At 33.6% G+C, this 288,358-nt stretch overlaps 2 protein-coding genes and 1 long non-coding RNA gene across 14 annotated transcripts; all 3 read left to right on the forward strand.

Annotated features, from left to right (window-relative positions):
• Window positions 1-44,448: 44,448 nt before the first annotated feature.
• On the forward strand, window positions 44,449-174,540 carry Ranbp21 (exportin-5-like protein Ranbp21). Its single transcript, XM_076468574.1, has 35 exons — window positions 44,449-44,695; window positions 50,930-51,051; window positions 56,170-56,242; window positions 60,780-60,917; window positions 62,713-62,895; window positions 65,289-65,312; window positions 72,472-72,654; window positions 77,592-77,668; window positions 83,342-83,441; window positions 85,529-85,612; window positions 86,245-86,370; window positions 86,757-86,847; window positions 93,828-93,950; window positions 94,146-94,258; window positions 94,452-94,508; window positions 94,740-94,878; window positions 98,384-98,439; window positions 99,930-100,028; window positions 112,371-112,502; window positions 112,852-112,958; window positions 123,044-123,136; window positions 124,155-124,254; window positions 125,480-125,545; window positions 126,018-126,133; window positions 128,460-128,560; window positions 136,866-136,962; window positions 138,183-138,319; window positions 139,782-139,879; window positions 143,645-143,691; window positions 145,340-145,431; window positions 146,836-146,969; window positions 148,070-148,174; window positions 148,654-148,866; window positions 172,195-172,290; window positions 173,127-174,540. The coding sequence occupies exons 1-35, from the start codon at window positions 44,594-44,596 to the stop codon at window positions 173,298-173,300; spliced, it is 3,798 nt and encodes a 1,265-aa protein (XP_076324689.1). The 5' UTR covers window positions 44,449-44,593; the 3' UTR covers window positions 173,301-174,540.
• A 44,135-nt stretch (window positions 174,541-218,675) lies between these two features.
• Window positions 218,676-256,289, forward strand: LOC143252639 (uncharacterized). 7 transcript variants are annotated; one of them, XM_076505120.1, is made up of 2 exons: window positions 218,676-218,751; window positions 234,963-236,153. In XM_076505120.1, exon 2 carries the CDS (start codon window positions 235,486-235,488, stop codon window positions 235,963-235,965), a length of 480 nt encoding a protein of 159 aa, XP_076361235.1. In that variant the 5' UTR covers window positions 218,676-218,751; window positions 234,963-235,485; the 3' UTR covers window positions 235,966-236,153. The 7 variants fall into 4 exon arrangements, 6 of the variants coding, with proteins under 6 accessions (XP_076361235.1, XP_076361582.1, XP_076361321.1 ...); XM_076505206.1 differs by lacking the exon at window positions 218,676-218,751 and adding an exon at window positions 228,867-229,196; XM_076505290.1 differs by lacking the exon at window positions 218,676-218,751 and adding an exon at window positions 228,867-229,044.
• A 4,509-nt stretch (window positions 256,290-260,798) lies between these two features.
• On the forward strand, window positions 260,799-272,976 carry LOC143256560 (uncharacterized). Of its 6 annotated transcripts, XR_013031406.1 has the most exons (5): window positions 260,807-261,210; window positions 263,325-263,428; window positions 263,669-263,804; window positions 264,281-264,618; window positions 272,339-272,976. It is a non-coding gene; the product is annotated as an uncharacterized LOC143256560 (long non-coding RNA). The 6 variants fall into 6 exon arrangements; XR_013031413.1 differs by lacking the exon at window positions 272,339-272,976 and having other exon boundaries at window positions 260,799-261,236; window positions 264,281-267,965; XR_013031414.1 differs by lacking the exon at window positions 272,339-272,976 and having other exon boundaries at window positions 260,800-261,236; window positions 263,683-263,804; window positions 264,281-267,965.
• The last annotated feature ends 15,382 nt before the right edge of the window (window positions 272,977-288,358 follow it).

Consider the following 288,358-nt stretch of genomic DNA (forward strand, 5'->3'; position numbering starts at 1 on the left):
AACTACATAAGTTAAGGGATTTTGTAGGTAGTAAGTCCTTACCAAAAATTTAACACTTTTTGTAAAGGTGTGTACCAGCCCTTTCTGATGCAAAATATTCATATAATAAGATCATGAAGTTGTGTTCAAATTAATGATTTAGAATTTCAATGACAGAGAAATCATTTATACTTCATTGTATTGAAAACCACAAGAACATAGATCAACTCGAGTTACCAAGAATCAGGATCATCAAGAAAGAGACCTGAAACAAGCCATACCCAAGCTGTGTTGTTTTGTTACAGCTGAGGATCCAAGAATACAGTTGTCAGCAGAAAAAAAAAAAAACTGTTCATGTATCCCGCCAACAGAATGTAACATAATCAATGATATCCATCTGGAAACGAGACCAACATGGTATGGGTTCTCCAAGGAAAGGTTTCTCATATCTTAAACAGATTCTAATGAGGTCTGATATTTAGAAAAGAAAGTAAGAAGAAAATATTTAATTTTTTTTTCATTTACATTTTCTTGTAAAACTTAAAAGGTGATTTCGTTAATACTTTTACCTCGGGTAGGTCAAAGTGTAAAAATCACAACCTATCACGGAGTTACATTCAAAATTTAATTGAACTTCTTTATTATTTAATTTATATGAATATATTTAGCATCACAACATAGATAATAAATCAAGATTTAATATTATTTAATTTTAAATTCTTAATTCGATAAAAACATTTAAAAAAATCATTTTTCTCTAGTATAAGAGCTATGAGATTTGTTACTGATGTCTTTCTTCTTCTCTAATTTTATACCACACCTACAAAAATTACGAAATTATATGCGAATTACTGATTTATAATGTTTTCATCCCTCAGGCAAAGCATAATTTGCATAGCCTTCAATCTTGTTTAGTTAGAGAGCAATATAATAGAAAATCAGATCCTTCTTGTCCACTTGCTACATCCTCTCTTTCAGCATGTGTCAGTAGTTATCTCCAATATTTATTTATAACCAATAAAAAACAAAGTTTTTTGTATCAAATGACATACTATAGTATGTTACTGTTTGTACAGAAGTTGTGTATTTTCATTCCAGTACAAAAACTTTATTCCCATGAAAAATACATCCACATTAATAGTTCTTGCATAATCAGAGAAACAGATACATTGTAGTAGAAATGGGACATTGTTTCCTTTTTCGATTTTTGCATGTTTTTAGTTCTGATTTTCTTTTAGTGCATTATTCAAGAAATAATGTTTTGTAAAGTGTACCTTTAGTCAATTAAACATGCAATAAAAACTCTTGAAAACCTCTACACAATCATTTTGCTTACAAAAGGTCCAAGATAGAGTTAATTTAATAGTACCATTTTAAGAATTTAAATGCCATTGAATTTATTGAAAATGGCGACTTTATTCAAGAACTATCTGACTTCCTCTGTAAAAATGTATAAGATTAAGTAACTGTATTCTATATCAGTATGCCAAATAAAAATTATTTTCATGATAGTTATTTTGTTTCATCATGCGAGTTTCAAACAATATTATTATGACATAAGAAAAGTAATATCTTCTAAATCACTCTCACAGTATCTTCAGTTTTTAAAAAGACATTTATTATAAGGATTTTAACACTTTATTTTCATAAAAAGGTATATTTAGCAAATGCATTGTTACATTAAATCATTCTGTAACAAAATTATGAATAAATATATCATTTATATCTTTTTTTAGATTCAAATTTGGATGATAATTTTTATTTCGATACATGTCTACATCTGTAATAGCCATAATACATACAGTATTTTTCACACATTGTCGAATAAGGTTTTGTACAACTATTTTACTTTAAACCCACATTCTATAGTCCTTTCTGGTGAATTTTCTAATGTTATATGTTCGTGAAAGCAAACCATTCTTCTTTCCTATTTAGCCCGAAGTATACACAAACCCATTTTCTTCCATGTTTATGATCTGGATCAAAGTTGATAATGTATAATATTTTTCTGCATAGATATCTGAATGCTGGCAAATACACCATCAAGTTTCTTTCCTTTCAGAGCATATAATAAATCTCTACAGTGTTCATTATTTCAGAGATATTAGTGATGATGTTTCTGGACTGATCAATTTCTAAAACTGATTGGAGTTCTACAGATGCAAGAACATTCATAATGTTAAGTCAGGCTTTACCAAATCATATTTTCATTCATAAATTTTCCTGTTTTACCTAGCTATAGCTAAAGTGCGAATCACCAGCTGATAGGTTGGGTGTCATTTCCTTGATCTTGAAAGTGTTGTTTTTTTTTTCGTTTCACTATATAATGTTTCGAATCTTCATGTATACAGGTTAGCATCAAAATCAACTGAGCAGGAATTTGTTTTCTGTCGATATTGGCTGACACGAAATTGATACTGTAATGTTCGAAATTGCATCGGTTTTCATCGAAAGATCTATAAAATGCTTCATTTTTAACACATCCTATAAGAAGATGTGTAGGTGTTTCACCTAAACATGCATTGTCAATAGATGTTACCTACCCTAAGGAAATGAAAATGATTTACACTCTACATACTTCAAAGCATGTTTAGCAGTTCCTTTTTGAAAAGCATGAAGGAGTGAGTTTTCTTTTCTAACGCAGACTGATATTTGTTGTTGAATAACCTTGATTATTAATTTCTCATTCAACATAATACAAAATACAGAACTAACTGTTTTAAAGTAACACCATTTAGTAAAATCTTGACCACCTTGTTCCTTCCTTTGATTCATCGTTATCCTCATCATTAAAGTCAAGATTGTCAAAACTACCCACTTTACTACACGGACGTGGTGAGATTGCTTCTCTTCGCTTCATCAGTAGTGCTTCTTATACACATAGATACTGGGGAATGGAAAAATGAGTTTGTCATTTATGTGTATGAGAAAGTAGAGAATGAAGAACCAAACTGACATATTTTCCTTTTTATTAGGTAGAGCAGTCTATGAGAAATCTCGAGTCACTTCTTGAGCTCCTTCTTTTGTACGTTATTTTTCAGCATCAACAACAGGCTTTCCTTGTAATAATCTAATGCTAAAGTTATGCCTGATTTAACTGCTTGTTTTCTTTTAGAAAAGACATGGCTGACGAAATAGGTTGCTTAACATATCTTCCAGATCGTGACCTTGTTGTATATGACTACCTGCAAAATATTGTAAACCAATTCCCACTTGTTTATCGTAATATATCTCATAAACCACTGGGTCATTATAGTAAGGAACTTTCACGGACGTAAAATGTTATGATCACTCTTCTATGTTCAAATCAGTTAGGTCGACCCTTGTCGTTGTTTATATCTATACCAATAGTCTGAAAATATTTTTATGCAGGTCTGTAATGGAGCTTTCCAATTACTTCAGTGATCATGTCTCTATCCTGACCTTTAACATGAATGATTTATAACTTTGGCACATGTTCATCACCAACAATACTATGTTTTACAATATCTGAGTGAACACAGACTCAAAAGTCTATTAACAGTATATAGAGCTATAATGGACTCCAATATTATAGGACTAATTTCAAATCCGAGTAGTACAGATAATATGAGACTTAATAATATAATGGCCCCCTCTTTTACTTTCACATTTACTTTTCTGGTGAATGAATCCCAGATAAGTACAGGATCTATGATTTATTATTCTAATGAAATCCTTACATTAGACTTTTAGAGCCAGAAACGAGGGAGAGTCATCCTGTACCATCAGGTACATTATACCAACTATGTAGATGCCGTAGTTAGGTCAAAGCTACTTCCCATAAACCCTCGAGATTAATGGATTTAGAAAGATGTGTCATATAATTTGTGAAGGCAAAATTTCTGTATTATTTTCTGTCCTTCATATGAAATGCTTGAGTATGTATCACGGCCAAAGTCATCATGGTGCATAGACAAGTATCACTTGAACGTGTACACAACAGTCTTATCTCCTGAAAATAAAGCAGTAATTAGTCAAAACTTTGTGATCTCAAATCGATTATCAGATGTCCAAACAGTGCCAAGTTACATCTTGATAGGCTTCCTCAAATTATTTGACAGATGCCAAAGACATATATCTCACTATAACATTGAGCTGAGACTTGTCTCTCACATTCTTGAATAATTTTATATTGAAAGTGTAAATTAATATTGCGCATTTTTCTACATGATAAAATAGATTCTGTAAAATATAAAACACAGATAAATTCAAATGGTAACCTCCACGTGTAAGAAGTTAAGAATCTTCCTTATTTTCTCCACTTTCACATAAAAGACTCAGCATGGCCATTTGGTTACGGCGTTTGACTCGTAATTCGAGGGTTGCGGGTTTGAATCCCATCACACTAAACATGCTCGCCTTTCAGCCATGGGGCGTTATAATGTGTCTGTCAATCCCACTATTCGTTAGTAAAGGATTAGCCCAAGAGTTGGCTGTGGGTGGTGGAAACAAGCTGTCTTCCCTCTTGCTTTACACTGCTAAATTAGAGATGGATAGCGCAGATAGCCCTCGTGTAGCTTTGCGCGAAATTCAAAGAACAAACAAAATATTTCACTTATAAGAATATCAATGAGAGAAAGTTTTGACTTTTTGGATGAAATAATCATGACAACATTCAGATAATCCTTCAATAAAATGGATATTGGGAATGGTTTGCATTAAATTAATATGCAACTGTTGAAATTCAGAATAGAAGCATACAACATTCTCTAGAATAATGATAATTTGATAACACATTCCTACAATTTGAGTTATGCACCTTCTAGTTGGACCCAACACTGGGCAAGTGAAAGAAAGTTGTATATGGTAATTCATCTTAAACTACAATAGTAATATATACATAGATTGTTTTATATACAAAGGACCAGCTTTTTACGAAGTAAAATAAATAAATAATTTAATAATCGTATGGCAGTGTTTTGAAATCTAATAAAAATGTTTCTTTTGGTGTAAACAGAATAACATATTTTACTCTATTTTGTTAATGATAGGTAGTGTGTTCATATCTTTGCATATTTCCCTGTCATTAGTTTTTGTAATAGCACACTGAGAAGGTGTAAAAATATTTAAGATTTTACTCTTCATTGAAAATAAATTTAAAAATTTAACTTCTCACTTTTGAGAAAATTGAAAGTAAACCTCTTAATTTCACAACAGGACTTTCAATCTTCACGTAAATATCCATATAAGGAGAACGATAATACGTTTTACGATTAACTCATGCCTCTGCTTATTACACGAAGAGGTCAAATAGGGTTTATCTGTTTATTTGACTAGTATGTCCATCAGGGTGCGTCAGCGGATAAAGGATAAAAATTAAAATGTCCCAATTTTTTTGCTCAGTTGCTCAGTTATGCCACTGCATGAGAAAAGAACATAGACAAAGTTTCATTTCAATCGCGAAGTATTTAGGGGTCGCGCATCCCTCGCAAAGTTAACTATTTTCCTTAAATTTACCCTACATTACATTGTTAATGGTAATTAAATTATTTAAAGAAATTATTTAATATTTATTGATTATACAATTAGCAAAAACATAAAAACTTGAAAGAAAAATTTATTTCATTAAAGTTTTATCTTGCCTCCCCCCCCTTCGCATTATGTTCGCCGATGTTCTTCTGCCACCTGAATCATATACTGAAATTGATCTTCGTTCTTGGTGCGGCCCTTTGATGTAAACTGTTGAATTAAAGCTACTCCTCTTTCAGCTGCGTCATTTGTCACAAAAAGTTTCTTTACTCTGTCCTTTCCTTGTTTGTACTCTTCGGAGGCGCTCCACTCTTTCGGTGGTAATGATAAAAAATGCGCTACTAATATCCAGATGGTAGAAAATTTTCTTCGTTGCCGAGGTAAAAAAATCTGGAAGTTTTCTGGAAACAGCATTGCTTGCAGCATCAACTGTTAAACGTGGAGTTGGCCTAGGAAATCCTTTCATGGTATTCATATATGAGACCATCTTGCGTTTGTCGCTATTCGTTACACCGTCATCGAAGAGCGCAAGCCCAACTACAACCTCAGATAAATACCATAAATGCCGATTCATTGCCTTTGTACCAACTTCCTTAATCATATGATTTTCATGCAATGCAAGTTCCTTGAGTAGTGTAAGGTCCCTTCGAGCTGCCACGGAAGCATCCTTAGCTGTAAACCATGAGAGCAAGTAATGTTTAGTTATAAAGACACACAAATCGCCAAGTTTGCTGCAAAAATGTGCGTCAAATGAAACACGAGATGAAGCAGGCCGTGGTTGCAGTCTACCAAACTCCTCTTGAAACATCCAAATTTTTAGAGAATATATTGCTCGAGCCATCCATCGTGCACGATGAGATCCAAGAAAAATGACAGCTAATTCCAAGATCTCTTTATAATCGTCCCGTGGTTGATGAGATTGAAGGAGATTCTGACAAAATTGAATAATATCATCCTTCCAAGGCTGTATTCGGAGTGGCATTGCTTCTACTGCTGTTATGTACTTAGTTTTATTAATTTTAGGCCAACAATCTCTAAAGTTTAAAAACAAAGTAATATCTGAACTTTTTGATGTCTCTATCAGGAGAGTAGAGAATACAGCGCTCAGAAGAATCTCCAAAATGTGATGTCTACAGGCAAGGTGCAAGAGCTCACGTTCAAGTAACATTTCAATCCTCAGACAGACGCCAGATTTGGATCCTGTATTGGTCGCCGTGGTGTCAAAGCAAAGCGATTTAATTCTGTCTTTTACATTCCATTCTACTAAAACTGATCCGATCTCAGAAGCTACTGAATTTGCATCCCCACTATCAATCTTGGGCACTGAAAGAATATTCTCTACACCTTCACCTGAAACTAAAATTGCCAAACGTTCGATCTTCTCTCTGCCAACCAAGTCAGGCATCAGCTTACCATCCCAATGTAATGTCAGAGGAATGTTTGGAGAAAAACTTTCCTTCAATTCAGCTGCTAGAAGAGTACGGTTAGTAATTCGTTTCCTCCTTATGGAACTGGGGCTAATGGCAAGATCCTCGATATTATGTCCAATATGAGCTGCAAAGGAAGCAAAATTTGTGCGGCTTTTCGGTCACTGATCTGGGTTCTGTCTAAAGCCGAAGCTAGCCTTTCACTAATGCCAACTTTTCGTTTGGTTCCGGAAGCACGTTGTTATTTTGTGCGCATTGCGCAACCCCTAAATATTAATGTATTGGATTGATTTTTTACGCTAGCATATTTTTTTCATGAATGGAATCAAATTATAAGCGAGTGACTGAGTGTCACAACTTTTTGTTTTTTGACGCACCCTAAATTGTCCATTGCTTCTGGATAATACTTGTGTCGGTCCATATCCATCAACGCATCTGAAAAGAAGCACTACATTCAATAACCTTTATATTCTAGTTTAAACATGTAACTTTATTACTATATAAATTTGAAACACATATTTATGCAATACTTTAAGAGTCAATATCTTTTTTTTTACATTTACATACAATAAATGGTGTAAATTTAGACCATTACAAAGATATTTACTTCAACATTGCAGGTGATATAATAATGGAAATGAAAATAATCAGTGATGTCGAGAAACCCACTTGTTGAGAAATTTATATGCAAAAACGGCTCGTTTGGGTTGAGAAAATATTTTACATAGAAGAGCGAACAACGTTTCGACCTTCTTCGGTCATCGTCAGGTTGGTTCACAAAGAAAGAAAGAGGTAACTGACCGGAAGCTGACCACATGTTCGAAAGGGGTTGTGTAACTAAGTGTCCGAATATAGAGGGTGGTGTTAGATGTTTGAATATATAATTTTTTATTTTATTATTTTTAATATAGGTGTAAAGGTGTTCCTTTGTATTGGTTTATTTTGGGTTTAAGTTGTTGTATAAATAAGGCTTCTTTAATTTTGCGTTTGTTTATGTTTGTTTCTTTATTTAGTATTTGAGTGTTTTCTATGGTTATGTTGTGTTTATTTGACTTGCAGTGTTCGAAAATGTGTGAAGGTGACTTTTTTATGTTCTTTGAATCTGGTTTTCATTTTTCTGCTTGTTTCTCCAATATAGAAGTCGTGGCAGTTATCACATTGTATTTTATAAATAATGTTGGTATGGTGTTTGTCAGTATAGTTTTTACATAGTATATAACTCAGTTTTATGCCTGGTTTTTGAATAAATTTGGTATTAACTGGAATGTCATATTTTGTTACTAGTTTTTGCCAAATGTTGGTTATTTTTCTGCTGATGTCAGGAATATATGGTATGCAGCAGTATATGGTTTTGTGATTTTTTGATTCGTGAGATATATTTACTTTTGTCGGTTGATTTTGCTTTCTGTCTAGGTGTATGCGTATAATGTTTTCTTACCATGTAAGCAGTAATGAGAGGCACACAAACTCAACAAGACTCTCCAGCCTGTGGTGTTACCGGCATGTCAGCATTGATGAGAGACACACTAACAACACAACACTCTCCAACCTTTGTTCTTACCGTCTTTTAAGTAGGAATGAGAAACACAGTAGCTAAACAAGACACTCCAACCGATACTGTTATTTCCATGTAAGGAGCGATGAGAGGCACACTAACTAAACAAGAAACTCCAATCTGTATTGTTACCGCCATATAAGAAGGAATGAGAGGCACACTAACTAAACAAGATATTCCAACCTGTGTTGTTACTGCCATATAAGTATGGGGAAGAGACACACTAATTAAACAAGACTTTTAAACCTGTGTTATTACCGCCGTGTAAGCAGGAATGAGAGACACATTAATGAAATAAGACACTTCAACCTGTTGAGAAATTTATATGCAAAAACGGCTCGTTTGGGCTGAGAAAACACTCAGCCCAAACGAGCCGTTTTTGCATATAAATTTCTCAACAAGTGGGTTTCTCGTCATCACTTCAACCTGTGTTGTTATCGCCATATGAGCAGAAATGAGAGGCACACTAACTAAACAAGAAACTCAAACCTGTGTTCTTATTGCCTCGTAAGAAGGAATGGGAGACACACTAATTAAACAAGACACTCTAACCTGTGTTGTTACCACGATGTAAGCATAGATGAGAGACACACTGACTAAACAAGACTATCCAACCGATAGTACTGTACATGCTTGTATTTAAAAACATGCCATAGAATTCATGCCACCAATAACTAGATCCTGATCCTCTAAACAAGACTCTCCAACCTATGTTGTTACCATTATGCTAGAATGGATGAGTGACACACTAACAAAACAAGATTCTCCAGCCTGTGTTCTTACCGCCATTTAAACAGAAATAAGAAACACACTAACTAAACAACACTCTCCAACTTGTGTTCTTACTGCCATTTACGCATAAATGAGAGACACACTAACTAAACAAGAATATCCAACCTACACAAACAAAACAAGAATATCCAACCTACACAAACAAAACAAGACTATACAACCTGCACAAACTAAACAAGACACTCCAACATGTGTTCTTACCATCATGTCAGCATCGATGAGGGGCACACTAACTAAAGAAGACACTCCAACCTGTGTTGTTACTGCCATTTAAGCATAGATGAAAGACTCACTGAATAAATAAGACTATCCAACCTATATTGCTACCACCATGTAAACATGGACGAAAGACGCAATAACTAAACATGACTGTCCAGCCTGTGTTGCTACTACGATTTAAGCAAAGTTGAGAGACATACTGAATAAACAATATTATCGCACCTACATTTACTAAAGATGACTTTCAAACATGTGTTCTTACCGCCATGTAATCAGGAATGGGAGACACACTAACTAAACAAGACACTCCATCCTGTGTTGTAACTGTCATATGAGCATAGATGACAGGCACACTATCTATACAAGACTACCCAACCGACCTGTTACAACCATGTAAGCATAGATGTGAGTTACACTAAGTAAAGAAAAAACTCCAACCTGTGTTGTTAGCCATGTAAGCGGGAATGACAGACACACTAACAAAACAAAAACTTTAACCTGTGTTGTTACTACCATATAAGCCTGGATAACAGACAAATTAATTAAAGAAGACTCTTTAATTTCTGTTGTTACTGCTATTTAAGCATGGATGAGAGACACACTGACTAAACAAGACTATCCAAATTATAATGTCACTACCATGCATTCATAGATGAAAGGCACTCTAACTAGACAAGACACACCAAACTTTGTTCTTACCGCCACGTAAGAAGGAATGAGAGACACACTAACTAAACAAGATACTTCAACCTGTGATATTACCACTATATAAGCAAGAATGAGAGACACACTGACTAAACAAGACTATACAACCTACACAAACTAAATAAGACACTCCAACATGTGTTCTTTCCACCATGTCAGCATGGATGAAGAGGCACGCTAACTAAACAAGAAATAACAACCTGTGTTGTTACCGCCATGTAAGCAAGTATAAGAGACAGGCAAATTAAACAAGACATTCTAATCTATGTTGTTAATGCCATTTAAGCATAGGTGAAAGACTCACTGACTAAATAAGACTATCTTACCTATATTGTTAGCACCATGTAAACATGGACGAAAGTCACACTAACTAAACATGGATATTCAGCCTATATATATGCAAAAACGGCTCGTTTGGGTTGAGAAAATATTTTACATAGAAGGTCGAAACGTTGTTCGCTCTTCTATGTAAAATATTTTCTCAACCCAAACCAGCCGTTTTTGCATATATATTTCTCTACAAGTGGGTTTTCTCGACATCACTGGATATTCAGCCTGTTTTGTTACTACGATTTAAGCAAAGATGAGAGACATACCGAATAAACAATATACTCGCACCTACAACAACTAAACAAGACTCTCAAACATGTGTTCTTACCGCCATGTAATCAGGAATGGGAGACACACTAACTAAACAAGACTCTTGAACCCGTGTTATTACCGCAATGTCAGCAGGAATGAGATAGACATTACCTAAACAATACACTACAACCTGTGTTGTTGCCACCATGTAAGGATGGATAAGCGGCACATTAATTAAAGAAGACTTTCAAACCTCTGTTATTACTGCGATTTAAGTATAGACACAACATAATGAGTTTTACAATATTTCGGGATATAGAGAAATATCAAACACATTATCTTCGCTATAAATAGAGTACGATAAACCAAATTCTGTCAGTAGAAGATGCCTCTATCTCTTTATATGCAATGCACTGGCTCTGATGATAATTAGAGCTCGACATTACCTTTGAAATAAAGAGCTTCAATAGAGAGAATATTCCTTTCCAGTGTTTGCTGCCGGAATTTAAGCCGCCACTTATATCTCAAGTCAAGGGATATTATTAGTAGTATTGAATATCAATATAATCGACAGAGGTTTATTAAACAGAACTTTGTCACAAGGGGACTTATGACGTTATCAGTATAATGGTCATTTCGTCCATAAGACTCGTTGGCTGAGCGTCCTCCAGCAACAAACTTAGATATCAAACCAGTACTGTGTTGGATGAGTTATTTACGTATTTTCTGTAAATACTTTATATAGCACTAAACCATGCAGTGATGTTTCAGGATGTGCCACTCGAAAATATAAAGCCAAATACCGTAACGGATTCATTTTGACAGATATGTAATTTCGGCGGACTCAACAGATAGCCCGATGTGGTTTTGCCATAATAAAACACACACAAATATGTAATATATCAAATCAACATTATATCATTGTGTTGCTCCATTTTTATATTTACGTGATAAGTATGGTTCCAGTCCACGCTCGGGAATTCTGTTTGATAAATTTTCTTGCATTCAGATTATGTGTAGGTAGTCCTTATATTCTCGTGTGTGTTTGTGTGTGTTTTCTTATAGCAAAGCCACGTCGGGCTGTCTGCTGAGCTCACCGAGGGGAATCGAATCCCTGAATTTAGCGTTGTAAATCCAAAGACATACCGCTGTACTAGCGGGGGCCCGAAATATTCTCATTTTTAATTTTTTTTATTTTTAATCAATGATGACGAGAAAACCCATTTGTAGACAAAAATATATATGTAAAAACGGCTGGTTTGGGTTGAGAAAATTTTTATGTTCGCACCTCTATACAAAAATTTTCTCAACCCAAACCAGCCGTTTTTACATGTATATTCTTCTTTTTTTAATTTTGACTAAAATAAATACAGACCCAATAACTACCGGATTTATAACTAGGATCCAAATTGACAATGCATAACTGTTTTTGTGTATGGTCAAGCATTTTATCACCGGCAAACATACCTCCAAACGTTTTTCTCTTACATAAATCTTACAAAAGTATTGAATAAATTTCTAAAGTATTACTATCTTCTTACATGCCTATTACGATGTATCTAGACAAATCGATTTCTGAAACTGACTGAAATTCTGCATATGGTAAAACATTTATACTGTTTGATAAAGCACTACCAAAACTTATTTCAATTCGTAAGTTTCCCTGTTTCACCAAGATAAAGTGAGAAACTCCAGCAGGTAGATCTGGTGTAAAATCAAAGACAAAAATGTAATAATCATATCCTGTATCAACTCCTTAATATTTGAATTGTTTTCCGTTTCCATTAAACATTGTTTCATAACTTAGTGCATACAGTTCAGCTTCAAAATTTGTATGTAAAGGTCGAGTGGGTACTTGTTTTACATCCACATTAATTGCCACAAAATTGAAATTCTATGGATTTTTCTTCCAAGATTCATTAAATGCATCTTCATCAACACATTCTATAACAAGGTGTGTAGGTATTTGCTATAAAAAAAAGTATTATCAATAGATCATTGTGTTTCTGGGAAATTGAAAATGATTTACATATTATACATTAAAAAGGATATTTAGCTGTTCCTTTCTGAAATGTTTACGCACGTGACAGAACGACAGACGGGCTGGTATAGAAATAAAACACATATTTACTTCAAACGAGTCAGAGTTTTAAACTTACACCATTAGACAAGAACTTGTACTGTAAAAATATACCTGAATATAAACGACCCATCATGTCGATCGTTTGACTACCACGAATGGCTACATGCTGGCCTATGATTCCATCTTTCAGTCCATCATTAAAATCTAAATCATCAAAAGTACCTGCTGTGTTTTACTTTCACATAGATCATGTTAAAATATTTCTTATAGCTTCAACATTATAACTTAGTAAAGTTTCTATGTAGGCCCTATATGCGTAAAGGTTGGAAGTGGGGGAAATAAATTTATAATTATGGTGATACTTGAGAAAATATAGAATAAAGTAACAAGTTCACAGATGCTGAGATGTCTTCATCTTTTTTTATTTCAGTACCATCAGACTTGACAGTCTTCGTCATTACATGAATATACGATTGGGCTGAATCTAAATATTCATACCCTGATCCCAATATAGAAAATTAGATAGGTCCTCTGTCGGTCACTGAAGATAGAGGATAATATTCAGTGCACTTACCTTCCTCAATCACTGTTTATGTGGGAAGAAGAGTAAATAAGTGTAGTTCAGATTTTTTACACTAACAAGACTTTTACGTAGTAGGATAGTCATGATTGCTTCTCAAAAAAGTCCAGAGTCGATGGTCTTCATCTCTTAGTGTTAGATGTTCTGAACATGGGACCTTAATGTTTCTTCTTTTTATTATCGAGATCTTCTCTAGTCAGATTCTGAATTCCTTGTATCACTAGTTATTTTCTAATACTGACAAAATGTTTTCCTTGTATGTCATCAGATGCTAAGTTCATATCTAATTTACCTGTCTGTTTCCCTAAAGCTAATGCTCTTTTTTTTTACAGAAATGGTGTAGCAGAACGAAATAGGTTGCTCAAAACGTCTTTTGATCTGGGTTCCATTTGCCGTTGACTACCAGTATAATAATATAAACCAATTCAAACTTGATATTCATAATATGCGTCATAGGCGACTGATTCTTGATTATAAAGAATTCTCACGAGCATAATTATAAGCATCAAGATCCAAGTGATAGGCTGATCTTAACTTTTCTAATGTGTAAATCATAAACTGATTGTTTATCTTGTTTAAATGAGATAGGTCAATCAATGTCGTCCTTTATATCGATTTCTATAGTCTGAAATTCTGTTTAGGCACGGGCCTGTATAAAGTATTTATAAAGGTTTCACTGATCATGTCTCCATCTTGACCTTTAACCTGAACAATTTATGTACGACTGACATCACCGACAATACTAGGTTTCACAATATCTGAGTAAACATATATTGAATAAAATTTGTCATGTTTATTAAAAGTACATGGAGCTACATTTGGATATGTTATAGTGCGATTATTATTAAATTCAAGTATTACTGACACTACAAGATAGTGTTATAGAGGCTTACTTTTCGGATGAATGAATCATAAGTAAATATACGTTCATTATCTGGTTTAGGAAGTGTATCTTCTATTTTGTTTAAGGTTCTAATTAAATATTCAAGTTCTTTGTAACGACCTGGTCTAATATAATTTATTATGATAGCAGAATGAGAACCTGAAAAGTATGATATTCATCCTATACCATCAGGCACGTCATGCTAATGATGTGGATACTGTAATTCGACCATGGCCTCTTCTCATGAACCTTAAAGGTTACTAGAAAGATAAGTGATATCATTTACCAGAATGTTATGAACAAAATAATTCATCAGGATTTCCATTTTACAAAATAGTGTTTGCTTCTCCCCCTTCCTCGTTCATGTAATATTTCTTGAACAGAGAGAACTTTACAATTTTTTGTAGTTCAGATTCGTAAGATGTTAAACTTATTTTTCGCTTGGTTAGTTTCTATCTATCCCCTGGTAACTCTTAAATATTTTGTCTGTCCATCCAGGCATATAATCTTTCTTAAACTTACGGTTCACTTTACTAATACGTAGTTGGTCACCAACTTTGAAACTAAATTTTACTTCAGTGGCTTGTAAAGTGTTTTCCACATCGCAGACTGATTAAAGTGATTAAAACGCAAATGAATGAATAATACAATACTGCTTTTTTAAATATGACCCCATTTAGATACAGTACATTTAGTTCTTTTATCATGTTATCATGTTTCATATATTTCTATCTGTCTACTTCTTGGGGAATATTCATATTTGATAATCGTTCTACATATTCTTTCCAGCCTGTTGCTTAAAATTCTTAATTTAGGTAGCATGTCGTTGATTTTGTTGATTCATGTTACTGTTTTGGACGAATCTTCCATTAACCACTAATTCTCCACGTTATATCAACACTGGAAAGTATCAAATACAGCAGAATTTCAGCTTTCTTTCTATGTTTCTGAATAACGCTGTTGACAATCTCTAAATTTTCATGAGTCGGCGATTCCGATTTAATTTTAACGAGTTCCATGGCTTGTGAATGAAAGGTCTGATGACATTGTTGCAGTGGATCATCTTTGCCTTATCCTTCATATCCTTATTTATAGAGGTTAATATTTTATTTACGGACTTTTCATGAACTTTGAATTGATAAAGAGAATGTACCAGCTCTTCAGGAACAGAAAACAATTCTTTAAGCCTAATTTTTAGAATCCAGCAGCTTTACCGATAGACCATCCTGACAACTCACCAAATAATGAAAGTATTGGTCCTACAAATACCAGTAAAAACTCTCCTTTCTATAGTAGCAAGTTTCTTTTATGTTTAACTAGTGTTTTCTTGTCAGGCATCTATCTCGGTAATAGCCAGTATTGCCTAAGTTTCTATTTCTGTATGTTCGTCATGGGAACACTAGTCTCTAAAACTCTTAAAACATATTTACAAATACTGAAGACAAAGTTATTTTAACTCCAGCAATTATTCCTCTAATTTGTTTACCCACTTCTTTAGGAGCAACTTTTAATGTTACTTAATTTTAAATGTCATGATAAATAAATTAAAAGAGACTGTGAGTACAACATATAAAAACTGTTTATTGATACATCCATTTAGAGATAGCATTAAATTTCTTCACGCTACAGTGATCGTAATTGTTAATATGAAATGAGCATAAAAGAGTAGATTTTTGGAGTTGTTTAACCTTGGGACATCCGAACAATTCCAGAGTTTACAAAGAAGTTTCAGCAGACTTGTCAATATCTCGGCTTTTCGCTCCCCTTGTATAAATTATTGTAAAGTTTTCTCTCAACTATTTAGCTGCACTACACAGATATTACCAGATTTCCATGGCATCTTATAAATGTGTCACGTCACCCAATTACACTGACAACGATCAGCATCTGAAAGATATTTGCTTTAAAACGGTTGTTTGCTAAACAAAAACACGTTTATATATCCAGTGTATAAAAGTTTGAAGACAGTTTTTTAATTATGTATGGCTTTTCTTCAGACAAAACCCTTCTACTTTTAGAACAATTGCTACTATATTAATAAATAAGTATATATTCAGTTAAACAATATTTTTAACTTCCTTTGGAATGTACACTATAACTTTATCTTCACATGATGAAAAGATTTATCTTGCTAAAACATTCAACTGAGATCTGCCTTTGACGTTTTTTAAAAAATAATATATTGAGAATTTAAACTAACAGAACACTTTTCTTTACTCTGAATAAATAGATTCTGTACATTATAAAATACTGATAAATTGAAATGGTGATTTACAAGTGTAGAACGTTGAGATTTGGTTTATGACACTTTAAATAATCATGAAAAATTTCAGGTAAGTGTTCGACAAATTGATTGCTGGAAACATTTAGCATTATTTTTGTATACAACGGTTGAAATTCACCATAAAACCATATAATGTTTTCAGAAATAGAATAAATTACTTTACGATAACAACCTAAAACTTTACTTGCAAACTGTAATTTACAATTTCCTGTCAGATTTGACACTAAACATGTAAAAGGATGTGATAGACCATATTTGAGCACATTTGGGAACCTTTTTCAAAGCCATACATGTGCTTTCTTTTCAGTCAGTAGACTGTGATAAATAGTAAGTTCCATGAGATCAGTGGTTCTTAACCTGGGTTCAATCGAATCCCAGGGATTCGGTGAGTCAGTCTCAGAAGTTCGGCGGATGTCAAGACACAAACTGTGTGTGTGTTCGTTCCGCTCACCCCACTCGTATGATTTGTGATGTTATGCTCTACTTGGCCATCATTGGCTGCAGCTGATCACGTCACATCACTTGGCCTTAATATCTGTGCTGCAGGGAACTTCGTGCGCTTAGCATTCGACTTGTGACTGTAGTAATCGTGCGTCATTTGTGATTTTTCCTAATCTTTCAATCCCTTCATACTAACTATGTCGAGCAAAAACAGAAAGTGGTCGGAAGAATACGTACAATATGGATTGCGTCCTCAATGCATGATTTGCAACGCCAAGTTGAGCAATTCTAGTCTAGCACCGGCAAAACTAAGAGAACACTCCCTAAAGCTGCATGGAGATGGGAAATACAAGAACAAAACGCTTGCTGAATTCTAGGTAATGAGAGCCAGGTTCGATGAAAAGGCTACTGTGCCTGTTCTCGGTTTTGTACCCATCGACAAACCGATCCTCACAGCATCGTACGAAGTTGCGTACTTGATCGCAAAGCAGGGCAAACCACACACCATTGGTGAATCACTCGTAAAACCAGCTGCATTGAAGATGGCGAATATCATGCTGGGAAAAGCTGCTGAAAATAAGTTATTCCAAATTCCTCTTTCAAATGACACCACCAGCAGCAGAATAGATGACATGAGTGATGACATCTTGGCACAAGTACTTGCAGATCTGATTTCAAGCCCAGCAAAATTCAGCCTTCAACTCGACGAGACCATCGACGTTTCAAATCTAAGCCAGCTTGTTGTATTCATGCACTATGTCAAGAACGACGAGTTAAAAGAAGTTTTTTTTTATTTTGTAAGCCTCTTACAACAACAACTAAGGCAGCCAACGTGAAAAAAACTCGTGGATGACTTTTTCAAAGATAACAATCTTTCGTGGGATAGGGTTTCTGCAGTTTGTTCGGACGGAGCTACAGTCATGCTGGGACGAAACTCTGGTTTTGGTGCGCTGGTGATAGCCGATGCACCAACATCATTGTAACGCACTGTGTTCTGCACAGGCATGCGTTGGCAACAAAAACCTTGCCTTCAAAACTGGCAGAAGTATTAAAAATTGCAGTGGAATGTGTGAACTTTGTGCAAAATAGTGCCCTGAAGCACCACATCTTCAAAGAGCTGTGTAATAAAATGGGCTCTGAATTCGAGGTACTTCTGTACCATTCTAACATTCGGTGGTTATCCCGGGGAAAGATGCTGAATTGTGTTTTTGCCATGCGTGTGGAATTAGCCCTGTTTTTGCGAGAGCACCAACATTGTCATGCAGATTGCTTCGAAAAATTTGAGTTCATTCTCATTTTGGCGTACATGGCCGATATCTTCAATGCTCTCAATCATCACAATCAACAGATGCAGGGCGGTGGAGTCAACATCATTGAAGCAGAAGAAAACCTGAAGGCTTTTCAAAAAAGCTACCGTTATGAAAATGACGAACAGATAATGATAACTTCACAAACTTTTCTCTGCTGGACGACTGTGTAAGTAAGATTGAAGATGTGTCTGAAATCGGAGACATTTCTGTACCCAGGGAACTGAAGTACAGTATCTAGACGGATACTTCCCCACCAGAGAGTCATATCCAGCATGGGTGAGACAGCCGTTCACGTTTAGTGTTGCGACAGCAGATGTCAATGATGAATACTTCGAAGAAATCATTGAACTTCGGCAGAGCCAGGTTCAGCAGCAACGTTTCAGAACAACAACGCTCTCAACGTTTTGGTGTCACCAAATCGTAGCGTGCCCTCTTATTGCTGAGAAAGCCCTTAAGATACTCATACCGTTTGTTACAACGTATCTTTGCGAGCAATCCTTTTCGAGGATGGTAGACATAAAAACAAAGAAAAGGAACAGACTTTGTTGCGAAAATGATATGAGAGTGGCACTTGCCAAGGTGAAGCCGCGTATTTCTGAACTTGTCTCTGAAAGGCAACAGCGAAAGTCACATTGATTTGCAGTAAATATTCATTGAGTTGTTTTTGTTTTTGTGTGAAATTCATGTTTTGTTGGTTTTGTTCTTTAAACACAGTGATATTGTGTGCAACTGATGCATGGCTCATTTTGTGTACTAATAAAATATCTACTTATGTTTTGAATTTGAAAAAATCATATTTTATTTTTCCAATTTCGAAGGGTTCAGTGAATGCAAGTACGAAACTTCCAGGGTTCAGTACCTCCAACAAGGTTAAGAACCATTGCATAAGATGTAAAATCCAATATCTACACGGGAGTGTGTTAAAGTCTGGAGAATGTGTTATTTGGTATAAACTGCAAGATAATTCTTCTTTTCTTCTCTATTATAAATTGACTGTGGGTTTTAACTTCTGCAAGTCTTCTTATGACTAGTCCAACGTAATCTCCTAAATAAGGATAATTAGTTCCGTCTCAAATATAGACAATACTTTGTGTATCATAGTACAAAACAGACGAATCTAACTTCTATGGTGTATCAAATAATTTCAAACGAGCATGTGATGTTGTGAAAGTCACCAGAAAGATGTTGGTTAGATCCTTTTGTAGTAGAAGATCATGTTTATGTTTTCAATAAAGAGCTGTGATTTCTACATTAATTAAACATCTGCTATATTTTTTATCTTCTCCTTTATTAACCAATGATATTTTTAATAGGTCAGTTATGATTTGTCGTCAGACATACCACAACGACTCCAGAAAATGTTAAGACAAACTTTTGCAACTGACTTTCTTCCTGGATCAAATTCCATGTGTACAAGAACATTTGCGTTCTCTCTTTGTTGGCATACTTTTCAGTATATTCCTCTTTTGTCTCCGACGTAACATAACCTAAACTTTCCCGATTTATTTTTATTTTGTATTATTTTATAATTGCAATAGAGTGTTTGTCTACCTCTTCTGTAACTCATGTGCCAGTAAAAATTTTCTCATCATCTGAGTGATTACACGGTGGTGGTATTCTTAAATTGACACATGTTTTGCACAGGGAAAGTAATTTCCATTTTCTTTTTAGAAGTAATACAGAATGATGAAGTTTCTGTGGAGCTAAAACTTTACATTTTAATAATTATTTAAAGTATAGAGGACTGTCGTTATAGTGGTTGGGTGTTCAACATGATATTAACAGTACATATTAGTCTATGGATGTAAAGATATGAAATCTACATACTTGATTTTTTCTCCGTCTTTTACATTGTACAAAAGTCTTGTAGTTTTATCTCTTCCTCCATAGAAGAAGTCTTTTACATCCCAGTGGGAAACTACTGTGAGGTCCCTAAGAACTTCATTAAATCAGTGTCATTAGTCTTCATTTTCTTGAACTTATGTTCCCATGTTGTTACGACTTTGTATCCTAGACCTGCAAGTTGTTTTTCTTTTTCAATAGAACGGTTTCTTAAAAACTACATGGGTCTGTTTAAAACTGTATTCTTTGTATCAAAGTCGTGACATTTATCGCAATCGTAGTAACAGCATGTTAAACTCACCATAGATGGTGTTTTGTTCCATACAGAAACCTCTACCCTATACGTAGAATTTAAGATTTGTTTTTCACCTTCATTAAGTACATACTGAATCTTCTCCCCCTCAGATATTTGTATATTGTATAACCATTTAATACTTACTTGACAGTAGTTGTTGGTCGTAAAATATCCACAATTAGGTATTAGAGCTGTCGATATAAACTTACTTTTGTAAATAGACATGCATACAGCAACAATCGTCGTATACCTAAAAGGTTCTACATCACAGATTGTGAGAAACTCATCCATGAACTGAAGACAGCACCGTTGAAGTATATCTACATTAGCTCGGCAGTATCTAAAGAAAAAGATAAACATAGCATTCAACAAAAACAAAATACAATTAATAAGAACCAGTAATGTGTTATTAAAAAAAAACACATATTTTCATGAAAACAACAAAACACAATTAATAAGAACCAGTAATGTGTTATTTAAAAAAAACACATTTTCATGAAAACAACAGAACACAATTAACAAGAATTAATAATGACAGAATTCTTTTCTTATATGTACATCTGTTCTTGGAAATAAAAGATGTACTCTTCTCATCACTGATATAGCCACTCCTGGAACTTTAGTTTTACGGATGCTGAAATGGTGTTGGGAGAGTAAAGACTGGCATCCAGAATAGGTCCTCAAAACTCCTGATTTGACTTGATGTTAGAAAAATGAAGGACATATATGTACTTTGTTCACCACAATTATCGAAACCATATACAGTTCGTAAACATACCACTGTGCCATTGGAGGGCTAGTACTAGCGCTACTTGTGTATGGGGGTTGGGGTGGAAGAGGTCGTATGAAAGATTGCAGAAGGTGCGCGGACAGGTTTTTTAAGGAGGGGTTCACTTTTAATTTGCCAATTTCTAAATACAATTCTTAAAAGTAACGTCATATTATATATTAAAGTACTTATAATTCCAAAATTATTATACAACACAATATGCTATAATTTTAAAACTTACCTTGTTTTTATGGTTATTTATACATTTAATTCATTCATTTTATTACATGAAATAACAATAAACACAACAATATAATATATAGGAGGTTTAGAATAAATGTGGTTTCCAGACACGCCGTCATGAAAAACCGACCTCTAGGCGTCGCGCCAAATTTTCAATTATTATGTTTCAGAAGGCGCTGTTGGTAGCAATAAATTACTTGACTACTACTCAGAATTTATTTTTCGAACTTAAAACCTATGAACTATGAAGAAAATACAACTGTATGTAAATCCAAAGATAAGCAGCATCTACAAACGCCAGAAGCGAAGCAGTCTTCTTTCTTGTATCTCAGAACGGCTGGTATGGGTATTAACACTTATATTGATAAGGAGAGAACAACGTTTCGACCTTCCTAGGTCATCTTCAGGCTAACCTTTATCTTAATTTGAAGATGGGTTTCTCATCATCAAGAGGAAACAGCTTTACAAATACAGTAAACCAGTGCCTGAGAGAATGTGGACTTTCTCTATTCAAGGTAATAAACAGTCACATTTCATTCTAAAATCAAGAAGAAATTACTCTGAAGGATTGTAGACCTATTGCTCTGTGCAATATGATTATAAAATAATGACGAAATGCATAAACAGCAAAGTAAGAAACGTAATAGCAAAATTAGTCAGTACAACTCAAATATCCAGCGTATCAAATAGAAACACCAATAGTAACGCAACACTACTACTAAGATATTTAATTTACCGATGTAACACAAAGGCATGTATAATTGTGATCTATCAAGAGAAAAGGTTTAATCGCGTAAACCACGTCTCCTTTTGTTTGTAAATTAAAAACACAATTTCCCAGTAAAATAACATTACGTACTCAATTAAAACTGTTTATTCAAACATCACAACCACCACGTTGGAGAAATACTTGTCAGGGTTGTCCTACTTGGTCCTGGCAATATCACTTCTGATCTCTTCTATAAGTTAATGCCAGAACATAAAGGAATATCTCAGGAAACTCCGATAACGGGGAATAAAATCACTGCTTACGCGAATGACATAACTCTGACATTATGCTCTTCTTAAGTCATTCAGGACTTTTTAAGCATAGTTAAAAATTGTAATTTAGATTTAGAAGTTAAGTAACGTTGATATGTATCAAATTAAAGATAACTGTCAAAAAGATTTATACACGCAGTTTATTTGCGTTACGTTTGTAAATTTTTAAAACTTTTGTGTTTAAATCATTATTTGCAATAACCGATATTGAGTCTTCTATCTGACCCAGAACTTCCTTAATATCTTATTGAGGGTTAACGATGAACGAATTAATTTCGAGTTAATGTAGATACAATTCACCCAACCAGAAGCTAGCTAGCTTTGTATTCTTTACTCTTCGCTGGTCGTATCTCGAGTTTTTAGATTGATGAAGTTACTTAATGTTTTCATAAAAATACACTATAACTTATGATTTGCAGCTGCGAGTGTGATAGCTTATTTTATATAGGTGTGATATTCTGGTTTGACTTTCTTATTAATTTCGTGTCAATGGGTATACTAGGTAAGTTTGGTATTGATTGGTTTTGTTTGTTTTGAATTTACAACTGAAAGGGCGAGTATGTATGTTGCGAGGGGAATTCGAACCCGCGACCCTCGGATTACCAGTCGAGTGCCTTAACCACCTGGCCATGCCGGGCCGTTTGATGTTGACGATTATGCTTAAAAATGCAGCACTTTTTGAGAAGTTTCACGCGTTTTAGCCTACGATACAGAATCATTACTTGAGTCTTGGTGGAATTGAGTATTGCTCTCCATTTGTTGCACCACTGTGTGATCCTGTCGAGTGCTTTTTTGAATTTTCTTTGCAGCTCGTGGGAGGTCTCTAAAGGTGCTCCTTAGTGCCACATCATCAGCGTATTGTGAGGCGTGGTCGGTTGTGGAAAATCATTAATAAAGAATGTATACAGTAGTGGGCTGAGAACTTTTCCCTGTAGTATATCTGCTTTAAACATGGAGAGTTGGGAGAGTGCTGAGTTAATTCTGACTTTCGCGGATATATTCTCTAAAGTGTTTGATATCCATTTAATAAATGTGATAGGTATTTTGTATTTCATTAACTTATATTTTAGTCCATTACACTACACCGTGTCAAATGATTTCTTTACGTCTAGAAAGGCGGCAGCTGTGGCTTGAAATGTGTTAAATCCTGTATATGTAGTTTCTATTATTCACAAGAGGTGGTCTTCTGCTTGTCTGCTTTTGCATCCAGCGTTCTTTATGCATATTATTTTCCTGTCATTTTCAAGCAACCATAGTAATCTTGTCGTTATTATTTTTTTCTAAAATATTTCGTATACAGTTAATTAAGCTAATGGATGTTTGGAATTTGTTGTTTTTTTTCTGGTGGCTTTTGGGGTGGGGGGAGAATAAGTATGGCGATGGCTGATTTCCACACATTTGGAAGATAACCAGAAAACATAGATAGGTTGTATAAGTTAGGGAAGCGTGTTAGGAGTATGGGGATGTGTTTTTTTGAGATAATGTTGGGGTTTGTTTCCGCCAGGAGCTTTGCTTTTAAGTTTTTGATGTGTATTTTTATTTCAAATGGTTATAGGTGTTGATATGCCTTGCGTTAAACTGGGTGATTAATATTGGACTTGGTTAAAGAAGGTGGAAAATAATTAAGTGTTTTCGCTAATGAAGGAATTTATCTTTTCTTTGTGTCTGATGCTGAATTTGCTATCTTGTGGGGTAATGAATGTTTTTCTTTTTTGAAATAACTCGAGAAGAGCTCTGATTTTTGTTTGTCAGTAGCGGAACTTGTGCTTCCATACGTAATGTTGCCTGTGTCGGTGTTTTCTTACCAGAAACGTTTGAAGGTTTCCCAGAATATGGATAGATCAGGTAAAAGGTTATCGAGTGGTTACAGAAGTTATTTCAGTGGTCTTTTCGTTAAGCTCTGATATGACTTTCCATTATGTGTTTGGTTGATTATATTTGTCTTTTATGTTGAGTTTCGAATATTAACATATTCTCGATGTAGTTTGCGTTTACGAGGATGTGGAAGTTTTTTTCCAGTCTAGCCCTTCAATCTTTGCAGATGTGATCCTTGCTGTATGATGCCGTGCATTATCCTGGTGTAACATACATTTACAATTGACCAAACAGGCCTCTTTTCCTTCAGTGCAACATTCAAGTGTTCTAGCTGTTGACAATAAAAGTTTGACGTAATCGTTACATTGAATTGCAGCAACTTAAAGTGGATCACACCAATAATATCCCACCAAACGCTTAACAAGACTTTCATAGGATGGGGGTTTATTGGTACTGAGCCATTGTCTGCGGCGCTTAACATTTTTATAAAATATCCATTTTCCTTCTCCAGTTACTAATCTGTCTAAAAAAGGTGAGTTACGTTCACGAAAGTGCAAATGTCCACTCTTGCTCTAAGGTTGGTTTCTGTCAAATCATGGGGGACCCATTTTCCAAGTTTTGACACCTTTCCAAGCTGTTGCAGACGATGGTGAACTGTTAAATGGGTTGAATGAAGCTTCTGTCCTAGTTGTTCAACTGTTATAGCACAATCTTCATCAAGTGCAACCAGTCATCATTAAATTCAACAGGACGACCTGAACTTAAGCTGTAATCACCTGATCTGAGCTTCTGAAACCTCCTTCGACATTTTCTTTCATTGAGAAACTCCGCATCAAAAACACCTTGAATGTTTCGTGAAGTTTCTGCCTTTTTTAAACTCATAAAGCATTATAGGTCTAATGTGCTCCTCAGACACATTTATCTTCACAATGGTTTATTTGTTTAATGATCTGAAGAAGTTGAGTTCAGTTAGTTGTTTTGATTTGTCTGAACATTTTTATACACGTCCTACTAAATATTTTAGTCAGTAAAGCCTTCTACAAAGAGAAATGATGACACACTTTCTTAATAAATTTTCGGACATTACTTATGGAATGATTTGATAATTTCAGCCTGTAAGGTGTAACAAGTAAAGAAATGCATCTTAAGATCTTTAATGATAAAAAAGCCAAAAGGTGCATCCCACTGAGTTAACCTCGAAATCTTATCAAACTTTATTAATTGCGAGGCTATAAGTATATCTCTGGGCAAAAACCCCCAGGAGTGAAACTCACGAGACACTCCCTTTAAAAATAAATGTAAAACTGTCTTTAAAAACAATGAGTGCAACTCACTCCCGCAAATGAAGCAGATTCACATAGAATACACTAACCTTATGAGTATTTTTCTTTCAGGTTGCACCTGAAGGATCTTATTCCGATAATCACCCTTAGGCGTAGGTTCACAGAAGGCTCTTCCGAAGTAGTTTGTTCAAGATAGGAGTTACGTATCTCTTATCTCTCTCCATCTCGTTTCAAAACTAATCATAAACCAAATATTTATGAGTTATTTTTTATAGCGTAAAATCATCTTAAAATAATTTGTTGATAATTGTTTCAAAAACTGTCCTCAGAGGCACAGCTTTATGTCCACAGACTTGTACTGCTAAAACCCGGAAATCGACACTCTTGGTGAGCAGAAAACATTTAGCCCTTTGTGCAGCTTTATGCTTAATAACAAATATCGAATGCATTTCAAAAGCTAGTTCTGTTTTGTAGTAAACACTTGTTATTATTTTCCTACAAAAGCAAGTATATGGGAAAATAATTCATACACCCATGTGCATAAAGGAAAATTTTTCTTTTCTTAGTAATAGATTAAATTTGAAATAATTTTGGTAAAATATTAAAAAAATATGTGTCAAAAACTTGGCCAACTTCATCTCAGTTCACAAATGGTTAATTACTTCAGCATGGTGAAACAGTATGCATGACTCTAGAGCACTGGCCACTTTGCTGCCGCCGGCGACGTTGCATCCAAACGAGTCATGAGTTCGTTGAGGGTCAATTACTGTAAAAAAGTAAAATCCAAGCTAGAGCTTTCGCAACACTGGTATAAGTTAGTTCATTGACTTGTTAAAATGATTAGGAAAATAGCATAGAGGAAAGCAAAGATAAAGACAATGAAGTAAATTAGTGAAAAACAATTATATTGTAAATGAGAAAGAAAGCGGAAACGTTTATCACCAATAAACAGAAAGTACAGTAGAGGTGAAAGTGCTATGAAAGAGAATAAAGGAGATTGTAAAAGTATAGAAGGAAAAGAAAGTGGAGACGTAAACAGAAACTTCGAGTCGGAAAAATTAGTAATCGGCGCAAAAAATGAAATTGAAAACCAAGGGGAATATCTAGAATTATGCGTATCCTTGTCCATGAACAGTGAATCACAAGAAACAAGCTCAACGATAAAAAGAACAAGAAGAGGATTAGTAATCACCATGATGACCCAAAGGTATAGTTTGGTATTTTATTTTAGGTAATAAGTTTCTATTTGTCTTGTCTTTAAAATGCTAATCATTTTCAAAAATGACAATAAAAATACTCACTCTAAACCTTATAGGCTTCAAATGTGAAACCAATGAAGATTTTGTTATAAATTACGTTAACAGATAATGCACAGACATATTACTACTTCAAGAGATATATGTGCTGATATGTGTTTATTCACAGAGCACACATGTACAAAAAATATTCCTAACTACAGGTGGCAGCACTTATCTCAATATTCTTAACACTCCAACTTAATTTTAAGTTTTACAGAAACTTACAATTACTGTCAATAACCTTACAGTTATTCTAAATGTTTTACAATTACTTTCAATCTGTTATTATAATCGTCACTTTATCTGATTCATTTATCCATTGGTGCCAGTCCAACATTATCTCTGAACCTTTCAAATGCATTTCTAGCAAGTGGCTTTGTAAGAATGTCAACAGTCATACTGTTTGTGGAACAATATTCCAGTTTTACTGATCAGTTCTGCACACATTGGCGAATGAAGTGGTAACGAATATCAATGTGTTTTGTTCTTGCATGACCCACTGGATTCTGTGCCATTGCGATTGTTTTTTGGTTATCTTCCATGATACGAACAGAGTCATCAACTTCGGAATATATTTCTTGCAGTAGTGTTCTCAATGATACTGTTTCCTGTGCTGCAAGACTCAAGGCTATATACTCTGCCTCTGAGGTGGACAGGGCCACCGTGGATTGCTTTTTGCTAATCCAACTTACAGCTGCTCCTGGTTGAATAAAGATATTTCCTGATGTGAACTTCCTATATCCAGGTCTCCAGCAAAATCTACATCTGAGTAACCAGTAACGACGTCTCCTGGTACCTTTTCAAACTTAAGACTAAGATCACCTGTTCCTTTCAAGTAACGTTGGATTCTCTTTGCTGCTGTAAAATGTGCTGTGTTGGGCTGAGCACAATATTTCGATATTGCTCCCACTGCATATGCAATATCTGGTCTTGTTCCCATTGCAGCATACAGAAGGCTGCCTACCAACGATTGGTACAAACTGCGATCAACCTGAGTGCTAACACCATCGTCCTTTTGCAGTTTCACGTTTACATCTGATGGAGTTGCAACTGCCTCACACTCAGTCATTCCAAATTTCATCAGCATAGTTTGGATATACCGTCTTTGATTTAACCATACACAGCCATTCTTTTCATCCTGAACAACACTGAGTCTAAGGATGTAATGGAGCTTTCCAAGGTCTTTCAGGCGGAATTTTTCCTTCAGCGCTTCCTTTATAGTGATTATTTCATCATCACTATCAGCAACCGAAATAATATCATCCACATATACTGCAACTATTGCTAGATTTTCACCCTTCTGTATGTAAACACATGGATCTGCTGAACTCTGAACAAATTCCAGTTCTGTCATCTGTTCATGAAATGATTTGTTTTAACAGCGTGGTGACTGTTTTAATCCATACAGTGGTTTTTCAGTTTACACACAAGGTTTTCCTTCCCTGGAACAGCGTAGCCTTCTGGTTGTTCTATGTATATATCTTCATCCAGACTTCCATTTAGAAATGCAGTTATGATATCCATCTGGTGAATTTTCAAGTTGTTCTGCACAGTAAATGCAATCAAGGAAGGAATTGATGAATAGCGCACCACTGGGGAGAAGGTTTTCTCGTAATCCAGACCATAATTCTGCGAGTAACCTTTGGCCACCAGCCTACTCTTGAACCTCTCTACATTTCCAGTATTTCCATAATTAACTTTGAATACCCACCTATAGGTTTTATTCCAACTGGTAATTCCACCAGATCCAAGGTGTCATTTTCTTGTAAAGATTCAAATTCCAGATCTGTGGCTGACTTCCACTCCTTTGCATTGTCACTTGACATTGCTTCACTCAATGTGCTAGGCTTAACATACTGCATAAGTTTGCAGTGTGACAAACTGGTTCATTTGCTGCTGCCATATCAGCATACTCATCATATCCATAGCAGATGGGGGTTTCCTGTTTCTTGCTGGTCGTTCAGCTTTATCTTTAGCTTTAACTTCTGTTTCTTGGTCCCCTATCTGTTCACTTGATGAGATGTACTCATTTGTCACAGGCTCTTGACCAAATTTTGTTTCATTAAAGCTAACATTTCGCCGTATATAAATCTTCCTGAATTTTTCATTATACAGTCGATATCCCTTGGTGCAGTTATCATATCCAATGAAACGTACCTTCATGGACTTCATGTTTAATTTCTGTCTTGACGCATCTGGCACATGTGCATATGCAAGACATCCAAACACTTTCATGTGTTATACATCTGGTTTCTTCCCATACCATCTCTCATATGGCGTACTACCATCTTTTATTGCCGTTGTGTATACTATGTTACCCACATACGCTGCAGTAGCTACAGCTTCCGCCCAGTACCTTCTTCGTAACTTAGCATGTGACAGCATGCTTCTTGCTGATTTCACCAGAGTTCTGTTCCTTCTCTCAGCAACACCATTTTGTTCTGGACAATATGCTACTGACATCTCTTGATGAATGCCTCTTGACTTCAAATATTGCTGGAACTCATTTGACGTATATTCTCCACCATTATCTGTGTGCAGGGTTTTTATGCGCTTTCCAGATTCATTTGATTACAACTTCTCAAATTCCTTGAATTTCTCAAAGACTTCTGACTTCTGTTTCAAGAAATACACTCTGCAGCATCTTGAGTAATCATCACTAAATGTAACAAAGTACTTGCTACCTCCAATAGATGGAGTTTGCATAGGACCACAGACATGGCTGTGTACCAATTGCAGTCTTCCCTTTGATCTGATTTTTCCCACTGACTTAAATGGCTTCCTGTGCATTTCACCTTCAGTACATCCCTCACAAAAACTGGCTTTATCACACTTCTGGAATTTGATTCCACTTACATTTCCACTTCTGACAAACTTTGGTAACTGTGAAACACTGACATGCTCTTGTCGTTAATGCCATATATCCAAGCCAATTCTCAATAACACTGGTCTTACAGTCCAGTTTGTATAGACCATTATTCTTCCTTGTACCCATGCCATGGAGTTGTCCAGATTTACCTCGGATGTAACAGCGATTAACTCCAAACTGCACAATATTTCCTTTTTCAGTAGCAGCTCCTACTGAAAATAGATTCCTAGCTAATTTTGATATATAAAAGACACTCTGCATTGTGACATGCTTTGAATTACTGACTTTAAATGTCGTTTCTAATTTACAGTTTCCGACTTCAAGAGCTTCAACAATTCTTCCATCACCAATCCTAACTTGCTGAGGTATGCTAAACTTGTGATAATTTGATATGTTCCTCTGGTGTGTCATATTTCTAGACGCACCAGAATCTACCAACCATTCCCCATTTCCTATTGTTTTATCCTGGTTTGTTATAAAGGCAACACCATTGTTTCCATCAGAATAATCTTCTGCCACATTAATATCCACATTCTTAGCTTTGTGGACTATTTCCTTCAGTGTTGGACAATTGCGTTTTATATGTTCCTCTCTGTCACACTTGTAACACTTGAAGATGTTACCCCTTTTCTTTGTTTCTTGTGTTCCATGTGGTTTGAAGTTGCTGCGAGTGACTAATGCAGTTGATGATGTTTCATTCGATGTGGTCTTTTTTTTTTTTTTCATTAATCAGTGCTTGTTGCACAAATTCTAATGAGATATCATCAATTATGTTTTCCAATGCTGTTACAATTGTATCATAGCTAGCTGGAAGACTACCAAGTAAAGTAACAATTTGATCTTCTTCTGCTATTTCCGCCCCAACTGCAGCAAGCTGATCCGTTAATTTCTTCATTTGTTTCAAATGTTCCTGGACCGTCATGCTTTCTTTTATCTCACATCGAAAATACTTCTTTTTCAGGAATAGTTGATTGGCTAGTGTGTTCCTATCAAAGTGAGCACGCAGTACATTCCATGCTTTCATAGGAGTTATGCATAAGGTGACAAGATAGAATTGTGGACCTTGAATATTCAAAACAATTGTTGAAAATGTTCTTTCTCTTTTCCTATTGAAATCTGCCCTTGTTTGATCATTGGCTGTCTCTGCCAATACCTCTGTTTCAGTCACATGGTCCCATAGACCTTTTCCTCTCAATAAATGTTCCATTTAAAAATTCCATGTGGCCCAATTATTTTCTCCCAACTTATCAATTGATATTTTATCTTCCATTCTCAAACTATTTCAACCACAACTATAATATTCCTTTCTTTGATTTAGATCTATTTCTCCCTCTATATGACTTGATAAAATAGAGTGTCAATCAATATTTTACTTACAGTTTATCTTGATATTTCACAATGTCTTCCAGACAAAGAAAACGAATCACCCAGCGCTTGTGATAAAGTATCCATATAAATTCTGTGCCATTCAACAAAAATTGTCATCCAAAACTGCTCTACAGTAATCCTCAGTATCTCCTGGATTACTTGTACTAACAATTTTAAAACAGTTTCATCTATTAGAGCATTCCCGGGCCCATAACCTGTTGATATGTGTTTATTCATTGAGTACACATGTACAAAAAAAAATTCCTAGCTACAGGTGGCAGCACTTATATCAATATTCTTAACAATATGTTAACAGATTAACAGAGTAAAAAATCATAAAAACTTTGGATATTGATATTTATGCGGTTAGCACTCACTTAAAATATAAAATATTGTCAAAACACTCAACCCCATAGTATCCCTAACCCAGAGGCGTAGATATTTTGCACTCAATGAGGGAGATTATTTTTACAACCATTTATCTAGACTGTTCAATTTGCAAATTGGTAATCTCTGATTGCGTGAACCTGAAAGCTGTAAACATGCAACCACAGAGTAATCTTGTTGCCACGATACTTCAAGGTTTCCATGTAGGTTCGTATAAGTGAGATGTTGTGAACAGTTTTCAAAATGTTAATAGAATAAAGACAAATGTGTCACAAATTAACTGCCACATGAATTTATTCCTGCACACTGCACAGTATAAAAGATGGCCATTATACACAAGGTTACTAATAACTTTCATTGCATGAATTACATTTTCAAACATTAATAAAATTAGTAATTACCCTTGATAAGTTTATATCTACTGAAAACTCTTCATGTTGTTTGATAAAAATAATTAAAATGTCTTTGCGAACTCTTGAAAATTACACATCAATACAATGTAGCACATAATTATTCATACTTTTCATTGAAGTAAGATTCATTCAGTCCTCTAGTCTACATGTTCCCAAACGTAGACGTCCTTTGTGATGATCTGTTTATGAATTATTTCATAAGCTCTTCTATATTTATCTTGTTGACCTCATCTTTGTGAGTGTGACAAACTGCCACATGGTTGAGGCGACACTGAGACATAGCTGACCGTAACCACGTCTTCAACCGTCTTAATGCAGAAAAGCTGCGTTCACATTCGCAGCTGGATACCTAACATACAACCACAATTTTCATAAGAAGAAACACTTCAATAAACGTCTGCTGGCTTGTTTCATGCATTTTACAATAAGCATCCTTCGCATCTTTCAGAGATATTGCTTTTGTTGTTCCTTTGAACATGGGCAACTGAAATTCGAGCCGTTGTACAGAGATTTCTGGATAGAAGTTTATAACCGAGTTGTCAGATGTGATCATGTTCTCAAGTGCCAGATATTGCCTCAAGTCATTGTTGTCTGCATTGAATCTAGTGGTCAGACGTTCAATGACTGTGTCCACAAATTCGGAATATTGGCTTCTGTAGTAATCTATAGCTGTTGCAGAATGGTGTGCTGAGTCATCACCTGTGATCCTTCTGGGGGGTCTGCAAATGCGTGGTAGTTCAACAGGCACCAGATCTAGGGAAGTTACCTTTTTCTCAGCTTCATCAAATATCTTGTTTTAATTTTCCTTTGTTCGCAATAACTGCAATTGCTCAGCTGTCATTGCAGATTGCTTCAATCTTGCCAGATACTGTCGCTGATTTTGCTTGGAATGCACGGTTTAGTTCCTCTAATGCAGCTAATGGATGCTGAGCCATCAACAATTTTAAAACTGTTTTTTCTTTGTCAAATCTGTACAGCAGACCTCGTGCTTTCACTGCTACATCTGATTTTTTATTTGCTAATTCAGACAAAGAATCAACAATATCACTGTAGTGATCATTAACACATGTAATTGAAGATAGGCGGCACAACCAGCGTGTTGAATAGAGTGGGCGGATGTATTTAACTGGACCATTGTGGCTGTCTGACGATACAATATTTTCAAGGATTGTCTTGTATTTGTCTGACCTCTGAAGCAAGACACCAAGTATATGTACCCACTGGATAGAATCTCGAACCCATTCACAAGCTTCAACTGCATGTTGAATTATTAAATTAGCCTTGTGTGCTCCTCAGGGAAGAAACAAAGTTGACGGTTGCTTCTCTTTTATTTTTGCCTGGCATTCACTGCACACACAACTCATGTTAGTGGCTCCATCATAAGTTTGTGTTCTTAATACTGACAGTGGTAAATTGAGTCTTGTCAGTACATCAAGTATAGTCAAGGATATTGTTTCACCAGTTGTATTGGAAACACTGTACAAACAAAGAATTGTCTCATGAACGTCAAGGCTCTCATCTACGTATCGTACACATATTGCTTCCAGTTCGGCATCTGTAACATTTTGAGTGCCAACAACCATTAATGCAAATATTTTACTTTGCTGCACTTCGTGTGCTATGTTCCTCAGTATTTGATGGATAAACATCTCCATTATTTCATTCTGAGCTTGGGGTGATGTAAATATGTTTTTTTTTACAAGTAGGCCATCAACTCAGGATCTTCCTCTTCCAGGAGCTTCATTAACTGAAGGAAGTTCCCCTCCGTATCAGTATGTCCACGTAATGCTAAACCTTGACGCAGTAAGAAACGTAAACTTCTGAATATTTTGGCTAGACTTCTTTTGCATTCGTCCTGCTGCTTCTTTTTTCCATCATATAGCTGGACAGTCACTGGAGTTACATCAAGTGAACCTTCTGGAGATATAGCGAATCTGTGCTGAGAGGAGGATTGATGCTCGTTGAATTTGTGTTTTGCCTTTTTCCAGTTGCAAAAAGCGGTGGATATGAAGGTATACTCCACTAGCCTCTCCAATTTACTTGTAAAAAGGCCACTATTTTCCGCCTTGGCACAATGAAAGCATATGATTTTTTGAGTCTGATTGTCAAAGTGCAGCCATGGGAACTCATCAATTCACTTGCCCTGGAAATTTATATTTCGAGATTTTGCTTTCTGTTGTGGTATTAGTTGTGCGTCTGTATGATATGGCTTTCTACACTGTATCTGTGGAGTGTCAGATTTTTCATTACTGCACAAAATTGTTTCACAACTATCTGGTGGTTCATGATGTGGAATAGTTGCACAAGCATTCTCAGACTTGTTATCTGATGAACATGGTATTTCCTCTGTATGGCAAGTTTCTATTCCTTTGCTTGAGGTGGTTGGATTATCTGCATCTGCATTGTCATTTGTAGTACCAGTAACTGGCTTGCCGAACTGTGTAATATTGGAAAGTTTCAGACGCTTGCTCGTCATAATTGGAATCTGTTTCCCAGATGACTCAACAAGCTAAAATACAGTCGTTATTGAAAAACTCTAACGTACAACGAACGAAGATAGAACAGAATAGAAGTAGGACTGAACTGTACAATGTATTTAAGTCGAAAGCGCGAACCTCACAGTGACTACCGAGCCGACTGACCGCCTGGACATCGCTGGGACAATAATGTGTGCTAGTTACAATACAAGTAATTGCAAGTTTCTTGAAAAATACTTAAACAATCACAAATATATGATATTCCTGTTAAAGCTCATCAAAAGGCAAACACGTTGTGATATAATGTCTATAAGCACGTCTACTAAATAAAAACACCTAAACAAAAACTAGCAATACAATTTGAGTAGAGGCTTCAGGCCGTTGAAATCGCTCCTTTTGTGTTCTAATTTACACAAAAATACAATATTTTTACTATTTATGATAAGAGAATATATTGTTCTTTTACCATAAAGCACCAACACTTTATTAGAGGACGGTGATAATATGAAATTTCATGGATTAATGAGGGCCACAAACACAGGTCTAATGATCCCTGTTGTAAAATCGTGGCTCAGATTAAAGGGAGCGGAGGGGGGTAATATAGGATGTGTCTAGATTTGAGCGGCCCGAACCTGTCGTTAACTGTACACTAAACGTACACTATGATAAGCGGCTTCGGCAGCTAAGGAGAGTAAGGCGTTCGACAATAAAACCGGCTAGACATGCATAAGAACAAATGGCGAAAACCGCATAATATGCACATAAGATTGATGCAGTTACAAGCTACAAATGGCACTGCCAGATCTAGATCACAGGAGTTTACGCTTGGGAATAATATTTTCGAATTTCATGCTCTGTTCAATCTGTTGTGATGTAAATTTTACTTAATCTTTCCATACGTACAAGACATAGGTCGATTCTGTGATAATGCTTGCAAGCCTTGCATGTATACTTAGGCCTACTGACTGATACTTTAGAAGGATCGCTTAGATCGAAAAGCTTAGAAGCAGGCCTATATGAAAGATGTACAGTTTGGCTACTGAAAATGCCTACATCTTGGCCTAATTATGTTTGTTTGTTTTAAATTTCGCACGAAACTACTCGAGGGCTATCTGCGCTAGCCGTCCCTAATTTAGCAGTGTATGACTAGAGGGAAGGCAGTTAGTCATCACCACCCACCGCCAACTGTTGGGCTACCCTTTTACCAACGAATAGTGTGATTGACCGTCACATTATAACGCCCTCACGGCTGAAAGGGCGAGCATGTTTATCGCGACGTGGATGCGAACTCGCGACCCTCAGATTACGAGTCGCATACATTAATACGCTTGGCCATGCAGGGCCGCCTAATTATGTAGTTCGATTGGTGAGAACACGAGATTCACAAGAACAAACACACAGTTTTCAGGCCTGTGATGCAATAAAACAATTCAACAAACCAAACTGTTGGGGGGATCATTGTATACACCATACCTTCCACCTAAAATGACAGGGGATGTAGCCCTCGTGTAACTTTGCGCGAAATTCAAAAACCGAACTAAGTGAAAACTGTCTTATACGGGACATAATACAAATTTACCACAAAATTAATTAGGATCAATCAACAGAAAGCATTTAACTGTCCCAACCATGACTTTCTATTGTTCATTCTTAATAAATAAATCTATTTATCCAAACTTTTGTGAGTTTTGAATTTAGTTCCATGGATTCCTTTGCTTTACTTAAAGTCGAATCAACAGTGCAAATTATTCAGAATTGTCTGAGTCATGAGTTGCTCCTCATTTGAGTGCTCTATGGTATCAAAAGCTTGGCAATTTGGCATCCTGCTGTGCACTAACTATCTTTGCAATAATTTGAACTGCTTGAAGAAATAAACTAAATCCTCTTTTGCCTTCTTCTTACACATTGGCGGGTGCACCCGTTTTACTTCATAACCATAATTAAATGCTGGTATAGTTAAATACCTGCTAACAAATTTCTTACCACTGTGTGCATTTGTAGAATACTTTCACCATCTTCATCTGTTGACCTTGAGGAATTTTAATTTTGACAACTGTAGTATTCTTGTCTGAAGTCTTGTGCTGAAAGAAAATATGTATTGTTATATTAGTACTTATTGATCTTAATCCATTAACATGTCCTAGAGGGCATTATTAATGTATTTTGTCAACCATTAAAGCTTCTGATTGTCTTAAGGGTTTTCCTAGATTGTAGCAAGGTGATGATTGCTTCACTTGTTAGTGTCAATGCAATTTGCAGTGAATTTTTCCACCATTTGGATATCATCATTTTACTGGCTACAGAAACTCTAACTAGTGTCTTTTGATGCATGCACTTATTAACAAATACTTTGAAGTGTCGTAGAAAACATCTCAGTAAGTCTCAGTACATTCAAGCTGCTTAATACTGCCATAATTTGTTTTAGCCACTCTGTGTACCTATATATATGGTATTTGGGCTTCTCCTACCTATATATTAACCTTTCAATCCCACTAAAGGATTACGAATGTGGACCTACTAATTACCATTGCTGGTAAAAGCTCTATGTCAAAGAAAATACCTGCCCTGATTTTCACCACATTTTTGGATCAGGTCCCCAGCTGAAGTAAAGATTTCTTTCTAGTGTAAATATTAGGTGTTCTTAAAAGTACAATTTTATTATAACACAACTTAAAAATCTTACAGTACCAGAGAATTAAATGAAAACAAAACCGGTTAAAAATAAATTTAGAATAAACTTGATTATTATTATGTAGTATTCAGTTGCATCAATGTCATAAATCATGTTATAAATGGGCGTAAAAATTCTGTTTCAGAACCTTTACTCACAAAAATATCCCAAACATGAACAGTAGAGAATAAAACAGAAATTATTATTCATACAACGATGTGAACTTGGGTTTCTATAATTCAGCTGCACAGATTTTGGAAACAATATTTTTGTCGCGTAAGGATTTTTAACATTCGGGAAGAAATAAAAACTTACTTAGATCAAATTGTTATTTTGTTTTCCACAATCAAATTTTTATCAGGTTTTTAAAGAAGAATACAAACAAACTGAAAAAAAAAGAGAATAGCATTTATGTCAAACAATGCATCCTCATTCATTCTGATTCTTTTGTGAAATCTATTTGTTTTATTCTCAAAGCTGCATATAGTTCCACGTTCCAGTCTTTCTTTTATTTGTTACAACTGGAGAATTTCGTTTCAATGACCAGTATGATTAGCCATTATGTTGATGTTCCACCTTCTCTTATACCTTTTCTTCAGTTCATTGATGTCTTTGATGAACTTTTCCCTCTTGTTTTTCGCTGATGGCACTGAGATTTTCAGGAAAATAGTGTTTGTTTGTTTTCTGAATCTCGCGCAAAGATTCTCGAGGACTAATTGCGCTAGCCATTCCTAATTTAGCAGTGTAGGACCAGAGGAAAGGCAGTTAGTCATCACCACCCACCGCCAACTCTTGGGCTACTCTTTTACCAACAAATAGTGGGATTAACCGTAACATTATAACACTCCCACGGCTGAAAGGATGAGCATAATTGGTGCGACGGGGATCCGAATCTAGGAAAATAGTGAACATATGAATAAAAAATAAACGTTCAAACTAATATTGCAACTCAACTCTTTGAATTTATCAGGCATGTTACTGACAATATTTTAATAACTTGAATCTTATTGTTTCCTAAAAACTTATTAATAATATCTTTAAAGGCAATCCTGACTTGTTTTTCAATTATCATCACTCTCCTTTAGAACTGTTCATCTAAAGTCAATTTCCTGATCTAAGGCCCGATAAAAATCTCTTCTTTAAGTTTTGCTTTTGAAAAACCTAGTAATTGCCTGCACAGATACTTGAAACAGTCGCAATTTTTGTCTAAGGCATTTCCAAACTGTTTCATCAAGCTCAGTTTTATGTGAAATGGAAGAAATAGGATTCTTTTTGCATCAACCAAATTTTCAATTTCAATGTTTTTCACTCCTGGTATTAGGCTGTATCTCTGTGCCCACTGTTTCTTTATCCAGTACTGATTTCGTGCTCTACTGTCTCACAGAAAGCACGGAAACTTTGAATAAAAGGATTGTTAACTCACCAACATACAAAGGACTTTTAAGCCTCCACAAAGTAGCCAACTATGTTGTTTGTATTTGACCTAAAGTTCGAGATTTTCGCGCGTTTCCTTCAAGAAAAGCGAATGAGAGATAGGAATAGGTGCATACAGTACTGTGGAAAAGTGTTAAGACAAAGCCAAAAATTAGATTACATGCTATTTTAAAAGAACATGGGAGTTAAATGAAAGATGAAACATCAAACTTTTATCAATGCTCATATTAAGCACAACAGACACTCAATAGAATTACCTGAGTTCAGCATGCAGTTAATATTTTCTGTGTACCCTTTTTGCTTTCATAAATACAGACAGTCTTTCAGGCGTTGTTGCAACATATTTAATCAAAGTGTCCTTTGGGATTTTACTTTAAATGTCTCTAATACATTCCCGTAAATTCTTTGAAAGTAACTTTTGATTTGTAAAGTTTTTGATCAACCAAATCCCAGATCTGCTCAATTAGATTGAGATCAGAGTTTTGTGGGTGTCTTTGCATCATCTGAATGACTACAACAGGTTCTTTCTTAGCTAAGTAATTTCTCTTTAAGTTGGATGAGAGTTTATAGTAAATATATTCTTGGTAGTAGAATTCTTTACAAATAATATGCAAGCCACTGGGTATAACCATGATAGACCAGTAACTGATGGTAGTAGAGCTGGTCCATTATTCCATCAATTTTGCAAATATCTCCTATAGTCTCAGCAGAAAAACACCTCTAAACCATCACACTACTTTCTCTGTGCCTCACGTTAAATGCTATGCATTGAGGTTAGTATCTTTTACCTTTTTTTCACAGTAACTACAACCTATGCTTTAAACCAAATATTTCATATTTAGACTCATTTTCCATCACATCCTTTTCCAATCATCAACAGTCATGTTTTTGTACGTTTTAGAAAATTTCAGTGTCTTGAGAATATATGGAGATCGATATAAAGGTTTTTTTAAACTATTACACAGCCAAATGTTCTATTACCGTTGATTATTCTTGATAATGTCGATCTGGACACTTTTCATACATTTAATACATGGTTATTAATCTCATGTTAATTGATAATTAATATCAATATTATTGAGTTTAAGTTTTCTGTCTCTTCCTTTCTTATTTTCAAACATACCTGTCTTGGTTTCGTGACGTAGGATATACTTGACAGTGTTTAGGAAGAATTTCAAGTCTGCAGCAATTTGTCGAAGAACCCACTCAACATCAGTTAAAGAATTTTGCGAATTGTCTTCACCATTGACAATTCGCTTCCCTTTTAGGGACGAGGCATTACAAGGAAACTTAATATATAGTGTTAAACAGTGCTTTAGCAATGCAATGTTTACTCGTGGAGTGCTATTAAATTGATTTCTTCTAGCATATACTCGTACCAAAATGGTAACACGTCTTATAGCAAATTAAAGGGTCCGATAAAAATTTCCTTTTCATTTCAAGTTTTGTGGTATTGCGCATAATATTAGAAAAAATAGTAATATCCAATGTTTCTAGACTCACTCCAGGTCACGGGAATTCCAAAAGGGAAAAAATTCTGACTTTTAATCCATTGTCTCAACTCTTTGACGCAACCAACACAAACTTTGTGCAGAGTCCATGATTTTTGTCCCCTAAATATTCTGAATACGATTTTTTGGCAAATACTATAATGTTTTATCTTTGTTGCTTTCCACAAATTTATCACTGATATGTTTAAGTTATTTTCACGACATTTTTATAATCATACTGATTTGCTAAACGCAACTATTTCTTTATTTTTAAGTTTCAAAATATAACAACCTATTTGCACTATGTGCGTCGTTGGTATCGAACCCTTATTTTTAGCATAAAAAGCCATCAAGCTACAGCTGATACTGACGTATTGTGTGGGGAGACTCATTAAGTTGAAATTAGTCATGACGATTTTTTATTTTATGCTATTGTGGTAATCCAAGTTTTAATAGTTTGTAGTCTTGCGATCGAACATATGGCCTCTTGCTCAATGAGTGCTTTACTGACTCCATTAAAGAGTCAAATTTTATTCGCCCAAACTATAATCGCCTTCGAGTCTTATCTATGTTATGTGTAAATTTTGTTATGATATCAAACTTTTAGAGTGACCGGTTTGGGATTTAATTCAGGCAGTTTGAGCCTTAAAATTTTTTTATATCAACTGAGTTAAAGGTTGAACCACGTTTCTAACAACTTAAAAACCATGTTATTACCTTTTCTCGGAGCCTTCAAAGGTGCTAGTTTTAAAGGAAATTATGTTTTTAGGAAACACAACAAATATGTCAGAAATATTATGATTTTATTAAGTATTAGTATCAATATATACTGAAAAAGCAGGGGTGGCCAAACCGCGGTTCGCAAGCCACATGCGGCTCTTTGATATATAATGCGCGGCTCGCGGAAATATGTTGCCTAAGCTCCTTTTTGCATCACAATAAATAAAAAAGGTAAATAAAAAAGTTCAAGCTTTATAATTATTCACCGGGTATAAATTGAGAGTCCACTGGATTAAAACGTAACTTTAATGTTCATGGTGAGTAAATATATTTAAGAATTTAAATCCTAATTTTAATACTAGATTTGAGTCTCGTATTAAAGAACTTTCAGATCAGCAAGGATTACAGAGGAACTGTGCTGGAGAATAAGTAATCGTGCAAGCCGGTTCTGACAATGTCAGTTTTAGTGGGCGTGGCTTACAACCGCGTGATTGTAGCGAGTGTGGCTGTGTTGTGAGCAGTGAAATTAGCGGAGTATTAGTGTGATACTGGGCCTGTAGAGTTTGTTGGCGCTTATTGTTTCTTTTCACTTTAATTTTTTAAAAATGTCTGTAAAAATTTTGTGAAAGAAGATGGCGTCATCAAATTATAAGAAGCGAAAGTATGAAGATGAAAACAGAAATTTTAAGCCATAGTGGGAGGAAGATTTTGCATTCACCGTTAAAGGAGGTAAACCTTTGTGTCTTATCTACAATGTGTTACTCAGTCATTACAAAGCCAGTAACTTGAAACGCCACTCTGAAACAAATCACAAAAACCTTTCTTCCGATTATCCACCGAAATCATAATTACGGAAAAACAAGAAAACTGTGTTAAAATCATCGCTAAATAGCCAACAGACACTGTTGACAACGTTCAGTAAGGAAGTTGATACAACGACTGAAGCTAGTTTTGTCATATCATGGAATATTGCTCATGCTAAACGCACATATTCTGATAGTGAATTTGTTAAAATGAGGCCCGGCATGGCCAAGCGTGTTAAGGCGTGCAACTCGTAATCTGAAGATCGCGGGTTCGCATCCCCGTCGCGCCAAACATGCTCGCTCTTTCAGCCGTGGGGGTGTATAATGTGACGGTCAATCCCACTATTCGTTGGTAAAAGAGTAGCCCAAGAGTTGGCGGTGGGTGGTGATGACTAGCTGCCTTCCCTCTAGTCTTATACTGCTAAATTAGGGGCGGCTAGCACAGATAGCCCTCGAGTAGCTTCGTGTGAAATTAAAAAAAAATGCTAAGAAGAATATAGCTGAAGTTGTTGCAGTGTCAGATCCAACACAAAACTTTAGCGATTAATAGCACAAACACCAGCTTCACGCCACACGACAGAGAGACGTATCTCTCAGATCAGTGCTGATGATTTCCTTGAATTCAGTTTAGCGCTTGACGAATCTACAGACATACAAGACAACCCACAACTGGCGGTATTTGTTCGTTATGTTTCCTCTGATGTAACAGTGAAACAAGAGATGTTGCACCAAGTGGAACTAAAAGAAACAACTCGTGGTGTTGTCATTAAAAATGCGCTTGACAAAGCCTTGACAAATACTGATATTCTACTAGATAAACTCGTCAGTGATGCAACAGGTGGAGCACCTGCAATGGTGTGGAAAAATGCAGAATTAATAGTACTTATGAAAAGTGATCCCAGCTTTCCAGAGTTTCTCCCTGTTTATTGCATTTTTCATCGTGAACACCTGTCTGGCAGCCAGACATTTCTAATATGAAGATGTTATGAAATTTGTTCTTGAAATTGTCACTTTCATACACTTAAATGGGAAGACAGTTCAAAAATTTTATTGAAGAACTGGAGCTTGAAGATAAACTCAGTGATGTTTCTTTCTACTGCATTGTGAGGTGACTTCCAACCAGCAATGTTTTAAATAGGTTTGTAGATCTGTTGAAGCCTATTATTACTTTTCTTGAAGAAAAAGAAAGATTATATCCTGAACTGGGAAACTATGAATGAATCTAATATTCCTTACTGCTATAACGAATCATCTACAGACTCTCAACTTGGCACTCCAGGAGAAGGATAAGATTGTTTTTGATCTTACTCAGACAATTTTCAGCTTTCAGAATAAAATAAGACTTTTCAAAGAAACATATTGTCAAGAATCTTCAGTTACTTTCCCAATCTCAAAAGGAGCGTAAATACATTCCCTCATATTGAAATAAAACACCATAAACTGGAAGAATACAAATATAAATTACAAGGACTGCTTGATAATTTTCTAGACAGGTTTGAGGACTTGCAGAAGCTGAAGCTCTGCTTCGCCTTTCTTGTCAATCCATTCATGGTTAAAGTGATCAATGATGGTTGTCCAATTCTCGAATCTTTGGTTACAGAATCATCTGCTGTGGAAATGGAACTAATAGAACTACAGGAGGAACTGGGTCTAAAGATGATCCCTAAATCCCATTATACAGTTGAGCTCTGGAAGAAAGTCCCAGAAATAAAATATCCTGAACTGAAGAAAACCAGTGTGCGACTCATTTCAATTTTCAACACAACATACTGTTGTGAATCACTGTACTCTGTAATGAAGTTTGTGAAATCGAAGCATCGTGCAATCCTTACAAATCAACACCTGACTGAGCTAATTAGTACAGCCTTGACAACATATCAGGCAGAATTTCTACGACTCACAACCAAGATGGAAACTCACAGTACCTCTACTAGCAGTAAATAGCCTGATAATTGTATCAACGTCTGTTTCTGCCAGAAAAATATAATGATAAAACTAAAATTTTGTAAGGTGTTATTTGATTAAAATATCTCTAATTTTATTGTTTTACATATTGCCTTTCATGTTTTGATCAGACAAATAAATATCATTAAAAATATCTGTTTTTACCACTTTTATTTTTTGGCAGTCTCATTTAATGTTAATGAAATGTAAATTTGCATATTTTTCTTAGATGTTTCCGTAGTTTATTACTGTATTAAATACACTCAATACAGTTAAAACAATAATCATCCAGGATTTTGGAAACATTTGGTATATGTATGTGTACTTTGTGAATATTGAAACAAATACAAATTAACAGTTCAAAAACTACATACATGAATAAATATTATTACTTACATGTATTTCTTAATATTTGTATAAACTTTTTATAACAACATGCGAATGTAACAATAAAAACGTGCGTGTAATGTTCCTTCATGTCTTGTGGCCCTCAAACATTTGATGTTTATCTTATGTGGCTCTTACCTTAAGCAAGTGTGGCCATCCATGTGATATAGGCTACTATTTAATAATTTATTTTCCTTATTGCATTTGTATTTTTCATGAAGTTAGTATATAAAGGTTTGGTTTGTTTTGAATTTCGCGCAAAGCTACACGAAGGCTATCTGCGCTAGCCGTCCATAATTTAGCAGCGTAAGACTAGAGGGAAGGCAGCTAATCATCACCACACACTGCCAACTCTTGCAACACTGGCTACTCTTTTACTAACGAATAGTGGGATTGACCGTCGCTATATAATGCCCCCACGGCCGAGAGGGCGAGCATGTTTCATGTTACGGGAATTCGAACTCGCGTCCCTAAAATTACGAGTCGAGTGCCTTAACCACCTGGCCATGCCGGGCCGTATATAAAGGTATTATTAGTTTTAGTGACATTCCTTGTTGTTTAATATCAATGATTTAGAGGGCGCTATTGTGTAAACGTGCACCATTTTAGCAAATTCGCACCGTGCTGTTCTCTATACGTTTCCTGTAGTTGAGGTTGAAGAGTGAATGTTTGTAATAATCTGGATTTTAGCATAGAATACAAAAGCCTGAAATAATGGAAGATGAGATAAAACGTGTTGCAGAAAAACTAGTGTCTGCAATAGATATTCATATGAATCCTTATGTTAGTCAGAAGGAAAGAGAAGATGCATACAAGGTGAGACTGAACGAAAAAGCCGGTATTTTTTGTTATTTTTTATACCATTTTTGAATGTTTACCACTTTTTGATATTTGTTAAGTACAGAATTTCGAAGTGTCGAGTTGAAACTTGAATTGTACTACCACAGGGTGTTCGGAAAGTTACTGTGCAGTTTTGTCTGTTAATAAATATATAAGTGCACAGTGACTTTCCGAACACCCTGTAGTATTAGTGCTACTATTGCCTGCTTAGCTACAGTAGGTTTTTAAAGTTACAATGACAATGGTAGGAGTACAACACTAACAACACTACTTTTACTAAGTGCTAGTATTACTATTAGTAATTTCTCAGATGGGATGGAAACACTTCTGTCAAGTTCTGAAAATGTGATACTGAAACCAGTATAGTGTTTATTTGTTTGGTTGGTTTTTGAATTTGCATAAAGCTGCATGAGGGTTATCTGCACTAGCCATCCCTAATTTAGCAGTGTAAGATTAGGGAGAAGCAGCTAGTTATCGTCATCCACCAACAACTCTCGGGTTATTCTCTATGAACAAATAGTAGGATTGACCATATCTTTATAATGCTCCCATAACTGAAAGAGCAAGTATGTTTGGTGTGATGGGGATTTGAATTCTCGACCAGTGGAGCACCCTTATAACCTGGCCATGCTAGGCATGATATAGTGTAGATGAACCATAGTTATACACCAATGTATAATTTTTTTAATTAATAATAATAAATAAGAAATCAAAATCAGTTTTAATTTTATTTTGTCAAGTCACATGCTGAATCCTTTTTTTTCTAAGATGTTTTTGATTAGATATGCGTTTTGTCAGTACACACCAACAAACCACACCAAATAAGAAAATGACACATAGTAACTAATATTAGCCTTAGGATTACAACCTTATTTTTTGGAACAGACCCATACAGATCTGATCAGATTATTTAAAATACACAGTGGTAATTTTTCTTCACTAAAACAGTGTTAATAACTTCCTATATAGCATTGTCATGGTATTTAGAATAATGGTTTCATGTCACCACTCCTATGAAATTGTTATAGTTGTATCAAGCATTATTATTGATGTTGATTGCTTAAGCTAATATGCGACTCTAAATGCTCTTCATTTAGGATAATTTCATAAAATTTAATAAATTTGTGCTGAAAAGTTGGCAATGAATAATCAATAATAACTCTACCTGTATGATAGTTTTAAAAACTTTGTCTTGGAGCTGCTGATAATTACATGTTCTCTAAACTTATGAGTTTTGCTGCTGTAAATCAGCCTGCTTTAATTCAAATGACAAAAACTAAAAATGATTCACTTTTACTAATTTGTGAAGCTATTATAAAAATATTAGACCAATAGCTTAAGTAATTTTTTGCTTAAATGTGTGCAAAAAGTTTGTTAATTTTAGAGGTTTTTGTTGAATAACTTTGCACATGTGGCTTATATTTACATCAAGTGAGACTCATCATTGTCGGTCATAAAGATCTATCAAGAATACAAACTTTGAAGAGAAAAAAATCAATAAAAGATAAGTTTTTTCTTCTATCAGATAAAGTTTCCATACTTTTAATGTAAAGGAAGAAACTCGTTCAGTATTGGAGATTTTGTATCTCAGGTATTTCTTAATGGATTGTCTTAAAATTTGATATGTGAAGTAGGAGTCCAATAGAACTCATTCACTGAAAGTATGTGATAGTTTGGTGTATCTCAGTGATATTGATAACATACAGTGTGTTCTGCAAAACATACTATCATGTGTCTTGAACTGATGGTTATAAGATGGCTGGGTTATTAAATTTTACTTTTTCTTCAGTTTTTACCAATGAAGGTTCAAGCAGTATTCCTCATCTTGAATAGTTGATAGATGGAAACAAGATGTTCACATTAATTCTGAGCTTGTAAAGAAAAAATAGAGAAATTTAAGGAATGTTAAGGCTCCTGAACAAATTATTTCCCCAAGGGTTTTGAAGGAGGTTAATTATTGGATATGTGAGCCAGTTGCTACAGTTTTTGTAAGTCCTTGAATAGTCAGCAGGTACCAAAAGATTGGAAGTCAAATAATGTTACTCCTCTTTTCAAGTGAGGTGGTAAAACTTGTTCTAGTAATTATAGGTCATTTAGTCTTACATTAGTTGTGGGAAAAGTTTTTGAAAGTCTGAAAAAAGATGTTGTGTGAAATCATTTAACAAAATTCAGAATTTTATTGGATGATCAATTTGGATTCTGTAAGGGTAATCTTGTCTTACAAATTTTTTGACATTCATCAGAAAGGTTACTGCTTATGTAGATGAGGGTATTAGTGTAGGTATGGCATCTCTCGGTTATCACAAAGCATTTAGCAAAGTGCCACATACAAGGCTTGTACAAAATAATCTTTATAGATGTAGGGAATAAGTTATCCAGTTGGTCAAAAGAAAGTAGAAGGTTGTTATGAATGGAGTTCAGTCAAACTGGATTAATGTTAGAAGTGGGGAACCTTCTTAGGGCTTTCACTCTTTTTTTTAATTATATCAATAACATAGATGTTCAATAAACTACTTGAATTTGCCAATGTATTAAGGTTTTAGTTGTTGCTGGTTATGAAAAAGAAACTGCTACTTTGCAAGAAGATTGAGATCATTTGGCAAATAAATGACAGATGGGTTTCAATTAAAATATGTGCAAAATAATGCAAAAAGCTTATATTATAAGTATAATTAGAAAGGGAATAACTTTAACAGTTTTATAAAAAAAAAGGGACCTTATTTTAGTGATTAATTAGTCTCTTAAGTGATCCAAGCAGTGTGCTGTTGCTAGTGGTAGGGCAAATAGGATTTTAGGTTGTATCTATAGAAATATTGAATACAGATCTAAAGGATTTATAATTTCATTGCACATGTCTCTGATTCGGTTACATTTGGAGTATTATGTTTGGTATTGGGCTCCTCACCTTAGGAAGGACATTGAAGTGTTTGAAAAGGTTCAGGATGCTACTACTACTATAACATGCAGTCTACACAGATACTGTCATCATCACTGTTTTAACTTTCATTTATTTGCACACTCGACTGCACACTATATAAAACATAAATATCTTTGTAGACTGCATGCTGTAGTAAAACTGGGCTCATAGGAGGGATATGAAATGGTGCTAGGGATTGAGGGGTTCTCATACGAGGAGAGATGAGTTTTGAAATTTTCTCTTGAAAATAAAGTGTTAGAGGGGATCCAATTGAGATGCTAAGATTGTGAGGGGAATTGATAGTGTTGATGTATCATCTTGTTTCATACTTAATTATTAGAATGGTAGGACTAGCGGACACGTATAAATTTTGGCAAGGTGGGAGTCATCTTCAGCTAAGAGAGTATTATTTTTCTAACAAAGTGGTTGGTATTTGGAAGAGTTGCCTTTGGATGTTGTGGAGGTTGTAAATCTAAGTGTGTAAAAGAGAAAGATGGATAAGTATATATGAATGATAAGAATTGGCTTTTAGTTTTTTGTTTTTTTCTGTTTACTTAGTTTAGAGAATGGAACAGCCTAGATGGACCAGTAGGTGTTGTTGTTCCTTAACATTGTCATAAACAAATTAAAAATTTGTCTACACATAACATTGTTAATAACAATGTATAAAAATGATGGAATGTACTCTTAAAGAAAATATATGCTGGATAACAAACTAAAGTTTTCCAGCATTGTTATTATTGTTAAAGTATGTAGCATAATAAATAAATTGTTTAGTGAGAAGGGGAAAAACATATTTGGATGTAGTACTTGATTTCTTGTAGCTATTGATGATTATACTCTTGGTGTACATTTTTAACTTATAAATGCTGCAAGAAACTTGTGAAATATGCAAACAGTGTTAGATTTCCAGATGACTATTTACTTTTTTAGAACAAAAAGTGTAGATAAAGATGCACTAGATATTTTTTGAAAACTTTCTGTCCACAATGTTTGCACTAAGTTTATTAGTTTTACAGTCATTAGATACACACTTTGGAGAAAGTTGTATGTTTGTTATTTCTGACCCTGTTCACAGTGATGATGTGAGCTATGGTTAAAAATTGAAATTTAATCTGATAACTTTGGGCAGAATTTTGAATCTATTTCTCAACTGAATTTTTTTTCTTTTGAAAAATTCCTTTTTCTAATGTTTTGAAAATAACATTTAAAATCAAAAGTGGAATAATAATTTTAATTTCAGAACATTATTTTTCATATATGGTTATTTTATTTACAAGATTAAACTTTAGAATGATTTTTTTTTTCTAATTTAGTTTTTTCATGGTAAGCCAAAACCTCTGTTACGATATACAGTTAAAGAAATACAGATAGCTATTAGTCAAGTTTTGCTGCTAAAGAGTGACAGTAGCACTTAAATTTAAAAGAAAAATCCATAGCTTATACAAAGAAGTTGAAATCTACAATATATTCATATTAGGTAATTATCTGTTATATACCCAAACATTGCATTGAGACAATATTGTCATCAAATTTCAGTTGAAGTAATAAACAGTGAGAGTTTTAAATCACTGCTTTCTTGGAGAAGTAACCTTCACTTTCTTTATGTGATATCTGAGCTGAATTATTATTATTAAATATATATGAATGTCACAGTGTCAAAGATTTGGTGACAATTATGCTAGGGGCTTGGCATGGCCAGGTGGGTTAAAGCGTTCAACTCATAATCTGAAGGTTGAGGGTTCAAATACCTGTCACACCAAACATGCTTGCCCTTTTAGCCTTGGGGGCATTATAATGTTGTCGTCTATCCCACTATTCGTTGGTAAAAGAGTAGCCCAAGAGTTGGCAGGAGGTGATGATAACTAGCTGCCTTCCCTATAGTCTTACATTGCTAAATTAGGAGTGGCTAGTGCAGATAGCCCTTGTGTAGCTTTGAGTGAAATTCAAAAAAAAAAAAACTCAACAAAAACACAGTTATGCTAAGTGAAGATCCAAATATCAATTATAATTATAGAATTAGTAAGAGTATTGTCTTCAAATGTAGGAAAGCGAAATCCATAAAATTGCAAAACATTAATGGAAAAGGTAAATTAGATGGTTTATGTAACAAGGAAAAAAAATGTTAATGTAGTGTGAACTGTTTTAATTATTTCAGCTCAGCTGACTGAAAAGAAGTATCCTAAATGTATAATAAGAAAACTAAACTGTGGATAAGTTAAAAATACAATCTAACAAGAATGAGAAACTTAATAGAAATGAGGATTTGGAGGTTTATCAAAATAAGAGGAAGAACATGAAGAAAAACTTTTATTTAGGTCACATTCATAATATAATTAAACTACATTATTTTCAATGTAATTCTGTAAGCACAGCATCAAATTATATAATTTAAATTTTTTTGATATCCATGTTTTAATTTCTTACTTTCAAAAATTAATATATAAATTGATAAATTTTCAGTCTACCTTTTGTCACAAGCAGTAATAAAAAATTGTTTTACCCATTTATAGTTTAGTTTGAAAGCCAGATAAATTATAGTTATAGTCTTAGGACATTCTGTTCTCATGCCTGATACATCTATTGTGTTCTAAAATTAGAACTGAATGATTAAATTAACTAGTGTTACATAAAAAAAATCAATGAATGTAGTTTCTTCACTAACTATTTTTTTATTATTGAAACAATTGATTAATCAAATGTATATGATTAAATTTATTGTCACAAAAAATAAACAACTAATTAAAATTAGGATCAATTGTTACTGTTTTGGTTATTCTAATTATTCAAGTAGTTGAAATGTTGCTGTTATGTTTGTTTGTAGTTGAGCTCAAATTTATATATTGGGCTATCTGTAATTTATAGTTTTCTCCTTTAAGAAAAAGTTCAGTTTTAGTGATTCATTAGGGGGAGGCTTATGAATTTTGTGGGTCACTACTTTGAACCCCAATGCCATCAAGACCTCAAGACTTGTTCTACCTGCCTGTGGTGTAGCACTATTACTTATTTTAAACTGCTAACAAGAGGGAAGGCAACTGGCTAGTAGCACTGACTATCAACTTTTTTCCTTTTCATTTTACACTATTGACTAGAGGAGAGAAAACTGTTTGATAGTACCTATCGACAATAGTTTTCTTTTACTTTTGAACTGCTGAATGGAGAGTGAGCAACAGGATAAAAGATAATCATGTGAAGTTCTGCTTGCCTATTGCATTAATTCCTTATTGTTATTGTAGCTATGATGTCATTTTATTTTCCTTTTTCATGTGTATTCATATTTGCATGTTTCCTAGATTTGTGAAGATTTCAAGGAAAACTCTCCTCTTTGTGTCCAGTGTGGTCTTCAACTAACAAACAAAGATTACTCTTCTGTAGTACGTCACTTTGGACTGCAGCTGATTGAACATGTCATCAAGTTAGTACACATATGTGATAACTATTTATTGTAAGTAACATAGCTTGACTCTAGACTGATGGAAAATATTAGAGCAAGTTAGTGTTTACAAATTTGCTCTTTCTCTCTGAACTTTTTTTATCATTATCAATTTTACAAACAGGTTTCAGTTAGCTGTATGAATTATGACTAACTTAATTACTGGCTTTATACAATGTAATAGTTAATATATATGAAGTACATTTCTTCCCTGATTGCCAGTTGAGGTCTGTTTGTGAATTAAGTGGGTGTGTACTGTGATACTTGTATTGTGTAATGATGTAATAAACACTTTCTTTAAGTAACACATTATAAAGGTAAACCATGCATCAACAAGGTTCTTTATAAATCATTGAATATTGTGAACTACTTAAAAAAGTGCTGATATGTGTGGTAGACAAAATTTGCACCACTGTATCAGTGTCATCATGTAGCAATCTTCCATTGTTGGAAATGTGACACAACACACCTACATGTGCACACACCTCTGTATTCATGTTCGCGACTTCTCTTTTTTTCTTTGCACTATAGTGTATTGGTATGTTTTTCAGTTTGCTGAGATTTGCAATTTTTAAAAAAATTTCAAATTTTATTTGATTTGGTTTAGTAAACTGAACATGAATTCACAATTTGATGAGAATATTTCTAAAATTGATGTAAGTGGATTTCTCCTTACACAAAATGCATTAATCCCATTTCTGCTGGAGGTTCCTTTCCAGTGGAAGATGACAGCAGTTTTCCATCCTATGGTGAGGTCTATTATGCAGCCAGGCTCATCTATTCTTATCCCTTCTCTGAAACTGATTGGGATTAATTTAAACTCTTTTGTTTGAGAGTTTAAACAAGTCCCTCAAGATAAAACACTGTACCATTTGTGCTTCCTTTTGAAAAAGAGAAAACTGCACATGAGATATATCAAATAAGAGTTCTTAGACATGCTACTACTGTTCCATGCTGTGGTACACCTTGGTTGTAAAGGATTTATTACAGATATTCATAGCCCTAATGTTAACTGGAAATGAAATAAGTTGTTATTAACTCAATTCAAAAAGACACCTGCTGTAAAGTAGTAACTTGTAGTGTACTTACAATTTACAGTGCTTTTAGAGGTGGAAGTAAAACAGCTCACTGGAAATTTGTAAAATCTTTTTTCATATTTCTACTTTTTTTAAGGATTCTGCAATAAAAAATAGTGACTTCAGAAGTGAAACTGGATGTTCAGATCTTCCATCAAAGTTTTGTAAGCACAAATGGTTGGAGAAAAGCTGTTGTGAAAAAGTGCTTACCCCTGTTATTTATTTTAAAATGTGGATATGTACTAAATCCACTGCAGTTAAAATTGTATAACAATGCTTAGGAAACTGTCAATTTCCTTCTCTTCATCCACAAAGCTCTGTGTTTCTTCAAGAATTTCAGAACATAAAAAGTTATATTTTATTGCTAAAAAAAACAAACTGGGATGGTGAATTTGTTATGTTGTCTTTTATGAATGCAGATTACTTTGGTGTAGTCAAGGGAGTGTTGGAAAGAGTTTTCACATCAGGATGAATGGAAAACATAATTGGACTACATCACTTTGCAAGCCTGGATTTGACAAGATGATTTTAAAGGAACATTCCAAATATGATACTGGTTTTGTTACAAATAAAGTTATTAATGATTTAAATAGGACTTCAAATGTTAGTGTTAAAACTTGCTATGCTTTAGACTTCAATATGGACAGTTCTTCAAGACTGTTGCAGTGAAAATTATTCAGCAGTCTCCCTTAACTTATAGCTTAGTAAGAAACATCAGCTGCTATGAAAATTGAACAGAAATTGTCAAAAAACACTGAAAAACTGACTCCATTTTTAAATTATTCTGTTACATTAGGATACTGCTTTATTAGTAATATAAATGTTACTGCCTTGTCACTTCACAAAATATTATTTACCAATATATAATATTTACATTCATAAGTACGTTTACCCAAGTAGTTTGTGTAGCACACACACAAAAAAAATTATTTTTCAATGACTAATTTCTAAAAATAGTCATTGAAAAGTTATGAAACTCATTTTTATGTAGGTGCAGAATCCCTGTATTTCAGGACAAAGTGCAATTAAAGATAATCTTTTTACTTGGTTATTGAATCCCTAATTTTGATCAGAGATGGCTGTACACTGATGCTGTTTGTATCAAACAAATTGATAATTAAATAATTAAAACATGTGTTACTACCACTAATAAAGGTAATAATAAATAAATAAAAACATCACAGTTGCACTTAGAAATAATTAAGTAGTCAGCCAATTTACTTATGCAAATTGTTTGAATAGGATATAAATAAAAATAATGTTAAGTGAATATTTAGCAGTTACTGACCCATAAAACAGTAAACTTAATTAAACTTATCTGGTTTAATTTTATTTGATCAACACAATAAAAAGAAATTTGTTTACAAACATTGCAACTGAATGAAAGTGTAGGATATCCATTAAAAAGTATAAACACCATAATTTAAAAAGAAAAACATCAATCAGGTACCTTTTACTAGGCCTTATAAACAATATCCAATTATGACAAAATCTTCTCCAAATGTTATACACTTATTACTTGTTAAACTGGTAATAAAGTTATCTTTGTTACCTATTTAACTCATCTCTAAACTGTATAAACTTACCTCAAGTTATCTGTCTTTTTATTTAAGAAAATTTCTGTAGCCTTCTTCAAAAATACTTTATCACACACATTTACAAACTAAAGGAACATTTACCTAATCTATTAAAAAAATTATAAACCTATGTATTTATTGTGCTGTGATGTGGTAAGTTTAACTTTTGCTATATCCTTAAAAACATTAAGAGTACTATCAATTTATTTTATTTGTTAATTCTTTTTTTCACCAAATTATGAATTTTAGTGAAAAAATAACTAATAAATAGCAGGAAAAACTCTTCATGGCTCTGCAAAAATGAGAATAAGACTTTTTAATTCTTCTTCATTTTCTAATAAACAAACTTATTTTACATTTTCCGACATTCATACTACATCCAGATGAATATTGTGTTATGGATGTTAGAAAATGACAGTATAGTATTTTGGATTAACCAGTGTCAACTATAGAATAGGGCTTGTAATAGTACCAGAAGTACCAGTACTTGAGCATCACTGATTGTCTATACCAATAACCAAAGAAATATCCTGTGCTATCTTCCTTAGCATGTGATATAATAATAGAATATTGTTTTTCATTGCCATCACAAGATCACACCGAGTACTGAGTTTGTGAATTGATAGGCTAGAGAAAAAAATTATAGGTTTCATTTACAAACAGGATACATGATTTAAAATTCTCTATAAAGTCATTATTTATACAGTCATGCTGCTTGCATTTTAACTTGTTTTGGACACCAGCAATGTTGAAAACATTTGTAATAAAAATGACAAACAATTTCAGATAAATTGTTTTTTTATTATTATTGTTCCTTATGTTTTGGCTTGCACCTTTTCTAAGGGCCATGAATACCATCCAAATCATAGTTAGCATCTGGAAAGGTCAAGGTGCCAAAACTGATAAAGTTTAATTGGCATTTGTATAGTTTTATTGGCTCACTAATAATTATTTATTTACTGAGTATTTTACTGGGTTACTCCAGCTATATTAATTTCAGAAGGCCTAAAAAAATTTTTATGGTAATTAATAGGCCAGTCAGATAAGAACACTGATATTTGATGTTTCTTTGTGATGTTTGGTAGTATAAGGATATCTGTCAGTTTCTTTTTTAGTTGATTTCTGAAAAGAAATTAGGGTCCAGGTTCTTTAGACACTTAGATTAGTTCTTATTTATACAATACTAAAAGATACAATTAATTTTCTAATGGAAGAAGGGAGTCTGGCTTCCTTGGACCCTTCTCCTACTTCTCCACTTGCTTATACAACACAAAAGAGTAGTTATTTGACTTCTGGAGAAAATTGATGGAAGGGGATCAGAATTTCTTAGAAACTTTCCTGATATCCTCTCTTGCTTATTCAATATTAAAGAGTACACTAAAAATGAAGAGAATTGGGCCTTTCTTACTTCTCCCCTAGACCTCTGCCTGCTTATGCAACATTTAATGATACAGTCATAAATTAGAAACATAATAGTAAGTAAAAACTAGTAACTTTACACTTTATATAACACTCAAGCATTAAGTAGCAAAGAAGTTGGTACTGTTAGCCATCCAGTTACATTTTTTTCTTGTCAGCAGTTCAAAATTAGTGACAGTAGCAAATAGCTTTAGGATGGGCAAGTTTGGTGGCAGTGTTAATCAACTAATAAAACCTGAGGGTTATCTGTACTGCATTTTCTTTAATTGCTCTTTAGCCCCATAAATTGAAAAATATAGAAATATAACTTCAGAATACTGATGATGCAATTATGGATAATATTTTACGTTACTAAGTTCTCACACTAGAGAAATTTGAGTTTGTTTTTAAATATTTCCTTATACAGTTTCTAGAGGAGAAGCTGCTAGCCAACACCACCCATTGCCAACTTGTGGATTACTAATGTCATGTCCACAATTCAGTTTGCTAATCGCTGTGCTTAGCTCAACAGAAGATCATTTGTAAACATTCAAGTAGCAAGGGATACTCTAAAATTGGTAGTTATGAAAAATGGTTATACATAGAACGAGCATACAAAAGTCAGAGAAACAACAAGTAGTTCATTCCGTACAAAGAAGATCCTTTGGACAAAAGCAAAGGAGATTACATCAACCACATTACACTTGCCATAACCAGTGCTGATGAAGCCTTTCACCTAGTACTAGACCTCATCAGGCTGGCTGTCTAGGTGCTATATAGATATGTAATTGATTTTTGTGAAAAGCTTTTATAACATGAACCTGATTTAAACAAATGAACTGTAATTATTATCAATTTTTAAAGTCATTTGAATTAGTTTTTATGGCAATAATTAATAATATTATTTACTCTAATTCTAGTATTGATTGTTTATTTATATTTATTATTATTATTTTATTTTTCATTTACTATTATTCATAAGAGTTGACAAACTAGCAGGCCAGTTTTAAACATCACCTTAGTGTTATCATTCAGTTATATTCTTTCAGATTCAAGTGGAATGGAATGACTCAAGAGGAAAAAGTTTTTATCAAAGATAACGCTATGCAACTTCTTGCAACAGTAAGTACATTGTGATAAAATATTATTTTTAAAACCAAAAATAAAAATTACTATGCTGCTACTTTGCAGTAGTATATCTTCTTACATTGTTGTTGCTAAAGTTGGAAAATACAAATGAAAATTATTCTGTAACTGCATTGCTAGAATTGAAAGATTGGAGAAAATAATTTTTCTTATGCAGTTTTTGCAAGAGTAAATATGTCGTATTATTTTTAAAAAATGTGGAAATGAAGAATAAAATTTAGTTTGCACTTTGTAAGAGTATTTTCATTTTTAAAATATTGAACTAAAAAGATATTTAATAAATACATACATTTTTTAAAATTTAACAAAGTAGGAATATAATTATTTAATACTCTATAAAGGGTTATTGTACAAAAAATATATTTTATAGTTTGTCCCACTCTATAGCTATGTATAGCTTTACTGTTTTAGGTACTATCCTAGATAGCACACCTTTTGTAACTTTTCTAGAAGAAAGCATTGTATTACTGTCAGTAGACAATACTCTTACAGTACCAGTAGTGTATATGGAAATTCCTTTTCAGTATATTAAAGCACCTGAAAAACTCTTGAATGTTAAGTGTAACAACGAGGTTTGCTGTTCTTTTTCTGGAATTGTACAGAAGTCTTAAAAATAATTAAGATTTGAAGTTTGCAAGTTTAAATATAAATCTTAAAGATTCAGTATAATTAAATTAAATTTTCAAGATCAGTTCATCAGTATTAGACTGATAAATAATTATCAATAATGTTTGAGAATTGTTACTCTTCATTATTACTCTTCATTAATGTTTTCAACTATGCCAGAATAATTTAATGAGTTATTATTTCATATACCTGAGTATTTTGTTGTCATAAAAAAATGTGTTAATTCTTTTATGTACTTAAAAATGGCTGGTATGGGTAGAGAAAGCACAAGTAGAGGAGCGAACAACGTTTCGACCTTCTTCGGTCATCGTCAGGTTCACAAAGAAAGAAAGGGTTACTGACCAGTAGCTGATCACATGTTTGAAGGCAATTGTGTGTAGGAATGTAGAGGGCGTGCCTAGATTTACAGACTGATACAATGAAACTTCAACCAAATCAACACTAGGAATGACAAGGACAAAAAGATCTGCCACAACAAAAAACTAGAGAAACTAAGATGCAAACAATAGAAAAGACACCAACATGACAAACCATTGACTAATCTTACGATTAACAGATCCAACCGACAATTAAACACCTGTGAAATACATCTCCTTTACAAAAGGATTCAACTTCTCAATAGCACCTAGATACATCCCAATCTTAGAAATTAAAGCATGTTTAGAAGACTTCTGATACTTTTCACAGAAAACATAAACAACCAACAGAAAGAAGACAAGTTTGACAATTCCATTGACATCCAAGAGACAAACTTCCAAGGAAAAATTAAAAATTTATATTTTCCAGAAACACCTAAAAACAACTTAAATGATTTTTTCACAAAACCATAAACATAATTTCACAAAACATAAAACTAAAAAATAACCTCACAAAAAGAGATGTTAGTTCCATTAAAAAATCTAAAACAAGACAAAAACATTAAAAATCTAAAAGCAGATAAAGGAAACGCTATAGTTATAATAAACACGAATGAATGCATCCAAAAATGAAGAACATTCTATCAGACACAAACAAATTTAAACCAATACACACAAACCCAACAAAGACACATGAAACGCAACTGAACAAAATACTACTAAAAAAGAAAAAAGCCAATACAATATCAAAAACACTTTATTCCTACCTACACAGGACTGACTCTTGCACACCACAAATATACGGCATCCCCAAACCTCATAAACCAGATTGTCCACCACAACCAATAATATCCACTGTAATCATTTAATTACAATTTTGGTAAGTGCATAGCATGGGCATTCTCCAAATATGTAACATCAGCCAGCTCATTCATCAAAGACTTTTTAATTTCAAATCTAAATCAACTTAATCATAAAGCCTTAATGGCCAGTTTTGATATCATATCCCTCTTTACAGAAGTCCCAACCACTGAAGCCTGCAAGATAGCCTTAGAACTCTATATTCGAGACTTTAACCCATCACTAAACATTCCCAGCAACCCTCATAGAATTCACCACGATGAAGACTAACTTCATGTTCAACAACCATAACTACATACACACAAATGGCCTAAACATGGGCAATCCAGTATCATCAATTTTCGCCAATATTTTTATGACACAAGTTGAAACACAAGCAATTAACACAGCATTACATCCACCACTATATTGGTACAGATATGTAGACGACACAGTTGTGGGATTCACATCTACTGAACACACACTTAATTTTTTAATCAGAACACACTTAATTTTTTAATCACATTAACTCTACATCCCAACATTAACTTCACATGTGAACAGGAAGAAAGCAATCAAATATCATTTCATAACCTCAAAATTACAAGAACCGATACACAATTTAAAACAGGAATCCACTGAAAAATCACCCATACTGGATTATACATTTATTGAGACTCAGCACATGAAACAAAACAAAATCTCAACATGCTAAGAAACCAAATAAACACAGCCATAAAACTATGCTCACCAGATTAAATTAACAATGAATTACACAAAATTAAACAATACTTCATCAACATTAATAAGTGCCCTCCACAAACCATAGAAAACATTATACGCATACATCTAGACAGAAAGCAAAATCAACCAAGAAAAGTAAATATATAACACGAATCAAAAAATAACGAAACCATATACAGCTGCATGCTATATATTCCCGCCATCAGCAGAAAAATAACCAACATTTGGCAAAAACTAGCAACAAAATACGACATTCCAGTTAATATCAAATTTATTCAAAAACCAGGCACAAAACTAAGGTCTATACTGTGTAAAAACTACACTAACAAACACAACACCAACATTATTTATAAAATACAATGTGATAACTGCCATGACTTTTATATTGGAGAAACAAGTAGAAAAATGGAAACCAGATTCAAAGAACACAAAAATTCACCTTCACACGTTTTCGAACACTGCAAGTCAAATAAACACAACATAAACATAGAAGTCACCCAAATGCTAAATAAACAAACATAAACAAATGCAAAATTAAAGAAGCTTTACTTATACAACAACTCAAACCCAAAATAAACCAATACAAAGGAACACCTTTATACCTATATTAATAAATATATTCAACATCTAAGCATGCTCTTTACATTCCTATGCTCAATTGCCTTCAAACATGTGGTAAGCTACCGGTTAGTATCCCTTTCTTTCGTTGTGAACCTGATGATGACTGAAGAAGGTCGAAACATTGTTCGCTCCTCTATTGGTGCTTTCTCTACCCATACCAGCTGTTCTTAAATATATAATTCTCTACAGGTAGGTTTTCTCGTCATCACGGATTGTGAATTCATTTATGTTAGATTGTGTAACCAACCCTGTTGGTTAATTAGTAAGACTGAAAGGTTATGATGCAAAGAAATTGGGTTTTGATACCCATGATGGACAGAGCATAAATAGCCAATTGTGTGGGTTTAAAACTTAACAACAAACAAAATGAAGCACATTAAAAAAATGTTATGTATGCATTTGAGGGCACTAACACTACTAGTGAAACGTAATTCTTCTTAAATTTTATTGCAGTGTTTCTTTGAACCTGTTAACTTGTAATTTTGGAAATAAAAATAGTTTCAATAGGTTGATTTCATATGATGTAACACTCCAAGAATATCAGAGGTGCAGAGAAACAGAAGACTAGCAGATAATCATACTGGTTTGAACTTGAAAGTCTCACTTTGAATGTTTAATAAAGTTTTCATTTGTCAGTTGTTTATTTTGTACTAACTATCAGTTATACTTGTAGCAGGTCTACTGCATTTGAAAAGTTGAATTTAAAAAATGATGTAGCTCTACTATATTAATAGTACTACTGGTAGTAATAAAGTATACCAAGCACTAAACACTCAAAGGTTAAATTGAGTGATAATAGCACTATAGGTGCAATATAAATATGTACTGTGCTGAAAATGAAAAGGTTTTCACTATAAGTCGTAACTCCAAATTTGTGGACCCATCCGTTGATAATATGGTTATATGTATTCATACTTTTAAATGCTTTATCTATTTTGTTCTTTAATATGAAGTTTGAAGAAATAAATAATTTGATATAATTGGAGCATCTTGTGCATATGTTGCTTCACTTGAAAAATCTGACTTTTCAAGTAATTATTGATCTACTCCATGTGCTTGGTTTGGTATGTTGGAAAAGCATTTCTCCAAATCCATTTTATGCTTGGATACCTTACCAAATTTACCTTGCAACTGCAACTCAGAAACTACTGATGATAAACTATGCATGCATAATTACATTAAGGAAACTTATCTACACAAAAGATTTTTGTAAAAGTTTTTAATAGGGGACTAAGGTGAAAATTTATTTACAATAAAACTTTATTATTGTTACTCAATTTGTTTTTCTAGTTGAAGAAAACAACATATTTTCTTATTTACAATAGGGAACTGAACATATACTTGTGGAACATTGCCACATAAAATTTGCTTTATCTCGAATCATTGTGGAAATGGTAAAACGAGAGTGGCCACAACATTGGCCCAGTTTTCTTCAAGAGATGTATGAACTTTCAGCCATAGGGGTAAGTTTCACAAAGAATTATTAAATTTATTCAACAGGTAAATAGTCATATTGATTGGACTTGTTTAAGATAATTAATGTAGGATCTAGAATAGCCTGCAATGGTGAATATTACTCCAAATTATATTCTAGGGAATTCAACATTGGAATTGTCAGATACACAGTTTTTAGAGCAGCAGTTCAAGACCTTAAGTGTAGAAATTTTGTATGTGATTTTTATTTGAGAATGGTTTAAAGTTGTGATTTTCACAAATAGTTCAGGAAAGTTATTAAAATATGTAAGAACCTGTCTACCTAATTCTTATATGACATTAATGCTGTTACTAATTGTTGATAATTAAGATATAACTACATAACAGGGAAATTCAAAATTATGATGCTTCAGCATTTGTATAAATTCATTTAGAGATTTAAGGCTATATCTAACTTTTATTGTTAATGGAGCAACACACATTTATGACAATTTATTTAGAGAAGGAAAAATAATGTATTAGAAAATCCAAAAAATCCAAAATGTTTGAAATATATTTGCAGAAGAGTAATGGTGTAAACAGGATAGACAGTAATAAAAAATATAGTAGCATGCATTATTAAAGAGGATCGTTGTGTCAGCAAATTTTGAGATAGTGATAGAATAAATCTAGTATGTGCAGAGAAGTTTCATGTTGAATCTTAGTGTACTGTTCAGAATCACATTATCAAACAACATGATAGTAGGTACTTGAAATAAATATAAACAAATATTAGAAGGCAATTTACCAGATATTTATGTATATCTGCATGCAAATTTGGAATATTGGCTATAACTGAAGCTAAAAATAATATCAATACGTTAGTTTATTATGTAATACAAGAGTGAAATTTTCAGTGATTTCAGTGTGATGAATTTTGAAGGAACTTGTGGAAGCTGTATTTGTACTATACACGATACATTTAGTAATTTTTGAATGTTGAGTCTAAAACACAATTTTATTGGAACTTCTTGAAAATTATACTGTTGAGAAATGTTTATTTTGTGTTCTTCAAATGTGATTGTCTTATTGCATTTAGCTTGGATGGTTTTTAAATGTTTTTAATTTGTACTGAAGCTATTCGTGTAACAACAATCAATTTTATTGTCTATTAAGATCATGAGTTTTAATTCATCAGTGTTATAGAATTGACACACATGATACTGTTAAAAACTACATATTTTTTTAAAATATGAAGTTTATTTATTTCTTATATCCACCTCAACTAAACAAATTAATCTTTCTATGTAGATAAAATTTTGAGATTTTTGGAATCTTTCATGTATAGCACAAATATAAACTCATTACAATAACATAATTGAATAATCATAAAACTAAAAGTATATGCTCATTTATGTATGTAACTCTTTTCCTTATATTGTAAATTGACTTTGACTACACAGTAATACATAAAACTTGAATTTTTCAAAAATAATGTTATTGTAGTGATAGAAGTTAAATTACTGTTGGTCATTGTCCTGAGTGACTTTTTACTTTTAGTTTTTATGATGAATAGGCTTATATGTTGTATACGAGTAAGTTAATGAGTGAAATAAAAATTTTCAAAAGAAAATGATTAACAATAAAGTACCTGCAAACTTAATTATTATATATTGTATCATTAATTTAAGCTACACTGACCTCGCAATAATAGTTTTTCTTATAAAATCATAATTGTTTTCTTTGTAGCTAGTCTTCATGCAGTTTAGTGATACTCTTCTTTGACAAACTAGTAATGTAGTTTTGTTTATATTTATACATTTTAATTTCTTTTGTTTAATTTAGGAAACACAGAAAGAATTGGTGCTACTCATATTTTTACGATTAGCAGAAGATATTGTGGCTTTTCAGAGCATTCAGAATCAGCGGAGACGACAGATTTATCAAGCTATGACTTTAGACTTAAATAATATACTCACATTTTTCCTTCAGACATTACAAAGTCATTATCAGATGTATGTTGAAATGGTAAGAGTTATACATTATTACATTTTGCTACAGTTATGACAGAAAGTGTTCGTACCCCTGTGTCCCAAGTAGTTTTTGCTCATAACTAAAAAAGTATCATGATTAGGCTAATAGGCGTATGATATATTATAAATATTATACTAACACACATCTACATAATTTTTTATGTAAATTAAAACGACAAATAAACTGTTCATAAATAAGCAAAAATAGGAGGAGCAGAAAGTGTGAAAAAACTGACATTCCCGTAAAAATTTTGTTTAGTTTGGCGAATAAACTACATTATACCACTCCAAAACTAGACACTTGGTTCATAGTTATTGGAATTTAGCCAGCAACACATTTACTCCCAGCAATTTAATGCCATCTCTGTCATTATCTGCTTGGTCATCATGGCGAACAGGAACCAACTATCCAGTGATTTAAAAAACCGAATTATTGTAAAATACAAGCCTCGTGTGTCTCTTTCCGGTATTGCTACACAACTTAATGTGCTGAAATCTACTGTTCAAAGCATAATTGCCAAGTTTAAGCTTACAGGATCAACTGCTAACCTCCCTCGTTCCGAACGCCTCACCAAAATTCCAGAGAGAACCAAGCGGAAGGTTCTCAGAGAAGTTAGTAGGAACCTTTGTTTAACACGTAATGACGTACAGAAACTGGTAAGGGAAACTGGGGTTGAAGTAAGCATCTCTACAGTCACGAACGTGTTACGCACTTCTGGGTTTAAAGTATGCCGTCCTTGTAGAGCTCCATATTTAAAGCCTGTTCATTTAGAAGCATGATTGAGGTATGCAAGAAAACATATAGTTAAACCCTTTACCTATTGGAAGAGTATTCTTTGGTCACATGAGACTAAAATCGAGCTTTTCGGCCACAATTATGTTTGCAATATTTTCCATAAGAAGGGGGAATGAAATCTTCCAAAGAACACGGTACCTACAGTTGAACACAGAGGTGGCTTGATCATGCTATGGGATTCCTTCAGCTCTTCAGGTGTAGGCAGCCTTCACCACATCAACAGAATCCTGAAAAAAGAGCAGTATGTTGATGTATTAGGCACTTATATCAAGAATGATGCTTGGAACTTGCGGCTTGGGTGTCATTGGATCTTCCAGCACGACAATGACCTTAAGCATCACCTGATTTCAATCCAATTGAAAACATTTGGCATGAGTTGAAGACCAGTGTTCGTCAGTGTCATCCGAAAAACTTGCAAGATTTGGAGGCCTTCTGTAAAGAAGAATGGAAGAAAATACCAGTTGAGTATTGTTAAACGATCATGGAGGGCTATGAGGAGAGATTGCGCCATGTAATTCACCTAAAAGGCTACACAACTGACCATTAAAGTAGTTGCACGAACACTTTCTGCTCCTCCTATATTTGGTTATTTGTTTATAAACAGTTTAATTGTCGTTCAATTTACATAAAAATTTATGTAGATGTGTGTTAGTATAATATTTATAATATACTCTACTTTCATTATCCTAATCATGGTACTTTTTAACTTCTGAGGAAAAAACTACTCACAACACAGGGGTATAAACACTTTGTTGTAACTGTACCTTAATTAAACAGTTACATGAATGGATGCTTAAATAGGCTAATACTAAAACTTACATTACAAAGAAAGTTATTCTACACTAACTTTGAAGTATACACAGTGCTGAAATTAGAAAGAAATTAAATTAGGGAACCAAAGAAAGTTTAATGTAATGAGTAGCAGAATAAGTGTAGGGGGAGGGGTTGTTTTCTGTTAGTTGATAGGGTACAGGGAGCTAGCCAAGACATTTCAGCCAGAACATAGAAAAAGCATAAAGCAAAATAAAATCATTTTAAAAACGAATAGTTGTTACTAATTTCTTCTCGTACACATGCCGAGTTACATCTACACTCTCACTATGTTATTTTGGCTTAGTTCCACCAATGAATATACGTGTTTCATTGGAAATACAAAACACGTCATTTTCAAGAAATAATTTATCACCCTGATTAACAAAGGTGTTGTGCAAAATAAATCTTTTTGAAAAATTTATTTTTAAACTAAACGTGTGTGTGTGTATGTGTGTGTGTATATATATATATATATATATATATGAATTTTTTTTAAACATTACATGGATAATTAAATGTGAAAATGGAACTAGGTAAATATACTCATAAAAATTCTATCTATAATTTTTTAATTCAAGAAAAACTCATGATTAGTGTTCACAGTGCTGTTAGTTTTTCAAAATAATCATAAATTAACAGCTGAAAAATTAAAACAAATATTGTAACTCATAGAAATATTTTTATTTTGTAAATACAAAAAAAAATGTTTATAGACAAAGTGTAAATTACTGTTTTAGTAATGATTTTCTGAAACTTGAATGTTATTTTGTATTTTCCAGCGGCAGACTGATAAAAAAGAAGAGGTGAGTGGTACAACTGAGCACTTGGAGCTAAATTTAAACTTTGTTTTGTAAGCTGCTGTTGCAAAACTGGTAATGTTAGTTATACATATTTAATTGTCTTGGAAAACATCTTCAGATACTTTGTCTTTTGTAATTTTTGAAACTTGCATGTGTTAGCTTTTTTCAAAATTACAAAAAGGTTGAAAATTATCTTGACATTTGTGATTAGTTAGCTTTGATGGTTAAAACAAAAAATAATATCTCTCACAAGTGTCTAAATTGAAATAGTCTCTTTAAAGATATTTTTCAGTCATGTTAATACACACACACATTCATTCATTTTATTGACACCAGTTTTTGTTTCATTTTCCCCCTCGGTGTGGATTCCTGTACATGGTGAGGGGACCTCCCAGGGAAGGTTCTGTTCTATCTGGTTACCTTCTCTGGGATCTAAACATCCACCCACGTGTTTGCCATGCGTGGCGACCCGTGAAGGGGAGGTGAGGATCTTGGTGGTTGAGGGGTCCAACCCTAACACACCACTTTGGCCTCGAATTCCTGTAGACGGGCGGCTTTTGGGTGGCCCCCCTTGGGTCAATCGGCTGGTCCACTTGGGCTAGAGTCAACCAAGTACCAGTGTTGGAAGTTCTCAATGGGTGTTGCGGACATTGTGCCTGATGCTGGTGTTTGGGTATAGTGCTCACAAAACCCTGGCGTTGCTGCATTGTCCTTGCGTGACTTTGTAGTGCGTCCCCTTGTAGGGCTCCTTGGTGGGTGGGGTCAGTGGGTACCGAAATTTTTTCTTTTTCCTATGGATCCTCTAAAAAATTTAAATAAAATTGTAAAAAACAGTCAATGGGTAAAGCGACCACGTCTTGAATACTCAGAACAGCAATCTTCAACATCAGTAACACACGTACCTCATTTTCTTATATTACATTCTCTTTTGGAAAAACCTTTAGGGCAAATGTCCGCTTTTTTTATTCAAAAGGGACTAGAGGGACTTGCTGGCTCTCCAAAGTCAGTAAAGAAACTTCGATCTGGTGACACATTGGTTGAAACATCCACATCCCAACATAGTGAACTCCTCTTGAATTCAAAGGCAATTGGGGATATACCTATTGAGGTTACACCCCATGCTACCTTGAATTCTTCACGAGGAGTTATTGTTGAAAGGGATTTGAAGAACGTTCCCAGTCAGAGATTCTCGCTGGTCTCTCCACTCAAGGAGTTTCTGCAGTGAGGCGATCTCCACTGCAAAGATGGAGTTACACTGCCAACAAATACCCTCGTTTTAACATTTACTTCACCACGTGCACCTGCCACCATCAAGGCAGGTTATCTCATTTGCAGGGTTCGGGCCATACATACCAAACCCTCTTCGATGTTTCCAATGTCAGAGATTCGGCCACTCAAGGACATCTTGTCGTGGTTCCCTGACATGTGCTCGTTGTGGAGGCAAGGACCACGATGCCTATGACTGTGACATGAACCCACATTGCGTAAACTGCAATGGTTCTCGCCCCTCTTACTTTCATTCTTGCCCAAAATGGTTGGAGGAAAAAGAGGTGCAGCGTTTGAAAACGACACATAACATTAGTTATCCTGAGGCTTGGAAATATGCTGCTGCACTTCATTCCACAACTACAGTGGGAGTGCAGACAGATCTCTCTGTGCCTCCAAGAGAATCGTTTTCAAAACAAATGAAAAGCCTTTTGACCTCCATGGTTAAAAAGGTTGATGAATCGACTTCCACACCCATCTCTGTTCCTCCCATACCTTCCAACAAACCTCAAGATCCACGTCCTTCAGTTTCAGATACAGGCATTTCTTCTGATACATCTTTTTCTCCCACCACAAGAGACAAAACAATTATTCGTTCGCGTCCTCAGTCACTGGATTTTCCTTCCAATAACAAAAACCTGCCCACCCGACCCAGAGCAGGATCCATGGAGGTTGATAGACCTCCTTCGACTAAAGACAGTAAAGAAAAAAGACGTGGTCGTAAACCGAAGGGTTCTCCAGCCACTTCACCTTCTTAAAAATAGCCACCTTGATACTATGGAACTGTCGAGGTTTACATTCTAATCTGGATGATATCAAAACGCTGATTGCTTCCTACCATCCTGTTTGTCTTTCTTTACAAGAAACATTTCTCACAACTGCTGATACTGTCTCCATTCGGCAGTTTTCTCTGTACAGAAATGACAGGTTGTGTGATGGTTGAGTACATGGAGGGGGGTGGCACTGTTGGTTGATCAACACGTGCCCACCCTGTCTTTGTTACTCAACACACCCTTGGAGGCTGTAGCCATCCGTGTTTCCTTGGGTCATACCATCACTGTTTGTTCTCTGTACCTGTCCCCTGGAGAGACATATGATCAATCAGATCTTGATGCTCTCATTGAACAATTGCCATCTCCATTTCTAATCCTAGGGGATTTTAATGGACATCATCCCCTCTGGGGAAGTGCTATTATTGATGGGAGGGGCCGATCTGTAGAGCGGATGCTCTCTGATCACAATCTTTCTCTTTTCAATACTGGTTCTTTCACTTACTATCATGCACCTAGTCAGTCCTTTACTGCTATTGATCTCTCAGTTTGCTCCCCTTCATTATTCTCCCATTTTTCATGGAGGGTTGACAGTAATCCACTAAGCAGTGATCATTTTCCGATCCTTTTGAGAGAGACTGGCCGTGGTCGATGCTACCCTACCCGCGTGCCCCCGGTGGAAGCTGGATCAGGCAGACTGTTCCACTTTCACTGCTCTCGCAGAACTTGATCCTGCCATCGTAAATCAGCCATCAATAGACCACTGTGTAGCAGCGGTAACTGACTGTATTACACATGCAGCTGCTCAGTGTATTCCTAAAACCTCGACATGTTTTCCACGATATCCTCGTCCGTGGTGGAATCCTGCTTACCACTTAGCACGGAAGGCTCAAAAGCTGGCCTGGGATACTTTTCGTAGATATCCCACACTTTCAAACCGGGTTGCTTTCCAACGGGCCCGTGCACATGCTAGGTGGGTAAGACGTCAAATCCAGAAGGAATCTTGGATTAAGTTCACAACCAGCATATCTTCTACCACCAGTTCCAAGATCATATGGGACAGGATTCGAAAGGTTAATGGGCACTACAATTCTATCCCCCTCTCGATCTTACTCTCTGATGGTCAGGAGGTGACTGATGTTCAGAACATCGCTAACACTCTAGGTGAAAGCTTTTGCCGGGTATCTAGCACTTCTGCTTGTTCCTCCACCTTCCTGGCCATCAAGACTTGGGCAGAGCGATCACCTCTTTCCTTTCGAACTGACTGTTTCTTTGACTGTAATTGTCCCTTTACCCTGGTGGAACTAAAAATGGCCCTTAATGGGTCTACCAGTACGTCTGTTGGACCTGATGATATTCGTTATGACGCTGCACCATCTATCTCCTGCTTCTCTTGATGTCCTTCTGATTGTTTTCAACTGGATCTGGCAGGAGAATGTTTTTCCTGATGCCTGGCGCCAGGCTATTATTTTACCTTTCTCTAAGCCAGGGAAAGATCCCAAGATTCCTTCAAACTACCGTCCAATTGCTTTGACAAGCTGTCTTCGTAAGACATTAGAAAGGATGGTTAATGCTCGTGTTGTTTGGTTCCTTGAATTAAACAACCTCCTCTCGCCCACCCAGCGTGGGTTCTGTCGACAGCACTCCACCACAGACCACCTAATTCGTCTTGAAACATCTATCAAAGAAGCCTTTCTCAACTGCCAACATCTTGTATCAATATTCTTTGACATAGAGAAGGCTTACGACACAACATGGAGGTATGGCGTTTTGCGAGACCTCCATACATATGGGTTACGTGGCCATCTACCCATGTTTATTAAAAATTTTTTAATGGACAGGAGATTCCAAGTTCGTGTGGGTTCGACACTTTCCCATTCTTTTGTACAGGAACTTGGAGTCCATCAAGGCTGTGTATTGAGTGTTACACTCTTCAGTATAAAGATAAATGCCATCACTGAACAACTCCCTCTCACTGTTGCGAATGGGCTGTATGTCGAAGACTTTCACATCTCATGTCAGTTGTCAAACATGAGATATATTGAGCGGCAACTACAAACCGCCCTCACTTGTGTAATGGAAGTGGACTCTGGCTGAACGGCTTTAACTTCTCTCTCCAAAACTGTATGCATGCACTTTTGCCGTCGACGGGGTATTCACCCTGATCCTGAACTTCATATCGGTGAAGTTTTGCTGCCAGTGGTCCCGGAGACCAAGTTCTTGGGGCTTATCTTTGATCGTAAACTGACCTTTATACCACACTTAAAGCAGCTTCGGGTCAAATGCACAAGAGCACTGAACATCCTCCGTGTTCTCTCTTCTACCAGTTGGGGGGCAGATCGCTGTTCAATGTTAAAGGTATATAGCGCTCTTATTAGATCGAAACTCGATTATGGATCAATGGTCTATGGCTCTGCCAGACCTTCGGCCTTAAAGATGCTGGACTCCATTCATCACCAAGGACTTCGACTCTGCACTGGGGCTTTCCGTACCTCTCCAGTTCAAAGTATATACATTGAATCTCATGAACCTTCTCTACACCTTCGCCGTTTGCAACTATCTTTACAATATACTTCGAAATTTCATTCCTTACCAAAGCATCCCACCTGGAAATGTGTTTTCCTTCCTCGGTGGGCAGTACTTTTTCAGAACAGACGATCTGTCATTGCTCCGTTTGGCCTTCGCATCTGGGCGCAATTGGATGAATTGGGTCCGTCCTTGGATAACATTGCAGATTCCACAGGTTGTCCCATCCCACCATGGCTTATTACAGCCCCAAAATGTGACCTTTCTTTCAGTCACCTAAAAAAGGCAGATACTCCAGATTGGAAGTACCGTCTTTTATTCAACGAATATCTTTCAAACAATCATTCAGTTCCCATTTATACAGATGGTTCCAAATCAGGTAATTCAGTGGGCTCTGCTATGGTTTTCTATGGGTCAGTAGTTGCACGCAGAATCCCTTCTACAGCTTCTGTGTTCACTGCTGAACTGTATGCCATATCTCTTGCCCTGGATCATATTGCAGCTGAGCTGTACTCCAACTGCACTATTTATACTGATTCACTTAGTTCTATACTTGCCTTGGAATCGCTACACGTTAGCTCACATCCTATTCTTGCTGATATTCGAAACCGACTGGCCCATTTCTCATTAGCAGCTACTTCAATCCAGTTTTTCTGGATACCAGGCAGTGTTGGTATTCGCAGGAACGAGCTTGCAGACATGGCAGCTAAATATGTCTGCTTCAGCACCATCACTCCTATGCCTATTCTGTATATGGACTATGGTGTTGTCTTCAAGGCTCGGCTCCGTGCCAGCTGGCAGTCCACTTGGAGTGAGCAACGTGACAACAAACTTTTTCAAATCAAACCCAAAATTGGACTTTGGCCATCTAGCTTCCGTAAAGTTCGGAAGGAGGAAGTTGTTCTCACTAGGCTACGCATTGGTCACAGTTTTTAACTCATCATTTTCTTTTATCTGGAACTGATGCACCAATGTGTAGTTTGTGTAACACTCAAATCACTATCGGCCATGTTTTACTTTCTTGCCATCGTTACAATTCTCAACGACGGCAATATTTTAAACATATTTTTTCCCAGGGTCAGTCTGTAACATTGGACAGAGTTATTGGTGATGGTGACTCTGTCCACCTTGATAATGTTTTTAATTTTTTAATGGCCATTAATCTTTTTAATCTCATTTAAGTGTTGCATATTTATTCATTACACCTTTTTAATTGTGGTTCCTTTTTTACAGTTTTAATCTCTCTCCTTCAATTTGACATTGGACAATGGCCAGAACATTAAATAACTCGACACCAGGACTGGAAAGGCCAACTTCAGGTGACTAACGCTACTGTTTGAACTATCCGTTTGAACTACTCGTTAGTCGTCCTGGAAGTTGTTATTATACTTTGCTGCATATCATTTCACACTTTTACTACTTAACTTTTTAGTACTGGCCATATTGACTCATAACCCGGAACCAGGACTGGAAAGACCAACTTCAGTTGACTGACGGTGGTTTTTATACTTACCTGTTAGTCTTCCTGGCGGGTTATGATCATTACCATTCTGCTACAGGTAGTTTTTTACAACTTTGTTGACTGGATGTCAACATTGGTTTTTACGCCATTTTCTGTTTTAATTGCCGTTTTGCTTTTATCTTCAATTACTTTTACAATTTTACTCCATTTACTTGACTTTTATCTTTTTACTGGACGTTTGGCTACTCATTATTACGATTTTGCAGAGTGTCTTTTAAAACTTTTATTCTTTTACATTTTGATAATAGTTGCTATGACACATAACCCGGAACCAGGACTGGAAAGGCCAACTTCAGGTGATTGACGGTGGTTCTTGAACTTACCTGTTAGTCTTCCTGGCGGGTTATGATCATTACCATTTTGCTATAGTAAATATTTTACAACTTTGAAGACTGGATGTCACCATTGGTTTTTACACCATTTTCTGTTTTAATTGGTGTTTTATTTTTACCTTCATTTACTTTTACAAATTTTACTCCATTTACTTGACTTTATCTTTTTACTGGACATTTGGCTACTCATTGTTACAATTTTGCTATGTATCTTTTAAAACTTCTATTCTTTTACATTTTGATACTGGTTGCTGTGACACATAACCCGGAACCAGGGCTGGAAGGACCAACTTCAGGTGACTGACGGTGGTTCTTGAACTTACCTGTTAGTCTTCCTGGCGGGTTATGATCATTACCTTTTTGCTGGAGTAAATACCTTACAACTTCTTATACTCTGCCTTCTATCTTAACATTGTAGACTAGGTGTCAACATTGGTTTTATACTTTTTTGTTTTACCTTCATTTCCATTTATGTCTATTACTACATTTATTTATTTTTTTTTACATTTTTACCGAATGTCTGGCGCAGATAGCCTCGCTGCTTTGTGCCATAAAATACTAAATCAATCAATGTTTCATTTTTATGACTGAAAAAATTATTTTATTTTGATATTTTTGTTGTCCTTCTATTGCTTTTAATTTATGCTGTTTCTCCAGTTGAAACTACTTATTTTGAAAATCTGTAAATATTGTATGCTTGACTGTGTAATTGTGCATTTATTTTAATTACAAAATTTATATTGCAGATGATGGTTCATTGTAGAGTAGTTGAAGCTACTTTAATGACACTTGCCGGCTTTGTGGAGTGGGTCCCTATCTCCCAGATTACAAAAGAAAACAATATTCTTTTTCCAATATTGAGTCTACTTCTTGAAAGTCAACTACAGTTATATGCTGCCGAGTGTCTATTATTGATTGTCAGTAGGAAGGTTAGTTATTGTATGAACCAAAAATAGTTTTGTCATTGTATTATTTTTGTATCTTTTGTTAGTTTGCTTATGAATAACTTCATTAAAGGTATGTAAAATGTATTTTCTGTAAATGGTTTTCAAAGTAATTAAATCTTGGTGGAAAGTCTGGATAACTTAGATGTTAATTTTTTCAGGTTTTAGTAAATGTAGAATAATTATTCTTCATTAGATTGGATGTTTGTATCTGTATGTAGCTTTAATAAAGGGAGTTTATATCAATTACAGCAAAAAATTAAGTGTTATGTGGAAATTTATTAATTTAATTTTTGTGAAGACAAGTCAGATTTGAATATTATAGGGTGCATTTGAGACCCAAGTAAAAATACTTTTTTGATGAAGTTTAACAAATAATTTTGAAAAGTTGTCATTCAGGACAAAGTGAATTTGGTAGTATTGAACAACAACCAAAGGTAAAGATCTCAGAAAGTAGTAAATGTTAACTTTTGACCAAATTTTCTAAAAATATACTGGTTGTTACAAGTGTGATATGCAAACATCACATTTTTCTTGAATGCATTTTGCATATTGTAGAACATTTTAAAGATTTTTCACAGTCACAATTGATAATGATAAAGTCAGGGAATTGTTAAACACAATGTTTATCCATTTAAAGTCTTAAAATTTCATGTGTCTAAGAAACCAGTAATAATGGTATTACTATTTAATAGGCACTAATTGTAATATATTAAAAAGATGGTAGAATCTCAGTTCCTGGAATAGTTTATAAATGGATAGAATTAAATAAGTGTATTTAGACATGTTTAAAAAAAAAAAACTTGTGTTAAGGATGTTGTGACTATTTGGGCCAAGCACAGCTCAGTGGTTAATGTGCTAGGCTGCATATCTAAATTTGCATGGTTTTCATTCCACTACCGCTGAAAAAAATTTTGCAGTACACTTTGGAGTTGTGGGTATAATGCAAGAGTGATGGTGAAATCCCAATATTCACTAGAAAAAGTAGTCCAAGATTTGGTAACAGGTGATGTTAAATAACTGCCATCTCTTTAGACTATCAGACTATTAGGAACAGCTAGTACCAATGGTCCTTATGTAGCTTTGTGAGAAATTCAATAAATAAATATCCTTAATTTTCATCATTTATAAATTTCCTTTTAGTGGCTATGCAGAGGAACAAATAAGCTTTCCTGGAAGGTAGTTGTATCAGGGCTGGATTAACCCATAGGTTAACTGGGTTGCAGTCTTTGGCCCTCACTTTCTGTATCTGCTGTTTTTTGGACATTAAGTGACAATCTTCTCAGTAACAAACCGTTGAAGGTGGTGAAAACATTAAAGACCAATGAAGACTGATCAGTTTGTTGTGAATGTATATTTTTCATATTGATGGATTCTGGAAAACATTTCTAACATTTTTTTCTGAAATCAAATTTTAAGCAACAGCTTTAACTTCTTTCTCTCTAAAACTATTTGCATGCACTTTTGCCTCCAACGAGGTATTTGCCCTGATCCTGAACTCTGTATCAGTGAAGTGGTGTTGCCTGTGGTCCCTGAGACAAAATTCTTGGAGCTTATCTTTGACCATAAGCTGACCTTTATAACATACATCAAGCAGCTATTAGTCAAATGTACAAGAGCATTGAACATACTTCCTGTCCTCTCTTCCACCATTTGGGGAGCAGATCAATGTTCTATGTTAAAGATATATTGTACTCTTATTTGATTGAAACTAGACTATGGATCATTGGTCTGTGGCTCTGCCAGGACCTCAGTCTTAAAGATACTGGACCTCATTCATCATCAAGGACTTCAGTTCTGCACTGGGGCTTTCAGCACTTCCCCAGTTCAGTGCTTATACATAGTCTCATTAACCTTCTTTGCACCTCTGCCATTTGCAACTGTCTTTACTATATGCTTCAAAACTTCGTTCCTTACCAAAGCATCCCACCTTGGGTTGTGTTTTCCTTCTTCGGTGGGCCATACTTTTTAGAACAGATGATCTGCCATTGCTTTTTTTGTCCTTTGTATCCAGGCGCAGTTCATTGAAATGGGGTCTGTCCTTGGATAACATTGCTGTATCCACTGGTCAGCCCATCCCACCATGGCTTATTACAGTCCCCAAATGTGACATATCTTTAAGTCATCTGAGAAAAGCAGACACTCCAAATTGGAAATACTGTCTGCTATTTGCTGAACATCTTTTGAACCATCCTTCCATTTCTATTTATATCGATGATTTAAAATCAGGTGACTGTGGGGTCTCTGCCATGGTTTGTTGTTTGGTGGTTGCATGCAGAATCTCCTTTACAGCTTCTGTGTTCACTGCTGAACTGCACACCATTTCTCTTGCCTTGGATCACATAGAAGCTAAGCAGTACTCAAATTGAACTATTAATACTGACTCACTTAGTTCTCTACTGGCCCTGGAATTGCTTTATGTTAGTTCACATCCTGTTCTCACCAATATTCAAAACTGACTGGCTCATTTCTCTTTAACATCTACTTCTATCCAATTTTTCTGGATACCGGGCCACATTGGTATTTGCAGGAGAGAGCTCATGACCACCACTGCTAAATCTATCTGCTCTGACACCATCACTGCTGTGCCTGTTCCATACATGGACTATGTTCCTTTATTCCAGGCTTTGCTCCATGCTGCTGGCAGTCAATTTGGAGTGAGCAACATGAAAACAAGCTTTTCCAAATAAAACCCTATATTGGACTTTGGCTGTCTTGCTTCCATAAGGATTGGAAAGAGGAAGTTGTTCTAACTAGACTATGCATTGGTCACAGTTTTTTAAATCATCATTTTCTTTTATTTGGAACTGATGCACCAGTGTGTAGTTTGTGAACATTCAGGTCACAAAAAGCCACATTTTACTTTCTTACCGTCGTTATGATTCTCAACGATGGGACCAATTTAAACATGTTCTGTCCTAAGGTTTGTCCATAACATTAGACAGTGTTATTGGTGATGGTGACACTGTCCACCTTGGAAATGTTTTTAGTTTTCTAAAGGCCATTAATCTTTTTAATGTTATTTAAGCTTTTTTAATTTATACTTTAGACCTTTTTTAATGTGATTCTCTTTTAACAATCACAGTCCATATAGTTCAATTTAAAATTAGAAAATGGCTGTAACATCAAATAACTCGAAACCAGGACTGGAAATATCAACTTCAGGTGACTAATGCTGGTGTTTGAACTACCTGTTAGTCATCCTGGCATTTATTATTAAAATTTTGCTACAAGCCTTTTAAAGCTTTTATTACTTAACATTCTGAAAATGGCTGTAACATCAAATAACTTGGAAACAGGATTGGAAAGGCCAACTTCAGGTGATTGACAGTGGTTTTTGTACTTACCTGTTAGTCTTCCTGGCAAGTTATGATAATTACAGTTATGCTATAGAAAGTCCTTTACAACTTGTATTACTGTAGTTTTTCTCTTACCGCTGTAGACTGGATGTAAACATTGGTTTTAATGCTATTTGTTTTTTTTAAACTTTGTTTTACTTTATCTTAATTTCTTTTTATGAATTTTTACTTTAATTTTAACTTTTTACTGGATGTTTGGCACAGATAGCCAACTGCTTTGTGCCATAAAACACCAAATCAACCAACCAACCACAACAAATGTCTTACTGACAGATAGTTGAGCTGAGGATGAATGACATTTGCAGATCCACAAGGGTTTGATAACCACTAAACTGATGCAAAATTCTTACAGGAAGAACTTAGCAACATCTGTTTTTTTAATTTTAAACTTGTTTAAGATTTTTTGAATAGCAGTGAATTACATACATACATTTTGATGAGAACAGAAAGTTCTTGTACTTCAGGTATGTTAAAAGTATTGAAATATTACTATTACAGAAAAGTAATTTGGTAAGTTGATTTCTTATGTAAGTTTTTGGTTTTGATTACTTTTTTTATATTAGACTTATTTAAGAGAACTTTGCTCCAAGAAGGTTATTAGTGAATGTTGTTTAAAATAATACTTTTGTTTCAAAATTTAAATGAATTGTTATGTGATAAGCATTTAACTTTAATAACCATTTCCATATGACACATCACAAAAATGAAGAAATCTGCAGCTCATGTTAGCTATATTTAAAATAAACTCCTTGGAAAACATTTTGTGCTGTTGTTGTTCATGTGGGTATCATATAGTATAACTATCACATATTTGGAGAAAAACTTAAGAAAAAAAACAAGTATTAACTTTTACTGTTGTCACCCAGTAACAGTAGTATTTGCTAGCATATATCACTATCTGTTAATAAAAGGTGAGGTAGTACTCCAAAAAAAAAAATTATAATGCATGTATTTAATAGTCTTTTCTTGTGTCTTATGCATGAAAAATCTTAATGTGTGAATAAGTCAACAGAAGAGACAAATTTATTAAGTTTTAAATTTTTTTTCTAACACTTACTTTTAGTAACCAGAGTTTTTTACAAAACTCTAAATGTTGCTAGCAGATACCGACGTTAATAAAGCCTTTCTGTAGCATGTTTGATAATAGGATACTTAACATGAAGACAATCATAAGTTACATTTTAATGAGCTCATCAAAGTTTTTCAAGGTAATAAAGTTAATTATGAATTGAGTTTTATTTTTTCTTACCTATTTCATTGTATTTTGTGAGATTAATATGTATAAGTTTGCCATATTTTCCCATGAACTCATAACTGAAGTTTCCTTAAAAGAACTTATTAACTGTCACAAGTTTAACTATTTAATGACTGGTTAAAGAGTGGATACCTGTTTTTGTATTTGATATAAATGGTACCTAAAGAAACAATTTTATTTTCTCAGATTTTAAGAAACTCTGGTTCACTAGTGAAAAGTACTGATATGGAAGATGTATTTTAGAAATCTCAGAGTTGTATAGTATTACTGAGGTATATGTAGTTTCACAACTTTTTCTTTCTGTATAGGGTAAAATTGAAGAACGAAAACCACTTCTAGTGCTCTTTGAGGAAGGTGCTATGTCAGTGATTTTTTCTGCAGCTAGGTGTGTGTGTGTGTGTGTGTGAAATGATATTTATTTTCTAAATTCAATTATATTTTTATCTAGGTATTAAACAACTAAAACACAACTAAGATATAAGAAAATCCAAGACAATAATACATCTCATTCAGATTAGTTATCTTCCTCATGCATCTGCCAAAGGTTTGCATGCCTTTATCCTTGGAGAAACCTCCATTTAATTTTGTGTGATTTTACATGAATTACATAATTGCATGATGTCATTATGCAATAAAACATCCCACAGTAGCAAGGAGATACATCTCCAAAGACATTTACTTTCCCTCTACAGTTGCACTCGCAAATTTTCAGTCTTTTTTCAGTACTGTGTAGCAGAGACAGGTTTAAATTTATTGTCTAGATTCAATTTTTCAGATTTTGCATAATTAACAATACTTTGATTTTAGTTTTCTTTATCTTTTGTTTCAAAAGTTTTAATTTTAATTTTTGTCATAAATTCTCAAATGGTGGTGACTAGTGCATCATCTTGAGGGTGGGGGCATTTTTCACATTTAGGCCTTACTTATGCTGTTGCTGTGGGGTCTCATTAATTTTATGGGTAACTGCCAGTATTATTCAATATGTTGTGAATGACTACATATTTAATGGGTCTCCTACTACCATCTCATTCTCAGTTGGGAATTATCTATGAGACAGGGACCTTCACCTGATTTATATTGAGTAATACATTAGCATTCATTAAACAAATTTATCTTTTCAATCTTGTTCTGAACTTCTTATTTTAGTATTTTTTTAATCTCTTTTGTTTTTACAACTCCCCCTTCCCCTAAGTGGCTCAGCAGTATGTCTGCAGACTCATAACACTAAAACACTAAAAACTGGATTTTGATACTTGTAGTGAGGAGAGCATAGATAGCCCATTGTGTAGCTTTGTGCTTAACTATAAACAACAGCAACATTCATTTCTTTTCTTTTTTTTTTTTTTTTTCATTTTCAATTCTGGGTTTACTTTGTTTTCTTCTTGCGTGTTGTTAGGTTTTATACTGTTTCCTTTATCTAATAGCTCCTCACACCCAGATGTCTTGTTCCCCTCATATTTGTGACTCCTTTTGTCCTGATTTATAATTTTTTTTCTTTTCATTTTCCTAATTCCTTATCATTGTTACCTTTCTGGCTAGTTTGAGGAACAAGCCCATACCATATATTCACTTTTTAGTTCCCCATTTTTGTTTTTTTTTCTTACATTTTTTGTGTATGTCTTTATGTATTCTCTTTCCAAACACCCTCTTTTCTATAGCACTTCGTAATAGTTTTGATGGCTTCTCTGCTCTGTTTGTCCTTTTCTTGTTCTTTCACTTGTCCCTGCAAGTATTTTTCCCTGTTGTCAGGACTTGTTGGATCACGTTACATTCTTTACTGTATCTATTCCTTCTTTTAATGTACTTATAAATCATCTAGCTCTTTCATTATCCAATGTCTTCATTATTGTTCATTTCCCCATGGTGACCTGAACTGATGGTATATAACTTTTTTTATCCTTGTTCTCTTTCTGTGTTTTATCCTCTTTCTCAACCTCACTTTTTATTCTGAATTGTATGCCTTCCTTCTATCTTTTTCTCATCCTCCTTTTACCAAACGTTGTATTTATCATTCTTTTTGCCAGTGACTCATAATTGTGTTTCTTTGGCACTTTTTATCTTGTTGTTGATTTCAACTTATGCTGCCATTTGTTTTCCATTTCTCCACATTAGTTTCCTTCTTTACTCCTCTTCTTTATGCTTTTCTTCCAATTTCCTTTTCTCCTCTTTCCAACCCCTCTATGGTCTTTTTTATCTGGCTTGTTGGTCATCGTTGATGTATAAACACCTTCAGACAAATCTCCCTTGGCCTATTCTCATTTTGTTTTCCTCTTTTTGTGTGTGTGTGTCCTTTTCTTTTTTTCATCTTCCCATTCCTTGCTCTTTGTTTTTTGACTTGGTGTCAGCCCCTCTTGTACTTGTTGGTATTGTGAGGGCCTTTGGTTGTTCTGTGTATGACTCATCTCTTTTCATTAACTATTTATTATGGCTACTTGGTTGGGGGGAGGATGTGTGGACTAACCTAAGGATCTGAATATTCTCTCACACCTGCTCAATGTTAGGTACTTCAGTCCATTTTCTTTTCTCTTATCTCATACAACTTCAGTATATTTTCTTTATATTTATGCTATTGTATATCTGGGTACTCTCTCTCTCTGCTTGAGAGGTTCTTTCACTTTTGAGGATTCAGGTTTTCCTAGAATTCCTCAATATATTGGGGCATGCTTTTGCTTTTATTTATCATTTATAGTAAACCTTATAAACCTAAAGTTTTCTTTCTGGAGGTCCCTTGTCATCTTTCAAGAGCTTCTCTTCGAGGAGTTGCCCATACTACTTCCTGCATTCCCTAACTACATTTGGATGCTAGCTAATGTTCCAAGGTCTATTTTGTTTGGGGGATTAAGCATACACTTTTTTACTGACAGATGTATGGCATGAACATAGTACATTATGTGGTATTTTTCAATTTTCTGCCCAAAACTCAAATCAGTTATAACACAGACCACATGACACTGATTGTCCTTGCTAAATTTCACTCCAAACTGTTCAAAATTTTGTTGTACAATCTGAACTGGATGCTGAGGTGCAATTGTGCTGATATATACATGAATCATCTTATGCACTGTATTCTGACTTTCAGGTAAAACACATTCTTTGTTGGTTTTGATTTACCTGATGAATTTGCTTTTCATTATTACAGTGAGGTATAGGCCATCAACTGTTGTCAGCTTGCCTAATATAATGGGCAGGAATTCTTTGCAGTGCCTCAAGAAATTGTTGCATTGCTGTTTGCTAAAGTTTCATTGTTTTCTGTGGTTCTGGTTCGTTGAAATAAATTGTTGCTTTTAATTAAATGTTTCTTCATTCCATTTATGCTTGTACCAGACTATTTGATGATATATTTACATTCTGCGCACTTTGCATTTTTAAAATCCTTGGGATTGACTGTGAAGCAGTTTTAAACCTGACTTTTTCTAGCTGTGCCAGATTAATTTGGTAGAACATTAACCTATCCAGTCATCAGCACTAATCTGAAGTAACAATGACGTGTTAGGGAAATTGTTCAGTTATATTCTCCATTTCGTGTGAGGTTAACTTTGTATGTATGGGCTAGGTAGAATCAACCTAATCATGTGACCCCAGCTAAACCTTTAGTTTCCATAATATATCTGCTAATGTTTTAAGTACATTCACAGCATTTGGCAAGCTTTTATAAATAACAAATCAGAATTTGTTTTGAAATATATTGCTAGAGATTTATTACTTTTAAACATGGAGTCACAATATTAACTGCTTCAAGAATTAAAGTGGTTTCCAGGTTAAGATTAAAAATACATTTCTCCATCTGAAAGTTCTCATTTCTTTTGCATAATCTCTAAAACATCTGAAATAAATTTACAACTTTTTTTCAATAAATCTTCATATTTTATCTGCTATTTGTGCTATCCTAATTCTATACAGTATAGATAAATTTGACTGACCTCATAACCATCATAAAAAAGTGCAAAATGAATCAAAAGTACCATTGTTTTCTTTCTAGAATTACTTCAAATTGTAGCAGGAAGCTACAGTTGTTTACACTAAATAATTTAAAACATCTTAATATTGTACATCTTTTTCTAATTACCTTTATTTTATTTCCCTTTCAACCATGATCTATAAAATTTTTACTGCAAAGTTTCAAACTTCGTAGTAACATGAAGCTCATGCTACTTGTAAACTTTTATACCTGGAGAATGTATCTCATAGAAACAGTTTATTATTATCAATACTTTTAATAACTATTTTTTACATTTTTAGTTACTTTTATAACAAGAAATAATAAGAAAAACAAGAAATATGGTAGTTATCTGTGTAACCTATGTTTTGCCATTGACTGTTCTTCTATGTTACCTCTAATACCTATTAGTCCATAAAATAATTTTTCTTTAATTATGTAATGTATGTAAGAACACAGAATAATAACATCTGAACAGTTAAAATAGTTCTGGGTTTGTGAAATGCTTTCTGGCTCTCTAATCATGTGACTTTATCAGTTAGAAATTCAACTGTTCTCTTAGCTAATGGCTTTTTTCACATCAAACCAAATTGTCAGTTGTCTGCAAGCCCACATGTTATTATGACTATGATAATGAATCATTTGAAATCTAAGCTTTTTATTGGTTATAACTTTAATCATAAGTGGTTTCAGAAACATCTGCTGGCAAATTGTTAATTAGATCATGTTGAGAGATAGGTGTGAAAAGTGGTTTTCGAATTTTTATTGATTGTTCTTTAGCATTATAAGATTGAAGAAAATAATAATATAGATTCAGAATACTGATGATGAGGGAATATTTTACAGTATCTTTTGTAGTTCTTTTAGTGGTTGGACAAAAAATCCATAAAAAGAAATAGTTTAAGAACAAGTGTCCAAATTCTCACAATAGAGGAATTTGAGGTTATTTTTAAAATTTTCTTTTACAAATAAAAACTTAAAACATGTTTAACATTAAAAATGGATTACTTATCTGTGTTTGATGTCAAGTTTGTTTGTATACAATGATACTTAATTTAATTAAATTAAAAATGTTATGACTTATAGCTGGACCTGCCTACTTAATATGCAATTAGTAATCTAAGCACATTCACATTCTTTTCCAGAACATGGGAATTGCCAGATTCCCATGTTTCATGCTATTGTTAATTTTCATAGTGAGATTTGCTTCCCAATGGAAGTATGAACTTAAAACTACCACATCAAACATTTATAATTCTGTGAAAAGCAAAGCTGAAATATCAGAGGAGGTGTATTGTCATAACTTGGAAGATGCAGCATGTGATAAGAGATATTACTCTCAATATATGATGTACTATAAACCAGCACTGGTACCACCAGTATTGACATCCCAGTACTGGATGCCAAATCCTATCAGTAGTTATACTAGTGCTGATTGCAAACCCTGCTTCAGATGTTTTGTGAAACGTGCTCACCTCTGTAAGTTTTGCAACATTCCTTTACCTTATCACCATGTGATTTTAGCTCATTTGTGTCAGGAGGAGAGTTATTTCAGAAGTTAACATTTATCTCATCTCAAAATGTATTTCAAATAGATATTCATCTCCAGACTCATTCCCACTTTTTCTCCCCACTTCCTCTGCACATTTTTGTATTTGCCTTGTCAAAGAATGTAAATTTATGAGCATGTATTCATAAGCAGAGTTAATGTGCATGGAGTTGTCACCCTTTCATTGATTTGTTGCATGATTACATAATCATACAGTAACACAACTCACATAAACTTGTGAAATTAGGTAGGAGTAACTTCAAGGTCAGGGGCATGCAAATCTCTTTGGCACACTTGTGAGGAATATACCTAATCTCTATGTAGAGGTAGATGTCTATCAAAAATGAATTTTTGGGTAAGAAATATGTTAACATTACTGAAAAATGATGGATTTTTATTAGCAGATGCCATGATTTTTACTTGAAGAATAAATATACAATAATTATTAACTTAAATGCAATTTGATGGATTCTCTTTTTAGTACAACATTTAAAATGATTTGAATGTTAAAAATCTTTATAATGCTCTGTATATCTAATAAATTGGTTTTTATTTGTATATCTTATTAATAGTGCTGCAGCTCTGGCCCCTTTAGAAGAACAACACTATATATTCCTGAAGAAACTTTGCCAAGTTTTAACAGGTCTTGGTTCTCAGCTATGTTTAATGTGGGTAAGTTCTTTTAGGTTACATATTTAAAATATTCTACTGTCATCAAATCTTTGAAGACAGAGGTTTTAATTTGACTGTAAATTCCAAGTTTAAAACATTTATCTTTTGTTTAGGTGAGTTAAGTCTTTCACTACAGGCTTGGTCCTTGGGACTGACCTTGTAACCATTTTGTGCTTATAGTTTTTCATGCTATAACGTTTAAGTATATGTTCATGAAATTTAGCATTTATTGATAAATGTTATAGTGCCTTCATATGCAAAAGTTTTTTATTAAGTCTTAAGGTTTATTAAGCAATGTTTTTCTCAATTTTTATTTCTTTTCACATATTGCCTATCAAACAAGCAAAGTAATTTTCACTTTAAGATTAAAAATACTTTTTATGCATCAGAAAATTTTTAGGTTTCACATGTGAAATTTGGAAATGTCCAGACAGTTATCAACTGAAAAATCTTTATTTGATTTTCACTAACGGATCTCTCTGTGGGTTCATTCAATATGATTTATTTCATAACCACCATAAAAAAAATTAGGAAATAAATATAAACTCTACCTTTTTCATTCTTGGAAGACTACAGATTATAATATAAAAGCATAAATGTATTGACTAAATAACTTGTAACATTATACATTTATATATATTATTTTTATTATATTGATCTTTCAGCCATACCTAGCTCACAATACAAAAGTTACAATGTTATGGCACACGCTCTCTCATGTTACTGTATCTAGCAATACAAAACTGAAATTTATCTTTAGATGTAGTTTATTTCTGAAATTGGCCTATCAGTGAACATTGGTTACACAAAACTTGGAATTCAAAGCTGAATATATAAAACATTTTTGTGATCATTAACTACACTAGATCTTGCATTTTTCATTTTACTAAATAATCCAAACTTACCAGCCCTACAAAGAAGCTATTACAACACTATTTTATCATTGAGTAAAATTATCAAAGAAAATTAGTGTAAATATATGATACATGGTAGGACTGATTTTTATAGTTTTTTGGTATGGTCTATTCAATATAATTTACTTTATTAAATTTATTTGTATATCACATCTTGGTATTGCTACCTGGAGTGCATAATTCATTTATTATTTTTTTTCCTGTAAAATACTACATAAAGTATCTATATTCACTTGTACAAATTGAGTGCATATAATAATACAAAATGTTTGGATGTTAAAGAATATATTCAGGTATTGTCACAAAAAATTTTTGAACATTTTGACTGTTTTTAGTTCTGTTCTATATTTAGTCATTTATAACCAAGTATTGGTTACACCAGTTTGGGTCTTCTTTATTCAGTCTTTTAGAATTGATTATTGGTTACACCAGTTTTGCTATTCTACATCATTTAGTCATTAAAAGTGAATGTTTATTACACCAGTTAGTTCCTTCTACATTGAGTCACTAGAAGCAAATCTCATTCACCAATTTAGTTCTCTGTTTCACATTTAATCATTAGAAGTGTAAGTTGATTACATTAATTTTCTATCCAATGTATAGTAATCAGAGGTGAATTTCATTTGCACTAGCTTTGTTCTCTGTTTTACATTCAGTCATTAGAAATGAATGCAAGTTATTTTAGTTCTGTTCCTTGTTTTACATTCAGTCATTAGAAATGAATGTAAATTATTTTGGCTTGGTTCCTTGTCTTACATTCAGTCATTAGAAATGAATGTCAGTTACATTAGCTCTCTTGTTTTACGTTTATTCATTACAAGCAAATATGAAGTTTTAGATATGATAAATGTATTTTAGTAATTACTATTATTAAAGCAATTATGAACACCAGATATATAACTGACAGTTTCTTGAGAGCTTACTCTATAAGTTTAATTATGGGTCTAAACCTCAAAATTTGTTCTAAGTACACATTGTTAATAATTTAGATGTTTGCATTGTGATATATTTAAAATTTTGAAACTAGCATCACTTTTGTGAAGAAAATTGTAAAAATTGAGGTTAGTGCATGGTAATTTTAAGGAAAACATTCTGGATTAGTATGTTTATGTTATGTTTACCATGGTGAAATATCAAAAATGTTTAAGTAATCTTTTCTTTCCCATACTCTAGGGCACAACAGAAAATTTTGAACCTCCTAAGGCATTTCCCATTTATCTAAACTGTATAGTTGCATTCACTTCTCATGCCAGTCAGGTATGCAATATTTGTTGACATTCACTTCTAAACAACAAAAATAGGCATTTGGATTTGTCATTATGTATTTGGATTCTTATGTACTCTTTATCAGGATGTTACTGAAATAATTTATGAAAAATGTTTTAGAAAACTCAGTACATGTAATTTTTCACCTTTGTTATCCCAGGAAACCTCAAACGTTAATTGTGGGTCCAAAATCCAAATTGGTTTGTTTATAAGTACACATGATTGTTAGTAATTTAGATGTCTGCATTGTTATACATATAACTTTGAGAATATAAAGAAAATTATAAATATTGGAAACATATAAATTGAAATTAGTACATGGCAATTTTAGGGATACATTCTGAATCAAAAGAAATATTCTATGGTAAATATGGCTCGTGGTGTTAAAAAAAAACAACAAAAAAACTTCTAAACTGTAGAAACACATTTCTATGCCAGATGTTACTTTAAAAGTGTTTACAGTTTTTATCAAATATTTGGAAGAATAATATAAAATTTGAGAAACAAGTCTATGAAAATAAAAATTTTATCATATTATGTGGGTACCAATATAATGATACTAGCAAAGTTTCCTTTTAAACAACTATTACTACCTAAAGACTACTTTGATCATCTCTGAACAGGTCCTAAGCAGCTACACTCAGACTTTGTGGGCAGCATTTTTTCGACACCGTTCTATATCCCAGAATCCTTGTCTTCAAGCTGTCCTGTCTAAAGTTGTTGAAAGTGATATAGAAAAGTTAATGAAGGTGAATAATCATTCAGTGACATGCATGTTAATTTAGATTAGACTTTAAAAATCTACAGTGAATTATTTTGTTTGAAAATTCTAAATTTTAAATAAAAATTGTTGTAAATTCTGTAGCACATTTGTTAATGAAAGTAATCATTTGTGAAACAGATGAAATCTGTTTTGGTAAAAGAAAACTTTATTGATTGATAACTTCTTTAAAATTTAACAGTACATAACATATTGTATACAAAATGCCATACAGGTTTAAAATAAAAAAAATAGTTAAATTAGGGCATGAAAAATAACATTAAAAAGGAGGCATTATTTCATTCATATATCAAAATGTTGACTTTATAAAGTTTTAATATTTTGTTGTTGTTTTTCTCCCCATATTCCTTACAGGTAGGATTTCCATCTGGAAATGATTCCCTCAGTTGTGAGTATTCAAGAATAGACTTTCATAAGGATGAGGATTACCACAGTTTTTATATCAGTAAATATACTATTTTTCTTACTTTTTATTTGATATAAATATAAAAATGTCAGCAAAAGAACACACACAGTCTGTAACTGTAAATAATTCTCAAAATTCTCAGTTCATTGACCAGGTGGATAGGAAGCTCAACTCACAATATGAGGGTTGCGGGTTCGAATCCTCTTCCCATCAAACACAATAATTTATTAGTCATGGAGGCATTATAATGTGATGGTCAATCTCACTATTCATTGGTAAAAGAGTAGTCCAAGAGTTGGCAGTGGGTGTTGATGAACTAAATCAGGGATGACAAGTGCAAATAACCTGCATGTAGCTTTGCATGAAATTCAAAACAGATTAAACCAGTGAAGGATAAGGTAGAAAGAATTAACATATATACAGGAAAAAATTGAGATTTTAACAATATCATAAAATGATATCCACTTCAGTCATAAACACCTTGCTGTCATATCAACAAAGTAGTGTAATATACAAAACTTTAGTTTTAATTCTAATATATTTTTGTCTGATACTTAAGATGCAATAATCTGCACCTTCTAACATGGTTTATATGAAACAATGCTGTTGCAAGTGAAATATTGTGATTCTAAAATTGTGTTATAAAAGTATCGGTTTGGAAATGAAAAAGAAAATATCTTATGTATTGGTGAATGCATTATGAGCTATTGTAAAAGTTGTGCAGAAACTGAATATTTATGCAAATAAATTTATATGTGGTTGGCTTAATTTTCTATAGATTTGGTTGATTCACCTGAGTTTGATCCCATATTGACCACAAGATTTTCCAAAGTGTAACTACTAATGTTTTTTGTATCTTAATGAGATTTCATAAGCTTTTGGTAAACAATGAATCTTTTGTAGGTAGACAAAGAATCAAAATTTTTAATGAAGTATTTTTACTAAAAGTTTTTTGTTTAATACATAAAGTTTAAGTGTTAACTGTTCTGAATGCAAAGTGATTTACATGTTAAGATTAAAAGTACTCTACACAAATGAAATTTTTCAGAAGAAATCTCTAAAACATTAATAAATTTCAATTTTTTTTTTAGTTAAACTTTATGTTATGTATTTTCTGTTAATTTATCTGTCCTAAGTGTCTACAAGGTTGGTCAATTTGACTGACATTATAACCACCATTGAAAAATACAAAATAAATCTAAATTGTTGTTGCTTTTTTTTTTCCTTTTGTAGAATGACTTCATTGTGTAACATGAAACTAAATTTACCCTACATATTTTGTTAAATTTTAGTTTGTTATTGCCCTTTGAACCATGTTTAATTAATAATCTCATGAAATAAGGTGCAAGTCACTTGGTGAACAGGTAACTTGTATTATCCTGCTGAATAAGTAATGCACAAAATACTCACCTTTCTCCTGAGCAACTCTTGTGAAAACATCATTTTTTGTTCTTATTACCTTTCTTTATATAACCTAAGTTTTTTAATTTTTACCGTTAAGTTACTTTTATAAGGATATATAAAGCATAACACTTGAGAAACAAGAAATATAGTAATAACTTGGGCCTTTATTTTGTGCAAGTGTAGATTGTTGATGAAATTTAACTTTTTTATTTTTTATACTGGTAGTATGAATACATTAAATAAATTTTTATTTAAATTAAATAATGCAGTGAAAATGCAGATTAACAATACTTAAAAAAGCAAAAAAATGTCCCATAACCATTATAATGTTTCTGGATTTCTAACTATGCAATAAGAGCTGTTAAAAACTAAGCTAAGATGTTTGTTAATTGTGAGAATAAAGTTTGAAATGAACAGTAAATATACCATTCTTTGTAAAGAAAACAAAGTAATACATCTTTTGATAGATTAAAACTGGTTTCTTGTTGGTTATAAGTAATATTGTACTAAACATCAGATAGGACTATTGGTAATTTATGAAAAAGATGTGACAGGAGGGTGTGGCAAGAGGGGTCTGATTTTCTACTCTATGGCTCTGAAACCAAATAAGATTATAGACTATAAGAGCTATGCTTTCCTGCATAATAACTATATTATAATGAATAATTTGTGTTAAATTCTGTACTTCGTAGAAAAGTGACAAATAAATTGGAGAAAAGGGAAGAAATAGAGCAAATGTCACAATTCTTGTACTAGAGAAGATTGAGGATTTTTAAAAATATTTCCTTTTAAAATACAGAACTAAAAATTTGTATTAAAACTACATTTTGATGTCAAATTTATTCATACAGCATGATAAGAAAAGTTGTTTGATTAACTTTTGAATGTTACTATTGAATATGTATGGTTGTTCGGTTTAAGAGTTATTACTTAGTTTATTTAAGGATTACTTAGTTTTTGTAACAAGTGTGTTAAAAAGTAATTATTTTATAAGAAATGATTATAACAAGTTTTATTATATAATTCTATAACTTGTACATTGTGCTACTAGGCATTTGTAATATTTTTAATTCGTCTTATTCAAAACATTGAAGTTCTTATCATTATGTGCAATCAACCCCAGATTGAGGCATAGGGTTACTGGGCTGAAACTCAGGGCTTCACACTAATTAGGGTGGCTTCAAGTTATGACTATAAATGTATTGCATGTAGAGGTTCTGTCTCAAGGGGGTCTCAATAAGTTGAAAAGCCTAGGGCCAATAAAACCCTTAATCCAGCTATGTGTGCAATATTGTTGTTACCAGAGGGCTAAATATTTTTTAATTTTTATATTGCATGTTATAAATACATGCAGATACATAAAACTAAAAAGTAAATTAGTGAACGTAAAAGTGAATAAAGATGGGTAAAAAAGTTAAGTTAGTGGTTACAAAAATAATGACATGATGACGGTCATGCTTCATAACAATGTCAACTGATTTTGATAAATGGATAGATATAAGTGAGTGACTTGGGTTAAAAGATAGCTATCTCCTAGAGTTTGTCAAATAAGAACAAGGAATTTTAAAAAGAAGAGAGGAAGAAAAATTGAAAAAAAAAAAGGAGACACTGGAAATTGAGAGAATGAGAGTACTAAATGAGATTGCAAAGCTCACTCAGTAGAAAGATGAACCTAAGAATAACAATGGGTCCAGGGCCACTTAACCCAAGCTACCCAAAGTTGATGCTTTCCTAGAGTGATGAAACATTCATCCATAGTCAAAACTGGGACAGAGGAGACTGGGTAGCCTGTTTCTGCTCACTTCTCATAGAAAATGGCCCAAAAGTGAAGGCAAGCATGATGCCAGAAGATTCCATGAACTTTTACAAGTTGAAAATGATGCTGTAGAAGTGCTATGAACTTGCCATCAGAGGTTTTCACCAAAGGTTCAGAGAAGTCAAACCTGATGCTGGAGAAACCATATTTCAGTTAGTGGCACATCTAAGGTGATACTTTATAAGATGGATTCATGTGACCAAGCATGAAAATAGTTTTGAAGGACTGGTAGATTTACTAATACATGAACAGTTCGTGATTACATAAGTTACATGTCACTGTTCTTAAAGAAGCGAGCACCAAAAGATATGGACGAGATGATCAAGTTGGCAGAACAGTATATGGAAGTACACAGGACTATAACTGGCAAGTTCAAGAATAACCAGTTAAAGTTCAAACTAGGTATGGCTGACCAGAAACTAATACCAAAGTTGACAAGAACGCAGTGTACGAAAGGGAGAAGAGATGCTATATTTGTTATAAAATAGGGCACATTGTAAAGGAGTGAAAGTCCATCACCACCAAGCAAGAGTAGAAATTTCAACATAAAGCTATTGGAGCTACCTACAGATATGGGGCTGGAAAAAAGGAAGAAAGAGTGGTTGTCATCATGAGTGCTGCTGCTGCTGGAAGAAAAATAATCAAGGCAATCCATCAGATTCACCACAAGAAGGAAGTGCTATTCCCATGATTAAACAATGCATGATTGATGGCCACGTCAGGTTAGAAAATTAGTCATCAGTGCCAGTAATGATTAAAGCATGTGATAAACATTGAGGGATGCCAAGAAATCACAACATGTCGGGATGTGAAGGCTATGTCAAGAATAAGAAAGTGAAGGTTGTACAAGACACTGGGTGTGGCAATGCAGCAGTGAGAACCAATCTAGTATCTTATGATCAGATGACAGATGCAAGGTATATCTCTGTGTGGTGATTGATGGGCAGTGAGAAAGTTTCCCATAGCAAGAATAAAGATGGACATTCCTAATTGCATGGGAAACCTTGAAGCCATGTGTATGAAGGCAACAGCTGACAAGGTGGTAATTGGAAACATAACAGGTAGTAGAAGTTTGGAGGAACTAGACAAAAAGGAGACAGATATCTGCAGCCACCACAAGACCTCAAGTAAAGAAGAATAAGCAAAACATCAAGTCTTGGAAAAGTGTTAGGACAAAAGAATATTTCATCATTCTTTCCATTTTATGAGGCTAATTTTTCTATGCCATTACAGAACGTAAATACCATTATTGTGGTAATGCTTTATTAATCCCTGGTGACAAACGAATGAGCCAGGGTGAAAAGACTTATTTTTTAGAATTTCTATTCACTTGTACCAAAGGCATGTCATAATGGTTCTGCTTGATTGAATATATTGATCAAATTTAGAGTCTGAAATAACTTTCAAGGTACCTCATGTTGTGTCTTAACCATATAGAGAGGCAAGCGAGGAGTTAGCACGTGGTAGCAGTATATGCTAGAAAACACACATTTAATAGCACTCCACAAATAAATCTTAACAAAAACAGTGTTTAATGTTAGGTTTTGTTATTATGCCACTACCCAAAAATTAGAAAGAATTTTCAGTAGAGCAGAAAGTTTTACATGATGCTGGTTGAACTCACAAATGTCTGCAAACTTGAAGTGCTCCCCAAACACTGTCAAGTACACCACCCTAGATTGAGAGACTGAAACAGGTATATTTGAAAATAGGAAAGGAAGAAACAGAACACCTAAATTAAATTATACTGAATTTTAAGTATCTTTGTTTATGGAGCCTTCAGTAGAGAAGGATGACTATCACCATAAGTGACCATGTACCAAATGAGAAAAGTGTCTAGACCTACAGTATCAGGAAGACTCAATGGTAATAGAATATTTGGTCATGTAGCAGTTTTAAAAAAAAAACCTTTACTTCAATTTCAAAATATTGTTAAGAGACTGAAATTTGCCAAAAAGTACAAAAACTAGACTGTTGACAATTGGAAAAGAGTGTTATGGACAAATGGTCCAAGTGTATAATATTTTGTTCAAAATGTAGGTTGTATGCCTGGCAGAAGAAAGATGGAAGATACTTAGCTCAATGCATAGCACCTATCATAAAACATGAGAGAGTAATTATGATGGATTAGGAGTGTTTCTCTGATAAGGCAACAGGAGATATTTGTAAAATAGATGAAATAATGGACAAGCTCAAGAACCATGAGATACTGATCTGTCATGGCATACCTAGAGGTTTGCATTTGGTAAAGGATTTTACTGCCAAGAAAATAAGGACCCCAAACACTCATCCAACCTATGCAGAAATTACTTTGCTAAAAAAGAACATGCTAGTCATTCAAATGATGCAATGTCCCCCATAGAACTTTGACATCAACTCAGTTGAGCAGATTTAGTATAGATCAAAAACTGGAGAAATTGAAAGTCACTTTCAAAAGAAATTTTATGGAAATGTATTAGAAACACTAGGAGTAAAATCCTAAAGGACCCTTTAATCAGATATATTGCAACAGTGCCTGAAAGATTGTCTGCAGTAATTAAAGCAAAAGGGGAACACAAGATATTAACTGTTTGCTGAACTTTAGCCCTTTCACCGAGTTGCTGTTGTATTAAATATGAAGATTAATAAAATTTTGATGTTTTTCCTGGGATTTACCTTCCATTTTTCTTTAAGAGAGTTTGAAATTCGATTTTTTTCACTTTGTTTTAACACTTTTGCACAGTACTGCAGGTCTATGGGAATTGAAGCATAGGAGAAAAACTTAAATGCTGAAACTTAGGCACAATGACAGAGATAATATGGAGCAAAAGATCGCAAAGGGAAGAAGGCATACAAAATAAATGATCAAAGAGGAGTACTTTACAAGATTTATCAAAGCAGTTCTACTGGAAAAGCTAAGCACAACAAAAGCAGTCAGAAGCACTTTTGTGATAAGAAGGCCTAGAACCAACATTTCGTGATCAGACAGAAGGTCTTGATTCTGCTGCCTATAGATATTGACAATTTAATCCTGCTGTGGAAAGGACCTTTTTAAATGCAGGAAGATATCAACAGAATGAACTGTAAAGTGAAAATGGATAGGAAACCAAGATATTTCATGCCAATATAATGAAGTGGTACTTTCAGAGGGAAGACCTCCTCACAGGTGCAGCTATGGAGGCACAGATGGACATGACAGGCGTAGCTGCTCCTCTCATAGCATTCATAATCTCTACCTTACTATCCATTTGTAAACATGTATTAATACTTATCAGCAGGTAACTCTTAACTTATCTCTCAATTACATGGGAATAAATTCCTCACAACTTGCAGATAACACTTAACTTTCATAATATAAATAAACAGGAAAAATAAACATTTGTTAAAAAATCTTATTTACAATTATTAGACAAAAGAGTTTTATCTCATAAGTGGACAAAAACAACAAACGTCTACTACCAGCAGGAAACAATTTAGTGCTTCAATTTACCACATAAAAACATTGTATTTTCTAATTATTTATACATCTGTTCCTTTGATTATTTTACATGTTCTTTGCTAATTTTTTGGAAATTGTAATTAAGAACTATAGACAAACATAACTGCACTTATAAACTTTTGAGTAGTGCGATTCTTATTTTATGGTCTTTGTTTCCTTGAAGGTATGTATAAATTTCACTGTATTACTGTATAAGAAGCACATCTGTGTTGATAAATATCACGGTAGTATTTCTGATATATTTGTTAAATGGTTACAATGAGAATTTGTTTATTGTTTTTACATATAATATTTGATAACATTTTAGTTGAAATATTCCAGGATTCAGAGCAGAAGTCACAGAAGCTTTACGATGGGCAACGATTCTTAATCCCACCATGTTATTTGGTTATGCATCACAGTGGTTAACTAATCAGCTTCAGAAGCCTATTGATGTAGGAGCAGGTAAGAACAAGTATTTAAAAATATGCTGGAAAATAACATATTTATGCTATAAATAAAGTGAATATTTATAATATTTGGTGCCCCCCTTTATTTTCTTACTGAAACCTTTAAACTAGCATTTCATAGTAATATGATTGAAATACAAACATAAAATGCTTTATTTGAATGCTGACATAATGATTCCTATATCTACAGGATCTGAGAATGGCTTTTGTCACACTAGTTCTCCATCTTATATCCAGTGGAGTGCTTTAGCTTTATTTCTGGAATGTGTTTTAAGCCGTATTCTTGCCTCTGACAAACCTAAGGTAGGTTTCTTTGTCTGGCCTAATTTTTTCAAACAGTTAAAAATATATCATCAATTTATAAATGCAGATAAAACATATTTTTAAAATTTATTGTTATATACAAAATTTGTGTACCTTATAATTTAACAACATTTTTTTAAAAGTTAATTTAAAAACTAAACAAAATTTTTATTCTATTTTTATTTGTTTGTAGCCTCCAGCAGAAGAAGGAATTATTCTTCTCAAAACAGTTTTAAAGTATGATACTCAGGTAAACTTAATATTTCAAATCAAATGTTTTAACTTATAAACACAATTAACATATTTCATACTGAACAGTTTAATCTTTATTGAATTTGCTCTTTGTAATTACTAAATTGTGGCTAAATTAAAACTTGTATTCAAAAGTTATGTAGCTATTTGTCAACATTTGTTTAGACTATTTGGTTAAGGATTGTGTACTGCTATGTTTCTTGTCAAATTTTACAACGATTTGTTTTAGGTATGCAATAGTGCAGTGGTTCTCAAACGAATTTTCGAGGACAACCTGAATTTTTTAAATCTTGGTGGACCAAAATGGGATATATACACTATGCTGTCACATCCATTTCATAATTATACAACCTTTACATGGACCATCTGAAGGTAACCCCACAGACCACAGATTGAGAACCGCTGCACTAATGATAAAAACAGGTACGTTTTGTTGTAAACAGTGTAAAAATTGACTTTTTAGAAAACTTGTTCATGTTGTTGAATATTAACTTCATCTCTTACTTTATTTATCCATTTAAACATCTCAGAAATATTCCAAGAACACACAAGTCATTTCTTACAGTTAAGTTATGTTTTTGTAACAGTTATTATGTACTGTGATTTCATGTCTATCAAATCTAACTCAGTTTTGCTAGATTTGCATATTTAGAATCAAAGAAAAAGAGCAAAAGTAGGTGCTATAGTTCACAACGTTTCACATCTTTACCATTTTGTACTGCATTGAGCTGGAAGTGGGAAAGTGGTTCCTCACAAAAAAATATGTAAATAAATAAATAAGATAAAAATAATAGTAAGAAAGGTAATAATTAAAATACAATACACCAATGTTGGAAGATAGTAAAACTGTCCTTGAAGCAATCCACCCTTTCATGCTACCATCTAGATCTTCAGTGGTTTTAAAAAGTATCAGAGGTCTTGTGTAGGAAAGATGATACAACAGATACATTATTACACCTATCTTAAGCATAAAATGTTGAAATAATTAATTATAATTATTTCTTTTTCAATAAATGTTACAAATTATTGTTTAATGTGTATAATTTTATTAATATCACTTTTTAATTTATATAAATACTTTGCATATTTATTATAAAATAATTTAAAATATTTAAATAAGGTTTTTCATCAAAGTCATTAAAAATTAGTTTTTGTACTAAGATATTTATGTTAGATACTAAAAACTGTTTATTGCTACAAATTCTGCAAAACCTGAGAAGCTCTAAATGTTTGATACTCTGCATGGCATTTGGTGGTACATTTCTATTTGGAAAGTCCTAAAACTTTGAAATATGAAATTTATTTTATCATGAACTTTAATATCACTGTAATTAATTATTAATTATATTAACATTAAAATCTAAATGTGCTTCTTTATTTTATATGTAGGCATTTTCAACTTTTACAACTGCGAGTTAAATATTATCGATACAATGACTTTTCCTGATGAGTTATGATAATTACAGTTATGCTACAGAAAGTTCTTTACAACTTGTATTACTGTAGTTTTTCTCTTAATGCTGTAGACTAGATGTAAACATTGGTTTTATGCTATTTATGTTTTTTTAAATTTTGTTTTATTTTACCTTTATTTCTTTTTATGAATTTCACTAAATTTACTTTAATTTTAACTTTCTACTGGATGTTTGGCACAGATAGTCTAGCTACTTTGTGCCATAAAACACCAAACCAACCAACCAATTACTTTTTACTGGTTTATTAATACTAATAAAATCATCAGTATCTCTATATGTTAAGAAAATAATTCTAGCTCTTTAGCATTATTTCATAATAATAATAGATATAGGTCAGCAACACAACTTGAATAATTAGCCTCTACTTGTATACTTATTATTTGTATATAAAGTACTTATCAAATTGGTATGATTACAATATATGCTAAACTAAGTATCTTCTTAATATTATTAACAGTAAAAGTTTTATCTTCTGCATTTATAGTTATATCAGTAAATTGATTTATTAACAAATATATTGCCAGTAACAGGACTTCTTTCTAGGAATCAATCATATAACTTTTTTGTAAAATGTATTCTGTAATAGAAATTATAAGAAAAGTTACTGGTTTGAACTTGTATTTCATGAAAAGAACATAAGTGAAACAATTTCATTTTCTTCAGACTACTTAAATTATTTTTTCATATATGATCTTCAATTTCTCTAAAGCATGGTATAACAGTAACTATTTGTTTTCATCTAAGTTCTTGGGATGATGCATCATGTTGCTATTCATTAGTACCATACTGTGTATTAGCTTATTGTTTGGAGAGGTCGCTGAAAAGTGTATGACAAAAGAGCAATTTGAAATTTGGTACGTCTTATCACTTTCCAACAAAAGTGTTTTATCAATTGTGTGAATTGTACATGTCCTAGTCAGGGATGTCACTATAAACTGAAAGTGGTAAACAGGTGTATACAGATGTTTACAAAATAACATATTGGGCAGGTATGTAATGTTCCATTTCATCATTTGACTGTCCTGTTATTTAAGAATCTAATCAAAACACCTTAGGTGTGAAAAAGAGATTCAGCCAAAAAAGGTAAATCTTAACTTTATTTCACAATTAGACAAGACTGACAGTTTCAATTTCATTTCTTTAAGTTGCATGCTTAATCCTTTTTTTTTTGGCTACAGCTTTTTCCCATTTTTTTTTTATGCCGAAGATGTTTTTGATTATATATATCATGATTTTTTGTCAATACACACCAAGAAATGACATCAAATAAGGTGTTACTCGATAGTAACCAAAATTATCTTTGAAATTGTAGCGTATTATTTGGAACAGATCTCTAAAGAACCAACCAGAGTATGAAATGTATGGGGGTGGTCTTTTTCTCTATAAAAAAAATTTAATACCTTCATTTAGTAATGTCATGGTTTTTAGATTAATGGTCTTATGCCACCACTCTAATGTAATTAATACAATTGTATCAAGCATCATTATTGATGCTTATTGTTTAAGCTAATATCATGTGACACTAAATGCTCTTTAATTAGGATAATTTCATGAAATTTAGTAAATTTGTGTTAAAAAGATGGTAGTTTATAATCAATAATAACTGTCCATCTGTATGATAGTTTTGAGAACTTAAGCAGGAAATTTAGTAAATTTGTGTTAAAAAGATGGTAGTTTATAATCAATAATAACTGTCCATCTGTATGATAGTTTTGAGAACTTAAGCAGGAACTGCTAATCTAGTTTACATGGCCTAACTAATACTTGTATAACTGCATGTTCTTTCACCTTAGAGTGAAATTGTAATAAAAAATATTAAGCCAATAGCTTATGTGACTTTTTTTGCATAAGTGGATGTAAATATTTTGTTAAATTTTAGTGTGTTTTTTTTATTGAATAACTTTACATGTAGCTTATGTTTATACCAAATAAGACTCCTAATGGTAAGATGTAAAAATCTATTAGTGCACCAAATTCAAAAATAAACCTATTGTAGTTAAATATGTTTTTGTATCAAATAAATTTTCTATATTTTCATAGCAAAGAAACCTTGAAGTGTGGTATATGAAATAATGGTCCTGTGGTGCACATCCCTTGAAAATGTGTGATAGTTTGGATTACCACAGTCCAAGCTACAGAAAATGGAAAATCATTAAACTGTTTCCTGTTAACAACTGTCAGTGTGTCCTGTAGGTTGTTTTAGCTACACAACTCACTGCCATGTCTCTATGCATAATTCCAAGACAATACCTAAGTCAGTTGTGGTTCAACAAACATTATTGCTGATTGGCTGGATTGTTTTTGGGTTTTTGAAGTATGAAGCAAACAGTTGAAAAACAGGAATCACACATGTGGACAATTGTCATAACCAACTATTTATTGGACCTGTAATTAACAGTGTTGATGATAAAAGCTAATATTTTGGGATTTCATACAAATGTCAAAAGTGATGATGTAAGTACTGAGATTTGAAACACATTTGATGAAAGTGTGTGTTGAGCTGGGAGGTGATAAATTTTATATAATTCAACCAGCATTTATCATAATGCATATGAAGTTGCCATTTATTTTTTTTACAGGTTGGATAGTTGATCAATATCCACATAATAAAGATACAATTAGAAGCATTTTTTTTAATAAGGTCAATTAAAAAAACAATCTTTTATCATACCAGTTCAAAGCTTCATCTCATTATGAAGGAAATGGTTTCAAACACTTTTTTTTACCCTTGGTTGGAATACATCCATTGACTTAGAAAGTGGTTTTGATTCAAATTTTGTGAAGAGACAGCAAAAGTCTTCAAATTTGTGGCTGAAGTAAATGATGAATTTAGACAATGAATCTAAACAATTTTGTCTCTTACAACAGTTGTGTAATGTTATATATTGTTATATATATCAGTCCTCATTTTATGTTTCACTCATTCAAATAAAAAATGGAGAAGAGATCATGTTTTTTTTGTATGGCATGCTACAGTTATTGAAAACTTGAAATTTAATAAAGGTTCAAAGCATATTCTCTTTAGTCATCACAATTTTTAAGGTTAAAACTGTGAAATATAATTGAGCAAGTTGTGTGCTGTAGTTACTGGCATTTGGTGATTTCTGTTTGTGTTTTAATCAGTAAAAGAGTATTTTTATTAATTTGTTTAAGCTAGTGCAGAGTGCACAGTTGGATTCAAAAGTGTTTGCTCTCCTAACATGCAGTAGGCCTGGCATGGCCAGATGGTTAAGGTATTCAACTCGTAATTTGAGGGTTGTGGGTTCAAAGCCCCATCACACCAAACATGCTCATTTTTTCAGCTGTGGGGGCATTATATGTGATGGTCAATTCCATTATTCATTGATAAAAGAGTAGCCCAAGTAATGTCAGTGGGTGGTGATGGTTAGCTGCTTTCCCTATAGTGTTACACTTCTAAATTAGGGACAGCTAGCACAGGTAACCCATGTGTAGCTTTGCACGAAATTTAAAACAAACAAACATGCAGTAAGGTAGATTCTCTAAAGACCTTGCAAGTTTGCAGTCTTTTTTTTGCCTGTTTGTGGAAAGTGTTGAAAAATAAGAACATTTATCTACATCTTTTAAATTTGTGGGTTTTGATGCAGGCTTTTATAAAAAGTTATAAAGCAACATTTTGATTGAAATAGTATTCATCTTTATAAAACTCAAAATACTATTTCAAATTTTATGTATCAGTTCCATTATACTGACACAGAAGATGTGGATATAGTGTGTAAAATTCAATGTTCTTCCTTTTGATATAATTTTTTCTCAGTTTTTTGTAGCTTACTTAAATTCCTATATATATAACTACTTATATTTACCTCACATTAAGCAATTTTGTTTGGTTTTATGTTCAAAGTAATACAAACCATAATATTAAATATTACCAAGATCTTTTGTACTTTAACAGCCTGTTTTTCTTTTCTTCTATGATATTTTAGGATCCTCTTATCCTTTCATCAGTGCTATCTTGTATCTCAGCATTGTTTGTTTTCCTGACATTAACACCTGATGATATATTACCCGCTGTGCTTGATAAGGTAGGGCTTTCAGAAATATATTTCAATATTCATGCATCACACCAAATATTCAAAGTTAAAATCTGTTAAACCCTTTTTCTTTTTTACATATACAATGTACTCCTGATTTAATATGTAAAAGTTTGATAGTAGTTTGATAGGTATGTAGAATTTGCTTTTTCTTGTTGCATTTTTAACAGTTATTTTCTATGTTTGTTGTTGAACAATTAGTTTCTTCCCATTTTTTCCCAAACATTTCTTCTAATTTGAAGTAGGTTAAGAGTTTTGAGATTAAAATTGTTGGAAAAAAAGGATGATTTACTCCTGGAATTACATAAGGTATGAAGTCTGTGTTTTTCATCCTATGGAACTTTATTTGTTGCACATTGAACAACAGAGATGGTTCCATATATGTACTAATAGTAAAATAACCTGTATGTGATGACTAGTTAGAGCAAATTAATCATTATATTTGATAATTTGCAATAAACAGTTATATCAGTTTATCTTGTAAACTAGTTGATTAATAAAATGAAAATATTCAGCTAATTGAAATCATTGTTTTTCATTATTACAACATTTAATTAACTGAAGCTACAATTTAATCATTTGTCACAAAAGTAATTGATTACTTGAAATTAAGGTTTCTTATTATTCACTATTTTCAATTAATCTTACTATTCCAATTAATCAAAATATTACAATTATGTTTGTTAGTTGTTAAGCACAAGACTATGTAATTTTGAACTAATTTCAAGAATTAATAATTTTTCATGTTGTATAAGCTAGTGCAGTTTGGAGGGGCCTTACCTACTTTGCCAATATTTTTCAGAAGTTAATTGTATTATTTAATGTTCAATAAGTCGTCTCCTAGTACAGCAGAGATGCCAATCATTACGATTTGAGCATAATCATTATGAATTTGGTGTATGCATTATGATTATACGCTCATACAGACAAATATTATGACTTGTTGCAACTCCCAAATTATTACATATTATATAGGCCTATACAATAAAGTGATAAACTGTACCCCCAGGGCTTGAAAGGGGTGAAAAGAAAATTTATAGTGAGATACAAATAAATTTTGATAATAAATAAAAGACATAGTCCAAATGGCTACTTGTGATAATCATGTTTGTGCTTGAAATAATAAAAAATATTTATATCTCCAACGTCTACCAATAGTTTGAGTACGGTGCTTCTCCATACTGGGTATGAGGGGGAATCCATAGTTATGTCATCAGTGCTTGTTAGCCAATCAGTGCTCACATAAATGGGTATTTCTCGTTTTCTAAGCGGCATAGAAACACCAATGCGATCATTTACAAGATGGAAAAAAGAGGCCTCGTTCACCAGATTGTCTTGTGTCTGGCAAATCTAAAAGGACTAAAACTGTGAATCAAAAATTTAGGTAGGAGTATAGTGCAAAATATTCGGTCGTTGCATCAAAAGTCATTGACACTCATACATTTTGTACAGTTTGTCACATCAATTTTTCTGTGGCGCATGGCAGGATAAACGATTGTTCCAGACCAGACATACAAAATTGGCATCTCACCAACAAAAGGCTGAGGCGAAAACAAAAACGATGCAGATAATGACATTTATGAATAAGAGTTCAGAATATGAAACCATAAATGCAGAAGTGATGTTCACACAATCCGGCATTGCTCATAATTTACCCCTAGCTGTAGCCGATCATGCAGGACATCTATTCAGAAAATTGTTCCCAGACTTTGATATAGCAAAAAAAATATGGCTGTGCTAGAACCAAAACGACAGCCATTGTACAAATGTTGGATTGTGAAGATGACGAAATGATTTCTAGCACACTTATTAACAATGTTTACAGTTTAGCCACAGATGGATCCACATACATGGATGACTTAAATCTGTATCCAGTGGTTGTACGATATTTTGACCCTTTGCTTGGAAAAATTGTTTGTTCTCTTTTGACAATGGTGGAATGGAAAGAAGCTTCAACGGAAGAGAATATTTTCAAGCTTTTGGACCACAAACTGACAAAGAAGAAAATTCCATGGGAAAGCTGTCTTAGTTTTTCTTCAGACAATGCCTCAGTTATGTCTGGTATAGGTAAAGGTGTGATGGGACACATCTCAAGACGACAGCCTAGCATTTACTTCATGGGCTGTGCCTGTCACCTCATGAATATTGCTGCTCAGCAAGCTTCTAGAGAACTGCCCTGCCCAGTTTCTGATATATTGATAGATATCTACTACTTTCTGGACAAAAGTGCTAGCAGAAAACAACATTTCAAAGAGTTTCAAGGATTGTATGACAAGAAACAAGAAAAATTCTACAACTTGTTAACACAAGATGGCTATCACTTGGGGTGTGCCTCAACAGAATATTGGACATGTGGAAGCCATTGAAGAAGTATTTTCACTGTGAAAAGGAAAAACTGGATTCAAAAGGATCTAAATATGCAGCTCAGTCAGGCAGCAAGACTTTAACAATCAGGATATCCTCTCAGCCACACAGGGACACAGTCAAGACATCTTCTCAGCCACACAGGGACACAAGACAACAGTCTCCAAAAGCAGACAAAGAAACATTTGATATAATTCAATATATGTTTAGGCAGTCTGACCTTGAACTAAAGAAGAGACAATCAATGAAAAAAGAGAAGGAAACGAAAGCTAACAAGGAAGTAACCAAGAAAAGTTATGCACAGAGCAAGTTAGATAAGTTAACAGTTCTCTTGGATAACAAAATGAACTTGTTATTTTTTCTTTTTCTTCAGTCTGCAATTCCTCTATTTGAGCAAGCCAATTTGATATTGCAAATAGAAGAACCTTGCATACACATTATGCATAGAACTCTCATTACACAAGTTAAGAATATACTTGTCAGATACATTAAGCAAGAATATCTTTAAGGCAGCATTGCTGAACTTGACTACAACAATGATCCTTACACAAATCTGATTAGGCAGTTTCTATTGGAAATGCTGCCAAGGAATACATTGTTAAATATGAAAAGGACTTGGACCTGATCAACTTTTACACCAGTGTCAAGAAATATTATATTGCAGCTACAAATTACATGATGAAACATTTCCCTCCAAATGATGAACTTCTGATTCACACAGAGGTTTATGATACAAAACTGAAAGTCAGCAAAGATTCCTCTTCTCTACACTTCTTCACAGACAGGTATCCTGTTCTTGTCAATACACATGAGCACGACACTATTGACAAGTTGGAAGGGCAATATTTGAACTATCAAACTGATACTTTCTCAGAAACTGTCTTTCAGTTGAATGTTGACAAGTTTTGGGTTCAGCTGTCTACAGTTAAGGATGGAAATGGCAACCAGAAGTATGACATTCTGTGTACGGTTATGCTTGGAATTCTTACAATCTTCCATTCTAATGCTGACAGTGAAATGATATTTAGTTTAGTGACTAAAAACAAAAGCAAGTTCAGACCAAACTTGAGCACTTCAGTTTTGAGCAGTATTATAACACACAAGATGTGTATTCAGTCAAATGGACAATGTTGTTATAACTTCCCACCATCCAGAGGCATTCTCATGAAAGCAAAGGCTGCAACAGCTGCAAAACTATTACAATAAGTGTCATAAACATGATATAAATTAGTCCTTACACAAAGGCTTTTTTTGCTTACTGTTTGTGCATGTTCAGTGTTGTTTTACCAGTATGTTTGTTACTCTGAACTAAAGACATAATTTCAAAAGAATTTTTTAAAATTTATTTATTAAATACACAAAACACAGTATTAAATGAGCAATCTATAGCAGTAATAAATAATAATAGTTATAATATTAATATAATAATAAACAGCTTAGAGACATTGATCAGGCCTAGTAGCTGCAAATGATAAAGGGCTCTGTCTACAATCATTACGCTCAGTCATTTGAAATAGTTGGCATCTCTGGTACAGTTGTAAATCTATGGGGTTACAATGCTAAAATCATGGGTTTGATTGCTCTCTCTGAACTCAGCAGATAGCCCAATGTGGCTTTGTTATAAGAAAACAGACATAATGTTCAATAAAGAGATGCAGATTTATGTGCATCCAACATTTTTCCAAAAACCAAAAGTCAAATATTCTTACTCTTCATTAGCGTATCAAAAAGAAACATTTGATTTAGTGTTTTTATTTTATTGGACAATTAATTACAATAAGATTTTTTAGTTTTTTCTAAAATCACACTGCTGTAGTTACAGCAATCCAGGTAATGTCTCAACTAGTAAATGATTATTTGTAAGCATCAATTATATTTTACCATGGTAGGTTTCCATGCATTGGCTTTTCCAAACACTTGACATTGTTTTTAGATTTTATACAGAATTGATTTGTCATGCATTATAATTTTGAAAGAAGTGAGAATTTAGAACTGGGAATTTGGTAAAAGTAGATAAAACTAAGACATTCATTTAGCTCATCAAGGTGGATAGTTCCCTGGTCAAAAATTACCTTATTTTCTTCTTATTTTTATATATGTTTGTAAGGGGCCTTCTTATTGTATATTACTTTCTATTCTTTCTGATATTTTTAAACATCATTATACACAATTATTTGTTACATTGTCAAGTGGCTTTCGATTAAAATGTTTTCATGTATGGATTTACTGTTCAGTTAATGATACCTGAATTCTAAAGACAGGTTTTTCCTCTTGCTTTTCTTTTTTTACTACTTGATAAAATGTTTTGTAACAAATGTTAGGGCCAATTTAATATTTTATTTCTGACTAAATTTCAGTAATTTTAACTTCTTAATATTTTATAATTGATATTTTATCATTTTCTAACATTTATATAAGGTAATTTATATTATTTCAGCCCAGATGCAGAAATAGTTTTGCTTATAAAGAAAACAATCCACTCTTGTAAAAAAATTGTTTTTGTCCATCCCTAATAAAATCTTTGATTTTGCTTAAAACTATTGCCCTTTGAAAATACATTATCCACTTCTTGATTGTTTCTATAAGTTTGTGTGAATTAATTTTATTTAAATGTGACATAATCATGTCCATTGTATATTTATAAAGAGCTTTCTTCATTACATCATTCAAACTTCCTCCCAACTTTTTATTTTCTAAAATTTTAGTACCTTATCATCAGAAGTAAACTTATCTGATTTAATAATGGTTTTATTTTATTTAGTGAATGCCAAAAATGCTTGGTTACAATCATTACAACTGAATAAAACTATATTATATTTATTAAAAAGCAAATACACCATAATTTTAAATAAAGAACCAAATGCCAATAAGATACCTCTATTGAGCCTTAGTCTTCTCTCATGTGATTTCTTTATTTTATGATGTAGTCTGTATATTTATATGTTTAGGTCAATCACTAGTACTTGATGATCAGCAGATTATTTCCAAACATTATGCATTTGTTACTGTGTTAACATTGTGATAAACTTTTTTTGTTACACATTCAAGTCATCTTTAAACTGTGCACATTTACCTTTTCTTAAGTATATGATGTCTTCTCACAGAAGACAGTTTCTGTAGCTTTCAAACATATGTAATTAAACACATAAATACTGTAACAATTCACAAGTGAATGGTACTGAAAGTAACATTTATAGAAACTGTAAAATAATAACTTTTAAACTCGTACTTATTCTTGTATTATGTGACAAGTCTCATTCTTTCTTATTAGTAAATTATCACATATAAAGAAAGGTAATCTGATAACTGACAGACTTTATTTTTATCTAAGGAAGACTGACTCATTCATACCACAACTCTACTGCATTTCCACATCACACAAAAAGGACTGCTCCATATGATTTTTGTTATCTTCTTGTGACTTGTTTAATTATAACTTTGGGAAACATATAGTCTTGACCCTTGCATCTAACCACCAAAGCCATGAAGCCTTGATGACAAGCTTTGATGTTGTGTCAATTTTACTGAACTTTCCATCAAGAAAATTTGTAATATTGCACTTAGCCTTTACTACAATGACCCAATTCCTTTAATTCATATCCCCAGTATTCTTTTCTTTTAGAACTTACAACAACAAACACTCCTCAGACTGAGGGTTTTAGCAAGGGAAATCCTATTTAATATCTTCTTGCCAATATATTTATGACCCAGATAGAAATACAAACCATACAATCAACATTATCCTCTCATTCCTGTACAGGTACATTGATAATAGTTTTGCTGGTTTTATTTCTACTGAATGCATTCAGAATTTCTTTGAACACACAAATTCTATTCACTCTAATATTATATTCACCAAACAGTCCACTTTCATTATTGGATCTGACACAGTTAAAAACTAAAATTTGTCAAAACATCTCTTGGTTAGACCTGTGTATCCCCTGGAATCCCCCCCTCCATTAATCCAAACAAATACTTGATATACTAGAACACCTTATAAACACAGCTTCAAGACTTTGCTCATGTGACTACACAAATGAAGAAATCAAATTTATTAAGCATTCCTTCATTCACACCAACAATCTTTCCATAGACTGTTGTCAAAAAATTTTCATGCAACAACTAGAATAAAAACTGCAAACTCTACTAAAAAGAAATATTGACACTTGTATATAAAAATACAACAATAAAACTCCATTACATTGCAGTTTATAATTTATCCCTAGAATTATTTCAAAAATAATCAACAGTTAGAAAAAATTGCCATCAAACAAAATTTTTGTTTACTTAATTCATTCCAAAACCTGACCGTAAACAAAAATCATTACTAAATAATAATTACTTAGGATCATATAATCCCGATGTCATTTATAAAATAATGTGCATTAACTATCCAGAATCCTACATAGGAGAAACTGGAAGAAAATTGGAAACCAGATTCAAACAATATTTTGTTGTATTTCAATATTTGTAGTGCTGCTGGAGGGGATTTACACATTTTAATAACAGTTAACAAAAAAATTACCTTTACACTCCAGATAAATATAAATGAATATATTTTTAAGTAAACCAACATTTTACCTTTGTGACGTCTTTTGATTAACATACATAACACATAATGAAAATTCTTCCCATGTTTACCACCATTGTAACAAAAAAAACCAAAAAAAAACAGTATGTCAATACAAAACAATGTAATTTCAAATAAAGAACCAAACATCAATAAATGCACAATTATGTAAGCTGCCTGAATCTATCAAAATAGCTTTATTCTACTCTAACACTTCAGATTACCAAGATATCTTTACTAAACTGTTAAACAATCTGTGGTCATATGATCTATGTTTGATACTGAGTGTACATGTGTTGCTTTAAACAAATTGTACTTGATGATGTTCAAATGTTGTGCATTTATACTAATTTTCTCCATCACCTATCCAAGCAGTCTTCAAACTTTTTGACAAGTGTTCTGTTTAGTATCAAAGGTGACTACCATGACTTGAATTTTTTTAAATGTTTATTCTATTTAACCAATGTACAAGAATACATTATATAAGTGAATACTTAATTATTTCTAATTGCAATAGTGGAGTTTGAAATAAAATCATTATTTTTATTATTGGCATTATTAAAACATATTTTCATTACTTGATTATCAGTTTGATTCATAGAAGATCATTTTGGAATTATCATATGCTTTAAAAATAAATGCAATGGAGGCTTTGTTGTGGAATTTAGTAAACATTAGCAATTAATTTATAAAGTAAGAAATGCCCAGATTGCCATTTAGAGTAGTTATGGCAAAACCAAAACATTTAAATAAAAAATGTTTTTCATGAAAAGCACAAATGGCAACTTTCAGTCTGATATAAAATCAAGGATATTCTTTGTTTGATAATTTAGGCAGAGTACTCATATTCAGTTGACTGTGAAATGGGTGGTAACTGCTTATTAAAGAAACCTTTGTGTAAATATATTGGTGAGTATACAATTTATTTATGCAGCTCAAGTGTAGAGGAAAATGTTTTGTGCAAATTACTGCAAGTTTTATGTATTAGGTTGTTCAAAAAGTAATGGCAGATTTTAAATTTTAATTTTAATAAGAAATAAAAAATCCAAATTTGTTAATTAAAATAGGAACCTAGTGAATCTACACACTTTTGCCACTGAGAAACAAAATTATTTATGTCATGACAAAAGAACTTCAAAGTCCTAGAACTAAAAACTTCTTCAAAGGCATTCTATGCTGCTGCTCTGTTGTTGAACCTTTTCTTCTGTAAAACGTTGTCCAAATGCATTAAAAAGTGGTAGGTTTGTAGCACTGTTTGAGCAACATGTGACCGAGCATTATTGTGAAGCAAGATTGGGTCTCTTTGATTGTCTAATGTTGGTATTTTTTCACACAACTTTCTATGCATTACTTCCAATACTTGACAGTAAATCCCCACAGTGATATTTTGGCCCTGATTGAGCAAGTTGTAATGGATAATACTGGCTGCAGACCAACACACAGTGACCATAATCTTCTGTTGGTGCAACTTTGACTTTGGGAAGTGTTTTGGAGCCTCATCATGGTTGAGCCATTGTGCAGATTGCTTTCTGTTCTTGTAAATGATCCACATTTTGTTGCATGTGACAATCAAGAAATGTGTGATTTTTTTGTGCAAAATCAGCATAGAGTTCAAAATGGTGATTTTTTTCTGATTTTCACTGAGTTCACGTGGGACACACTTGTCAAGCTTTTTCACTTTTCCAGTTTGCTTGAGATGAATATATATGTAAAAACGGCTGGTTTGGGTTGAGAAAATTTTTATGAAGAGGAGCGAACAACGTTTCAACCTTCTTTGGTCATCATCAGGTTCACAAAGAAAGAAAGAGGTAACTGACCGATAGCTGACCACATGTTTCAAGGCAGTTGTGTAATTGAGTGTAGGAATGTAGAGGGTGTGCTTAAATGTTTGATTATATTTATTAATATAAGTATAAAGGTGTTCCAGTTAATACCAAATTTATTCAAAAACCAGGCACAAAACTAAGGTCTATACCATGTGAAAACCACTGACAAACACAACCCCAACATTATTTATAAAATACAATGTGATAACTGCCACGACTTCTATGTAGGAAAAACAAGTAGAAAAATGGAAACCAAGATTCAAAGAACACAAAGTCACCTTCACACGTTTTCGAACACTGCAAATCAAATAAACATAACTATAGAAAACACCCAAATACTAAATAAAGAAGCAAATGCAAAATTAAAGAAGCCTTACTTATACAACAACTCAAGCCCAAAATAAACCAACACAAAGGAACACCTTTATACTTATATTAATAAATATAATCAAACATCTAAGCACACCCTCTACATTCCTACACTCAATTACACAACTGCCTTGAAACATGTGGTCAGCTATCGGTCAGTTACCTCTTTCTTTCTTTGTGAACCTGATGATGACCAAAGAAGGTTGAAACGTTGTTCGCTCCTCTTCATAAAAATTTTTCTCAACCCAAACCAGCCATTTTTATATATATATTTTTCTCTACAAGTGAGTTTTCTTGTCATCACTGATTTACCTGAGATGGTTTGAAATTTTGGAAATGCCAACACTTAATTCTCATGCCATTTCTTGAACAGTTTGGCATGGGTTTTTTTCCACTAATACTTTCATTTGGTCATTTTCAACAGCAGAAAGATGTCCTCTGCCCTCTCTATCTTCAAGACTGACACCTCCATTATGAAACTTTTGGAACCAGTGCTATACTGTATGTTCAGAGATGGTTCCTTCAATCCATGCTTGGTTGATATTGTGAGTTGTTTGCCATTATGACCAAATTTGAATTCATGTAAAAAAATACACTAATTGTTTTCCTTCATTAATTGTAAGAGTCTGAAATATTGGAAATAAAGTTTTAGAAAAGAATAAAAAGAATAATGAACAGAAGAGAGCTTCAGTTTGTCAATGGTGTATGCAAAATCATAAAAATGACTAAACCTTTAATATAAAAATTGGCCATTATTTTTTGAACAACCTGATAGTATTGAGATGGGTTAAGACAGATGTGCTTCAGTTGGTTATTTCTGGTCCTGATTAGTAGAAAGACTGTGTGAATTCAACCGATAGTAGCCATAAGTAATTGGTTTTTAAGCCTATATCTCTGTTTAACAAAGGTTTTATTATGCTAATGTAAGAAGACTCCTCAATTTTTCTTTTTTTCCAAACTTTATCTAGCTTTATCCCAGTCTATTTTGTGTTAAGTTCTCTCACAGTATGTTCTGTAGTAGCTGAATTCTATGTTTTTATTAGGCTTGTGTTTGTTACTTTATTTTTGCCTTGAGTTATCTTCCCAGTTCATTGCAAGAACATGAAATTTCATATATTACATTTTTTGTGTTCCATCTTAGTAATTTCTATTTATTTTGACTAGGAGAGATTTTATTGTTTTGTAATATTTCCATTAGACATCTGTGTTGAACTACTTCACTATGAGTTTAAGTTTTTCACTTAAGTTTTGAATGAAGGGTGAGGCACATAGTAACAGTAGTGTTCTGCTTTTCTTTCTGTTGCTATCTATTCTGTTTTTGCATTCTTTTTTTTATGATTGTTTCATCACAGATGTTTTCAACCCTGTGTATGTAGGTTTTCTGTATAGAGTCATTGTAATTGTTCCTTTCTTTCTACCGATAAGTATGTCAAGAAACTAGGCTGTTTTGTTTCTTGTCCAAAACAAGACCAATCCTGGTTAAAAATACATAAAAACCCACTAATGAGATCCACAAAAATGTAATCTATAAAATTTCGTGTTCAGGAAGCAAAACTCAAACAGGGGAAATGGAAAGACAAGTGAAAACACAGAATTTAGCCATTGCAGAACATTTAATGTCAACTGGACTCAAAATAGACAGATAAAGCTAGAATCATCAACTCAGACAAATTTTGGAATACAAGACAAAGAAATCATTCTACATCAACACAATAAAAGCTTCTATAAATCTAAACACTGATCTAGAAATCAGCATTTTCTTACTACTTTTGGTTGAATCCAAACTTGGTCACATCACTAACCAGGACCAGAAACAAACAATCAAAGCATGTCCATGTCAGTCTACTTGGTTATCATACAAAGCCTGCATTAGCTTGCACAAACTGACCTCAAGGTGAAATGTGGAAGGCTTTGAAACATCATCTTCAACACTTAAGCTATATAAGTAGATTGTGTAGTGACTATTATATTTCTAGAAGTGTTTTGGTAAAAGGCAGTTGCTGCCCATTTCACTTTCAACTCAAAAACTAAGTGTAATTTGGAAATTAATTAATTAAAAAAAGGGAATTAAAATATATTTTATGAAAATAATACAATGTTTTAAAAAGTTATGAAGCTGGCTTTTGTGCTTTTATAAGTAGACTATTGTAAAGGGCTTATCAATTAATAAATTAGCAAATGTCGCCAATCACTCAGTGCTAGCAGTGATTAACTAACTATAGAGATAAATTGCTCTCTTTGAATCATTTTTCATAGAGCTATTTCATTTAATCCTTTGCATGTGGAGGATATCAGACAATTTTGTTTTGTTTATATACATACACAGCTGAATAAGCAAAAAAATCATAAATAACTTTACGGATACCATAAAATTCCACTATAATTTATCAAGTTTATTAACAAAGTTGTATTTAGGTCTAAATCAAATATAAAACTTCAGACAGACTAAAGACAACCTAATTCCTTGAAATCTTGATTTGAAAGAATATGATAGACCTTTTAACAGATTAAAATGGCTGAGAAAACCACTATGAGACATTCTAATCTTTTGAGGGGTTATTTACATCATATATTGAAGTAAATGTATATAAGGGAACATTTTCAAAAATGGGGAGATGTGAACAGAGCCACTATGTTTGATTCACCGTATCTCAGCAAAATAAAAATATACAGGATTTTTATTTCATATTCCAGCTTGTTAATATCAGTAAAATGAGTTCTTAATTTGTACAAAAGTGTACTTAGTATTTTTACATCACAACAACATAATTTTAAACATACCATGTTTAAACATTCAGCATACCACGTAACTCACTAAAATATATATTTGAATGTGTTCTTTTAATATTTACATTTAAATTAAGAAATTAACTTGAATTTAATATTAAAGTTTAATATAGTAATGAAATATAATCATTATATTTATGTTTTGGTCCTGAAAGTCTTGGAAAAATCAAATATTTAGGCTGAAGGTTTATCTTTTTCATATTCAGATCATTTTTTCGATATGTTTAAAGACTTGCACAGTAATTTATTTCACACACCTACTACCAGTGATAATTATGCACATGTTGGCAAACTCAGAAGAAAATATTTTAATTTATTGATAAATCAAAAACATAAAAACAGAAAAAATTTCTATACAAAAAAAAAAAAAAATAGAAATTATTACCCTAATAATATTTTATTGTTTAATTTTCCCAGATATTTTCTGCTGTAGTTTTCAATTTTTCTGGACAAACTAAAGCCACGCGAAGTAAAGCAGTAAAGAATGTGAGGCGTCATGCCTGTTCTTCCCTTGTGAAGATTTGTAAACAGCATCCCAAGCTGCTTCTGGTAGGTTTTTGTGGAGTACTGTTCATGCTTGAAAACTAACCCTCTTTGTTTTATCAAACTTTCCTAAATTGTATTTAACTTAGTTGTACTGAGCAACAAAATGTTAGTTTTATTTATTTTATAAAGTGATCAATATGAAATGAAAAATAACTGTATGACATTATAACAGAAAAAATGTGTTATTTGTAGTAGAAATTAGCATATAAAATGTGTATTTACCTTGATTTGAGCTGTACTACTAACCTAAAATTTGTTATTAAATTTTTCAGAACTGTTTTATTGTAATTTGCATACAGAAGCAGGTATGTTTCAGTTTTTCGTGGATTAATGTGCTGTTGTCTTTCCATAGCCAGCATTTGAGCAAATGTACAATCAAGTGAAAAACCTCTGTCAAGATCCTGATCAGCTTTCACAACTGGAGAAATGTACTTTGTTAGAAGCTCTTGTTCTGATCAGGTGTGTTACGTATTAATAAGTATTAAAGTTGGAGGAAAGTTTTAGAGTGATTGCAAAAAGACTGATTTTTGTAATAAACATTATAAAACTTGCAATTGTAATTATAAATATTTTATTTTGTTTTGATAGATTAATGCACAAGTGTTTCACATTCAAAGTCAATGTGAAATTATTTATCAATTATGAGAGTTTATACTATGATTTATACTATTACTTATAAAAATTCAATGTTCTTGAAAAAAATTAAATGTGTTGATACATTAATTTCACATTTTTATATTAACCCTTTTGCAACAGGTCACAGGTCAAAGGCCACAACATGTTTGTTGACTTGCGTTCAAAATTTTATTGAACAATGATTTTATGAATTAATGTCATTAAGCTTAGAATCAAATTGTAGATTATAATTTAGAGTTTAATGTTATATATTAGTTAATTTCTTAATTTAAAAGAACACATAAATATAGAGTGAGTCACATGGTATGTTAAATGCAGCACTGTTTCGGATTAGATGTTTGTGATGTCAAAATACTAAGTCTATAGTTTAATACAACTTAGGAACTCAAGTTACTAACATTATGAAGCTAGAATATAAAATAAGTACCTCATATCTTTTTATTTTGCTGAGATATAGCTTATGCACTGAATCATACATGATGGCCCAATTCAGTTTTTTCCATTCTTTGAAATGATCCATTATGTACTCTTACTAGAGTATATGACGTAAATAACTAATTGACAGCTTAAAATGTCTCCTTTGTGGTTTTCTCAGCCATTTTAATCTTTGAAATGGCTACCACATTCTATTGAACCAAGGTTTCATGAAGGTTGCTTTTAGTTTCATATTTTTTTAAATATAAATAATCTTAGTTACTAAGTTTAATAAATTATTGTGGAATTCCATGGTATCAATACAGTTATTTATAATTTTTTGGTTATTCAACTATATATTTAAAATCTAAAAGTTTTGTTTGATATCCTCAACATGCAAAACTTTAAAAGGCTTAGCAACCTATGTCCAGCAGCAACCAACTTCAAATGTTGTAGAAAGAAGAGATAATTGCTTGCTTTAGTTATTGATGTATTCTTCTATATTATAAGAAAAGTAAGTTTAATAATTTATTTCTAAATAGTAATAATCTGTATACATGTATAATGTGTATTAATTGAAATATGCCTGTATGTTGCAAAATAGAAGCAAATAGATGAACAGTAGTACTGAAATACATGTGATGCAAATAGAACTGTGAGGCTAAGAACCTACAACGTTTATTGGACCATTGCAACTTTAAACCATATAATAAATGTTTTCACACATCCTAATGGCAATTTTTATCACTCTTGGAGTTTCTTTTTTAAGTGTTGTAGGAAACATAAGCTGTTAAGTCCAATATTGTGTTCTTGGAACAAGGTCATGTATGAATGACACTTTTCTGTTTTGCTTGTGGGTTTTTGCTCTCCAGGGTGTTGTACATAATATGGTGTGCTGTGCAAAGATGGGCTCAGATGGTCAATGATTTGAACTTTATTTACAGTGTGTTTATTAACCTTAGGTGTTGAAAGTAAAATAAACACAGGAATTGTATGGGATATGTTTAACAGTTGAAACTCTCAGCCTAAAGCAACCTCCCTCCCCAAAAAAACGACATTTGTACAGAAAAAAAAACAATTTTTTAAAGGAAATATTACTAAAGATTTGTTTGTGAAAATACCGATTCTGTTTTGTAACTAACCTGAATGCAAAACGATTTCATGTTATGATTAAAAGACAATTCTTTGTCTCAATAATCTCAGATATTTGTGTAATCTCTAAGACTTCATTAATACATTTCAAATGTTTGTTTTCAGTAAAATTTTATATTTTGTTATTTTCCATATAATAACTATGTGTGGTCTGTCACCTGACCAACCTCATAACCATCATAAAAAATTAGTAAATAAATTACACTTTTTCTATGTAAATGAATACATATTATAACAAAAAATACAAATGATTAGTCTAAGTAGCTTAATTAGCACAACACTATATATGAACATATATAATTATTTTTTATTTACCTTCCAGTCATGCCTAACTAACATTACATAACTTGCATTGATGCTGTGCATATGTACTCCTGTTACATATCTAAAAATATAAAACTGACCTCTAGTCTTCTCTCATTTGGCTGTGGTATAACTAAGAAGATTTGTAAACAGCATCCCAAATTGTATTTTGTGGTGGGCATAATGAAATATAAAATGAGCATTAAGACAACTGGACATCTTATTGTGATACACAAAAACCTGTACTTAACATGTTTTTCTTTACAATTCATTTTTATATAAAAAAATAAATCATATATAATTTTAAATTTAAATTGTAAATTATATTTTGATGTCAATCTCATTGATGTAAGTAGTAAAAATGTTATTTAATAAAAATTTTGAAAATAACGTTCCAAACGTGCACTTTAACCTCTAGGGGTGAAATAGTTAAACCATCTTTAACAATGTACGACTCTTCCACTTTAGAATTACACAGATTATACATATTTTCTTTAATCAGGCATTATTTTATGTGTGAAATAATTTTAGTTGAGTCTAAATTGGGCAAGATGTGATGAAAGTTGGAGGGAATAGATGATGATAATTCTCAAAATTTTTTTCAGTAACTTATGTTTTTGTTTTTTAGAAATTTATTAAACGTGATGGGTAGGAGTGAAATTGTGTAACAGGAAATTTCAGATACACAAAACATCAATCAACAACTGTGTAGTTTCCTTGCTTGTTTTTTTGAGTAAAATGAATGAAGTCTTTTAAAGGGCTGTAAATTATGAGTTAGTTAATCTGCAACTTTGGAAACTAATTTTTACAAGTATTTACTCATTAGTTCATGAAATGATTAATTTGTTTTTAACTAGTCTATTAATTGTAATATTTTGTTGATTATGTATATCCGTCTTAATATTTCATGAAATTACTAGATTGTACTAATTGGTCTGTAATTTTTATTATTGGAATATGAGTTACAATTGCAAAAGTCAAATTTTACTGACCATCATATCAGTAAGTATTGTGTGCACCTAATGTTCCAAAATGGCCTACAGATAACCAGAGACTATCTGGACATATGACCATTTAAAAATGTCATTGACTATTTTTACCTTTAAACACATAGCATTGATTTGGTTGTGTATTTGAAGCACATGCCACTGATCTCTTAAGTCATGTTCAAAGAGTTTATTTCATTTGAAACTATATATAATGCAAGAAAATCTCTTGAAGAGGAGGTTTTTATTAATTTAATTATCTGTAATAAGAAAAATGTTCACTAAAATGGCAACCACTAAAATATCTATTATCAGTATAGATGTTGTGTAGTCAAAAGAAATAATTTTTATAATCCTCAAAGCCCTCTAAAGCTAATGAACCAAAAAGAAATCTTTTAAAATGTGTTTCTTGCAGAAAAAAGTATTTATTTTATAAATTTAATGACAAACAAAGTCAACAGGTATGAAATATATACCTGGGTGAGTGTTGAAGTTCATATTTTATAGTCTAATAAATGACTCTTCCATGTTTTATTTTAATTACAAGTTTAATGTAGTATAGTTCTAATTCAGTTTTGTTTGTCAAGTTTCCACTGTCTGGATAATCTTAAGATTTATTTCTCCCTCTCATTTTACATTTATCCACAATACTCATTTATCATAATCCCTTTTTTTTTTTGCCCTCAGTATGAATTTCTGTATCTGGTGAGAGGACTTCCCAGGAAAAGTTCTGTTCTTTCAGTTTACCTCCTCTGGGATCTAAACATCCACCAACATGTTTCCCATGCATGGTGACCTGTGAAGGGGAGGAGGTGGTTGAGGGGTTCAACCCTAACACACCACTTTGGCCTTGAATTCCTGTAAATGGGCAACCTTGAGGTGACCCTCTAGAGTCAATCGGCTGGTCCGCTTGGGCTAGGGTTAACCAAGTACCAGTGTGGTGGATGTTTTCAACAGGTGTTGTGGGCATTGTATCTGATACTGGTGTTTGGGTACAGTGCTATCGAAACCCTGGCATAGCTGCAGTGTCCTTGTTTGGCATTGTAGTGCATCCCCTCATAGGGCTTCATGGTGGGGGGGTCAGTGGGCACTAAAATATTCTTTTCTTTTTATGGATTCTCCAAATAAAATTAAATAAAATAGTGAAAAAACAGTCCATAGGTAAACTACTATGTCTTGAAGATTCTGAGCAGCAATCTTCAACATCTTTAACACCTGTACTTCATTTTCTTATACTATATTCTCTTTTAGACAAACCTTTAGGGCAGATGTCTCCCTTTTTGATTCAGAAGTGACAAGAGGGACTTGCTGGCTCTCCAAAGTCAGAAAAGAAGCTTTGCTCTGGTGACATATTGGTGGAAACATACACATCTCAACACAGTGATCTCCTCTTGCATTCAAAGGCAATTGGGGATATACCTACTGAGTTTACACCTCATGCTACTTTGAATTCATCATGAGAAGTTATTGTTGAGAGGGATTTGTAGAACATCCCTGAGCCAGAGATTCTCACTGGTTTCTCCACCCAAGGAGTTTCTGCAGTAAGATGTAATTCCACTTGCAAAGATAGAATTATGATGCCAGACAACCATTCTAACATTTATATTACCACATCCAACTGCCACCATCAAGGCAGGTTATCTTAATTGCAAGGTATGGCCATACATTCCAAACCCTCTCAGATGTTTCCAGTGTCAGCAGTTCAGTCACTCAAAGACATGTCATGATTTCTTTGTGTGCTTGTTGCAGTGGCAAGGACAACGATGCCTTCGAGTGTGAAATGGACCTTCATTGCATCAATTGCAATGGCTCTCACTCATCCTATTTTTGTTCTTGCCCTTAATGATTGGAAAAAAATAAAGATGCAGCATTTGAAACAATTCCAAACATTACTTACCCTGAGGCTCAAACATTGCTGTCCACTGCACTTTATTCCACAACTACAGTGTCTGTGCCTCCAGAAGAATCATTCTCAAACCAAATGTAAAGTTTTTTTACCTTCATGGTTAGAAAGGTTGAATAAACATCAACGACCATCTCTGTCTCTAACACACATTCCAGCTTTGGTTCCAGATATGGGGATTTCCCCAGTTACATCTTTTCTCCAACTCTAAGATACAAAATGATCATTCACCCATGTTTTCAGTCTCTGGAATCTTCTTCCTACAACAAAAACCTGCCCAATCGACCCAGGGCAGGATCCATGGAGGTCGAAAGACCTCCTTTGAGAAAAGACGTGGTCATAAACAGAAGGACTTTCCACCTAGTTTGCCTACACATAAATAAAAATGGCCACCTTCATGCAATGGAACTTTGAAGGTTTATGTTCTAATCTCGATGACATCAAAGCACAGGTTGCTTTCTACCTTCCTGTATGTCTTTCCTTACTGGAAACATTTCTGAAACCTGCAGATACAGTCACCTTTTGGCAGTTATTTCTGTACAGAAATGACAAGCTGTGTGATGGATGAGTGCATAGAGGGGAGGCACTGTTGGTTGATCAGCATGTGCCCACCCTGTCTTTGCCACTTAACACACCCTTGGAGGCCATGGCCATCCTTGTTTCCTTGGTTAGTACTATCACTGTTTGTTCTCTCTACCTGTTGCCTGGAGAGACTCATGATTAATTAGACCTTGATCTCTCATTGAACAGTTGCCGTTTCCCTTTTTAATTCTGCAGGGCTTTAGTGGACGTCATTCCCACTGTGGAATTGCTAATATTGATGGGAGGGGTTGCTCTGTAAAGTGTATGCTCTCTGATCACAATCTTTGTCTTTTCAATACTGGTTCTTTTACTTATTTTCATGCACCTACTCAGTCCTTTACTGTTGTTGATCTCTCAATTTGCTCCTCTTTACTATTCTTACACTTTTCATGGAGGGTTGACAATAATTCACGAGGCAGTGATTGTTTTGAGAGAGGCTGAGCATGGTCGATGTCACCCGACCCACAAGTCGAGGTGGAAGCTGGATCAAGCAAACTGGCCCTCTTTCTCTGCTCTTGTTGAACTTGATCCTGCCATCATCTGTAAGCCATCAATAGACAACTGTGTAGCAGCAATAACTGATTGTATTATATAAGCAGCTGCTTAATGTAGTCCAAACACTTTAACGTGTTTTCTGCGATATCCTCATCTGTGGTGGAATTCTGCCTGCCACATGGCATGGAAGGCTTAAAAATGGGCTTGGGATACTTTTCATAGGTATCCCACACTCTTGCACTGCATCACTTTCCAGCAGGCCCATGTACATGCTCAGTGGGTAAGATGTCAAAGCCAGAAGGATTAAGTTCACAACCATCATTTCTTCTACCAACAGTTCCAAAGTCATATGGGATAAGGTTTAAAAGGTTAGTGGGCAATATAATTCTGCCCTCTCTTGATCTTACTCTGATTTCCAGGAAGTAGCTGATACCTGAAGCATCATCGATACTCTAGATGAAAGCTTTTGCTGGGTATCTAACACTTCTACTTCATCCTCCACCTTTTTAGCCATCAAGACTCAGGCAGAGTGATCACCTCTTTCTTTTTGGGTCGATTGTCTCTATGACTATAATCATCCCTTAACACAGATGGAATCCAAAACTGGCGCTTAATCGGTTTGGTAACACATAGTTTAGACCTGATGATGTACAGTACAAGATGCTGCACTATCTATCTCCTGCTTCTCTTGCTATTTTTCTGATTGTTTTTAACTGAATTTGGCAGGAGAATGTTTTTACTTATGCCTGGCACCAGGCTGTGTTCCTACCTTTCTCTAAGCCTAGGAAGGATCCCAAGATTCCTTCAAACTACCATTCAGTTGCTTTGACAAGCTTTCTCTGCAAAACCTTAGAGAGGATGGTTAATGCTTCCCTGTTTGATTCCTCAAATCAAACAGTCTTCTCTTGCCCATCCAATGTGGTTTCCAACAACAGCGCTCCACCATGGACAACCTGATTAAACTTGAAATGTCAATCAGAGAATCCTTTCTCAAAGGACAACATCCTGTATCAATATTCTTTGACATTGAGAAAGCTTATGATACAACATGGAAGTATGGCATTTTGCAAGACCTCCATTTGTATGAGTTATGTGGCCATTTGCTCATTTTTTTAATAAACAGGTGATTTCAAGTTTGTGTAGGTTGAACACTTTTCCATTCTTTTGTATAGGAACTTGGAGTCCCTTAGGGCTGTGTTTTGACTGTCACACTTTTCAGGGAAAATATTAATGCCATCACTGAGCACCTCTCTCTTACTGTTGGAAACAGGCTCAATGTTGACGACTTTCACTTCTCATGTCAGGCCTGAAATATGAAGTATATTGAGCAGTAGCTACAGACTGCCCTCAGTTGTTTACTGAAGTGAACCACAGTAAACAGTTTTGACTTCTCTCTCTAAAACCATTTGCATGCACTTTGCTGGCAAACGGGTATTCATCCTAATCCTGAACTCCATATCTGTGAAGTTGTGCTAGTTGTAGTCCTTGAGACAAAGTTCTTGGGCTTATATTTAAACGTAAGCTAAACTTTATACCACACATCAAGCAGCTATGGATCAAATGTACAAGACATCCTCTGTCTTGTACATTTGATTTGTACACTTATACTGGTAAATGATTGTATATACCAGCTGTGTATTTAGCGATTTTGTGTAGAATTTGCCTCCTTGAAATGACATTCTCTTGTGTGTAAATGTCTCTCAGCTGTTTATTCGAATCTGTTCTAAATATGTGATGTTTACTCCGATCTACTATAAATGTCCCTGTGATGTTTACTCCGATCTATTATAAATGTCCCTGTGATGTTTTTTCCAATCTATTATAAGTGTTACTTACTCTGTCTGCCTCTCTTCCACCACTTGGAGAGCAGGTTGATGTTCTTATTCGATTGAAACTATACTATGGATCACTGGTCTGTGGCTCTACCATAACCTTGGTCTTAAAGATGCTGGACCCTGTCCATCATCAGGGACTTTGGCTCTGCACTGGGGCTTTCCACACTTCCCCAGTTCAGAGCTTATACACAGAGTCTCTTGAACCTCCTTTGCACCTCTGCCATTTGCAGCTGTCTTTACTGAATGGTTTGAAACTTTGTTCCTTACCAAAGCAACTCACCTTTCATTGTGTTTTCCTTCCTTGGTGGGCCATGCTTTTTCAGAACAGATGATCTGCCGTTGCTCCTTTTGATCTTTGTATGCAAGCTTAGTGGGATGAATTGGGTCTGACCTTGGATAACATTGCTGTATCCACTGGTCAGTCCATCTCACCATGGCTTCTTACAGTCCCCAAATGTGACCTGTCTTTCAGTCATCTGAGAAAAGTAGACACTACCAATTGGAAATACTGTTTGTTATTTGCTGAACATCTTTCAAACAATCCTTCCATTCCTATATATATATATATATATATATATATATATATACACACACACACACACACACAGATGGTTCGAAATCAGGTAACTGTGTGGACTCTACCATGGTTTGTTGTGGATCGGTGGTTTCATGCAGAATCTCCCCTAAAGTTTCTATGTTTACTGCTGAACTGTATGCCATTTCTATTGCCCTAGATCACATAGAAGCTAAACACTCCTTAAATTACATTATTTATACTGACTTGCTTAGTTCTCTACTGGCTGTGGAATCGTTTCACATTAGTTCACACCCTGTTCTTGCTGATATTCAAAACCGACTGGAGCATTTCTTTTTAACATCTACTTCTATCCAGTTTTACTGAATACCAGGCCATGTTGATATTCACGGGAACAAGCTTGCCAACACTGCAGCTAAATCTGTCTGCTCTGGCACTATCACTGCTGTGTCTGTTCCATACATTGACTATGGTCTTGTATTTAAGGCTTAGCTCTGTGCCAGTTGGCAGTCAACTAGGAGTAAGCAACATGAAAACAAGCTTTTCTAAATTAAACCCTCTGTTGGACTTAAGCCATCTTGCTTAGTTAAGGATGGGAAAGAGGAAGTTGTTCTAAGTAGACTATGCATTGGTCACAGTTTATTAACTCATCGCTTTTTTTATCTGGGACTGATGCACCAGTATGTTGTCTGTGTAACACTCTGGTCAATATAAGCCACATTTTACTGTCTTGTTGTGATTACAGTCCTTAACAATGGTATCATTTTAAACATGTTTTGTCCGAATGTTTATCCATAACATTAGACAATGCTATTCGCGATGGTGACACTGTCCACATTAGAAATGTTTTTAGTTTTTTAAAGGTCATTAATCTTTTTAATGCTATTTAAGTTTTTTTTAATTTATATATTAGACCTTTCTTAATGTGATTCTCTTTTAAGAATCAAAATATATGTAGTTTGATTTGAAATTAGAAAATAGTCGTAACGTTAAATAACTTGAAACCAGGATGGAATGGCCAACTTTAGCTGACTAACGCTGCTGTTTGAACTTACCCTTTAGTCATCCTGGTGAGTTATAATAATTGAAATTTTGCAACTGGTATCTTAAAACTTGTATTACTTTACTTTCTGAAAATGGCCATAATGTCAAATAACATGGAGCCAGGACTGGAAAGGCCAACTCCAGGTGACAAATGCTGATTTTTGAACTCACCTGTTTTTCATCCTGGTGAGTTATGATAACTACAGTTATGCTACAGAAAGTCCTTTACAACTTGTACTGCTGTAGTTTCTCTTACTGCTGTAGACTAAGTGTAAAAATTGGATTTAATGCTATTTATGTTTTTAATTGAAAAATTAATCTTTGTTTTATCTTAATTTCCTTTTATGAATTTTAATAATTTTACCTTTTATTTTAAGATTTTTTTCCAGATATTTGGTGCAAATAGCCTAGTTGTTTTGTGCCATAAAACACCAAACCAACCAACCAATTTTTTTTTAGTTTATTCACTATCACTTTCTTTAGATGAATTATTTTTTGTGCATCATTTACATCTTTGAATACATGCATATTATCTCTTTGTCATCTCTGTGTTTAGAGAAGTTCATTAGCTCCTTGTTCTCTGTGTCTGTCATAGATGCATTATCTCTGTTTTAGTTAAATTGCTTACAATTTAAACACCCTTTTCTTCTGTGTTACAGCAATGAATTCCATGACTACAATAAGCAACTGGATTTCTTGAAGGAAATCTTTAATCCTGTATCTTCCATCTGGTTGAGTTCTGAGCTACAAGAGTAAGAAAATACTATTATGTTATAAACTGCACCAGAACAAATATTAGATAACTTTTTTTTTTGTATCATGTTACTTTAGCTCAGTACTTTGTTATCTCAAGGTATGATACTGCTCAAACAGTTGACAGATCTATTTGCTTACTGTTTAAAATCTGAATAATATTCTGTTCTGTCTCCAATGAGCTGTTGATGTAAACTCAAACTGCTACAACTTTATTTTGCATTAATATACATTTATTTTTTACATAAAGTTTAACTTTAGGATCTGTGTAAGAAAGTTCATAGTTTTAGTTATGATTAAGCAAGAACTATAGCATAATTATTGCATGGATTATAATGCTTATTATATGTTAATACTATTGATATTGAGATTTATGTATCTGCACATACCACTGACACAATCATTCAAGTTTATAAACACCATTTATTCTGGTTCATGCAGGATTTTCACATTGTCAAATGTAAAACTTAAAATGTACAGTCATTTACAGTCTGTTACTTTTTATAGTATTTATTGGGTTTTTCTATACTTCCTACAGAAGCAATAATAATACGAATATATTTTGGAACATTGGAAGGTGAAAGTTTTGGTTATTCTTGATGATGAGAAACCAACTTGAAATGAAAATGTGTATCAAAACAGCTGGTATGGGTATTAACACTTTTATTAATAAAGCAGAGAACAACGTTTCAACCTTCCTATGTCATCTTCTGGTTAACAAAAATTTGTATATTTTCTTTCTCAGGAATTCTAAGGTTAAAAGATCCTTATATTAAAGAAAATTTACTTTATTTTTAAGTATGTATAAAATAAGCTGGTAGGGAACAGTTGAAGGTTTAAGCTTTTTCTTGTTTGGACATCATCTGTTGAAGCTAGTGGATTGAATTGGTTATTTATAACTTGGTGCAAAAATAACTTGTACTGGGAAAAATGAATAAAAAAATTAAAAACAAATAAGGTAATGAGAAATTAATTGTTATAATAGTTTTAAATATATTCACATTTTGTTATTTTCAGGGCTTTTTCTTCAGTAGAAAACTTTATGGCTCATATTGGCCTTGATCGTCCCCCTGTAGAACCAGGTAGTGATGACATCATGGGAATTAACAGGTCACAGGTTCGGTAAAAGTAGACTTGTTAAAGTGTTTAACTTTATTTTTTCAGGATGGTTGGTGTAAAACTGTTATTGAAAATATACATCAAATTATATTTATTTTTATTAAGTGTTTATGGGTGTGAAGTTTCCAATGGTTTTTCAACTTGTATTAATTAAATTTTTTTTAACTTTCTGAAAAGGATTAAAAACATAAGTTGCATGAAATCTTAAAGTAAGGAAAACATAAATATTGAGCAAATGGTGTTTTTGCATAAAGCTCCTATGTTGTGAACTTGTGACTTGTATTTCGGAATTATTATTAAGTTCATGATTTATTTTTTACCACGTATTGAGTCAAGCTGTTATGTTCTAAAAAGGGCTTTTAGCCCTGAGTAATCAGCTTGTATCTTAACCTCTCTAGTTTTTTATATTTTCACGTGACAACTTTCCATGTTGTAGAAAAACTTAGCATCCAATGCTACTTCATATTCAGCATGCTTAGCTCAGCTTCTGAAACATTTCTGTTTGTTTCTTTCATTCATAGGTCATGCACAGTTGGATGAAGTTGTGCATTTATATGATAGTAGAAATTTTTTCCAAAATATAATTACCATTCACTTACAATATAAATATTCTTTGACATTCACTTTGCCTGTCTAAGCATTGTTTTTTGTATCCTAGTAAAATGCCCTTGGTAATATCTAATTTGCAAATTTCTTTACCCTCGTCAGTGTGCCCTACATTTTTATATTATGTATAAGCACACATCACATAGATAATGTAATTGCTTTATCCTCAACAAAACAGCAATCACAGTTTTTTCTGACATGTTACATTCATCCCATTATAGATTGAGATTTTTCTACAACGTGGATTTCAGTGGAAGTATAATTTCCAAAAAAGGTTTTACAAAACCCCAAACTAAATCAGGCGTGATATTTAGGGGTATGAATTCCCATATTACAGTTTTCAGCAAGACAGCTGATCCGACCCTTTGTTGTCTAGGGTCTCTTTCTATGTTTCGAATTAGATATTGCTCAGAACATTTAAGTGGGATATAAAAGACTGGAGCATGTGAGATTAATGTTTAAATAAGCAAAGCCAATTTTGAGGAATAGCTGTATTGTCAGTGGAGGTAAGTATTATTAAAAATACATTTTCAATTTAGGGCTTAATGTTAAGTATTTATATCAGATGGAAAACTCTGGGGACATGTGCTCATGAAACATAATTTTCATCATTTTAGATAATTTACTGCGTGTCAACTATCCTGGGAGTTATCAAGCGGTCTAGGTGGCCAGACGATCCTGAGGTATCTTTAGAATAAAAAAAAGTTTAATAATAGATGTCTTATATCTAAGATAATCTTATTTTGAGCATTTAACAATGAAGTCAAAATATTCATTAATTTGTCAAATAGTGAAAAACTGAATAGATTTGTATGTGTATACTTCATACTTAAATAGGACTATTTGTTTGTGGTATCAATGGGTTTTATTACTGTTTTTATCCATATCATAATCTTAAAAGTCTGTATGGTTTTAAAGGTTTTTCTTCTGGAGCAAATTTCTGAAAACACTCAAATACTATAAAAAACAACAAAAAACTATTAATTCACCATGTAATTGTCATTTAAGACTTTGGACATTCAATTTTTAATCTAATTTTTTTATTGGCTAAAGGTTCATTTAGTCAGAGAATCAGTATTTTTCAGACTGTTCATGATAATCAGTATAGGAGTGTTTATATCATAGATCTATATACTTTGTACTGTTTTTCTTCAGGTAGCAAAGAAAGGTGGATTCTTGTGTGAATTTGGTAGTGAAACAGGCCTACATTTTTGCAACCCTGCTACACCATATGTTTCCATGTTGCTAGAGAGACTATTTTCTTTAATTGGGTAATAACTTAGGATTTGTACATCTATAAAATGATATACAGTACACTGTCTAATTGTGAATGGTAGTTTTGTTTATTTATAACTCGAATAATAGTTAAAGTGAATTAAGTTGTCCTCATATCCACTTGCAGATTTTTGGAAGATATGCTATTTTTTATTGTCCTTAAAGTGTTTTGCATTTTTTATGAATGGTTGAAAACAGAAGTTTTTTTTACTAGTTAAATGCCATGGGGCATCCTTTCCCATGAATGTTGCAAAGCTTTTCTGAGTTGCATTCAAAATTCAATTAAACTACTTTTTTACTATGATATACAAATAAACTTGGTGAAAAGTGTAGCTCATAATCCAAATTTTAATGTTACATAAATTTTAAATTCTTGGTTTTATAAAGTAATATAAAAAATAAACTCTGAATTTACCCTTGTGTGAGAATTGACATTTGCTCTTTAGCATTCCTTTTGCTTTAATTTACTTACCATCCCTCCAAGAAATATGAAATTTAACGTAAATTACTAATTTTAATGTTTTTCGTCATTTAGGCAAAGCATAATTTTTATAGCCCTCAGTCTTATTTGTTTACAGAACCATAATCTAGAAAATCATATCCATTTGCCATGCCCAAGTATAAGAGAGAACTACTAATAATAAGTGAAACTGTAGGTGTTATATTGCTTATAAATAATATAGTAATGGAAAGTTAGTTTTAACCTATGAAATGATGTACTATGTTACATTCTTTTCTGTACAGGGAATTATTTGTTTCACCTCCAGTTTGAAACTTTTTCACGTATTGTTCTTATCAACCAATTCAGATTAATTTTTACTTTATCTTATTACTAGAAAGCCAGAAAAATTATTATAGTTAAAATACATCATTTTCTTTACATGTCATTAATGTGTGTTCTTGATGCACCATTTAATTAAATTAAAATTTAGATATAGTTTACAGAAGAGGAGATTAAATACCTTATACAACATACAGGATTACTGAAAAATACTGTAGATATGCATTTCAAAGGATTTAGAGGCTATGCAACATGTAAATTTTAAATGGACAAAAATATTTTCTATTTTTCACATGAACATAATCTTTGAGTTAGATTGACTATGTGAATTTAGAGACATTTCTTTATCTCACCTACTAAAAGCTTCCAACATTTCATTGAGATACCCATAGCAAATTCAGAATTATAATCAGTGTTTCTTCTCTAGTATAGTGTTAGTCCAGTATACCAAACTTGTGTATGTTTGGATGATTGGTGGTTGATTACATTGTCAAAGTGTGATTTTTATACTGAGTAAAATCACGATCAAATTTAAGTCATTCTTACCAGGTTTATAACATTTGACTTTGTTATAAATTTGTTGTGTGGAAAGTGATGTCTGATTGTCAGTAAACTCTGACTAATGGCTTGTCAATTAACTTCTAGTGTATCTGTTGTTATTTCATTAAAAAATTGCATTAGTTATATTTAATATCCTGTTAAATGTTATTGTTTTATCTTTAATAAAACTGTCTACATTGGCTAAGGATTGCATAATTTAAAAGTTTGCCTCATAATCAATGCATAGTCAGTAATTTTATGGTGCATAACTTCAAATTGCTAACTTCATAATTTTAATTTTTTCCATGTAAAATTAAGAATCCTAATAAAGGAAGCAAATACAAAAGTAAATGCTAAACACCGTTAAGGTTTTTCCAAAAAAATATCTTAAAATCCAACTCCAGTGTACAAACAGTATGAATGAAAAGAGTGTTCTATAATTATTCTCAGAACTCATTGTAATAAAGATGGGTATAAAAGCTAAAATCTGCTATACTGTTTTTGAGGAATTTTTAAGAGAATATCAGAGAGATTGTTTCCAATACAACCTATCATACAAATTTTTTCTATCCTTGGGGAAATATTTTACATGGTTGAAGTTAATTTACCTTAAAAAAAAGTCCTTGGAGAAAGCTTTTAATGAAGAGCTAAAAAAAAAGCTGTATTTTAATCATTGTACTTATATTTATAATTTGAGATTATGCAGTAGTTAGATATGTGTGCTTTTATAATGTAAGGCTTAGCAGCTTTGTTCCCCAAAGTGCTTACACTGTTAATGGTGATATTAGTATATAACAAAGCTTACTTATGTGAAAAGCTTTACAAGTTAACTAAGAAACAGTAATTGGGCTTAGTTTGTTCTTTAATACCTGAATTAATTTGATTAATTAATTAAAATTGTTAATTTTAATATTTTTCCTCTGTTCATTGTCTAGTATTTCTTATTTTAGAACTGTGACTAATGCTATTTTAAATTATTGAGCCTTTTGAACTTACTACAGAGTTTTAAATGGTATATGGAGACCAGAAGCATTAAGTAAAATCCATTCAGAGTTTGCCACAGCTAATGACATGCTAGAGGTTGAGAAACAAAACATTTTAGGTATGTATTTAGCTCCTAATCATTGTCTTAGTCATATAATTGAATAATCGCTTATAGTGTTTAAATAATTTACTCTCATACTGGGAGATAATATTAGTTCAAGAAAGTGATCACTGCACATTATTTATCAATAAATTTATGTATATATTTTTTATGATTTTATAAATATGGTGTTTGAATTTTCATAGGTTTTAACAATAGAAACTTCATCATTACATGTTTTTATCATTATGTAAGTTATATTAAAATAGAAAATAAAATTTCAGAATGTAAGAGCTCCAAAGATCATTGATAGTTTTCTAGGTAGATTTAAAGTTGAAAAACAAAAGTGAAATTACTTTGATAGATTGTTTAGGCAGAGTATTCATGATGAAACTTTGTAGAATGGACGGCAACTGCCTGCAGTGTAGACACAAGTAGAGAGAACGATGTTTCGAAAGTCTTTCGTCTTCTACACTTGTGTCTCCACAACAGGCAGTTGCCGTCCATTCTACAAAGTTTCATCAAAAGTGAAATTTAACAGTTTAAAATTTGTGCCTTGTTAGTAAACTAAATTTTTTTTTATTTTGTAATTTTTATTCACATTAGAAATAGAAAAATAACCTGAGGTTTTAACAGCTATACATTTGACAGTAGTTAAGTAACTATATTCATGAAAGTTAAATTGTTCTTACCTGGACACGTGATGATTATTTCAAACCACTTATCACTTTTAGTTGGAGCAGCTTTGCATGCTTTTTGAGTCATAAGAGTCATTAACAAATCAAAGCATGCAAAGCTGTTCTGAATAAAAGTGATAAATACTTTAGAAAGCCATACATATCACATGAAAAACAAAATTAAAATTTATAAGTTATGTTTGATTCAATTAATTTTTTTGCTCATTTATATATTACTTAAAAATCAGCACTCAAGCTACCATGAGAACAACAGTTTAGAATAAAATTTAGCAAACAACGAATAAAAAAAATTGCTTGGTTGAAAAATGGAAAATGTGTCACTTGGAATTTAAATTTTCAATCAAACAATTTTTTTCTTTTTTTCCTTGTTTGTTAAGTTTTATTCTAAACTGTTGTTCTTCAGGGTAGCTTGAGTGCTGATTTTTTATAAGTAATATATAAATAAGTAAAAAAGTTAATTGAATCAAACATAATTTATAAATTTTAATTTTGTTTTTCATGTGATATGTATAATTTCCTAAAGTATTTGCCCAAAATGTGTAAAGGTTGGAAATATTTTGCTTTAACCTGATTTGTTAAATATTATATAGACATGTATTTTATGAATTTGTGCATTTGCTTCCTCTTGTTATTGCATTAATATATCTACTTTTTAGTAAAATTTCCAAAATAAATAAAAAATCAGGCTAAATTTAAATTCAATGCATTCAGCAAGTTAGATGTAAATTCCCTCAGTGTGGATTCCTGTATGTGGTGAGGGAACCTCTCAGGGAAGGTTCTGTTATTTCAGTCTATCTCCTCTGGGATGTAAACATCCACCCACGTGTTTGCCATGTGTGGCGACCAATGAAGGGGAGGAGACGATCCCGGTGATTGAGGGATCCAACCCTAACATACCATTTTGGCCTTAAATTCCTGTAGATGGGCAGCCTTAGGTCAGTTGGCTGGTCTACTTGGGCTAGGGTCAACTAAGTACCAGTGTTGGATGTTCTCAACAGGTGTTATGGACGTATCTGATGCTGATGTTTGGGTATACTGCTCATGAAACCCTGGGGTTGCTGCAGTGTCCTTGTTTAACATTGTAGTGCATCCCTTCATAGGGCTTTATGGTGGGTGGGGTCAGAGGGCACCAAAATTTCCTTTTTCTATCACGCATCCTCCAAATAAAAACTTAAATAGTGAGAAAACAGTCCATAGGTAAACAACCATGTCTTGATGATTCTGAGCAGCGCTTTTCAAAATCTGTAACACCTGTTGTACCCCATTTTCTTATCTTATATTCTCTTTCAGACGAACCATTAGGCCAAATGCCTCCCTTTCTCATTCAGAATGGACTTACTGGCTCTCCAAAGTCAGTAAAGAAGCTTAGATTTGGTAAAATATTGGTAGAAACATCCACATCTCAACACAGTGATCTCCTCTTGCATTCAAAGGCAATTGGGGATGTACCTGAGTTTACACCTCATGCTACTTTGAATTCATCATGAGAAGTTATTGTTGAGAGGGGTTTGAAGAGCATCCCTGAGTCAGAGATTCTCACTGGTTTTTTCACTCAAGGAGTTTTTGCAGTTAGGCATATCTCCACTCGCAAAGATGGAATTACGATACTGACCAACATCCTCATTCTGACATTTACATCACCACATACACCTGCCACCATCAAGGCAGGTTATCTTAATTGCAAGGTACAGCCATACATACCAAACCCTCTCTGATTTTTCCAGTGTCAGCAGTTCGGTCACTCAAAGACTTTGTGTCGTGGTTCCCTGATGTGTGCTCGTTGAGGTGGCAAGGACCACGAAGACTATGAGTGTGAAACGAACACTCATTGTGTTAATTGCAATGGCTCTCACCCATCCTATTTTCATTCTTGCCCTAAATGGTTGGAAGAAAAAGGGGTGCAGCTTTTGAAATCTAGTCATAACATTACTTATCCTGAAGCTTGAAAGTTGCTGTCCACCACTTCATCTTGGACGTGTGCTGCTACACTTCATTCCACTACTACAGTGGGAGTGCAGACAGATCTCTCTGTGCCTCCAACAGAATTGCTCTCAAAACAAAGGAAAAGTCTTTTGACCTCCATGGTTAAAAAAATTGTTGAATCAACTTCAGCACCCATCTCTGTCCCTTACATTCATTCCAACAAATTCCAAGATCCACTTCCTTTGGTTCCGAGTACAGGCATTTCCTCAGATACCTCTTCTTCTTCCACCCCAAGATGCAAAACAATCATTCATTTACATCCTCATTCACTGGAATCCTTTTCCAATAGCAAAGACCTGCCTAATCGACCCAGGGCAGAATTCACGAAGGTTGATAGACCTCCCTCAAGTAAAGACAGTAAAGAAAAAAGATATTGTCTTAAACAGAAGGGTTCTCCACCCAAGTTGCTTACACATAAATAAAAATGGCCACCTTCATATAATGGAACTGTTAAGGCATATGTTCTAATCTGGATGACATCCAAACACTGATTGCTTCCTACCATCCTGTATGTCTTTTCTTACAGGAAACATTTTTGAAACCTGTGTGGTGAACTAGTGCATGGAGTGGTGGAACTGTTGGCTGATCAGCATGTGCCCACTCTGTCTTTGCCACTCGAAACATCCTTGGAGCCCGTAGCCATCCGTGTTTCCTTGGGTCATACCATCACTGTTTGTTCTCTCTACCTGTTGTCTGGAGAGACATATGATCAATCAGACCTTGATGCTCTCATTAAACAGTTGCTGTTTCCTTTTTTAATCCTGGGGGACTTTAATGGACATAATCCCCTCTGGGGAAGTGCTTAATACTGATAGGAGCGATCACTCTATAGAGTGTATGCTCTCTCATCACAACCTTTCTCTTTTCAGTACTGGTTTTTCTACTTATTTTCATGCACCTACTCATTCCTTTACTGCTGTTGACCTTTCAGTTTGCTCCCCTTCACTATTCTGTCATTTTTCATGGATGGTTGACAGTAATCCACTAGGCAGTGATCGTTTTCCTATAATTCAGAGATAGACTGAACGTTGTTGGTGCCAATGACCCGCATGCCCCCGTGGAAGCTAGATCACACGAACTGGCCCTCTTTCGCTGCTCTTGCAGAACTTGGTCCTGCCATCGTCTGTAAGCCATCAATAGATGACTGTGTGGCAGTAGTAACTGACTGTATTATACAAGAAGCTGTTCAATGTATTCTTAAAACATTGACATATTTTCCACGATATCCTCATCTGTGGTGGAATCCTGCCTGCCACATGGCATGGAATTCTGAAACACATGCCTGGGATACTTTCTGTAGATATCCCATGCTCTAAAACTACATCACTTTCCAGTACGCCTGCGCACATGCTCGGTGGGTAAGACATCAAAGCCAGAAGGAATCTTGGATTAAGTTCACAACCAGCATATCTTCTACCACCAGTTCCAAAGTCATATAGGACAAGGTCAGTGGGCAATATAATTCTTTTCCCCTCTTGATCTTGCTCTCTGATGACCAGGAAGTAGCTGATACATGGGGAATCACTGATACTCTAGATGAAAGCTTTTGCTGGGTATCTAGCATTTCTGCTTCTTTTTCCACCTTTTTAGCCATCAAGACTCGAGCAGAGCGATCACCTCTTTCCTTTTAAGATGATTGTCTCTATGGCTATAATCTTCCCTTTACACTGGTGGGACTCAAACTGGCCCTTCGTCGGTTTGGCCGTACATCAGTTGAACCTGATGATGTACACTGTGAAATATTTCACCATCTATCTCCTGTTTTTCTTGCAGTTCTTATGATTGTTTTTCATACTTTTCTTTAAACCTGGAAGGATTCCAAGATTCCTTCAAACTATCGTCCAATTGCTTTGACGAGCTGTCTTTGTAATACCTTGGAGAGTATGGTTAATGCTCATCTTGGTTGGTTTTTTGAATAAGACAATCTCCTCTCGTTCACCCAGTGTGGGTTTCGACAACAGTGCTTCACTGTGGACCACCTGATTTGACTTGAAACATCAATCACAGAAGCCTTTCTCAAACTACAATATCTTGTGTCAATATTCTTCAACATTGAGAAGGCTTATGACACAACATGGAGGTATGACATTTTGCAAGACCTTCAATATATGGGTTATGTGGCCATTTGCCCATTTTTATTAAAAAATTTTTGATGGGCAGGAGATTCCAAGTTCATGTAGGTTCGACATTTACTGTTCTTTTCTACAGGAACTTGGAGTCCCTTAGGGCTATATTTTGTGTGTCACACTTTTCAGTATAAAGAATAATACCATCACTGAACAACTCTCTCTCACTGTTGCAAATGGGCTCTATGTCAACGACTTTCACATCTCATGTCAATTGTCAAACATGAGGTTTATTGAGCGGTAACTACAGACTGCTTTCAGTTATTTACTGAAGTTGACCACAGTAAATGGCCTGAACTTCTCTCTCTCTCTTAATCCATTTGCATGCACTTTTGCTTCCAATGGGGTATTCACACTTATCCTAAACTCTTTATCAGTGAAGTTGTGCTGCCTGTGGTCCCTGAGACAAAGTTCATGGGGCTTATCTTTGAGTGTAAGCTGACCTTTATACCACACGTCAAGCAGCAACGGGTCAAATGTGCAAGAGCACTGAACATCGTCCATGTCCTCTCTTCCACCACTTGGGGAGCGGATCGATGTTCTATGTTGAAGATATATCGTGCTCTTATTTGATGGAAACTCGACTATGAGTCACTGGTCTATGTCTCTGTAAGAACATCATCCTTAAAGATGCTGGACCCCATTCATCATGAAGGATTTAGGCTCTGCACTGGGGCTTTCTGCACTTCCCCAGTTCAGAACTTATACATAGTCTCATGAACCTTCTTTGCACCTCTGTTGTTTGTAATTCTCTTTACTATATGCTTCAAAACTTCATTCCTTACCAAAGCATCCCATCTGGGGTTGTGCTTTCCTTCCTAGGTTGGCCATACTTTTTCAGGACAGACGATCTGCTATTGCTCCTTTTGGCCTTCGTATCCAGGCGCAGTTGGATAATTTGGGTCTGTCTATGAATAACATTGCTGTATCCACTAGTCAGCCCATCCCATCATGGGTTCTTACAGTCCCCAAATGTGACATATCTTTAAGTCATCTGAGAAAAGCAGACACTCCTGATTGGAAATACTATCTGTTATTTGCTGAACGTCTTTGAAACTATCCTACCATTCCTATTTATACAGATGGTTCGAAATCAGGTGACTGTGTGGGCTCTGCTATGGTTTGTTGTGGTTTGGTGGTTGCACACAGAATCCCATCTACAGTTTCTGTATTTACTGCTGAACTGTATGCCATTTCTCTTGTCGTGGATCACATGGAAGATAAGCAGTATTCTAACTGCACTATTTATACTCACTCGCTTAGTTTTCTACTGGCTCTGGAATTGCTTTACGTTAGTTTACACCCTGTTCTCGCAGATATTCAAAACCATCTGGCACATTTCTCTTTAACATCTACTTTTATCCAGTTTTTTTAGATACCAGGCCACATGGATATTCACGGGAACGAGCTTGCCGACACTGCAGCTACATCTATCTGCTCTGGCACTATCGCCACTGTGCCTATTCCATACGTGGACTATGGTCTTGTATTTAAGGCTCGGCTCCATGCCATCTGACAGTTGACTTTGGAGTGAGCAACGTGAAAACAAGCTTTTCCCAATAAAACCCTATATTGGACTTTGGCTGTCTTACATCCATAAGGATTGGAAAGAGGAAGTTGTTCTAACTAGACTATGCATTGGTCACAGTTTTTTAAATCATCATTTTCTTTTATTTGGAACTGATGCACCAATGTGTAGTTTGTGAACACTCAGGTCACCAAAAGCCACATTTTACTTTCTTGCCGTCGTTATGATTCTCAACGACGGCACCAATTTAAACATGTTCTGTCCCAAGGTTTGTCCATAATGTAAGACAGTGTTATTAGTGATTGTGACACTGTCCACCTTGGAAATGTTTTCAGCTTTTTATAGGCCATTAATGTTTTTAATGCCATTTAAGTTTTTAATTTATACATTAGACCTTTTTTAATGTAATTCCCTTTTAAGAATCACAGTCCATCTAGTTTGATTTGAAATTAGAAAATGGCCGTAACGTCAAATAACTTGAAACCAGAACTGGAAAGGCCAACTTCAGGTGACTATCACTGCTGTTTTAACTACCCATCAGTCATCCTGACGAGTTACTATTAAAATTTTGCTACAAGTCTTTTAAAACTTTTATTACTTTACTCTTTTAAAATGGCCATAATGTCAAATAACTTGAAACCAGGACTGGAAAAGCCAACTTCAGGTAACTGACAGTGGTTTTTGTACTTACCTATTAGTCTTCCTGGCAAGTTATGATAATTACAGTTATGCTACAGAAAGTCCTTTACAACTTGTATTACTGTAGTTTTTCTCTTAACATTTTAGACTAGATGTAAACATTGGTTTCCTGCTATTATGTTTTTTTGTTTTTTTAAACTTTGTTTTTTTTACCCTAATTTTCTTTTATGAATTTTACTAAATTTACTTTAATTTTAACTTTTTACCGTATGTTTGGTGCAGATGGCCTTGCTCCTTTGTGCCATAAAGCACCTAATCAACCAACGAACTAACAACATCATTGTAAGCTTTCAGTTTCTGTATGTTTTTGACTACAGATGTTTGCAATGAGATAGATTACAGATTAAGGCAATAAAAAATAATTGAATGAATATGTTTTATTAAACTTTATTATTGTATATTAAACAATATTATTTTTTAATCATATATAGCCAACAGAAAAACAGTATTTACACTAACCTGAATAATATAACAACTTAAGACATTAGAATATCAAATTGTACAGAATGTATGAGAATATTTTACTCGTGTATTCACATAAAGGAACAGAATAATAAGTATTTTACATAAATTTGCAAGGTTTATGTATGTGTGTTTGAGATATATTTTATTTTCATTTTCAGCTCTTCATTTCCCTGTTTTAAAAGGAAAAGTCACTAGAACATATGAATCCTGATTTTGTCTGTATTACTATGTTGAATTAAAATTTTTCCAGTTATACACTTTATTAAGCCTCAACAGTTGACGGTAGTAATGTATTCATATTTAATAATCCAATGATAGGTAATTTATATTTTGGAAATTTGTTGCTAAACATATATATCAGAATATTGCTTAAACAGTACTAATATATCTATGACTTATTGACAATGAGACTTCAGGAGTAAATATTGACTTCATTTAAGATTTTAATTTACAGATCCTTCAGGAGCATTGTATAAAACACTTGTAAGAATTTTAATAAAGCACTTACTCTTGAAGTCTTGAAATGTTATTATAAAATTATGGGCCAGGTGTGGTTTAATGATTATCATGTTCAACCATAAATTTCAAGAGTTCAGAGTCCATTGTCACAGAAAGTAATTTCATACTTTCTGGCCACTGCTACATTAAGAGTGGAAATGAAATCCCACTATTCAGTTAGTTATGAGTTCAAAATTATGGATGGAAATGTGCAGGTAGTTCTTTTTGTAGGGTTTCATAAAAGTTGGAAAATATTAAGAATTATAGTTGGAAAAAGAAATTTAGAATCAAAAAGTCACAATTTTTTTTTTCTTATTTTAATACAGGACAGAATCCTCAGTGTCTAGATTTTTCAGATAATCCTGCTATGAAACAGCCTCCAGAAAGGATGAAACATTTCATGTCAACTATTCATGAAACCTGGTTTGTAATGTTGGGCATTTTTGAAACTTAAAATTATTATTTTTTTACTCCAGAGATAAAGCATGTGATTTATGATATTAATTTTACAAGACATGCAAGTAAAGTATAGTGCATGACAAAAATATAATTTTGTTTTCTTTTATATTCATTTAGTCAATCAGAATATTTTTGTTGCTTGTGTATTAAAAAGTTAATTAAATTCTGTTATTAATGTCAATAGTTAAACAGCACTTAATCTTAACCAAAAAGAAAAATCTACTAAAACAGGACAATTTATAAGTTATGTTTGTTATTTTTGTATTTTTTTAGTTGTTGAATTTTAAAGTTATGCTCTTTTTATTCTTTGTTTTTCTACTGTTACTGAGATAACTTGTTTAAAAGACAAAAAGATTCGTAATTAGGTTCATAAACATTTAATGTAAAAAATATTTATTCTGTAATTTACATAGCATGAATTAAAAGTTTTTATTTTCCTTATTAGTTTGGAATAAATTTGAAATATTAAAATCTTCATTAAGTGTTTAGACATCTTGAAGACCATCTGTAAACTGATGTGATGTCATGATACTGAAAATGAATTCAAGATCATATAAATGCATATATTTGCATTATTTTGCAACTCACGTTGTATTAAAGTGAAATATCTCTTACTTAAATATTCATTTAAATCCATTAAAAAACAAAGTTTTTGGGAGCAATATGTTTGCACACTGTAATTTGTATGAAGATACCTTTTACTTCAGACTGATAGTTTCAGAGGTAGCATTTGATTAACCTTGATTTGACTTTTATAACTATGACAATGTAAGAGATATACGTAAATACCCAATTTCAGAACATTTGGGGTATTTCACATGTACATCACCAAATAAGGATTTTTGACTCACCTCTTATAACATACCAATGTTTAGGAAGATTGTAAAAATTTCAACTAGTTGTCTAATGTTAGTTATCAATATTTATTACATTTACCTTGTTATTAATATACAGTAGTTCTAATAAATAAATAAATCTTCTTTCTTTTTTAGTAGTTGTTTTGTCTCAAGCTATGGTATTCTTTCTTAGAGTAAGGAATAATTTCTTTTAAAAACAGGGATAACATTTCAATCACTTGTTCAAGCATTCTCAAGTACCAGTACTCAAAATGTCTTTTTTTTTTTTTTAATGTTCTTCATTACTGTAAAAGCTTTGACATTTTAATGTTTAATTTTGTTTGTTAGTTACCACATTCTTGGAAATTCTGGGCCAAGCCTTGGAGCTGACTTTTATGCCATTCCAAATCTTGCAACAGCTATTGTATCATCTGTTTTTGCTGACTTGAACAATGTTCCAGATTACAGATTACGTCCTGTTATTCATATCCTTATTTTATCTGGTTTTTTTTGCTTGTCTTTTAATGTGTCACAGTATTTTGATTTGTCTGGAATAAATAAAAATTCTTAAGCTTTCATAAAAATATCTTTTAAAATGCATGAAATATTCATTCTTGTATGTATATATCATAATAGTTCACTGTATGTGTATGTTTGAGATAACAAAAGAAATTGTAAAATTCTCAGAGATTGGAAGTTGATCAGTTTCTTTCAATACATTCTTTAATGATGAGTTCTATAAAGTTAAGTTTTTTTTGTAATATTTCAAGTATGTATTATGTTGAGCTCAGCAGATTGTAGTTTTTCCCAAGCAGCAACAACAACAAATGTTTTCCTTGCTTCTGGTAAGCAGGTTCATCAATAAAAAATAGGTTGGCAACAGTTGCTTTCCCTCTAGTTAGCATTTAAACAGTAATGAAAGTGACAGATAATCATGGTACCTTTGCTATAATAAAGACAGTGAAAGCAAATTTGGTGAAAGTGTTTCAGTTACTTAGATAGTTTGGATAATAAGGAATCCTCATTTTGATTATTTTTGGTACAGCTGTAATTTTGATTAATCAATTAGTTTAGATGACACTAATTCATCTGATCACTCACTGCTTACAGATAATCAGTTAAATCATCAAGCTCAACATGACACATGTAATTAATTATAAGTCAAAAATTCTTTTTTTTCGTGTGATTTCTTTTGTGTGTAAATAAACAGTACACAAAAATAAAAAAATGTGTTAGTTTCTTTGGCATTAAACTATAATCAATAGATAGATTTCTAACCTGATCATGATATTCAAGTTATAACTTGTGCATTCAACTTGATATGTTATGTGGAATTTTTTTTGTATGATAAATATAACCTCCTATTTGGTTAATATGACTGTAAATTATTGTCACCTCTAACATGTAGATCTTACCATACCTAACATTATAGCTACAATTCAACCATTGTAAGAGAGTTTCTCTATGAGTATTTCTTTGATTTTATAATGTTTCATGAAATGCAAAAAAAATATTTATAAAAATAGAAATTAGTTTGTTATAAATATTATATAGTTTTTATATTGTTCTGTTTGACTGTTTTTGAGTAGTTTGTTACAGATTTAACTTTTTATTTTTATCTTAAATAGTATTATAATAAAAATGAAGTGTTCTCTCAACACCATTAATATAAAGTTTAAAATGAAATAAAATTAAACCTGAAATAAAAATTATATATTGTATTTAAAGTTAACTTTTTACAAATATTCTTTGCTTTATTCATCCTTAGAATATGATCACTAGTATGTTCATATATATATATATATTTAATTTTTATTTTTTCTTAAATATGTAAGTATTACAGAATTTATTTACTTGCTATGTTTGAGTTGTTTATTGAATAGAAAAAAATATATACAAAAATGGAACCTTAAACCATGAGTGGTTATGATTTTAACATTTGTGTACGTATTTTTATGAAACCTTTCATCCAACACTGTCCGCCACAGTTCTACCAGACAGCCCTTATTCCTGTACTGGAGGTCCTTTGTCCACTTATGTTTGAAGTAAGTTGCCAAGTTAATTTTCATAATGACATATATATGTGGTTTCACTAATAGTTTAAATATATTGTGTATAGATATATACATATGCATGTATATAAATGAATAAATTAAAGAAAATCTTTGCATTATAGTATTTTAGCTTAAGATATTTATAGCAACTCAAGGTTTTAATGCATTTTACCATAACCTTTCAGAAAAGTTTAACAGTTTGCTGAAACGATGCTTGAAAATAATTCCTAAATGTTTTGATTGTATTACAGAAATTCACATAAAATCCAAATTTGATGAAAAGCAAAATGTGAAGAAATTTTATAGATCAGAGATTCGTAGTTTACTTAACAGACTCAAAAAAAAGATAAAAAGAATATGTTTGAATTATTTTGAGAAAATACTTTTGTGTGAACTAAGACTTCTGTTTCTACTATGAATAAAGATGCTTGAGTTTTATTTCTTTTATTTAATACTATTTGTTTTAATGTAAACTGAGCAGAAACTACTCAATGTAAGAAGGATTACTCATTATTTTACATTATGGCTTCATTTTAACATGAATTTCAAGCAAAAGTATAATAATTTTTAATCATTTAAGCTAAAATTATAAAGTTTAACATGAATTGAAATGCTTTGAAACTGCTTAGTGCTCATTAGAGCAGGTTTTTTATATTATATGTGACTTATTAAAGATGGTAGATTTTATGTTACATGAAGATTGCATGTTTTTAATATTTTTTTTTAGGATTTTATAATGTTGGTACAAGTGTACAAAGATTTGTTATATCCACACTCTCAGATTTAGAGGAAAGTATTGTTATAAAAGAAAAAAATGTGAATTTACTGGTTAAACACAATATTATGTGCTAGAAATTCCTAAGTATGCACTGAGCTTTATTATTTTCTCAGAAAAGTTTTAGCTATTTCATCATTATCATGCAACAAATTGTGTGTGTTTGTCATGATAGGTGGACCCTTTCAGCTTTTGTATCTAGAAATAATTGCTTATATCTTCATAGTTAAGTATCTTATGATAAAATGTTGGTTTTCTTTTATTGTAAAATAAAATTGTAAGAGTAGTGTCAATTAATAATGTTATAAAACTTGTAGAGTCAGTGAATGCTGAAATAAGACTGTTGTAATAATTCTCATTGTTTTAAGATTAATACTAAAAATAAGTTGACTGCACTTTTTTACATATTAATTGCAGTTGTAAAAACCAAGTTTTTTAAGGATTGTAATAGGTGGAATATATAATAATATTATTGGACTCAACACAGGACTGCCATGGTTTTATTGTCTTGAAAGTTTTAAATATCTACAGTATTTTTTGTATGCTGAATATGAAAATGATATTCATTGTTCTTCATCACAAACAGATGTTTGACAAAAAAGTTGCATGTATTTTTATACAAGCAAGTCATTTTCGTTGAAATCGAGTCACGTTGTTATGCTTAAAATGTTGACAACCTTTATAACTTTTTTTAGACAAACTGTAACATGAGAGAGTTATTGATCATTCTAGAACCCACAAGAAACAGACCACTAGTATATAAATTGTTAACAGGCACATGCACATTTTTAATAGTAATTGTTTGTACATGTAAACTGACATTTTTTTCTTTTCAGTTTCATTTATTTGTTGCTTTAGGGATAAGAGGTTGCGTAAATGACCCACACATATTCTGTTATTACATGTATGACACATATTTTGGAATAAAACTTGAAGATCAAGACAAATCCTGGGCTCTGCACAAAGTTTGCACCATTTGTGTGAAAGAGTTGAGATAATAAACTAAAGTTAAGAAACAACCTCTGCCTTTGGGAATTCCATTAGTCTAGCACGAGCCTAGAAACCATTATAATCAATGGTATTTTCCTTCATGTTACATGCAAGGCTACAATGCTCAAAATAAAAAAAAAAATTCTTATCTAGACCCTCAGTCTGCTATAAGGCTTATTACACCTGTGCTTACTCAACTGTAGACCCCTTATACAGTTTTATCTTATTCTGAATCTGATGTTAATAATAGGTAGGAATTGTTTTCAACCTGAAACATCTTATGAACCACAACTTTACCAAGACGAGATTAATGATTTAATAAATTTGAGCCTTCCTAAGAATTATTCACAGGTGCTTGTGTCCAAACTTCAAGCTAAGAACTTACTTCCTACAGGAACATAATTTTGCTGGTACAAGAATTATGAGAAGGAATTTATATCATACTTTGTGCATGAATATATACTGGTTTATTGCAACAGCATTGTTGAATTAATATCAGTACTAAGAGCTGCAGTTTATGAACCAAGTGGGTGGTGATTGTTCTTTGACTCCTCGAAAAGATGTCTAAGAAGTGTTCTTCAGAGTTGTAACATATATGTATCTGTTTTTATTGTTTGTTTTGGTTCACTTGAGAGAAACACATGAGAATCTCAACTTCTTAATAAGGTCAAATACAAAGAACATAGTTCGCAACCTTGTGGAAACTTACAAGTCCTTTGTGTATTGTTGAAACAGCAATAAAAATATACAAAATTTTCAAGTTTTGTGTGAATAGGACAGCAGAGCAAGAAATAAGCACCAGATAAAGAAGCAATGGCCACATAAAGAGAGCCTGACACTAGGATCATAAAACATTGAACATGGAACTTTGGTTTACATAAAGTTCTATTACCTCCACATAAAATTAGACTTGATGAAACAGTTTATACAGGCCTTAGACAAAGATGGTGACTGTTTCAAGCATCTGTATGGGCAATTACCAGCTCTTTCAAAAGCAGAATGTAAAAAAGGGATTTTTGTGGATCATTTGATAAGGAAATTGACTTCAAAAGGACACTGATAAAAGTTGAAAAAGAATAGTGGGTTGCCTTTAAAGACATTACTGAAAAAATTTTAGAAAACAACAAGAAATCATGTTTGATAAATTTAGAGTTGGATTTTTTATGAGTTTGAAAGTTCAGCAAAGAACAAGGGGGAGTGTTTCTTCAAGACATCAGGGAAATTTGTAAAAAAAATCATCATATGATTGAAAAAAAATTATTATTTTCCAAAGCTGTGAAGCTGAATGGAGAAAAATGTTATAAAAGCCAAAACAACTTTTATGAAGTTTAAATTTGCAAGCCTGTATAATTAAAACAAGTCTATAGTAATAATTGTCATTGATTTGAAAGTACAACACAGTATATTGGAGGGATAAGCCAAGTTATAAATAAAAAATGTGTAGAATATACAAAATTAAATTACTATGTATACAACAATTTAGGAATAAAGTTAATATCAAAGTGCTATGGTTTTGTAAGAGTACTAACAAACATCACGCATGCATCACATAATTGGATTGGTCATATGCCTACTTATGTTGACAATATGGTGAACATGTGTGAGGGTGTTAAAGGTAATAAAAGTTTTGCATGTATAAATTTATGTGAAATTAACTATGGAAACAAGATTAATTAAGCCATTATACATAGAACTTTTTAAATCCCTGCTCATTTCAAGTAAGTTTCTTAATTTATAGTGAACCATTAGATATGGAGGTTGTGGGATATAATATTTTGAAGTAAGGTGATGTTGAAAAATTATTCTGCATCAACATGCTATCAGGATTAACTTAATTTATTTAGTAATTTTGTTTCATTCATAAAAGGTAAAAAAGATTCTAAATTTCACAATTCTGAATTAATGTTCTAAAAAATTTCATCTGGTTCACGTTTTAGAAAGTGTTCTAGTCTTGCTGTGAATGTTTTTGTCTATACGTTTTCTTCTTTCAGAGGCTTAGTGCAAAGTGGGAACAATTTAAGCAACGTTATGGTACCAGGTATGGATTTAGTTTTCATTTAGTCACTCATTTTAAATTATATTAAATACGTTGTTAGTTATAGCTTCAGTAACAGAAATTCTTCATTTAATTTTTAAAACAGAATTCTAGTGTGTGGAACAATTTTGCTAATGTAAATTTGAAAGTAAAATATTAAAATATTTTATGTTGTGCAAAATGAATGTGACAAATTGTAAATGTTAAAACTATTTTTTGTTTTAACTACTTATTATTTAGTTAAAGATAGTTTAGACAAGTTTGTTAGAATTACTTAAGAGTTTCTTTTTTTTGTTATAAACCTTGTATTTAAAAGAATACTCCTTTTAAAAGAAATAATACAAGACTGTCTGGTGCTGGTTTAATAAGAAATGAAATTTTTGTAGATATTTGTTTACTGATCTGAAATTTCACTAACCTATTCTAAGAAACCTTTTAATTGTATATCCAAGAAAGGTAGTCTCAGGCTTTTAACTTTAGTTGTGTGTAGTTGCTTGAGTTCTCATAAACAACTTATTACGGAATAAAGCATTCACACAATAAATAATGATTGTTATTGGAACAAATTATTTTTTTAAATAGTGTTTTGACCACTATGGTGTTTGTTTTCTCAGCCAGCACGAAGAACTATGGATTGAGAAAAAGTGGATCATAGGCAATTGATACAATGAACATTAGAAAATTGAAATACAATTGTTATATACAATCAGTAATAAAGTGTCAGAAAATATAATTAGCATAACATGTCTTGTGAAACATTAATTATGATTACTGAATATACATAATGATTATATGTGGTAAATAATTTTCATTACCAATATATGATTTTATCTTTTTCTCATGCAATCTCCATCTGCTTTAATAAATTTTATGCAATTGTTTTTCACATGTAAAGGAATATCTTGCAAAATACTACAAACAATCCTCATTGGGAATATGTTATAGCCCCCCAGTGGCAAAGTGGTATGTCTGTGGATTTCCATTGCTATAAACCAGGTTTTGATACTTGTGGTGGGCAAAGTACAATTAGCCCATTGTACAGCTTTGTGCTTAACTGCAAACAAACAATGTTATGATATTCAAATTTAAATGTATGTTGAATATTTAATACAAGAAAGTGGAAAATTATCTATTCAATGGTGGCTCAAATTAGGACCCTAAGTGTTATTTTAAGGTATTAAATGTTACATATTATGGTGCACATTTGTAAGGAATAAAAACATAATTAATACATTTTCATTTGAAATGTTATTTATAACTCCCCTGTGCATTTAAAATGTGTCTTTCATTCTAAGAGCTTTTTATTATAATAGTAGAAAAACTATTTGGAAGAGCACAATGTCACAGGGATTTACTTGCCTCACTTGTGCTTACAGCTGCACTGACTGTGTTTGGTAAATTAGAAATATTTTTAATAATTAAATCTTCACTGTTGAGAGTTTTCTGATTTTGACCATAATAAAAAGTCCTATTGATTTAGCATTATTTAATTTAATTCTAGTTTGTTTGTTTCTTACTTCTAATTCTTAAAAGTCTTAGTGATATTAGGTTTTTTAAAGATACTCAGTTTTATCAACTTACAGAGTAATATGCTAGTTATTGATAAAATTTATAGAAAATAATAAAAATTTTGCAAGTTGTTTAAACTTAGTTCAGGCTATGAGGAAGAAATGACAGAAAGTCAGGAAGTGCTAGATGATCAAGTGAATCGACAAGTTACTAGAGAGTATGTAGATCTTTTAGGTAGGTTGGAGCTTTAAACAAATTTACAATTTTGCTAGGAAATTTAAAGATAATTTAAAAAATGCAGCATATTGAATGAAAAACCTGTCATGTACAAGATTGAATGTGTGAGTAATGGTTTTGTTACTCATTTTGTGATTGTGTGCATGCAGTATTTAACAGTTTACATGTTTATATTTTATGTTGAGTTATAGACTAATACACTTTTATTCAAATTCAATAAAAATTATATTCTGGCAAAGATATGTTCTACCCCAATGTTTCTCAAACTTTCTAGGTTGTAATCCCCCCCCCACCGTTTTTTTATTCTCTGTAATATACTTTGCTCCCTTCCAAAAATAATGAAAACAATAAACTTAGATTGAAAAATAAAACCAGGAAACAAAGCATTTTGTGAATGCTTCTTACCCTCCTCAAAATAGTTTCATGATGAGTAGCTTGCCTTTATATTTTAAGAACCATATTTCTACTCTTATTTTGTATAACTTTATGCTCATTCCTTCATATATAGACATATCCTTAGGAGGTTTTTATTGATTATGTAAATAAAATTTGAAACTTTTCAGATGACAAGTATTTTCAATCTTAACATGAAAATTACTTTGCACTTAGTGCACTCAGTGCTTTAACTCCATTTGTTTCTAGGGAAAAACTTAATAAAGAACTTCATAGAAAATTCTAATTTTTTATTTGCAAAAGACTTGTAGTGTGTACTCACAGCTTGCAAAATTTTAATAAGATATACAAGACGTTAAAAGTTATAAAAACTCCGAAGGTCAATTTTTGGGTCACAAACTCAGTCAAATTGACAGCCTCTGCCAAGAAAGTTTAGATATTGGAATAAAGTTAATTATATCTTCCTTAAAATTTAATTACTAATAGACTGATTTATGTCTTTAAAACTACACAAGAAAGTTTCATGAACCACACCTATTTTCGAAACAGCAAAATAATTATTACTAAATTCATAATTAATCATTTATTTTAGGAAGGTATGAAATACTAAATAGTCTTAATGCGGTTTTAAATTACCATAGCATTGAAAATTAGTTTATTCAATGAATTACTGTGCATCAATGGCAATGTTAGTTATTTGGATAATAATTTGAATTGTGAGATTGATGAAGGAAATAAACTTAATCTGTTAATTACTGCCAACGAGTGGCACTTTTAATTATAAAAATATTAAACAATACTAAGATGTTGTAACATTTGTTTTATGTTTAAGTAATTCTTTCATTTCTAATCTACCTTGCAAGTCTTCTGTAAATATCAAAATCTTGTATTTCCAGTAATTTTTGTATCCCTCTGAAAAGTGTAACTTGTATGTTTGAAGTTATGTAGATTTCAATTATTTCAGGAACTTCACGCCATATGTTTATTAATTACCAATATTTTGAATAGATATCATTCTTCATGGAAAGAAAGTATCCATTGAGCAAGTGTCTGAGCTTATGGAAGAAGAAGCTGAAACTAGTAAACCTGCTAGTTCAACAGATGGTCTTTCTGAGCTAGGTATTGCAGTAATACGAACTGAAGTAAGTGATGGTCATGAACACTGGAGTCAGTAATATTGATAATGAAAATGAAAACAGCTTTGAATAAACAGGTTTAGAACTTGATTTGAACAAAAAAAAGCACACTCTTGTCCCAGTTGTAAAGTATTTTGCTACTGTGTATTTAGGTCTTGAAAGCAGAAGTTTACTCAAGTAACTTAATATCCTGTAATACTCAACAAAAGTTACTTACATATTATCTCATTTATAAAATTTAATTTTTAAATGCTACTTTCCATTATTATAAACATGCTAGCTATCTAATATGATATTCTTTGGTTTGTATCTGTTTCTGGGTCTTTCTCAATTAGATTACTAAAATCTGTCATCCATAATTGAAATTTCAGTTAGTCTTCATGTTAATAATACTGATGATGAAAGTAACTATTGCATAAACACACTGCAAACACATCCATCTTGTTCATTCTTTACATCCTGGAATCATAAAATGTTGGTGTTAGAAAAACAATGTTTAACTAATTGAAGCAGCATAAATTATCAAAAACTTAACTATTAGTAACATCAATTTTACTCGTTACAAAAGTTAAAATGTTCCTTACTTTTGTTTGCAATAACTATAATTGGTTACAAAATATAAGAATTGTGGTCTGAAGCTGAGAACATTGATACTATTAATATTGTGTAAATCTCTGCTGTCAGTTGCATGCTGGTGCAAAGTCATAATTTGGTTTCAAAATTTAAAACTTGATCTGAAGCTGATAACAGTGATATTAAATTAAGATTGTATAAACTCCTGGTGTCAGTTGCTTGCTGGTGTTTTAATTAATATAGTGATGTTGAGATGAATATTAAGTGTAATAAGCAAGTAACACCATTTACAACTGTTAGAGATACATTAAACTTGATTGGTTTTGTGATAATATTAAAACCTTTTGCAAGCAATACATTGGTAATTAATACAACTAATTTTAACAAGTCTAATTAACTTGGGGTGAGCAGTTGATAAGGGAAAACATTTGATATAAATAGTAGAACTTAGTAAGAACTAAAGTAAGTAATAAAATTTCATGTACATCGTTAATTATTTTATTTACTCGGGTTTTTTTATTATGTTATTTCAGACTGTATGCCCTTCAGTTGTCATGACAATATGCGATGCTCTTCACTGGCTGGATACAACTACATGTCTGAAAAGTGTTCAGTTATGTTCACCAGTACTTAAACAGGTAATTAATATCTTAGAAATTTAGTGTTGAAATGGAAATATGGTTACATCAATTTGGTAGAAAAAAATTTATAGTTTTTTTTATGTAAAAAGAAGCCAAGTTTAATGTTTCCATTAATTAAAATTTAGTATATATTTTATGAACACAAGTTTAAATGAAATTAATAAATACATGCCTATCATGTGTTAAAGATTAGTTTTGTTAAACCATAGTTAGTGTTCAGAGATGAGTAAACACATCAAGAATCAAATTTATATATTTTTATAAAATGTCAGTTTAAATAATACTTCATCGATCACTCTTTTTCTTTGATATAAGGTCATTAAATAAAGGATTTTTCATTTCTACAAAACTATCTAAATAAAAAGATATGAGCTGACATAAATGATAGATTAAAGTATGGTAACCTTTTTTACTTATAAATAGAATAAGAGGATATTTTTAATAAAAACTGCTAATACAACTTTCATGTTCATCAGCTGCTATCAGACTCTGTTATCCAGCAACCAGAAGAAGCTTCCTACATTCTACAGAGTGTACTCAAAGGACTACAGGAGCTTGGTGAACACGAAGCCAATCAAGCACTTTTGCTTGGACTGGGGCTACAGACATATGAGACTCTACGTCCAGTATTTCCTACTTTACAGACCGTCTTGGCTCAAGTGACCGGTTGCACTCAGAAAGACTTGCAGGTAAACCAACAAAAATATGAATTTATCCTTTGTATTATACATACATAGTTGTGTAGAAATTCCTATCCAGTATTTGTAGATAGTAACTCATGTGGAACTGCAATAATCTCATTTGTACATCAGTGTTTAAATATTGAAAGCCTCCAAAATATTATAAAGCAAATACATCTAAAAATTTTAAAGAGAAAAATTTTAGTTAATCTGTTTTTATAATAAGTTTAAGACTTAGGAGTTTTCAAAACAGGCTTTGTTTCTAAGAAATGTGATGCCAAGTGGTCAACTTTGTTGCAGTTACTTGACTCTTGACACATGCTAAAAGTTTATAAAACCTGCATCCTGCTATTTTATGTAAGTAATTTACAGCACAAAATAAACCTTAAAAGGTGTCCATGTTTAATGGGAAGCTTATGTTTTTTGCCTAATTAGTTGAGTACTTTAAAAGTTCAGAAATACAGCTTTTGAATGGACTTTTTATTTTTTAACTTCATAACAATGTTTTGACACTGTTTTGGTCATCATTAGGTAAACTCTCATCTGTGATATGACATATTGCCCAAGCATTTTGTTCCAACTTAGAAAACATTAGGGTGAGGTGGTTTGGTCTGAGTTAGGTTTTGGCTCATGAATAATTAATGCTGTTCTCATGACATAATATTCTACAGTTGCTAATATGAATTTGATGTTGATTCATTATGCTGTGTTCATAAATATGTGATGGAGCACTGTTATATTCTTTGATCCTAGTATTTGTGTTGTCCCATTTCATCTGTACAAGTGTTACATCAGTTGCATTGATATTTGTAGATGCTTCGATCAATGAAGTTATAAGAATAAACTTTCCTTAAATGCTTGGTTTTGTTAATAAAAGTAACTGCTGTTTATTTTGTGTTTTGGTGCTTGTTTATAAGTGTTTGATATTTTTAGTTATACATGTTAAGAAACCTGTTAGTGTGTCTGAATTTATGCATTTTGTTTTCTTTATGGAATTTATATTATTTTTGTTTTTTCTGTTAAAATGGTTAAAACCACTGGTGTTTCTTGATATTTTTATGTTCATGTAGTTTAAACTGTAAATTTTTTGTCGGAGAGAATGTAAAGGGTGAGTGTGGTGCTGTGTTAATGCTTGACTTTCTATTATGTTGAGGAATAATTTGCATAATCCAGATAACAGAAGTCTGCCCATGCTTAATCATCAATTTGTTCAGAAGTTTTACTGTTACAGATACTTCACTACAATGTGGAAAACAAAGCTTTCACCCTTCAAGATGGATTCCTGTATGTGGTGAGAGGATCTCCTAGGGAAGGTTCTGTACTTTCATTTTACCTACTCTGGGACCTGAACATCCACCCATGTGTGGCAACCCATGAAGGGGAGGAGAGGAAACTGGTGGTTAAGGGGTTCAACCCCAACACACCACTTTTGCCTTAAATTCCTGTAGATTGGTGGCCCTGGGGTGGGACACCCTCAGGGTCAGTCAGTTGGTTAACTTGAGCTAGGGTCAACTGAGTACCAGTGTTGGACATTCTCTTTGAGTTTTGTGGATATTGTGTTTGATGCTGGCTTTTGGGTATAGTGCTCACACAAAATCCTGGCATTGCTGCAGTGTCCTTGATTGGCATTGTAGTGTGTTGTAGGGCTCCATGGTGGGTGGGCACTGAAATGTGTTGCATATACTATGGATACCCCCATTCATGAAAAAAATAAATAAAAATGAGAAAATTGAAAGAAAAAATTATTGGAAAACTCATGGACAACTGTTGTACAGTCACCATCACAGTTAACTTTTGTACCTTAATTTCTAATTATGCATTCCTTATCCAAGAAATTCTTCATGCAGATGTCTCCGTTTTTTATTCTAAAAGGGTTAGAGGGGCTTGCTGGCTCCACTAAGTCAGTAAAGAAGTTACACTCTGGTGACATTTTGGTGGAAACATCTTCATCGCAACATACCAAACTTCTCTTCAAATTAAGGGTCATTGGGGATATACCCATCGAGGTTACTCCCCATGCAAATTAGAATTCTTCCAGAGGAATTATAGTTAAGAGGGATTTAAAGAACATTCCTGTGTTAGAGATCCTCACTGGTTTCTCCAGTCAAGGCGTTCCTGCAGTGGGTCGAAAATCCACTCCCAAGGACGGAATTATGATGCCTATTTTGATCTTTACATCACCACATCCTTCTGCCACAGTCATTCAAAAGCATCAAGCATTTTTTTAACACGTGCTTGTTGTGGTGGCAAAGACCACAAATCTTATAAGTATAAACTGGAGCCACACTGTGTTAACTCTTAATCTGTTTCTGGCCCTAAATGGGTGAAGGAGGAAAAGGTGCAACACTTGAAGACAATAAATACTATATTACTTTTAATTTAAGATGCACCTTTTTAACCTTTTTCCAAACTGAAAGTTAGACTTTCAGAAGTCTCAAAAACATCATTTTTCTCAAACAGCATGGTTTTTGGAAAAAAAATCTTGCATTAACAAATATATTAGAGTATATTTCAAAAAGAACTTAGCTTAGAAAGACTAAAAAAACATGTATAAAATGTCAAATTTGCCAATGTCAGCACTTCTAGCAGTATAGTTGGATATCACCATCCTCATTCTTTGTCTGACTTTCCTGTTTCTCAAGTGCTATTTTATTTTGTCTTTTTTATTTTTATTGCATTTTTACCCATGAAAAAGTGTTTTATGTATGTCAAATTTAAAAGAAAAGTTATTTTGTACACTGAACAGATTGGAAATCATGCAGCTGGTAAAAAGTATACAGGGAATGAGGCAAATGTATGTCTTTGGTATTGTATGGAAACTAAGGTGTTTTCTTGCAAAAAAAATACAAAGTCATTTTCTGGCCCAAGAAAAGGAAGACATTCTAAAAGTGATGCTGCCATTTTAAGGTATTTCAGAGAGTTACAAAATAAAGGACTGCCTATAACGAGAAATGTCTTATTGTTAAAAGTAAAATAATGTGCAGGAAACAGTGTTATTTCTTTCAAGGCTAGTCATGGCTAGTGTGAGAAATTTATGAAAAGAGAAAGGCAAAGGACAACAATTAATAAAAAAATTGCAGTCAGATTTTGAAACAAAACTTATTACATACCAATGTTATGTTATTGGTCTACACCAGAGTAATCAAAATTCCCCAATCCAAATTGGTAACACAGATGAAATGAAAGGTTTTTTTCAACATGCTATGCAACTGCACTGCAAATGCCAAAGGAGGAAAACAGGTAACAATCAAAATCACTGGTTATGAAAAATTAAGTGTAAGTGTGATACTGTGTGTAACTGCAGATGGAAATAAATTATCACTGTATGTCATATTAAACAGAAAAACATTGCCAAAAGAAAATTTTTGCAAAGATCTAATAGTTCACGCACAAAAAATGCATGGATTACATCAGAGTTAGTGCAAGAGTGGTTGGGGTGAATGAGAACATCAGCTTAGTGCAATATTGAAGCAATGGAGCTTGTTTGTAATGGATGCATTTCATGGCCATTTCTCCAGAAAAATCGAGAGTAGGATAAGGAACAGATATGGTGATAATTCCTGGTAGAATGACAGGTCATTTACAACCTCTTGACTTGTCCATTAACAAGTGATTCAAAGATCATATCCTTAAGCATTATGATGCTTGGCTGAATACAGATAATTATGCTTTGACACCAAGTAACAAAATAAAAAATGCATCAGCATCAATGACAGTGGAGTGGGTTTCAAAAGCTTGGAAAGAAGTGTCGGAAAATATTATTAGAAAATTGTTTCTAATATATTGTTTATTGAACTGGGAAGATGGAATGCAAGATGACTTTCTTTGGTACAATAGTGAACCAAGCAACAAAGATGCTTCAACTTCAGAATATAACATTGAGTCAGAAGAAACATCAGAGTATTCTGATTAAATGAAGAAAGCAGGAAGAAATATTTTTGCAATGAAAATTTTTAATTTTCTGTATATTTTGTATTTTTTATATTTCATTTTAAATGCATTATTAACATTTTTGATTCATTAATAAACTCTTTTAAAACATATTTAGTCTTTTCTAACTATCACCATTTTTTTCCAGAAAATCCCTTTTAAAAAGGAAGGTGCATCTTAAATTTGAAATTATACAGTAATATCTCCCACCCAGAGGCTCAGAAATTACTGTTCCCCATTTCAGATGTATGCTGCTGCACTCCATTCCACTGCCACAGTGGAAGAGCAAAAAGATCTCTTTGTGCCTTCAGAAGAGTTGTTTGCAACACATCTAAAGTCTTTTGTCTCCATGATTAAAAGAGTTGAGGAATTTATGTCTACTTCTATCTCTGTCCATGCCACTCCTTCCAATGACTGCCCAGTTCCACTTCCTTTGGCTTTGGATACAGGTGTTGTTGTTTTTTTCGGATCTGTCCTCTTTGGCAGCCCCTAGGCGCAAAATGTTTATCCGTTCACTCTCTCAGTTGCTGGAATGTTTGTCCGCAGACAGAGACCTTCCTACTCTACCCACGGCAGGATCCATGGAGATCAATAGACCTTCATCCAATAAAAACAAAAAAAGTGGTTGAAAACAGAGGGTCTTCCTGCCCCATTCTCCTCCACATAAATAAAATTGACAGTTTTGGTCCAGTGAAATTGTCAGGGTTTTCATTCGATTATAGATGACATTAAGGATTTAATTGATTCTTATCATTCCTTGGGTCTCTCATTACAGGGAACATTTATGAAACCTACTAATACAGTCACCCTTCAGTAGTTTTCTTTGTACAGAAATGAGGGATGACACTGCTGGGTGATTAGCGTGCACTTACCTTGTCTTTGCCACTTGATACACTCTTGTTCTCTCTACGTGGCTCCTGAAGAGACCTATAATCAGTCAGGTCTTGATGCCCTCATTGAGCAGTTACTGTCTCCCTTTTAATCCTGGGGTATTTTATTGGATATAACCCCTCTGGGGTGGGGCTGATATTAATGGGAGGGGTTGGGTCGTTCCATAAAGCATATGCTCTTGGATCACAACCTTTCTCTCTTCAGTACTGGTTCTTGTACTTATTTTCATACACCAAGTCAGTCATTTATGGCTAGTGATCTCTCTGTCTGTTCTTCTTCACTTTTTTCATACTTTTCTTGGAGGGTTGACGGTAACCCGCAGGACAGTGATAATTTTCCTATCATTTTGAGAGAGACTAGTCATGGTCAATGCCACCTGACCCATGTTCCTTGATGTAAGTGGGACCAAGCCAACTGGCCCTCTTTCACTGCTCTCTCAGAACCTGATCCTGTCATCATCTGTAAGCATTTAATAGATGAGTGTGGGGCATCAGTAACTGACTGCATTGTCATTGTATTCCTAAAACCTCATCACATTTTCCATAGCATTCTTGTCTATGGTAGAATCCTGCTTGCCACATGCACGGAAGGCTCAAAAATGGGCTTGGGATACTTTTCATAGGTGTCCCATACTTCTAAACTGCATTGCTCATCAGCTGGCTCATGCACATGCTTGGCAGGTCAGATGTCAAAGCCAAAAGGAATCTTGGATTAAATATACCTCTAATATCTTTTCTACCATCAGTTCCAAAGTCATATGAGACAAGATTCTGAAGGTCAGGGAATGGTATATTTGTTCCCCCCTTTCAATCTTGCTCTTTGATAGCCGTGAAGTTTCTGTTGACCAGAGCATCAATAATACTCTTAGCAAAAATTTTTCTTGTGCATACAGCACTTCTGCTTCATCCTCCATCTTCTTAGTCATCAAGACACAGGCAGAGCGATTGTGTCTTTCCTTTCAGGCTGGTCGTCTTTATGAATATAATCGCCCCTTTACACTTGTGGAACTCAAGCTTGCTCTTCATCGGTCTGATAGTACATCAGTCAGTAGTACATATTCATTACAAGATGTTGTGCTATCTCCATCTCCTCTCTTCCTATTCTTCTGGTTGTTTTTAATTAGATCTGGCAGGAAAATGTTTTTCCTGATGCTTGTGACCATGCTATTTTCCTCCCTCTTATTTAGCCTTGGAAGTATCCCAAGATTCCTTCAAACTACCGTCCAGTTGCTTTTACAAGCTGTCTCTGAAAGATCTTGGAGAGGAGGGTTAGTGCTCGTCTTGTTTGGTTTCTCAAATCAAACAACCTCCTCTCGCTTACCCAGTGTGGGTTTCTATGACAGCATTCTGTCACCTGATCCAACTTGAAACGTCAATCAGGTAAGCCTTTCTCAAGTAACATATTGTTTCTGTATTTTTTTAATCCTAAGAAAGCTTATGATGTTACATGTCAGTATGGCATCTTGCGAGACCTCCACTTGTATGAATTTAGTGGCCATTTACCAACTTTTATGAAACATTTTTTAATGGACTGGTGATTCCAAGTTTGTGTGGGTTTGACACTTTCCCATTTTTTCCACAGGAATTTGGAGTCCCTCAGGGCTATGTGTTAAGTGCCATGCTTATTACAAAGATTAATGCCATCAGTAGACAACTCACTCCTACAATTGCAAATGGTTTCTATGTCGACAACTGACACAAAGTGAGATTTATTGAGCAGCAGCTACAGACTGCCCTTAATCATTTATTGAGCTGAACAATAACAAACAGTTTTAACTTCTCTCACTGTAAAACTGTTTGCATGCACTTCTGCCATTAGAGGGGTATTCAACCAGATCCAAAGCTCCATCTCAGAGAAGTTGTGCTTCCCGTGGTCCCTGAGGCAAAATTCTTGGGGCTTATCTTTGATCGTAAGTTGACTTTTATTCCATACATCAAGCAGTTATGTGTTAAGTGTACAAGTGCACTGAACACCCTCTGTGTCCTCACTTCCACCTCTTGGGAAGCAGATCAGTGTTCTATGTTAAGAATCCATCATGCCCTCATTTCAGTAAAACTGGACTTGTATATCTCTGGTCTGGGGTTCTGCCAGGACTTCGGCCTTTAAGATGTTGGACCCTATTCACCATCAGGGGCTTCAGCTTTGCACATGAACTTCCCACACTTCCCCAGTCCAGAGCTTGTGCACAGTCTTGCAAACCTCTGCTGTTTATGACTGTCCTTATTGTATCCTTCAAAACTTCAATCCTTACCACAGTATCCCACCTGGGGTTGTGTTTTCCTTCCTCAGTGGGCCATGCTTTTTCAGAATGAAAAATTTGCCATTGTTCCTTTCGGCTTTTGTATCCTGGTACAATTGGATGAATTGGGTCTCTCCACTGATCAGCCCATTCCACCATGACTTATTAGCATCCCCAAATGTGACCTTTCTTTGAGTTGTCTGAAGAAGGTGGATACTCCCAGTTGGAAGTACAGCCTTCTATCTGCTGAACATCTTTTGAATCATCCTTCAATTCTCATTTTTATGAATGGTTTGAAATCAGGTGATTCTGTGGGCTCTGTCATGGTATGTTGTGTTTCACTGGTTGCACACAGAATCCCCTCTATAATTTCTACATTCACTGCCAAATTGTATACCATTTCTCTTGACCTGGACCACAAAGAAGCTGTACAGTATGCAAACTGTACTATTTATACTGACTCACCTCTCTACTGGCCCTGGAATCACTTTACGTTAGTTCTCACCCTGTTCTCATTGATATTCAGAACAGACTATCTCAGTTATCTTTATCATCTACTTCTTTCCAGATTTTCTGAATACCAGGCCATGTTGGTGTTTGTGGGAATGAGCTCGCTGACATCACAGCTAAGTCTGTCTACTCTTGTGCTATCACAGCCATGCCTGTCCCATACATAGACTAAACAACCAACTAACCAAAATTTCTAAACTCAGGTTGTAATCCAGTTTGTCAGAATATTGTGATATTACCTCCAGAGCTAGGTTTGTAACTTCTCTCAATATTTTTATGAACAAGAAAACTGCATCAAATGCACATTTGATAATTGTTAAGGTTGTTGAGGTTTCTTAGAAATTCTAGAACACTTCTAACTATGTATTTATTGTTATCATGCAGTGGTTTGATTAGAAAATCTAGGAATTGTGTAAGTACATGATTATAGCTGGTCTAAGTTGAAAGGATGGGACAAATATCAGTTGAGTTTATGTGAATGTTTAGAGCAATAAACAAATAAGGAGTAAATAGATTGGTAGCTCTGAAATTGTTGTACTTTTTTTGTTAATTTTAACTTGAAAAGTAGGCTATTTGTAAAGTTCTTTAAATTTTATTAAGTGTTTTTAATTAACTTGTTGTAATCTTCTGAATTCCATAATTATGGTTTTAACACTTTCCAGACAGGTCATGGGTTGAAGGCTGTATAATCAAATTTATTGACTTGCATTCAAGTTTTATTGAACTACTATTTCACAATTTGATATCAAATTGTAGATTATAATTCAAATTTTCATATTATATGCTGTTTAATTACTTAAATTAAATGTTAAACAAACACACCTGTGATTATGTTGAATGCAGCACTGGTTTATATTAGATGTTTGTGATGTCAAAATACAAAGTCTACAGTTTTGTATGAGTTAGGAACTCAAATTAATGATATTGACAAGTTAGAATATAAAATAAATACCTTTTATTTATAGTGACATGAAAACCACTTAAAGTAAAAGTGTATTATAAAGATAGCTGGTGTTAAAAACTTTATTTTTTATTAAAGTACAAAACAACATTTTCACCTTCTTAAGTCATCTTCAGATTGACCTTATATCTTTTGTATTTCTTAAGCAATCACTATATTTAGTGAATCAAATGCATTGGTTCCCACTCATTCTTTCCAGTTTTGGAAATGATCCCTTATATACACCTGCTTCTATATGTGACATGTAAATAATCATTTGGAAGCTCAGAATATCCCATTCATGACCCCTCGGTGTGGATTCCTGTACGTGGTTAGGGGACCTCCGAGGGAAGGTTCTGTTCTGAAGGAGAGGAGAAGATCCTGGTGGTTGAGGAGTCCAATCCTAACACACCATTTTGACCTTGGATTCCTGTAGACGGGCAGTCTTTGAGTGGCCCCCCTTGGGTCAATTGGCTGGTCCACTTGGGCTGGAGTCAACCAAGTACCAGTGTTGGAAGTTCTCAACAGGTGTTGTGGACATTGTGCCTGATGCTGGTGTTTGGGTATAGCGCTCATGAAACCCTGGCATTGCTGCAGTGTCCTTGCTTGACATTGTAGTGGGTCTCCTCGTAGGGCTCCATGGTGAGTGGGGTCAGTGGGCACCAAAATTTTCTTTTTTTCCTATGGATCCTCCTAATTAAAATTTAAATAAAATAGTGAAAAACAGTCAACAGGTAAATGAGCACGTCTTGATGACTCTGATCAGCAATCTTCAATATCTGTACCACCAGTTGTACCTCATTTTCTCATCCTACATTCTCTTTCAGAAGAACCTTTAGGGTCTGGAGGGACTTGCTGGTTCTCCAAAGTCAGTAAAGAAGCTTCAATCTTGAGACATATTGATTGAAACATCCACATCACAACACAGTGAACTCCTCTTGAATTCAAAGGCAATTGGGGATGTACCTATTGAGGTTACCCCTCATGCTACTTTGAATTCATCACGAGGAGTTATTGTTGAGAGGGATTTGAAGAACGTCCCTGAGTCAGATATTCTCGCTGTTTTCTCCACTTGCAAAGATGGAGTTACACTGCCGACAAATATTCTCGTTTTGACATTTACATCACCGCATGCACCTGCCATCATCAAGGCAGGTTATCTAAATTGCAGGGTACAGCCGTACATTCTAAACCCTCTCCGATGTTTCCAGTGTCAGAGGTTCAGCCACTCAAAGACGTCATGTCGTGGTTCCCTGACATGAGCTCGTTGTGGTGGCGAGGATCACGATGCCTATGAGTGTGACATGGACCCACATTGTGTCAACTGCAATGGTTCTCACCCTTCTTACTTTCATTCTTGCCCAAAATGGTTGGAGGAAAAAGAGGTGCAGCATTTGAAAACAATTCAAATCATTACTTACCCTGAGGCTTCTAATTGTTTTTAACCAGATCTGGCAGGAGAATGTTTTACCTAATGCCTGTACAGTGGCCTGGTATCCAGAAAAACTGGATAGAAGTAGATGTCAATGAGAAATGGACCAGTCGATTTTGAATATCAGCGAGAACAGGGTGTGAACCAACGTGAAGCGATTCCAGGGCCAGTAGAGAACTAAGCGAGTCAGTATAAATAGTGCAGTTTGAATCCTGCTTAGCTTCAATATGATCCAGGGCAAGAGAAATGGCATACAGTTCAGCAGTGAACACAGAAGCTGTAGAGGGGTTTCTGTGCGCAACCAAAAAACTGCAACAAACCATGGCAGAGCCCACAGAGTCACCTGATTTGGAACCATCCATATAAATTGGAATAGAAAGATTGTTTGAAAGATGTTCAGTAAATAAAAGACAGTACTTCCAATTGGGAGTATCTGCTTTTCTCAGATGACTTAAAGAAAGGTTGCATATGGGGATTGTAATAAGCCATAGTTGGATGGGCTGACCTGTGGATTCTACAATGTTATCCAAGGACAGACCCAATTCATCCAAAGGCCAAGGAAGGTCAAAAGGAGCAATGGCAGATCGTCTGTTCTGAAAAAGTATGATCCACCAAGGAAGGAAAACGCAACCCCAGGTGGGATGCTTTGGTAAAGAATGAAGTTTTGAAGAATACAGCAAATGCAGTTGCAAACATCGAAGGAGCAAAAAAGGTTCATGAGACTATGTATAAGCTCTAAACTGGGGAAGTGCTGAAAGCCTCAATGCAAAACTGAAGTCTTTGATGATGAATGGGGTACAGTATCTTTAAGGCCAAGGGTCTGGCAGAGCCATAGATGATTGATCCATAGTCGAATTTCGATCGAATAACAGCATGATATATCTTTAACATAGAACATTGATCTGCTCCCCAACTGGTGGTAGAGAGGACACAGAGGATTCTCAGTGTTCTTGTGCATTGACCCGTAGTTGCTTTAAGTGTGATATGAAGGTCAGCTTATGGTCAAAGATAAGCCCCAAGAACTTGGTCTCAGGGATCAATGGCAGTGAAACGGAGTTCAGGATCAGGATGAATACCTCGTTAGAGGCAAAAGTGCATGCAAACGGTTTTAGAGAGAGAGAAATTAAAGCCGTTTGCCGTGGTCCACTTCAGTACACGATCGAGGGCAGTCTGTAGTTGCCGCTCAATATATCTCATGTTCAACAACTAACACGAGATGTGAAAGTCGTCGACATAGAGCCCATTTGCAACAGTGAGAGGGAGTTGTTCAGTGATGATATTAATCTTTATACTGAAAAGTGTGACACTCAAAACACAGCCCTGAGGGACTCCAATTCCTGTAGAAAAGAACGGGAACGTGTCAAACCCGCACGAAATTGCAATCTCCTGTCCAATAAAAATTTTTAATAAATATGGGTAAATGGCCACGAAACCCATATATATGGAGGTCTCGCAAATGTTGTGTCATAAGCCTTCTCAACGTCAAAGAATATTGAAACATGATGTTTTCATTTGAGAAAGGCTTCTCTGATTGATGTTTCAAGTCGAATTAGGTGGTCCATGGTGGAGTGCTGTCGTTGGAACCCACACTGGGTGAGCGAGAGGAGGTTTTTTGATTCGAGGAACCAAACAAGACGAGCATTAACTATCAACTCTAAGGTCTTACAGAGTCAGCTCGTCAAAGCAATTGGACAGTAGTTTGAAGGAATTTTGGGATCAATATTCGCAGGAACAAGCTTGCAGACACGGCAGCTAAATCTATCTGCTCTGCCACTATCACTACTGTGCCTGTTCCATACATGTACTATGGTCTTGTATTTGAGGCTCGGCTCCGTGCCATCTGGCAGTTGACTTGGAGTGAGCAATGCGAAAACAAGCTTTTCCAAATAAAACTCTATATTGGACTCTGGTCGTTTGCTTCCGTAAAGATCGGAAGGAGGAAATAGTTCTGGCTAGACTACGTACTGATCACAGTTTTTTAACTTATTTTCTTTTATCTGGAACTGATGCACCAATGTGTAGTTTGTGTAACACTCAGGTCACTATAAGCCACATTTTACTTTATTGCCATTGTTACTACTCTCGACAACAGCACTAATGTTAAACAAGTTCTGTCCTGAGGTTTGTTCATAACATTAGACAGTGTCATTGGTGATGGTAACACTGTCCACCTTGATAAAGTTATTAGTTTTTTAACAGCCATTAATCTTTTTAATGTCATTTAAGTTATATTTCTTCATTAAACCTTTTTTATTGTGGTTCCCTTTTAAGAGTCACAATCTCTCTAATTTTAATTTGAAATTAGAAAGTGGCCGTAACATTAAATAATTCGACATCAGGACTGGAAAGGCCAACTTTAGGTGACTAACGCTGATTGTTTGAACTACCTGTTAGTCGTCCTGGCGAGCTATGATAATTACCATTATGCTACAGAAAGTCCTCTATAACTTCTCTTTCTGTAGTTTCTCTCTTAACACTGTAGACTAGATGGCAACATTGGTTTTATGCTATTTATGTTTTTTAGTGCTGTTTTGTTTTACCTTCATTTTCTTCTATGAATTTTACAACATTTACTTTTACCTTTTTACCGGACGTTTGTTGCAGATAGCCTAGCTGCTTTGTGCCATAAAACACTAAATCAAACAGCCAACCCATTCATGATTTTCCTGGCCATTTTCAAATATAACAGCATCCTCTTTTTCTTTCAAGACAAACCTTTAAGCTCGTAAGCTGAATCTATAAAATTATTTTGATTTCATATTTTCTTTTTAGATGAAAGCACATCTTAGTTATTGAACTTGATGAATTATAGTACAATTGTATTGGCATTGATGAAGTAATTTATGATTTTTTGGTCATTCCAATGTATATTTGTAAAACTAAAAAATTGTTTCTTAACACAACCTCCATTTGAGAACTTAATGTTTAGTGAGATAAGGCGTGCAGTAATAAATTCAAAAGTCGTAACTAGAAGAGATAATTGTGTGCTTTATTTCTTTATTTACCATTCTATGTTTCAAGAAAAATAAGTTTAAGAACTTGTTTGTAAGTAGTAATATTATTATTTATGTTATTCTGTATTACTGGATACAGTAACACGAGTGCACATGTGCCACATCATTGTATTTTCTTTATCGTTAGCTAGGCATGGCTGAACGGTCAATATAATAAAAATAGTATATCTTTATAAATGTATAAAGTTATAGGTTTAATCTATTTTGTCTAAACATATATGTATTTGTTTCATAATCTGTAATCTTTGTAGAAGGAAAAAGACATAATTTATATTAATTTCCTAATTCTGTGTTGTGGTTACAGGATCATTCAAATTGACTGAACCATATAAACTTTGAATCATATAAACTTTGAGATAATTTCTTGTTTGCATTTGTTTTAGAAATCTGAGGTGATAGATGGTTTTCTAAAACTTTATACAGGTTTTTTTGTTTTTTGCACATCCACCTATAATAAACAACCATGCAAAAAACCTACCTACAACCAGCTATAACAATAACTAGCTTGTATAGTATTAATAGCCAGTCTTTAAAGGGCATTCAACTGGAAGTATACTGGCCATAAATTTTGGAACACCAGCAAAATATCTATTCATCAAAATGGAAAAAAAATTTATATATATATGTATTAGTTTGTTAGGACCAAAAGCAAGCCAGAACATAAGTAAAAAAATTAAAAATGACGCACTAATTGAAAGGGTCCCAGAGCATTTTTCAGTTTTGTTTCAGCTTGTTTTTGGTTATACTACTATAATTAGCCAGAGGTTTGGATTTACTGTTTTTAACACAGTCCTTCCTTCAGATTTTGTTTTAATTTACTTAACTCTATCAGTATTAATATTCTCTAAAAATATATGAAAGTGAAAAAACTATCAAAAGGCTAAAAAATGTGTAAGCACTAGAAGTTAACTCAAAGTTTATTAAATTAAACTATTGAGGATGAGATTAAAAAATTCAATCCATAATTAAAAAAATGGGAAAAAAGATTCTACATTTGGTTATTAGCAAAAATACAGAAACATTAATAACTTAAAAAAAAGAAGATTCAAGACTACATAACTTTTTAACGTGCTCTTAGGAGTGAACCAAAACTGGATAAGAAAATGTGAGCATGTATAAATTAGATATACCAAAAACATATTTGAGTTAGTCATAAAAAAGAACCCTGTAGACAGTAAATATGATAGCATAAAAACAAAGGTGTAAATACAGTAAATTTGTCCAAAACAAACTTAAATCAATGCAAGAAATAATTGTAAACAAAATGCAGGCAATGCAATAATGCATGAAAATGTTCTTATCTTAGAAATCTAAACAACAATTGAAATTTGAACTAGAAAAACAGTTGGAGAAAATCTAAAACAACACATAAGAATGCCACATATTGACTTCAAAGAAACAATTTAAGATAAACACAAGAAGAACACTGACAATGAAACCACAAAGATGTTTCAAGGCAGGAGTGACAAAATGTGATTTGCTGTAATACCAAATGATAATCAGAACTTAAGTAACTTCATCTATGAAATATATGGAATTAAAGGGTGTTTATTTAAAAACATCTAGTTCTAGAAATGATTTAAAAAACAAATCTAACAAAACATGTTTCACATGTCAAGGTAAAAACTTGTGAGCAAATAGATGGTCTGAAGATAGATAGATATCTGTTTCCTGGATTATGTAAGCTGTTTATTATTAACAAAATGGAAATTCAGGTCATTAACACAACTCTACACCCTCTAACATGCTGTTTTAAACATTTCAATGATGTATTGTCTGGTTGTGAAGACAATCAACATTGACACTAATGTTAAATTCACTTATAAAGATGGAAATCAAGCTTTAAATTACAGGAACATAACAGAAAGAAACACCATTGGTATTAACAAACAGATTTGGTAATAATAATTGTATAATGTGGGATTCAGTTCAATCAAGTGAACAGGAAATTGGCATATCATGCATTTACAGTACAGCATTTAAAATATGCAGTAGCAGTAATTTGCAACATGAACTATAATCAATATCCCATATGTTTATTAACAGTAAACTTTTTATTCAGAAACTCTCTACTAAAATCAAAGATCATCTAAGGAATGTTTATTCTGACAACTTCAACAATGGAAGCATTTACAGATTTCAATACGATTTATGTAACAACCCTCGTGTAGATGAAATGGGAAGCAACATAACTATTATGATTAAAGAACACAACAATGCTCCATCACACATTTATGAACATAAAATGAACATAACAGTAGCAGCTTCAACATATTTTGTGAGAAATTTAAGATAAGAAGAAATTAATTATTCGTGAATTAAAATCTAACATATCAAAATACATTACCTCTATGTTTTCTAAATTGGAACAAAATAGTTGTGTAATATTTCATACCATAGATGGCAGTTTACCTGATTATGAACAATGTAGTGGTCAGAATGTTGTTGTACAAATAAATAATCCATTCAAAAGATTTATCTCTGATTTTTGTTTAACTATTTTGCTATTGATGTGGTGGATTACAATTACCACATGATTCCAAAGTGACTATAGGAGTTTCTATACAATTACTTTTAATGTGTGTTGTATATGTTCACAAAATTTTACAAACCTTTTAGCAAGTACTACAAATATTTTGTAGACAGAAAAATTGAATTTTTGATTCAGTATTTTCCTAAATACCTTGTGAATATATGGAGTCAGGGTCGACTGTTTTAATTAAAAATATTTTTCTTTATTTAAAAGTTTCAGATTTCATTTACATATCTCTGAAACCACCTAAATAAATATCAGATTTATTTTCTTTACTTTAATTTCATACAGGATTGTTCAAATTGACTGACCCCATAGCCATCATAAAACTTTAAAGGTTTAAAAATGTGAAGTGAGTAGTACTGTTCTGTCATCTTTAGTATTGACTACAAAGTTTCTTCTTCTAACCTTTTCATATTTTTTCCTTATGTTTAATTTACTATTAACAACTGAACTAGACACCTGCCAATCATAAAGATATGAATCACTGCTCCTGTCATTGAGCTATTTAAGTGACACAATAAATACAACAGGGCAGCAAGTAAGTTTATGTGCTGCACATAACATACATAGTTTTACCACAAAATTTATTATAATTTGAGCTCTGAGTACACAGTAGGAGAGGATTTATCAGCTCATTTATAGTAAAGAGACTGCAGTGAGAGTTGTGTAAAGTAATAAAAAGTGTGTGAAAATGTTTGTTTGTTAGGTCGTTTTGAATGTGATATTTCTTTCAGTTGTAAATGCAAGCTAAAGAGAAATAGGAGTCACAAGCAGACAAAAGGTTTTAAAAGAATGTAGTAGTAGGTGAGGATACTCTGATAGGTTTACAAAATATAATAGTTCAGCAAATTGGAAAGATGAACAGTTCTTTTTTTATATTTTCTAGGTTGATAGCTGAAGTTGGAGTTTCTAATTTGTTAACCATTAGAGACTGTGTGATAGGCATTATAAAATATAAACTGAGTGAGAAGACATGCTATTTGACACACTGAAAACATATTTGGCAATTTTTAATGTTTTCTTTCAATTAGAAAACTAAAAAGTATATAATATTAAAATTTGAATTATGAACTATATTGTGTTTCCAATTTTATTGACATGTGATGATAATGAATTTTAAATTTTTAAAATAACTCTTAAATATCATAGCATTCACCCATTAGTCTTTCCATTGAGAGAGGGTTAAAATATGCAGTGGATTTTGTCTGCTTAAAACAAATGGTTGAATATTTTTTTTAATCCTGAGAAGACTAATAGAACCAACCAAATTCAGTTCTGGTTTATGCACCAAAATTACTAGAGATTCTTGAACCGTTAAAGATTTAGAACAAATGAATCACATTTATTTTGAGCATGGCTGAATACACAAGTTGTAATTATAGAAAGATGTATGTTAAGAAATTTTTTTGAGATGCCAATCCATATAACAGATGCAATCTTCAGAGTATGAAGGACATTAATCAACTAAGGAGATTTTTTTTGTTTTTGATCCATTTCTCTAAATAGGAAAAAAATTTGAATATGAAGAAATGTTATAAAAACATAACTGAAGTGCATTTAAAGATAAGCAATACTGAATATTTTAAAAATATGAAGTGTAGGGAAGTTTGAAAAGTGACAGAAATCTTATAGCATGTGAAACACCTTTTTGACATTGTCCACAAAATTAAAAGGGAAAATACGTTTTTGCAACATTTGTTTATCTGAGTTAATAAAATAATAACAAAATTATAACATATTTCAAGTGTTCTTTGTGATTGCAAAAGCCTTTAATTTGTTTTTATAACAATTTATATCTGACTTAGAGCAAACTTTATTAATTTTCTCAGTGGACAAGGTCTTCATTAAATTTGAAAATCTGAAAAAGCATAAGTGGCTTACTAGGATGGGTAGGGCACCATCTGCTAAGCAATTTGTTGGAATTGAAAGAGTTGGAAGAAGTGTTACACAATGCTAAAGTCAAGGTATGGGTAATGACCATTGGTCATGCCAAGTTTAACACACTAAGCAGCTTGACAACACTGTTTATTGTCCCTCCATCATCCTTTTTCAAATTACTCGTTAAGTTTAAAGTCTGGAACCACCTTGAAACTACCCAGTTAATTAATGGATGATGTTGATTACTTGGAAAGTCACCTCTGTCAGTGATAAAGCTTTGACTTTTTTTTTTATGACTCTCTTTGTCTTGGATATTCCATTTTGATGGAATACTGGTACACTAGTAATCAAAGCATTTTGTGACATTGCATTTACAGGTCAGCTTTAAAAGTGACATGTCTGCTGATGTTTGTTCAAGGTTTAAAATGACTGTTACAAATGTTTTTCAAGAAAATCAGTGTGTCTTTGTGAAATTTAATTAGAAAAACTGACGAGTAAAAACCAATTTTCAAGAAAATACTATTGTCACTAACCTTACAGAAGTCACTGTATCTTCATAAGTACTTTTTTCTCTCGTGAATGTTCTCCACTGTTATCAAGATGAACTTCAGTTTTAACATTCAAGGGAGAAATCAACTGATAATGACTTCCAGGAAGTTAGACACAGTACTATTAGGGCTAAACGTAATGTATTTAATTGTAATGAGCATATTCTATTAAGCAACAAATTTCATCCCTTGGCTTGCACAGAGAAATAATTACTGGAGGGAAGGATGTGAATGATAAACTTAAGGAGATTATAGTCTTTGATGAAGCATATTTGTAAGATACTCTTAAGTAAATACAGAGAAAAGAATTCAATTATGCTCCTCATGGGCACAGGTGGAGGAAATAACTGAAAGAGCAACAGAAATAATGAAAGGGGCTAGCAATGGTACAGTTTTTATTTTGCTAATGATGTAAGGAAAGGTAGGTCAAAGGAGCTAATTAATAAGTTCAAGGGGTTGATAAAAGCATATGAAGAAGAGCCATAAGTTATTTGTGTCAGAGATGTTGCTGAGAATTAAATGTGGGGCTGAAATAAGTCAATCGCTATGGCTGAATGATATACTCGAGTTAATATGTAAGGATGAACAGATTGGCTGGTTGGACTTATGGGATCAGTTTAATAGGAGAAGGGAGTGTTTTTGGAATGGATGGTTGACATTTAAATTGGATAGGGGCTGGCTTGTTTACAAAAGCTATTCACTCAGCTGTAAGGATAAGTTAAATGCAAAAGATAATAATAATATATAGCAAAAATTAGTGTAGTAAATGTGGACTGAAGTAGTTCTAAGGGTAGGCTTAATTGACACTATTGTAATGCCATAAGAAATAAATTGATGACTTTAGAGAGCGATCAAAAGTAGAGGACTTGGATGTAATGAGAACAACTGAAACATGGTTAATTGTAGATAATTGTCTTTGAAATATAGGATTATAGATTACTTAATAGGAATAGAGTACTAAAGAGAGGGGGATTGGCTTTATATGTAAAATGTGAGTTACATACTATTATTGTTGAAGATATTAAACAAGGAGATTACATCTATTTGAGTTTTTGTTAGCAGATATAAAGTGAAAAAAATTTTTGTGGGAATTAGTTAGACTACCAGATGATACAGGTGAAATCAATGGGAAACTTTACATATGTTAATGAAGTCATAATTATGGGTTATTTTAATTTATGTATGTATGTGTGTGTGTATATATATATATATAGAGAGAGAGAGAGAGAGCAGTGGTTCTTAACCTTTTGGAGGTACTGAACCCCAGAAGTTTCGTACTTGCATTCACTGAGCCCTTTGTAATTGGAAAAATAAAATATGATTTTTTCAAATTCAAAACATCAGTAGATATTTTATTAGTGCACAAATTGAACTACACATCAGTTGCACACGATATCACTGTGTTCAAAAAACAAAACATAAATTTCACACAAAAACAAAAACATAACTCAATGAATATTTACTGCAAATCAATGTGACTTTTGCTGTTGCCTTTCAGAGACCAGTTCAGAAATGCGCAGCTTCACCTTGGCAAGTGCCACTCTCATATCATTTTTGCAACCAAGTCTGTTCCTTTTCTTCATTTTTATGTTTACCATCTAAGTGTATGGCAATTGCTTGCTTCAGTTCCCTGGGTACAGAAATGTCTCTGATTGCAAACATATATTCGATCTTACTTACACAGTCGTCCAGCAGGGGAAAGCTCGCGAAGTTATCATTCTCTGTTCATTGTTTCCATAACGGTAGCTTTTTTTGAAAAGCCTTCAGGTTTTCTTCTGCTTTGATGATGTTGACTCCACTGTCCTGCATCTGTTGATTGAGAGCATTGAAGATATCGACCATGTACGCCAAAATGAGAGTAAACTCAGATTTTTTGAAGCAATCTGCATGACAATGTTGGTGCTCTCACGAAAACAGGGCTAATTCCATACACATGGCAAAAACACGATTCAGCACCTTTCCCCAAGATAACCACCGAACGTTAGAATGGTACAGAAGTACCTCGAATTCAGAGCCCATTTCATTTCTTTGAAGATGCGGTGCTTTAGGGCACTATTTTGCACAAAGTTCACACATTCCACTACAATTTTTAATACTTCTGCCAGTTTTGAAGGCAAGGTTTTTTGTTGCCAGTGCATGCCTGTGCAGAACACAGTGCATTACAATGATGTGTGGTGCATCGGCTTTCACCAGCGCACCAAAACCAGAGTTTTGTCCCAGCTTGATTGTAGCTCCATCCGAACAAACTGCAGAAACCATATCCCATGAAAGATCGTTGTCTCTGAAGAAGTCATCCACAAGTTTTTTCATGTTGGCTGCCTTAGTTGTTGTTGTAAGTGGCTTATAAAATAAAAACTTCTTTTATCTCATCATTCTTCACATAGCGCACGAATACAACAAGCTGGCTTAGATTTGAAATGTCGATGGTCTCGTCGAGTTGAAGGCTGAATTTTGCTGGGCTTGAAATCAGATCTGCAACTACTTGTGCCAAGATGTCATCATTCATGTCATCTATTCTGCTGCTGATGGTGTCATTTGAAAGAGGAAATTGGGTTAACTTATTTTCAGCAGCTTTTCCCAGCATGATATTTGCCATTTTCAATGCAGCTGGTTTTACAAGGGCTTCACCAATGGTGTGTGGTTTGCCCTGCTTTGCAATCAAGTATGCAACTTCATACAATGCTGTGAGGATTGGTTTGTTGATGGGTACAAAGCCAAGAACAGGCAAAGTAGCCTTTTCATCGAACCTGGCTCTCATTACCTTGAATTCAGCAAGCGTTGTGTTCTTGTATTTCCCATCTCCATGCAGCTTTAGGGAGTGTTCTCTTAGCTTTGCTGGTGCTAGACTTGAATTGCTCAACTTGGCATTGCAAATCATTCATTGAGGACTCTGACTCCCATCATGTTCCGTTATACATGTGAATCCATATTGTACGTATTCTTCCGACCACTTTCTGTTTTTTGCTCAAAATAGTATGAAGGGATTGAAAGATTAGGAAAAAATCACAAATGATGCACAGTTACTACAGTTACAAGTCGAATGCTAAGCGCACGAAGTTCCCTGCAGCACAGATATTAAGGCCAAGTGGAGCACGACATTATAAATCATACAAGTAGGGTGAATGGAACAGACACACACACACAGCGTGTGTGTCTTGACCTCTGCCAAACCCCTGAGACTGACTCACCGAACCCCTGGGGTTTGATTGAACCCAGGTTAAGAACCACTGATATAGAGAGAGAAATGCTGGTCAAACCATGAAGGAGAAAGGTTTTTGGAAACTGTTTAAGATGGTTTTATTCATTAATTGGTTAAGGAACCTAGTAAAAACAATATTTTATGTTTATTGTTAACTTCTAATATAGAAATGTTAGAGGAGGAATATCTGGGTGCAAATAATCATTGCTTTATCAGGTTCAATGTCTTGCTTCATATGGAGATCAGGAATAGTAAATTTTGAAAGGATGGAACAAGAATTATCTGTTGTGAATTGAACAGCTCAGTTATTTGGAGATATTGATTTAAATACGTTAAGGGTAAACAAAATGTTAGGATGGGAGTAAGACCTATGAGAAATGATAAAAGAAAGCTTCTATCTGATGGTCATGAGATGACTCGGTTATTAAATTCAGTCTTTTCTCCAGTTTTCACTAATAAAGATTTAAACAATATTTCTCAGCTTGAATAGTTGATACATGGAAACAAGATCAAACAAGATAACATTAATTCTGAGCTTGTTAAGCAATAATTGGAAAGTTCAGAGATGATAAAAGCTTCTGTGCCAGATAATATTTTCCCCAGGGTTTTGAAGGAGGTTATGAGATGGATATGTGAGCCACTTGCTAATTTTTTTTTTTTTTTTGTAAAGCCTTGAATAGTGGACAAGGTGCTAGAAGATTGGAAATAAAAAAAATGTCACTCTTCTTTTTAAAGGAGATAAAACATATTGTTCCAATAACTGCAGGCCTGTTAGTATTAATTACATCAGTTGTGGGGAAAGGTTTGGAAAGTCTGATAAAAGATATTTTGCAAAGTCATTTGACATTTTATTGGGTAATTGCATGATTTCACTGAACAAAAAAATCTTTTGACATTTTTTGAAAATATTACTGTTTGTCTGGGGTAAGGGCTTATATTTTACTTATCTGGATTTTCAGAAAGTATTTGACAAGGTATTATGTAAAAGACTTGTTAAAAAAACATCTCTATAGGTGTGGGGGGGATACGTTAGCTAATAGAATTCTCTCAAACTGGATTAATATCAGATGTATGAGATACATCAGGGCTCAGTTTTAAGAACTTTGTCTTTTTGGTTTACATCAGTAACATGTCAAGGAATGGAAAACAACTTTACTAAATTTACTGATGGTATTAAGGTCTTGGGTGTTGCTGGATTTGAGGAGGAGGATGTTGCTTTAGAAAAATATTTAGATCATTTAGTGAGTTGGCCAAATAAATGGCAGATATGTTTCATTATAATACATGTGAGTTATCATAATTTGAATTATAAGTGGAATTTGGATGAAAATAACCTTAACAGTGTTATGGAAAAAGGAATCTTTGTGTAATGGTTTTTCAATCTCCTAAGCCATTCAAGCAGTGTGCTGTTGATAATTGTAGGACAAATAGGTTATTATGTGTTATCTACAGAAGTGTTGAATACAACTCTAAAGAGGTCATAATTTCATTACATAATTCACTGGTTAGATTACATTTTGGGTTTTGTTTTCTCTTTAAAAAAGAGCAGTTATTGTTATCTGTCTGAGGTATTTAAGATTGTTATATTTGGAATCCATCTTTAACTAAGAAAGTTTTATTTTTCTTAACAAGGTGGTTAGAGTTTGGAATGGATTGCCTTTGAATGTTGTAGAGGCAGTAAATTTAATCGAGTTTAAGACAAAGCTTGGTAGCTATAAATGATAAGGGCTGGCTTTGAGGTTTCTTTGTTTTTCTAATAGTTTTAGTTTAGTGCAGATGATGGAACAGTCTGAATGGATCAGTAAATCCCTTCTTGTCTTTAAACATGGTTATGCTATTTGTCATAAAATAAACTATATTTTGTGAAATTTACAGGAAAAGCAGCAAATTTCCAGATTTAAATGGTTGAAAGTAGTGTAGCAAATGTGCTCAGATCCAGCTAAAGATCAAAATATAGAACTCTTAAACTTAAGAACTGACTGATATCTGTAAACAAATAATTGATAATTTTAATTGAACAGCTGTATCTGGAAATGCTTGCTAATGATAACTAACTGAACAGCCAAAGTAATGTTGAATACTACAGTGAAATAAACTGTGCTAACCAAAAGTTAGTCTTGCTATTAATGTTTTATGGTGTGTTTTTTTTTGCTATGTGAATACACTGAATTATAGACATTGTTTAGTTTTATTATAAGTTTTTTCTTTTGTGTTTTTTAGAGCTTTGATGAAAAAATATTGCAGACATCTTCTGGTAAAATAACAGAAAAACGAAAGAAAGATATGTTTAGGAAATTAGTGTTGGATATAATTGGTGTAAGTAATGCCTTTTCTGATTTTTGAAATATATTCTTATGTTGTGTCTCCATTATTTAAAAACTAACAGCCAAAGAAAAAAAATTAATATATGTACTGTTTGTCAGAAAATGATTCTTATGTTTCCTATAGGTTTGCTGAAGTTTCCAAATGCATAAGTGATTGGTCACATGTATAGAAGTGCAAGTTGTACCAGTCTTGTACTTTTACTATGTGTTCTGTAAAGCTTTAGTACAATCAAATATCAGGTAACAAACAATAATTTTAGAAATGTATAAAATATTCCTGTAAGAATCTTTTCCACCCCACTCTGAATTAAATATCTAATGGTGTCGCTGCTCTTGGTGAGAAAGAAAAGTTTGCTTCATTTGTGTGAGAAATGCTATGCAAACATTTCAGAAGTGATGTAATTTTGAAAGGATTGGCATTGATTTGGGAAAAGATATTTATAGATATAATGATAATATTTAAAAAATTGGTTAAAAATTGCTTTCTGTAATTATAAAGGCCTAAACTCTTGTTATTATTATAAAGATAACACAGATAGTTTCACATTAGATTTGATCACATTTGTTTATATCCATTACTACATACAAACACTATTTAACTATTTATGTCACTAATGTTTCTGTTATTGTAAATTGTTTTTTAGTACAAATGAGTTCAGTATATCTATGTACTGTTAATATAAATTTAAATATTTTATTGTATTAATTTGAAAATACATAGAATTTGTTGTTGAGATAATTCTTTCTTATTGTGGAGAATTATGGGGAAACAATTTCAAAGAAACAAAAGTTGAGTTATAACTAATATGTTAATGTTTTTAATTCTAGACAAATATTGGGCAACAGTTTAAGAAAGAAGTTCATATAAAGAATTTACCACCTTTGTTCTGTTGGCCTCGTAAAAAAAACCTTCACTTAGAAGACTTGGAAGAAAAGAACATGGGATTATGTGAATTATTTCAACCTGACCAGCAGAGGAAGAATGCATCCTTAACATCTTAGTCGTAACCATTGTTGCAGATCTTCTGGAATTTTACAACTCAACATTTGTATTTCAGCTATTTGAACTTGTGTAAAATGTCATCATTTCAATCATCTTTTGTCTTGTAAAACCACAAAAGTCCTCATGCTTGCTAACAAGGCTTATTCACAGTTGCAAACTGTAACTAGTATAGATTTATATTACTAGTATTAGTAAAGTAATGGCTTTCAACTATAAAACATGAATTGTTCTGCACATGTAGTTATGTAATTCTGCATCAAATTTCAAAATTTTGAAGAATTTTTTAAGGATATTTTATCCTTCTAAATATTTGTCACCAGTAAATCCATCTTTTTCACCAGATCTGTAAAAATTAAAACTCTTATATTAAACTATCTTTTATGTACACATCAGTTTTTACCAGCAATTTTGTAATGAAGCATTAATTTAAAATAAGTTATTAAAACAGTTAAGCTTTTTATTAGTTTGCAAAAGCTGGCTTCCTTTGTAACATACTTTTTCGATGTTATTACCAAATGTTATGTTTGCTAATTTAACATGAAAGATGTATATTTTCAGAATTTTTCATTTGTGAAGCACATACAGAAATATTCTTTTATTTAATAATAATGTTAGAACATCTTCTGTTAAACAACAAAGAATTCAAAAATGATTTTATTCTACCTTTTTTACATTTCTGATGAAAATTTGATCAAAATTTATTGAAAACAATATACAATTAGTCATTCTTAGTATTCCTACTACTAAAGTGTATTTAAGTTTATATAATTGGCTTATAATGAAAATAGCTGCTTAATTATGAAAATGATTTATATCTTAAGAAAATTTTGTTCTTTTGGAAATGATCAAATATGCAGGGATCCAGGTTTCCTACAAATCCTGAATATTTTTTTAAAGTGATTTGTTAATTAAAATTAAAACTGAATGCTTACCATTTCCACAATCAATGAATGTTTAGAAATAAGTTATTTCTTCAAAGATTTTCAATACCAGTTCAGAATTTTTAAACATGAGACTTAATAAATCTTTGGTTTTAAAATTTGCAACTGGTACAAAGCCAGTCAGTTTTTCTGTATTATTTCATGACATTCTGACACATTCTGTGTTTATTTTCGAAATGCAGTGTTTGACAATAGCAAAATACTGAATTTGTCTATTCACATTTATCACCTTCTATGTTTCTTAACTTTTACTTATTTGTAAGTTGTATTTGCTAAATAAATAGACTTGTGAATTCTAGTTTTGTAAAGTACGTTGTCAAATTTTTGTTGAGTTTATTTTTGGATATAAATTACAGTTGTTGAACACAAAATTCTTTATTTGTAAGCTGTTTAGATGTTTCAGAAAATACTGTGTAACAAGTATACACTTAAAAGATTTGTTTACAAATTCTTAATTTAGTGGATATGGAATCCATATGAATTATTAATTTGTTTTAATTTGAGTACACGAGTTTTTGAATGATGAAACAAAAGAAAAATAAATGTAACGTGCGTTTTAAACTTTATCAGTTTATATATTCAGTGCTATTAGCATTTACCATTAAATTTTTTTTTGTAACAGAATTTTAAATTAAAAATACCAGAACCAGATGACACATGGGTAGCAATGAAAAATGCATGTCATAACCTTTTTCTAAGTTACCATCCAATGTGATGGTATGTATTTGATGTCAGAGTTATCAACCATTCATTTTAGCATACATTATTGATTTAGTGATGGTTTGTGGTAGAGTTACAATATACAGAGATACTGAAAAAGCTGTATCTTTTAAATTTGAGGTTCTAGAGGTTATTTAGATACAGTATGCAAATTGAACTATAAACAAAAGTATTTTTAATTATTTATATGAACACAAGTTTTCTCTCTTAGCTTGGCAGATCCTGAGTTTAAACCAACAACTGTAAAAATCCAAAGTTTTCATGTTATACTTAGTTCCTGGAGGGATCCAAGGGATTATGGGAAAAACAAAAAGTTGATAACCAGTGATAGAAATTTTGATGTCTTAAATTTGATGGTAGTTGTATTTTCTAGTATAAATAACCTAAGGTTTCCAAAACCATCCTTATAAAAGTAGTGTTGTTTTGATTACACTATGTAATACATTTTGTTCCTGGATAATATGTGTTATTTCTTAATTGCTTATGTTGTAAAAGTACAGGAAATAGCCATTATTCCCTTCAAACTTTGCTTTTGTGACCTGGATAATGAAAGTTAGAAATTAACCTATTTTCTATGTAAAAACGGGCAAATTTGCACATTTTCATTTACATAAGGTCTGAATAAAACAACATGTGAATCAAGATTTACGTGTATTTATACTAAAGTTATACAAAAAATGTTTAGAAGTGAGTAGTTTTTTGAGATTTGTGATTGTAATGTAAATCACTTTCATGTATCAGCCACCATATACATTCTTCCATCATGTTTTCATTATACACTCCTTGATAGCGGTGTTCAAAGTCCAGTATATCTTGTTGGAAGTGCTCGCCTTGCTTCCATGTTCTCCTTGAATTTATCAAGATAAGCATCAAGGATATGGACTTTCAGGGACGTCCTGCAGCCCATTTTGTCATAGCTATTCACCAGAGCTTCAACCAGTTCCACATAATTTTGAGCCTTGTGATTGCCCAAGAAGCCCCAAAACACTGAGACAAAGCTGCCCCAAGCTTTTTTCTTTCCTACTGAGCTTCTTAGGGAATTCTGTGGACTCCAGGATTTTTTTTATTTGTGGTACAACGAAGACACCAGCTTTGACCTTTACCTCCGACAGCTTGGGGAAGAAGTCTCGAAGGTACTTGAAGGCTGCAGACTCCTTATCAAGAGCTGTGACAAATTGTTTCATAAGACCTAATTTTATGTACAATGGTGGGAACAACACCTTCTGGAGGTCTACTAGTGGCTCACACTTGACGTTGGGCCTCCCCACAGAGAACTCAGTCGGTTGTGGACAGTGCTTACCATTAGGATTTAAAATTCTATACCTACGACGAAGGTCCCCTGATTGAAACGACTTCTCTTTAATATCTTATTGAGTTTTTAGCTTTAATGTTGTTGCTGGATGTGTAGTATATTACAGTATATCAAATATTTTAGAGTAATAATCAAACTATCTACTACAACCATGACAAATACCATTTAATACTTTTGGGAAATGAACTGATTGAATATTTTAGGTAGCGCTTGACAAGTATGTAATGGGTACAGCCTAGTGGTTAGCCCTTCGGACTACGAATCAAAACTTTGAGGTCGAAAGCGTGATACTGCTGAATACACTCTCAGTTGGGGGCACGTTACAAAAGTTATAATGAATTATGTTATTCACTGCAAAGAGCCCACTAAAGCTCTTGTGGCAGAAATTGCCCTGCCCAACTGCTGTTTCTTTGACTTCTTGTTGACAATTAGAGATATTTCTACGTCAATGTCTACGACTTGGCAGTCTACACCACGTGCACATTAAGTGTCCTCAAGATAGAAAATTCCAATAAAAACACGTTTTTAGTATTTTACTACTTTATTATTCTATGGTAATTACGTAATTTGGTGTTTTTTGTGTGTGTTTTCCTGATAACAAAGCCACATCAGGCTATCTGCTGAGCCCCCCGAGGAAAATCGAACCCCTGATTTTAGCGTTGTAAATTCGTAGACTTACCGCTGTTCTAGTGAGGGGCACATTATTTGGAACTATTAACACGAAAAACGCTGTATAGATGTTTTATATCTTTCTACTTATAAAATAATTTAGTTACCAATTTTATATAAAAGACAAAGATTGCTCGAAAATGTTTTGATATCACGTTTTTTATTAAAACAGTGCCGCTTCATAATACACACTCGAAACGACTTTTGTAATTTTCATCTTTTTGCGAATTAATCCAATGACTGCGGCTGCACTAAACGTGCGCAGAACTTTTCTGACACTCGGAGACTCCATAGTCAATGGCTTAATCCAGAATACGCTTTTATATAAAATCGAAAACTTTTTTTCACTCAATTAGTAATTTGCAAAATGAAATAATCCACGCCTGAGATGTCTTGCGTTTTATTAATAATATTAAAGCATTTTAAGCCAAATGTCTTTAACATGCATACAGAAAGATAATTATTTAACACAATGATACTTTAGCCTGGAATGTTGAATTTTCCAAAAATAAATTATTAAAATTTGAAATCATGTTCACATAAAATTAAGAAATATAATCACAGTTGTTTGATAATGAAAAGCAATTAGAGAGAAACTATTTTAGGCTTGTGAAACTGTGATATTTAGAGAAATCTTTAACGGATTATTGTAATAATAAAGTCGTGTTTGTCATATCCTGATTTAAATAAGCTAAGATACATTATTTTAAGTAACTCTTTTAGAATGTTTTGAAGAATAAAATTAAGAAGGTTCCACTAACTTCAACACATCTGTATTATCAAGAGGGTCAACAGCAAGCTGTAGCTGCTGCTATTTTATCTTTCATAAATTAAGTAGCTCAAGTATGGTCTTGCTGTTGATTTGTGGGGTTGAAGTAGACACCTTATATCGAAACGTTTGGTGGTTAGCCCATCCCTCTCAAGTCTCAGTGATATTTATTATATGTCTGTAAAGGTGTGACGGCCTCCAATGCCAGCTATACAAGATTCAGGAATAGGTAGGTACATGGGTGTTATTTTGTCTAGGGAATTAGAGTAGTTCCATGTACACAGGTAATGTTCTATATTTTACTGTAGACAGATCGAGTGTGATGTTGTAATATAATGAGGTGATAAATCCAACACCTGAAATGCATTGTTTCCTATTGAGAAATCTGGTAACATTAAGTTGAATAGTGATATGTCCGAGAATGAATGTTTTACAATTATGAAATGCTGATTAACCAGCTATTCACTCGAGGAGTTGTCAGAACAGTATAGAAAGTGGAGACAACTGAGTAGCAGTATCACTAGTGTTATTTCAATTACACCATTATCTAAGATCAAGTAAACAATTGACAACACATCTGGATTCACTAGTCGAGATTGAAAAAGACATCTGAATTTCACACAATGGCAGATTATCGGCGACTTCTTGGTTTGCATGTCTGTGGAACGAGATGTCTAATTGAGTAAAATAAACAACCAATCATCACATCTGATTACATAACTAGCATGCAGGATTTTTTTGGTGTGCTATAAACCGACCTAATATTAAGATAAAATGGATGTTTAGAGATGAGATACTACAATCTTTACAAAGTTAATGGTTATTTCTTTAGTGATTGTCATGAAAAAGGAGGGTACACGAACGTTCTGTTAAAATTTTAGACAGGTTATTGTGGTGACTCACTTGATGCCGTCTACCCCATAGGCAGATGAATGTCTGGAGGCACAGAGAAATGCCCAGTGGTTAAACAGTTTATATCTAGCATTCAGATACTAACAAGTCTGAGACGTGTAACAGAAGAGCACGAATCTTGTGTGGCCAATCCTCGTCTTGCAGAAGTGTGAAGTGCAACCAGCATAGATTGAGAAGCATATCATCAATATACATAACTTATGGTATGTTATTCATTAGGCATAAATAGAGGAAGTTGTGTTGTGACAAGGTACGGTTCTTATCTTATGGTGCAATTAGTGGTCTCCAGATCTCTAAAAAAAGGAAACTCTTCAATTTTTGCATGATTGGAAGACTATGATATGATATGAAGGTGTTACATCCACTCGTGGTTATGTGCAACATCAGTTTTACTGATCCCATTCAAGTCAGTATGTTAAACATATGACGTGAGCTTTTCAAAGGTAAATCTGTCATAAACAGGGAAAAACCCAGCAGCTAATTATTGCTTTTCCTTTGCAGGAAAAAGCTCTGGATAGTGACTCGTATTTCAGGATAAATGAATGGAGTGACTGGTATGAGCTGATCATTGTCAATTACATTGCTAAATGAACCATTAATCATGTATTGACCAATTCCACAGCACATTCAGTTGTTGATGTGTTGGTATAATACTGGATAATCCAATTTGCTACCAATGAATAGATTCACATGAGTCTACAAGTCAATTTCAATATTAATTTATTCTTTGAGTTCTACAAAGTGTTAGTTGAGGAAAATCACATTATCACATCCGGTTTACCAAAATAAATAGCACAAACGATAAATAAAGTTTGGAAAATTCGTTAATCTCAGCGAAACCGAGTGGGACAAATATTTGTTGTACATCATAATGGCATATCATACTTCACAACACAATTGGTTATAAGTTGAACATGCTCATGTTTTGTCAGGAAATACTGCTCCCTTTAGATGTGGTTTATGATCTGTTCCTAAAGCATTTGTGGTATTTTCAGATAAAACAATTTTCTAACAGATATCAAACTGGTAAACCTACAAGTAACAGCAGATTAAAAAAATAAAAGGATTGTTCTGTAGTTACGAACTTTATTCAGTTTTAAGTTACATAAGAAATAAACAGGTTGGATAGATTTAAATAACAATGAAAACCACAATTATTTAAATACGACTCAAAAAACAGGGTGTGTACTTATTATTGACAAGTGGACAATCACCTTTATTGGGTCAGTAAATAATTTGCTAGCCTTCTGACTTTCAAGATGAATTTCTGCAGAACTAGTTAATATGAAAACTGAGTACAACTAAACAAAGAAAGTGCGCTTCGATTTCAAACATCCAGTTGATTTCTTTGTTCAGTGGATGGCGTCACCTTGACAATATTGGCCAGCTGTAAGTTTTATGTTGACATACGAGGGCTGTTCAAAAAATACGCGGACTGTTTGAATTGCGCGTCTCCAGTTGGTTCCAGGGGAATCCGCTTGGTGTCGCTAGGTTCGCACAGATCAGCTGATTACGACGCAATTTCCCGATTGCAGATATCTTCATTTGTGTATTAGCTACGCGGTTTTAAGTGAAGTGCGAGTTTTTCGTTTGGCGGATTTCAGAATGAATGACCTGAAGGAGCAACGACTCACTGTGATATTTTGTGTTAAACTTGGAAAATCTGCGACTGAAACTTTTGCTATGCTTAACACGGCTTACGGTGATGTTGCTATGAAGCGTACGGCAAGTTTCAAGTGGCATGAACGTTTTAAGGATGGTCGACAGTCCATTGAAGATGATGAGCGTCCTGGACGTCCTTCCACGTCAACTGACGACCCACACGTCGACAAAATCAACACCCTGGTGCGGGCAAATCGACGTCTGACTGTCAGGGAGCTTGCTGAAGAGTGTAGGATATCAGTTGGATCTTGTTACGAGATTTTGACCGAAAATTTGAAGATGCACCGCGTTGCTGCGAAATTCAGCCCTCAGAACTCATGCATTTTTTGGCCAAACACTCGATCACTGTTCTTCCCCCCCCCCTACTCACCTGACCTTGCTCCTTGCGATTTTTTTCTTGTTCCCCAAACTCAAAAGACCCTTGAAAGGAAGAAGATTTGAGACGATTCCCGAGATTAAGGCAAATACGACGAAGGAGCTGGAGGACATTAGAAAAGAAGCGTACCAGGACTGTTTCAACAAGTGGAAACACCGTTGGGATAAATGTGTGCGTTGGGGAGGAGAGTACTTTGAAAGGGTCCCAGACCTGTAACTTCTAAATAAAGTACATTTTGTTTTATGACGTCAGTTCGCGTATTTTTTGAACAGCCCTCGTATGGTCCAAACAACATAGGACTTGTGAAATATTTTTTGATTAACTATAAGCATATAGAAGTTCTTTAAGGTAATAAAATGAGATATTATTTTTCTTTTTTTTATTGATTCAGTAGTCTCTCTGTTGGGGCAACAGTAAGTCAACAAACTTACAATGTTAAACTCCGGAGTAAGTTTACCCACTGTGGACAAAGCAGATAATCCAAAGTGGCTCTGCTCTAAAATAAGCGATTAAACGAAATGCCAAAAAATTAATAATATTAATCCAGATTAGCTGAAAGCGCATTGGGTAATTATAAGTTTTGTATGACAACTTAATTCGAATTAAATTAGTACTGTATGATAATTTGTAGTTGTATCTGTATTTTGCACAACAGTTGTCTTGAATGTGTTTATTAATAAGGTGGCCTTAGCCTAAAGGTAAAATGGGCTAGTTTTGAAGGCTATTGTATTAAAAATCTGCAACAAGTAAAGATACCAGCCTGTAGACCCAAAGGATATTTTTGCTTGTTTAGAATTAAGCACAAAAGGTTTTCTCTGTTCTGCCCACCAGGGGTATCGAAACCCAGTGCTTAGCGGTGTTAGTTTGCAGACATACCGCTGTGCCACTGGGGAGCCACAACGAATAACAAAAATCTCAAAAACAGATTGAGAACAAGGTTTAAGCTTACTGTTCAATGTTTTTCATACTTTACCTCCCACCGCTAAAATAAAAATGATAATATTTGAACTAAATAAAGAAACTATTCCACAACTGGCTAGTCAGCACGAAAGACGTTAACACCATTTGCATGAGCAATGGGTTTAAACTCATCGTTTGTAATACGTGAATAGAAACCACGAATTGAAAAGTGAAGAATAATACCAGCGAGTATTATTAGTTGTTATTGTCTTCTTACCATAATGCTATATAATAAGCTATCTGTGGTGGGCAGAGCACAGAGAGCCCATTACATAGCTTTGTGCTTTATTACAGAGAAAAAAAAATTGAAAAAGGATATTTTTCGTCTGTGTATTTTAAAATCAAACTTATATAGTTTACAACCATAAAAGGTGAATAAAATATTGAGCAGTAGGTTAAACAAATTTATTGATACTGATGGACAAGAAGCTGTAAATTAATACGATGTCAGGTGGCATCAGAAATTTTTATACCACCCAACAAAGCAGAGTAAGTGTTCATTGTACAAACAGATGGCTGAAGAAAGACATCAATAACGTCAAGGATTTCACAGTCAATATTGAAACAGAACTCTTAGAAAAAGATTGAACATTTTTCGTTCTTGAAACCAACAAAATCTTCCTGTCATTTAACGAGAACCAAAACTTTTCATTGTACACTGTAGGTTATTGTTCAATGACATCCCGCTATTTAAAATTTTATACCTCGCACTTTTCCTTTTGAGCATAATAAATCATATGTGGTTAAATTCCAGTGTACCCAAATTACAAAGTCACAAAGTCAATAATGTTTCCCAAATGTTTTTGAAAATCATTTCTGAAATTAGGTTCTACAGAACAATTATTAGTTGCACAAGTCATCAAAATTCAAGGTGTTAGAACTATGAATAAATAATATATCACAATAATACTTGAATTGAACCTGAGGAATTTCTACGATAATTGGAGTTGAAAGGCTTTTATAGAATAGCAATAATTTGGAAATTTTATTCAATATAAAAAATTAGTTCAAAGGATATAACTGAAAAATACAAAAGTTAGCCCTAAATCAAGCAAAATAAATTACAGTTGCAATGAAAGCTGGTGTTAAGAAACGGTTTTAAAGAAAAACAAATGGAAAAAAAATACTTCATTGAGTTTGTTTGTTTTATTTGTTTTGAATTTTCGCACAAAGCTACTCGAGGGCTATCTGCGCTAGCCGTCCATAATTTAGCAGTGTAAGATTATTGGGAAGGCAGCTAGCTAGTCATCACCACCCATCGCCAACTCTTGGGCTACTCTTTTACCAACGAATAGTGGGATTGACCGTAACATTATAACGCCCCCACGGCTGAGAGGGCGAGCATGTTTGGCGCGACGGGGATGCGAACCCGCAACCCTCAAATTACGAGTCGCACGCCTTAACACGCTTGGTCATGCCGGGCCTCTTAGTTTGTACACCTTACAAAAGTACTCAGGTTAAAAGGGATTTTAACATTTTGTATCAAGAATTCTTAAACCTACGTATTTTTCTGACATCATAAAATATAAATGTTATGTATGTATATATATGTATATTATTCATTGATAGAACATTTATTGATAAACTATGTGTACAAAATATACTATAAAAATACTGCAAATAACCTGAATGCCTTGCCAAAGTTAGACCCGTTGTCTGTGTCTTGGTAATATTATTTTGAATAGAAGGTGTAATATGAACTACTCCAAGTTTGAGAATTACATACATCTTTATTAAAAAAATTAAGACTTTAGAGCACAAAGTACTTTAAAAAGTATATAAATTATATTTAAGCATTAACTGAAATCTTCACATGCAGGACATAAATATGAAACTTAATGCTAAAAATGATTCACCTTAAGTTTGTGTGTTTGTGTTTTTTATAGCAAAGCCACATCGAGCTATCTGCTGAGCTCGCCGAAGAGAATCAAACCGCTGATTTTAGCGTTGTAAATCCGGAAACATACCGCTGTACTTGTGGGGGGGGGGGCTCTTAACGTCGTCCATAGTAAATAAAAATAAATTAATATATCAAGTGAGAGGAGCCATTTAAAATTCGTTATTTGGTTAGCCAAGCTGAAAAATATTTATTTACCAGTGTAGCTACAAGTTTGGACACAAATTTTGACTTCATTCCTTTAATTCGTACACTCATTCCTTTTTTGGTTGCACCTTTTTCTTTTTGTACTTGATTTTTTTTCCATTAGATATTATGAATTGTTGTCAATACACACCAACAAAGTACAGGAAGTAAAAAGGTGACACTGGATAGTAACCTACTTCGTTTTAGAATCGCAACCCTATTATTTAAAACATACCTTTACTTTAAAAAACAAAAAGATTCTTTAAAATATATATGGTAGTGGTTCTCATCTCTTATAGTAACGCCATGAAGTCTAAATTAACAGTCTATTTTCATCATCCACATGTACTCGGTACAGCTGTATAAAGCATCATTATCTACGGCCCGGCATGGCCAAGCGTGTTACGGTGTGCGACTCGTAATCTGAGGGTCGCGGGTTCGCATCCCCATCGCGCCAAATATGCTCGCCCTTTCAGCCGTGGGGGCGTTATAATGTGACGGGCAATCCCACTATTCGTTGGTAAAAGAGTAGTCCAAGAGTTGGCGGTGGATGGTGATGACTAGCCGCCTTCCCTCTAGTCTTACACTGCTAAATTATGGACGGCTAGCACAGATAGCCCCCGAGTAGCTTTATGCGAAATTCAAAAACAAACAAACAAACAAACATTATCTACATTAATTGTTTAAGCTAATATCACGTGACACTAAAAACCTTTTACTAAGGAAAATTTCACAATATTTGGCAAATTTGTTTCTAAAAAGTTTGCAATGAATAACAGACCCGTAGGACAGACTTCCCAACTGGGGGTCAGTATCTGGCCCATCCGAAAAAGTAACAATATATATTTGCTTTTAAGAATTAAAAACCGTGAACATAAATTTTTCATTGCGGCTAGTGTTTTTACTTTTCTAACGCATATAACATAAGTCCAAAGAAAATTCAAATAAGCAGTAAGTTTTCATTATTCATTTGATGAGCAAAAGTATTGATTATCTCTTTCATTTTGTTCTCCATCACAAAATTTGTTATTTCCCATTCAATATTCAAAATAGCGATATAAGACGGTATTTCTTGTCCAATGGTAGAACGTAAGTTTTGATTCGACGTAAAGCACAGTATGATCTTTCAGCAGAACAGGATGTAACTGGAACAGTGCTGATTATTTACACCAACTGAGAATAAGTGGAAAGGAGTTAACAGATGCCATTCTCATAAATCCATTTTGACAAACTATATCCTGAAGATAAATGAGAATTTTGTTTTCTTGATCAAGAAGATCAACCACAGTCTTTCTCTCTGAAGATAACTGATTCTCATTCAGTTCATAAAAGTCACAAAGTAATGAGACATTGTCTGTAAAATCTTCTTTTTTTTATTGCATTACAATAGAAGAGAGACCGCAAAGAATATTTGATCATTTTCATCAAAATTAGATTGAATTTGCCATTTAAAAGCTTAAAAAGTGGAAGAGAAGACCATGGCTCTTACACAAAATGTTGGACTATCTAAATCTTCAGTAGTAGATACAAATCTAACTTATAAGACTCGTTGTGTCGGTATTCAGCGGCAAGGAATGGTCAGTTCTTTGAAACCGGTATCTTGTTCTTTCTAAAATTATTTCTTTTATGTCTTTAATCATATTTGTGACTTCGTTTCATATCTTCCAAAAATTTTCATTTGTCTCTAGTGATTTAAGGTGTTTGATTATCACATCAGCAAATTTTTTCGTCAAAATGATATCCACTTTCTCTGATTGAAGGGAAGTTGACAAAGTTGAAGTTTTACTTAAAGCTTTTCTAATACTAGAAGAGAGAAGATGGATTCTAAGTCGCAAATTGAAACTAAACAGCCTTTACCCGTGGCCGAAGTGCTAGGATCGTTTGAAATAATTTTAAGAAGGGCGAGAGTTGTAGCTTCAATGTGTTTCTTCCAGGCCGCTGCAGCGGCATGTCTTAAAACTCACGGGTCTTACTATGAGACTGAAGTACAATGACTTTCTCTCGCGACTTTATGAATTTCCTGAAAACTTTGGTGATGCTTGTAACTTCCCTCGACAAAAGAATAAATTGATTGTATTGTTCCTAGAGTGTTTCTCAGTGACTGAGTTTTTTTTAGGGCTTTTTGAACAGCAAGATTAAGCAACTGACCAAAACAAGAGACATAAATTGATTCTGAGGCCACAGTTTTGATTAGACTTTGAAGCCAGCATGTTCACCTTTCATGTTACTGGTTCCGTCATATTCTTGATCAACTATCAAAGAAAATTCGAGACCCCGTTGCACTAAAGTTTCTGTAATCAGTACAAAAAGGGCTTGGGCTTTCGTTGATTTCGCCAGAAGAAGCTGAAAAGTAGCGAAGGCAGAGAGAAAGCGTTCATTGGGACTAACATTCACAGTTTCATCTGCAATGACGGAACAAAAACCACTGGATTTTATTGCATCGGTTATTAATTTTCTCACTTCATCGCAACCATTGTTTACGTTGACCAGCAAGCTCTGTGAACTTTTACTTAAACCATAGAAGATTCTTATTCTGCAGGTGCAAAGGTTCAAGAAAATTCCCTCGATTTTCATCAGAAGAATTACGTAATTAAGACGAACGATCTTCATGGTCACCCATAATGACAATGTTTTGCTTAGCAAAAAACTAGAAAAAGTGTTTCTATCATTTTTGAATAATAAAGTCTGTTTAGTTGTACTTCATTTTCCCTTTGTTTTTGGCTTGAACAATTTTGATGGCTTACACTTTTGCATGTTTTTACAATCTTTCTGGTTTTGGCCATTTAGCAAATGTAAATGTCTTACAAGATTTTGAAGCAGACTTCTCACAAGGGTAATAAGTTGTAGAATCGGAATCCTGATGATAAGAAACCCAAGGAAATTCTTATAACATTTAATTTGAAATGATCAGCAAATCCTGTAGATAATACGAGATGGTAATTTGGAAAGTTGTGGTTGTTGTGGACCAGTAAATTCAAAACTACTAACATTTTCTTCCGAGTGTAATTTCCGAATGGTTTAATTTTGATCATATTTTGAATCGTCACTGGACGAATCAGAATTTACTATTAGGGGTTCCATCTCTTTCGAAAAAGTTTCTTTCTGGAAATCGCGTGCTTCTTTTGAAACAGCGATTTCGACTTTTAAATTGTGTAAATGAAATTGATTTTTTGAGAGTTTGAATCTGTCTTTACTTCTACTGACTGTTCATTAATTTCGAGTTCCAGTGCGAGTGATAATGTAGATGGAGCGGAATAAAAAGTTTAATATCTTCTTTTGCGATTCTGATATATTTCAGAGAACCTTTGATTTCTACCGGTGTTCAACATATCATTGTGGCAGCTTTGAACATACATATTCTAAGTATTTGACTTTATGACGATCACTTGCATGTCTTTTGCCCAGCATCTTTGTGCTTATTACGAAAAAGACCTGATTAGTCCAAAAATGAGGGAAAAGAAAATCAATGAAATGAAAATGATTAGTGTAATATTGAAAAAAAATTGTTCTATATATTCATTATTCAAATAACTTCCCATGCATTCGTCAGCTTAAAATACGCAAAAAAAAGGCTAAAATTAACGTTTTAAACTTTATTAAATTATTCACAAAATATAAATACATTGTTGATGGAAATACACATTTAATAATACAATAAAATATTTTTATTATCTAATTTAAATATAAAAATTTAAAAAAAATTTTGTCTAGAAAACTTTATCAAAAGGGGTAAGTGTTTGTTTAGTTTAAAAAGGACATTAGGTATCGTAATTAATAAAATTACTTGAAAGGTTAAAAAATAAATGTACTGTACCTAAAATAAGTAATTAAAAATTTGTTTCAGATCTACGAAAAGTGTGCAACGTTGTGCCACATTGTCACGTAATTCGATAGCAATAAAAATTAAATACAATCTCTATTACTTTACATATTTCTATGCACTTTTGCTTATGCTTTAAATTTAAAACGTTAAAACATTGATCTGTGCTTCTTCTAGCCTGTTGATAAAGTTCATTTATTTAAATTTAGCCATCACTCCATTAACCGTAACGGCAGTCGTAGATCTTAAAAGAAGTGCCGACAATATTCACTAAATTATTTGAAACTTGGATTCATACCTTCGCTTACAAATGAAACGAAGCCTACGTGCTTCCTATGCGAAAAAGTTTTAAATAATGATGCTTTGAAACCTGCAAAGATGAAAAACTACCTTAAAAAATCATCCTGATAAGAAAGACAAAGATCTTGATTTTTTTAGAACGTTGAAAGTAAAATATAAAAATCGACCAAATATAATATAATTTATTAAAACACCTGCTCAGGTTGATAATGAAGGCGGGTTAAGGGCATCATATAATATTTCTCTCAATATAGCAAGGAAAGGAAAACCGTATACTCTTATATAGGAGATCATAATACTACCAATTAAAGAAGTCATTGAATCTGTTATGAAAAAAAAGATTATGGTCCTGTTTTAAAGTGCTTGTCTTAAAGTGCAAATACATTCCAAAGACGTGTTGATGAGATGGCTGAAGATATAGAAAAAAACTTTGGCATCTGAGCTTATGCAGTGTAAGTTTTCCATCCGACTTGATGAATCAACTTTTGGTAGTTCACACATTCTCATGATTTACGTAAAGTAGTTTAATCATATTCCAAAAACAAATTATTGACGAGATTTTGTTCGCAAGGTATCTTAAAGGTGATGCCAAAGGGGCAATTTTTCAATGCTTGGAAATGTTTAAACAAGCACAGTATTCCACTGTTGATTTTCTTACAGCTGTGGATTACCTTCTATGTGGTCAGTGGAAGAAAATTAAGAATTATCTTTTCTATTTGGCAGACCTATATTCAAAATTTAATGATGTACAGACCCGTCTGGAAAGTAAAGATGTAACAATTATTCAAACCCGAACAATCTTTTTAGGTTTTCAAGTCAAAACAAGGCTCTTTCAAATTTTCATTTCTACCAAGAGATTTTCAGTACTTTTCAAACTTACGACTACTGGAAGATGAAGACCAAATTATTTCTGATGGTGACTTAGAAATATGTTTATATGTGTTTATTCATTGACTACACATGTACAAAAAAAATAACCTAATTACAGGTGGCAGCACTTATATCAATATTCTTAACACACACACTTAATTTTAAGTTTTACACAAACTTACAGTTACTGTCAATAATCTTACAGTTATTCTAAACGTTTTACAACTACTTTCAATCTATTATTATAATCGTCACTTTATCTGATTCATTTATCCATTGGTGCCAGTCCAACATTATCTCTGAACCTTTCAAATGCATTTCTAGCAAGTGGCTTTGTAAGAATGTCAGCAGTCATACTGTTTGTGGTCAATATTCCAGTTTTACTGATCCGTTTTGCACACATTGGCGAATGAAGTGGTAACGAATATCAATGTGTTTTGTTCTTGCATGACCCACTGGATTCTGTGCCATTGCGATTGTTTTTTGGTTATCTTCCATGACACGAACAGGGTCATCAACTTCGGAACCTATTTATTGCAGTAGTCTTCTTAACCATACTGTTTCCAGTGCTGCAAGATTCAAGGCTATATACCCTGCCTCTGAGATGGACAGGGCCACCGTGGATTGTTTTTGCTAATTCAACTTACAGCTGCTCCTGCTTGAATGAAAATATTTCCTGATGTGGACTTCCTATCATCCAGATCTCCAACAAAATCTGTATCTGAGTAACCAGTAACGACGTCTCCTGGTACCTTTTCAAACTTCAGACTAAGATCACCTGTTCCTTTCAAGTAACGTTGGATTCTCTTTGCGGCTGTCAAATGTGCTGTGTTGGGCTGAGCACAATATGTCGACATTGCTTCCACTGCATATGCAATATCTGGTCTTGTTCCCATTGCAGCATACAGAAGGCTGCCTACCAACGACTGGTACAAACTGCAGTCAACCTGAGTGCTAACACCATCGTCCTTTTGCAGTTTCACGTTTGCATCTGATGGAGTTACAACTACCTTACACTCAGTCATTCCAAATTTCACCAGCATAGTTTGGATATACTCTCTTTTATCTAACCATACACAGCCATTCTTTTCATCCTGAACAACACTGATTCCAAGGATGTAATGGAGCTTTTGAGGGTCTTTCACGCGGAATTTTTTCTTCAGTGCTTCCTTTATAGTGATTATTTCATCATCACTCTCAGCAACCAAAATAATATCATCCACATATACTGCAACTATTGCTAGATTTTCACCCTTCCGTATGTAAACACATGGAACTGCTGAACTCTGAACAAATTCCAGTTCCATCATCTGTTCATTAAATGATTTTTTCCAACAGCGTGGTGACTGTTTTAATCCATACAGCGATTTTTTTCAGTTTACACACAAGGTTTTCCTTCCCTGGAACCGCGTAGCCTTCCGGTTGTTCCATGTATATCTCTTCATCCAGATTTCCATTCAGAAATGCAGTTATGACATTAATCTGGTGAATTTTCAAGTTATTCTACACAGCAAATGCAATCAAGGAGCGAATTGATGCATAGCGCACCACTGGGGAGAAGGTTTCCTCGTAATCCAGACCATAATTCTGCGAGTAAACATTGGCCACCAGCCTACTCTTGAACCTCTCTACATTTCCAGTATTTCCATACTTAACTTTGAATACCCACTTACAACCTATAGGTTTTATTCCAACTGGTAATTCCACCAGATCTTAGGTGTCATTTTCTTGCAAAGATTCAAATTCCAGATCTGTGGTTGACTTCCACTCCTTTGCTTTGTCACTTGACATTGCTTTACTTAATGTCTGCGGTGTGACAAACTGATTCATTTATTGCTGCCATATCAGCACACTCATCATATCCATAGCAGATGGGGTTTCCTGTTTCTTGCTGGACGTTCAGCTTTATCTTTAGCTTTAAATTCTGTTTTTTGGTCCACTGTCTGTTCACTTGATGAGATATACTCATTTGTCACAGGCTCTTGACCAAATTCTGTTTCATTAAAGATAACATCTCGCCGTATGAAAATCTTTCTGGATTTTTTATCATACAGTCGATATCCCTTGGTGCAGTTATCATATCCAATGAAATGTACCTTCATAGACTTCATGTCTAATTTGTCTTGACGCATCTGGCACATGTGCATATGCAAGACAACCGAACATTTTCATGTGTTCTACATCTGGTTTCTTCCCATACCATCTTTCATATGGCGTACTACCATCTTTTGTTGCCGATGTGGATACTCTGTTACCCACATACGCTGCAGTAGCTACAGCTTCCGCCCAGTACATTCTTGGTAACTTAGCAAGTGACAGCATGCTTCTTGCTGATTCCACAAGAGTTCTGTTCCTTCTCTCAGCAACACCATTTTGTTTTGGACAATATGTTACTGACATCTCTTGATGAATGCCTCTTGACTTCAAATATTGGTGGAACTCATTTGACGTATATTCTCCGCCATTATCTGTGTGCAGGGTTTTTATGCGCTTTCCAGATTCATTTGATTACATCTTCTCAAATTTCTTGAATTTCTCAAAGACTTCCGACTTCTGTTTCAAGAAATACTCTCTGCAGCATCTTGAGTAATCATCACTAAATGTAACAAAGTACTTGCTACCTCCAATAGATGGAGATTGCATAGGACCACAGACATCACTGTGTACCAATTGCAGTCTTCCCTTTGATCTGATTTTTCCCACTGACTTAAATGGCTTCCTGTGCATTTTACCTTCAGTACATTCCTCACAGGAACTGGCTTCATCACATTTCTGGAATTTGATTCCACTTACATTTCCACTCCTGACAAGCTTCTGTAACTGTGAGACATTGGCATGCCCTAGTCGTTGATGCCTTATATCCAAGCCATTCATGCTGCTGTTTGAGGCTACTGAGGCATTCTCAATAACACTGGTCTTACAGTCCAGTTTGTATAGACCATCATTCTTTCTTGTACCCATACCATGGAGTTGTCTTAATTTACCTCGAATGTAACAGCGATTAACTCCAAACTGCACAACATTTCCTTTTTCAGTAGCAGCTCCTACTGAAAATAGATTCCTAGCTAATTTTGGTATATGAAGGATATTGTGCATTGTGACATGTTTTGAATTACTGACTTTAAGTGTCATTTCTAGTTTACAGTTTCCAACTCCAAGATCTTCAACAGTTCTTCCATCACCAATCCTAACTTGCTGAGGTGTGCTAAACTTGTGATAATTTGATATGTTCCTCTGGTGTGTCATATTCCTAGACGCACCAGAATCTACCAACCATTCCCTATTTCCTATTCCTTTATCCTGGTTTGTTATAAATTCAACAGTATTGTTTCCATCAGTATAATCTTCCGCCACATTAATATCCACACTCTTAGCTTTGTGGGCCATTTCCTTCAGTGTTGGACAATTGCGTTTTATATATTACTCTCTGTCACAATTGTTTCACTTGAAGCTGTTACCCCTTTTCTTTGTTTCTTGTGTTCCATGTGGTTTGAAGTTGCTGCAAGTGGCTAATGCAATTGATGATGTTTCATTCGATGTGGTCTTTTTCTTCTTTTGTTCTTAATTAATCAGTGCCTGTTGCACAAATTCTAATGATATATCATCAATTTTGGTTTCCAGGGCTGTTACAATTGTATCATAGCTAGCTAGCAGACTACCAAGTAAGGTAACAATCTGATCTTCTTCTGCTATTTCCGCCCCAACTGCAGCAAGCTGATCCGTTAATTTCTTCATTTGTTTCAAATGTTCCTGGACCGTCATGTTTTCTTTCATCTCACATTGAAAATACTTCTTTTTCAGGAATAGTTTATTGCGTAGTGTGTTCCTATCAAAGTGAGCACGCAGTACATTCCATGCTTCCTTAGGAATTGTGCATGAGATGACAAGATAGTTGTACACCTTGAATATTCAGAACAATTGTTGAAAATGTTCTTTCCCTTTTCCTGTTGAGATCTACCCTTGTTTGATCATTGGCTGTCTCTGCCAATACCTCTGTTTCAGTCACATGGTCCCATAGACCTTTTCCTCTCAATAAATGTTCCATTTGAAATTTCCATGTGGCCCAATTATTTTCTCCCATCTTCCATTGTCAAACTATTTCAACCACAACTATAATATTCCTTTCTTTGATTTAGATCTATTTCTCCCTCTATATGACTGGAGAAAATAGAGTGTCAATCAATATTTTACTTGCAGTTTATCTTGATATTTCACAATGGCTTCCGGACAAAGAAAACGAATAGCCCAGCGCTTGTGATAAAGTATCCATATAAATCCTGTGCCATCCAACAAAAATTGTCATCCAAAACTGTTCTACAGTAATCCTCAGTATTTCCTGGATTACTTGTACTAACAATTTTAAAACAGTTTCATCTGTTTAAGCACTATTAGCGCATTCCTGGGTCCATAACCTGCGATATGTGTTTATTCACTGAGTACACATGTCCAAAAAAAAAATTCCTAACTACAGGTGGCAGCACTTATCTCAATATTTTTAACAATATATACATAAAGCACCTTGAAAAAATGAATGAAGACTTTAAAGCGCACTTTGAGGAATTGGAGAAAATGCACGTATCTGACTGGATGGTTATGTCATTTTATTCGGAAATAGAAAAGGTGATTATTGAATTTAATTTACGAGATGAAATCATTGAACTTTCCGTGGGTGTCGAAGCTAAATCACTGTTCAAAAATACGACCCTCAACAACTTCTGGAGTAATGTAAGTATTGTCAATAAGTATCCAAACCTTTTCGCAGCGGTGAACCCTTTTTTACTTGCATTTCCAAGTTCCTATATGGTTAAACTGGTTTTAGCCATGTAAATTCAGTCCTAACAAAGCAGAGGAACAAACTGAACATAGAAGAGCATGATGAGTAAGACTAAAACTCACCAGTTTACAATCAAATATTATTGCTGCTCTGAAAGATCATCAACCACATCCTTCCCATTAAAGATGTCAGACGATCAATAAAAAGGTAAAGTTGGTTTATCATAATATATTATAATTATTTATATGATTTTATTAAGTTATTCTTCCTTTAACTATGACGTATAGATTTTTATTACTTAAAAGAATGAAGGGGTCGATAAAAGGTCAAGGATTCCATGAAGGGGTGGACAGTAAAAAAATTTGGGGATCCCTGGTTTAGTCCTTTGAAATGATTAAAACTTAACTTTTTAAACCCAAAACAACTTATAACAGCAGACTTCAAACGTTTTCACTTTTACATTTTTCGTTTTAAGGCGATCAGAAGGACAGATATTTCACTGTTTATTTCATTCAGTCATCTGAAAAAAATAATAATTTAGCATATTTTCTTCAAAATATTATTTTTTACCGTGGTTGGAAATGTGAAAATACGTTAATAAAGTTGTAGCAATAATGAAAGTCTACTGGCACGCTTTATAGGATATTTAATTGTAATTATTGGAATAATTATTATAGGCCTGGACGCTTCATAAGTGCGTAGTGACCAATTTAGTCGTTATACAAATTCCTCAATACACTGCATTGGTTAATTAGTGACTAGTTTCAATATTTATTAAAGAAATAAAGTAATATACGTATGTGTTATCACTGTTACTGTTTTGCAAACTATAAACCTACTTCTTTTCTGTTACATAGGTTGTGCTTTATGTTGAGGAAACTTTATCAAATATTATGTATATGTTCTTTAACAAATGACTGCAAGTAAAGAGTTAAAATATTCAAGTTTTTCATGAGTAAATTAGTTAACTTCAATTTTGTATATGTCAGGCTACATTCTTTTTTAAATAAGGAAAATCACTCTAACTCGTGATTATTTATATTATTCAAAGCATTTGTTTGAATTTCGCGTAAAGCTACACGAAGACTATCTGCAGTAGTCATCTCTAATTTTGCAGTGTAAGACTAAAGAGAAGGCAGCTAATCATCACTACCCACCGCCAACTCTGGGGCTACTCTTTTATCAACTGTCACATTAATACGTCCCCACGTCTGAAAGGGTGACAGGGATTCGAACCGATGACCCTCGGATTACCAGTCGAGTGCCTTAACGATCTGGCCATGCCGGGCTTTATTCGAACGAACGTAAACGTTTTGCTACATTATATTATCATAACATTACACATTTCTTTAATATTTATTTTCGGAATGATGAAACTTACTATAAAATGTTAATACATTTCATTTCAGAAAATGTATCTTCTTAATTTTCTTGTAGTTTTAATTGTTATTCAAAGGTAAAAATAATAATGAAATATATTAGCTTTTACTACGTGGATTTTATACAACAATGTTCACAGACTGAACAGATTTAAAGCTTATGTTGAGAGTAACTGGCTCTACTCTCTTTGCCCATGGTTCTTGAGTGAATTGATTTAAGTTGTATGTGACATATAGACTCAAAAGACGGTAAATGGATGATAGGAGTGTTTTCTATATTTGTAAACTTCTTCTACCAGTTGAAAAATTCTCTCACTGTTTTATTTAGATACAGGTACTGCAATGGAATATAAGATAAGCTTAACATTTATATGATTTTAAATTAATTATTTAAGTGAACGTAGAAAGCAGTTGTTTGTTTGTTAGATCAAAGCTACATTAAGATAACTGCTTTGGTCAACGCGGGTAATCAAACCCCGAGGTTTAGCGTTGTAAGTCAATAAACTTACCGCTGTACCACTAGGGTACACTTTGAAATAAAAAAAAAAGGTAACTAGTTCAAATATTTTACATGAATGCATATGTTTGTTAAAATAAAGTAGGCTTGGTATGGCGAAGTGGTTAGGGCGCTTGACTCGCAATCTTCTGGTCACGAGCTCGAATTTCGAATATATAATGTGGAATAGTGATTTAGACACAAGTTCTGACACTGTGCAAATATCTAAAATATTTTCAGTTGCTTTATTGGTGATTCTCTCTCTCTCTCTCGGTGTTTGGGTATTGTATGTTCGCACCCTGGAGGGTCAAGTTCTCTTTGACATCTTCCTCCTCCCCGTACTTATGTGGTCTTGTAGTATTTGATAATGATAGTTACTTCATTTTTGGGTAAGAGTGAACTGAATATTACTCCGATCCTTTTCAGGGCAAATATACATGTATTGTGGTACATGTATGGTTATTGTTTTGCCCTGTGAGCTGGATGTGATGCTTGTTGGTGGCACTTTTTAAAAAAAATTGTTCATTATATGTGTATATTTATATATACATATATACATTTTTATTATATATTTATTATTATTTATTTATTTATTTATTTTTTTATTTATTTATTTATTTATTTATTTATTTATTTATTTTATTTTATTTATTTTATTTTATTTATTTATTTATTTATTTATTTATTTATTTATTTATTTATTTATTTTTTTATTTTATTTTATTTTATTTTATTTTATTTATTTATTTATTTATTTATTTATTTATTTATTTATTTATTTATTTTTATTTTATTTTATTTTATTTTATTTTATTTTATTTATTTATTTTATTTTATTTTATTTTATTTTATTTATTTATTTTATTTTATTTTTTTTGTTTAAAATATATATTGACCCCCCGGATGTTTGGGACTAACTTCATCATGTATGAGGTATCTATCTAATTCACATAGTAATTCGTTTTTCATCCAATTTTTATCGAATTACGTTATTGTACTATGTAGGAGTCTATCTGGTATGGTTGGTATGTTCGAATATTTGGGTATGAATTGAGATGAGGTAGTTCTTGGAACTCTGTATGCTGTAGAGAAGAGTGTGTTTTGGATTGTTTGTAGTTTGGTTTTAATTATTTTGTTGCTTACAGCTAACCATGCTGGAGCTGCATGGTGATTGAAAAGTACTTTGAAACCAAATTAAACTATATTTATCTGATTAGCCAGCCCACGCTGTATTGATGAACCTTCAGTAGGCGAAACTGAAGCCCACAATAGTGGATACGGCCAATCAAGTGAAACATTAGGCCTCCACATCATGGGTTCTTCTTTCAATTTTACCTTTCGTAGAAGAATTGGTAACATATGTATGTAAACTATGGTATTGTTTAATTATCTTGGCAACGCTCCTAGTAATTGTTCTTTTTCAAGCCTGAAACAAACCTGTTAGTTAGCAATAAAACCTAAGGAACGTATTAAAAGGAAGCAATGTACGAAAACAATATAACTCAGATAGAGCAATGAGAATTAAACATATAGTGAAAACAATATTATTAAGTGATTGGGAAAAGGTATAAAATTATTTAAAATATAAAAACACTTTACATAACAAAGAAAGAAACAACATAAACATTTTAAGGCAATAAATTAAGGTTGTTTTAAAATTCGTACAAAAGCTAAACCATTAGTTAAGAAGTACGCGCACCCACACACATACAGTCATGTGAAAAAGTTAGGACACCCTATGAAAGCCCATGTATTTTTGTAACATTTTTTGGATATATAGATATTTAATCTCAATTTCAACAATACTGAGAAATTATAGGAATATAACTAAATAATTAAGACTGAAGAAAAGACTTTTCAAGATCTTCTGTAAATGTAATTCTACAAAAATGCATATTCTAACTGAGGAAAAAGTTAGAACACCCTACCCTCTAATAGCTAGTGTTACCCCCTTTGGCTGAAATAACTGCAGTGAGATGCTTCTTGTAGCCATCTACCAGTCTCTGACATCGGTCTGAAGAAAGTTTGCCCCACTCCTCAATGCAGAATTCTTTCAGCTGTGAGATGTTTGAGAGGTTTCTTGCATGTACAGCCCGTTTCAAGTCACCTCACAGCATCTCAATGGCATTAAGATCTTGGCTTTGTCTTGGTCATTTCAGGACTTTTCATTTCTTAGTTTTCAGCCAGTCCTTGGTGGATTTACTGGTATGTTTGGGTCATTGTCGTGTTGCAGGGTTCAGTTCCGCTTCAGCTTTAATTTTAGTACAGATGGTCTCGCATGATCCTCAAGCACCCTCTGATACGCAGTATAATTCATGGTGTATTCTACGATTGTGAGCTGTCCAGGTTCTGCTGCAGCAAAGCAGCCCCAAACCATGACACTTCTACCTCCATGCTTCACAGTTGGTATGACGTTCTTTTCTTGTAATGCCGTATTTGTTTTATGCCAAAAATGTCCTCTGTTCTGGTGTCCAAATAATTCAATTTCAGACTCATCTGTCCAAAGAACATTATTCTCTCTGGCAAACTTCAGTCTGGCCTTTGCGTTTCTCTTAGAGAGCAAAGGCTTCCTCCTTGCACACCTCCCATGGAAGTTACACTTGTGCAGTCTCTTTCTGATTGTAGAGGCATGCACATTCACATCAACAGTAGCCAGAGCCTGCTGTAGGTCCCGTGATGACATGTTAAGGTGTTTGGAGACCTCTTTTAGCATCTTGCGGTCTGCTCTCGGGGTGAACTTCCTTGGATGACCAGACCTGGGCATGTTGACAGTTGTTTTGAAAGCCCTCCACTTGTTGACTATTTTCCGGACAGTGGAATGGCTGATTTCAAAATCTTTTGGGATCATTTTAAATCCCTTACCAGACTCATAAGCTGCTACAATTTTCTTTCTGAAGGCCTCGGACAGTTCTTTTGCTCTCACTATGGTGCTCACTCTCACTTCAACAGTCAGGAGCACACCAAATTAAATGCCTGAGGTTTGAATAGAGCAATCCTATTTAAAATGCTGAGTAACGATCTTCTAATCATGTGCACCTGGTGTGATACACCTGTGTGTGAGTTGAGCCATTTTAAGTGAGAATAAATGTGGGGGTGTCCTCACCTTTTGTAGAATTACATTTACAGAAGATCTTGAAAAGTCTTTTCTTCAGTTTTAATTGTTTCGTTATATTCCTATAATCTCTCAGTATTGTTAAAATTGAGATTAAATATCTATATATCCAAAAATGTTACAAAAATACAAAGGCTTTCATAGGGTGTCCTAACTTTTTCACATGACTGTACATCTAATTCAACAACTGCCACACGTGCAACGTGCAATAACTAATAATCTAAGAACTATTGTTAAACAATAAGTTGAATCGTAAGTAAAGATTGCAAATATAACTTCAAAATTGTTACTACAAGAGAATAACAAACCAATCTGATCCAGAATTCTTAATACAAACAAAAAAGTTAAAACATCATGTTTTCCAAAATTCTCTAGAGGAAATTTGCCAGTGAAAATATGTCTTAAATTTTGTAAGCAATTGCTGACTTCGCTTCAAATTACAAAGCCCAAAACAAGTAAGTTACTAACTTAATGTAATATAACTTTCTCATCTTAATCTTCCCACAATCTTGACAAACGTTTTAATCTTTCCATTAAGTACAAAATAATTGTTATTTAAAAGAGCGAATAAGTAGAGATGTCAGATGTTATTTAATTTAAATCATGTACAAGAGGCCTAACTTGATGAATGCTTTGCTTACTTGCACAGTTATAGTACCACGAAAGGCACTGCGCATGGAAAGTTCCGCTGCTTAATGCTATAAACAAAAGACATTATGTATATAAAAACTGTTTACGTATATCTAAAAAAATGAATAGGAATAGCAAAATATTATTGTAACCCCTTATCTTTTCTCGTGTGATTAAAGCTGTAGAAAATATTTGGATTGTGATGAAGAGAAAACCACTTAAAAGTGTTTGAATATCTGTACTAGACCCGAGTGTGTCTATTCAACGCACTTGTACGGTTATTTTATTGAATTGTGGTAAACCTGTTAAATAAAATACTTATGTAGTGAAGAATTACTTTCTACAAGCTATGCAGCGTCTGCAAACATAATACGTTAATTTTATATCAGTATATGTGATACATGAATTCACAGCTATGAAATTTTGAAAACATTTCATTGTAATGATTTTAATAAACAATTAATTATTGTTGTCGTTGTTGTATATTTTAAGTACTGGATCTATTTCTTCCTAAATCGTTTTAAAACGTTTCAATGATTGTATATTTTCAAAGGCGTAGCTAGGGTTTTCAGCGCCCAGGGACAAAGTCAGTTTTCGCGACCTCCCCCCCTTGTGACAAAATGTAAGCCATAAGGGGTCCGTCGTGCTTTCCCGGAAATTAATGAGTTTTAGCACATGAAAACCTGCATTTCGTGGCGTATTTTTAGGGTATGAAGGAGATGAAAAGTAAAATAATTGAGGCAACAATGGTACTATGAAGATATAATTGAATAACAGAGAACGACAGAATCAGAAACAAGAATGAATATAAAATAATTAATGCAGAATTATTTTATACTAAAATAATAGTCAAATATAACATTGCGAAAACCTAAAACATTACTTTGGACATAGTAACCTGAAAAGTTAACATAAAGCAAAAGAAATAGTTTGATATAATGCTTTGGATGTAATTATGTAACTTCAAACAGAAATTCTTCTTGCCTTTGCTGCTGCAAATTTATCGATTAGTTCCTCAAATTTTATGCTGTCGGTAATCTCTCGCGCCACACTCAGCAAAGCCAAGGCTGACAATCTTTCCTGCCCCATGGATGATATTAGGTAAGACAGGATAGGTTTTAACTTACTAAAAAACCTTTCACAACTGGCAATAGATGTTGCAACAGTCAGTAAGATCTGCAGACCAACTCTCAGATTTGGGAATACATCATCCCCATACTGCACAATGAAGCGAAGCACGTCCTCTGGTGTCGAAAACTTAACATCAGCCCTTGTCTTGAGTAGCATTCGGCAGTCCATTATTTCACTGAACATCTCCAAGCCATCCAAATCTTATCATAAGAGCTTCCCATAAAAATGCATCTCTGTTTCAAGCTATTCTCATTAATTGTGGACATTAGTTCCTTTATGTCTAAAAGAAAGTCCAAACTAGAGTCCAGTTTCTTCAAGCTGATGAATCTGTCTCCAATTTCTGTGTGTATTTTGTCAATCATACTTTTCATCAGTCGTTGCATTTCATTTTCTGCTGTGAGTCTTACATCCTCTGCTGTTTTTCCGGACATTTTTTCTTCTTCCTTTGCCGTCTCTCAATTTGTACATCACAAGAACTGCACAGTTCCTTTGCTTCTTTAGGAGAATTCTTGCATATGGTATCACTATTTTCTAGGAAATACCCTTGTGAAGCCTGAATATCTCGAGCAGCATTATAGAAATTCATGGTGTGGTCCTGAAGCCTTTTCTGAACCCGATCAGTCTTGACAAGTACAGTATTCCAGAACCGGAAAAGAACCAAAAATTCAAATGTTAGAATCCGATGTAATAACTGAACTGCATCACTTCTTGTATCTGAATTTTTCTCCTGATCATCCGCAATATTTTCCAAAAGTTTTACCAATTGTTCTAGTTGATCATGTATCGGTTTAACAGCTTCTACTTTGGCACTCCAACGAGTTTCTGACTCTGACTTTACTGATACACCAAGACCAGTTTTCAGTCTCTCTCAACGAAGAGTTGACCGCGATAAATAAACGTAGATAGCTTGCACAGTACTGAAAAATGTCACACCTGCTACCTCATGACTAACAGCATGAACCCCAACTAAATTAAATGTGTGGTTATCATAGTTAACAAATGTAGTCTTTTAGTTGAGTGCAGCAAGTCTTTGTTGCACTCCTGATTTGTGGCCAGACATTACAGATGCATTGTCGTAACATTGTAATCGACAGTCTTCGAAAGGTAATTTATCCTTCTCCAGTTGTTGCAATGTTATGTCTGCAATACTTGCTGCATCTTTTTTATGGGCTTGAATGAATCCTAAGAAAGACTCCTTTACAAGTACATATATATGCAAAAACGGCTTGTTTGGGTTGAGAAAATATTTTACATAGAAGAGCGAACAACATTTCGACTTCTTCGATCATCGTCAGGTTCACAAAGAAAGAGGTAACTGACCGGAACCTGACCACATGTTTGAAAGGGGTTGTGTAACTGAGTGTCGGAATGTAGAGGGCGGTGTTAGATGTTTGAATATATAATTTTATTTATTTTATTATATTAATATAGGTATAAAGGCGTTCCTTTATATTGGTTTATTTTGGGTTTAAGTTGTTGTATAAGTAAGGCTTCTTTAATTTTGCGTTTGTTTATGTTTGTTTCTTTATTTAGTATTTGAGTCTTTTCTATGGTTATGTTGTGTTTATTTGACTTGCAGTGTTCGAAAACGTGTGAAGGTGACTTTTTATGTTCTTTGAATCCGGTTTCCATTTTTCTACTTGTTTCTCCAATATAGAAGTCGTGGCAGTTATCACATTGTATTTTATAAATAATGTTGGTGTGGTGTTTGTCAGTGTAGTTTTTACATAGTATAGACCTCAGTTTTGTGCCTGGTTTTTGAATAAATTTGGTATTAACTGGAATGTCATATTTCGTTACCAGTTTTTGCCAAATGTTGTTTATTTGTCTGCTGATGTCAGGAAATCATCATACAATGATGATTCTTTGGCTTGAAAGGGGTTGTGGAAAACCCTTTCGAATCCACAGCCAAGGGAACTGGCTTGAAGAAATCAGCGTCTTTGTTGTTATACAACAACTTTTCCAACTAGGAAATGTTACTTTTCCTAGGTCCAAAGGAATGTACAAAAAGTACACACATTTTGATGTGTGTCTCTGCATATGGTGTGCAGCAGTATATGTTTTCGTGATTTTTTGATTCGTGTTATATATTTACTTTTGTCGGTTGATTTTGCTTTCTGTCTAGGTGTGTGTGTATAATGTTTTCTAGGGTTTGTGGAGGAAACTTATTGATGTTGATGAAGTATTGTTTTATTTTGTCTAATTCATCGTTAATTTTATCTGGTGAGCATCGTTTTATGGCTGTGTTTATTTGGTTTCTTAGTAGGTTGAGTTTTTGTTTTGTTTCATGTGCTGAGTCCCAAGGAATGTATAGTCCAGTATGGGTGATTTTTCAGTAAATTTCTGTTTTGAATTGTGTGTCGGTTCTTGTAATTTTGAGGTTAAGAAATGATATTTGATTTCTTTCTTCCTGTTTACATGTGAAGTTAATGTTGGGATGTATGGAGTTAATGTGATTGAAAAAATTAAGTATGTGTTTTGTAGATTTGAATCCCGCAACCGTGTCATCTACATATCTGTACCAGTATAGTGGTGGATGTAATGCTGTGTTAATTGCTTGTGTTTCAACTTGTGTCATAAAAATATTGGCTAGAACTGGTGATACTGGGTTGCTTATGCTTAGGCCATTTGTTTGTATATAGTTGTGGTTGTTGAACATGAAGTTTATCTTTATCGTGGTGAATTCTATGAGGGTTGCTAATTGGTTGCTGGGAATGTCTATAGTTGGGTTAGGGTCTCGGATATAGAGTTCTAAGGCTATCTTGCAGGCTTCAGTGGTTGGAATTTCTGTAAAGAGGGATATAACATCGAAACTGGCCATTAAGGCTTTATGATTAAGTTGATTTAGATTAGACTTGAAATTAAATGAGTCTTTGATGAATGAGCTGGCTGATGTTACATATTTGGAGAATGCCCATGCTATGTATTTACCAAGATTGTAATTAAACGATTCATATGTGGACATTATTGGTCGTAATGGACAATCTGGTTTATGAGGTTTGGGGATGCCGTATATTTGTGGTGTGCGTGAGTCGGTCTTGCATAGGTGGGAATAAAGTGTTTGTGAAATTGTGTTGGCTTTTTTCATTTTTAGTAGTAATTTGTTCAGTTGTGTCTCGTGTGTCTTTGTTGGATTTGTGTGTATTGGTTTAAATTTGTTCGTGTCTGATAGGATGTTCTTCATTTATTGGATGCATTCATTCAAACGCAAAATTAAAGAAGCCTTACTTATACAACAACTTAAACCCAAAATAAACCAATATAAAGGAACGCCTTTATACCTATATTAATATAATAAAATAAATAAAATTATATATTCAAACATCTAACACCGCCCTCTACATTCCGACACTCAGTTACACAACCCCTTCCAAACATGTGGTCAGCTTCCGGTCAGTTACCTCTTTCTTTGTGAACCTGACGATGACCGAAGAAGGTGTCGAAACGTTGTTCGCTCTTCTATGTAAAATATTTTCTCAACCCAAACGAGCCGTTTTTTGCATATATATTTTTCTACAAGTGGGTTTTCTCTACATCACTGACTTCACAAGTACAGTTTTTTCCTCGAAGTTTATATCTACATATCTAATGGTCTCCGACATTTGTTCTTGGTGAGCAGCATCAGGAGTTGAATCAAAAAATTATTCCATAGTATTTGGCTCTCTGGATGTCACACACAAGTTTTTCTCTAACTGTAGATGATAAAAGCTGGATCAACTCATTCTGTATTTCTGGTGAAAGGTACGTAGTTGATTCTGGATTTTGCTGCACATACAAAAGGTGGCCCTTCATGACTGGATCGAACTGTGTAACTAGCTTCAGAAGTTCTATAAAATTTCCAGCGTTTCTGTGACTCTCCCCTTTTACAGTTTCAGTGGTACTTTCTCTGTGGCCTCTTAGGGCCAAATTTTGTTCGGCTAAATATTTTATGCAGCATAACTTCCTCTTAAGTACTTGTCGCCATTTTTCCTTCTCTTTAGCAATTTAATTTTGATGCTGTGCATCTATTAAACCTTCTATTTTTATCAACCTTCTTTCCACTTCCTTCCATGTTGTGAAAGAATCCCGATGCCTTTGGGAATTCTCATGTACAGTAATTTTTTTTTGGTTTTTCCAACTATTTAAACCATTTTCAGTTTCCAGAGAAAAACAGTTACTGACTACATCTTTTGATGGGAAAAGCAGACACGAAAAACAAAATGCTGCCCTCTTCACAGGGGAATACACCAACCAAGATAATTCACTGTACCTCCTTTTTCTAATTGTTTTGTAAACCATGTTGAAGTCATTTATCTATTATTTTTTGTGCAAAAGGCCCAGCACTATTCTGAAAATAAATCGACCCTCTCTCCACTATTTCTATGCGAAGTGCATCTGACACGATTGCTTTTCCTGATGGCTTGTCAAACTTCATATATTCAAAGTCTTGATGGTGAATCACATTAGCTACAACTTTAGTAAATTTTGGCTTGTCTTGTTGAACTGGATCAGGTAAATCATCATCCAAATCTTCTTCAGAATTTGATGAACCTTTTATCTAAATGTGGCTGTTTTAAATCGGTTTCATTGCTGTACTTCTCTTCTAAGTCTTCTTGTTCAAGTCTTTTCGTAGAGTTATGTGATGTGTGTCTCGTTAAATCCTCTAATGATTTTGATGTCGATGATTCAGAATCTTCTCCTCTTTTCAAAAATGATGTCAGATTTTTGCTTGACTTCGCACATCCTTCATCTTGGGCCTTCCTTCGTTTTCTTCCTTCTGCCCCACTTAATTTTCTCTGTTGTGCTCGTTTCATTTTATTGAGTGTCTGTAAAAAAATAGAAATGTAAAATTAATAACTCATCATGTTGGAACTTAATTATTGTTTATATTATAAATATTCGAAATAGTATAATTTGAAATTTTTCCCATACATCAACCTACAAATAGACGAACATTACATTTCAAAATGAAACCGGAAATGACCAGTAACATTTTATCCTTTTGAGATATGACTATAGACTTCTTACAGTAACATTATGGGCGGAACACTCCCCTACTGTGCCTGGATATTTGAATTTTGGAAAAAAAAAGCTGGGGCGAACAGCGTGGGTAGATCAAACGAACGGTCAATAGTTAATAGATAAAGGAGATCAGGAGAATGTGAGAGGAACGGGAAAGATTAAATCTATTTGAAACCAAATCCACATTACATTTATCCTTAACGGCGAAGTCGTTATGAGTACTATTGAAATGATATGACCGATACATGAACATTGCAACGAATAAACGAATTATAGATTTAATAGCAATAATTTTCACCTTGGGCATATAACGGTGCATCCAAAAATCTTATTATAAAATCTAAAAAAAAAGGCCTTGCTTGAGCAATTTTGCTCTCATCTAAATCATTCTTGTCACAAAAATAGCTACGCACGTGAGATGCACCTTTCCACGAATTTTTGATAAAAATTATTCCAAACGAGCGCCACTCATCTACCACTTCGGACGCGACCTGGTCTCTTGGTAAGTCAGATTCCAAATCAGCCGTTGGTTCGGTTGCGCGCTCACCCGTTTCAATTTCAAAATTAATGCCGAAAATGCGCTGAAAGTTCGGACTCGTATCTGCTATTCACAATCTAGTCTAGTGTTAGATTTTATTGGCTTCGCTTAGATACTTCAATCAGATTTCCTCGGCTTCGTTTCCAGCTTTACCAGACTTGCGGGGGTCTAAAGTCATTTAACTCCCATTTCAATTATCTGTTATAGCCGTTCGGTTACTCCCGAAGGACAGGGCGCTGAGGCCATGGTAGCATTCCGAAAACTGAATCAAGTAATAGACAATTTACCGGCTATGTTCAGTGAAGTATCCGTGTAATGTGCGTTCTAATTAGTGATTTACAGCATATAATGTTATACTTTACAACGTTTACACAATGTTACATAACAACATTGATTATTTGCTATGAAGTGACTGCATTTTGACGTTTTCATAACGTTTAGACAACTTAATAGAAAAATGTGACAAATTACGACGTTGTAGCAACGTTACATAGCAACGTCCATTATTCGTCGGAAAGTGACGTTGCAATTTGACGTTTTCGCGACGTTTAGACAGCGTTATGGTATAACGTGATCAAATCACAACCAAGTTGTGTTTGTTTGTTTGTTTGTTTTGGAATTTCGCACAAAGCTACTCGAGGGCTATCTGTGCTAGCCGTCCCTAATTTAGCAGTGTAAGACTAGAGGGAAGGCAGCTAGTCATCACCACCCACCGCCAACTCTTGGGCTACTCTTTTACCAACGAATAGTGGGATTGACCGTCACATTAAACGCCCCCACGGCTGGGAGGGCGAACATGTTTAGCGCGACGCGGGCGCGAACCCGCGACTCTCGGATTACGAGTCGCACGCCTTACGCGCTTGCCCATGCCAGGCCACCAAGTTGTGGCAGCACATGACGTTGCAACTCCCATATATGGAACACTGGGTATTAATTGGTTAAGAGGGGAAAACATTTCATTCTGAAATTCATTCCTAATTATGTAATATCAATTAGGCGCCCCCCACCCCCGATGCTGCGCCCGGGGACAGATGTACCCCTTGCTCCCCCCTAGCTATGCCACTGTATATTTTGTAAACTACAAATTGTAGTTTGGCTGTATGCGCTGTGCCACTTACAGAATACAGGGTTTAACACGTGGAATGGCCCTAATGGTGAGATGAAACTTTGTATGGTCGAATGTGAAATAACATAACTAGGTCTACTTCATCTTCTTCTATAAAACAATTTATCATAATTCAACATCACAATTAAAATAAAAGTGAAATGATTAAATTTCTATAAAACATACATTCATGAGTAGATAATAATTATATAATTTAGTGATAAAAACTAAAATAGATCTAATTCTAAAATCTTATGGCAATAATATTTATTTATAAAGATGTTTTGCCACTGTAGCATTCAGACCATCAAAAATATTAAAATCTATAAAATGTAAGTTTCTTTCACTGACAAGAACATTCAAAATCAGTGAGCGTTACCTTAACCATAATGTTATATTAGAAACGTATGATGAACCTAAACACAAAAAAATTAGTTTGAGTGTAAACAAGATTGCAGAAAGTTATTAGTATTATTTAAATATAACTTCGGCACAGTTTAAACGTTTCTCTTGTTTTCAAAAAATCACATTTACTATGATTGTGCCACGTTTCTTTTAGGTTTTTGCGCTTACCTACTATGATTATTTTTTACTCCTTACCATTCTGCAGGAAGGACAACGACATATCTATCTTCCAAAACAGAGAAAACCTTTTAAAAACAAACGAGGCAAAAGAAACGGACAGACATAATAATAAATATATGAAGAAAAATAATGAATCTACAAATAAAATATTCACTAACATGTTAAAAGAAGAGCAAGAAAACGTAGCAAAGTGTTTACTTGATAACAAATCACAGATGAGAACTGAAGGTTCACCTGAAATTCCATCGACAATCTCATTCAAGACAAAAGCTACTAGCTCTGTAGATCAGGATATATTCACGAAAAGAAATGCAAGCTATTACAAACATTTTTGTATTAACCCGTGGCTGAGTTATGTATTGTTTATTTGTATTTTATAAGGACTATACAGTTTTATGATTTGTTCCATAATATTTGTTATAGTACTACAAATATTGACGAATAAACTTAAACAGCACATTATAAACATTTATTGGATTCCTCCTCTTCACATAATACTGGAATAAGACACATTATTGAATTATGGTTTTTCTTTCTTTCAACAAATGTGGAAATTACAAATGGTAAAACAAGCTGTTTTATACTCATAGGCTGCTCTATCGAAACCATCAAACCGTTAATTACACAATGAATACATTTCAATATACCAAAGTATTTCCTTAGCGATAGTATCTCCTAATATCAGATATAGCGTATTTAATACAATGTTGCGTACAAAAGCGGGCCTGTTTTTTCCTGTGTGTTTGATGTAAATGTCTAAAATATGACTTTATTTGCGTTCTTGAATACTCGGCTATTACTATTACAGCGTTTTAATTTTAAGTTATAAAAACCAAACAGTTTTGATAAAAAATAAATTACTTTTGGCCTTTTTGATAGTTTTTTAGAGTTATAATTTTCTGATAACTTATATTTTTGTGATATAATGTTTAATATTATAAGACTTGTGTTTCTATATTTTACAATATATGGAATTTAAGATAGAAGTTTTTTAGTAAAAACTTGTTAACCTCGTGAATACATTTTTTGATTTAAAATTAGAATTTCTATCGTGATATAAGTTTTTTTTATCCATGCTACGTCTTTAATTTTTACAGCGAATTATAAGTTGATTAAGGATCAAAATGTGAGAAGACATAACAGTTTAGACATTAGACAGTACAGAAAACTCAATTACCAGTCAATTAATAATAAGAACGTGCTGACGGAGCTGGACAAAATTTGGATAAAACCGCATTGGTATAACCATACATCATTTCAAAATTATCCAATGAAAATAATTTATCTTTAAACGTTAATTATTTAAAACCAAAACTGGAATATTACATATCTATCAAACTTTTGTGTGTCGATATTATTGCGTATTTGATTTTATGATATTTCATAAATCAGTTATTGTCAAAATTGTAAAACAGGGATTTATTAAAGAATTATAATTAAACTGATAAATTTTTATGCTTGAGAACTATGAGGAATTTATTTCTCCCCCCCCCCGACAAAAAAGTGTTACTGATTGGAAGTAGCTTCTGATATATATGTGTGTCTATACAAAAACATGACTGCAGTAAACACACATTTTGCATGAAACGGTGAGTATAGCTAAGCAGAGTTGAGTGATACAAATAAGTTACAAATCCAATTAAAACTCAAACACATTCAGCTGGAACAAGCGCACATTGAAGCCAAACAAGAGAAAAAGCAAGCCCATATTGAGGCAAAAGGGGAAAGTAAGCGTTTCGAGGTCGAACAAGTCCATATCGAAAGTGAGAAAGAAGTTGGGCTGAAAAAATTGAAATTAGACTCAACTCCAATGAACCAAGGCGAAATGACAACAGAAGGTGTCCCAGTTTTCTTGTTTTTGTTGTCTAATTAAATGTCGTATTTTGTTCCTTATTGTGTTTATCTGTGTTTTAAGTGTGGGGTTGCGATTTTGAATGTACTGTCTGTGTAGTTTACGTCTGTCTTTTATTAAGTGTATTATGTCTTTATGTGGTTGCCATGAATGGGTTGTTGTGAAGTGTTTTTGTTTCGGTATAGAACTGTTGGCTGCATATTTTAGACACTCAGAGATGATATGACAGTATGCATCTATATCTGATGCGTCCGCGGCAATGTGTAGTACTTCGGGAGGTAAGGTTTCATTTAATATAGTTTGAAAAACTGGCCAATTAACTTTGTTGTAGTTCAGTTGGTCTTTAACTATTATGTTATTTAATTGGGGGGTGAGATTGAAGATACACCAAACTGGGAGGTGGTCACTACCCAAATCGTGACCAACATGAAAGTTTACGAATTTGCGACTCATATTTGACGAACACAGGCATAGGTCCAGTATTTCACTGGTGCCGTGTGCGTACGTGATAGTGTCGGTGTTGCATCGTTTAATAAAGTCATGTTTGATTCATCCAAAAATTGAAAAAGTATATTGCCATTTGCGTTTGTACTTCGACAGTTGAATGCTATATGTTTACTATTTAGGTAGCCGGTAACAATAAGATTAGAATTGCTATTATACAATATATGCAAAAGATTTGCATCTAACACTGTACTAGGCGAGCAGTAGATTCCCGCCACAGTAACGTCTGCATGATTTTGCGTTTTTATATTGATGACTATAGATTCGTTACTGGAAGGGATACTAAGTTCCTGAATTATAAGTTCAGTCCTATACAATAATAAAATACCTCTGTTTTGATCTCTATTATCCTTCCTGTCATGCCTAATAATGGAGTAGTCGTTTAGTTTGAATCGATGGTAGTTATAGAGGAGAGTTTCGCTAATTATAATTACATCTGGTTTTATGGAGTTTGTTGTATCTTCAATCTCATGTTTCTTGGAAGCAAGAGCACCCTGGATATTGATGTGTAGAACTGTAAAGTTATCCATGTTTAATAGAGTTTATGATGGAGGTTAAAATTTGCGGCAAGAATTTGTGTATGTTTTTCGATATGATTTTAACTATTATGTCTGTGAGACTGTTGGTGTTTGTGGGATTTGTATATTCTGCCATAATTTCCGATATGGTGGAAGTTATGGCAGATGTCAGTGTGGTTTCAATCGTTGTTGGCGTGGTTGGTTGTGTGTCTTGAGGTGGTTTGGGTATTTCGTCTTCACATGGTGATGGTTTTTCCTGTCGGGATGATGAAGTTTTTACCACTGCAGCATAAGTGTTTGTTTGTGTAGTTGTGCTTTGTGGTGCTGAAGTGGTAGATGTGGTTTCCTTTATTGTTCGTGGTGGTAGTGACTTGTTTGTATTGGGATTTTTAATTTCGTACAAGTGTGTTTTAATGGATTTATATTTCTGACATCCTTTATAGTTAGCCTATGTTCCTCCCCACAGTTGAAGCATTTGGGTTTGGGGTTTTGTTTAGTGGATTGTGAAATGTGGTGATTCTCCCCACAGCCCACACAACGCGCATTTGCTTGACATGCTGCTGCTACATGTCAAAACCTTTGGCATTGGTAACACTGTGTGATAACCACTGCTGGTGTTTTTGTTTGTTCTACTGTGTACCTTTGATACCACATAGTGATACCATTATTAATGAACTGTGTAATGCCCTGGCTGTTGTCTGTGACTACTTTGATTAGGTTTGTGGGTTTTTTGTAATGTTTGAAATTATTCGGTCTACTGAGATATGTTTTATGTTTTGTGTACTTAACGCTTCCTTAATGTCTACTGTGTCTATTGAATTATGTACACCCCGTATCACAAAAGATTTAGGTGTTGGTTTAGTTCCTGGTAGGTGTATTGTAATATTTTCTGTTTTGAACGCGTCTGAAGGCCAAGCTTTCAGTAGACTGTTCAAGTCTGCGGGTTTCTTACCTTGAACCAGAACACCGCCTCTAGGCAGACGCTTAATGTTAGTGATCGTTGTGGTAGGTTTGCACCTGTAAATTTCTTTAGCTAGTTGTGGTTGATTGAAACTACCAGGAACTCCTTGGATTATAATGGCGTGCTTTGGTAATTTTGGTGCGAGTTGTGTATGTGTGTCAGTGTTGGTTGTCCTTTGTTTAATTTGTTTTTTCTGACTACGAGTCTGCACAAGCGAGCAGAGAGAGAATTTGAGTGTTTTATCTTAATTCAAAATATGGTCCCTCACATAGATTGTAAGATGAAGTACTCGTATATATATATTCGCACGAATAAATTGTAAGTAATATTAAACAGATGATATCAATTTTAACCATTCAAGTTATTTGTCTGTCATTAAGAATGAATACACAATACATTTTCGTTTGGACAAACAACTTTAGTTAATGTATGATGAATTTATTGCTGTACAAAACGATAAATCTTATTTATATTTAAACAAATTGAATTAGTCCATCACAAAATAACACAACTGTAATCAAATTGTAGAGAAAAACACTAAACAAACGTGTCAAATACACAACAATAACACCACATGTATGAAAAGACCAGGAAAGGCCTAGTAGATTGCTAGTTAGCCAACGCGGACTGTGAATCCGAAAATTCACGGTTCATGTCTCATTGTCATAAAACTTCGGTCTGCACTTTTAGGCATTTAATGAGTTATAGAATTATTGTTAAATTTCGTATTTGATCATAAAGAGTAGCTTAAGAGTCATCCCAATAGCTCAGAAGTAGGCTTGACGGATTATAAAACATTCAATTCATGCGGAGGGCCAGCACCCATAGCTTGGTCAGCAAATTTGCGCTAAAAGAAAATAATCGACAATGATAAAGAAAAGAAAACTAATAGAAAATTAATTTATGTTACAAACCAGGTCTTCGTCATTTTATTATACAACAAATTTAATCACAGTGCACAGCATTGTTAATGCAAACTTTAATAACAAAAATTAATCAAAACTGATTAGAAAAGCTACTATTAATAGAAAAGTTGAAATATCGCTGTTTGTCAAACACTAATTTGTCCAAAAGTAATTTTAAAATGTTTTGTTTGGAGTTTTATGTTTAAGGATACCATAGATGTTTGGATTTCGAAGCTAGTGAACCATTTTCGATACTTGTGATACACCAAAATATTTGCGTAATTTCAGCTGTAAAATTAGAGAAGTGCTAGCCAGTCCCTTAGTGTGGATGATAGATAGTTGAATGCTATTGACAGACTGGCTTGTGTATGGTCAATAACGCAAATTACGTATGTCAAACATACATAGTCTTAGTAATTTTGTCATAAATATAAAATACATACTCTAATATGAGAGAGCAAATTATATTTTCTGATGATTATGGTTGTGTTCACAGTTCATTTATTTTTCGTTCTATGAATTTTGTTGCATTAAAATACTAACTCACTTCTTATATAATAATTTGTGTTTTAGGTAAATATGTGCGTGTGAAGAAACTGACACCAGCATCCCTAGCTGTGACGTGCAAATACTGCCAATGTGGTATATACGAGTATGTAAGTTTATGATTACGTGAGTTGTTCTGTCGTGACCAACTGTGTGATTAAATATCCTGTCAGAAGTGAAATGAAATGGTGAATTATTACTGTTCATCACTTTTATTAATATTTAAACGTATTTTTGGAACGTTGTATTTGCTGTTTTTGTTTTTATTTTGGAATAGGTTTTTGTCTCTGTTTTTTTCTGATTTCATTATTATTGATTTATTAATATGTATTATAAACTGTTCAATATTGGTGTGAAGTCATACCAGACATACGTTTATTAGCTGTTGTTTAATAAATTTAGATTTGTAAGTGCTGTTATTGTGAAAAAACAGTTTTTTTGTTGTTGTTGAACCCTGATTGTGGCAACGTGTTCATTTAGAACTTCTACTCTAGTTAAAGAAATATTAAGGTATGTTTTAAAAAATGTCGTGTTTGTTTCATTGTAACTTTAATATTTATGTGCTTCTTATTTAAATACTCTTGTAATTTTAATTGTAAATTCAGATATCTCTAAACCAACATCTATAATAAGTGACTTTATATTGACAACTGTCTTTAATTTGTCCGTGATAACTCAAAAAGTAATTAACAATTACTGCTATGTTAATTTAAAAATTAAGCCTCCAGCACAATTTACTGGTCCCTATTACAAATACTCATTCTAAAGCCTAGACGTACGATAACAGGTGTATTATTTTGTCATAAAATGTAAAGAAGGAAAAGGAGTGGGTTTGATGTGGAAACAAAGATACATTTTTATGAGAATACAGAAGGACAGCCGATTATATAGGAAAAAGTACTACTACATCGTGATACATTAACTTTAATAAGTTCTGTTTAAAGATCAAGTAAAAATTACTCTTATGAAAAAAAAAAATGGAACGGACACCGTAACAAAATACAGAAACAAATTCGACAATAAGACTTGACTTATTTAAGAAAGAAACGAATTTATGTCATTAAGATATAATGAATATCCTCATCTTTCACATTTTAAATCTTCAACTGGCACTCGTCTTTGTGATTTAAAGTCTCATATGAGATCTATCAGACGAAGAAATACTTATAATAGTTTTTCTTCTGAGAGGTCTGTTATGTACTTTTCACAAAAGTAACAAATTTTCGATAACATCACAGTATCTAGAAGTAATTTTCAAATAGACTTGATATAACACAAAACTTTATCCGCAAGTAAGCGTTTATCAGAACGTAGTAACCGAGATGGGCACTTGTAGTATTTAGGTACATACTTTGACTTGTACCACAGTATCATGTAGCATTTCTTTCGCTTGTATATTTATTAAATGTAATAATAATTACGAAGAGATTTCGCTAATATGTTGTTACGATAACGAATGTGATCTTAAAGTATAAATTTGTACAGCAAAGACGATCTCTTTTTATGTCATGTCTTCTGTTGTCACAAATATCTTATATAAAATTAGAAACGAGTAGCGTAAAGTATATAGCCCTTGTTTAGCTTTCCCAAACAAAAAATCTGTTTAAAAAGAAAATTTCTGTTACTTGTCGGTTTGAAACTTGTCGCTTATGATTTCAATACACTTAACATAGGAGTTACCTGTTATTAAAGTTTTCTTTAAGCTTGCATTAATTCTATCTTTGTATGCTAAAGGGTCGTATTTTTGTATATATCACTTATTATATTTACTATAGGTAAAAACTCCTAATGGAGCTTCAGTAATTTTACAGACTTGCAACGCAGACATCCGGGATTCGGTTAACCGCGGTAGACACATCAGACAATCTAATGTGGCTTTACTGTAAAATAAACTGTATAAGCAACTCGTGCTTTTCTCATCAGTTTTATTTGATACGATTACAAAGTTTCCTATAACTTGATTTAGGTTCAAAATGAATAGCATTTTATGAATATAATTCGTAAATGAAACGTGCAGAAGAGCAGATGAAAAGAATATCCACTCAGTAACCCTGCAGTAAATCAGTACACACATAAACCTTGTATAAAATTCAAATGGAGATATAGAACATCATTCGTTGTGTGTTACTACAGTTTTATTATTCAGATATGATAAACATTTACAGATAACCGTATCATAAGTTATTTATTACAGCAAAAATTCGTTTTGTTTAAAAGTTTATTTGCTCTGAACTAAACAGAGTTCTTCACATATCAAATGAAGATAAAGTACTATGTTTGTTTAGTGCTAAATAATACAACGAGTTCTTTTCTAGAATAATTCTGCAGTATATAACGAAGTGAGAAGCGCGATTATTTATAGGTTACGTAATATAAGTCTTTAATCCATATTGGGCCCAACATGGCCAGGTGGTTAAGGCGTTCGACTCGTAATCTGAGGGTCGCAGATTCAAATCCTCGTGTCACCAAACATGCTCTCCCTTTCAGCCGTGGAGGCATTAAAATTTGACGGTCAATCCCACTATTCGTTGGTAAATTAATAGCCCAAGAGTTGGCGGTGGATGGTCATGACTAGCTGCCTTCCCTCCAATCTTACACTGCTGAATTAGGAGCGGCTAGCCCAAGTGTAGCTTTGCGCAAAATTAAAAAGAAAGAAGCAAAACAATCTCGAATCTTCTGTTCTGCTTGCGAAACGTGAGTACATGATTGGATTCACTGTCATATAAAATCGTCATTTTATTAATACTTTTGTTCTCAGCAAATATTTTAATTGCATCCATTTAAGTTCACTTCCGAAGACTCATTAAACAAATATATAAACTGCTCAAAAAATTAAAGGAACAACTACGTTTTCGTATATAATAATCTCAGTGTTGCAAATGTGATAATATTGTTATTTTTTAGGTAAGTTGCCTCATTTCAGTTCCATTTGTATCCGTTTTTTAATGTGTGATGAACAGTAAAACATGGAGAAATAAAATGTTTAAAAATGACCAATATCACCAAAACTGTTATCCCATATGAAACAATACTTTAAAAAAGTTTACATGCATTTATTCAAGGAATGTTTGAAACATTCAATATATAGTGTGACTTACACAGGCTGTGACACACTCCTGACACCGATTTGGCACACTTCGAATCAGTCTATCGATGTTATCTTGAGGTGTGGCAGCCCGCTCGTCAACCAGGGCTTGTCGGAGTTCCTGTACATTCTAAGGAGGGTTCTGGCGTTCACTAACACGCCTCAACAACATATCCCAACAATGTTCGATCGGATTTAAATCTGGAGATCTGGCGGGCTTTTCAAAAGTCTCTATTCCTTTCTCTTCAAGGAAGTCCATTGAGAAAGCATTTGACACAGTGTGGCATAACGGCTTACGACATAGATTACTTGAAATGGCATTACCCCAGGAAACTATTCGCTGGCTGTCCAACTTCCTGGATAACAGAATGTGTAAAGTAAATGTAAATGGGGCCCACTCAGGGTCCTTCTCACCCGAAGCAGGAGTCCCGCAGGGAGGGGTTGTTAGCTCTATATTATTTATCATGTACGTGAGTAATATGCCTCTGTCGGACCTAAATTTAGGTTATGCATCACAGTTCGCTGACGATGTAGCAGTCTGGAAAAGCGCCCCCACTCCGTCAATAGCAGCAACGAACCTACAACCAGTTCTAAATAACATCGAAGAATACTGCCAGAAATACAGAATCAAAATCAATATTCCAAAAACTCAAGTCTTAGTATTCAGCAGACTGAATAAGCTGAAAAAAGATCCACCAAAACTCTATATGAATGGATCACTTTTACTGACTGCTACTTCTGCTAAATTTCTAGATCTAACCTATGATTCAAAATTAACGTGGTTACCACATATTAAAAATGTACTGATACGAATCTGGAAAAGAGCAAACTATGCAAGAAGTCTTTCAGGTAAAATCCAAGGAACATCACCAGACAACATACTTAAAATTTACAAAACGTACATTAGACCAACAATAGAATATGCATCACCTGCCTGGATTAACATAGCACCCACACATGTACAGAAACTTCAACGTATACAAAATTCAGTACTAACTTCAGCATATAAAGTACCACGAAGCACTTCATCCACATTTATGCACAAATATGCAAACATAGACACAATATCTGAAAGACTTGCATAATTCTCTAAAATATTTCAATAAGAATTGGCATAAAAATGACTTAATGTGTAATCTCGACAGATATCACATTCATGATGTAAATGGTCCTAAATACCTCTCCCCTTTTAACATATATTTAAGAAATGTAACACAAGCTGACCACTATGCACTAGACACTTAGTCCTTGTTCCTTTTTATTATTATAATTATTATTTTCTTTTTCTTTTTTGTAATCATTTTTTTTCTCTTATTGAATTATCATTCAATTATTGAATAACAATTATTATAATTACTTTCTTTTTTTTTTGTGTGTGTTTGTTACTACAAGTAGTAGTAGCATTCTCTCTATGAAGAAAAAGGAAAAAAATACAAAAAAATATATATATATATATGAAAATACCAAAAAAGAAAAAGAAATGAAGGGAAAAAAAAACTTCTTGTTCGTCCATGCATGGACTGAGCCCTGAAATGGGCCTGAGTATGATGTCATTCTATTACTCTGGCCCAAAGCTTAAAAAATAAATAAATAAATAAAATAAAAAAAAAACCCTAAAGACAGACGCTATAATCGTTCGGGAGGGAGGAAGAGGTCAAATGTACCTGACCCTCCTGGGTATTTAACAACATCAATACCCAAATACCGACACAGTGAAACAAGGAAGTCCATACACAGTCTGGCGACGTTGGCTCACGCGTTAATCTGCTTGAGAATAAACCCATCGCCGATAGCACCGACAAAAGGCCTCAAAATGGGTTCCAGAATTTTGTATCTATATCGTCGTGTATTCAGAGCACTCCTGCCGAGTATGAGTAAGTCCGTGCGGCCACCCAAGCATATGCCTGCCCAGACCATTACAGAACCTTCTCTATAAGGGTCGTCTACTTGCACAATGTTACAGGCGGAAAGTCGCTCTCCTCGGCGTCTCCACACTCTCGCACGTGCATTATCACGAGACACAGTGAACCTGCTCTCGTTTGTCCACAGCACGGTGGCCCATTGACGAAGTTCGCAGTCCAGATGCTGCCGAGCAAACTCCAACCTGGCTGCACGGTGTTGCGCTGTCAGAATAATTCACCTTGCAGGCCGTCTGGCCCTAAGGCGTCCTTCGTGCAGACGATTGCAAATTGTTTGGGTCAACACACGGATTCCAGTGGAATGCTGAAGGGCATTTCGCAGTGACCGAGATGTAGCTAACTTGTTTCGCAGAGCGGTAGTACGAAGTAACGGTCCTCTCTGGCTGTTGTGCAGCGATGATGGTCTTGACCTGGTCTCCTGCCATAAGAGTTCGTCTCATGGTAGCGTCTTTAAAGTCGATTGGTGACACACCAACGCGCTGTGCCACCCTCCTTTGGATCTGGCCAAGGATATCAATATAAATGTTTTTGATAAAAGAAAATATTTTGATTTTCCATTTTATGGTTCACCCTCCTTACATAGTAATGTGCTATACCCATTTATTACAAACATTATAACTTCGCAGATATTTAGATATTGTGAAATGTGTAATAAATTACAATATATTATTAATAATATTGATATACTGATACGAAAATTAATAGTTAATGGATTTAATAAAGGAATTTTGGATAACATTATTAAATTATTATGTAATAAATACAAAAATGTATTAAATAAATAGAAAGAAAGTAAAATCAGAGAATTCTACTAAAATTATTTTTAGTTACAAATAATGTCATCTAAGAACTTGGCACTACTTTATGCACATGTACACCTTAAGCAGCATATAAAAGCATGACAGTCACAGTAAACTATAACTTTACTTATGTCGTATTAATTAGTGTCTCTATCATATAGGGGGCAGTAATGCTAACTTCAAGACGTAAGTTTTATCTTACGTTCCCACAAATGGTAATACCTTATTTTAATTTTTTCTTTGTTTTATTGTTTGTCTTTTTCTTATTATTTTAACTTGGGAGAGCAGTCAAATACGCATTACTGTCTGCAGGCAGTGAAGGGTGATATAAGTATGAAACGTTGTGGGCTTGAGCCCCCACATTTTGCTGACGATAGACGATTTATCCCCACCGCAATTTGAGTCCTATTTCTCTAGTCACCTCTAAAACCTAGGATACATTTTATAATCCCACGTTGTAGTTTGTACATATACAGCATATTTTGTTTCGTGTTAATGTGTTTCGTGAATGGCTTAAAAATGATTGGGTATAATGTAATCAATCAGAAGATGCGATTTCCCATTTATAACACAATTCTCATACACGTGTGTGTTTGTGAAAACAGACATCCGCCGTTACATATCTCCCAAACCACCTTGTTGGTATGAAACGTTGTTAACACCGTAGCCTAGTTCCTACAGAAATGAACTAAATTGGATTAGTAAATGTCATCCTATACTCCTTACTGTTAGAATTCACCATTGATTACACTATCCCTCTATTTCAGATCTAGGTATAGTGCTAGTTAGATGCAGATATCAAAGCAAAATTTGACAAGATGGATGTTAATTGTTTTGCCCGTTCATGATTTAGAGTTAAATTTATTAGATATTTAAGAAGGGTTAGCATCATACGAGAAACTATATGAAATAAAATAACAACCACCTGCATATGCTTCACTTTCGGTGTCGATTTATGAAAATACTGCGTAAAGAGCTTTAAAGAACAATTAGTAGTATCTGTAGGTGTCTACATAATGTAGATGACAGAAACATGCCTGTGAACATCTAATGTGTAACATGCTTCAGGATTTCTACTGATTGAAACGTAACTTTTTATTCTCATAAAGAAATATAGTGACTATGTATGTAGAATTATACTTATAGAAATAGAACAAAATATTTGTTTTATAACATAGCTTTTACCTTTTAATTTTACGAAAGGTACTTCCTTATTTGATCCTGGGGAACTATATCCAAATTAATTGTATTTAACTGCTATTCATAAAGTAATATTTAGAATTGGACATAAACCAGGGTTCCAGTAAACGTTTACTTTGATCCAAACATTCTTATTTTTGGTAACGACTTCCTTCTATTTTCAGGACTTTATTTATGTTTTAATAATTGTTTCTTTTTTGGTATATTGTGTGTTAAAAATAATTTCTTTTTTAACACACAATATACCAAAAAAGAAATACAATTTGTAATGACGGTTATTGCTAATAGTTATTACAAGTAATGGTTTTTATACAACAGTTTTACGAATTTGCAGACAATACCAATTCTTATATCTGGTCTGAAACTGAATATTTTATCGATGATCCACGTCCATGTCGAGCAAATTAATTTAAAGTTGATATTGTTACACGTCGCTTAAGCTAGCTATCTTGGATGACCTTGAACCGGTTGTAAGTTGACTTTATCCGGCGATGAAGATATTTAATTTACTGAAGCTGAACGGTTTGTAATGTTTGAAATCTGTAAACGTCGCACTAAACATGCTCGCCCTTTCAGCCGTGGGGGCGTTATAATGTTTCGGTCAATCCCACTATTTGTTGATAAAAGAGTAGCCCAAGAGTTGGTCGTTGGTGGTGATGATTAGCTGTCTTCTTCCTAGTCTTACACTGCTAAATTAGGGATGGCTAGCGCAAATAATTCTTGAGTAGCTTTGCGCGAAATTCTAAAAACAATTTGTAAACGTTTCTGGTTCTCGTCTGTAGTTTTACAATTAATAAGCGTTAATCCCAGTTATACCTTTCTACGCCTGTAGCCTACTCACTGTAGCTGATTAATAACAATTTTCTGTCTCTCTCTGTTGCATTTTATATAAATCAAGCAAGATCATAGAACTTTCAACAATGTTCTAGCGCCTTTTCTTAAACAAATATTGTTGATTCTTACACTCAAAAATCTACAAATTTCGAGAACAGGCGGGACTTGTGCCAATAATATGGGCAAAAAATAAAACTACACTGAAACAGATGTTGGTAATAAAATAAATATACAACAGTAAATCTGTTGCAACAATTATACAATTGCTATTAGAATGAGGAACTTGATGCAACAGAACTTTAAACCTAGTTGTAATTGGTACAATTTATTTGAGGAAACCGTGATATCTTAATGCGATACTTATTCACTTTAATTTCTATGTGAACACTTTTTTTCCAGATTGTTCTAATATTTATGGTTAGCTTATATGAGTAATCCTCAATAATAAGTTTCCATATCCGTAAGTAACTAACAGTTCATTATGACCTAGATATTGATCTTGAATTTGGTTGTACATAGACCTATTCTTCCCTTGACTGATGCTCTTCTCTGATTATTACACTTCATTGTATTTTAAACTGGTCTGTCCAAAGCTATAAATAAATTCTGCTTGACTAAAAACTGTTAAAATGATTTTGTTTGCTGAAAATTGATATTTTTTACCGTCTTGATCTGAAAGTGAAGTGACAGTCTCCATCAGTAGGAGTGTACTGCAAACGTAAGTTATCTGCCCTTATTATACTTCAAGTCAGACTTCTATGGCTATTAAAATATCTCTTCATTTGCTATATCATATCTGTGTAATGTTAAGTGCATGTGTTATAGACATTATCTTATCATACTTGAACGCCTTTTTAACGTTTTAAATAATAAATTCTTTCTTCGTAACTGTGATTTATTTTACCTTCTCAAACCAAACAGTAATAAAGGTTTAATATAGGAAGGTGGTTGTTATATAGATTAAATGTTTAATCAAGCAGAGAGATAAAAGTTTTTGATTTCTCAAACAAACATAACTGTGGGATGTTTTAAGCAATGTTTTGGCTTCGAAAAGTTTCGTCCTAGACATTTTAAATGTTACCGACGGAGCACATTTTGTGACTATAAAGTAAAATATTTTTAAAAAATGCACTTTCATAAAAAACGCTTATTTAAATCATCCAATTTCTGCTATATGGAATAAAATTATAAACTTTATCATATGATATTACATAACATCTTTTTATAAGACTTTCCACAAAGCATAATTTAATAATGCAGCTATCTGTATGTTTGTATGAAAATAAGCACAATGGGCTATCTATGCTGTGTCCACCACAGGTATATTTCCTACCTGTACTCTGTAATTACGTTTTTCTTAATGAGAACATTAGTTTGGTGGTGTTACTGTCCAGTTGTTTTCAATAAACAAACTTGTATTACGTATGAAATGCATTAAAATTCGGAGAAAATCAGTAATCTCTCTCTTAGTCAATTTCTGAGAATAGTGGTGCATAAAACTGAAAACATTGTGGCTAATCATTATCTAATTCATATCATAGAATAAATATTCACTATAGGTTAAATCACATTCGGGAAGGACTAAACTGATTCCACCCAGAATTACTTTATTATAAATGAATTTTGAAAAATTACAATACAACTTTAATTGGAAGACAAGTCGTTTTCATATCAAATAAAATTTTATAAATAGTCTTTCAGCTAATGTATCAAATTCTAGGTTTGATATTTTTCTGTAAAAATCTAAATGTCATACCAATTCAGGATATAATCGTTGCCAGTTTATCTTTTTAATGTTCAAAGCATCCATTTAGAATTTAAAAAATGGCTGTCATTTTAAGCTATTACAGACTATATGCGTGGAAATAAGAAATTAGGTTTAACATGTATATGTCGTGCATTTACGGATTAGATCTAGAAACACAAAAAAATGAAATTTAAAGTTGCTAACCAAAAGTCTTAATAATTAGATATAACAAAAGTGATACCTTTTTAAGGTATCCCAGGGGATACCATGAATTTGTCAACAATGTATGCTACTACAATTATTATTATATCGGTATAAAGTTTACCTATTATGAAATGAGTCTGAGAAAATATTGTATTTGTTGTTAAAATTATCTAACGATTGATTATACGACTAAGTAATTTTAAGCTTCATTTTTTCCAGGTAATCTATAGTCATGGCAAATTTAAAGTAAATACTTAAGTAAGGAAGCATATTACGTTAATATAACAATTGGTAGGCAAACAAAGATTTGTAAGTACAATGAAGATTTACTCATGGTGAAAGATATTAAATGCTGGTACAAAACATTGGTCTTTTACTTCTAAACAGGGCAAAACACGTGATATATTACAATATCAATAAAACTGTTCTTCGTACTTATAAATCAAAGCTTGCCTACCTGTTATTTTAAACAGATGTTATAGAAACAGGAAATTTTTTCGACGTGTGGGAATGTTAGAAATGCATATTTTAAACTCTGGGGAAAATGTTATGTATACGGTTGTGAATGCATCGTAGACATTTTGTTTAACTTCTTTGTTTGTTTGTCTGTCTTGCAAATCAAAGTAGTAATAAACTGTCAGTGACATATATAATAGATTTTATGTTTCTTATACAAACTGACAAAGCTGATCAAAAGATGAGCAGAGTTACATATATATTAAGAACAAAATGAAACCAGACTATACCTAAGTTATCCACACCTTAGATTACATTGTAAAGCTAAAACATGTCAGAATATAAAAGTACAGATATACATTTTTAGATTTTTAAGTACAACTAACTTTTAGCCATGTACTTTTATGATACTATCTGTTCTTGCAGTTGAATTAAAAACACATAAAAATGTTTGTCCCACAGAATTTTTATAATTTGGAAACTATGAAGAAGTTTATAAGAAATGGTGACAGGTTGTGGTTACTGTTAAATAATGTATCCAGTGTACCTGCACAGAATGAACAGTTGCAACTGTTAGCTTTTAATTTTTAGAGTGGAATTACACAAGATGTAATAATGTTTCCACTAATAAATAATATGAAATTGAAAAGCCCCGTTATTCACTTACTTCTTTGTTATGGTGTTAACAATACTACATTTCTCAGGACGGCTGCTATGGGTATTAACACTTTTGCTAATAAAGCATAAAACAATGTTTGGACCTTTTTAAGTCATCTGTAGGTTAGTCTCTTCATTGCTTATTTGTCGGTCGGATCTGTTAATTACGAGGTTTGTTGATAATTGGTTGTGTTGGCGTCTTTCTTGTTCTTGGCACCTTAGTTTATCTAATTTTTCTTGTGACAAATATTCTTTTCCTTGTCGTTCTTACTATTCATTTGGATTGATGTTGCATTGTATGAGTCCATAAGTATCTGATTGAATGCAGCAGTCCAGTTAATGGTCTAGATTCATGTTTTGTTTCTGAAAGTAATTTAATTTAATTCTTTATATTTCGAGTTCAACATGGCTCTTAGTAGTTTTTTTCTGTAAATTATTGATAATGTTTGTATACTAATTAACATTCTTAGATAGTTTTATCTTTACAAAATTAAGGATTAGTTTTTCCTTTCTGCACTGTTGGATGAATAAAGTTGTTTAACTTTCTTCACTATCTCTAATTTGCAATGGATAATTAATAGTGGAGTAGGCAATTTATTTTCTCCGTCTGGATTCACGCGTTTCTTTGTTTATCGATAAAATTTCAACACAAGAGACACTCATTTCTGTGAGAATCTAAAATTTTGTACCTTGCATGATTTTATAATTGACAAGTACGTGAGCTTCGCATCAGAAAGTTCTTTAACATAACACACCCAGAATGAGTCAGTTTGAAGCAACACCTGCAACTTTGAAATCATCAAACTAAATTTTAACAACATGGTTATGAATTTTGACACGTTTGGTCATAGGCCATGTGGATGGTCATGGTTAGGGTGGTTGGATGTGAAAATTATTCCCACCTATTGTGAATACGCCTGTGCAGATTATATACGTGTAATGTTTTGTAGATGTAAAAATAAACTTGCAAATGCATTAAATCTCGCGTTAAATGACAATGACAGTTTTCATTATCACTTCATCAATCTCAGGAAATTATTTTTTACATATCAACAAAACTATAGGAGCGAGAGATTTTTTTTTTTAATATTTACGAAACATTGAGAATAGTTCTGTTTTTCAGGCTTTTAACTTCGCAAAGCCCAATAGTGCTTTGGAAGTTATAGAAACTTTCGAACAAGTTCCGGGAAAGAAAATTATTTACAAGATAGGAGACAGCAAATTGAGTAATGTGGCCACGTTGTATGGTGATCCTAAGCTCGCGTGCGTTGAGTTAGGATAGAGAGAGTGTGTGTGTGTGTGTGTTTGTTTCTTATAACAAAGCCACATCAGGCTATCTGCTGTGTCCACCAAGGGGAATCGAACCCCTGATTTTAGCGCTGTGAGTCCGAAGACTTACCGCTGTTCCTGCGAGGGACAGTTAGGATGGAAAGCTAGCCGATCTCTTCTTGCAACATATGTAAGTAGAAATTAAGCATTTTATCTCCCATTTCATTCCTACTTTTCATTATAAACACCGATGTAAATGCTGATACAATCAAACGTGATTAGATTTGTAATTTAAAAGGCAGTTTATGTTATTTTTCCCAGTTTCATAATTTTTTACATGTATTTAACTGCAATTCATTCGTCCCATTGTACAAAAACTAATCACGTTTTAAACCATCCTTTCTCACTAAACTCTAGAAGACTGCTCATGGCACAATTGGCACTCTTTACAAATCATGAATTGGAAAATATATAGCTACCATTATAACCACATTTATCCATTCTTTATAGATTATAAGAAACACCACACGCATATGGTACATACACGGATCTGTTTCAGTCCAGAATCCACGTGTGAATGACTATATTTATCAACTAACTGTCTCAGTATTTGTTTGTTTTATAAATGGCTATATTTACCAACTAACTTTTGGATTCTCAATATCTGTTGTTTTAAATCGCCTAGACACATCAGTTAACTCACACTTTCTAAATATCCAGGTTGTGAATGACAAAATTTATCAACTAACTTAGTGTCTCAATATCCATTTGTTTTGTAGGTGGCTTTATCTATGATCTAGCTAATAATGTCTAGATATTCTATTTTTTTTATGAATGGCTACATATATCAGCTAATTGACACTTTGTCACTACACGTTTCTTTTGTTAATGACTACATTTAACGGATGTTGTCACAAGTGTGTCTGCTGAAATAATTAACGTTTCAACGCAAAATATTAAATATAGTACAGAATTTCACAGTCAATCTGATACTGAATGAATGCTAACTTGTATCAAAACCTTTTAAACGAGTTCACTTCATTTTTGAGACAGTTGTTTTGCATTACAAATACAGCATTTAAAGGAACCTAGATAGGTCACTTTTTGAATGTAAAATTCAAATGTTTCATCTTTCCTATGCTAATATATGATGAGTAGAATATAATTTGAAAGAAAGCCTCATAGCATTTATTTAGAGGATTGCTTTTGTCACTGCCTGCAGGTTAAATGACCAGAGAACGTGACTCAAGATCAGCCAACAAAGTGAAGATATATAGATTGCATTTATTAATTGAATAACCAGAGAACATGACTAACGAACAGTCAATAAAGCAGAGGTTGGACTTACTGTTAAATAACCACAGAACATGGCTGATGAATAGCTACCATCAATTATGAAGTACAGCGCGTTATTTGACCAGAGACTATGCTTAATGAATGAATATGAAGAATTAATAGAATGTACTTTAAACGGGTTAAGATCCAATCAATGCAGAATGTCTTTGCTAAGGGAATCAAGCTACTGGATACATGAAATATAAACAATTGAAACATTGTACAAGAAAGTCTATTTCACTTAAACGAAACAAGATAAAAGATATTTGAATTACTTAGTAAAGTAACCGAATTACAAATATCACTATTGTCTGTATATTGTCAAAATGGCTAATGTTTTACTTCAGGTGTTGACTTATAGCAAACTAAAAAATCCCCAAGACTCTAAAACGGAACAACAAAGATTGCCCAAGAAAAGAAAACAATCAGAAGAGCAAGAGAGAGAGAGAGAGAGAGAGAGAGAAAGTTTCAGAATCTGATAATACCTGCACAAGAGTTACATACTGTAGTTTAGTAATTACACGTATTTTACATTATGTGGGAATAAATATGTAAAAACGGCTGGTTTGGGTTGAGAAAATCTTTCATGTAGAGGAGCGAACAACGTTTCGATCTTCTTCGGTCATCGTCAGGTTCACAAAGAAAGAAAGAGGTAACTGACCGATAGCTGACCACATGTTTGAAGAGGGTTGTGTAACTGAGTATAGGAATGTAGAGGGCGTGCTTAGATGTTTGAATATATATATTTTTAATATAGGTATAAAGGTGTTCCTTTGTATTGGTTTATTTTGGGCTTGAGTTGTTGTATAAGTAAGGCTTCTTTAATTTTGCGTTTCTTTATGTTTGTTTCTTTAGAAACGTTGTTCGCTCCTCTACATAAAAAAATTTTCTCAACCTAAACCAGCCGTTTTTTACATATATATTATTCTCTACAAGTGGGTTTTCTCGTCATCACTGATTATGTGGGAATGCTTGGTTAGTTTTATCTTCAAAACTCCTCATGCCATTCGCACGCTGTTGAAAAACAAATAAATAAAAGAATTTTAATAAAGATCCAGTAATTAATATTTTTAGAGTTTCATGGTATTCTTTGAAACTTAAGAGGATGAGGAATTCTGGTTATAATGAAAAGTTTCTTTGTTAATTTGAACAACATCTTTTGCACACAGCAGGCTAATTTTTGGTATTCAAAAATGCATATGTTAACACTACAAAATTTTGTTTTTCTACATTCATATGTGAATTTGGACAAGGCTAACTATGATGGTTAGCAAGAACGACTTACAAATGCAAAACAGAATTGCGAAACACCGTAAGTAACAGAGAGAATTGTTTTCCGTATAATTTTTATTTATTGTTCTCTGATTTAAGGAAAATTTAAGTATTTGTTTGTAAATAGTAATAACATACAAATACATTTGTAATGTATGGCAGCATAAACATCACTTTACCTTACAAAATACGGGAAACTATGTATTTAGTATAGTAAATCATTTCTCTCACTTTTATAAAGTACTTTAGACAATTATTGTTGGAACTACTGTGCTATATAAACAATCCGATAAATCCCATCCTCATGTGTTTTCATAGCCAAGATTCCAATAGAATCTCCAGGAAACATCTGTTAATTGATCAACATTCAAATATTTACACATTTTACTGTATCGTAAATTGACGATACATTTTATAATACTTTCAACAATTCTCATTGTAACCGTTATACTGTCAACAAGTCGGTAAATCCTACTCCTCTGTGTTTTCAACTGATATTCACTACTGCACTCTAAATAATAGTTGTTCATTACGACTACCAGGGCATAATCACGTCTATTTTCTGCTTTAGAGATATCGTAGTCACTGTCAAATTGACTATCTAAAATGTATCAATAAGCAAGATGACTATCATTTTGTAGTCGTGGATATGTAACTGACTATTAAGTAGTAATGATGATCTATTACTAGTCAGTTTGACTACTTCCCAGTCACAATGACCATGTCCCAGTCTGTTTTACCACTTCCAAGTCATCTTGACTATTTCATAGCAGCACTACTATGCTAGTCTTAAGGACTACTTTGTAGTCAGGAAGACCAACACCATAGTCAGCATTAACTCATGAACTGACACTCTTGATGTTTCTTACAGTATTAAGGTGCAGTTCAAACAAACAACTGTATACATGTATTTTGTTTCATAAATGCAACAATTGAAACGTGACCAGGGCTAAACTTTGCAAGAACTTATGTATTTATTTATTTACTTTTATATTTTTTTTGAGAGGGGAATAAATTTTTTTCACACAAAATAAATCCTACCTAAATAAATCTTATTTATCAACCACTACTATTTCTTCACTGTTTTATTTGACAGTTGTGTTTTTATACTGTTGTGTGCGTATGTTGGAATATTCGAATATGAAATCAAATAATTAATATATTTATTATTACAATCCACAACGATCTAAGTCATGACTGAAATAAGCTTTTCCCACGTGGTTAACATTCGCGCTGACACTACACGTCCGGGAAATGCATCCGATTCGTCTAGCGGTCTGCAGCGCAAATCGAGTACAAATAGAAAGCAGCTATATTAGGCGAGCGAGACTATCTCATTTCCAGAGGGGTGTACAACGTCGAGTTTATCTGAAGGCGGGAGTTCCTTGTGCAAGGAGGGTTGTAGGTGTTATTTGTGGAGAGAAGTTGAGCATTCCTCAAAGTGGTCGAATGGGGATTTAGGGGCTCACATACAACAATACATACACAGGGGGGAGTGAAGACGGCACCGTCCACTACTTAGCGGCAGCCAAAGGTAGGGATGACACTATAAACCCAAAGGGGTGCGGGGTGGAGAAATCACACACAGCAATATTTTATCGCACATTAGAGAATTACATATGACGTTTATAGAATTTATAATAACCGAAACTGCAACCGCGCAGATGACGGAAATACGAAATCCAGGTAAATATTAATCGTTTACGTTTTATTTTCCTATACTGTGTTTCAATAAAACAATATAAGAATACGAATGTTTAACTTTCTAGATTATCTGAAGTGAATCCATCCGTATGTTTTGTACAACTTGTCACGTGTAAACAAGGATGGTTACATTGTGTAGGGCTGTACTGCTGTAGTCTAGTAGTAGTAGAGTAGGAATATTTATATTTAGGTAATGCTTTGAAGCAAGTATGAAATCGAAAACATTCCCCAGTCTTGACATCACAAATGCACATACTACTACACAGATGAAAGTTGTATACTCATTAAAAGGGACTTCGTCTGTTATTATTTTATAGACCTTTGATAATGAAAGATGACATACGATAATACGTAAATAATAAATCCTTATTTTTAATAAATCAGTAGAGCTACAAATGCTAAAGCGTACACACTTTATTCGACGTATGTATTATGGCGGGATTCACTGACACAGCCAACAAAGGAGTTATAAATGGAGGCGGCAGATCAAATCATTTGGAAACAGCAAAAAAGTGAAACATATATTGTGTTTAATGTGTGTTTCTTTAATTTAATATTACAAACTATCTAAAAATCTCTTTAGGTACAAAATGTATTTAAATTTTTAAACTGTATACTTTGAAATCGAATAGTGCGAGTTAGGAGCCAGCGCCAGGCCGTACTCTATGAATAGAAGGCCTGTGATCCTGCAAAATATTCCCCCAACCCCTTTCCCTTCTTTGCTCCCAGGGAACTTTCTCAGACTTTGGGTCCCTCCCATATTCCATACCACATCCATACCGGAGAGAGAAATGTAGGATCCGGGGGATATTGCATCGAGTCATGAGCAACCGAGTTGTGTAGTTAAAATAATAAAAATTGTATACCCTTACGAAAATCGGGGGATACTATGGATCACACATCAGCATGCGTATGCGTCTGCAGAGATTTTTTTATGTTCACTCTACAGTCCACAATTTCTTTCGGATTTTTGTCCAGTTTGGTGAATATGTTAGTTAGGTTGAGGTCTGGCCAATGAATGTTTTTTGGCTACCCCCCGGGCGGGTTGTGGCAAGAATTTGCATTTTGAAATACGTTTTTATTCGTTAGATTGAGGGCAAGTCCGAGGATACACCGTCGGTTCGCGGGTGACCGACATTTGCTAGTTGTTATTGTTGACATTTATCATTAAATTTCGTTAAATAAATGATGCATTTTACGTTCCAGAATAAAAACCTGTGACACTGTGAAGTTTGGTAAACTTTGGAGTTAAAGATGGCAGAACAGTCAGACGTTTTCAATATTTTCCCTTGCATTAAATGTAATTATAAGGTTAGGCATTTTAGCAAGCTTCTTCCATAATTTTCTTTGGTTCATGAGCATGAGCCTGGATTTGTTGTCCCATGTGGGATTAATGGATGTGAAAGACCATTCAAAAGCATCAGATGTTTGAAAAGACATATAAATAAAAAGCATGGATGGTTTGCTACTACCAGTATGCATGATAATGAAGCTGGTAGTGAATGCGCCGAGTATTTTATGGAACAGAGGGATAAAAACTCTAACAGTGATGAGGCATTTGATGGTAATAAGGAGATAGTTGTCACAGAGAAGCGAAGAACCTCAGATAAAACAATTCTGCAGCTGGGTGAAAATGAAAAAAATACTTAAAAACTATAAGTAATTTTTTTAATTTGTCCTGTTCTATTATGCCTGCCAAAGATGAACATTTATTCCAAACCATATAAAGAACATTGATCAGTAAGGGGGTTCCTAGAAATAGTATAGTTGCAGTGATGAAAACTTGCAAAAAAGAAAGTCTTGACTTTCACTCCATGATTGAAAATTTCACTGACTGCAGTAATTTCCAGTCTTACATTGAAGATAATTTGTCGTTTGTAAAACCTGTTGAGTATGACCTTGGAATTGCTGGTGATGGGAAACATGACACAATGCAGTATGTTTCTTTATTAGATACTCTGAAGTGTTTGCTTAAACATGATGATATTTTTAGCCAGGTTGTCTATCCTCGCCAGTCAGCTGATGATTGTCTTCGAGATGTCGTTGATGGTGAACATTTCAAAAATCATCCATTCTGGCAAGAAACTCCCCTTGCTCTTCAAATCATTCTCTATTTTGATGAGTTTACAGCTGTGAACCAGGCTGAAATATCCTGCTTTTTACTATCAGTTAAGCAATATTTAACCTGCTTTGAGATCTCAGCTTCATTGTATATTCTTAGCAATCTTGGTGAAGAGCCAAAATGTAAAAAAACATGGGCTAAATACAGTGATGAGACCTTTTGATTGAAGAACTATTTGTTCTTGAAAACATTGGTATTGACATTGTCAAACCAGAGGGAACATTCAAATTCAGAGGTGCATCTCTTGTTGTTGTTGCAGATAATTTGGGAAGTCATGCTATTGGAGGGTTTCTTGAATCATTTTCTGCTCTCAAATCATGTAGATTCTGCATGGTAACTCGGGATGATTTAAGAACGTTGACTGATATTTCAAAATGTCTAGAGAGATCTATTGCATCCTATAACTACCAAGTTGCAATGGTCGAAACTGGACCGACTTTGTCAAGTACATATAGAGTTAAAAAAGATCGCCCCTGAACGGTCTGCAGCAATTTCATGTGGCAAATGCTCTATCACTTGATATATTACATGACGTTTTTCAATCTTGCTTGGTGTCAGAAATTTTAGTTTTACTCATAGATCAGTATGTCTTGTCTGGATACTTCAGACTTCAGTACCTTGCAGGCAGAGTGAAGGAGTTCCACTACAAAGGAACTGATAAAATCAATAAGCCTGAGCTTGTTATTTTAAGAGGGTGTGTACACATTAAGCAAAAAGCTGTGCAAGTTTGGGGTCTCTTAAGGTTATTTCCATTACTGGTGGGTGATGCAGTGCCAGAAGGCAACAACAAATGGGAAGTTCTGTTGGCTGTGCTGGAGATGGTAGAATTGATAATGTGTCCATCAATGTCACATGCAAGCATTGAATTATTAAATGATGTGATACAACAGTTCCATTCTCTTTATGAAAAAGAATTTTCAAATAGAACTCTCAAGCCAAAGGGACATTTTACTTTGCATTACGTAGAGATGATCCGCAGATTTGGTCCACTGAGGAACGTGTAGACCATGAGATTTGAGGCCAAGCATAGTTTTTTGTTGATGTTGCAAGACGTACTAAAAACAGGAGTAATCTAGCCAAAACAATGGCAATGAGACATCAGTATAAACTCTGTTCACATTTGGAAAGCAATGGATTTCTTGGAATAGATGCCTTTGACCTGACTAATCCGGTCTGATTTCCTGTGAATTCACTCGGAGTAGAGCGAAACCTTGTTAGTGCATTTGTTGGGAAGGCGATTTTGTCACTAAAGCATCAGGTTGTACAGTCAACTGTTTCGTATACAACACAGGGACAATGGTTGTCAGTAGCTACGAATTCGACAGTCTTCAATTTTCTTCAGTGATCTGTTGCTTTGTTCTTTGGGGAAAACCTTTTTTGTATTGTCAAAGATACCAAACTGTTGATTACCACAGGCATCTTCATGCTTACATTGTAGAGCCAATGAGAAGCTATGAACTCCTGAGCATTCCAGATCTTTATGATCATTACCCATTGCCTTGTTATGTAAACAAAGGTGAAAATATGATCATCCTACATCACTACATTCGTGGCGACTAAATGATGACAAATTTTAAACAGAACTCGGTAATAAGTGGTAAATTTTAACATATTTTATGTAGCTTGGTGTGTACCTTCCAGTGACAAATTTCATCAAAAGATTTGACATATTTTATGTAAATTTGTTTCTGCCTTCTTGTGACACATTTCATCAAAAGTTTCAAACAGAGATAACTTGTGTCATATTAATATGTATCATGCATATTTGCACCAAAATCACCACTATCATCACCATCTATTGAGGTCAGACTACTTATATTTGCTTTCACCTTTTAAAGGCTACTATTTGTTAGAGAAAAAAACGAAATTACTTATTTAGCTGATTTATACCAGTCCTGCTGATGTTAGATTTATGGAAATTTGTTATATCTCTTTGTTGTTTTGTAGTTGTTCTTCAATGACAACTGTTCTGCATGTGTATATATATATAAATCATTTTTGATCAGTTTCATACTGAAAAAAAATTGTGGTATTAGTGGATGATCTGGGATTGTTGCCCAGTAAGATTTCTGACAACCTAAATCTGGATGTAGATGCTACCAACTTGTCAGCTCAAGTGTACATGGAAGACTGGCAGGACAGGGCGGATGTTCAATGGTCTGACATTCCAAAACCACGAGCAAAGTTGCGCGTTTCTCTGGTTTCTAATACTGGGGCCTCTGACGGAGAGATAGTTGTTGTGGTGAGTCGTTTGTAAAAATGCGCAACCCAGTTAAATTTGAGTGATTATAATCATTTATGTAGTCATTGGAAATTACTGTGCGGAAAATTTATTCCGAAGAAAAGAAGTAAAATTGTTCAATATACAATATTCAACATAGCACAATTACTGTTGTTAATTTTCTATTACACATATAGACCCGTTAATAATGTATTTTTGACCAGAATCCACCGAACCCTGAAGTACCTTCAAGCAAGCAGAGTGCATCTTCACTCGGTCCCAGTACTGAGCAAATTCAGTCCATATCATCATGGTAGGATATTTCATAATGAATCTTTCAATTTGTTGGAGAAATAATTTCATCTTTCACTTGAGACAATTAGGTCTTAGTTAGTATTTCATTGCAATCAGTCAACCCCAATTTGTAAGTGTTTTGAACTGATATTTTCTTTGGTCAGCATTTTAGCATTCAAGCCTTGACCAGTACCCTTTAGCTGGAAAATTTGTCAAGTCTGCCTAGATCTACTGTTTTGTTGTTGTCACAAAGGAAGCCTGTTGAGAAAGGTCGCTTCCATTTATTGAATGCAGTATACACTGAGGTTTCCAATTATACCTTGTAAGTGCTGTGCAGTGAATACCATGTGTACCATTTCTGATTACAAGCGTGTAATTATATCTCTTCAGATGTCTATTTTCCAGATATCCCACTTCAAGGCAGTATGAAATATTTAAGCGCTACCCTCAGCTGTCAGTTGCCCCAAATCTAACACCCCAAGGTGTTCGTGTAAGTACTATCCACATGTGCATTATGTTATGTTTGTTGTGAAATATATTTTCATCACAAATATATTCTTTTATCTATACATTTGACTTTATGAGCCCAAAAGCCAATGAGCCCAATAAAATTCGTCCTGAAGTGCATAACAGGAATGACCATATCACCACTTGTAAGGGTGTAAATGTATTCTGCAAGAAATATATTCATTAATTACAAAATAAATTAAATGGCATTATTTGTGTTGCATAATGTTAGTAAAGAAACAAGTGAAAATTTTGTGGGAAGTTATATTGTTTAAAATACACACAAGTACGTATATCTACCAAGGAGGAGCTGTGTAAAATACTATTTTGATACTTTGAAATATTTGTTTTGTTTGTTTACGATGTAACATGACTCAACTAATGAAACTCAACTAATTTGACGCTAAAGAGAATACATTTGTCAAGATGAACTCGTACAACTGATTTATTAACCAGTATGTGTATGACTTTCAGTTTCTCAGATTAAACCTGAAAAATGCCAAAAGTGGTTTAAAAGAAATACTGTTTAAAATAATTATAGTTCTACCAGGACAGTTTTGTTATTCATTCTCAATAGAACTAATTCTGTCAATTCTAATTGCAGGAGCTGTGGAGGAGATGAAGCTTCGTCAGAAATTCCAGAATAATAGAAAGCGGAAGGATTCATCATTGCCTATAGTCCAAGAAAGAAAGAAAAAGATGAAAAGTGCAACAGATGAAACCCCATCTCCAAACCACATCTCAGAACAGAGGCTATATGGATTAAAGCAATACTTGTGTGAAAAGCCAGTTAAGAAGGATGAAACTTCCACCGAAAAACACAAGGAATGGATGAAAACTTGTCTGCATTGCAGAAAAAAGGGTGATCTTTGTAAAGTGGACTTGCTTATGTACAAAACTTTGCATGATCGTAGGAAACTGGTAATTGACAACACTCCTGTCAATGAATTTATAGAGCACTATCCTATCCTTGTGGCATAACCAGCACAGCTATTGAATGAATTTAAGCGGCTAGGAAATGATGCAGAAAAAGGAGTGTCCAACTTTCTCAATATAAGGACTCGGTAACTTCTCACCTGCAGGACAGAAACATATCAACAGAAAATAATCCATTGTTAGCATTTCTTATGAAACAGTCCTCACACATGCCTGATGTTACATCTGGTTTTGCCATTCTTGGTATCCCTTTTCTTCTGAAAGAATGTGAAAGTATCATGGTGGGTATTGAAGATAGGGAACCTGCTGAGAGTGGTATATACATTCAATGTGGTTCAATTTCTCAGTTTTGTGATCAGGAATCCAAACTGTATGTTGATGGCTTTGATATTTATGCCATTGAAGATTTTGTGGAAGCATTCACTATGCATGTAGGGAGTTTTTATATCTTCAACTTTTCATTTCCAACAAAACTCAAGAAAACTTTCAACTTTGTTGAAAGAGTTGTTCTGAAGCTCTATGATGAGTCCAGGAAAATTACCAAATCTGATAAAGATGCAGACAGATGTGTTCTTCAATTACTTGATCTCTTGAATGTCAAAACACATAGCAGCGGGAAATCTGTCAAAACGTCCAAAGGTAAAGGAAGAGGAAAGTGTTCAAAGCCATAAGGTTATATTAGATCTGGTAATAGTAACTTGTCATGTGTATTTGATCCAGGGTTAATTTTCAAAAACCAAGTGTAAAGTTCAGTTATTTATTTTCAAATTGTTGCTGCATTTTGAATTTTATTTTGGTACATGTATATTGATGTACACTTGTGTTCAGTTTAGAATAAAAATGGTGCTGCTAAAATGCATTTTATATTTTTCAGGATGGTGGCAAGTTACTGGGACTTAGGTTGAATCATCAGATGGCTGCAGGGTTGACTGCAATGACGGTTCTGCTGACCACAACTGACTGAAGATGGTCTCTTTGCCTAACAGTGACATTGCAGTGGTGGTCCTGACCTGGTCAACATGGTTTATCTTCCATGGTCGTTGGATAGTCATAATGACAACATTCCGTTGTTAATGGATGGTCATAATGACAACCACTCCTTGGATGAATAGGGTCACACTGACTATGTCATGACTACTCTGTAGTGGTTTGCAGGTAGGCAATGAGACTATTGTTAGGTAGTTGGCATTGGTCAGAATGACTACCTAACAAAAGTCATAACGAATATCATAGAGCAGTCAAATTTATTACCTGCCAGGTGTCCCTACCACCATCACCTGACTATTTTCCGACTACACAATAGTAAAAAAATGACTAATATTTAATAGTTATATTAAGTAGTCATCGATTTTAGCGACTACTTGGAGAGTCCTTTTTGGCATCGCTTGACTACCTGATTTACTATTCAAAAGTCGTCGCCTTGACTAGTTCTTATTTTGAGTGTGTGTTTCCTTTGAAAATTTATTTTAACTATTGCAGTAATTATCATTTGATGCTCAAAATTATAAAAAACAACAACAACACAATAATAACTGAAGGATTTAAAGCCAAAAGCAACTTGTAAGCAAAACTTATTTAATTAATTTTTCGCTTCGGCTTGTGAAAGAGCAAACTTTCTTTAATGTGAAGACTGTGCTCATTACTGACGTTTGTTAATATATCTAAGTATATTGAATGAAATGTCACTCTTTACTATCATACATAATACATGGTGTTCGGAAAGTCACTGTGCAGTTTTGTAATCAGCGATAACAGAATTCATTCAGTCTATTTCAAGCCAGCAACTGATAGCGGTGTTTAGAAACAAAATAAGAAGGATCCAGGCCTGTATTGATGCAAACGGGGGTCACTTTCAACATTGTTTATAATTGTCATTCATATTTACCTTCTGTATTCTATATTGAAACATGTCTGTTAATAAATATATAAGTGAACAGTGACTTTAAGAACACCCTGTAGTATAAAATTTACTATTAAACGTAAAGATGGTGATAAACCTCATTTTTGGATAAATTAATTCATAACGTAACTTTAAGTTCTATATAGAAGTAACTTTTATCAGCAAGCTCTGCTTACAAATAACTTATTTCTGTAACTACATTCTTATTTGTCTTTTGAATTGACATAAATTTAACACTAATTTAGAATCTACCTTTCATATTGTATCACTATTACCTTTCACAGACCAGATGTTATGATTTTTGCTGGCACTTTTCTTAACTAATCAAGATTAATTTCCGTGTAATAAATATAATTTTTATTCAATAAATAATATGAACTGTTATATATATATATATATACATTGCTTACGTACAATAAATTTGGTAAAATTCAGTAGATAAGAATTTAAGTCATCAGAATATTTTCTTGTCACCTAGTGTACTTGAAACCTAGCTAAGCTTTTTTGATGTCACAGAAGAAAATATCTAGTTTTCAAATAATATAATTTGATACAAAACCAGGTACTAAACTTTGGTCCATACTATGTAAAAAAACTACACTGAGAAACACAACACCAACAGAAACTTAATACACAAACTTTTTATGAAAGAAAGAACATGTGAAATTGTACACATATTCAAAGATGTGTAATTTCTTCTTGAGTTTTTAAAACCTTTTATCGTCAACCATTCAATAACTCAGTTGTCAGTATCTTGAGAAAGCATGATTTAATGCCCAAACCATCTTAATTGTTTGTAATCTGTTCAATCCATTCATACTTCAACCTGATGTATAGATACCTTTAAAGCTAAACTTCATTAGAGAGTGACAATGAAAGGCTGTTATAGTAAAATCCTTAAGAGAGAAGAAAATTCCTATCAGAAACATGGCATTATGTGTTCAATGAATGATAGTTTCTTAGCATGCGTAGAACTATATTTGTGGTTGGGAATAAAAATCAAAGACATTTCCGTATGGTCTTACCTTTTTTCACACATAGCTATCTGTCTTCATCTGCCCTTTAAGTATTGCTGAAACATTTTCGCGATTAGAGCACCTGTCTATATATCTTTTCAATTTTGCGCCATTGACTTATTCCAACCATTTTTTTTGCTTTTAATACTACTATTAATAAATTAATACTATCAATATTTAATTCCTTATTCTATTGGAGTATTATTTTTAGTCATTGTCAACTGTGGGCCTTATCCTAATTTTCTTCAGTTTAAGACGCTGGCATCTTCCTTTCTTTTCTCTTCATAGGTCTGAGATTGGTCCTGACTCCTTTATCCACGTTTCTAGTAATAAAATTCTCATTGGTTTCTTGTGATATACAGTTTGGAGTTCTTCCACACAGTTCCCATTTCATCAACAGTTGTTTATTGGTCGAAAACGAGTTTTCTAGTTCAGGGCCCCACAGTTTGGACTAATCTCAGCTTTTTAAGGGTTTTGTTGGGAAGTGAGTAAAAAGGCTTGCATGATATTTTTAATCTGTGGTTCTTTCCACTCTCCTTTCTATGGCTCATGTTTGCTTTCTCCCATTCACAGTCCAGGGACCACACTATTCTGCTTCTACAGAAAGCAGCACGGGGGAATTCCTCATGGCAGTAGAGAAGTCTGTTCTTATCCCTTCTCAATACCTAATTTATTTGGAATTTCTTCTTCCAGCTTCAGTCAGTCTCAGCCTTTTTCTCTCTGTTTTTGGATTTGGAGCAAGCAGTAACACATCCCTCAAAATATACCTCTCATATATACCATTTCATCACGACAATAATCACTATGTTTAGCAAATGGCTTGTTTATTTGCATATTCAGAATTATTTTAACACATTGTGTGTGTGTGTGTGTGTACGCACACATATTCATACACTTTGCAAAAGGCTTGAGCCACCTTTAAATAATCTTGCCTTCATAACGGAATGAACCATAGTGTTTAATACAATATGGAATTTGAAAGTATAGGCAAAGACTTATTTATGTAGGTTTGAGATTGCCATTTTAACTCTGTAAACAACAGAACGTTGCTGGCATATAATCCGCCAATTGCATAGCGGTATGTTTGTGTAGTTATAAACGCTATGGGTGACAGAGCACAAATAGTCAGTTGTGTGGCTTTGTGCTTAACTACAAACAAAACCGACATGTAAAATTCCCTATTGATGTACTGATAAAATATTAATGATTTCACATTTTTCTACCCAGAAGTTTCATATGTTAAGATGCCAAGAATTCCACAAAAATTCTTAATTATTTTACATCAAAATGTACAAAGTTATAGCCAGCAGCGATATCGCTCACAAAATTGGCTCTCATAGGTGTGCAAGCTAAGGCGTGATTAAGAAATATAAAGATACTAAAAGGTATTTACGACCCAAATAATTCCCTAAATAAAATGAATAGTACTTGGAGATATCTGTATTGAAGGTACAAAGGAAAAACTAGTCAGAAATAAACAAAAGTATCAAAATCATTAGGGGTACAAGTCCATTTTTTTCACTTTTTGAAGACAATCTTTTCTTATGTAAAAATAATAAAGGAAAAATTCAAATATATACTTAAATGTAAAGAGTGAAACAAAGAAAAATCATAACAAGTCCTCTGGATCACGAATCAAAATTTAAAATGTTTGGTTTCAAACGAAAGCAGTATGGAAGCATAATAGCTGGAGAAAAATACAAGGACGTGTTTAAAATTAAGTATGAAGTACTTAGTTAAGTACATTTAGGTTTGTAGCTGCATCTCAGCAACTGGAAAGGGAGATGTGGTGAAAAAGGATGAAGTTATGAATGAAGCGAGGTATAAGCATATATTAATACTTCACGGCCATCTAAAACAAACCAATTACAACGAAAATATAAAGAAACGAAAATCAACAGACAGATTTAGTAGGTTAACAACAGTCAACATAAAATATCTTAAAACAGACGAATACAAAAGTTTCAAATATAATTCCTCTTATCATAGCCCGGCATGGCTAGGTGGTTAAGGCACTTGACTCGTAATCTAAGGGTCACGGGTTCAAATCCTTGCCACACCAACCATGCTCACCCTTTCAGCCGTGGGGGCGTTATAATGAGACAGTCAATCCTATTATTCGTTGGTAAAAGAATAGAACAGAGGTTGACGGTTGGTGATGATAACTATCTGCATTCTCTCCAGTCTTACACTGCTAAATTAAATAAAGCAACATGTTGCTGTAATAAGTTCGTTATTTCTGGTATTAATAATAAACCATATCCTGGATACTAGATCAACTATTTAAACCAAGTCTAAAGTATGTTCCTTCATACTTAAACAGTACAAAATACTTCCTAGAAAAAAATACGTCATTTTACGTAAATAATATGCGCTGACTTCAATTAAATTGCATTAGACGAAATCATTTTGTACCAATCCATGCCCATAGTGGAACACATACATAGCGTCATTAACTTCACATCTTTGCTTGACTAAAACTTTTTCCAGTAGACATCTCATTAGAAACCACCCGTAACTGCTAAAGTTTGCCCTATACAACAGTTATTTTAAATGTGGAGATAATGTAGCAATAGAAGAGAGGAGTAGCAATAGGTAACAGAGCAACACCCACATATGCAATAACAGTTATATATACACTAGAAATCATAGTTCTTGACACACATACATATTGCAGAAGTTTTGTTTTTGATTATTTTAGAAGTAAGCACGAAGCAAAACAAAGGGAAAGGAACATTATAGCAGGTTTACTATTTCCTGGGCCCGGCATGGCCAGTTGGTTAAGGCACTCGACTCATAATCCGCGGGTCGCGAGTTTGAATCCCCGTCACACCACAAATGCTCGCCCTTCCAGCTGTGGGAACGTTATAATGTGACGGTCAATCCCACTATTCGTTGATAAAAGAGTAGCCTAAGAGTTGGCGATAAGTGGTGATGAGTAGCTACCTTCCCTCTAGTCTTACATTGCTAAATTAGGGGTGGTTAGCGGAGATAGCCTATGCGTAGCTTTACGCGAAATTCCAAAAACAAATACTGTTTCCTAAATGACTTCCACCTATTAGTCAAGTTCACACTAAAAACTACCAAAAGTAGAAGGGTACTTAAAGTTCTTAGACGTACGATAAAATCCAAAACAGACAAAGGCGGAGCTTCATTCATAACAACAAATGGAAGAAGCCGATGTTTTTCATCACAAATTGCGCCAGCAAGATCAAGCCAAGAGCGAAACAATAACAGAATTAAAGAGAATATGTCAAAATTGTTCCATCCTGAATGCTATTCAAACAACACAAAACAACTCTAAAATACTACTATTATGAAACGGATACATTGAATATCTCATCGACAATATTTCCAAATCACACACACAAAATTATTACAACAGCAACGGACACCAACACAAATAATGAAAACATACACAAAATACCCACAGTGAACCAATTTCGTACAGTCTTTAAATAATCTTAAACTGCAATGAACGTAATGAAAAACAGGTAAAACACTGAAAGAACTATCAATTTACTTTCATAATTGCAAACAAAAAATGGCAAAAACAGCGAAAATAGAGCAGGGCAAATGTATTAACATCAAAAATAGAATCTATGAAATTACATGTGATATATATAGGAGAAACCGGAGGAGTTTTTCACACTCACATCTCGGAATACATCAGTGCGTTCTATATACATATCCAACACAAAACTGCATCAGTAGAATACTTCCAACACAAACACCTTACTCCAAATACAGAAAATCAAACCAATTTAAAGTTTCTATTTTACAAGAGGAACAGTTTTAAATTTTAAAAAGAGAAAAATATGGAAACTATACTCAATAATAAAATAAGTTCATAAATGAACATAGACAGTAGATGGTATATGTGACTAAAACGTCATTTTAAAACAACACATTATACTAATATACTTGGCACTAATACTTTATAAAAGCAAGTGGTTTTAGTTTAACACTTCCGTAATATGAAGTATTGCACAACCTTACAAATGGTCTTAGTTTAACAATTACGTACTATGAAGTATTACACAGCCTTACAATTTGTTTTTAACACTGCTATTAAACTTTGTATACTTTCCACTGACAGCATCTCTTTTCTGCTTGTGTCTTTTTATCTAATTATAAAACTTTTTGTGCTTCTAATTTTTATATTTCATAGAGGTAATATCTCCTATGTTAATAAACTGGAAAACTTATACCACGAAAAAAAAATGTTTTAATATTCACAACGTTTGGGGCTCGACGCCCTCTCTAGTGATTTTATATTGTAATGAAATAGAATGTTTGATGTCACGAGAATTATCAAACATGAACGTTCGAAACAATTATCATGCCACATATCTAATGTAGCAAACATGTGAAACAGTGACAAAAACAATGATTTTAAAATAGTATTACATATATATATATCATTATAAACAATAATAAGAGTTGAAATGGGAATCAAAATTAAGTTTCAATTATATTTTAAAGTATTTGAAAGAAATGTCAATACTATTAACAGGTAAACTATGAAAATATCCAAAGATACAGCTTTTAAGTGCATTGTTTATTTTTAACTTTTTTACAACGTTTCAACCATTCGTCTGGTCATCATTAGGTAACTGTTTCTGTTTTGTAGAGTCCCCCGTTGTGACAGCGGTAAGTGTAAGGATTTACAACGCTAAAATCAGTAGTTTGATTCCTCTCGATGATCACATCAGATAGCCTGGTATGACTTTGCTATAGAAAAGTAAAACACACATACTAGTTTATAAAACACTGCGCAAGCATCTTGTTCCAATGTAAGAAACATATAGGGTGACACCTGTATTTTGATTTAAATTCTTTTAGTTCACTAATAATTATTTCTTCTTTTACTTTTCTGTTATTAATGTTGTTCTCATTGCATAATGTTTTAAGGCTTGTAATGTTATTTGAAGGTTAATTCGTTCTGCTGTGTTCGTAAGTGTGTGATGGAGAGTCATGTTCTTTGATCCTAATGCTTATGTTACATTCTGTTTCGTCTAGGTAAGTGCTATCGCATTGATACTTATCAGTGTTCTAGTTCTAGATCATGCTTGAAATTACTCAATTACTATGCTATCTTGAACTTCCAGAAATGCCAGGTCACATTATGAAATTAAAGGTTGGCTCATCAGTAGTGTTGTTGAGAAATCTTGATCTTCTCAAATTATGTAATGGCACAAGTTTAATTGTTAAGATTTTACTGCTACATGTTAATGAAACTACAGTTACAATTGGTCATGCCAAAAGTAAAGATGTCTTCTTTCCAAGAATTAATTTTCTAACAAGTTATATGTATATTACCCCTTTGAAGTTAGAAGGCTCCAATTCCTAGTTACAATTTGTTTTGCAGCGTACAACATGAACTGTAACTAGAACACTGACCGAGAACATTTTTCAATAATTTATCGTTTATGTCATGAATAGTATAATTTCACGAACTGCTCTTTTACAAAATCATTAATAATTTTCACAAATATTAGGAAACACCTTTTACTTTAGTTCTTCTACACATATATCTGAAATACTAATGTAATTTTTGATGATTGATTGGAAAATTTGCAGCACGAACCTAAGAGGAAAGGTTTCTGCATTAAACCATTAGCTTTTTTTAACCGGATATATAACAAGAAATAAAACCACAAATTATTAATGATATAATGTATTCAACATAAACAACATTGTTATCCTAACAACAATATCGTGATACTTTTGTTGTTAAGCGATGATGTATAGTATTGAGTATTACCAAAAGGAGGACAAAAACTGAACTAAGAGCCAAAAATGGAGCTGACCCTAGTTCTCACAATTATGTGTGTGTACATTGTAGGTTACACATAACACATACGGTTATGAACTTAATAAGTTATGAAACGTAGAATACGAAGTAGGCGTATGACTGAATATAATTACGTAACAATTTTTTTTTTATCTTAATGCATTTTCATTAGAGTACAACAATTTGCATGTAAGTACTGTAACTTTGTATCAAGTTATTATTTCTTTTTTCTGTATGCGCAGTGAAACATTTATTTTGAAGATGTAATACTTACGTAAATTTATTCTTCGCTTCTATCAGTAAGAGTCGGTAATCATATTCAACTTCAAAAATACAGATTTTGATGCTTTGCGTTACATAGATTGTAATGGATTTACTGTTATACATTTTTTTTAATATCTACGTTTGTTTCAGTTTAATGCTGTTGAATTTTGTATTTGTGAAATATTTTCGAGAATAAGAATCAACCATGTGATTGCCAATATTTTTGCCATTTAAATTTTCTAAAACCTCACCTAAAAGTTTATAAATCGACTCGCCAAGAGACAGATATAGAAAATTATTGATCAGCTACAGTCAGTATACTAATAAGTCTCTTAAGCTATAATTGCGATTATTGCTTATTAATCGTAAAACTACAGAATTTGACCAGGAACATTTAGAGATTTCGAACATTACAAACCGCTTAACTTCGGTGGATTATCTTCGGACGTTAGCATTTCTTCAAGGACTTAAATATTTTCGTCAGTAAAACGTTAGGTTGTAAGTGGTCTGAAGCCAGCGCAAAAAGGTAGCTTAAGCGAGGTGTAACAATATAAACTCAGAATTATTTTTTTGTCGTGGACCTGGGCCATCGATAAAATATTTAGTTCTAGACTAGATGGAAGTCTCGGTATAACTTGTAAAACTCATGTATACAAACCAATATTTGTTATACCCGTTATTATCAGTTGTATTGCTTTTTGCATATTAAAATACGTTAATAAAAAAAATTGTGTGTAACAATCTTGTTTGAAAATATCATAAATATCATACATATCGAAATCCAATTAAATTCTAAATTAAAATTAATATTTCAGACCTTTTGAAATCGTAAGACGTGACGTACGTAAAATAATACATCGGAGAGTTGTCCGAGATAAATCATAATACGTAATGAAAGAGAATAATTAAGGCTTCGTTATGTATTTTACAGTGGGTGTTATTGACTAGCTAGTTATCTTTTATGTTAGGACTGTTAGTTCGGATAGAAATGCTTGACGAAAATAACCGAGCAACTCTCATCTCGTCATTGTTACGAGCACTCTCGTTCCCATATGTTCAATGGTGGGTCGTTTTCGTTAAAGAAATTTTGATCGACCTCTTCTATTACCTCTCCCCATAAAAATCAATGTGCAAATAAACAATTCAACCATGTTATGGAATATATTTTGTAATAATCGGAAATAGGATCTACTTTATAGACAATAGCATTTAAATAACTCACATTAAAGCTTTTTATAACGCTAGCTAAACTGTTTGTCAATAATAGAGTGAAATGCAAGTAAAACCCACTACCAAGCTCGTCAGAAAAACAAAGTAATAATATCATTTTAATATCAAAAGCAAGGTTTAGAAGTTGTAGAATGGCCAAGCGCGTAAGGCGTGCGACTCGTAATCCGAGGGTCGCGGGTTCGTGCCCGCGTCGCGCTAAACATGCTCGCCCTCCCAGCCGTGGGGGTGTATAATGTTACGGTCAATCCCACTATTCGTTGGTAAAAGAGTAGCCCATGAGTTGGCGATGGGTGGTGATGACTAGCTGCCTTCCCTCTAGTCTTACATTGCTAAATTAGGGACGGCTAGCACAGATAGCCCTCGAGTAGCTTTGTGCGAAATTCCAAAACAAACAAACAAAAGAAGTTGTAGAGTATGTCTGTTTAAAGTTTTTTACGTATGTTTGTTAAAAGAAAACTTATCTAAGTTGTGATTTATTTCAAATGAAAGTCTGGTGTTGGTTGCAGCAATAAAAAAGATATCATATTAGTTTTCTTCCTAGATTGTGATTTAATCTCAAACCCTATGCTAGACTAGTAATTCAGATAAGTTTGTGAATGTGTGAGTATAGTAAAAATTAATCTAAAATTAAACTTACTTGTGGGCTTAGTTCAATTGTTTTTGCATTCCACCAAATATGGTTATAAATTAATTATATACACGACTATATTAGAAAAAACAGTAATTAATATTTCCTACCATACACAGTAGAGTTTAATGAATTGTTTAACTGTTTTTCCTGAAGATGTTTTGATTTTTATCCCGAGAGTTTCGGACATTTATGTGGATTATTAGATTATTAGTAATATCTTAGGTTTACTGGCGACAACTGAATTGAGGTTTTGTCTTATCTTCTATTGTTTCTTAGAAATGCAGGTTTTTACACTTGTTGTAAAAGTGTGTGAAAAAATTTTCTTTATTTGTAGTAAACACACGTGTAAGGATAGGTACGAAATGAATATTTTATTTGTGATTCTGTAACTCTTTAATTAACAGTACTTTTAAATTTCAGGTAATTACATTAGCGCAAAAATACATCAATATACTTCAAAACAAATGAAGATTTTGTTGTTGTTTCAGTTTTACAAACCTCATGGTGTTGACGTTTATCATGTGTGTGATATTTATAAGTTATTTATAATTAACATAAAAACAGTGGGTTTCACAGTAAAGAAATAAGAAATTCCAAAATAAAAGAGCAAACTGGAACTTCTAGCTATTTGGTTTTGAGGAGAAAATTACGAACGTAAAAAAATCAACACCAAAAACAATATTTTCATCCTATCTAATACGAAACGCAAACTTAGCTGCTAAACATATCAAGAAATACTAATACTTCACAAAGTAACTGTATATCTTTTACACAAAATATTTATAAAATGACTAATTTTAAGATAGTTTCGAAGAGAGCCTGTTTTATGAATAAATGTTCTCGTTTAGAGTTATTTGAAGTGAAGCCCAAAGCTACACAATGAGCTATCTGTGCTCTATCCTCCATGGGTATTGAAACCAGGTTTCTAGTAGTATAACTTTGCAGACGTACTGCTGTGCCACTTGGGGCGTTGTCGTTAAGTAAAAATATTATAAAAATAATATTGCTTAGAAATATTAAATTTTATACAGAAATAACCTTACATGGAAAGCGCATCTACCTCATATTGTTTTATTAACTACACAATCATAAACATTTTTTACACCATTTACTTTTCATATCCACAATCGCTTAGTCTTATAAAAGCTACAAAAAGGTTTCAATATCAATTTACATTTGTTTTTATAATAACATATATTAGTGGTTTGTTTTGTTCTTAATATGATGGTATTTTTTTTCAAAATATTCAATTTGTTCGACTTCTACAACTGCAATACAAATATAAAAAAGGAATATTTCGTAAAATAACAACAAATCGAATATCTCCTTATAAAATCATCGAAGAGTTACCAGGGAGATAAACAAAATAAATAAAACATAATAATAGATTACTAACAAAAGCCAAAATTTACTTTTTGTTGGTGTAATTAAGATCTTACCTTATATTCAGTAAAAAAATACCGAAGTACTACTTAGTAGTAACGACATTCAATTGTACAGATACTTAAGAAAATCTACATCAGAAAACATGAATCAGTTAATCACTACTCCTAGAAATAACATACATGATTTATGTTTTTATAAGGGACCATTTTTACGCCTTGTGATTAAATAATAGTTATTAATAAAATCTTGTAAACAAGAAACCTCATGTTTCTGCTTCATTTAACCAAAACTTTTACTTAGCTTAACTTCCGTCAGGGCCTAGCGCGTAAGGCGTGCGACTCGTAATCCGAGGATCGCGGGTTCGCGCCCGCGTCGCGCCAAACATGCTCGCCCTCCCAGCCGTGGGGGCGTTATAATGTGACTGTCAATCAATTCGTTCGTAAAAGAGTAGCCCAAGAGTTGGCGGTGGGTGGTGATGACTAGCTGCCTTCCCTCTAGTCTTACACTGCAAAATTAGGGACGGCTAGCACAGATAGCCCTCGAGTAGCTTTGTGCGAAATTCCAAAACAAACTTCCGTCGTCACTAATTTATTTAAACTTATGTCTTGATTTACACCAACTAAATCTTCTAGCTATACTAACACTGTGAACTAAATTGTTTCCAGTTCACTCAGTCGGGTTCACAGCTCACTTATTTACAGCTCCATTATTTTCAGTTTATTAACACTACAGCCCTTAATTAATAATTTGAACTGAACCACCTCTTTTTCTCAGTCCTAATACTCCCCCTAACGGTTACTAATTTCAAGTCTGGGAATAATATCTCACCTCACTAATTTTGAACTATAAAACACTATCTTCTTAATCCTAATTATTGCAATGTCTTAACAGTTACTAATTTGAATTCTATAACCTCACTTAGGTTACAGTTTCTAATTTTACCTTTATGAGACAACCTTATTAGTGTTAAACATTAAGAACTATTACTTAATACAACAGGATCTTTAGCTTCTACAATATTAGGTTTAATATCAATGACTCTGAAAGATCCTTAGCAGAAAGTTAAGAAACATGTCGATCATTAGAAACTAACTCTAAGTTCGTTTCTCTGATAAAAGTAGAAATAAAGGTAAACGATTTACTTCAAAGTTTTAAAAGATCACACGTATCTTACCACCAGTAAAACGTTTTCAGGGAGAATTGCGTTATTAATTATTAACGCAAATATGTATTTGTATTGGCATTTACACTAAGAATTTATTTTAGAAAATATTATCCCTCAGAATTTTTAACTTTTCATTCGAAAAAGTGTCTCAAGTTCCAACAAAAATACATCATTAGTATTATGTTCGTTATACAACATGAATGTTGAAAACCAAAGTTGAAAATATTAAACCGAGTAATTAGTTTAGCAGCTTTAATTGATTATTTCAAAACATTAGCTTATTCGTCAGTAGGAAAGTATAATACAATTCATAATAACGTTTAGCATCTTAAATAATGATATGAGTGATAATGTTATTTAATATGAAGACGAAAAATGGTGAGTGCAATATTAAAAGCCCGGCATGGCCAAGCGTGTTAAGGCGTGCGACTCGTAATCTGAGGATCGCGGGTTCGCATCCCCGTCGCGCCAACATGCTCGCCCTTTCAGCCTTGGGGGCGTTATAATGTTACGGTCAATCCCACGATTCGTTGGTAAAAGAGTAGCCCAAGAGTTGGCGGTGGGTGGTGATGACTAGCTGCCTTCCCTCTAGTCTTACACTGCTAAATTATGGACGGCTAGCACAGATAGCCCTCGAGTAGCTTTGTGCGAAATTCAAAACAAACAAGCAATATTAAGTTATAAACTTAAACACCGACATGGCAGGTAATTTCTTCTGCTCGAAAACGTTTGAATTGTTGTTGTTGTTTTGAATTAAGCACAAAGCTACACAATGAGATATCTGTGCTCTGCCCAGCACGGGTATCGAAACCCGGATTTTAGCATTGAAAGTCCGTAGACATACCGCTGAACCACTGGGGAGCGAATGTTTGAATACAATAATAACTTAGAATAGCAATACATCAGATTATTTCGGGTTATTATTACTAATACAAATATAACGATTCGTTATGACCATTTTTTACTGCTTAAACATGAATACAGAATAACCAGTTTGGGATACGGTACTTTAAATTATTTTTCGTTTTGAAGCATTAAAAAGGCTAATATCTGAAATATCTTATAGGTAATTCGAACACCTGTTTCATCAGCAAACTGAATCACGTATCACAAAAGAAATCTCGTTATAAAATTCTAGGTTATATCTGGAAAACTAGAAGTTTTTGTACTGTCACGTGCGCGAAAAAATTATATCCAATATTATCAAACAAAGGAAGATATTGTTTCTAGCTTTCAAAACTTAACGAAAATTAGTATGAAAGGTTTGTAAACTTCGCAATAATCAATAAGTTATTATTTCATTATTTGTAGAATTTATTTAGTACAAAATTATCTTTGATGATATTAAAGTATGATAATCCTATGATATTTTAACTTCATTACATGGACAGAACGAGGAAATGAAAAAAATGCCATCTTCTTTGATTGGGAAACAAAAAAACTAACTATTTGATATAAAGTTCCAATAATACCAGTCATTTGTTTTGTACTACATTGGACAGGTTACAAGAAAACAATGAAGAAAACTACAACGAACGTTTATGGTTAATGTGAAGTGAGTGAACACTTGTAACTTTAGTTCATGATTTGCTGAAACTACAAGTTGTTTCAAAATCTGATCCCACATGTAAATGGAACTCTTCTCATAATCTTGCTTAATGTGTAGTCACTGATGGTCAGTTTGGATTGGTTTGATTTGAATATTGCGCAAAGCTACTCGAGGGCTATCTGCGCTAGCCGTCCCTAATTTGCAGTATAAGACTAGAGGGACGGCCGCTAGTCATCACCACCCACGGCCAACTCTTGGGCTACTCTTTTACCAACGAATAATGGGATTGACCTCACATTATAATGCCACAGCGGATGAAAGAGCGAGTATGTTTGGTGTGACGGGGATTCGAACCCGCGATCCTCAGATTACGAATCGAGTGCCTTAACCATCTGACCATCCTGGGCGATGGTCACTGTAAAGCTGTTTCTTTTCTGCGAAAAACATTCATTTTATCAAGTTACACACCTTTTCTGAAAAAATGTTTTATGTGCATGGATATAATATAATTTTTTCAAATGTAAAACATCTCCTAACTAATGATTTAAAATAAATATGAGGCTGTTAAAGAACCATTATTTTTGGACAAACGAAAATCATTATTCATCGAAAGGTAAAGATAAATTCCATCAAATACGCTTCAAGGAGAAAAACAAATTAAATTTACACAGATGTCATTACATGAAAAATATAACACAGAACTCCAAGATTTTTTCAAAGACTAGCATTGAATTTCAACATTTTTCTTAACTACTAAATTACGTGACGTAATGAGTGGTGTTTGTTTTTTTCTTTTCTATTGGATCCATTTTAAATATTGAACGTAAAAATATTAATACACCTGTAGAAAAGAAATATAAAAAATGTTTCTCTAAATTGAAAACAAGAATTTCAAAAATAAAATTTGAAAACACATTGGACTCGTTGTTTAACTGTAATATAAGCAGATAAAACAGAGTTCTCTGAAATTTTGTGGATTTCTTTTCGTAAGCAATTTACTGAACTTAAATGATTTCCATCTCTATTTTCTCTTTCTTGACTTTCTTGTACATAAATATGAATTATTTAAATTGATAAGTATGCTTCTCAGTTGTGTGGTTTAGTTTTAATGCAGAAGTTCTACATTTCACATCCTTTTGTCAAAATTACACGAAAGTTTTGATAGGTAGGTTAATGAGCTTTCAGTAAGTCTGTGAACAGACGAGATCCCTTTAGTTTAGATATTGAATTCGTAGGTGCGTCTGCTAGCAAAGTAAAAATACACATATTTTTCAAAATTGTGTTTAACATTGTGAAAAATAAAGTACACGGTAGTATCTGATACATGGTTTTAAATAGTATCTAAGTTTAAGAAATTTCGTTTATGTAATAACTTCTAAGTATATTTAAACAAACAATAACTATGTTTCGTTTCAGTGATGACGAGAAACCCACTTGTTGAGAAATTTATATGCAAAAACGGCTCGTTTGGGCTGAGAAAACACTTTACATAGAAGAGCGAACAACGTTTCGACCTTCTTCGGTCATCGTCAGGTTCACATTCCTTGGGACTCAGCACATGAAACAAAACAAAAACTCAACATACTAAGAAACCAAATAAACACAGCCATAAAACTATGCTCACCAGATAAAATTAACGATGAATTAGACAAAATAAAACAATACTTCACCAACATCAATAAGTTTCCTCCACAAACCGTAGAAAACATTATACGCACACACCTACACAGAAAGCAAAATCAACCAACTAAAGTAAATACAGCTCACGAATCAAAAAACCACGAAACCATATACTGCTGTATACCATATATTCCCGACATCAGCAAACAAATAACCAACATTTGGCAAAAATTAGTAACAAAATATGACATTCCAATTAATACCAAATTTATTCAAAACCCGGCAAAAAACTGAGGTCTATACTATGTAAAACTACACTGACAAACACCACACCAACATTATTTATAAAATACAATGTGATAACTGCCACGACTTCTATATTGAGAAACAAGTAGAAAAATGAAAACCAGATTCAAAGAACATAAAAAGTCACCTTCACACGTTTTCGAACACTGCAAGTCAAATAAACACAACATAACCATAGAAAACACTCAAATACTAAATAAAGAAACAAACATAAACAAACGTAAAATTAAAGAAGCCTTACTTATACAACAACTTAAACCCAAAATAAACCAATATAAAGGAACGCCTTTATACCTATATTAATATAATAAATAAAATTATATATTCAAACATCTAATACCGCCCTCTACATTTCGACACACAGTTACACAACCCCTTTCAAACATGTGGTCAGCTTCCGGTCAGTTACCTCTTTCTTTGTGAACCTGACGATGACCGAAGAAGGTCGAAACGTTGTTCGCTCTTCTATGTAAAGTGTTTTCTCAGCCCAAACGAGCCGTTTTTGCATATAAATATGTTTCGTTTCCGTTATTTCACCTAAGGGTGAGGAATTAGTTTTGTTTGCTTGTGTTTTTTAATTTCGCACAAAGCTACTCGAGGGCTATCTGCGCTAGTCGTCCCTAATTTAGCAGTGTAAGACTAGAGGGAAGGCAGCTAGTTATCACCACCCACCACCAACTCTTGGGGTACTTTTTTACCAACGAATAGTGGGATTGACCGTAAACTTATGACGCCCCAACGGCTGAAAGGGCGAGCATGTTTGGCGCGACGGGGATGCGAACTCGCTACCCTCAAATTACGAGTCGTACGTATTCACACGCTTGGCCATGCCGGGCCTGAGGAATTAGTCAAAGGTGAAAAAAAACAACAACATATATATACAGGACAATTAAAATAATTAAACTTCATACAACTATATTACGTTTTAGTGAGGAACTATTCCTAAAAAATAAAATATATCTAACCGCACTTATACTACACATGGGCTAGAAAAAATCCCGCCAGGAACAACAACCTGTAAGCACTACATGTCGCCTATTTATTAATCTATTATACCGCTACTCTTAACCAAATAGGAGTGACTGTCATAGTTGAAACGTTCTCATCATTGAAAATGTGGTGGAAGTTCAGTTGCATATCGCGGCTCAAAACTTCAACTTTCTGGTACTTGACCCAGCATTATAATAATTAAGTCACAAATAAGCTACTGTACGTACACATTTTACATTATTTTACTTTAAAAACAAAACATTTATTATCACTTTACTTAAAATTTAGCACAATCTCTTTCTAATCTAGTGCAATTTACTTCAATGTAAATATCGTATATAATAATGAAGTTAGCTCTTAATTTTACCATCTACATAGAAGAATAATCTAATAGTTCTGTTTGTGTGTGTGTACGTGTGACTGCCATAGCTCCAAGATGAAAAAAATCTAGAAAAGTAAAATTGTGTATCCATACTAAATGGGTTCTGTGGGTTTGATTCTGGGCATTATTATATGCGCGCGTGCGCGTATAACAAAAATCTCTAACCTTTTGTCACTTCTGTATATTCTATCCATTCTGTTATTGAGATTGTTTTGTCGTTGTTTCCGAGTTTGTCACAGAACTTCAAGAAATTTCGTTAACATTTCATAAGTCTTTTCCGTCCTCTCTGTGGTTCTCTAAATTGTCTCCATTGTTAATGAAACAGTTTTTCTTCTGAGCGTGCTCTGCCTATCAGCTGGTTAAAATAGAAAGAACGGTGTCATTGTGTGTTTTTCAAACTGTCTTCGTTGTTCCATAGATTTTACGTTCAACTGTAAAAGCAGACAAATTCGTATACCAGAAAGAGTTTTTAAACTAGTTTTGTCTCTATGTAATGTAATGTTTACCTCAAAACAGTTTTTTTTTAAATAAACAGATGAATAACTAATGAATTCTAAAAATACACGCCTGTTCTTAGAAACAAAGCTGCGTTTAAGGAAATTAATATAAAGAACCAGGTTGGGGAAAGAAACTCTTTCGCTGAGGAAACCAATGTTATTTTAACCTATTTCCCCAAATCAAGTCAGAGATCATACTTGAATATAGAGATTAGCAGATAACAAAAGGGACTAAGAACTATATAAACAAAATAAAATCACAAAATGTATTTATAGGTGATATACAAACAGTGCAAACAAACGCACAGAACTACTACAGATACAACGACATACTAACTCGGAAAAAAGGCGAAATGTGTGTGTGTGTTTTTCGTATAGCAAAGCCACAGAGGGCTATCTGCTCAACCCAGCGAGGGTACTAGCGGGGGTCAAGGTGAAATGATAAGATTCACTTTAATAGGTCGAATAAATAACGTTCCGTGACTTCACAAAATCTTGATTTCCAACTAGTTTTTAACATTGCACTGGCTCATTTAGAAACCTACAGAAGCAATTCTAACCCTTTAAAAAGTCTATAGCAGAATTGGGAAATGCATATTCGTAATTTACACAACTACAATTTTGATACTTTCGAAAGCCTACTTACAACATTGTTTTTTACTTTATTAATAGAAGAATTACAACAGGAAAGTAATTCTTACAACATTGTTTTTTACTTTATTAATAGAAGAATTACAACAGGAAAGTAATATAACAGCATCTCACCAAATTGATTTTTCAAATCAGTTTATATTGTATTTATGTTCTCGAATACAATTACAAAATATTAAGGTACTCGCACAAAATGGCAATTAAAATACTTTAATTTTGATCTCTTGATATTCAACAATAATAAGAAGAATCTGATGGCCATACCAAAAAACTGAATATTGTTCATAAGTTTGTGAAATGTTTGTATACACATCATTATCGTAATAACCATTATTATTGATTGTATTATTGTTTGTATATTAAATATATCTGTGTTATGAAAGAATATTATGTGTGTCAATCTCGATGGCAAATATCAGAAATGTAGTACATGTCGACATTTAATTAACTTCTAAATTCCAGTTAAAATTTCCAGATACTTGCAATGGTAATACGTAATGTACGTAATATAATAAAATGGAGACTTGTCCCGGATAAGTCTACGGATTTACAACGCTAAAATCAGCGGTTCAATTCCCCTCGGTGAGTTCAGCAGATAGCCCGATGTGGCTTTGCTATAAGAGAAACACACACATACATGTCCCGGATAAATTAAAATACTTAAAAATGAACAGTTTAAACACATACTTCCTTTTGGATTTTCCCGCGAGACATACTCATATTTTGTCTTTACTACAGGGTGTTTGGAAAGCCACTGTGCATTTATATATTTATTAACAGACATTTTTCAATATAGAATACAGGAGGTAAATATGAATGACAATTATAAACAATGTTGAAAGTGACCCCGTTGGCATCAATACAGGCCTGGATCCTTCTTATTTTGTTTCTAAACACCGCTATCAGCTGTTGGCTTGAAATATACTGATTAAAATATGATTACAAAACTGCACAGTGACTTTCCGAACACCCTGCAGAAACGTACCTCAAGTTTATTGGCTTTTCCAGAAAATGTATATGTACTTTTCTTTCCGATTTTTTTAGAAACATATCACTCACGCTTTTCCAGAAGATGTGCCTATCATTGAAGCTTTTTTGGAAAAATATATCTCTCCTTTGTGGTTTCCTCAGAACACTTACCTTTTGTTTCAGGCTTTTCCATAAAATTTAGTTCTTTTAGGTTTTCAGAAAATTTACATTTATTTCTATGTATTTCCGAAAAAAATGCCTTTCCTTTTGGGGCTTTTTGAAATAACATTTTTTTTCTGGGCATTCTTTTAGTAAACATTTCTACCTAAGGTGTTTAATGTTATTACTAAATCAATAGAATTAGGTTAATGCTGACATATTTTGTAACCTGAAGCTGTATATAAAAACTAGGTTTTTATTTGAATGGTTTCTAATTTGACATAATATTTGAGAAAGTTATTGTGTAACGTGTAAAATATATAAAGATTTCATATTTTTGATTATTGCAGACGAGCTGACCCAAGAAAAGGAAATGTAAGAGACTAAATTGGACATGACTTTCGAAGAGCTTACTCACTAATAAAAACCATTCTTGCTTTATTGCCTTTTTTTCTATAAATATATAGATGTATATATCATAATCTACGTGTGTCTGTTTTATTTTCAGCAATATGTACGTACATCACTGTATGATAATTTGAAACGAATCTTGTAAGTGTCCTACTCGGAATCGTCTCTTTTAATACTCCTCAAACAAGGTTATGATTTAATTCAGAGATAAATTACAACATAACAAAGTTAACAGGAAACAAAAAAAAAAATTGTTTAAAAGAACAGAGTTGAAATATAATGAAGCTATGACGATAATGTACGCAGAAATAAGTATTAAAAGGATTTGTTTGTGTTATTACCTGCAATAGTCCTAAAAGGTTGTTTTAATACAAAAGTATACTGATGGAGCTGTGATCAAAGCTTTATTTTATTTTACTGTCATCAGATAAATATCAAGTATCTAAATAATGTGTTCTAAATACAAGCAAAAACAGTCTTGTTACTCTTGTCAAATTCTAATTATACTCGAAATTCTATTATTGACGGTGAAACTTTTGTCCTGTATGGTTCACGTGTTAGTGGGAAGACATAACGCTAGAAATCGGTTAAGAAACCTACTACTTGTAAAGCGCAGCCAAATCCTCACAATTAGCAACAAACAAGCTGCTCGTCACGAAAATTTACAAAGTAGTTAAGACTAAAGGAACGGTAGCTAGTCATCACCACCCACCGCCAACTCTTGGGCTACTCTTTTACTGACGAATAGTGGGATTAAAGGTCACTTTATAACGCCCCCACGGCTAAAACGGCGATCATGTTTGGTGTGACGGTGATTGAAGCCTCCGTCTTAGAAAGAGATTTATTAAGCCTTGTAAATAAATAATTTTGTCAACGTTCTTCGTCTTAATTATTGAAGAATTGTATTTTTTATACTTTTTTTTTTCCAAAATAATATTTTGGTAAATTAAATCTTTACAAGAAATATATACTTGTAACAGAAAAAAATCACTGTAGTTAAGCTTATATATTTATAGTTAGTTATCACCATCAGATTCCATCTAGGAACATAGGGCCGCAATCGCTTGCGGATTCTTCAACAAGTATTTAAGTGAGTAGGTTGTTAGCCCACTGCACCGAGCCGTCCCTAATTTAGCAGTGTAAGACTAGAGGAAAGGCAGCTAGTCATCACCACCCACCGCCAACTCTTGGGCTACTCTTTTAACAACGAATAGTGGGATTGGCCGTCACATTATAACGCCCCCACGCCTGGGAGGGCGAGCATGTGTGGCGCGACGCGGGCGCGAACCCGCGAATTACGAGTCGCAGCCTTACGCGCTAGTACATGCCAGGCCATATATTTATAGTACGCAAAATAAATTCTGACATGTAACGTTTTTTTAATTACATACAATCTAGTGATGGTAAAAATGACTTGTGATTGACAAGATGGTAAAAAGTGAAAATTTCCTCATTTTTTACCGTGAATATCTTAGCTCATGTGAGGTTCTAAAGTTATGAAAGCCATAACGTACAAGTAAAACAAAAATGAAGTATCTGTTTGTATTTTTATTGAGAAAAAAATTTTTTGAAGAATTTGAAAAACTTGAAAATTTACAATGAATAAAGGTTCAATCTACTACGAATACAGTGATTATTGATTTGCTTACGATTTTACAAGCTAAAATTAAATATTGGCGTTATTTGGAAGTTAGATTCTGTGGTTTATTTTAACTTTTTTTTTTTTTTTTAGTATAAGGCCTGGCATGGCTAAGTGCGTAAGGCGTGCGACTCGTAATCCGAGGGTCGCGGGTTCGAGCCCGCGTCGCGCTAGACATGCTCGCCCTCCCAGCCGTGGGGGTGTATAATGTGACGGTCAATCCCACTATTCGTTGGTAAAAGAATAGCCCATAAGTTGGCGGTGGGTGGTGATGACTAGCTGCCTTCCCTCTAGTCTTACACTGCTAAATTAGGGACGGCTAGCACAGATAGCCCTCGAGTAGCTTTGTGCGAAATTCCCAAACAAACAAACAAAATGTTTTTTATATTAATTAAACAGGAACCTAGTTATGAAATCGGACAAAATTTCTGCCATCTATAATCTTGAGAGCTAATTTTTTTGTTTGTAGATTAATTATCATAATTTAAAATGTTGATAATAGGTGGAAATTCTGTATTTTTTGTTTGTTTGCTTTTTAATTAAGCACAAAGCTACACAATGAGCTATTTGTGCTCTGCCGACCACGGGCATCAAAACCTGGTTCCTAGCGGTGAGTTCACAGTCAGAAATTAGTTTATTTTACATTTTCAGACTTCGCTGAAGAAGAAAAGTGAATTTCGAACCATGACAATTAAATGTTTATGTTTGTAAACCGTTTTCATCCTTATACGTTGTTTTTTGAATAGTATTATTCATGCAAATTAATTCTATTACATGAAATTATACCTGTAGCATGCAATACTCGTGGTGTTCAACTTATTTTATCGTGTCTAAAATGTTTCTGAGAAGAGAAAATACATTTTACTTTTGTCATTACCCGTCATCTGGTGACTGTAACAGTGGCATGTAATTGATAAGGTGGTAGAGACTAAGAATTAGTAATTTTCGATTTTATGTTCGTTAAATTTGGAAAATTGTAACATGCAAATATGTCCAAAACAGAGATCAGTTGGGAGAAGATGTTCAATAAACTGGGGCATTAATTACACTATGTAACACAAATTTTGTTCCTGGATAGTATGTTATTTTTTAATTGCTTACGTTGTAAAAGTAGAGAAAATGGACATTTTCCCCTTCAAACTTTGCTTTTGTGACTCAGATAGTGATATTTAGAAATTAACCTATTTTCTATGTAAAAACGGGCAAATTTGCTCATTTTCATTTGCGTAAGGTCTGAATAAAACAACACAAGAACCAAGATTTACATGTATTTACACTAAAGTTATACAAAAATGAAGAAAAATGTTTAGAAGTGGGCAGATTTTCGACTTTCACGTATCAGCCCTCAAATATAGTCTCCCATCATGTTTTCGTTATATGCTCCTTGGTTGTGGCGTTCAAACTCTAATATATCTTAGTGGAAGCGTTCGCCCTGCTTCTCTGAGTATGCTCCCATGTTCTCTTTGAATTTATCAAGAGGAGCATCAAGGATACAGACTTTCAAAGACATCCTGCAGCCTATTTTGCCGTAGTTCTTCACCAGAGCCTCATCCAGTTCCACATAATTTTCGGCCTTGTGATTGCCCATGAAGCCCCGAACCACTGTGACAAAGCTGCCCCAAGCTTTTTTCCTTCCTACTGAGATTCTTGAGAAATTCTGTGCACTTTAGGATCTTCTTTACTTGTGGTCCAACGAAGACACCAGCTGTGACCTTTGCTCAGACATCTTAGGGAAGAATCTCGAAGGTACTTGAAGGCTGCAGATTCCTTATCAAAAGTTGTGACAAAATGTTTCGTAAGACCCAATTTTATATGCAATGGGGAGAACAACATCTTCTGGAGGTCCTTAGTGGCTCACACGTGACATTGTGCATCCTCCCCACAGAGAACTCGGTCCATTGTGGTTAGTGCTTCCTGTTGTAGTGCACTGCAGTGTCCCTGCTGTCCCAAAGGCAAAGATAACAGGGAAACTTGGTAAAGACTCCTTGGAGACCCATCGGGAATGCCACAATTTTGAAGTCTTCGATAACCTCCCAGCCATACTCATTATACTTCAAGGCCTCTAGCAAGGTCCTGACGCTGTTGTATTCCTCTTTGAGGTGCACCAAATGAACCAGGGGAAGAGATGTATATTTATTCCCGTTATGGAGCAGCACAGCTTTGAGGCTTCTTGATGATCTATCAACGAAGAAGCGCCACTCGTTTGAGTTACAAGCAATTCCAATTGCCTCGCACAGACAGGATATATTGTGACAGAAGCAGAGCCTATCTTGACGAGTGAAGAAGCTTGAGAAATGTTGGTGACGCTACCTTTGGCTTGCGACTTGCACACTTTCATCTAATAAATCCCACTCCTTGAGCCTAGATGTCAAAAACTCGGCATTCGACTTTGTTATACCAAGATCTCTGATCAAGTCATTGTGGTCAATTTTGGTTGGGGTAGTACGAGTTTCTCTTACAAGCTACACCTCTGAAATTGTAATCTGGATCTTTAACGTCTACCTTCATTTTTGATTTGTTGCTCTCTTCAGAAAATAGCTGCTTTCTCTCTGGCAGAGTGCGTACAGGGAGCTCAGGGCAGTGTGGCGCTAGGGCGATGGATAATGGAAAGTCCAGATACATGATAGCAGATGCATTCTTGCCAGCTACATGTTTTGAAGGATCCACCAAGCAGAAGTAGCAATTGCTTAAGTGGTCAGTGGGTTCACGCCAAATTCTTGGAATAGCAAACTCATGGCTCTCTTTTTCCCTCTGTACCATCCAGTAAAAGAGCGAAATATAATTATTATTAAGAATAAATTTATTTCATCCACAACTAATATGTAAGAAGTTCATGCAAAATATTTTGTGTGATATTTTTCTATACTTTTGGAAATTAAAAAAATAAATTAAAAGATATTTAAATTTTAAAAGGTATAAAATTTGTATAATATAAAATCTTACTATTCAAGCAAGTAAAAATTGTCTGCCTTAACTTATAGAGTTTTTTGCAGTGCTCGCTGGTAAAATGAGATGCTCTTGTCTTGTTAAATTGGCTACATACATTGCAAAATGCGTCTGAAGTATGCTTGCAGCTTCTTGATGCCATCTCTGATAAAATTAGATAGGTCTATGTGTTAACTTAGGCAGCTAGAACTGAACTGAAGTGGTGAGCCCCTGTATATATATATTACCATGGAAAGTTTTAGAAAATTCTAAAAGGTTGTTGAAAATCCTCGCAAGTTTTACAACAATCTGGAATATCTTTGTAAGTTCTACAACATTCTTGAAAGTTCTTCAAATTTCTTGTATGGTTGATAAAATTCTCTATCAGCTACTCAGCACTGAATCTACCTGGAATGTTCTGGAAAATGGGTAAATTTGAAAGTTTCATTATTCAGGTAACAAAAGCAAAGTTTGATAAAAAAAAAAAAAAAGGTCTTTTCTATTTACTTTAGAAACAAGCAATTGGGAAATAACACTTTCTGCCCAGGAAGAAGAAAAAGTAAACATTTTGTTACATAGTGTTATTGATTCGAAGCTTTCGTTTCCAAAAAATAAGGTGTATGTATTGGCCTTATTACATAATATATTGAAGTTATAATTTATGGTAAATCATTAGTGTCTCTTAGAATTACACACCACATTTTCGTGTTACATGTTTACAGTATGATAACTGAAAAAGTGAAATCCTTAAGACACACGTCTAGGTTGTAGTAGTACCAAATATTATGTTTTTCTTTCCTTGATGTAACATATAATTTGTAAGTTTAATGCTGTTGGTAGTACTACTACTACTAGTAAGTACAGGACAGTTAAAAGTGAAAAACACTTTATTCTGACAGCCTTTATTTATTATTATACTATAAGAATTATATGTCATATTCTTTACAGTACACAATGGCTCCCATAATTATGGATCTCTCCTAATGCTATATATATTAAAATTTGACCAGTCTGCTATATGTTGATGTATGTTAAGTAACTATGTAGAATTTGTATATGTACCTACAAAACAGCCACTTGATTTTTCAAACAAACATTATTATGGGATGTTTTAACTGAATTTTTACTTTTACCTGTTTATGATTTTTTTTAATATTGACACATTCTGAAAGCAGAACACCAGATTAATACAAGGAAAATATCAGCTTAAAAAAACATTTTATTCAACATGATTTACACAAGTTACATCCAGCTAATTTTTGCTGTATAGTAGTTGTTATATTACAGGAAGTGGCACAGTTTTATGGATGATAAACATTTAATGAAAATATAAATTAAATAGTCAAAAAGGTATTTGCTGAATAGTAAAATTTGCTGCTCTTTCAAGAAGCAAATGAATATAAGAACTTGACCATGTGCCAAGAATATTGCAAATATTTGTACCATGTTAGTAATGAACATAAAAATGTTAACCCAAGTTGCCACTTAATACATAAACAGTTATGAGAAAATGTGGTTTAGAGATTGGAGAAAGTTCTTCCTAAAAAATATACAACCTTTTCATACTGTGCTTATTTTCTCTGTGAAAACTAAAAGTTACTTTAATTATAAATTTATGAGATATTTAATTTGAAATCATTACAGACTCAATCCAAAAGTATCCACTTTCATTTTGGGAAAGGAAAATTGAAAATAATAATTATACTGTTGATTTTGACAGGACATTTAGTAACATGATAATTCCAGAAAACATTATGACACAGTAATGTAACTGAATGAAATGTACCAATTATAAAATCAAAGTCAAAGCTAGTTGGAAAAAATACTGTTATTCAAAGGTGCATTGTGGGCTGAACAACTTTTTGATCATGATTTTTTGGGGGAATAAACGTTTACATAAGAATGTGTTAGTTAACTGTTGAGAAAAATTTTAATATCATGTCCTTGAGAAAATACAATGTATTTACATTTAAATAATGAGAACATTTGCTTTAGACATTTTACTTGGTATAGATGATTGATATTTTATAACCTTAATCTACAAGATTAAAAAAATGCAATTGCATAAAGATATTTTAACTTTATTATCTATTATTTATTGTATGCAATAAAATTATAAACTTTGTTGATGGATATTACAAAGTATGAATTATAGGACTTTCCATAAAACATAATTCAATAATGCAGCCTTCTCATAATGATCAGATATAAGCCTTTCTTTACCGTTCCTCAGAAGTTCTAAATCTGTCTTCGCATTTTGTTTACCATTAATGTATTGAATGAAATCCTTAATTTAGCGTGGTAAATATATCAGTGATAAAGGCTGGCTGCAAGGAAACATACTTATCTACATAAGAAAGAGTCTTGAGCAAAAAAAAAAGTATTTTATTATGCTTTCAAAATTTCTGAATTCATCTTTTTCTGGCAGAAATATCAGCTTAGTTTAGTATTTATATTCTGATGATAATTTTTAAGAACAGGAGAAATGTTAGATGTGGCTCATTTATTGTTAAGCTGTTGATGTACAATATGTTTGTTTACAGATCAAGCATCACACTCTTGTTCTGTTAAAGATGGCTTGGCAAAAGACACTGGCTACCCAGAAAAAAGGAGAATACCTTTGTTTGAACCAGCAGTTTTTGCAATAGTTTGTATATTACTATTCATGCAGAGATTGTAATTTTAGTTGCAGTACTTTTTTGTATGTATTTTAAACTTGAGAATCTAGTGTTCGTGTTCAGATTCAGATATAATATATTACTGATAGGTTTAAATTTAAAAATTGGTTTGAAATATTTAATTTAGAATGGCCGTAACTAAAGAGTTCCTGATTTTCTAAGTTATAAATTAATTACTTGTGTCTGTTAACCAGCTTTACATTCTGCAGAAACTGTATTATAGAAAGAAAAAGAAAATGCACAAAGAGATGATTCCAGTTCTGTAACATAAGCCATGGGAACAAGGCAAAACCTAATTAGGGTCAAAAACAGAAGTCGAAGGAGCTCAACTTGTCTTCAAGCTCTGTAAATAAACTTGTATTATTTATTTTATGATACTTATTAAAATTATGAGAAAATTAATCATCTGTTTCTTAATTGATTTCTGAGAATAAAACTGAAAACACTTTGAATAATCATTACCTAATCCATATCATAGAATAAATATTTACTATAGCTTAATTCATATTAAGGTAGGACCAAACTGATTACATCCAAAATTTGATTGTCTCCAAGCTAATGTAAGAAATTATAGGTTTGATAATTTTTGATAGAATCTTGCCAACAGTGTCTAATAATTATCTAAATGGCTTACCAATTCATGAATTTTGAATTTCAAAATAGATACCATTTTCAGATATTTCAGACAATTTGTAAGGAAATAATATACTAGAATTAACAAATCAGCACAATTTATTGACTAGATCCAATCACACACAAAATGAAATGTAAAGTCGCTAACTAGACATACCAAAATGATGCCTTTTCAATGTATCCCACAGCTACTATGGTTTTGTCAATCAGAACAATGAATAACTTCAAGGAAGAAGCTGATGCTCTTATGATCTTCCATGCTGTTGAAGCTGCAAGTAATTTCCCAAGTTCATCTTTATTCAACTGACACTAATGTTCTGTTGTTGGCCCTCTACAGAACAACATCACTTGATCCCAATACTTTCTTAATCACTTAAACAATGCAGCATCTTCATAACTTGGTGAAGAAAAGGCATCAGCTGGCATACTTTGACTGGAAATGGAAGAAATCTTGTTTCTCTGCCTAGATGAATGCAAACATTTCTGCCATCTATGCAACATCAGGCCTAGGCAATCCTTCCAAGAGGTATGTAACTTTTTTGTCCTAAGGATATCAAATTTGTTATTAAGGAACTATTCAAACAAATGAAAGCCAACCAAGGAGTGAAAAAATTGCCACCTACTCCAAGAGTCTTGCTGCAACATGTTGTTCTCATGCAATGAAATTTGTATGACAACAAGATTTCATCTTGTATTCAGAAGATCCTCTAAAATTGGGATAGCAATGATGAGACAGACTTTTCCCAGTTTTATCAAATAATGTGCTAGCTGTAGATTATGCCACAGAAGATTTACCACATGATTTAAAAAAAACAATAAATTCTTGCCTACAAAATTAATACAATTGTATAATGTAATGGATTTATAAATTTTTTTCTCTTGGTTGCTTTTAACATTTATGAGATTTGTAGGTACAGAGCACACCAATCTGAAAAGGGAATAAAACACTACTGTACTAGATTATAATTAAACTTAATCAATTATTATGAACACAATAGAATTATACTGACATCCCATTATGTCTTTATTACTCCAGTTAATAAAATTCTCCTACCATTGTCATTATTTGTTTTCATATAAAGGACAGAATATTTTTATGTTATATAAAAGAAATTAAATCATATGAAGAACCTAGTATGTGATAAAACAAACAACTTTACAGTCTGAAAGTATCTTGATATTTCTCAAAAGCAACTACAGTGAAAATGGTGGCAATTTTGAAAATCAAAATTAACATCCTTAATGTAAATACAAAAACTGACAACAATAATTTTCTTATTTGGTGATATTTTTAAATAATTTCAAATGCCATTCTGAAGAATTTATCCTAAATTTTTCAATTTTTCATTTGCTGGCACATTAGTAGTTCGAAATTATCCTGGTCCAGATTGTTTGTTTTTTTGTATGGATTATATCTTTTCTTTCACTCAATTTTTATATTTTGATGTTTCAAGTGTGTGGCCAAAAGTCATCAAGATTTCAATAGCAAGATTCTGTAAAGAAAAATTCTTATTAAACTTTTAATTCTTGGTGAATAAAACTTAAAATATTATATATTTCAGCAACCAATTACACATACAAATATTGTGTACTGAAATACAGATGTTAACACTTTTACACTTAAAATGTATTTTTGATAGCTATCCACCCCCTGTCATATAAAGCTTTCTCAATTAGTCTTTACCCTTTTAGCATTGCCAGAAAAAAAACAAAAACATTTTCTTGATCAGTGTACCTAGTTTATGTATCAATTTCATGCTTTTTCTTAACATGTGCATATCATGTGTGAATATTCTTCACTGGTACTGGCACAGCTATCTATGTCAATTATTTCTCCTCAATCTTCATGTTCAAAAATTGGCTGGTTCTGATAGAACTTGCCTTGAGGGGTATGGGTGGGAAGTACCTAAGGAAAATATATTTTGGTGTTAGAAAAATAGCTTTGGAAATGGTATTATCTCCACTATGTAAAGGTAGAAGGGCTAGCTTAGGTTCACAACAGGGTAACTATGTCTAATTGCTCCTATTGTAATGCTTAGAGTATTAGAAATAAAGTGATGAATACAAAGCAGTTGTGGAAACTTGAGGATTTTGATATTATGAGTATCACTGAGACTGAGTTAACTTTGAACAACTTTAATGAAGGAAATTTGTTTGAAATTCCAAACTACAGATTATTTATTTGAGATAGAAACTAGAAAAAAGTGGGAGTAGTAGCTTTATTTGTGATGAGTGAACTGCATCCTGTTGAGTTAGAGCATATTAAAGATAACAGTAATAATGTTGAGTCATCTTTGGTTAGTGTTAATGGATATCAATGAAAAGTCTCGTAACTGGTATTTATTTAAAACTACCTGGTCAGAATGTGGAAATTAATGAGAAACTTTACAATAAGATTAGAATGGTAGCTGAAAAAGATGTTATTATAGGGGATTTTAATTTCAGGAGTACTGACTGGGATAATTTTGCATCTGACAGTGAGAGGGATAGGCTTTTGGAAATTGTTCAGGATACTTTTGTACACCAATTGGTGAAAGAACCTAGAAAAAAGAATCAATATTAGATTTAATATTAACTTCCAATGTCAATAAGATAGAATTGTGATTGGTGAACATTTAAGTACATGCAGCTTTAGAACTATTTAGTTTGGAATGTTACAATGTGTATAATTGAAGAATAACAGTACCCCAATTCCAAATTTTGGGAAAGTTAATTCTGATGGAATGAAACCCGATGTGGCTTCTGTAAATTTGGTTAAAGAGTTGGGAAGGGATCTTGAACAGATGTGGGAAGCACTTAGCAAAAAAAACAAACTGATATACATTTTATATACATAAAATAAAGGACAAAGCCAGTGTTGATTAGTAACGGTTTAGAGATTATATTAGGGGTAAACATAATAAACTCAATTAATTTAAACTTACTGGGAATAATAATGAATTGGAGTACTATTTGAAATTAAGCAAGCTGGTTAAAAGAAAAAAGACAAAAGGACAAAAGTTATATATAAAAAAAGGTTGGTTAAAAGAGTTAAGTTAAACAATAAGGAATTATTTAGGACATTTCAAAAACTTCATATCTCATAAATATGGTGCTCTACTAACGTAGAATGTTTAAAAATTGTTAATGTTCTGTTGTCCATACTCTTCATATTATTTTAGTTTTGGAACCTTTCAATGCTTTTGTCCTATAATACTTGTGTTTACATATTTAATGGTTAAGAATGTCAAAAACTGCCAACTTTTTCTTTCAGCATCACACCTACCTACAATGTAAGAGAGGTTTTGTATACTTATTTTTTAACAGACAAAGAAGTACTTACTTTTAAATAAATTATAGGCTGATTATAAAATTGGAATTAAACTGTCATGTTTATCCATAAATAAAAAAATGGGGTACCCCCTGTGAATGTGACTGGCATAATTCCAAGAGGAAGGAACCTAGAAACTTGAAATTTTGCACATATAAAGTGGACCCTGAAGGTGTGCAACTTGTATATTATTATTTATTATAGTGAACATCTTTTTCTGAAGTAAGGAAGTAAAAACTACATACTAAATCAGATGTAACTCCTACAGCTCAAAGGCAAAGAACCTAGAAATCTGAAATTTTATACAAATACTAAGTAAACATTGAGGGTGTGCACTGGGTTATTATTATTATTTATCTATATCTATGCAAAGATGTATCTTTTTGAGCATCACGGTAGTGAAAAACCACATAGAAAAGAAGTGTGAATACCATAGCTCCAACAGCAAAGAAAGTATAAACCTAAAATTCTTCACCCATCATAAGTAGACATTGAGAGTGTACACTGGGGTATCATTATTTTTCCATGTATGTTCATGCATCTTTTTAAAGATAAACCACGTAGTAACGAAACATGACTGCCATAGCTTCAAGAGAAAAGAATCTAGAAATGTAAATAAGTATAAAAAGTCTGTACAAAAATCTAAGAAGCACATGAAAGAAAGCATATGGGTTACATTTTTAGATTTTTAATAAAAACCCATAAACCGTAACTAAAAGTTTATTTGTATACACTCTTAACTTGAATTTTCATTTGATTGCATATAAATAGACATCTGCCAAAAATCAACTACTTACTACAGAAAATAATTGTTTTAACCACAGGAAATTGACTTTTCAACTAATTTCTTCTATATTTTCGTTATTATTTAAACAAAATAGTATATGCAATTAAAAGGTAGACTTAAAACAAAATTCTGGGCACTTGGTTGGTCTCAAAAGTAAATTCAAATTAGAAATTAAAGGAATTTTTTAAGTTGCAATAAGAACTACCATACCACATATTTTAGTTGTTTCAAACTGTGGTGTTTGAAATTGTGTTTTAGATATCTTACTTTAGTGTGGAGGCCCGACATGGCCAAGCGTGTTACGGCGTGCGTCTCATAATCTGAGGGTAGCAGGTTCGCATCCCCATCACGCCAAACATGCTTGCCCTTTCAGCCGTGGGGATGTTATAATGTGACGGTCAATCCCACTATTCATTGGTAAAAGAGTAGCCCAAGAGTTGGCAGTGGGTGGTGATGACTAGCTGCCTTCCCTCTAGTCTTACACTACTAAATTATGGATGGCTAGCACAGATAGCCCTCGAGTAGCTTTGTGCAAAATTAAAACAAACAAACAAACAAACAGTTCCCTCAAATCTAGAGTGATTTGGCAGAAGTCTCTAGATAGTGTTAAACAAAGAGCTTCTTTTTCAAATTCTGAATATATTCAACTCAAGCAGCAACTGTCTGGTTTGTCTGTTCATGTACTCAAAGGAAACAATGCACTATGACAAAGTAAGACACAAGCAATATGCAGAAAAAGATAGACAGAAATATCAAAAGGGCATTACAATGAAAGATGGCCATTTTTTATCATACAGTAAGAGTGATGGACGAGTGTGGAACACACAAGCTGTCAAACTAGACGCTAGGCATTTTGTACAAAGAAACAAGTCACAAAGTTGTAGCAAGGAGGTCATCTACAGTAATGAGAATACTGTCCAGTTAATTTCAGCTGAGATTGTATTCACGGCTGATCTTCTGCAGCAAATCGATACAAGGAGAATTTTCTCTGTGAGAGAAATTTCTGACCTGCAAAACAATATAATGGTAGATCATGATGTTTAGCACAAATAACGATCCCATTATTAGTTGATGGAAAAAGTTAAAAAAGAATATGCTGAATATTTCTGCTACTGAGGCCAGAGGTAGAAAACCAGTAGACATACATTCTACAAAGATCGGACGTTCAACCATGAACAATGCAGTAGAGGAGAGACATTCTTGGAGAGGTTACAACAATATTTCATTATTGCAGAATCATTTGAAAAGTCATCTTGCAACTCAGTAAGGATCATCCTTGGTTTTTCAGTAGAATCTTTACTGGTTCTGCTGAAGAATGCAAGAATAAAAAAGACATAGGATAAACACATCAGATATTCATAACTGATCTGAAATCCTTTAATAGAGAGGGCCAATTTTAAGCTAATGAACAGATCAACAATAAAGATATTTAGATAGAGTGCATGTATAAGAGATAGATAATCACCCTTTTACAGTTTCAGCAAGATACTTGTGAAGGAAACTGGCTTCTTTACCTTACAGCAATATAGAACTTTTCTGTCTACTTTTCAGCTACAACTGATTTGTTTACATATATAATTTCCCAGAATACATTGTATATATGCATGACCTCTAGAGATCAGACCCACAAAACTAGTACTGCTGTGGCAGTGATGGTGGACAATGAACAATTTCAAGAGAGAATCAATGTCAATAACCTAGAGAAAGAAGATACTCTTATGATTTTCCATGCTCTTGAAGCTGCAAGTAAAGTTCTCCAAATTCATTTTTATTCACATGACACTGATATTTTGTCGTTGGCCTTGCACAGAACAACATCATTTAGGCCTAATACTTTCTTAATCACTGGAATAAATCAACATCATCAGACTGTATCTGGTCTTTGAAAAACTTAATGAAGAAATGATGTTTGCTTTGATCAGCTAGGACATTCTGAATGGTTATTATATGAAAAAGCTTGTTTCTCTGCCTGCATGAATGCAGAGAGGTCTGGCATCCATGCAGTATAAATCCTTCATAGGAGATGAATCTTCTAAACAAGTGTGTGATAATTGTGAAAAATTCTTATATAATTTTTTTTGTTTTAAGGGTGTCAGTTTTCTGAGAGCAAAGGATTTACAATAGTATTTATTCAAATAACTGAAAACAGAACAAGGTGTGAAAAAAATTGCCACCAACTCTAAGAGTCTGACCACAACATATCTGTAGTGCTCAGCATTGATATTTATCAGGCAACAATATCTTTTCTTGCATACAGAAGATCCATATCCTTTGTAATTGGGATGGCAACAGTGAGACAATAGACTTTTCTCAGTATTATCAAATTATGTGCTAGATCTGGATTGTATGCTACAGAATATTTACCTTATGATTAAAAAAAACTCTTGCCTACAAAATTAATACACTTGTATAATATAATGAATTAATAAATAATTTTTTTCTGGCCTATGTTTTGCTAACAACAATCTCTGAAATGTTGACCGATCATGATAAAACAGTATCTTAGAGGATAGAATTATTTATTTTCATATGAAGGACAAAATATTTGTTTCATGCTACATAAAAAAATTAAATCATAAGAAGACACTAGTGTGTGATAAAAAGCACAACCTTATAATCTAAAAATATCCTGATATTGCCCCAAAACAGCAAAACTTTAGTGATAATGGTGGTTATTTTGAAAATCAAAATTAGGACCCTTAATGTAGATAGAAAACAATAATTTTCTGATTCATTGATCTTTTTAAATCATTTTAATTGCCATTCTGAAGAATGTACCTAAAATTTTTCATTTTGAAATATGCCGTTATACTAGTAATTCAAAACTCATCTGTTACAGATTTGTTTTATGTCTAGAACAGCTCTTTTTTTTTTCTTTTTTTTTACGCTTTTCCCAAGCGCGTAAGGCGTGCGACTCGTAATCCGAGGGTCGCGGGTTCGCGCCCGCGTCGCGCTAAACATGCTCGCCCTCTCAGCCGTGGGGGTGTATAATGTTACGATCAATCCCACTATTCGTTGGTAAAAGAGTAGCCCAAGAGTTGGCGGTGGGTGGTGATGACTAGCTGCCTTCCCTCTAGTCTTACACTACTAAATTAGGGACGGCTAGCACAGATAGCCCTCGAGTAGCTTTGTGCGAAATTCCAAAACCAAACATTTTTTTTGTAAGGTCATTTCATAAGGTATTTGAAATGCTTGACGTAAAGTCAGCAAGATCTCAACAGTAAGATTCTGTAAAGAAATATTCTTATTAAACTTTTGAATCTTGAGTAACAAAACTTGAAGCTTTTACATACACTGCTGGCCAAAATCTTAAGGCCAATAAACATAAAGAAAAAATATGCATTTTGCATTGTTAGACTCGACCACTTATTTGAGTAGAGCTTCGAAAGATGAAAATAAGAAAAGGGAAAATAAAAAAAAAACCTTTTAGCATTTAATAAGGAAAATGTGAACACTATAAAATTAGCCTAAATACTAGCTAAAAAAGTTTTTTATTTTTATTTTCCCTTTTCTTATTTTCGTCTTTCGAAGTTCTACTCACACAAGTGGTTAAGTCTAACAACGCAAAATGCATATTTTTTTTTATGTTCATTCACCTTAACATTTTGGCCAGCAGTGTATAACGAACGAAATATGATAATAAAATTCTAGGTTATATCCGGAAGACTAAAACGTTTTTCTATTTTCACGTGCACGAATAAATTACACCCAGTATTATTAAACTAAGTAAAAAAATGTTTCTAGCTTTCAAAACTTAACGAAAATTTGTATAAAAGTTTTATAAACTTTGCTGTTGTTTTGAATTAAGCATAAAGCTACTCAATGGGCTATCTGTGCTCTACCCACCACCGGTATCAAAACCCGGTTTTTAGCGTTGTAAGTCCTCAGACATACCGCTGAGCCATTGAGGGCTATAAACTTTGCAATAAGAATCATCAATTCTTATTTTATTATTTGTAGAATTTCTTTAATACAAAAATATCTTTCACTATATTAAAGTACGACAATCCTATGATATTTCTAATTCATTACATGTACAGAACGATAACATGAAGGAATGCATTTTCTTCTATTGGAAAACAAGAAACTATATAAATGATATGAACATTCAAGTATGTCAGTAATTTGTTTTTGTACTACATTGAACAGGTTACAAGAAGACAATGAAGAGAACTACTATGAAAGTTTATGGCTAATGTGAAGTGTGTGAACAACTGTAAATTTAGTTTACATATCGCTGAAACTACAGGTTGTCCCAAAAATCAGAACCCAGAAAGAAATGAGACTCTTACCATTATCTTACTGAATGTGTCGTCACTGTTAGCCAGGACACAGGCGTAACGCTGGACATTTGGGAGATCCTAAAGATAAAATGCTAATTTTCTGCGCGAAACTTTTATTTTATCAAGTTACAAACTTATTTTGACAAAATGCTTCATGTGCATGGATATACTATAATTTTCAAGTGTAAAACATCTACTGTCTTATCGTTTGAAATAAATATGAGGCTATATCAAAATGTTTAAGAACCATTATTTTTGAACCAAGGAAGTCAGAATTCATCAAAAAATAAATTTCATAAATTACGCTTTAAAAAGGAAAACAAATTAAATTAATATAGATGTTATTACATTAAAAACATTAAACAGAACGCCAAGATTTTTCAAATGACTAGTACTAAACTATAAAATTACTCTTAACTATTAAATTTCATAATATAACGAATAGGGTTTGTTTTTATTATTGTGAATGTGGCACAAAAGGTAATAAAACACCCATGGAAAACAAATATAAAAAATATCTCTCTAAAATGAAAATAAAGATTCCAATAAGAAAACTAAAAAATAAATTGGACTCGCTGTTTAACTCTTTTATTTTAGGTGATAAAATTTTCGGAAATTTTGTGTATTTTCTTCGCAAGCAATTAACTGAACTTAAGTGATTTTTATTTCCACTTCCTGTTTCTTGACTTTTTTGTACTTCGTTTCAAAAAAGTTTTAAATTTCACGTTCTTTTCGATAAATGACACAAAAGTTTTTATAGATAGGTTAAAGAGCTTTTGTTAAGTCTACAAACGGATGAAGTTTCTTTGTAAAGTAAAATAAAAATACACATATTTTTTTCAAAAGTGTGTTGTAACATTGTGAAAAATTAAGTACATATTTGTATCTGATAATATGTTTTAAATAATATCAAAGTTTAAGAACTTTCATTTATGATATAACTTCTAAATATACTTAAACGTATAAAACTAGCACAAACAGTATCTATGTTTCGTCTCCATTCTTTCATTTAGGGGTGAAAAAAACTCAAAACATAAAAACAAAAAGATAATTTAAACGATATAATCTTATGCAATTATGCAACAATTTAGAAACAAGCTATCCTTAAAAACATAGAATACATATTAAGGGGTGGGTAGATAATGTTTTAGTTGTAAGGCCTGTAATATATGTTATCCATATTTCCCATCTGAACAGCACTTATACAACATATCGGCCGAAGGAAATTCCGCAAGAGACCGCAACCTGTAAGCAATACGCGTCATCTATTGATTAACTTGTTATTAAGTTACTCTTAATTAAATAGGAGTGACTCACAATTAAAATATACGCATCGTTGAAAATTAGTATTGTAATAATTAAGTCACAAACAAGCTATTTTACTTATATATTATTTTACTTTAAAAACCAAATATTTTTATCACTTGACTTTAAATTTAGCACAGTCTGTTTCTAATCTAGTTCAAATTATTTCCATGTAAATATCTGATATGGTAAAGAAATTAGCCCTTAATCTTACCATCGACATAGAAGCATCATTTAATAGTTTAGAGACAAACAAGAGAAAAGAAAATATAATAAAATTTTATCTTATACTCAATACTTAAATCTTTCATTCTCTTATTAAAAACACAGAAGTCCCTTTTAAGGAACAGACTTTCGTAAATCTGCATGTATGCATATGTGTGACTGCCATGGCTTTAAGAGGAAAGAACCTAGAAAGCTAAAAATTCTGCAGCCACACATAGTAGATCCTGAGGGTTTGCACTTGTGCATTGTTATCTGTGAGCGTGCTCATTTAACAAATGTTTACAAAAACAAACCGAAATATCTGACCTTTTTCTTCAATTCTGTACATTTTAATTAACCCGTTACCTAGATTGTTTTTTTCGTCGTTTCCTAGTTTGTCACAAAACCTCAAAAACTTTGCAAGCATTTCTTAAGTCTTTTTTTTCATCCTCTATGTCTCCATCGCTGCTGAACTAGTTTTTCTTCTGGATCTGCTCTGTGTGTCAGCTGGTGAAAATAAAAAGAACACAGTTATTGTGTGTACTTCAAACAGAATTCGTTGTTTTATTGATTTTACGTTCAACTATAAAAGAATCAAAATTCATATACCAGAAAAAGTTATTAAAATAATTTTGCCTCTAGTTTTAAAGTAAATTGTAACATACTTTTATTGTTCTTTTTCCATTGTGTAGAGTAATGTTCCCTCAAAAACGTTTTTTTTACATATATAAACAATGTGTGTGTATTTTTTTCTCATAGCAAAGCTACATCAAGCTATCTGCCGTGACCACAGAGGGGAATCGAACTCCTGATTTTAGCGTTGTAAATCCGTAGACTAACCGCTGTACCACTAGGGACAAATATAAACAGATGAATATCTAATGATTTCTAAAAACATGTCTCTTCTTAGAATCAGGCTCAAGAAAGAAATTCTTTCGCAGAAGAAACCAGACTTAATGAGGGAAGCTAACAAAACCATATGAAAAGAAGTGGCTCCTTGTATTATAAATATAATTCACAGACAGACAAACACACACGTGTGTGCTTGCGCATGCGTAGGTGCATGTATCTGTGACTGCCATAGCTCCAAGAGAAACGAACCTAAAAATCTGAAACATTGCAGCCATACTATGTGGACCTTGAGGGTGTACTCCTTGATGTTAATACTCTTCTACGTACATGCGCTCATGTGCATCATCTTTTTATGCGAAAAACCATACTTCACGATGCTTTTATATATGTTAGACAACGTAATGTATTGTGACATAAACGAGGTCTAATACTGTTGGTCTGTGTGATAAAAGTATGAAATTAAAAATTGAAACTACAAAATTCGAAAATAGATTTTTGAATTTTCTGATTTAGAGTCTCCGTTGATTAGAGACAGAGTACCTACTACTAGTACAGCTTAAACCTAATATTCCAAGCGATGCCGGGTATTTTTGCTAGTATATAAATAACATTATAGTTTATCTCAGAGTTAATAAATATCTTCTATGTTAATCCTTGCTGCAGAAACGATAGGTTTGTTTCATAGACGTTACGAGCAAAGATACACAATGATATATTTGTGCTGCGTTCACCATTGTTATCGAAACTTGGTTTTTAGTGTTATAAGTCTTCAGAAGTATAGTTGATAGAGTGATATAAATTTAAGATAGAAATAACGTTAGAACCTTTATTTTGTGGTATATTTTTGTTTTATTAATAGAAGAATTACAACAGTATCTCACTAAACCGATTTTTCAAATCACTTTATTTTATATTTTCTTTCTCGAACACAATTACAAAATATTAACGAACTCACACAAAATGGCGAGCCCCCCGCTAGTACAGAGGTAAGTTTACGAATTTACAACGCTAAAATGAGGGGTTCAATTCCTCTCGGTGGGCTCGGCAAATAGCCCGATGTGGCTTTGCTAAAAGGAAAACACACACAAAATGGCGATTAAAAGATTTTAGTTTAACTTTGTACTCTTGATATTCAATGATAATAATAAGAATCTGGTCAAATAATGGATATTTGTTCACGTGTTTTACTGCATGAGTAATAAAAAAAACCCAAGCTAAACCATACAAGTCAGGAAAGAATTAGATCAGCTATGAATACATTTATTTAAAGTAAACATTTGGTAAAAAGCTGCCCAGAAGTTCTAATCGTAATGTACAATCTGGTGCAACACGTCACAGTTTAATAACAACCAAATACTAATTTTTATATCCCCGTCGCGCCAAACATGCTCGCCCTTTTAGCCGTGGGGGCGTTATAATGTGACGGTCAATCCAACTAATAGTTGGTAAAAGAGTGGCCCAAGAGTTGGCGGTGGGTAGTGATGACTAGCTGCCTTCCCTCTAGTCTTACACTGCTAAATTAGGGTCGGCTAGCATAGATAGCCCTCGAGTAACTTTGTGCGAAATTCAAAAATAAACAAACAAACAAACAATTTTTCTATACAAACCTGCGAACAAATGAACCATTATGGATGAAACATTAACGGAAACTTTATGCGTCATATCTATATTTTATTTTGTAACTATGTTTGCTTGTTTTTTGAATTTCGCGCAAAGCTACACGAGGGCTATCTGCTCTAGCCGTCCCTAAATTAGCAGTGTAAGACTAGAGGAAAAACAACAGGTCATCACCACACACCGCTAACTCTTGGGCTAATATTTTACCAACGAATAATGGGATTGACCGTAACATTATAACGCCCCCATAGCTGAAAAGGCGAGCATGTTTGGACCGGCAGGTATTCGAACCCGCATTCTTCGAATTACGACTTGAATGCCTTAACTCATCTAGCCATGCCGGACCTTATAACTCTGAAACAATAATTATCTATTTAATAAATAGCATTACGCAATAATTCCACACTAACTATTTAGCATCATTAAATGAGCTTAGATGATACTAATAATTTCAAACCAAAATGCACACATTGTCTAAATGTCAGGTCAAATGTCAACGAGGTTCAGGTGTACTTGTTATTAATTTTGATCTTCTCACCACAGAAGGTAATCAGTTAACAGCACTCGTCACTTCGTGATCTTTGATCGACTCTTAACTAAATAACTGAACTGACTAATAACACATCCGTAGCAGAAAAAGCAAGACGTATTAGGCTGAATCATAAGACGAATCTTTGGCACTGATCAACAGCGGGGCAAACTCACTACTAGGTCACGTCCATGAATACCTTCACGCATGTTTTTAAACTATGTCAAGGATTTAATATCATTTTAATATTTATATTTGTTTTAGCTTAACATACAGTCAAGTGAAAAAGTTAGGACACCCTGGGTATTTTTGTAACATTTTTGGATATATAGATATTTAATCTCAATTTCAACAATGCTGAGAGATTATAGGAATATAACTAAACAATTAAAACTGAAGAAAAGACTTTTCAAGATCTTCTGTAAATGTAATTCTACAAAAATGCATATTCTAACTGAGGAAAAAGTTAGGACACCCTGTGCCTTAATAGCTAGTGTTACCTACTTTGACTGAAATAACTGCAGTGAGACGCTTTTTGTAGCCATCTACCAGTCTCTGACATCGGTCTGAAGAAAGTTTGCCTCACTCCTCAATGCAAAATTCTTTCAGCTGTTAGATGTTTGAGGGGTTTCTTGCATGTACAGCCCGTTTCAAGTCACCCCACACCATCTCAATGGCATTAAGATCTGGGCTGTGACTCGGCCATTCCAGGGCTCTCTATTTCTTAGTTTTCAGCCAGTCCTTGGTGGAGTTACTGGTATGTTTTGGGTCATTGTCGTGTTGCAGGGTCCAGTTCCGCTTCAGCTTTAATTTTCGTACAAATGGTCTCACATGATCCTCAAGCACCCTCTGATACACAGTAGAATTCATGGTGGATTCTATGATTGTGAGCTGTCCAAGTCCTGCTACAGCAAAGCAGTCCCAAACCATGACACTTCCACCTCCATGCTTCACAGTTGGTACGAGGTTCTTTTCCTGGAATGTTGTATTTGGTTTACGCCAAACATGTCCTCTGTTCTGGTGTCCAAATAATTCAATTTTGGACTGATCTGTCCAGTGAAAATTATTCTAGAAGTCCTGGTCTTTGTCTACATTCTCTCTGGCAAACCTCAGTCTGGCCTTGATGTTTCTCTTAGAGAGCAAAGGTTTCCTCCTTGCACACCTTCCATGCAAGTTAAACTTGTGCAGTCTCTTTCTAATTGTAGAGGCATGTACTTTCACATCAACAGTAGCTAGAGCCTGCTGTAGGTCCCGTGATGACACGTTAGGGTGTTTGGAGACCTCTTTTAGCATCTTGCGGTCTGCTCTTTCAGTGAACTTGCTTGGACGACCAGACCTGGGCATGTTGACAGTTGTTTTGAAAGCCCTCCACTTGTTGACTATCTTCCGGAAAGTGGAATGGCTGATTTCAAAATCTTCTGGGATCTTTTTAAATCGCTTACCAGACTCATAAGCTGCTACAGATTTCTTTCTGAAGGCCTCAGACAGATCTTTTGCTCTCACCATGGTGCTCACTCTCACTTCAACAGTCAGGAGCACACCAAACTAAATGTCTGAGGTTTAAATAGGGCAAGCTCATTTAAAATGCTGAGTAACGATCTTCTAATCATGTGTACCTGGTGTGATACACTTGTGTGTGAGTTGAGCTATTTTAAGTGGGAATAAATGTGGGGGTGTCCTAACTTTTCCTCAGTTAGAATATGCATTTTTGTAGAATTACATTTACAGAAGTTTTTAAAAAGTCTTTTCTTCAGTTTTATTTGTTTAGTTATATTCCTATAATCTCTCAGTATTGTTAAAATTGAGATTAAATATATATCCAAAAATGTTACAAAAATACACAGGCTTTCATAGGTTGTCATAACTTTTTTTACATGACTATATATTTAAAAATGTACGTAATTTATACTGTTAATCATGTATCATGCAAGTTCCGCCTGTTTTCTAAATTTGTAAAAGATTATCGAGTGTGAGAACGAGCAATACATGTTTCAGGAAAGCAGCACTAGCACGTCTTCAAATATTGTAGCCAACTAAACTTTCGAAAACCTCACCCTAACCTTTATAAATTGACGAGCCATGAAACAGTAGAATATTGTTGGTTCACTCTTGTCAATATACTGTAAAACTTGAAAGCTTTTATTGTGATAAACGTTTAATAATAGGAAACTAGTGATATTTAACTAGGAGCGTTTATAGATTTTGAACATTGAAAACCATTTAACTTAAGAGAATTAACATCGAACGTTAGAATTTCGACGCGGACATTAAATTTCTTTTTCAGTAAAAGTCAGCTTGTAAGCGATATGACGCCAGCCAAATATAGGCTTCTCGCTAGCTTAAGCGAAGTGTAACAATGTCAGCTCAGAATTAATTCGTTCGTCGTGGAAGTTGACTGTCGATAAAATATTCAGTTCCAGACCAGAAATAAAAATGAATATTGTTTGTGAGTTTGTAAAATTTTGTATACAAATCATTATTTGTAATAACTGTTATTACAAATTGTATTATTGTTTGTATATTAAAAATATTTGTGTTCAGAAAGAAAATTGTGTATCAATCTTGTTGGAAAATGTCAGCAGTTTAACACATATCGACATTTATTTCTAAATTCTAATTAGAATTTCCAGCTACTTGAAATAGTAATACGTAACGCACGTTGCATAATAAATCGGGAAGTCGTTGGAGATAAATTACAATACGTAACAATTCACAGTTATAAAACACTAACAAAGTAATTATACCATCCATAGAGTTTGAAATGTGCAGCATGACTAAAAGTAAAACAAAAATAAGGAAACGTAGTGAACAATGAAAGAAACGAAAATGCACATATTATTATGTCCCTTTGGGACAGTGATAGTCTACGGATTTACGAGGCTAAAATCAGGGGCTCAATTATTCTTGGTAGACATAGCAAATAGACCGATGTGGCTTTGCTGTAAGAAAGTAACATCACCACACAGATTTCAAAAATGTAGTCAGAATTTGTCCATCGCCTCAAGATTTTGAGTGATTATAATATCTCAGTGTTTTATTAGTACTATGTAAGATACCATGCAGTAAACTCAATACGATAGAACTATTTGTGAAATCCAATTTATTGGGTAGGCAGCATATATTTTTGATAACTTCAAACACTGACTGTATTGTATTGGTGTAGAATTCCAAATTTCTTGTTCATATGTACTGTTTGTTCTCGATATAACTGTAGCGAATTGCACAACTTTTGTTTCATTCCCACGCTCACCTGAATTACATATCAGGAAAACAAAATATTGAGTGTAAACCTTTAATAAATCCCTAAAATGTGTTTCTTCCCCCATTTCGTATTAGAATTGGACTCTTGAAGAATTTTTAAAAGAATAAAAAAATGCGGCAATGGTTTCAGATGTCTGTTTTACAACTTTTCAAAAATTAGTGATAGAAGATGAAAGGAGGTTGACTTCAGATTCGGGAAATGCTAATGGATGACGATTTTGAAATAGTACAAGAAGAACTTACTGCCTGGAAATCGTTCAAACTGGTTGTCAGATATTTCTGAGTAAATTTTTTGTTGCTTGTTATTAAGCACCAAAAATACACAAGCCCACCTTGGGTATCGAAACTCGATTTATAACAATGTAAACTCGCAGACATACTACTGTGCTTCTGAGTAACTCATAAAGAAGAAGACTATGCTGCGATAATTAATGACCTGCTCGAAACCTTCAGGAAAATGGGGTGTAGGTTGTCAATAAAGATGTATTTCCCACACTCCCATTTAGACTACTTTCCACATTATCTAAGTGCAGCGAGTGATAAGCATGATGAGCTCTTCCATCAAGCGATATCAAGAACGATGATGAGAGATTATTGTTGGTTCATACAGCATGAAACTGAAAACATACATACGCGGGTTCGCGCCCGAGTCGCGCCAAATATGCTCGCCCTCCCAGCCGTGGGGGCGCTATAATGTGACGGTCAATCCCACTTTTCGTTGGTAAAAGAGTAGCCCAAGAGTTGGCGGTGGGTGGTGATGACTAGCTGCCTTCCCTCTAGTCTTACACTGCTAAATTAGGGACGGCTAGCACAGATAGCCCTCGAGTAGCTTTGTGCGAAATTCCAAAACAAACAAACAAAAGAACATACACAAAAGGTACAACAAAACAAGCAGATACTTTGTAAAAAAATACCATGATGAAAGTTGGGAATATAGTCTGAATGTATTTTCAGTATACAAGCTTATTATACTAACTGATTTTGAAAATTGGTATTGCTTTTATGTATCATTTTTGAATATTCTCAAATGCAATTTTCAATGAATAAATAATATTATTAAAGAAAAGGTTATTTTCACAATATATAAGAATATTTTAAATAAATCTTCTGATAATTCTAAAACTACAGTGATCAGTAGTAATTTTCAACATGATTGTTAGAATCAGTATCATCAAATTACTCAAAAACAGTTGCACTTTTACTGGTAACAAAAATAATTTTTTGTTGCTAGTTTTGATCTAGTGCAAATTTTAGAAACTTTTTAGTAAAAATTAAAATTAAAATCAAGGCCCCATCGATGTCGTCTATTATTAAAATGAAAAGACTACCTTTTAAATACTGATTACTTAAATTTTATACTCCAACTGAATATAACATGCAAACTGAACCAATATTTTTTGCAATATTTCTCGAACAGTTGAGTGTTGATATTTTTGTCTCGAGACCAGTACTGCAAATAATATCGATATCATAATGCTATTAGTACTAAACTAAATAATGAATTATACACATGTTTTACTTACAAATAGACTAAGAAGTTGTTAAAGTGTTTATATATCTAATTAAGAATCTGGTAAATGGGTCTTAGAAATGTAATGTACATGTCACATACTCAAATAGCTAACACGCTTTATGGAAACTATGTGACAGTACTATTCCTTTCTTCAAACTTAAAATGTCGAAAATTTACAATAGAAAGATGCAGTAAAAGATTTTTAACTAGAAGCATTGTATTATATTCGGATGAAAAGAAATTTGTACGTCATAACTGCGTGTGGTAATGTCTTGGAAGTATGAAAACGTGTTTTGTGAATGGCCTAGTGTTTAAATTATGCCCAGTATGAAATGCGGTGTTGTGAAGCACAGAAAATTTATTTCATACGGCCACTTTTCTAAATCTCACCTGATTGTTGTCCGCATCCAACTGATTGAACTTCCATCTTGTTGCTTGCTTTTGTGGCCGGCTTAACTGTTGTATTGTAATTGATGATAGATTACATTAAACACAGAAAAAAAACACCTTAAAATATGTACTTTTTTCCATTCTTAGTATTACTTTACTGTGAAGTTTTTACAAGTCGTACAATATGACGAAATAAAACATTTGAAAAGTTTTGTAATAAAAGCTACGATAATTCGAAAAATTATTTATAGATAATTTATAGATGGACGTCTTTTGTGAAATCAAGAATTTTTTAAAGAAGTGAAAACAGAGTCAGGGAAGATCAAACTCGTAAATCTATTTATTTGTCAGATTCTCTTAACAAATTTGCATAGGCGTTTTAATAATAAAGGGAAGTAACGGGAAGACTTTTAAAATACATTATTTGTCTGGTATCTTTGTCGCTGCCTAGTATTATAAAAAAAAACACGTGCTTAGAATATTAATAACATCAACAATTAATACGTCTCTTGTTTGTTTTTGTTTTTGAATTTCGCACAAAGCTACTCGAGGGCTATATATGTTAGCCGTCCCTAATTTAGCAGTGTAAGACTAGAGGGAAGGCAGCTAGTCATCACCACCCACCGCCAACTCTTGGGCTACTCTTTCACCAACGAATAGCGGGATTGACCGTACATTATAACGCCCCCACGGCTGAAAGGGCGAGCATGTTTGGCGCAACGGGGAAGCGAACCCGGGCCCAATACGTCTCTTACCAACACAGAACTATAGAACTAGGGAAAAAATTTTTACCTGCTTCAGGTAAATCGTTGAAATTACTGTGAGCAAATATTAGCTCACGAAATAAACTGAATAAGAACTCTTAAATTAAATACTTTTGTAAATCAAAAATATATTAATTATTAATTTGAAATCATTCCCTCCCCAATTTGTGTGTCTACAGTAATGTTATAATCTATGCAACTTCCATAAAAAATTCTTTTCTTTGAAACAAACATGGAATTTGTAACACACTAAAACCAGCAATTTTCAAATATGCTGTTAATCCTTCTTTTCTATTTTCTGTTTACATAGATTTTCTTCTATTTTTTTCATCGATGTGAAGTTCCTAAAAATGCGGGACAAGAAAACCCCAATTGAGCTCCACTTTCTCTAATTACGGCCCGGCATGGCCAAGCGTGTTAAGGCGTTCGACTCGTAATCTTAGGGTCGCGGGTTCGCATCTCTGTCGCGCCAAACATGCTCGCCCTTTCAGTTGTGGGGGCGTTATAATGTGACGGTCAATCCCACTATTCGTTGGTAAAGAACTAGCCCAAGAGTTGGCGGTGGGTGGTGATGTCTAGCTGCCTTCCCTCTAGTCTTACACTCCTAAATTAGGGACGGCTAGCGCAGATAGCCCTCGAGTAGCTTTGCGCGAAATTCAAAACAAATAAACAAACCTTCTCTCATCAGTGGAGAAAATCGTCCGATAATAGAAGTTCTTCTATTGTTGTCTTGTATCTGGCTTTCTAATTCAGTGAAACAGTCGCCAGAAATTTCTTGTGAATCTAAATATGTTTCAAGAGCTGACGTTAATGAATTTAGGTATGTAGGCTGGTCTTCGCAACACTCTGATTCTGATGATGCAATTTGAAGAAACATATCCCTTAGTTCTGAATAAAAAGGTGGTTTTATCGATTGATATCTTTTATCATTTTTATCACACCTACAGCGTGAAGATATATTCTTCATTTCATTTAAAGGAATTTCTAATATATAAATCAGTGGTTTATTATGGTGGTTAATTGGTTGATGTTCTTGATTCTGAATTGCCACAGAATATTTTGGATGTGATTCTTCCAGACTCGTGATCAGTTTTGTTATTGTATTTGAGGCTTTTCTATTTCTAAAGGCATGCAGATATTCTGTTTCTTTATCTGTTGATGATTTATTCTCATGGTTGATTAACCTCTGTTGGTTATTTTGTCTATGTGAATGATCATTTGAATTAGAAAGATAGAAAGATTGATTGATTTAAGTTATTATGTACGTTGGTCTCATTAAAATCTGAGTAAATTCTTTGGTTGTCATATGTTTCTATACACCTTGGTCGAGTTGACTTAATAAATAGAAATGGCAATGATTTATGTGAAATAGATTGTCGTGAAGTTCCCGAAACAGGTTATGAACAATACTTAATCGAGTTTTTTTTTTTTAAATAGTATCTTGATGTTTATTTGAGAGATTCTGGTATGAATCTGAATAAGATAATGATATTTTACACCTGACCTTTGTGCTTGTTTTCTCTCGTATTTGAGGTTACTTCTATGTATAGAAAAAGCCTTCTTTCTGTTTTATAGGTCGGATTTTAGATAAGTTTTGCTTTGAAATTGTTTGTTATTTAAGCAAAAGACCAAGGCTATTGCGTAGGAAGAGGAGAGTGTTGTGTGGCAGACACATTATGAACATCGCCCGTTGCTAAATGTGTTTCTTTAGTGTAGGAAAGTAATTTAAATTATCAAAAGCTTGGGCTGTCTGGGGGGTATTTTTTATATTGCGTACGTGGAAGGGAAAGAGGAATTTGCGGGAATTTTTATGTGTTATTAATGCTGATACTTTTGGAAAGAAACATGTTTTTAGTTTGACTACCCAAATACTGAAACGGCCTTGGTGTTTCACTACAATTACGTTGATATCCTTTTTATTTGCATAAACACTCACCTTTGTTTCTTCCTAAAAATAGTAGCAATAAAACAAGAATCAGGAAAAGTTAACATTAGGCATCACTATATAGAAACTACTTGTTGAAAATTAATATAATGCAACTACTAATAACTGGACTATATCAATTTAGTGGATATCAATTAAAATAAAACGTTTCGAGCAACATTTTTATTGAAGTACCCAAATTTTAAACAAAATAATTAGCCCCATAATTGATTTCTAATAAGGAAGAAGGGGAGGAAATTTCTTTGTGCATATCGAAATATTTGCGACTTTTAACGATTTTAGAGAAAAGTCTATGGAAAGTATTGCATTTCTCTTGTACTAAAGAGAACAAAATGTAAACAATTACTAATAAGCGGTATTAGAAGTTCGAGAATTTAAAAAATAATCAAAGTGGAGAAGAAATTGAAATAAAAAAGGATTTTGGTACTTAAGGTTATACTTTTGTGGATGATAAATTGTGTGATGTATATTTTAGTTTGCTGCAAATATCGAGAAGAATTATGAGGCGATGATTTTACTCTATGTTTATTTGTTTGTTTTTAATTAAAAAGCTACAAAATGGGCTATCTGTGTCTGCTAACCACGAGCATTAGAACCAGACTTAGAATTACAAGCGCTCGGTCTTACTACTGAGCCGCACCAGAGGTTCTTAATCTATGAGTGCCTTTCTATTTTAATATTTTACTTTTCATTTGGAAGCAGTTCATTTTTGAGATAGCGCTGCGACATTCATCAATATCAAGCATATAGATTCAAATTAAGATGCAAGAGGAATACGGAAACGATAATAACGATGCTTTATTTGTTTTTGTTTGTTGTTGTTGTTGCTGTTTTTGAACTAAGCACAAAGCTACACAATGGGCTATCTGTACTCTGCCCAACACGAGTATCAAAACCCGGTTTCTAGCTTTGTAAGTCGGGAGATATGCAGCTGAGCCACTGGGGGGGGGGGCGATGCTTTATAAAAAGTAAATTGAAATACATTTTTAAACTCTCTGTGCTACGTTAGTTAATTCAATGCTTTTAACTAGAAAGTTTATAGCTAACATAAATGTAAATTCGTTAGAAAATTTCTGCTGTTTCAAAAGTTAACGTGATGAAAGGGGTGTTGGATATCAGATAAGATACATCAAAATTCTGCAGTTATCTCAGCAAGAAATATTTGGCGATTGTCGGTTTCTTAAGCAGGAAAAGAAAATAAGCAAATATAAATAAATAATTCACAATCGCAGAGTAAGTTGTGAATTACTCTTCTTCTTGTTGTTTTTTATTTCAAGAAAACTTGAATTTCATTACCAACCCCAGCAAATAGTTTTAGTCAATTTGTATTATTTGTTTTATAAACTAAAACTATCTGCTGGGGTTGGTAATAAAATTCAAGTTTTCCCGCAATGAAAAAAGAACAAGAAGAAGAGTAATAAGAGGCTACGCTTTTATCTGAGACAAGACGGATAGTGTGGTATCCTAAACTCCTTAAATTACCTATATATACCAGTTATCATTGCAATTATAGTATATAAAGAATAGAAGTCCTCAAATCATACATCACACATATATAAGTCTCTATACTGCTAAATGGAATGAGTACAACCCCACTTCAGGAGTGAATGACTCATAAACAGAGACGCGCAGTGCAAGCTTATAAAATAAACATGTATTAAATGTTTGGAGACAGCTTGAAAGGTATTGGAGAAAACTTTATTATATACTAGCTGGAGTACTTGTCCCCCCCCCCCACAGTACCTTATTGTATTAATATATAAAATAGGTTGAATAATAACATACATACAGGGATTTTTTTATCAGAATAGCTTGTAATATTGTAAAAAGTGATCCAGAATTTAAGTTTTAACTGATGCTCCACACTTAACTAACAGTTTTATTATAAACTAATGATCCTAATTTCCACTTATTTGTATTTTTACTGCAAGTGTTTGTAACCATTTATTATTAATTATTCTAGTTAAAAACAATGTAATTAATGAATTTTTTAGTTTCTCAACCATTTTAAATTCATTATTAAGTATATACACATGTAGTTCAACTATTAACACTAGACATTATATTAAAAACCATTCAACAAAACAGCAAAAAATACTATTTTGTTCTTAAACAGGACACGTATTGATGGTACTCAAATGGAAAAATACAAGTTAAAAATAAAATTACCTAAGTTCAATTTGTTTTTGTTATATTACAGTATTGAAGGAGGTTACGCTTTATTTAGTATACCTACGGTGAAAATAACCAGATAATTACAGCATTCTGGAATTAAAATTCCACTCTATGTTCAAACACAAATGAAGTTCAATACATATACATATCGATGAAACAGGAGGGATAACGAAGTGCTTATCAGTATAGATTTACTTTCTTCCGTGATAATCCAAGCAAAGATATTTATTATAACATTTAAAAATGTATTTTCTATCTTTTTTTTGTAGTTTATAACAATCAAATACATTGACTGTATTTGCATATCAAAACAAAAATAGTCAAGATTTGAATAACAAAGCAGTACCGAGTGACATTTTTTTTTTAGATAGGCCCGGCATGGTCAGGTGGGTTCAGGCGTTCGACTCGTAATCTGAGGGTCGCGGGTTCGAATCCCGGTCGCACCAAACAATCCCTCCCTTTTAGCCGTGAGGCGTTATAAAGTGACAGTCAATCCCACTATTCGGTGGTAAAACAGCAGCTCAAGAGTTGGCGGTGGGTGGTGATGACTAACTGTCTTCCCTCTAGCCTTACACTGCTAAATTAGGGACGGCTAGCGCAGATAGCCCTTGAGTAGCTTTGCGCGAAATTTAAAAACAAACACAACCAAAACCAAGAGAAGGTAAATATTTATGGTAGACAGTGACTGGTCCAAAAACTTACTTCAGACAACAGAAAAGCTCAAACTGTGTACAGTGGTTCCTCGGTTCTCGAACTTAATCCGTTCCAGAAAGCTGTTCGAAAACCGAATCAATTTTTTCCATAAGAAATACTGTAAATTAGATTAATTCGTTACAGACCTCCAAAAATTACGCATTATGAAGCATTTTAAGTAAAAATATTGCTTATTTATTCCTGTATAATAATATTTACATGCATAAAGTCAACCACAAAAAAATAAACACAATAAAAAACAATAAATGAAAATTTAACTACACTTTACCTGTTCTGAGGAGAGCTGATGGCGTAAGACAAGGTGGTGAGGAACGTGGAGAGTTGGAGGTTTATTATTGTTTGGAAGGGGAGTCACCTTCCATAAAAATTTCAGGTAACTCTCCTTCTGGGGTTATTTCTCTTTTCTGTCTCTTTGTACCATTACAACCTGCTTGAGACTCACTGGACCTATTTCTCACTAAAAATTTGTCTAATGAGGTTTGTTTCTGCCTGCATTTTAAAATGTTTCTGAAGTAAGACATAGCATTGTCATTGAAAAGGTTTATGCTGCGGTTTGCTACAGTTTTGTCAGGGTGAAATGTTTTCCACAAAACTTTGTAACTCTCCCCATTTTCCAC

The sequence above is a fragment of the Tachypleus tridentatus genome, chromosome 1, assembly GCF_004210375.1.
Source record: "Tachypleus tridentatus isolate NWPU-2018 chromosome 1, ASM421037v1, whole genome shotgun sequence".
In the NCBI taxonomy this organism is placed as follows: Eukaryota; Metazoa; Arthropoda; class Merostomata; order Xiphosura; family Limulidae; genus Tachypleus; species Tachypleus tridentatus.

Coding starts and splice junctions, on each gene's coding strand:
- LOC143252639 (XM_076505120.1), top strand. CDS start 235,486: ATGAAACAGTCCTCACACATGCCTGATGTTACATCTGGTTTTGCCATT.
- Ranbp21 (XM_076468574.1), top strand. CDS start 44,594: ATGGAAGATGAGATAAAACGTGTTGCAGAAAAACTAGTGTCTGCAATA. Junction 93,951..94,145: donor GCCTATTGATGTAGGAGCAG/GTAAGAACAAGT, acceptor CTATATCTACAG/GATCTGAGAATGGCTTTTGT. Junction 94,879..98,383: donor AACCTTTACATGGACCATCT/GAAGGTAACCCC, acceptor TGTAATTAACAG/TGTTGATGATAAAAGCTAAT.